General features: G+C 40.9%; 6 protein-coding genes across 23 annotated transcripts; 3 read left to right on the forward strand and 3 right to left on the reverse strand.

Moving 5' to 3' along the window:
- The first annotated feature begins 16,123 nt into the window (after positions 1 to 16,123).
- Positions 16,124 to 30,534, forward strand: tnfaip6 (tumor necrosis factor, alpha-induced protein 6). Of its 2 annotated transcripts, XM_060928782.1 has the most exons (6): positions 16,124 to 16,300; positions 17,845 to 17,982; positions 24,347 to 24,508; positions 29,436 to 29,664; positions 29,739 to 29,779; positions 30,005 to 30,534. In XM_060928782.1, exons 1-6 carry the CDS (start codon positions 16,192 to 16,194, stop codon positions 30,124 to 30,126), a joined length of 801 nt encoding a protein of 266 aa, XP_060784765.1. In that variant the 5' UTR covers positions 16,124 to 16,191; the 3' UTR covers positions 30,127 to 30,534. The 2 variants fall into 2 exon arrangements, with proteins under 2 accessions (XP_060784765.1, XP_060784766.1); XM_060928783.1 differs by lacking the exon at positions 17,845 to 17,982.
- A 3,186-nt stretch (positions 30,535 to 33,720) lies between these two features.
- Positions 33,721 to 66,639, forward strand: rif1 (replication timing regulatory factor 1). 3 transcript variants are annotated; one of them, XM_060929968.1, is made up of 36 exons: positions 33,721 to 33,931; positions 36,861 to 36,982; positions 37,109 to 37,187; positions 37,327 to 37,423; positions 37,521 to 37,651; positions 37,747 to 37,838; positions 39,945 to 40,134; positions 45,937 to 46,029; positions 46,133 to 46,271; positions 46,357 to 46,508; positions 46,613 to 46,730; positions 46,857 to 47,033; positions 47,234 to 47,344; positions 50,971 to 51,033; positions 51,149 to 51,252; positions 51,595 to 51,681; positions 51,815 to 51,888; positions 52,060 to 52,240; positions 52,323 to 52,430; positions 52,517 to 52,666; positions 53,967 to 54,066; positions 54,163 to 54,430; positions 54,545 to 54,590; positions 54,707 to 54,909; positions 55,058 to 55,151; positions 58,384 to 58,515; positions 58,602 to 58,744; positions 58,829 to 58,918; positions 59,053 to 59,113; positions 59,243 to 62,275; positions 62,407 to 62,526; positions 62,614 to 62,700; positions 62,859 to 62,974; positions 63,332 to 63,485; positions 63,573 to 63,693; positions 65,135 to 66,639. In XM_060929968.1, exons 2-36 carry the CDS (start codon positions 36,870 to 36,872, stop codon positions 65,356 to 65,358), a joined length of 7,251 nt encoding a protein of 2,416 aa, XP_060785951.1. In that variant the 5' UTR covers positions 33,721 to 33,931; positions 36,861 to 36,869; the 3' UTR covers positions 65,359 to 66,639. The 3 variants fall into 3 exon arrangements, with proteins under 3 accessions (XP_060785951.1, XP_060785949.1, XP_060785950.1); XM_060929966.1 differs by lacking the exon at positions 33,721 to 33,931 and adding an exon at positions 34,002 to 34,267; XM_060929967.1 differs by lacking the exon at positions 33,721 to 33,931 and adding an exon at positions 34,002 to 34,267 and having other exon boundaries at positions 50,974 to 51,033.
- neb (nebulin) lies at positions 66,389 to 137,998 on the reverse strand. 14 transcript variants are annotated; one of them, XM_060929952.1, is made up of 139 exons: positions 137,925 to 137,998; positions 137,129 to 137,241; positions 136,754 to 136,834; positions 134,664 to 134,732; positions 132,854 to 132,970; positions 132,566 to 132,673; positions 132,321 to 132,425; positions 132,119 to 132,223; positions 131,907 to 132,011; positions 127,882 to 127,986; positions 127,379 to 127,483; positions 127,144 to 127,251; positions 126,680 to 126,796; positions 125,764 to 125,865; positions 125,566 to 125,673; positions 125,363 to 125,467; positions 125,145 to 125,243; positions 122,664 to 122,768; positions 122,455 to 122,562; positions 122,227 to 122,340; positions 121,911 to 122,108; positions 121,594 to 121,701; positions 117,966 to 118,064; positions 117,680 to 117,784; positions 117,486 to 117,593; positions 117,078 to 117,389; positions 116,716 to 116,922; positions 116,514 to 116,618; positions 116,330 to 116,437; positions 115,929 to 116,240; positions 115,632 to 115,838; positions 115,423 to 115,527; positions 115,131 to 115,238; positions 114,728 to 115,039; positions 114,301 to 114,507; positions 114,102 to 114,206; positions 113,848 to 113,955; positions 113,436 to 113,747; positions 113,124 to 113,330; positions 112,922 to 113,026; positions 112,712 to 112,819; positions 112,302 to 112,613; positions 111,799 to 112,005; positions 111,539 to 111,643; positions 111,348 to 111,455; positions 110,935 to 111,246; positions 110,646 to 110,849; positions 110,459 to 110,563; positions 110,140 to 110,247; positions 109,745 to 110,056; positions 109,451 to 109,654; positions 109,251 to 109,355; positions 109,011 to 109,118; positions 108,547 to 108,858; positions 108,254 to 108,457; positions 108,041 to 108,145; positions 107,850 to 107,957; positions 107,436 to 107,747; positions 107,090 to 107,293; positions 106,876 to 106,980; positions 106,629 to 106,736; positions 106,201 to 106,512; positions 105,884 to 106,087; positions 105,494 to 105,598; positions 105,242 to 105,349; positions 104,806 to 105,117; positions 104,175 to 104,378; positions 103,955 to 104,059; positions 103,728 to 103,835; positions 103,333 to 103,644; positions 102,960 to 103,163; positions 102,683 to 102,787; positions 102,464 to 102,571; positions 102,069 to 102,380; positions 101,847 to 101,951; positions 101,566 to 101,664; positions 101,258 to 101,359; positions 101,059 to 101,166; positions 100,628 to 100,939; positions 100,409 to 100,513; positions 100,212 to 100,316; positions 99,567 to 99,671; positions 99,359 to 99,466; positions 99,140 to 99,250; positions 98,796 to 98,993; positions 98,594 to 98,698; positions 98,405 to 98,509; positions 98,191 to 98,295; positions 97,988 to 98,095; positions 97,785 to 97,898; positions 97,496 to 97,693; positions 97,261 to 97,365; positions 97,069 to 97,173; positions 96,842 to 96,949; positions 96,626 to 96,733; positions 96,419 to 96,526; positions 96,226 to 96,330; positions 95,955 to 96,059; positions 95,543 to 95,641; positions 95,322 to 95,426; positions 95,128 to 95,232; positions 94,883 to 94,987; positions 94,645 to 94,749; positions 94,460 to 94,564; positions 94,272 to 94,376; positions 94,072 to 94,176; positions 93,559 to 93,663; positions 90,582 to 90,686; positions 89,383 to 89,484; positions 89,145 to 89,252; positions 88,952 to 89,056; positions 88,742 to 88,846; positions 88,551 to 88,655; positions 88,358 to 88,462; positions 87,553 to 87,663; positions 87,357 to 87,467; positions 86,916 to 87,017; positions 84,615 to 84,719; positions 84,105 to 84,194; positions 82,374 to 82,487; positions 82,150 to 82,254; positions 81,333 to 81,437; positions 80,583 to 80,687; positions 79,835 to 79,945; positions 79,064 to 79,174; positions 78,465 to 78,578; positions 76,556 to 76,660; positions 76,255 to 76,359; positions 75,844 to 75,948; positions 75,230 to 75,322; positions 74,399 to 74,491; positions 72,282 to 72,374; positions 71,741 to 71,833; positions 71,228 to 71,335; positions 70,951 to 71,137; positions 69,824 to 69,916; positions 68,919 to 69,059; positions 67,371 to 67,474; positions 66,389 to 67,202 (listed from the first exon to the last, which is right to left on the reverse strand). In XM_060929952.1, exons 3-139 carry the CDS (start codon positions 136,814 to 136,816, stop codon positions 67,029 to 67,031), a joined length of 18,930 nt encoding a protein of 6,309 aa, XP_060785935.1. In that variant the 5' UTR covers positions 136,817 to 136,834; positions 137,129 to 137,241; positions 137,925 to 137,998; the 3' UTR covers positions 66,389 to 67,028. The 14 variants fall into 14 exon arrangements, with proteins under 14 accessions (XP_060785935.1, XP_060785936.1, XP_060785937.1 ...); XM_060929953.1 differs by lacking the exon at positions 90,582 to 90,686 and adding an exon at positions 91,089 to 91,190; XM_060929954.1 differs by lacking the exon at positions 134,664 to 134,732.
- A 7,696-nt stretch (positions 137,999 to 145,694) lies between these two features.
- Positions 145,695 to 178,652, reverse strand: arl5a (ADP-ribosylation factor-like 5A). Of its 2 annotated transcripts, none has more exons than XM_060929969.1 (6): positions 178,222 to 178,652; positions 157,793 to 157,853; positions 155,933 to 156,080; positions 155,050 to 155,133; positions 153,459 to 153,610; positions 145,695 to 146,236 (listed from the first exon to the last, which is right to left on the reverse strand). In XM_060929969.1, exons 1-6 carry the CDS (start codon positions 178,265 to 178,267, stop codon positions 146,188 to 146,190), a joined length of 540 nt encoding a protein of 179 aa, XP_060785952.1. In that variant the 5' UTR covers positions 178,268 to 178,652; the 3' UTR covers positions 145,695 to 146,187. The 2 variants fall into 2 exon arrangements, with proteins under 2 accessions (XP_060785952.1, XP_060785953.1); XM_060929970.1 differs by lacking the exon at positions 178,222 to 178,652 and adding an exon at positions 162,934 to 163,016.
- Positions 178,653 to 192,793: 14,141 nt separating this feature from the next.
- Positions 192,794 to 195,729, forward strand: tsn (translin). Its single transcript, XM_060928785.1, has 6 exons — positions 192,794 to 193,071; positions 193,346 to 193,439; positions 194,585 to 194,681; positions 194,796 to 194,911; positions 194,996 to 195,075; positions 195,154 to 195,729. Exons 1-6 carry the CDS (start codon positions 193,006 to 193,008, stop codon positions 195,382 to 195,384), a joined length of 684 nt encoding a protein of 227 aa, XP_060784768.1. The 5' UTR covers positions 192,794 to 193,005; the 3' UTR covers positions 195,385 to 195,729.
- A 5,354-nt stretch (positions 195,730 to 201,083) lies between these two features.
- On the reverse strand, positions 201,084 to 214,229 carry si:dkey-91i10.2 (uncharacterized protein LOC555224 homolog). The gene is made up of 6 exons (XM_060930567.1): positions 212,683 to 214,229; positions 207,238 to 207,415; positions 205,132 to 205,330; positions 203,935 to 204,512; positions 203,556 to 203,701; positions 201,084 to 201,882 (listed from the first exon to the last, which is right to left on the reverse strand). Exons 1-6 carry the CDS (start codon positions 214,227 to 214,229, stop codon positions 201,084 to 201,086), a joined length of 3,447 nt encoding a protein of 1,148 aa, XP_060786550.1.
- Positions 214,230 to 288,358: the final 74,129 nt, after the last annotated feature.

A 288,358-nucleotide genomic window follows, 5' to 3' on the forward strand; every position in this document is an offset into this window, starting at 1 on the left:
GCCGGCCACAGGGCTCGAACCCGGACCTTCTTGCTGTGAGGCGACAGCACTAACCACTACACCACCGTGCCGCCTTAAATGACTCATAAATTGCTAATAAAAAGGTAAACATTACCTCTGTAAGAATAATGTAGATCCAAACTTGCTTGAATATTCCAGATAGCTCAGATTTTTTTTCCTCAATACAACCCAATAATGTCCACATCAATCTTAGGAGCACTGGGCATGAGCATGAAGCAGCAATACACCAGAACTGAATGCCAGTCCATCACAGGGCATCATAGGGAAACCCCCCCACACACACATTTGGGCAACTGGCAATTTATCATAGCCAGTCCACCTACTGGCTTGTTTTTGGAGGAAACCAGGGAACCTGGATGAAACCCATGCAGATAGAGAGAGAATGTGCAGAAACTCCACATGAGCAGTAATCTGAGCTCAGGACTGAACTCCGATTACTAGGGACGCTGGACCTGTGTGGCAGCAACACGACCTGATGTTCCATCATGCTTCCATGAATGTCAAATATGTGAGAAATTATTTGAGTTGGCATGGTGGTGTAGTGGTTAGCACACAGTGCGTTTACATGCACATCCAAATCGAGCTACTGTCGGTAATCGAGCTAAGGGTCCCAGCAGGGGTGCCAGAGAAATCCAATCCTACATGCACACAAGTTAATTGAGCTATTGTGTGAGGTACATTGTGCACCCGAGCCACAGGTGGCGCTACACGCCCCATCGTGTTGGTACACTTCCGGTTGTCGTCATGAAGAAGAGCTATTCAAGAGTATAAACAAAGTTATCAGCAGTGTTGCCAGATACTGCTGACATTTTCCAGCCCAAAACATGTTCAAATCCACCAAAATGCACTTAAAACCGCCCAATCTGGCAACACTGGCAGTTCTGTGTTCACAAGTTCCGTGCCCAAGCTGTTAGGCTTGCTCTAACAGACTGTATGGCTACAAACTGTCCTGCGCAGACCACTGTTTTGTAAGACAACTTATTTTGCACAATTGTATATTTTTCTAAAGTCCATTTTTTGCTTACAAAAAAATTTTTTTTTTGCTTACAAAAAATATTTTTCTAAAGTCCATTTTTTGCTTACAATTTAACTTGTCTTAATAAACACACAAAAGTTCAATTGTTTTGTTTTTATTGACATTCTTCAGATGTTGGACATCTATATATATACACACACACAAATACAGTGACTTGTTTATGTACACAATTCACAGCTATGCAACAGTTGTACAGATGTATTTGGTGATACAGTAAGTGAGCTAAATTTTAACAGTGCAAACAATGCCACAAAAAGAAAAGATTCATGCCGTTGTCATGCCGACCGAGGCTGTTGTGTTTCCCGCTTGTGGTCTCGTCACTTGTCACTTCCGGAAGGGGCAGTGCTGAAGTAAGTAGCTCGAATACGTAGCTCGATAGGGTACACATGCACTAAGTAGCTCAGCAGAAATTGCATAATCTAGGTCGTGTAGCTCGATTCCAAGAAATCAAGTTCGGTTCAATTTCAGCCGAATTAAGGTGTATACATGGCATTTTGAACTTCGATTTCAGTCGAGCAATGGCAGAAATTCGATTCTCTCTATGTGCATGTAAATGCACTGACTGTCACCTCACAGCAAGAAGGTCCTGGGTTCGAGGCCAGCAAGAGCCTTTTTGTGTAGAGTTTACATGTTCTCCCCTTGTCTGCATGGGTTTCCTCCGGGTGCTCCGGTTTCCCCCACAGTCCAAAGACATGCAGGTTAGGTTAATTGGTGGCTCTAAATTGCCTGTAGGTGTGAATGATTGTTTGTCTCTGTCACTACGTTTACATGCACATAGAGAGAATCGAATTTCTGCCATTGCTCGACTGAAATCAAAGTTCAAAATGCCATGTATACACCTTAATTCGGCTGAAATTGAACCGAACTTGATTTCTCGGAATCGAGCTACACAACCTAGACTATGCGATTTCTGCCAAGCTACTTAGTGCATGTAAACCCTATTGAGCTACGTATTCGAGTTACTTACTTCAGCACTGCCCCTTCCGGGAGTGACGAGACCACAAGCGGGAAACACAACAGCCTAGATCGGCATGAATCTTTTCTTTTTGTGGCATTGTTTGCACTGTTAAAATTTAGCTCACTTACTGTATCACCAAATACATCTGTACAGCTGTTGCATAGCTGTGAATTGTGTACATAAACAAGTCACTGTATTTGTGTGTGTGTGTGTGTGTGTGTGTGTATAGATGTCCAACATCTGAAGAATGTCAATAAAAACAAAACAATTGAACTTTTTGTGTGTTTATTAAGACATAAGTTAAATTGTAAGCAAAAAATGGACTTTAGAAAAATATTTTTTGTAAGCAAAAAAAAAAAATTTTTTTGTAAGCAAAAAATGGACTTTAGAAAAATATACAATTGTGCAAAATAAGTTGTCTTACAAAACAGTGGTCTGCGCAGGACAGTTTGTAGCCATACAGTCTGTTAGAGCAAGCCTAACAGCTTGAACACGGAACTTGTGAACACAGAACTGCCAGTGTTGCCAGATTGGGAGGTTTTAAGTGCATTTTGGCGGATTTGAACATGTTTTGGGCTGGAAAACGTCAGCAGTGTCTGGCAACACTGCTGATAACTTTGTTTATACTCTTGAATAGCTCTTCTTCATGACGACAACCGGAAGTGTACCAACACGATGGGGCGTGTAGCGCCACCTGTGGCTCGGGTGCGCAATGTACCTCACACAATAGCTCGATTAACTTGTGTGCATGTAGGATTGGATTTCTCTGGCACCCCTGCTGGGACCCTTAGCTCGATTATCGACAGTAGCTCTATTTGGATGTGCATGTAAACGCACTGTGTGTCAGCCCTGTAATAACCTGGCGACTTGTCCAGGGCGTACCCCGCCACATCCATAGTCAGCTGGGATAGGCTCCAGCTTGCCTGCAACCCTGGAGAACAGGATAAGCGGCAACAGATAATGGATGGATGGATATTTGAGTTGGACATAGTTACCAAGACTTGTATGAGGTGAGTTAAAAATATCAAAGGAAGTGAAAGTATGTAGAAGTGCAGGACTGCAATTTTAAAATACAAGTAAGTAGTATACTTGTCATGAGTGTCAAAATATACAGTGCCTTGAAAAAGTATTCATACCCCTTGCCCTTTTTCACATTTTTCCACCTTACAACCACGAACTTAAAAGTTTTTATTGAGATTTTATGTGACAGACCAACACAGAGTAGCACATAATTGAGAAGTGAAACGAAAATGATAAATGGTCTTCAAAATTTTAAACAAATAAAAATGTGGTGTGCATTAGTGTTCAGCCCCCTGTCCTCTGATACCTCTAAATACAATCCAGTGCAATCAATTGCCTTCAGAAGTCATCTAATTAGTTAATAGAGTCCTACTGTGTGTAATTTACTCTCAGCATAAATACACTTGTTCTGTGAAGGCCTCAGTGGTTTGTTAGAGAACACTGAAGAACAAACAGCATCATGAAGACCAAAGAACTCACCAGACAGGTCAGGGATAAAGTTCTGGAGAAGTTTAAAGCAGGGTTAGGTTATAAAAAAATATCCCAAGCTCTGAACATCTCAAAAAGCACTGTTCAATCCATCATTCAAAAATGGAAAAAGTATGGCACAACTGCAAACCTACCAGGACATGGCCATCCACCTAAACTGACAGAGCGAGTAAGGAGAGCACTGGTCAGAGAAGCAGCCAAGAGGCCCATGATCACTCTGGAGGAGCTGCAGAGATCCACAGCTCAGGTGGGAGAATCTGTGCACAGGACAACTATAAGTCGTACACTCCACAAATCTGGCCTTTTTGGAAGAGTGGCAAGAAGAAAGCCATTGTTGAAAGACAGGCATAAGAAGTCACGTTTGCAGTTTGCCAGAAGCCATGTAGGGGACACAGCAAACATGTGGAAGAAGGTGCTTTGGTCAGATGAGACCAAAGTTGAACTTTTTGGCCTAAATGCAAAGCGCTATGTGTGGCGGAAAACTAACACTGCTCATCACCCTGCACACACCATCCCCACTGTGAAACATGGTGGTGGCAGCATCATGCTATGGGGATGCTTTTCCTCAGCAGGGACAGGGAAGCTGGTCAGAGTTGATGGGAAGATGGATGGAGCTAAATACAGGACAATCCTGGAAGAAAACCTGTTGGAGGCTGCAAATACTTGAGACTGGGAAGGAGATTCATCTTCCAGCAAGACAGTGACCCTAAACATACAGCCAGAGCTACAATGGAATAGTTTAGATCAAAGAATATTCACGTGTTAGAATGGCCCAGTCAAAGTCCAGACCTAAATCCCATTGAGCATCTGTGGCAAGACTTGAAAATTGCTGTTCACAGACGCTCTCCATCCAATCTGGCTGAGCTTGAGCTATTTTGCAAAGAAGAATGTGCAAAGCTGGTAGAGACATACCACAAAAGACTTGCAGCTGTAATTGCAGCAAAAGGTGGCTCTACAAAGTATTGACGCAGGGGGGCTGAATACTAATGCACATCACATTTTTCAGATTTTTATTTGTTTAAAATTTTGAAGACCATTTATCATTTTCGTTTCACTTCACAATTATGTGCTACTCTGTGTTGGTCTGTCACATAAAATCTCAATAAAAGACTTTTAAGTTTGTGGTTGTAAGGTGGAAAAATGTGAAAAAGTTCAAGGGGTATGAATACTTTTGCAAGGCACTGTATTAGAACAGTAAACAGACCTTTGGATCATAATATATCTGAACTATTTAACTGAGGACCACAAAGGACCTGGTTCACAACAGAAGGTTGTGGGTGAACATTTCTTTTTATGTGTGTGTGTGTGTGTGTGTGTGGGGGGGGGGGGGGGGGGGGTCCTTTGTGTACACACACACACACACACACACACACACACACACACACAGAGAGAGATACACTTCCAGCTTTAACACAACAGGATGTTAAGTTATTGCATGCCAGCCATAAGATAACATTACGAAAACAGTAATGAACAAAGGAGTTCTTATGACTCTGCACCCAAGCAAGCTTAAACAGGCACATAACGGCTGAGTGTGTCCCTGCTCTCTGAGACCAAAAAAAAAAGTTTAATATAGTATATTAAAAATGAAAAGAGTTTGAAGGATCTTAGCAAGGATCACACTGATATTTCATCATTTTTGATGAATAGAAATACTACAAAGAGATCAAAAGAAGTAACTTTCTGTACTTTCCAAGAACATGTGAATAATTACCATGTAATAATTTAGAAAGAAATCTTATTCATTGTGTCTTCTACAAACTCCAACAGAGACGATATTCCGTGCCAACACATATGAGCAATGTTTTACTGTAAAACAACCCCTAAACCCAGATGGGTCATATCATGAATCATAAAGTTGTGTCTAATATAAATGTATTTACTTAGGACAGCGTCGTGGAAACAAACAGTATGTATGTATGAATGAAGAAAGAAAGAAAGAAGACGTGCCTCAGACGAAAAAGATCATCTGTTGTTCTAGCTTGTGGTTTAAAGCCTGCTTGAAGTATGGCACCGAAATCCCAAAGCATCCTGTCATTTTATAATTTATGTATAAAATTACCCACACTCCTGCTCTTTTCTTTCTTCATGTGTTGGTCTCCTTTTTTAGCTGGAACTCCCTCTACGTTTCTGGGAAGAGGTTTCACAAAATGTTGGAACAGGCAGAAACATATCATCAAGTCAGTGATTATCATCACCCCATTTGCGTACATGAATGATGAAATATCATGACTCCTGGACCATGGAGAAGTATAAAGGGCAATTCTTCAGCAGAGAGGCCAAATTATGAAATTATTAAGATGGCCTTAACTTGTCAGCACAGTGATTTTGCTAAAGTATGGAATCCAAGGCAAAACATACCGAAAACCATATTTTAAATCATCACCCCAATGTCGTTTCAGAGAAATCTTGGTTTAAATTCTAAGAAATGAAAGTTGATTTTTTTTTTCTGATGTAATTCCGTTACTGACTTCTTTCCTCATAAAAGATTTTGCGTTCAGAGTTAAACATGGCCAATTGTTTTTATGCTTTTGTAGGGTCAAAAGATACCCCATACAGTGTGAAATTTTAATTTAATACCATTATCTTGAGTAGTGCAACTAAAAAAGCTACCACATTTTGCTGTGAATGTAAAGCCTCACTCACATCCCGCCATACGTGCTGCTCCGGGAGGTCTACGGTAAAAAATTCGGCAAAACCGTGCTTGAGACTTGCGCGACACTTGCATGTGTTCAGCGCCATAGAAGGTCGCAGACTGGCCGTGGAAACTTTTGGTCCTGCACATGCAAATTCTACAGGTCTTGCGACAAATCAAGAACGCATACACTACATACAGGACCTGTACTCCTTTTGTACGCCTGAACCAAGTCAGCAGCACAGCTAGTAGGGGCTTTTTGTGATTACAGTAAGACGCATGAGTGACGCACGGTCGTTGTACGAGTGACGTGCTTCAGAAATACCACACAAGTATTCCACACTTGCTATTTGTGCGGCCCGCAAGACAGAAGTACATCTCACTTTCTACCCCATGTGTGGTGTGCATGCAGCGCACACGACCCGCATGCGACATGAGGGGCAAGACTCTGGGTATATATATTGGGGAGGAACCAAGGAACTGATCATGTAGCATTGTAGAAGGGAAGAAGACCACCTCATTTGCTGTTTTTATTTGAGTATATGTTTAATTTACCATGCAAACGTCAGATAATAAAACATGAGTATAAGGGAATAACGCATTTTATTACATTGTAAAAAATCCCAGCTAAATAGCCCAACGGTTTGAGCACTGGAACACACTTTGACTCCGAGCTGCTGTCCTGCTCCTACTCCTGCTGAGTGGTGGGACGGGGTGTCGGGATGTCCTCATCACTGAGCATGGCACAATGGCCTGACAGTGATGATGGGATTGCAATGTCCACACTTCTGGGCATCATTAGCTGAAACATACATGAAAATCAGCATCTCATCTCATCTCATTATCTCTAGCCGCTTTATCCTGTTCTACAGGGTCGCAGGCAAGCTGGAGCCTATCTCAGCTGACTACGGGCGAAAGGCGGGGTACACCCTGGACAAGTCGCCAGGTCATCACAGGGCTGACACATAGACACAGACAACCATTCACACCCACATTCACACCTACGGTCAATTTAGAGTCACCAGTTAACCTAACCTGCATGTCTTTGGACTGTGGGGGAAACCGGAGCACCCGGAGGAAACCCACGCGGACACGGGGAGAACATGCAAACTCCACACAGAAAGGCCCTCGCCGGCCACGGGGCTCGAACCCAGGACCTTCTTGCTGTGAGGCGACAGCGCTAACCACTACACCACCGTGCCGCCTGAAAATCAGCATATATAATATTAATTACATAAGCCTATAGATACTGAAATGAATGTTTAAAGCATATGTATTTACCTGTGAAAATACCTCCGACGGGGTGCTGTGCCTTCTGCCAGCTTGAAGGCATACTTCTCCCTGTCCGTGCAGGGCTCGCCGGTGCTGCTACCATCATCATCGAATTCTTCCTCCTCCTCCTCCTCTGCTCTTTCATGCTGGGTTACTTCACTTTTGCTCGCTTCTTCTTGGGTCCCATTTTCTAAACTTTAAACTGAAAATTTTTAATATTTTCCCACAAAATATCCAATGTTCTTCAGTTGAAAGACAGATGCAGAATGCTGCAGACACGCTGGTTTTTACCCACTCCTGGCTTGCGTCACACACAAGTTATGAGTGATTGTAACATGCTAATCACGTGCATCACACATGCTTCACAAGTGCGGCCTATTGAGGTATTTCACCTGACATCACAGGGTCACGTGACGCCCCGGTGTCCGCCATTTTGAACGTCAAGCTACATACTAACGCTGCAGACAGAGAGGGAGAACCAGCTTGAAAAAAAACGTGTTACAGACACCTAGAATAGATTAATTTGTCAGTAAGCACTCTATAAATAACCATGGTGTTTGCTTGTTGTGCTGTGGGCTGCCACAACAGACAGGGACAGCGTGCAGGACGCTCCTTTTACCGGTTTCTAGTGATGGGAATTTCGGCTCTTTTTCGGGAGCCGGCTCTTTTGGCTCTTCTTACTATAAGGAGCCGGCTCTTTCGGCTCCTGAGATTTTATTTTTGATTTAATTGCTGCAATTAACTAGTTAATTAATTACATTATTATTTATATTTTATCAATAGGATGTTTTCCATTTTATTTTTTAGTTTTTGTAGCCATTGTAAAGCTTTGTAAAGTATAGCAGTGTAACAATGTTCTAGCTATAGAAATAAAACTTACCAATTAATAAATTATTTTCTCACAAACATAATGCAAAACTGTGTTATATTACCAATATAAAATACACAGCTGATTTTCCCCTCCTCAGGTGCCTCACAGACTCCTCTCCCCTGCGCTCCACAGCTTTAAGCATTACACCAATTTTCGTATTTTCGCAGCTGTGAATGACATCAACCCCCCCAACCAAAAAAAGTAGGCGTACACCATGCTACTTTTTTTCCTTTGAATGGTAATAGACAACACAAAGACGCAATCGGACAGCAACTTTTTTTGTGAAAGTCTCTCTCTCTGAGGCACCTAAGGACAAAAAACTAATTCGGCTCCCCAACTCGGCTCCCACCGAAGAGCCGGCTCCCGTCGTTCACTTCAAAGAGCCGGCTCTTTGAACCGGATCGTTCGCGACCGACACATCACTACCGGTTTCCTACTGACCCAGACAAGAGGGCCAAATGGATTGCAGCTGTGAAGAGACAGGATTGGGAGCCAACAGAGTACTCCAGACTTTGCAGTGATCATTTCATTTCAGGTTAGTTTATCAGTTAACGCAATTTTGATAAAATATATAGCAAAAAGTAAATGGGTCAGTGTTTGTTAACCCATCTGAGCAGTGAAACAAGGCAGTGTTAATTTGTCTAGGGTTGCATGTAGCAGACATCAGACATAAAACGCAATAACAGAGGCTAGAAAGAAACGGGACACAGAAATAAATAAACAGGGCTCCATACCAAGGCTGGGTACAGTGTTTGTGATTAAAAGACAGATCCGATTTAACACGAATCACAGCTTACTTTCTTGTTAAAATGTGCAAAGGTCTCCACCATCTCATACCGCCTTGCACTGAAGGACTTAAGCGTGCCGTCCAAAATGGCTGCGTCACATGACTTGGTCACGTGAGTGAAATACCTCAATACTCCTAGCGCAGGAAACTGGTAAAATGCAAGTCTCACACACTCCACACTCACTGAACATGCACTGATCACGTGCGTCAGACGTACGCTTTCCACGGGCTAACGGTGCAAATTTTTGCATGCCTTGAGGAAGTCAGGTGTGCAACCTGTACTTGACAAGTACTTTGCTTGTATTCCATCCCCAAACTTTCCCCCGGGTTCACCGCGACCCTGTGGCACGGCTGCGAGCTACCAAACCCTGTGACCCGTGCGTGTCCAAAACACTTACAGCGGGTTGTGAGTGAGGCTTTAATCCGTTACCGAAGAACTACCCTATAAGACATGAAATGCCATAACAGTTTCAGTCTGAGGACCAGTGAAGTGCAGTGCAGTATATGCAGTTGTGGCCAGAAATTTACATACAGTGACATGAATGTCATGGCAATATTTGGGCTTTCAGTAATTTCTTTGAACTGTTCTTTTTCTGTGGCAGAACGTACAGCATACATCTTTTTTTTTTTAAGATATTTTTTTGGGCTTTTTGCACCTTTATTGGATAGGACAGTATAGAGACAGGAAATGAGCGGGAGAGAGAGAGACGGGAAGGGATCGGGAAATGACCTCGGGCCGGAATCGAACCCGGGTCGCCCGCATTCATGGTATGGCGCCTTAACCACCTGAGCCACGACGCCCCCAGCATACATCTTTAATAAAAAAAAAAACACACTAGAATTTCATGCACAAGTTTTAAGTTTCTTTGGGTCTTCTGAAATCAACACATGATCAAAATTATACATACAGGGTCAAAAATATACATACAGCACACCTAATATTTGGGTAAAATGTCTCTTCGCAAGATTCACCTTGACCAAACATTTTTGTTTATCATGAACAAGCTTCTGCCAGCATTCTGGTTGGATATGTCACGACTCTTCATGGTAGACTTGGTAGAGTTCAATTAAATTTGGTTTTGTTTTGTTTTTCTTGGCATGGACTTGGCTTATGAGCACGGTCCATATATTTTCAATAGGGTTGAAGTCAGGACTTGTTTTAAGCTTAATGTTAGCCTGCTTTATCCTCCACAACCAGCTCTGATGCGTGTTTGAGTTCATTGTCCTCTTGTAACTCCCAAGTCCCAGGTTGTTTTCAAGTTTCTGATGGTTTATGCTGAAGAATTCTGAGGTAGTCCTCCTTCTTCATTATTCCATCCACTTTGTGCAATGAACCAGTTCCACTGGCAGCAAAACAGCCCCAGAGCATGATGATCCTACCACCACCAACAGCTGGTACAGTGTCCCTCTGTACATGGTGGTCATTTGGCCAAACAACTCAATCTTTGTCTCATCTGACCATACAGCTATCCTCCAGAAGGCTTTTTCTTTGCCCATGTGGTCAGCTTCAAACTTTAATTAAGCTTGAAGGTGTCAATTTTGGAGCAGGGGGTTATTTCTTGGATAGCAGCCTCTTAGTCCATGGTAATCTGAACTGTAGATAGTGATCCATCAGCTTCCAGATCATGGCAGGGCTGTGCCATGGTGGTTCCCAGGTTGTTCCAGACTATCCAAACCAATTTCCTTTCAGCTGAGGGTGGCAGTTTGGGTTTTCTTGAAGCAAAGTGGCTTGGCAAAATGACTACACCTCACAATAACTTGGATACAATTGTTTGAACTGATCTTGGAATTTGCAGTTGTTTAGAAATGGCTCCAAGAGATATTCCTGAGTTGTGTATATCTGTGATCCTCTTTCTCAGATCTGCACTGAGCTCCTTCAACTCTCCCATTGTATTGTGTGTTGGTCAATCCAACGAGTGCTGTAAACAAACCCTTTTTATGAAGGCACAGAGAAGCTACCAGCTGTAGTCAATCACTAACAGGAAGTTAAGAAACCTCGGCCTTGGCAAGATAAGATACATTTTGGAAGTTTCAGCATCTCTGAATTAATAATCTAAGTGAGCATATGTATATTTTTGACCCTGTGTTGATTTCAGAAAACCCAAAGAAAATTAAAACTTGTGCACCGAATTCTAGTGTTTTTTTATTAAAGATGTATGCTGTACAATCAATCTGCCACAGAAAAAGAGCAGTTCAAAGAAATTACCGAAAGCCCAAATATTACCATGACATTCATATCCAAGATGGCATTCATGTCACTGTATGTAAACTTCTGACCACAACTGTATCTATATGGGAAAAAGCCACAAAGCAGGCAGCATAGAATGGTCTAGTATATCATTGTGCCATATAGCATTAAGCCATGACATAAGGAAGAACCACTTGAGATTATTTTATCTTTTAGCATTGAGGCAAATTAAATCTTTTATCCGTCTACCTATACCCGACATTTCATACTCCCTGTCAGACAGGCAAATGTGATTTAAACACTGAGGGCCAATTATGACCAGTTGGAGGCCTGAAGCAAGATTTGAATGATGGCATGCTGCAATACAATGACAATTTTGCCAAAGTATTCTCCTTCTGGGGTTGAGATGGTGGAAGAATAAACGTTTGTGGCATCTCTGCAGGATAAACAAAATTAGTTTTGCATGATATTTAAAAATGTATTCAAAGAAAGTGTTCTACCTAAATACACTACACGTACAATAAATTCATCTTGCACATCAGTGTGTATCTTTTGAATATGCATTTGATTAACTACAGGTAGGGCAACACAGTGGTGTAGTGGTTAGCACTGTCGCCTCACAGCAAGAAGGTCCTGGGTTTGAGCCCAGCGGCTGGCGAGGGCCTTTCTGTGTGGAGTTTGCATGTTCTCCCTGTGTCTGCGTGGGTTTCCTCCGGGTGCTCCGGTTTCCCCCACAGTCCAAAGACATGCAGGTTAGGTTAACTGGTGACTCTAAATTGACCGTAGGTGTGAATGTGAGTGTGAATGGTTGTCTGTGTCTATGTGTCAGCCCTGCGATGACCTGGCGACTTGTCCAGGGTGTACCCCGCCTCTCGCCCATAGTTAGCTGGGATAGGCTCCAGCTTGCCTGCGACCCTGTAGGACAGGATAAGCGGCTAGAGATAATGGATGGATGGTTAACTACAGGTAAGTATGAAGTTTATTGGATTTCCCCAGTGATTCTAAAATGAAACATCCATCCATTATCTGTAACTGCTTATCCTGTACAGGGTCGCAGGCAAGCTGGAACCTATTCCAGCTGACTATGGGCGAGAGGCGAGGTACACCCTGGACAAGTCGCCAGATCATCGCAGGGCTGACATATAGAGACAAGCAACCATTTACACCTACGGTCAATTTAGAGTCACCAATTAGCCTAACCTGCATGTCTTTGAGGGAAACCGGAGCACCCGGAGGAAACCCACGCGGACACGGGGAGAACATGCAAACTCCACACAGAAAGGCCCCCATCAGCCACTGGGCTTGAAACCAGAACCTTCTTGTTGTAAGGCAACAGTGCTAACCACTACACCACCATGCCACCCTAAAATGAAACAGTCCCAAATGGTCAAATCAAAAGAAAAATAGCTTTTCCTTCTTCAGTTTGTGCATAAGCTAGTACTGTATGTCAAATATTGTACTTAGTTGTATTAGCTACTCAACTCAAAAGCATTTACTTAATACTTAAGTATTAAATATTTAAATTACACTATTTACTATGTTAAATGCTTTAACATTCATTGGCCAAAGCTGAGGTAGGCAAAGAAAATAATTTCACTGTGCATTAATGTATATGTGGCAAATAAAGACTTCTTTTTCAATGTCTATATTCTTTGCCAGTATTTCTCCTCTTTAATTATAAATTTGGTGGTGCAAGCCTGAAGCATGTGTGAACAAGAGTAAGGCCTTTAGTGAAACAAAACTCTCTTGTGAAAACTCTAAGAAATCACCCTTATCCAAATCCCAAATCTGAAAAAGCTGGGACAGTATGTTGAAATTGAAATTAAAACTTAAATAAAGGTTTGTAAATAACCTTTGACCTGGACTACATTCAAGACAACACAGCAGCACATTATTTGTTTTAACTCATGAATTTTTTTTTCCTTTTATTTGGGTTGTTTTTCCAAAATAAACACTTATTTCAATTTTGATTTTGGCAACACATAAAGAAAACTGGGCGGCACGGTGGTGTAGTGGTTAGCGCTGTCGCCTCACAGCAAGAAGGTCCTGGGTTCGAGCCCCGTGGCCGGCGAGGGCCTTTCTGTGCGGAGTTTGCATGTTCTCCCCGTGTCCGCGTGGGTTTCCTCCAGGTGCTCTGGTTTCCCCCACAGTCCAAAGACATGCAGGTTAGGTTAACTGGTGACTCTAAATTGACCGTAGGTGTGAATGTGAGTGTGAATGGTTGTCTGTGTCTATGTGTCAGCCCTGTGATGACCTGGCGACTTGTCCAGGGTGTACCCCGCCTCTCGCCCGTAGTCAGCTGGGATAGGCTTCAGCTTGCCTGCGACCCTGTAGAAGGATAAAGCGGCTAGAGATAATGAGATGAGATAAAGAAAACTGGGATGGTAAAGCATTTACCACTTTATAATGTTGCCATTCCTTCTCACAGCACTGAAAAGAGTTTAGGGACTGAAGACACCAATTGATGAAACATTCCAGGTGTTATTTTGTCCCATTCTTCCTTCAAACAGGTTTTAAGGTGTGCAACAGTATGGGGTCATTGTCATCATATTTTTCACCTCAAAATTCACCACACATTCTCTACTGGGGACAGATGGGAGGCACCCTCTTCTTCCACAGACATGCCTTTGTAATGTGTGCAGAACGTGGTTTTGTATTGCCTTGGAAATTATCCCTGGGAAAGATGTCGTCTTGAAGGCAACATGTGTTGCTCCAAAATCAATGTACTTTTCTGCATGAATGCTGACATCACAGAAGTGTCAGTTACCTTTGCCAAGGGCATTGACACAACCCCATACCAGGACAAACCCTGGTTTTCAGACTATTTGCTGGTAACAGCACGAACAGTACTTTTTGTCTTCGGTCTGGAGCACACAGCATCCCTTTCTTCCAAAAAAGACCTGAAATACTGATTCATCTGACCACAATACACATTTCCACTGTGTAATGGTCCCAGATGCCTTTGAGCCCAGAGAAGTCAACGGCACTTCTGGACACAGTTAACATAAAGGATTTCTTTTTGCACAGTAAAGTTTTAACTGGTGTTTGTGCATGTAACTCTGTATTGTAGTGCTTGTAAAAGGTTTGCAAAAGTAATCCCAAGCCCATGTCTTTACATCAGCTATAGACGAATGATGGTTCTTGATGCAGTACCGTCTGAGGCATCGGAGATCAGAGATTTTCAGCTTAGGCTTGCGCCCTTGCCCTTTATGCACTGAAATTCCTCCAGATCCCTTGAATTGTTTAGTGATATTATGAACCATAGAGCATGAAATATCCGAATCCCTTCCTATCTTTCTTTGAGGAACATTGCTTTTCAACAGCTCAATAAATTTCTCACGCATTTGTTGACAAACTCGATCCTCGGCTCCTCAAAGACTAGGTCTTTCCAAATTATGATTATAATTGCCGGTTGACATCACCTGATTCAAATCACATCATTATTTAATCGCATTACCTCATTCCTAGCCCTAAATTTCCCTCATCCCAACTTTTTTTGGAATGTGTTGCAGGCCTGAAATGCAGGAATGGATATATATAAACAAATGAAATTGTTTATATATATCCCATCACCCGACAAAACTGTCTTCATGTTAAAACTGTTAATGTTATAGTCATGCTGTCTGTTGTTGCCCATATGAGGACGGGTTCCCTTTTGAGTCTGGTTCCTCTCGAGGTTTCTTCCTCATGTCGTCTGAGGGAGTTTTGCCACCGTCGCCACAGGCTTGCTCATTGGGGATAGATTAGGGACAAAATTAGCTCATGTTTTAAGTTGTTCAAATTCTGTAAAGCTTTGCGACAATGTTTATTGTTAAAAGCGCTATACAAATAAACTTGACTTGACTTGAAATGAAATGAAGTTGACCAGACAAAACATGAAATATCTTGGCTTCATACTTTCTGCAATGAAATACAAGTCAAAGTAAATTTAGAAATCGCTGCCTTCTTTTTTTTTTTTTTAAAGATATTTTTTTGGGCTTTTTGCACCTTTATTGGATAGGACAGTGTAGAGACAGGAAATGAGCGGGAGAGAGACGGGAAGGGATCGGGAAATGACCTCGGGCCGGAATCGAACCCGGGTCGCCCGCATTCATGGTATGGCGCCTTAACCACCTGAGCCACGATGCCCCCGCTGCCTTCTTTTTTTATTTGCATGTTCCATAACGGGCGGCACGGTGGTGTAGTGGTTAGCGCTGTCGCCTCACAGCAAGAAGGTCTGGGTTCGAGCCCCGTGGCCGGCGAGGGCCTTTCTGTGTGGAGTTTGCATGTTCTCCCCGTGTCCGTGTGGGTTTCCTCCGGGTGCTCCGGTTTCCTCCACAGTCCAAAGACATGCAGGTTAGGTTAACTGGTGACTCTAAATTGACCGTAGGCGTGAATGTGAATGTGAATGGTTGTCTGTGTCTATGTGTCAGCCCTGTGATGACCTGGCGACTTGTCCAGGGTGTACCCCGCCTTTCGCCCGTAGTCAGCTGGGATAGGCTCCAGCTTGCCTGCGACCCTGTAGAAGGATAAAGCGGCTAGAGATAATGAGATGAGATGAGAAATATCCCCAGCTGTGAGTTTTATAAGTTCCAACATTCAGGTGCTTTCTCTCGCCGTTCACGTGACCAGATGGTTGAATGACGTGAGCGTAGAACTTTTACCGACCAATCAGATTGCAGGCGGTTTAATAACTGGTTTTGCGTGAAATCCAACAAATATACACTTAAATTATTTCGTCATTTTTGAATAAACGGTTCCATCTTGAAGCCCTGTGTGGTGTTTGTGTGTCGCCATTGTTTTCTCTCCCACAGCGCAGACTCCGCCCCCTGGGGGAGTCTGGTCTCTGGCGCTTGCACTAATCCAGCTGTTATTAGAGAGACGTGCAGATGTCGTGTTCGTTTTCGTCAATGTACCGTTCGTGCTGCTCTCAGGATGCTGTACACACACACTGTAGCCGCTCTGCTAGTCTTATCCTGCGTCCTGAAGGAGACTGAGACCTGGGGATACAAGAATGGAATTCTACACAACTCCATCTGGCTTGGTACAGTTTGTTTTTATAATTAAACGTTTGGATTTGCCATAACAGTGATTACAGATGTGTAGTTGTAACAGTAACCTCAGTATGGGGTGGGGGGAAGGTGAGATGGGGGGCATTTTTAAAATTATTTTTTAATTATTATTTTATTTTATTTATTTTTTTTCTCTGTGTCAGTGGGGTCCAAGTGTCCCTACAAGGATAGGAATATCACACAGGGAACATCTGGCTAGTCCCAATGAAGAAAACAGTTTTATTTTCTTATAAAGGTTCAGCTTTTATTTATTTTCTTTTTTTTTTGTTACTGATGTGAAGATTTAGTTATATGTATAGCACTAATTAGCTGCATTAACAATAATCAGTGTAAGTCACCTCAGTAAGACAAGGATAGTAAGATAAGTGTGTGTGGGGGGGGATTGGTGTTTGTGTTGGCCACTGTTTTTCACTATGAGACAGGCATTTATGACTGTCTCAGTGCTGAGAGTCCATCTTTCCTCTAAGGGAGTCTTATAAACCAGAGGAAGTGACTCCACTGTCTTACACAGTGCTACGTTCAAACCACATTGTGGTAATTACCTCAGAATAATCGAGTCATTCATTATTAGCGGCGCAGGATATGAAAACAAACTTTAATGAATTGTCAATATCCGATTTCTGAAATCTGTTTGAACATCATTTTCCATTTAACCCCATGGCTTCTAAAGCTTGTGTGGTTTTACTCTTAACAATGTGCTGGCTAAACCTCATGACAAAAGGTTCTAAACTTAGCTCGAGGAGTATAATTCTAGAGGACCTTAAATACGCTGGTACATTTGAAGATACATTTTAAACTGCGTGTAGCCTATGGAACGAAACTATAACTGTAAAGTGGCGTTACAATAAAAAGAGCCACTGTCTGATGTTCTTAATATCGTGGCAATTTCTTGCACAACACATCTGGAAACATGTACAAGCTGTTTCCAGCTATACATCATTACATTTTCTTGAAATTGGATCTTTTGGGTAGTGAGGTGTTATTACCCTGTGCACTTTTCTGTTTAGAGGCATTTGGATGAAAGCAGCTTGTGAAGCTTTTGAGTCATGTGAAATAGGCTGCAGCTTTTATAGGGACGTGCTGTCAGGATCAAACTCTAAGCTTGTCTGAGAGGCATGGAAAGATTCACAGATGCCAACTTGAACCCATCAAACATTTGCCTGAAGTGGGTTTTTTTTGGATAATATTTATTCAGGAAGCTCATGTCACATAGTGTGATTTTCAATGAGGTCCTGTAAAATTGAGCGTTTAAGTGTTTTAGCTAATGTGCTTAAAAGTAGCTTATTCTTTAAACTTTCAAACTGTGTTCCCTATTGCCAGAGTTTCACTTTCCTTACAAATGAAAACTCTTGAGACTTCTATTTTCTGTTTTAGGTGATGTCCTGTCAGCCAGATTGTTTAAGGAACAGCTAACACTGTTGAACACTGAGCAGATCCACATCCACTTATGGGCCAGCCCACTGATGCTGATAATGGCAGTAACTAATGTGTTTTTTTTTTCTTTTTTTCTTGATAGAACAGGCAGCTGGAGTTTACCACCGGGAATCTCGCAAAGGGAGATACCAGCTGACATATAAGGAGGCCAAAGCTGTGTGCAAGTTTGAAGGGGGTTCATTAGCCACTTATGATCAGCTTGAAGCTGCCAGGCAAATAGGTCTCTATTGCCAGATTGTTTGTCTGTTTTTTTAATTTGATGTTGTGATTTGAGCCAGGACACCACATAGGACTTGTATATAAAAAGAAAAAAAAACCAGAAAAAAAAACAGAGATAGCTTTAACATGTATTCTGCAGCGATCCAAAATAAAAACTAGCTCATAATTATTTTCCATTTATCAAAAAGACTTTTTTCTTGTAATCTCTTAATTGTACTACTACACAGTAAAAATCATAGTGTCAATTTTACTCTTTAAGAGTTGAATTTAACTCTCTGTCAGATAACATTTGGTCCCACTCAAAATCAGTGTAAAATTTACTCTATAGCCAGTGTAAGATTTTTAGAGTTAATTTTACTCTATTTTGTGTCAAAATTAACAATGAGTTGTGTAAAAATATTTAACACTATAGATAGTGTAAGATTTTCAGAGTTAATCTGACTCTATATTGTATTTTCGCGGGGAATCATCACCCTGCAGAGTAGATTTTGTCGTTGTGTGCAAGTGGGAATTAACTCTCACTTTTGACACTACCATTTAGACGATTTTACTCTGCATAGTGTTATAACTACTCTATCCAGAGGAAAATAGGTTTACACTGCAATATTGACACTCCATTTTTTACTGTGTACACATTGTCTTGTGTTGTTACTACACAAACCGCCTCCATAAGTGGCTATACCCATGCAGACCATCATGCCTGCATGGTTATAGCACTTATATTTTAACACTGGCAAGCAGGTCCTTAAATGTCTTTGGCAGTTTTAACATATGGGAGAAGTAAACTCCATTGTAGGATAGTTCTTGGATATAATGAGAAGAGGCAACAGTCCTTGTTTATCTAAATATTATTGTAGTTTAGCTTATGATGGTGACGTGGTTGTGGTTTGCTCCCAGAGTTTACAAGCAAATAACGTGTACTGGATGGCGTTATGGAATGAGCTTCCTTGTACTACACTGTGAGGCTAGCTGCAGTATGACGTTTTTGGAGTGTGTCCCATTTCAGATCCTGGATGATTGCTGTTACATTTGTGGTCTTGCTGTAGTTCTTAGAAATAAACTGTGACGCTTTTTTTTTTGGACTTTTTCCAGATTATTAATGTGAACTTTCTGATGAAGGTCCCAGATTGCATGACAGTACTCCAGTCATGGTGTCAGAAGAGTCTTGTACACAATGTCCTTTGTAGATTTGAAACAGTTCCAAAAATTTCTTCTAAGAAGGCCAAGGATGTTGTTTGACTTTGCAATAGTTTGATTTATGTACTTTACCCAGCTGAGATCATTTAATAACTCAACCCTCAAGTATGGATGATGTTTCATCTCCTGGAGCGGAGTATCTCTTAACTTATCCTGGTGCTGTATGGATTTTTTCTGGTGTCATTCACATAACTGAGCATTTGGATGGGTTAAACTTCATCTTCCAGGAAGATTCCCATTTACACAGTGAATCAAGATAATTTTGAAGGATGCTACAATCTTGCGGAGAAGCTATAGTCTGGTAGAGTATGAACTTATCAGCAAACAAACAGTCTGACATTTCACTGAAACACATTCTGGTAGATCATTAATATAGATAAAAAAAAAAAAAAAAGCAATGGACCCAAAACTGTACCTTGCGGCACACCGGAGGCCACAGGGGAGCTTGATTAAATCTGCCCATCTATGACAACCTTCTGATACCTTCCTGTGAGAAAACCTTCAATCCAACATTTTATTATGCCTCTGATGTCAAGATGGTCAAATTTAGCATTTTGTAGTGTGTGAAATTGAGTAAATTAGTAATTTAATTTAATTCTGTGCTGTGTTACTAGAATAAAACCTGTAATAATGACTAACCAGATCATGTCCTCATTTCAGCTAAATTTGATTCTGAGCACTCTGTCTTTTCAAACTGCTACCATTATTTTTTTACTTGCTTAGAGGGGTGCAGGTCCTCTCTTTGCTGCTCTCTGTCACAGTGCAGGCACTTACGGATGTATGCGCAGAAGAGGAGTGTAGCGCAGACAGTGAACAAGCCAAAACGTGAGATGTGAATCAGGGTCAAAGAGCAAGCAATGGTCGGGCGAACGGCAAACAGGCAAACGAGGATAGGCAAGAGAGTAAATGAGAGAGGAGAAGCTAAAGTCAGGAAAATGTGCATTAGTCAGAAATAAACAAGGCCTGGTATGTACTGGGAAAGGCAGAACGATACTTCGCAGTGAAGTGGTGTGAGAATGGGGTTTAAATAGGCAGAGGGACTAATAGGGTGATGAGTGATAGCTGTGGTTAATAGTCGGGAGACAAAGGGCACTGTGAGTTCTGGGAAGTGTAGTTCATAGAGTCCATCTTTGTAGTTTGGTCAAAATTGGCAGGTTTACTGACAGAAGCCCCCCAGGAGCTACCACCGGGAGTTACAGATTTTCTAGGGTGACCCCTACCTCTGGGTGCAGGTTTGTCAGGATGTGTGGCATGGAATTCTTGCTTGAGAAGTGGATCAAAGACGTCCTTGGCGGGAACGCCAGCTCTGTTCTTCGGGTCCATAACCCTCCCAATCTACCAGGTACTCAATCTGCCCTCTTCGTCGTCGAGAGTTGATGATCTTGTTGACCTGGTTGATGGGTTCGTCCTCCAGGTTGAAGGCTGGGTGTTCCTGGCTGGGTGTGTTTTCAGCGAGAGGGCCTGGGATAGCAGGTTTCAAACAGGATACGTGAAGTGTGGGTGATAGTCTGCTGTGAGGGGGGAGCTCTAGCCGATACGACACTTCGTTGATGCGTTCTGTGACTTTGAATGTTGTTTTGAAAGTTTTGTGATAGGGCATCAGCATTAGTATTCTTGGAGTCATGACGAAACAAGATGGTAAAATTGAACCTGGTGAAGAAAAGGGACCACCTGGCTTGGCGAGGATTTAGCCGCTTGGCCTTTCTGAGATATTCAAGGTTTTTGTGGTCGGTGAGAATAACAAACAGATGCATGGCTCCCTCCAGCCAGTGTCGCCTCTCCTCAAGGGCCAGTTTTATGGCAAGTAGTTCCCGGTTTCCCACATCGTAATTTCTTTCTGCTGAGGAGAGTTTCTTGGAAAAGAATGCTACTGGATGGAGTTTCTGTTTTTCTCCGAAACGTTGTGATAGCACAGCTCCAACTCCCGTGTCAGATGCGTCAACTTCTAAAATGGAGGGTTTGGTTGGACCTGGATATGGCAAGATGGGAGCTGAGGTGAAGGCTTGCTTGAGGCGACCGAAAGCTTCTTCCGCCATGGGGTTCCAGTGAAGATGCTTGAGCCCCTTCTTAAGTAGTGGGACAGTGATGGAGCTGAAACCCAGAATAAAATGGCGGTAGAAGTTGGCGAAACCTAGGAAATGTTGGAGTTCCTTAACTGATGTGGGAGTGGGTCAAGACATAACTGCAGAGACCTTGGACGCATCCATGCTAACACCTTCGGAGCTGATGATGTAGCCCAGGAACGATATACGGTACTGATGGAACTCACACTTCTCTGCTTTGACGTAGAGGTGGTTATGGAGTAGACATTTGAGGACCATCCTAACATGTTCGATGTGACTCTCTTCATCCAGGGAATATATTAAGATGTCGTCGATGTAGGGGATGGCATATCTGCCTAGCATGTCCCGTAATACATCATTAATGAGACACTGGAACACGCTAGGTGCCAAAGAGAGGTCATACGGCATTACCCGGTACTCAAAATGGCCGGAGGTCATACTAAACGTTGTCTTCCACTCGTCACCTTTCTTTATGCGAATGAGGTTGTACGCGCTGCATAAGTCAAGCTTGGAGAAGATCTTAGCCAACTTGAGTTGTTCTAAGGCTGCTGGAACCAGAGGAAGTGGATAAGGGTATTTGACTGACACTTGATTCAACACTCTGTAGTCGATGCAAGGACAAAGACCACCACCACGTTTCTCCACAAACAAGAAGCCTGCTGAAGCAGGAGATTTCAATGGACGGATGTATCCTTGTTTGAGGGCCTCTCGGATGTATTCCTCCATAGCAGATTGCTCCTTCTGAGAGAGAGGGTAGATGTGCCCTTTAGGCGGTGATGTGCCTGGTAGAAGGTTGATAGCGCAGTCGTAAGGCCTATGAGGTGGTAACCCGCAAGCTTTACCCTTACTAAAAACCTCCTTGAGGTCCAGATAACACTCGGGAACATTGTCCATGGAGTCAGGCTGGGGGCTCTCCACAGAAGTGGAAGCAAGCGTGATCTTGGGACAAGAGATACAGGCTTGAAAACATGTGGGTGACCACTGCAGAATCTCCTTGTTCTGTCAAGAAATCAAGGGGTCGTGGAGTTGCAGCCAAGGATAACCCAGAATGATGTCATGTCTGTCAGTGGTGGTGACAAAGTGAAATGAGCTCCGAATGAAGAATGCCTACTTGGACATGGATGGGAGTGGTGCGTTGAGAGACTCAACCATCCCGGATGGGTCCTCCATCGATTCTGCTGATGTTGAGCAGACTTTGAAGTGGGGTTGTGGACAAGTTGAACTTCTGGACAACCGCGCTGCTGATAAAGTTCCCCTCTGCTCCTGAGTGCATGAGAGCAGAGAGGACGTGGGTAGAAGAAGTCAACTTCAACAAACACAGCAACTTGGAATGACTTGGAAATAAACCTGCAAGTGGGACTTACATGGCATGGAGGACATTCTGCAAAAGATGAATGAGGAGGATGAACAGGGCAGCGGTTGAGCTGATGTTCCGAACTCCCACAGTAGAAACATACTCCCTCCCTTCTCCTCCTAATGCGCTCAGAACACATTAACTGGGTGCGGGAGATTTCCATAGCGGAGTTCTCTTCTGGGGTATGAGCAGGCTTACCAGTCTCTTGTAGAGAGGGACGGTGAGGCAGAAGATTGCCCAAATGGATCGCAAGGTCAATGAGAGAATCCAGCATCAACTGTTCATCCTGGCAGGCGTGCTCACTCAGTATTTCCGAGTGTAGCCCCTTGCGAAAGACCGCTTTAAGCGCAGGCTCATTCCATCCACTAGTGGCTGCTAGTGTTTTGAATTCCAGTGCATACTCCGTCACGCTTCTGGAACCTTGTGACATTGTGAGTAAACTTTCACCTACTTCAATGCCTTCGGGTTCATGGTCGAAAACCCTCTTAAATTGGGCAAGAAACTATTCATAGGCTTTCATGGGTCTGCGACATCACAGTTGCTAGTTGTGACATCCCGGTGTTGAGGTCAGCTAGCATCTGCTGATGCTCTCCTAGCAAGCGTCCCTGAGCATTGAGAGCTGTCTGCTTCGCCTCTTCTGCTACATCCATGATGGCGAAGTATCCTGTCACGGTGCAGGCACTTACAGACATATGTGTAGAAGAGGAGAGTAGAGCAAACGGTGAACAAGCCAAAACGTGAGACGTGAATCAGGGTCAAAGAACTAGCAATGGTCGGGCAAACAGGACAAACGAGGACAGGCAAGAGAGTAAACGAGAGAGGCGAAGCTAAAGTCGAGAAACCGTGCGTCAGTCAGAAATAAACAAGGCTCGTTATGTACTGGGATAGGCAGAACGATACTTTACAGTGAAGTGGTCTGAGAATGGGGTTTAAATAGGCAGAGGGACTAATGGGGTGATGAGTGACAGCTGTGGTTAATAGTCAGGAGACAAGAGCACTGTGAGTTCTGGGAAGTATAGTTCATAGAGTCCATGTTTGTAGTTTGGTTGAAATCGGCAGGTTTACTGACACTCTAATTGTGCCAAAATGTTGCTCCTCACACAACAATGATTGTACAGCAGATTTCCTCAGGTGACTATTTCCCATGGGGACCAAAATGATTTTTAGGTACCTGTTTAGTGTTTTTTGAGGAACTGGTCCTTCACCAGAAGAATATGGTTAAACAAATGATTTGATTGGAAATTAGAAGAGACATGAGATGATTTGCTAGAACATTATCAGTGTCGTGTGTGAATAAGAATGTTTTATGACAGAAATAATCTTGCCATGCATAAAGTTCAGCTGAAGTGTGAAGCATTTTGTTATTCATGCCCTATATTCTAGAGTTTTCAGGAAAACACATGGCAGCTATGGATCCACTTAGTAAATAAAAATGAGCTTAAAGGTGCAGTTTGAATAGTGTTTCTATCCCCATAAAAATTCAGTTTTACAGACATCATAGAATGGCTGAGACTCACAATATTTGAATGCTATGATTTTAACTAGTTTCTTCATTTCAACTATATTATAAACATTTTCCTGGCCTGGAAATGAGCTCTGTTAGCTCTAGCCTCAGCTGGAAGAGCTCTGTAGAGAGCTGTCTCATTTATTTAAAAGGCACTTTTAAAGACATATGTAGTTTCTGTTATTGTTATTATTATTATTATTATTGTGATATGTAGCTGAATAAAATATTTCTCTGTTTTCTAAAGGCTTTCATGTGTGTGCGGCTGGATGGTTTGGTAAAGGCCGTGTGGGGTATCCCATTGTGAAACCTGGAGCTAACTGCGGATATGGAAAGATCGGAATTATCGATTATGGTTATCGGATAAACAAAAGTGAGAAGTGGGATGTCTACTGCTACAACCCTAATTGTAAGTAATACTAAAATAATTAATAGACAAGTGGTGATGAAATAATTCTGGGAAAGATGCTAGTTACTCATTTTAAGGTAAATTGCTAGAAAGTGGTGTCCTAAATAGTGAATGGTGTAACCACTGTCAAGAATCACTTTTTAAGAGTGGCAAGCTTTCTACATTAAATATTTAGTTTATATCCAGAACAACAGTTATTGGTCTCTGTGGAGCAAACAATCAAGTTGCGTGTCAGCCAACAATGAGAGCATGTGGGTATGTCATCTGCACTGAGACTCATATATCAGAGACTGAGACCCAAGGAAAATATAATAACTTTTTAATTACACCATGACTGAGCAGTTGTGTGATGTTCATTGCTAAAGATGATTCACCTACTGTAACTCAAGTTCAACTCAGATGTAACAAACCAAACTGGCTTCCATACATTTACAAGTTTACTCTTACAGAACATTTCCATAGTCATGTGTACTGATGTCATTTGAATAACACTATCATTAACATACTGAGGCAAAGATGTCAACATTTTGGTAGGGCAAGCATTCTGATGGCTGTCAATTAGCAGAAAGTCACATAAATATTAACTTCTTCAGAGCAAGTGCATTTTGAAAGGAATGTTTCGTAACAGTTGTGACCTTGAACAAATCAGACATCCATCCATTATCTGTAGCCACTTATCCTGTGCAGGGTCGCGGGCAAGCTGGAGCCTATCCCAGCTGACTATGGGCAAGAGGCGGGGTACACTCTGGACAAGTCGCCAGGTTATCACAGGGCTGACACATAGAGACAAACAATAATTCACACTCAGATTCACACCTACGGTCAATTTAGAGCCACCAATTAGCCTAACCTGCATGTTTTTGGACTGTGGGGGAAACCGGAGCACCCGGAGGAAACCCACGCAGACACAACATGCAAACTCTGCACAGAAAAGCCCCCGTCAGCCACTGGGCTCAAACCCAGAACCTTCTTGCTATGAGGCGACAGTGCTAACCACTACACCACCGTGCCGCCTTCAACAAACCAGACATTCCTTATTTTACTTCATTTTTATTTACTTTATTTGCTCAAGGTAAACTCATAGAACAGCAACAGCAACATTTTGGGGAGTTAAATGATAAAATCATTCACTTCTTCAGTATGCTATCCCAAGCCTTCAAGATCTTTCTCCCAGCTCGCTCATCATCTGTCTGGACAAATTTTCTGGTGGTTTCTGTGCATGTTCTTCCTGTGTGTTTATGGGTTCCCTCCATCGTCCCCAATCATGTGACCCTTGATTACTCCTCAGTGTGTGTGTGTGTATGCATGGTACCGTATGATGGACTGACATCCCATGTAGGGTGTATTCTCACCTCACACCCGGTTCCCTGGATTCACCACAACCCTGACCAGGATAAAGTGGACATTAAAGATAAATAAACGAATAACCAGCAATATATTGTATTTTAGGTGTTTTGTTTTCCGGAATCCATACTATCTCCATTTCTCAGAAAACATCACAGATTACAAGTGAGTTTGCCGTTTTGTAGTGCTGTCCGAATGTATAGTGAGAATTATTACACCCTATATAGTGAACTCATAGTATCCCACAATGCATCATGAAAAGTAGTGTACAACCGATGGTCACTAACCAAACAATATATACCATTATGCATTGTGGTGGGGCGGCACGGTGGTGTAGTGGTTAGCGCTGTCGCCTCACAGCAAGAAGGTCTGGGTTCGAGCCCCGTGGCCGGTGAGGGCCTTTCTGTGCGGAGTTTGCATGTTCTCCCCGTGTCCGCATGGGTTTCCTCCGTGGGTTTCCCCCACAGTCCAAAGACATGCAGGTTAGGTTAACTGGTAACTCTAAATTGACCGTAGGTGTGAGTGTGAATGGTTGTCTGTGTCTATGTGTCAGCCCTGTGATGATCTGGTGACTTGTCCAGGGTGTACCCCGCCTTTCGCCCGTTGTCAGCTGGGATAGGCTCCAGCTTGCCTGCGACCCTGTAGAAGGATAAAGCGGCTAGAGATAATGAGATGAGATGAAAGATGCAGCAGACACAAAGTACTTTACATTTATTAATGTAGGAAATACGCTCAGTATGAAATGTACACTTGTGTTCAAAATAATAGCAGTCCAACACGACTAACCAGATCAATCACTGTTTTTGGTGGAAATTATATTACTACATGGCAAATAATTTACCAGTAGGTGTAGTAGAGTCATAGAAAACCAACAGACCCAACATTCATGATATGCATGCTCCTGAGTCTGTGTAATCGAATAATTAAGTGAAAGGGACCTGCTCAAAATAATAGCGGTGTGGAGTTTAATTAGTGAGGTCATTCATTCTGTGAAAAAACAGATGTCAGTCAGGTGGCCCTAATTTAAGGATGAAGCCAGCACATGTTGTACATCCATTTCTCTCTGAAAACCTGAGAAACATGGGTCGTTCCAGACATTGTTCAGAAGAACAGCGTGCTTTGATTAAAACGTTGATTGGAGAGGTAAAACGTATACTGTAAAGAAGTGCAGAAAATGATTTACGATTTGCGTACAATACACGATTTGCGTGCACACAGCAACACCAATACACGGATACGCTCGGCTCCGCAGGCATCCTGCGCTCCAAATCACTCCGCCCTGAACAGCGAGTGCCCTCTGGAGGGTGCGCACTCCGGCCTTGCGCAGCTCACAGAGCGCGCGAGTGAAGTGCACAAGTTGTGATTCGGGACTGAGCCGCTGTGTGTGTGATCCCAGCGCATATCACTTACCACTTGCAAGTGGAAGGATGGCAAGCCTAAAGACAATCATAACTACACAATGGGCAGTATTTGCATCAGTATTTGCAGTATTTTCATACTTTTATACTCTTTAATGAAAGGTGATACAAGGCGGAAGTCCGTGCCGTTTTTCAGCAGTCGCGTCACATGACCAACGCCAGCGAATCAGGAAGGTGGATGTCACAGTGACGTTGTCCAGTGACGACGCCAGCTAGAGCTCAGCACAGCGTATCCGCGTATCTCAATGTTTACACAGCACCAGATCAGACACGATCTGGATTGAATACGTGGACCCTGGTGGATTCCCGTTTCCCGGCGTTTCCAGGTGGTTTAATGTAAACGGACAGTGCATCCGCGAAGAAAACGAGACAGATACGGTCTAATGTAAACTTGGCCTTAGAAGATGCCTGTGTGAAGCTAATCTATTGGCAAGAAGCTCCCGCAAAGTTCCACTGTTAAAAAAAAGATGTGCTGAAGAGGATACAATTTGCCAAAGAACACATCGACTGGCCTAAAGAGAAATGGAAAAACATTTTGTGGACTGATGAAAGTAAAATTGTTCTTTTTGGGTCCAAGAGCCGCAGACAGTTTTTCAGACGACCCCCAAACACTGAATTCAAGCCACAGTACACTCTGAAGACAGTGAAGCATGGTGGTGCAAGCATCATGATATGGGGATGCTTCTCTTACTATGGTGTTGGGCCCATTTATCGCATACCAGGGATCATGGATCAGTTTGCATATATCTAAATACTTGAGGAGGTCATGTTGCCTTATGCTGAAGAGGAAATGCCCTTGAAATGGGTGTTTCAACAAGAAAACGACCCCAAACATACCAGTAAGCAAGCAGCATCAGGGTTCAAGACCAACAAAATGAAAGTTATGGAGTGGCCAGCCCAATCCCCGGACCTTAATCCGATAGAAAACTTGTGGGGTGACATCAAAAATGCTGTTTCTGAAGCAAAACCAAGAAATGCAGAGGAATTGTGGAATGTTGTCAAATCATCCTGGGCTAGAATACCTATTCACAGGTGCCAGAAGTTCTCAGAAACCGTGGTTATACAACTAAATATTAGTTTAGTGATTCACAGGAATACTAAATCCTTAAGATTTTTTCAGTTTATACAGTAAATATTTGGAGTTTGTAATGAAAAATGCAGACACTGCTATTTTTTTGAACAGCCCAATGTTCATTTTTCCCACGCGGACAACATGCAAACTCTACACAGAAAGGCCCTCGCCGGCCACGGGGCTCGAACCCGGACCTTCTTGCTGTGAGGCGACAGCGCTCACTACACCACCGTGCCGCCCGTCTATAGTCCTCTATATAGTAATTCCCTATATAGTGAGTAGGGAGTAGTGAATGAATGAGTGATTTCGGACACAGGGACAAACTCACATTCACAACATCTGATCACTCACATCTGTTCTCAATCACAGCAATAGACAATTTACCGACTGGGCAGTTGTCCACACGCTCACTTTGAAGTAAATGCTGCTCTATGTCAGTTTTACCAGTCGTTGCCAAGCTGTTCTTCCCCGTTTTATATCCTGTTTTTCCTATTATACTGTTTTTTTTTTTTTTTCAATTTTGCCTCTGATATAATGTTTGTGGATCGCCTGACCTTTTTTTTTTTTTTTTCCTGTTTTGACCATGATTCCTGCATCTTCTTTTGGACCTGTTGACTAGTGCTACTTTTAATAAAAGCTTTAACTTGCATTCATCTACAGCCTGTCTCTTGATACAGTATTTACAAAATGCAGTTGATCTTGAAACTGAGTCTTCATAACTGAAATATATCATTTTGAGACAATGTGGTGTGTATTTTAGTCTGAGGAAATAAATCTTGGCTTAAAGATCTTTGTCTTCCATTCATATCTCTGATATACTATATATCAGGTATATATAGTATATATACCGTATATAATGATATACGGTGCATGCTTGTACAGTATGTGGGTGTTTGAGGGAATGGTTCTTGTTGTTGACCCGGTTTTACAGCAGTTTGTTCAAGGTCACAGCAGACAATGACGCAAATGACTGACAGCATGTAAAGTCAATATGTCTAGTAAGAGCTTGATTATGGAGATTTGCATTTGCAAACCTTCATGTTAAAGTTCAATGGTGACGATCCTTAAAAATGACTTAATGAATTTTTCACAGCAAAAGAGTGTGGAGGTGTGCATACGGACCAGGAGAAGATTTTTCAGTCACCAGGCTTTCCAGATGAGTATCCTGATGACCAAATCTGCTACTGGCATATTCGTGTGCGCTACGGCCAGAGGATTCGCCTGCAGTTTCTTGAATTTGATGTTGAGGATGAAGTAGGCTGCATCAGTGATTATCTGGAGATCTATGACAGTTATGATGATGTCTTAGGTTTTGCTGGAAGGTATGATGGCAGTTATTTATATGTTTGTCTTGTGCACAAAATTCTACAAAGCTTGACCTGTGTGTTCTTTGTAGGTACTGTGGGGATGAACTACCTGAAGACTTTCTTAGCACAGGTACCTATTTTACCACATTATCACGTTTATTGTATTCCACCTTCCTCAGAATTATTGTCCTCATTTATGTTTAAAAATATATGTAAACCTTAACCTTAAACTATTTGTAGTATTTTATTTGAAAAGCTTGAATATTTCCCTGGCAAAATCTTTACTTCAGGTGATGATGTCTGACTTGCTGCTACATGTCAGTGTGTCAGGAATATTTTCTTGCCTTCTCTCCAGGTAACGTTATGACGATAAAGTTCCTTACCGATTCATCTGTGTCTGCTGGAGGTTTCAGGCTACAGTACACTGCTATTGATTCTTCTCCGCCCTCTGACAATGATACAAGCACTTACACTTGACCACTTCTTAAACAGAAGTTCGTTTTTATCATTGAATTGTTTAGGTTCCATGTTTACACAGTTGTAATCCATCATTTAAGCGAATGTTAAACTCATTTTGTACTTCATTTTACTTTTGTCTGTTATATCTTTATGCATTTTGTAAAAAGTAAAATAACAGGTGATCTGAATAAAATTATTGCAAGCATGTAACAAAGAATTAGCCGTTGGCCGAAAAAACACTTTTCTGCACCATTACTCTTGTTTCTAAACTGATTCAGAAATCCTGACACTGGACAAGCTCTTATGATGTGTTTAAAAATACCTTTTATATGTTTCTAAACTGGATTAACCTTATGCATTTGATACGTTTTGTGTTAAAGAGCTTTGTACTGAACTGGACTGCATTAAATTGAAATCTATGTTTAACAGCATTTTGTGAACATGTTTCTGGAAATGCAAGAGTTGGGGTAATTTTCTGTATGTACATTTAAAACAATGAAGTCCATCCATCCATCCATCCATCCATCCAATTAATTAAGCGCATATACAACTTAAATAGAAAGAAAGTGCATAAAAACACAGAACATGCACTCATCTCATCTCATTATCTCTAGCCACTTTATCCTGTTCTACAGGGTCGCAGGCAAGCTGGAGCCTATCCCAGCTGACTACGGGCGAAAGGCGGGGTACACCCTGGACAAGTCGCCAGGTCATCACAGGGCCGACACATAGACACAGACAACCATTCACACTCACATTCACACCTATGGTCAATTTAGAGTCACCAGTTAACCTAACCTGCATGTCTTTGGACTGTGGGGGAAACCGGAGCACCCGGAGGAAACCCACGCGGACACGGGGAGAACATGCAAACTCCGCACAGAAAGGCCCTCGCCGGCCACGGGGCTCGAACCCAGACCTTCTTGCTGTGAGGCGACAGCGCTAACCACTACACCACCGTGCCGCCCCAGAACATACATGACTGTGCAAAAGTCTTAGGTACATGCAAAGAAATGCTGTACATCAAAGATGCCTTCAAAAATAATTAAATATTTTGACGTTTCAAAAAATACCATGAAGAGCAGTAAACAGTAATAAATGAAAGAAAGTCGACATTTGGCGTGATGACTCTTTGCTGAAAAAATTTGTCTGACGTACAGTGTGTGCAGTTTTATAAGGAAATGAACTGTAAGTTTTACTGAGTATCTTGTAGAAGCAGCCTCAGGTCTCCTGGAGACTTTGTCACACCTGCTTCTTATTTTTGCAGCAAAACACAACAGCCTTCATTCTATTGGGTTTTTTTTTTTTTTGGTCTGAAAAGTGGTCTTGGCAGCACGGTGGTGTAGTGGTTAGCGCTATCGCCTCACAGCAAGAAGGTCCGGGTTCGAGCCCCGTGGCCGGCGAGGACCCCTCTGTGCGGAGTTTGCATGTTCTCCCCGTGTCCGCGTGGGTTTCCTCCGGGTGCTCCGGTTTCCCCCACAGTTCAAAGACATGCAGGTTAGGTTAACTGGTGACTCTAAATTGACTGTGAGTGTGAATGGTTGTCTATGTGTCAGCCCTGTGATGACCTGGTGACTTGTCCAGGGTGTACCTCGCCCGTAGTCAGCTGGGATAGGCTCCAGCTTGCCTGCGGCCCTGTAGAACAGGATAAAGCGGCTAGAGATAATGAAATGAAAAGTGGTCTTATACATAATATGCTAATTTCTTCAATACAAACATTTTGCTGTCACATTTAGTTTTGTGCCAGAAAACTAATGTTTGGAAATCTAGAATGTTTTTGTACTCTTCTCGTATGTCAGCTGTAGTTGACTGTTTACTGCTGATTTGTTAGTGAACTCAGGAGAGCTATCCAGGGTGGATGTCGAGGACATAGAGCAGTTCCCATCCAACCATTCACACCCATGGGCAATTTAAACTGGACTTGTTTGAAGATTCCAGTTGATTCTGATTCTATTTCTACTGATTTCATGATCCATGAAAGGATAAATACCTGATACTCCCTATTAGTCAGACAGAACTGAGGAAGCCTTTCGGATGAGAGGTGAAACGTTTTCAAGAATCTTCAAACAAGTCCAGTTGCTCTCTTTTACCACCCACAGTTTACTATGACCTGGATGACTGAGAATCTTCACAGACATGTTTCTACGCACTTTCGGATGAGATCCCTTCGACTGGTGCGGGAGTATGAGAGGACTTCCAGAAAACTGGCAGACATTTTAGCCAGAGAGGATCGTTCTTTTTTGTCAACCTCGAACGGCCATCACTGAACAGAGTGGGGGTGTAAGACATCATTTATCAGCCACCTACTATGTAGCCATCAGAATTCTGATTCTGATTCTGATTCTATTATGATCCATGAGAGGATAAATACGTACCTGATACTCCCTATTAGTCAGACAGAACTCAGGAAGCCTTTCGGATGAGAGGTGAAACGTTTTCAAGAATCTTCAAACAAATCCAGTTGCTCTCTTCTACCACCCACAGTTTACTATGACCTGGATGACTGAGAATCTTCACAGACATTTTTCTGTGTGGAGTTTGCATGTTCTCCCCGTGTCCGCGTGGGTTTCCTCCGAGTGCTAGCGCTGTCGCCTCACAGCAAGAAGGTCCGGGTTCGAGCCCCATGGCCAGCGAGGGCCTTTCTGTGCAGAGTTTGCATGTTCTCCCCGTGTCCGCGTGGGTTTCCTCCGGGTGCTCCGGTTTCCCCCACAGTCCAAAGACATGCAGGTTAGGTTAACTGGTGACTCTAAATTGACCGTAGGTGTGAATGTGAGTGTGAATGGTTGTCTGTGTCTATGTGCCAGCCCTGTGATGACCTGGCGACTTGTCCAGGGTGTACCCCGCCTTTCACCTGTAGTCAGCTGGGATAGGCTCCAGCTTGCCTGCGACCCTGTAGAACAGGATAAAGCGGCTAGAGATGATGAGATGAGATGTTTTAGTCTAGTGGCATGGTGATTTAGTGGTTAGCGCCGTCGCCTCACAGCAAGAAGGTCCGGGTTCGAGTCCTGTGACCGGCGAGGGCCTTTCTGTGTGGAGTTTGCATGTTGTGTCCGTGTGGGTTTCCCCCACAGTCCAAAGACATGCAGGTTAGGTTAACTGGTGGCTCTAAATTGACCGTAGGTGTGAATGTGAGTGTGAATGGTTGTCTGTGTCTATGTGTCAGCCCTGTGATGACCTGGTGACTTGTCCAGGGTGTACCCCGCCTTTCACCCATAGTCAGCTGGGATAGGCTCCAGCTTGCCTGCGACCCTGTAGAACAGGATAAAGCGGCTAGAGATGATGAGATGAGATGTTTTAGTCTAGCGGCACGGTGGCGTAGTGGTTAGCGCCATCGCCTCACAGCAAGAAGGTCCGGGTTCGAGTCCTGTGACCGGCGAGGGCCTTTCTGTGTGGAGTTTGCATGTTGTGTCCGTGTGAGTTTCCCCCACAGTCCAAAGACATGCAGGTTAGGTTAACTGGTGACTCTAAATTGACCGTAGGTGTGAATGGTTCTGTGTCTAAGATGTTCTGAAATTCTGTCAGAATTTATTCTGTGAACTCCAGAACACCAATGAACGGCTGGGTTTGCTCGTCTCTAATGAATAATGTATAAGTGGGCGGGGATTCCGGCGGGTGAAAGGTGAAGCTGTTCAGCGCGCCTTGTTTGGCGCCAGCGTTTTCGCGGGACTGCTGAAGAAATAGCAAGACGGCGGCTTCCCAGTTTTTGACAGTCATTAATAGACATATATTTTATATAAATAAGCCTCGTTTGTTTTGTTAGTATAAGCTTTCCGTCCATGTTAACGCCGCTTCTTGTTGGTTGTGTTCCTTTAATATCAGTGAGGTGAGAGAACACTACTTTTCCCCCCTTGCTTCCTAGTTAGCTGCAGTGTGTTCTGGGCAGGGGGTTGGGTAAGTTAGCTAGCCATCATGCTCAGGGTAGGAAAGCTCAAGATCAAATCTAACGTCGAAATAATAATCATATAGATATAAAAACAGTCTTGTGGGCTTGCACTCGAGATAAATGTGATGTATCTAGCAGCAGGCTACCGTTTGGGGCTCATTCCGTGAGTGCAGATGTTATTAGCTGGGTGATATTAGCTGCCTCCACATTGTTTACACGGCGTGCTAAACTCGGATGAGGTCGCGAGATGTGTCGCAGATGTGAAACCAAACAATGGTGCGTTTGTAAATATGGAGACTATGTATAATTAGCTAAAATGTCTGTGGTTATGCAATCCATTTCTAGTCAGTTTCTAGCCAGCCACTTAGCAGGGAGGAGGCAGAGGAGCTAGCTAGTTACCATCTCGGGTTGTGCTCATCATTACTCCATGCCCAGCAGTTTGCTTACACATGCAGCCTGGGATATTTGGCATTATTGCCACCTGTTAGCTGCCATGCAGCAGGCATTTAAAGAGGCTTAAAGTGTAGCTATATATGTGTAGTCAGAGAACACAATCAGTGATTTGGATCTCCCAGACACCACACTCTAAAAAATAAAGGTGGTTCTTCAAATCTCTGGATGGTTCCATGGAGAGTCAAAACTCTGTGATGAACCGTTACATTATGCGAAAGGGTCTTCACATTGGAAATGGTTCTGCAGATCCTGGCATTCTCTTCTCTTACCATTTGCTGGTCAATGCACATAGGTTATGTTTACACAAATCTGTCTTCACTGCTCAAACAAATGGTTCTTTAAAGAACTGTTGCATGAACGGTTCTTTGAAGCCCTGAAAAAGGTTCTTCTATGGCATCGCCCTGAAGAACCGGTACTGGCCCCGTTATTTTTTTAGAGTGCATATTGGTGATATTTCTAGATCTTAATTCTAAACTGAAGCACATGGATCATCATAGCTTAGAGTTCATCATTACTCTACTCTTATGCTTTCTGAAAATCTAAAATGGTCTGAGCATGTTGCACACATTACATCTGGTGCTAAACAAACCCTCGGTGTCGTCAGAAGGAATTTTAGAAATGTCTGTGCAACCTGTAAATCTAAACTTTATTGTAGTTTAATAAGACCGGAGATGGAATATGTAAATTCTGCCTGGTATCCCTATCTTCAAAAAGACATCCGTCGTCTTGATATGATTCAACGTAGGGTGGCACGGTCGCCTCACAGCTAGAAGGTTCTGGGTTCGAGTCCAGAGGCCGGCGAGGGCCTTTCTGTGTGGGGTTTGCATGTTCTCCCCGTGTCTGCGTGGGTTTCCCCCCACAGTCTAAAGACATGCAGGTTAGGTTAATATGGGATGGCATTGGGTTGAGGTGCCCTTGAGGTGCTCCCCGGGCACTGTTAGCATGGCTGCCCACTGCTCTGGGTATGTGTGCGCGCGCGCTCATTGCTCACGTGTGTGTTCACTGCTTCAGATGGGTTAAATGCAGAGAGGAAATTTCACAAGTGTGTGATTGAATAAAGTTGTGCTTTCTTCTTTTCTAGATTGTTTTCATAATTATTCAAGGGAACCGGGGTAGTAACTGATATGCTCAACAAATTGGAGTGGCCATCCCTTGAAGGTAGAAGAGTTCTCTCTTGATTGGTTATGTTTCATTGGATTGTATATCGGACTATTGATATCGAGAGAGACTTGTATTTTACTCCTCTACCTCATATTTCAAGGGGTAGAAACTCTGACTTTTTTTTTTTCTTTTCAAATTGTAATCAGCATACAAATAGTTTCTTTCCTTGGACGATTAATCAGTGGAATAGGCTTCCAGGAGATATTGTTAATATAGAGGATAACACAATTTTTTTTTTAAAAAAGATATTTTTAGGGCTTTTTTCACCTTTATTGGATAGGACAGTGTAGAGACAGGAAATGAGCAGGAGAGGGAGGGAGAGAGACGGGGAGGGATCGGGAAATGACCTCGGGTCGGAATCGAACCCGGGTCCCCGGATTTATGGTGGGGCGCCTTATCCACCTGAGCCACGACGCCCCTGGATAACACAAAATTTAAGGCCACTTTACGTGATTACCTCATTAAAAATGGAAGGTGGTTTTAGGAAATTTTAAATGAGATATATATTACTTATAGCCTTGAACTTTAATTTTATTATTATTTTATTAATTTATCTGAAGTTTTATTACTTGTATTTGTTTTATTTATATTGATGTGATGCTTTTAAATACGCTTTATCAATTAATAAAGTAGAAGTAGAAATAATAGTTTCCCAGATAAGACCTAGGCACCAAAGCTAGGTCTGTAGCGTTGAGGTATTTCATAACTGCAAAATCCAAGTTGGCACGGTGATGTAGTGGTTAGTACTGTTGCTTCACAGCCAGAAGGTTCTGGGTTCGAAACCGGCGAGGGCCTTTCTGTGTGGATTTTGCATGTTCTCCCCGTGTCTGCGTGGGTTTCCTCCAGGTGCTCCGGTTTCCCCCACAGTTCAAAGACATGCAGTTAGGTTAACATGGGGCGGCCTTGGGCTGAAGTACTCTTGAGCAAGGTACTTAACCTCTGACTGCTCCCCGGGCGCTGTAGTGTGGCTGCCCACTGCTCTGGGTGTGTGTATGCGTGTGTTCACTGCTTCAGATGGGTTAAATGCAGAGGATGAGTCTCACTGTGCTTGAAGTGTGCATAAAGGTTTCTTCTTAAGTCAGGTGTTTTATGTAGCGTACTTTTAAACAGTTTTGTTTTTCTTGGCCTTACCCAGTTCAGCACGTGGATAGTTTGTTTTGATTGATGGAGAAAGAAAACCACAAGCCTACAGTAAAAGTGAGTGGGTCCAGGATTGATGTTTGTGTTCCTGTTGTGATTGATTGTGCTCCTGCAGTACGTGAGGATGATGGCCACGGTCCCCATGTCTAGCTCCAGCCTCCTTCCTCTCCTCGGGACTCTGGAGGACAATGCAGCCGGTGTGTCCGAGCAGACTGATGCCTACCTTACCATAGCCAAGTGAGTGATGGAGTTTGCAATCGATCAGCTTGATTATTGAAAGGGTTATACTAACTACCATGAAGCTGGAACATATTCCGAGATGTTCATAAAAGATTACTGAGCTAACCTGTTTGCTATTTTCAGTCGGCTCAGTGGAGAAGATGGACGTCAGTTCTTTCCTTTAATCGTTAAACATTTTTCACGCCTGGGAAAAGCTTTTCAGGTAAGAACTGGCTTTAAAAAAAAATTAGTTTGCATTCATTTGTATGTTTTTATAATCTTTGTTTCTGTTATTGGTATTATTAAATGTAAGGTCTGCATTTCTTTATTCATACTTGATGGAATGTATTTTGTGCTGTCAGACTCACATATCCAGCCAGAACGAGGAGCTGAGCCAGGCTGCACTTCAAGCGCTAGGTTTCTGCGTATTTAACACAAACATTGTATCTGGCATTCCAGGTAAGCTTACAGAGCAAAGCGAATAGAATAGATACGAATGCAAGTCTCTTATATTTCTGTTTCTTATGGGTTTTGGTATGCTTTGATTCTTTTTCAGCAAATTTTGCAGAGGAGATCTTGTTGGCCCTTTGTGCCCTGGTGTTAAAGTCCACAGACAAGAACACCTGCACACGAGCATTATGGGTCATTTCAAAGCAGAACTTTCCTGCAGAAGTTGTTGCCAAGAAGGTCTGTAATCAGGAAGTATTCTACAGGTTGTAGGTGTGTGTTTGTTTTTTTGCTTTCATTTTAAGCCATATTTGCATCTTTGTTTTGTCTTTTAGACTCCAGAAATACTGAAGACTCTAGAGGCTCTGCAGAAAAAGAACATCCAGTCAGTCCTGACTGACCACGAGTCGTTAAATGTTGTTATAAAGTAAATACTCATTCTTTTTTTTTTTCTTTTTAAATTTGTACCTCTAAAAATAATTTTGCAACACTTATGCCGGGCGGCACGGTGGTGTAGTGGTTAGCGCTGTCGCCTCACAGCAAGAAGGTCCTGGGTTCGAGCCCCGGGGCCGGCGAGGGCCCTTCTGTGTGGAGTTTGCATGTTCTCCCCGTGTCCGCGTGGGTTTCCTCCGGGTGCTCCGGTTTCCCCCACAGTCCAAAGACATGCAGGTTAGGTTAACTGGTGACTCTAAATTGACCGTAGGTGTGAGTGTGAATGGTTGTCTGTGTCTATGTGTCAGCCCTGTGATGACCTGGCGACTTGTCCAGGGTGTACCCCGCCTTTCGCCCGTAGTCAGCTGGGATAGGCTCCAGCTTGCCTGCGACCCTGTAGAAGGATAAAGCGGCTAGAGATAATGAGATGAGATGAGACATTTATGCCGCTTTTCCACTACCAACGCGGCTGAGCCGTGCCGTGTTGACAGGGTTTTTTCTAGAAAAATTTAGTATGAGGGCGCTCACCATGGCGAGGGAGTGAAGCGGGGGGGGAGATGGTGCCGGTTGTCCCCCCCCCCCCCCCCCCCCCCAAGCCGTGCAAAGCCTTTGAAAAATGCTCCAATGGGACATTCTGAGGCTATCTGAGAGGGAAATTGTAACAAATTGTCTGTCAACATTGAAAAAGAAAGAAGTAATCTTCTGCCCCGGACAGTCTTTGGCTTTCTTCCGCTTCGTGCCGCGGGATGACATCTTTAAATGCCCAAGTGTCAACAAAAACAACTCGCGAACTACTTCTGTCAAAAGCTCCCACGCCGGTTGGTGAAAGGTCATTTAGTCTCGAGAAATCTGGCTCTACAAGTCAGCTGACCTTGTATGTAACCCATGTCAAATCTCGCGAGAGCAGCCGTGACAAGTAAACAACTAAACAACATGGCGCCTCAGTCTGGAAAACGCCAATTCGGATTGTTTTTGCACCGTCTGGCGGTGTATCTACTATGATTGGAATATTTTTGGAGCAATTATAACGTATTTGATGATCAGACATATTGTCACGTAGTGTTGCTGGGATGTTTTCACGGAGTTGGTAAGGGGGCGCACGCCGAGAGTAAGAGGGCGCAGCGCCCCTGTTCCCCTGTTTAGACGAAAGCCTGCGTGCTGAGTCGAGCTGAGTGGGGCTGTTGGAGTTGCATTTCGACTACAACCGCGCTGAACCGTGCTGGCTGGAAGTGGGTGGACACATTGGGTGGAGTTAGCGAAAGTGGGTGGACGTCACGTGATGTCGTTAGGCAGCGCAAACAGTGACATCAGTGACCTTTTAAGCAGTAGTCTCACGCCCCGGATAGTAAACAATAAACATGGAGTCGTTAGTGTTGCTGGTCTTGGTGCTGTGGCTTGTTGTCACCGACAACGCCAACAGATACTGGCAAGAGCGTATAGATGAGGCGAGGCGCATAAGGCTTCAGAAATTCTCGTAATTATTCTTCCGGGTTTACGGTGTTTACAGATCCCAGCGTGCTCGCGGGGCGTGTGTGGGCATGTGAGGACACTCCTCCTCACCAATCAGTGCACAGGGGAGTGTCTCCTCATGCCCCTAGCCCCACTCGGCTCGGTTTGGCTCGCTTCAGCCCCACTCCAAAACCGTGCGAGTTTTGGGTGCTGAGTAGGGCTGAAGCGAGCTGAGTCGTGCTGTTCTGAGGTAGTCGAAACGCGAGCCGTGTCGGGCTGAAGTGAGCTGAAAAAGGGTAGTGGAAAAGGGCCATTGGGGCACTTTTCGGTGTGAAAACCTGTTGCTTGACACCTGAACTCTCATTGTTTGGACATCATATTTCCTTAGACTTTTTATACAAGTTTCTGCTAACCAAACATTTAAATGATTTACTTTTACTCCTGACTAGTAGTACTGAAGTGCTTAGATGTACCATAAATGGTTAAAGATTGCATCGATTTTCATTTCTCTGCCTCCTGATTAAACTTTTCTGAACCGAGTTCGGTAGAGATGACCCAAGTATGGAGGTATAAATACTTCATAAGTGAGCCAGTTACCAGTGGGAGACACAGAAATCAACTGTTTTTAACAGTTTGAATGTTTTAATTACAGGCTGCTTGAGCAGGCTCCTGTTCTGATGGGTGAAGGAGCAGTCTTGTGGATTAAGATAGTTATACCTCTGGTGGTTCACCCAGCCTCGAAGGTGCGCTTGCGTGCGGCTGCAGCGTTGGAGATGGGAATGCCTCATCTTCTGGAGAAACAACAGGAGGTGGCTGCCATTGTAGAGCCCATGATGTCTTCTGTAAGTCTTTCCCTCGTTTTCCATCTTGTACAAACACTGCAAGAGTGAGAGAGAAGCTCTTTTTATGATTTGTGCTGAAGCTGTTTGCCCTTGGGTAGGAGGTCACTCTGGCTTGTTATGATTATTTGGGTGATTGTGACTTTGTTGTATTCTTCACATATAATAATCTGTGATAAAGCAGCTCTGTTGTGGAGGTAATTTTTCTTTAATTTATTTATAAAACAAACTGAATGGCTTTTCAAATATTGTATTTCGGTAATATAAACATTAGTGCTGGGATATGTTTTGGAAAAAGTAATTGGCACTGGTTGTCTAGGGTGAGTGTCCATTAGGGTTGATCTGGTACAGTACCTGGTATTTTAGAACGGTAACGGTACTAGTTCAGTACCAATTCAGTAAATAAATATTCAGACAAACTGATGAAATTAATAAACCTCAACAGTTGTATGGTTTAAACATTCAGATTCTGTAAAGCCGCTTTGGGACAATGTCTATTGTTAAAGCGCTATACAAACTTGACTTGACTTAAACACTGCATTGAAGGAGTGACTTCCTGCTTCTGTCTGTGTGGGGGACAGGTGTAGAAAGGAGCAGTTATTCACCCCTTTCACAAATCCCACAATCCACTGCGCAGTTGGGAACTGCTGGTGGCCAGCTCCAGGCTGCTGATAACGATACAAAAACCAATATTGGGCTATATAATCAGTTTTGATGTTCAAATATCGCATGTTCAAACATGACAGGTTTACATGGTCTTTTAGATTTTTTTTTTCCAAGATTAATACTGCTCGAAATGATTGCACGTTTACAATTTGTCATCAATGTAAATGTACACGGTTAATGTTGTTGGCCAGAGTAATGGCCCTTTTCCACTACCCTTTTTCAGCTCACTTCAGCCCGACACGGCTCGCGTTTCGACTACCAAAAACCAGCACGACTCAGCTTGCTTCAGCCCTGCTTAGCCCCTAAAACTCGCACCGTTTTGGAGTGGGGCTGAAGCGAGCCAAAGCGAGCCGAGTGAGGCTGGGGGCGTGAGCAGACACTCCCCTGTGCACTGATTGGTGAGGAGGAGTGTCCTCACATGCCCCGCGAGCGCGCTGGGATCTGTAAACACCGCAAACCCGGAAGGAGAAGAATTACGAGAATTTCTGAAGCCTTATGCGCCTCGCCTCATCTATACACTCTTGCCAGTATCTGTCCGCGTTGTCGGTGACAACAAGCCACAGCACCAAGACCAGCAACACTAACGACTCCATGTCCTCCATGTTTATTGTTTACTATCCGGGTCGTGAGACTACCGCTTAAAAGCTCACTGATGTCACTGTTTGCGCTGCTTAACGACATCACCTGACGTCCACCCACTTTCACTAACTCCACCCAATGTGTCCACCCACTTTCAGCCAGCACGGTTCAGCGCGGTTGTAGTCGAAATGCAACTCCAACAGCCCCGCTCAGCCCGACTCAGCACGGCACGGCTCAGCCCGACTCAGCCGCGTTTGTAGTGGAAAAGCGGCATTATAGTGCTGAGTAGTTGGAACATGTATTTCGTGTAAACGGTGTAGAGTGAAAGTGTATGGGCGATAATATAAGGATAACCGATTAAAAGCTTCTGTAATTTTTTTGTCATCACAGTGGAACCAATAACTAGACATATAAAAGCAATCTAATAACATCACATTTCAGCTTGCATCCAATATTTGAACATCGAAACTGATGACATTTACATTTATATCAAATTGTAAATGTGCAGTCATTTTGAGCAGCATTAATCTTGAAAAACCTGTAATAATATTTGAACATAAACTGATTATATAGCCCAGTATTGGTTTTTGTACCGTTGTCAGCAGCTTGGGGTTGGCCACCGGAAGTTCCCAACTGCGCAGTGGATTGTGGGATTTGTTAAAGGGGCTAATAAGTAGGCTAATTTTACAACCATCTGTCTAAGGTTATTTCTATAGCCTCATTATTCTTTCTTTCATGATTTTAAGGAGTAGACTGCTAAGTAGTTTAAGGCTACAACCACACTAATGCATTTTAGTTTTAAAACAAAAACAGTCTCCGTCCAGATGAGCGTTTTAGGTCTGTATCAGAAATAATCTGTACTAACGCGCCTGAAAACGCATATCGTATGATCGTTCACGTACAGTGCTCAGCGTAAATGAGTACACCCCCTTTGAGAAGTAACATTTTTAAACAATATCTCAATGAGCACAAGCAATTTCTAAAATGATGAAAAGACAAAGTTTAATATAACATCTGTTTAACTTATGTGAAAGTAAGGTTAATAATATAACTTTTTTTCAGTTTTACTCAAATTAGGCTGGTGCAAAAATGAGTACACCCCACAACAAAAACTACTACATCTAGTACTTTGTATGGCCTCCATGATTTTTAATGACAGCACCAAGTCTTCTAGGCATGGAATGAACAAGTTGGCGACATTTTGCAACAATCTTTTTACATTCTTCAACAATGACCTCTTTTAGTGACTGGATGCTGGATGGAGAGTGATGCTCAACTTGTCTCTTCAGAATTCCCCAAAGAAAATAATTTCTTTACACCACAAAGGTGAAGGCTACAAGAAGATCAGCAAAGCTTTACTTATCAGTCAGAATACTGTAGCAAAAGTGGTACAAAAATTTAAGAAAGCTGGAACTGCAACCATCTCACAGAGACGTCCAGGTCATCCACGGAAGTTAACACCTCGACAGGAGCGTCTTCTGATGAGAAGGGTTGAAGAAAATCAGCATGCAAGTTCACTGCAGTTATCAAAAGAAGTAGAAAGCCAAACTGGGGTGACTGTTTCCCGTGACACAATACGGCGTACACCGCAGAGGAATGGCATGCATGGATGCCGTCCACGAAAGAAGCCTCTCCTAAAGCCCAGGCACAAAAAAGCTCGCCTAGAGTTTGCCAGGGCCTATGCTGACAAAGATGAAGACTACTGGGACTCTATACTCTGGAGAGATGAGACCAAGATAAATGTTTTTGGAATTGATGGCTTCAAAACTGTATGGTGTCGCAAAGGTGAGGAATATAAAGAAAAATGCCTGGTGCCTACAGTGAAACATGGTGGTGGCAGTGTCCTTATGTGAGGCTGCATGAGTGCTGCTGGTGTCGGGGAGCTGCATTTCATTGATGGCATCATGAATTCACAGATATATTGCTCTATACTGAAAGAGAAGATGCTACAATCACTCCATGCCCTTGGTCGTCATGCACTTTTCCAACATGACAATGATCCTAAACACACATCTAAGGCCACTGTTGGATTTCTGAAGAAGAACAGGGTGAAAGTGATTCAGTGGCCAAGTCTGTCTCCTGATCTGAACCCAATCGAACACCTATGGGGAATTCTGAAGAGACAAGTTGAGCATCACTCTCCATCCAGCATGTACTCATTTTTGCACCACCCTAATTTGAGTAAAACTGAAAAATGTGTAATCTAAGTTTATATTATTAACCTTACTTTCACATTATAAGTTAAACGGATGTTGTATTAAACTTTGTCTTGTCAACATTTTGGAAATTGTTTGTGTTCATTGAGATTGTTTAAAATGTTACTTTTCAAAGGGGCTGTACTCATGTACGCTGAGCACTGGAGATGCGCATGCCGTTATAAACCGCTGATGCCGTTTGTTTTTTCCAGTTAAGGGTCACAGAATAGGAGCGCGATGAATCAGGGAAGGATACACTGTCTGAGACCCAATCAGGAAGCGAACGTGGGTGTCCGCGTCATTTGTTTCCAAACGTCTCCATTTATGCCTGTCTACGCTACAAACTACTCCAGTTTTCAAACTAAAACGGGGCCAACAGCGGTTCTAAAAGTCTCCGTTTTAGGGTCTTGAAAACTCTAGTTTCATGGGCCCCAGGTGTAAATGTAGCAAAAGTGATGCGTTTTAAAGCTAAAACGTATTAATGTGGACATAGGCTAAAGAGACAAACAGCCTTAGTGCCATCATCAGTGGCTGGCTGCCAGTTGGCACTGTGTAACGTTAGGCGGCTAAACTTTACAAGCAGGTGAATCTGTTGGCTAGATTCAGGACAGGAAATATTGTGAATAAGCCAAACATGGACAAAATTCAGTACCCATCATTTAGGCAATCTTTTTTTCACTTTTTGTGATCATGTGCACCTTCTATTCCTGGAATTCTTTATACAAACTGTGATGTACGTGTCTCTCATGTTTCATCAGGCTAGATTTATTGTCTCCTCTTACCACAGGTGACTTGAGACACCTTTTGCCCAAAGCTGTAGAAGGGGACTCCACCTTCTACACTATCACTTGCCCTAAAAGCAAAATATCGTCAAATCTCACTCCGAGAGCCTTGGTTTCTCGACACGTTTCAGCAATCTGTCACTAGTTCATTCAGCAGCTGTCAAATCCATAACGTCTTCCCAAACTTGGCTAGATAACTCAAGGTGGTGTGGCAGGTCACTGGTCAGAGGGAGAGCTCTTCACTGTTAGTGTTATACTTGCGTCATGCCCAGAAGCTGCTGGTTTAGTCTTAAGGCCAATTTATGCTGACAACCCAGTCCTCGCAGATGGCGTCTGCGTAGCCCCCCCCCCTTCGCAGACGCTCTGCGTGCACCTACCAAAAATTGTGACCACCGCAGACAGCCTCGCAGACAAGAGGGCTCTGATTGGTCCACTCTACATCCGCTGTACACGCACTTCTGCTTCCCTACTTTCCCGGTTTGGTTTGTTTTCATGACCACCATTTTTAAAAACACGAGCGAAGATGGAGCAGCACGAAGAGCGGTTGATCGAGGAAGTGAGGAAGTACGTACATCTATACGACTCCAGTTCTAGTCATTATAAGTAACCGGAGGATAAACACTCCACTAACCACACCCACCAACTACTCCTAGCGATTTCGCGACTTCGCGCCCCCTTGCGTTGTGGCAGTGAATAACATCGCGCACGCCTATTACTCCCCGCTCAACGATAAATTACAACTGTCTGCGAAAAGCTATCTGCGAAAGCCTTGTCGCAAGAGCATGCAGAGGCCTTTAGTGTGGGTAAAAGAGTGAACTCTTAAAGGCGCATTTCAAAGTATAGTGAAAAAAGTGAAGTGCAGTAATGTTAACCGCTGAAATTTGTAAAACGATGATGCTGTACTGTTTCAAATATTGTCAAATTTACCGGTAACTGGAGCAACGAGCAAGCTGTGTATGTGTTTTTTCCCTCTCCTCTGAGCACCAGCGTGTGTGGTCCCCCCCCCCAATTCTCCAAGCTTTCCCAATGAGGGGAGTGCATTTGTGGCTGCCTAGAAAAAAGCTCTGCAAGCAGCATTTTCCCCCCACTCTCTTTTTCAGAGCACTTTGCCTTTTTTGTTCAGCTACTAGTTGATTCTAGTTGAAAATCTCTGAAATTTTTCAGAAAGATGCTGGTGTCATCACCGTCGTTCTTTTTCTGCTACCCAATCATGGGTGGTACTCCTCACCCTGATGAGAGAAAAAGAAGCTTGATGGCGATATGAGTGGTGAAATGTTGTCAATATTGTTGTCATAGAAACAAAACCCACAGGCAGTGTTTTTTTTATTTTATTTTTTTTTAAATAAATTGTTGTTGATTAAGCACTGGGATGAAGCCAGCACTTTTCTGCCAGAGAAAATGCTGTATGGACACGCACCCTTGTACATCTCTTTCACAATGTTCTTCCAATAACTGGCACTTCTCTCTCTTTCTTTCTCTCTTTCTCTCTTTCTTTCTCTCTTTCTTTCTCTCCTTTCTTTCTTTCTTTCTTTCTTTCTTTCTTTCTTTCTTTCTTTCTTTCTTTCTTTCTTTCTTTCTTTAAGAAACTTATACCTGAGATGCAGAAACTCTTCTCCACCAAGAATGAGAGCAATGTGCTGAAGCTCTGGCCTTTATTTGTAAAGCTTCTGGGCAAGGTAAAGCATGCACATGATCCTGCTACTCAGGATCTTTCTTTTGTAAGTACTGATATGTTTGGTGGAGGTAAATTTGACATGTGTTGCCTCCGTTTCTATTTAGTTGCTCCATAAAGGAGGTGCCTTCATAAACTCACTGCTCTATTTAGAAGAGCTGGGCTTCCGCAGCTCCTCTCCCAGTATTAAGAAAATTGCCTTTATAGCGTGGAAGAGTCTTATTGACAACTTTGCTCTTAATCCAGGTGAGCAGTTGACTAGACTACTACAAACATTGATCTTTGTCATTTAGTATGGATTGGATCAGACTGGATTAAATGTCTTTTCCAGATATTCTCTGTAGCAGCAAGCGACTAAAACTGCTCATGCAGCCCCTCAGCTCCATCCTTGTGAGGACTGAAGCCTTGCTGCTAACCAAATTAGAGGTCTGGTGGTATCTGGTGGTCAAACTGGGGCCTAATCTGTCTGCTAACTTTGAACAGGTAAACCAGGATATAATGTAACTTTCAGTGTAATACAAGCAGCACAAATTTTTACACTATTGAGTGTTGGAAGGTTCTAAAACACAACTCTTTTCTGTATAAAGATTGGTGTACCACTGCTGCTTAGCACACTTCCTCCAGACGCCTCATTGGTTCCTCCAGCCACTCCTGCGAGAAGCACAAGCCAGAGTAATGGTGTTGGACTAGTGACTCCTAAACCAGGTATAGGAAATGGGTGTGGGGTGTCGTGTGTGGGGGTGTGTCCCCCCCCGGACAGTACGTATGTTGTTGTTTTCCCTTAAAACCTATGCGTTCTCTCTCTCTAATTGATTCATGCATCCATGTTAGGTGTTCCCTCATGTAGCAGTCCAGGTGCTAGCTCTCGTCTGAGTCTTAACAGCAGCGTGAGCATCCCGCAGTCCTACACCTCCATCCAGCTGCTGGGGCTAGAGATGCTGCTGCACTACTTTCTAGGCTCACAGGCCAGTGCTGCTGCAGCCAAGAACAGTCTGCAGCTCAGTCTTGGTAAAATAGTATTTCATACTTTTGTTTGATTTCACATTTTCCATGATTGCTTTTGACTGGTTAACTGCAAAACTATAGATTATGATTGTAATTCCAGGCCCTTTCCTCTCTATATACTACTTTTTTTGAAAGTTTAAGAGACTGCAGCACGCTGGCTGTACGTGAGCTGTAATATAATTGCATACTCTTGCTTTTTTCAGAGCCTTTGACGCACAGTCTTCTCAGCAGCCACTCTTTCTTCAGCAAGCACTCCTCCACACTCATTACAGCTGTGAGAGATGGCTTCATCTCTGTGGGCAAAGATGCTCCAGGTAATCAATTGCCTTAATTCGTGCTGCAATGTCTAGTTTTTGAGACCGTGTACACTTGCATCCAGACTTGATTCAGTGAATTATGGTGTGTGAATTTTCGATAAATAAACTGTACTTTACTTCTAACCAGGGCTTTGAACCGGTTCAAGGAACGAAAACGAAAACCGGGAACTTTTTCTATTTCACATGGAACAGAAACGAAACCAGAAACTTTATTATTTTTTATGTTCCGGAACAGAAACGCTTATTAAAAATAATGGTAACCGGTTAATACCGGTTTTTATTTCGTTCCTCAAAGTTTCTGTAGCCTACAAATAGTCATTCTTCTCCTGCGCAAGTTTCTATGACCCGCTGGGGTTCACTTCCTGTGTGACGTTCGCTGATTGAATGGAGAGAGCGGGAAGGTGGACTACTAGTGAGTAAATGCATTACTGAGTGTCTGAGCAAAGAAGAGCCTGAATGTTGCAACCTCCCTATTGGCTGTTTGTAAAAATGTATCAATTGTTGCCCTTTCCACGGGAATCATCGCGGGCTCGAGAGACGAGACCTGACGAGTTAGTTCGTTGGTAGCAGAACAAAATGTCTGGACACAAATCGGGTTTTCAGAAAAGGAAAGAAAATAAACGGAGGGTTGAAAATACAAAAAAGGAGGCAGAAAATGCAAAACGAGTTTTAAGGTAGGACAAATGGTTACTTTTCTGAGGCAGCCCGCCGTGGCTGCAGGCTTTCAGTTGTCATTGAATGGTTACTTTTCTGAGGCAGCCCGCCGTGGCTGCCTGCAGGCTTATTTATTATAGCCCATTTAGTTAAAATAGTTGATATAAAATGTTTATAGTTATAGTTATGTGATGGTTGTCCTGATTTAGACTGTTTTTTTGGGGGGGGGGGTTGCGCGATGTTGCACCCGGGTCCAGATTAGGGCAGAACCGGCCCTGGCTACATTTCAGCTGTAGTTTGTTATGTATGTATGTACTTGCATAGATGTGTACTTCCAATATGGCGCCTAACAAAATCTCGCGGCGCGGTGACGTCATGCGGTAGCCCTCTATAGGGCCTGACTAGCCTTTGGTAACACACTAAACGAATTATCTTTCATTTTTGGCACTTTTTCTGTTTGTGTAGATGGGAAGACATACTGAGAATCCAAATCGCCAACATTTGAAATAATAATTGTTTTGAATTATTTCTTGTCTTATTTAATGAAGGTTGTAATAGAATTAGCCTACATTTGGCTTAAGCTGGATGAGACAGAGACATAATTTTATAGCCATTTGTTAAACAGCTGAGAGGGAACGTAATTAACCGTTCCGGGAACTAAATTTTTTTGTTCTAACCGGTTCGGGAACGTCTATTTAATGGTGGAACCCAAAACTGGAAACGTTAAAATTCCGTTTCTGTTCGGAACGAACCAATAGGAAAAAAATTCCGGTTCAAAGCCCTGCTTCTAACCATTCCTGCCATTGTTATAGGTAACGCTGACCTATAAGGTTTCCTTAAAATGTTCAGTATATCGGTGACTTTAGAGTACCCCTTAATGTTGGGACCATTTACAGTGGTGCTTGAAAGTTTGTGAACCCTTTAGAATTTTCTATATTCCTGCATAAATATGACCTAAAACATCAGATTTTCACACAAATCCTAAAAGTAGATAAAGAGAACCCAGTTAAACAAATGAGACCAAGATATTATACTTGGTCATTTATTTATTGAGGAAAATGATCCAATAATTACATATGTGAGTGGCAAAAGTATGTGAACCTTTGCTTTCAGTATCTGGTGTGACCCCCTTGTGCAGCAATAACTGCGACTAAATGTTTCCAGTAACTGTTGATCAGTCCTGCACACCGGCTTGGAGGAATTTTAGCCCATTCCTCTGTACAGAACAGCTTCAACTCTGGGATGTTGGGTGGTTTCCTCACATGAACTGCTCACTTTGGGTCCTTCCACAACATTTCAACTGGATTAAAGTCAGGACTTTGACTTGGCCATTCCAAAACTTGAACAATTTTTTTTTTCTTTAACCATTCTTTGGTAGAACGACTTGTGTGCTTACGGTCGTTGTCTTGCTGCATGACCCACCTTCTCTTGAGATTCAGTTCATAGACAGATGTCCTGACAGTTTCCTTTAGAATTCGCTGGTAGAATTCAGAATTCATTGTTCCATCAATGATGGCAAGCCGTCCTGGCCCAGATGCAGCAAAACAGGCCCAAACCATGATACTACCACCACCATCTTTCACAGATGGGATAAGGTTCTTATTCTGGAATGCAGCGTTTTTCTTTCTCCAAACTTAACGCTTCTCATTTAAACCAAAAAGTTCTATTTTGGTCTCATCCATCCACAAAACATTTTTCCAATAGCCTTCTGGCTCGTCCACGTGATCTTTAGCAAACTGCAGATGAGCAGCAATGTTCTTTTTGGAGAGCAGTGGCTTTCTCCTTGCAACCCTGCCATGCACACCATTGTTGTTCAGTGTTCTCCTGATGGTGGACTCATGAACATTAGCCAATGTGAGAGAGGTCTTCAGTTGCTTAGCAGTTACCCTGGGGTCCTTTGTGACCTCGCCAACTATTACATGCCTTGCTCTTGGAGTGATCTTTGTTAGTCGACCACTCCTGAGGAGGGTAACAATGGTCTTGGATTTCCTCCATTTGTACACAATCTGTCTGACTGTGACTCTTTAGAGATGGTTTTGTAACCTTTTCCAGCCTGATGAGCATCAATAATGTTTTTTCTGAGGTCCTCAGAAATCGCCTTTGTTCGTGCCATGATGCACTTCCACAAACATGTGTTGTGAAGATCAGACTTTGATAGATCCCTGTTCTTTAAATAAAACAGGGTGCCCACTCACACCTGATTGTCATCCCATTGATTGAAAACACCTGACTCTAATTTCACCTTCAAATTAGCTGCTAATCCTCGAGGTTCACATACTTTTGCCACTCACAGATATGTAATATTGGATCATTTTCCTCAATAAATAAATGACCAAGTGTTGTAATTTTTTTGTCTCATTTGTTTAACTGGGTTCTCTTTACTTTTAGGACTTGTGTGCAAATCTGATGATGTTTTAGGTCATATTTATGCAGAAATATAGAAAATTCTAAAGGGTTCGCAAACTTTCAAGCACCACTGTATACATTTGCTTCTGATTGTTTAGGATCTAGTGTATGCAGCTGCACGTTGCTGTGCCATTTTAAAATTATCGAAATGAATTGAAAGCAAAACTGGTCCTAATAATGGGCCCACCTGAATAATATGAATTTGGATAATTTGGCATTTACTCTTAGGAGACAATAGTCTTATTGTGCAGTTGCCAACCCCTGAAGAGCCTCTGTTGTAATTTTCAGTGGATGGGTACTTCATTTTAACAAGCATTTGTACATTTACCAAGTCACTGTGTGGAATTTCTTCCAGATGTATATCAGGCTCCTGTGGCTGATTTGTCATTGTACAATATTTATCATTTACGGAAGATGCTTGGCTTATGGGGCGTCCCTAGAAACGCCTTTTGGCTCAGAGCTTGCTTGAACCGTTTCCATATACATACCCTGACTAGCACATTGTTTTTGCAGTTTTATACTCTTAAAATGAAACTAACAAAATGGGCATATTTTTCTTTTAGAAGCGTTGCTGAGTTTGATATGGACCAGCCTTGTTGGCCATGTCAATACTACAATAGAAGCTAGTGAGTGCTGCAGTGGTTTATAAATCTGAATGAATGAATAAATAAATACTCATACATGACTAAAGTGTTCTGCTGTTTAATGTTGCATGTGTTCCTTTTTTTTTTTTTTAAACAGCTGGCAATAAGAAGGAGAGACAAGGTTCTGAAGTACTTACTCTCCTGCTGCAGGCCCTGCAGTCTATTGTGTCTTCTGAAGCCTTGCCAGCTCCACGGGCTCTGGTAAAGCATCTCACATTTTCAAGAGCAGCAAATGGCTGCTCTTGAAAATGAGCTTCATTCAACTCTAGCAGCGGATGCTATTTACAAAGTACTCATTCAAGAGTTTGTTGACGTTTCTAAATTTTGGAATGCCAACACCCCAAGGCTTTTGAATCCTCATGGAACCCTAAGACTTGAAAACCTCAGACTTATATTGATTCATTGCTAGTGTTTGATGGAAGTGATTTTTAATTCCATACAAAAGTCTTTTGTGCTCATCTCATCCTGGATATTATCCAACACTGCTTTCTATGCTGTGCATTTATTAATTTATTTATTTAATTTTGGTCTGACTTTTTAAAGGCTTTGTTGGAAGCTACTGTGAAAGCTTTACCTCAGAAGGTGCTTGGGTCTGCAGCATATCAAGTGGCCAACATGGATGTCTTGAATGTGAGTTTGGGGTTGATGTTTGCAGCTGACCATTTTATAAGAACTTGTATTTTGGAACAGTCCTAAAATGTTCGACTTGGCGAGCCTTTCTATGCACGTTATATGTGTGAAAATGTTATCCGTTTGTACACAGGGTACCCCAGCTCTTTTCTTGATTCTCCTGTTCTACAAGAGCAGTATGCTGTCATCATTTGTGACTGATGAAAGGTGAGTTTTGTAGAGGGTTGTGTATTGTTGTTATTACCACTGAAACAAGTCTTTTTGGTATAAGGAGAAGCCTAGGTTTGCTTAACGGATCCATGATGAAAACCTTTCAGAGTTGCTTAATAGAAATGCATTTACTGCATTGGCTTGCCTTTCTTTCTTGCTCTTTGGTAGGTTTTTTGTGTGCTTGGAAACCCTCGTCAGTTGTGGTCTCTGCGGGCCAACATCCCCCCTGGCCTTTGGAGAGTCGGTTTTGGGAACGGTCAGTGGCAGTGTGGAGGCTGTGGAAAACAAAGAGCATTTGTGGAGAATGTGGAGTGTAGTTGTGAACCCTTTAACTGATACCATTACACAGGTTTGTTCTGTGTCGATAGTAGGTTACTCCTTTTTGTTTATTTTAATTTTGAGCATTTAACAGATCACCACCTTTTTAACAGACAAATGAGGTGAATCAAGGAGATGCCCTGGAGCATAATTTCAGTGCAATTCATAGTGCCTTGATGTTTCCCATTACGCATCTTTTGTCTGGCTCCAGTCTTCCCCAGGTCAGTAACCATCTGCATTTCTCACGCATTTTAGGCTTTATAGTTGGTTGCTCACACAGACCGCTTTACTGTGATTTCTGCAACAGATGACTCAGAAGACCATGCTGAGCACTTGGTCTCGACTATACAAGGCTTTTGCTCTCTGCTCAGCTCTCGTGGCCACAGCAGAAGAGAATGTGTGCTGTGAAGAGTTGTGTGCCAGGATATCTGCTGCACTGGATGGTGAAGCCCTGAAGGTATACAGGAAACGTGGAACATCCCTTAGCAAAAAGTAGTATACTTAAAGTTCATTTTATTAAGTATGCTTCAGTATGAGTATAAGTATAGCAAGTATACTACAGACCATGTACTTTTAGTGTACTAGAAAGTATACAAATTTAATACTTTTTCGGACTAAATTGGAACATTTCAAGTTTATAAAAGTATACTTTAAAGTATACAACAAGTACACTCATCTATATACTATCAATGTACTTGGTATATCCCTCTTGCATGCTTAAAGTATACCGCAAGTACACTTATCGATATACTTCTTTTTTTGGGCTTTTTTCACCTTTATTGGATAGGACAGTGTAGAGACAGGAAATGAGCAGGAGAGGGATCAGGAAATTACCTTGGGTTGGAATCGAACCCAGGTCCCCAGATTTATGGTATGGCGCTTTAGTTGACTGAGCCACAACACCCCTTAGTTACATACTTCAAGTCCCTATTTTTAGTTTATTATTGTATACTTTAAGTATACTGTTATAAACGTTGGTTATTTCACTAGTTTACTTGTTATACTTTAAGTTTGCTTGGCATATTACTTGTAGCTTACTATTTATATACTGGAAATATACTCCTTAATGTATTCTTAAAGTTTACTCATACTGTATGTACACAAGAGTGTGATGCATTCACAAAATCACAAGACAGAATGTTGAAAACAAGTTTGATATATTTTCAAACATTTCAAAAATAAAGACCTATGAAATCAAGTCCTTCCTTACTGGAGAAATTGATCAATAAAGTCAAGTCAAAAGTTTTTCTGTTTTTGTGTATGATTTTAAGGTACATAAAGATAATGCAATTGAGCACACATACTATATACTGTAAAGTTTTAAACTCCAGCATTATATTAATATATAAATTAAATGTTAAGCATGAGTCAATGACTTGACCTTATTATGCACTTGGAGCAAGATATACTAAGTATTAGTACTTTGTGGCAGAAAAACGTGAAAAGTATACTAAAGTATACGTTTTAGTATTAAAGTATAAGTCTTAGTATTAATGTACTTAGTCTTTGACTTTTATTTATACTTTTCAGTATAAGCCAAGTATACTTCACTATACTATTCTTAAGTATATAAAATATAGTTTATAAAAAGTCAACTTCAAGTATACTTCTGCAGTTTTAGTAAAAAAATAAGTATACTCATAGTACACTTGAATAAACTTCTTTTTGCTAAGGGATGACCAGGGTTTGTTTTTTTTTTGCTCCCCCCCCAATTATATTTGTGTCAAATTAATGGCGTGCTCTTTTCCTCTGTCTAGAGTTTGTCCACTCTTGACGCAGTGGTAAATATCTTGCTGTCCATTATTGAAAATGTGGACTTCTCTCCATTTACACCTCAGTTTCAGCAGAAGATGAAATGTAAGACATCATGTCTGTTGCTTTAGATGGAACTAAATGGGACTTTTTTTTTTTTTTAATGGTTTTACAATTAACAATGAATCTTTCTCTCCTTAGCCCCTCACACACCACTTGGTTGGGTTCGAAAGAGGAACAAAGCTCTGGGAAATCTTTCACACTTTCATGTGCTCTTGGTGTGGTCTTTAGAAGTTTTCCTAACTTTGGCCTCTTCAGAAGAGAACAGTGCAGTTTTAAGTGGCATTTGTGCAATGCTTTCCTCCATTATATCTCTTCTCTTCACAAACATTGCACTACCCACCGTTATCCAAGAGTCATTGGCTTCCCTCACCAAACCTCTTGCACTTCTTTATGGTCAAGTAGGCAGGTGAGTTTTCAGTAATTTCGAGTACCTACATGGTGGTAATTTGAATTTCTTCATACAAAACCTGAATACCTCAACATGTACTAAATGCATTTTTCTTTCTTTTAATTCCTATAGTTCAGAAGGTGAACAGTCAAAGACGCACTCTGTGCTAGGATCTAAGGTAAATGTATTGTTGAAGTACAGGCGATACTCCTCACCTATAGATATTACCTCATTCTTTAGTTACAACCCTGATATCCTATTTAAACCTAATTTTTTTTTCTACCTTCAATTTAGTTGGAAAAGCTGGTAGGAGATGTGCTCGGCACCCTGCAAACGCGTTCTGCACTGCAGTACGATGATGAGCTGCTGGAGATTTTGTCTCCTTTGCTCTGTGTACTTTTCCAACACAAGAACAAACAAGTCCGCTCTGTCGTCACTCAGTTCTGGAACGCCACTTTTGGAAATGCTGTTGTGCTGACGTATCCTGAGAGTCTCAGGTGCGTGTTGTATATTTAGATGTCTAATGCAAGACTTTGTATGTATATTTGGGTCTAATAAGGATTTTTAAGGTATTTCTTATTTTATTATACAAAAAGTGCCTTGGCCCCAAAAAGCCATGACTGATGAAACAAAATGTTCTTCTAGGCCTGTTTTAAGCCAAGCTAAGCAGAAGTCTCCCTTAATTTTACCTGGTTTTCAAGGAGTTGAAACCTCTGAGGATTTCAGCGGACAGTCTTCAGTAAGTTCTTTCTAGCATCAGATAGAATCACAGTAGTAAAAACCTGACTAACCAGTTGTGATTAGAACTGGGTTCAAGAGATCGGGGACAGGCGGACTGTTTTTTACTTGTGCTTATTTCTCACTTTGCTTTCAGAGGTTTTATTAAATAGCATTTTCACTCTGAGACACTCGGTGACCTTGTATACACATGCACACAGCTCTATGCTGGATTGACATCTGTCTCTATTGGTCTGTCAGCATTTACCCCTTCTGCCTTTCACTGCAAAACAGAGCACACTCAGCAATTAAATCCGCTGCAGGTGCGACCACTCTGCCGCTTGCTTATTCTCCTGGCTTCTCTCCTTTCACAGACTGGTGCTCGATCCCACCTCCACATTAGATTAGATTAGATAAAACTTTATTGATCCCTTTGGGTGGGTTCCCTCAGGGAAATTAAGATTCCAGCATCATCATTACAGATAAACAGAGAAAAGAAATGGAGAACTTCTAGATAAATTAAGTATTTACATATACAAATATAAAAGAATAAGATATGGGGAAGAGAGGAAGGAGGGAGAAGTGGGGTTAGGGTGTGTGTGTGTGTGTGTGTGTGTGTGTGTGTGTGTGTGTGTGTGTCGGGGGGGGGGGAGCAGGAAAGATATTGCACTTCACACATCACTGTAATAATAAATAAGCCAGGCTTGTAGGACTCGAGTCTGACTCGTGCCCTAATTTTAAAGGAACAGTCCACCATACTTCCATAATGAAATATGCTCTTATCTGAATTGAGACGAGCTGATCCGTACCTCTCCGAGCTTTGCGCGACCTCCCAGTCAGTCAGACGCGCTGTCACTCCTGTTAGCAATGTAGCTAGGCTCAGCATGGCCAATGGTATTTTTTGGGGCTGTAGTTAGATGCGACCAAACTCTTCCGCGTTTTTCCTGTTTACATAGGTTTATATGACCAGTGATATGAAACAAGTTCAGTTACACAAATTGAAACGTAGCGATTTTCTATGCTATGGAAAGTCCGCACTATAATGACAGGCGTACTAACACCTTCTGCGCGCTTCGGCAGCGCATTGATACGGAGCTCAGATATCAATGCGCTGTCGAAGCGCGCAGAAGGTGTTAGTACGCCTGTCATTATAGTGCGGACTTTCCATAGCATAGAAAATCGCTACGTTTCAATTTGTGTAACTGAACTTGTTTCATATCACTGGTCATATAAACCTATGTAAACAGGAAAAACGCGGAAGAGTTTGGTCGCATCTAACTACAGCCCCAAAAAATACCATTGGCCATACTGAGCCTAGCTACATTGCTAACAGGAGTGACAGCGCGTCTGACTGACTGGGAGGTCGCGCAAAGCTCGGAGAGGTACGGAGCAGCTCGTCTCAATTCAGATAAGAGCATATTTCATTATGGAAGTACGGTGGACTGTTCCTTTAAGGACTTGTGACTTGACTTGGACTTGAGCACTTGGACTCAGACTCGTGCGTTAGCTGCATTCAGACTTGTAAATTGGAGACGAGGACTCTGATTTTTTCCTTATTTTTTTGTAACATGCCGTAATTTGCATAAGATGTTTATATCTACTTTAATTACCTCCGCCAAGGAGGTTATGTTTTCGGTAATGTTGGTTTGTCTGTTAGCAACATTATGGAAAAAGTAATGAATGGATTGCTCTGAAACTTTTTCCAGAGGTGTGACTGGGCACAAGTAACAATCCATTAAATTTTGGCGGTGATCCGGATCACCTTTTGGATCCCGGAATTTTTTAAAGGATTAATTTTTTCCCCATTGAAATGAATGGGCGTGCGACGCAAAACACAGATTTTTCCTTCTGTAGGCCAAACCATAAGGTGTAAAGCCATGAAACTTGGTACAGTGATGGAGAACTGAACCCTGATTGATTTCATCAAGTTTCATGTTGGTACGTCTCACGCTGTAGCGCCACCAACTGATCACAGTCTTACATGCGTTCATGCACGTAACTTTTGATCTGAATGTCCGATTTTCATAAGTCTGGTGCCGTTGGAATCCTTGGAGCTAGACAATTCCAACGCACCCTCTGACGTAATTCCCCGCCTTATTAGATTTTCCGCCATTTTGAATTTTGTCCAAAGTGAAGGTAGCGTGACCCTGGCCGCATGGTTTGTCCGATCATCACGAAACTTGGCACACATGATCTCCAGTCCATGCCTAATGAATGATATTCGTTTCGCTCTCCTACGTCGAAGCGTTCATCCGTGGCAGCCGATCAAAATTGATGGCGAAGCCACCAAACAGGAAGTGAGCTTATATCACGGAAACGCTTTGACGTATCAAGACCATATTTGGTGGCATGACTTTGGACACCATCCAAACTACCCTCATCAAATTTGGTGTCATTTGGCCACTAGGGGGCGCCATAATGAGCAAAAACGTGTTTTGGGTCATATCTCTTTACGGATTTAGAATTATATCTACATTTTCATGTTAGTGATGCTCTGGGATGTCCCTGTAAAGAACCTTGCCAGCCTGTCATCTCCGTATGAGAATCTGCCTTGTGTCTTGGCCAAACTTTTGCGTGTTGACGCAAAACTTGTGTGGGCGTGCGGTCGCCTCTCTCTTCGGGTCACCATGGCGGTGCACCTGAGCAAGCACACGTTCGCATTTTCTCTGGAAATGCATTCTAGTTATTACTATTACCTCCGCCAAGGAGGTTATGTTTTCAGTAGCGTTTGTTGGTTTGTCTGTTAGCAACATTATGGAAAAAGTAATGAACGGATTGCTCTGAAATTTTTTCCAGAGGTGTGACTGGGCACAAGTAACAATCCATTAAATTTTGGCAGTGATCCGGATCACCTTCTGGATCCCGGATTTTTTTAAAAGGATTCTTGGCGGAGGTCTGCGCTTTCCGAGTGCTTTTCTAGTTTTGTACTAATTTCGTGCAAGAGTGTCCCGCCTTGGTGTGTGCATCAGATAGACACTGGGGGGTCGAAACTGGACTTGGACTCGAGGTTTAGTGACTCAACTACAACACTGATGTAAGATCATAATACTTAGTAAACTAAGTACACTTCTTATACTCAATGTGGTGCGCTGAATGACAGTGTACCATGCAAGATACTCATTGAATTTCATCACCTGGAAGGGTTTACGCAGGAGGCCACACATTTTAAACAATTTTTTTTTTTTTGGCATTTGTTGAATCTGAAATGGTGCACCAAATGTATTGATCTACATGGTCGATTTTGTTTTGAGCAGAGTGAGTGTTCTCAACTTGACACCAAAATCAGTGGGATGATGGTGACATCAGTGGGAAAGAGAGACTCCTTACTAACCCGGGCAGCGGAGCTAAAGGAAAGAAGCTCTGAAACACCCTCCAAGCCTGTATCTGTAAATGACCTGAAATATTACCCTTTAAATTTGGATCTTATTAGTTTTATCATGTATTTTGGCTAATGGTGGTGTAACGCTTGCAGGTAAAGCTGGATTTTGGGTCTCCAAAGCCACCACGAAAAGAAGTTCTTGAGGAGGAGGCATCAGTAGATTTTGTCTTCATTCCACCTGAAACAAAGGAGAGAGTGTTGACTGAACATCAGAAGGAGGTTAAAAGAACTAAAAGGTACTAAAGCAAATGTGGCAGGTTTTGTACTGCAGCAAAATGTCTTAGACGTTTACTTTATGTAATGCTTTATTTCTTTTCTAGGGTTGATATACCTGCTATGTATAATAATTTGGATGCGTCTTTGGATACCACAGTCTTTACACAGTACACTCAGAGCCAGGAGGAATCCTTGTATGTACTGGTGTTTGTGTGTTGGGTTCTCGTGGTGTGGGGATTTTATTTATTTTTGGCACATTAGTTTCATTATCTTAGCATCTCTATGCCTTTCAGTACTGAGATATTTACCAGCATGTGTTTCCATTTAGGGACAAATTGTCAACACAGGAACAAGCTGAGACCAAAGAAATTAATGTCGCTGAACCAAAGGTAAGACTGTGTATATCTGACTGGACTGAAAAATCATTTGTGTATATTATTGTAATTGGAGCAAGATAAGTTACTATATCACATTTACTAAAATTGTGTGTGGTTTTTTTTTTTTAAATAAATCCATAGGATTTAAAGGATGAGGCATCATCTGTAAGCAATGATCAGAAGGTGCAAGATAGCATCAGTCCAGACATAGTTGCACAAGACAAAGCAACAAATGAAGCTGACCAAACTACTGAGGTTCCACCTTCTGCGGATGTCTCCGCTTCAGATGCTGGTCAACTTCAGGATTTTGCAAGCCCTAAAGGGACCCAAAGCCCAAACACATCCGGTTCGTCTGATGTTATCTCTGGTACTCCACCAAAGTCTAGCAGCCGACGTCAGTCCTTCATCACCCTTGAGAAATATGGAGAGGGTAGGCCAGCTCGTTCCCCAAGTGTTAAAAAATTTACCGGCCCGCTCTCTAGGATTTCTAGTAGTCAGGAGCCTCCAAAGTCACAAACTGATTCAAAATTGCTTCCACTCACCTCTTACTCGGAGACAGAAATTGGTAAAGATGTCCCTCAGGAATCTGCTACTGATATTATCCAGGATTCTACTAATCAGACTGTTGGACAAAATCTGGAAATGAAGACAGAGTTAAAATCAGTAGCCGAATGCCCAAGTGAAGGCACAGATGATGTGATCCCAGACACCCAGGGCCAAGAGCTGAATGAGGAAGTTGATACGAGTAACAAGTCTTTGGACAAATCCAGTGTGGAGATGAAAACTGAAATTGCCTCCCCTGTTGAAGGGTCTGAGGTTTCTGTTGCTTCTCAGGCTTCAAGTCCGGTTGAACCGAGGAGGTCCGGTCGACGCAGAAGTAGACCTGTCCTGCCAGGGGAAGAGTCAGATCAGGAATCAAAAAGTAAGCAGCCAAAAAAGGCTCCTGTTAATGCATCTTCACCTTCAAATGATGCACAAAAGTCTACACCTGCCAAGAAAACAGACATTTTGCCTACAAGAACCAGAAGAAGTAAAGTCCATGAAGAGAAGCTGAATGAAAGTGGCAAACTGCAGAACAGTGAACATAAAGATGAACAGAAGGATTCAGAAGTACCATCTCTGGCTCCCACTACGAGTTCATTGCATGGCAGAAGTAGAAGTAGGAGTAAGGAGGCTAACGAGACAGAGCCTTCAGTTGAAAAACATTCTCCTTCAAGTCAAATGGATGATAAGGACTCTCCTCTTAATCAGTCAGATAGTCAGTCACACAGCAGGCCTGTCCGATGGACCAGAGCAACCAATGCAAATGTAGATGCTTCAGATAAAAGGCCAAGAGTTGAGAACTCTCAGGGAGATTCTCCAGCTGGCATATCCAAACAGGTGGACAGTTCTGCACCTGATGCTGATAGCCAGTCGCCTGGCAGACCAAGAAGAGCAAGGAGGTCTGAAGCAGCTGACGCACAAAACAAAGATAAAACTGGGCTTGGAAATGAACAAGTGAGTGACCTGAGTCATGCACAGACACCAACACCTGTAAAAGGCAAATTAGGTAGGCGGAAGAGGGCTGAAGAAGAGACAAGTAACATCAGTAAAGGCACTACTCCCTCAGATTCGGTGAATTCTGAATGCTCACAGGGTAATGAGATTGAGTCACAGGACAGTTCTCAAGGGCGTGGCAAATATAGAACTCGTCGGTCATCTCAAGCCTTGCTGGCATCTGTTGAGAACTTGGAACCTGATGGGCCTGATATCCGAGATGGACAAAGATCTAAAAGGGCTAGAGGGCATAAATCATCTGAAATGATGCCAAGCACAGTGATTAATGAAAATGCTCCTGGAGTTATGTTGGGTAAGGAAGATGTGGATATCCCTTCCATTCCAATGGACACGTGTAAGAATGAGTCGGAGGCCTGTTTAGGTGTCGGCACACTGAATGAGGTTCAAGACGCTCACAAAGCTGATGACAAAGATGAGGCCCCTGTAGCTGAAGACCAAGCAAGTGAACATTGCATTTCTGATGTAAAATCAACTGATGGTGAGCAACAAAGTGACAAAGACTCGAACATGCAAACAGATTCTGATAAGGAGTCGTCTGTTAACGCTGTTCTGGAAGAGAGTGCTGTTGAGAAAGAAACCCTTCCTTCACAGAACAGCCTACAGCAACCTGCAAAAGTTGAGTTAAAGGCTCCAAAATTGCATTCGTGTCCACATAGAAGTCGTCGTGGGCGCAGGCGCTCTACTAATTGTAACTGTCTCCAAGTTGGCAGCACACCTTCAAAAGAACAGTGCAGTAATTCTCAAGATGTACAGGATCTAAAGGAAAACGAGGTTCTGCTTGAATCCAGTAGCCTGCCACCTGAACCCGACTTGAACAGTATTGCATCCGTCTTACCGGAAAAAGAAAGTGTGGCACTTCAAGATGATGGTCATGATGTTACTAATGTACAGTGTTCTCCATCTTTGCCTAGCTTGACAGAAGCAGAGGTGTCCACTGAAAGCTTAGTGGAAAAGCAAAATGAAAGTCTTTCCCAGTTCTCTGATGCAAATGAAGGTACAACCCAGGCAGAGGAACGCCACAAAAACAATGTAGATGACACTGAGGATAAGCATGAGGAAAAGGAACAAATTTCTTCAGAAAGCACATTTAGCCAGGAGCAACCGCAGGAAGGTCCAGGTGAACCAGGTGCCTCTCCAAGCCATAGCCAACCTGTGGAGGATAAGCCAGTATACCAGGAACAGTCTGAATCGCCTGTCAGTCAGGAGGAAATGGCTCACACTGGTGAAAAAATTGAGATGCCAGAAAAGCAGGAACTTGTGCCTGAACTAGATGGTGCGGTTACGGCGCTTCCAGAGGGTACTGAATTAGACAAGACCTCTCATGAAGAAGGAGATGATGGCGAAATAACACAGATCGACAAAGATCTTCAATCTGAGACGGCTCTACCTTGTGAAGCATCTGTACCTCCACAAACGGCTTCAGAGGAAGCATGCTTGGACTCCCCACCCAAAGAGAAGTCTTCAGATTCTCTTTGTAGAAATACAGAAGCGAGGCAGAGTCCCAGTAATAGTGTAACACGTGGTGTATGGTCACCATCGGCTTCTCCATCTACAAGCATTCTGAAGAAAGGACAGAAGAGGCAATTTGAAGAAGATTCTCCGTCACCTATCATTAAGGTAGTATTTTAAGGAAGAACCGTTGAATCAAGCTTTTGAGCTGCTATGTAGTATGTCTGGAAGGATTGTTTAATGTTTCCAACAGGAAGCGTATTACAGCTGTGGCGTTTTACTTATTTATTTTTAAATAGTCTCGCAGAGTGTCCTTCGCAAACCCGATATACCAACAGGAATTGGCTGATGATATTGACCGCCGTAGTCCAGTAATCCGGACCAGCTCTCCGAAATCAAAAGCTGTTGGGCAGCCTAAGGTATTATGACCTGATATTTCTGTATTCTTAAGATATAAAAGCAAATTACAAATGAGCTAACTTAAGTAGAATACAATTGTATTACAGTATATTACAACACCTACAAAAGGTCTGTTGACCCTCAGCCCTCGCAATCTTCGCAGTCCGGGTTACAAGAGTTCAAAGAAATGCCTGGTATTTGTTTTATTCCTAGAACATTTTTTTTCCACATTTTGATAGTCTGGGCAGGTTTGATAATCTTAAACCTGTTCTCTTGAGTCCAGCTTAATGAGTATTGGATAGATATAGTTAATGTACAAATTACACGCATTTAATGTGTAACCTGGCAACAGATCTCAGAAATGAGTCAGGAGCCTCAGCCCATTCCAAAGGATTGTGTTTATCCTGCTCTTGTCTGCTGTTCTACTCCTGTGGAGGCTGTTCTTCCCCAGATTTCTTCCTCAATGTGGTAAGTTCTAATGGTCCGCACTGGTCTACACTGATTGCACCTGCGCTCATTTACCAGATCACTGTGGATGACCCTGGCCTCTCTAACTTGCTCCACAGTACATTCTCATGTGCATTCTGTAATGCCTCAGATACCACACACACACACAGACTTAGAGTTTAAAGGTGGCCTGATGAGGTTGGCCCCAGTGCACAAGCTGTGTTGTTGATACTTGAACAAATAGCTTAGTTTCTGTAAAAGAACACATACAACTAGATTTCTGGTTGTTTTTTTTCTTTCTCTTGACTGAATAAAAAATGACCTGTAGTTCATAATTTTTGTATTCTCTTGTCACAGTACATTTCTCTTTGTACGTAGGCCTCGAGGCTTTGGTCAGCTTGTGCGTGCTAGAAATATAAAAACAGTTGGAGATCTGAGTGCTCTATCCCCAAATGAAATCAAGTTGCTCCCTATTCGCTCACCTAAAGTGTCGAATCTCAAAAAAGCATTGAAAACGTATCATGAGCAGCAGGTACAGTAAAATCGGACAGTTATGTAATTGTGAATATTGTGCTTAACTGATATTGCATTTACTGATGTTTTTGATTTCTTCTTTAAGCGCAAAGTGCGGCCAGATGATCTGAAAAGTTTTGATGAAATGGAAAAAATGACCTCTGAGCCTGAGGAGACTACTGCAGCTCCAAATCAAGAGCAGGACCAAACACCTGGAGATGGACAAGGTACAGCTGACAGATAAGCACGATGGAGTTCCTGCATCATATAGGAAAAAAAATACAGAGAACTTCTACCATGCCATTTCCAGAGATGCCTACTAGTACGGATTGGCCGTATTTTGTACGGAAAAGTTACGTAAATACGATGTTACAGCAAACAGTGTTATTCTGTACGGAATTATTATAAAGTCTTAAATTCCAGTGAGTTGTTTTTAAATGTCCAAGTGACTTTTTCAATCCATGCGCAATTCACGGCTAGGCTATTTATTTTTACGACAACCGCACATGCTGTGTGTGACATGCGCGGATTCCGCACATTTGTTCGCGCTATTTTCGATACGGTAGAATGACCGTGCATTACACCCAGTCAAAAGGGCAATGGATACGCGCACTGCAAACTGTGTAGAACTGACATTAACATCACTCATGGTGGTCGCGATGACTGCACGCGGCATGTCAACTACAAAAAAAAAACATATGGAGTATGCTGAAATGGCGAGTCAGGCGGAAAGTAAATCTGGGGGTATCCAGCAGTTTTTTACGAAATCTGTGGATGAAAAGACATGGAACGTGACACGTGCTGAAGCGGTGATGGTTGACCTGTGCTTGGAGTTGAACTTTCCAATTAGTGCCATGAAATGTGAGTTAAACTTATTCAGTTTCTTTTTACATGTCTGATTTTTATTCACTGAAATATCAAACACTGGCTGTACTTCTTTAATTCAAAGTCTTTTCAGTGTTGCAAGTGCAAATGTACATGTAGTATGATCAAAAACAGAATTTTATGATTAGTGTTGTTGGGATTGTGGCAAAAAATTGATCATTCCACTGTTTTAAATACAATTATAAATGTCATTTTATTCAGAGTGTCTTCTGAAGCATTATGCTGAAGTATTTATATATTGGGACATTAAGATAACAATGTCGGACTCTCTTTGGCATGAAATAAGAATTTTTTTTTTTTTTTAAATTTTATTAGAATCCGTTAACAGGTGGAACATTTTGCCAGGCAATATAATATAATACTTTTGAGGAGTTACATTCAATACCAATGATTGGTAGTCAACCGTAATGTCTGCAAACAGGGAACACTATTGTATTTAGAAAAATGTGATATATTGCATGCTCTAGAAATTTGTTGAGTGGAAATTCAATTGAGATGGCTGCTCGCGTTTTGTTTATTCAATTCACACAAAACAGTTCTTTTTAATAATTTAAATGTTAAACATATTGGTATATACACCTCTTTATAATGGAAATGCGCATAAATTAATGTTACTGAAAGTCATTCCAAAATACTGAAAAATGTTTTCAAGAATACTGAAATTCAAAATTTGGGGTAGGCATCTCTGCATTTCAGCAAATAGATACCAGACATTGATGTGGGCTGCCTTTTTTTTGTTTTGTTTTTATTATTATTTATTTATTTATTTATTTTAAACTGCAGAAGTCATCTCATCAACTGTAGAGCAGAAACAAGAAGAGCCAGTGCCTGTGGAGCTACTATCAGATGTTGCTGCTCTGGGATCACGTCTAACCCATGAGGAGCTCAGTCGCTGTTCGCCAAGAGAACTGGGTCTGCTGCATGAAGAACTTGGTGGCATGATGAGAAGTATTGTGAATCATCTTCAGTCACGTTTAGTCAGCAATCTTGAGGACAGTTTGTCATGATGGCAACCAGCCTTCTACATGGATCATGCCTCATTGACTGACTGGTTTTTAACATGATTATGAGCAGTGGACTACTTTTGTTTTTAGTGATCGTTTTAGCTGTGGGTTATCTTATTATCCAGACTGATTGGACTGGTCTGCAAATACCTGCTTGGACAGTAATAGCTTGTACCATATTCATATCCTATGAGAGCATTATATGGATAGATGGGCCTTGCTTAGCCTTTTATTGGCGCTGCTTAAAGAAAATCGTGTAGACCAGAATGCAGTTGGCACTTTTAGTATAACTTTTGTTTTGTTTAAATAAAGGAATGAAGATGAGTGGTGTTTTTACCTGGGAATTTACCATATGATCGATGCCTTGGTGCATTGTTTCTTAGAGCAGAGTTATGGAACGTTGATTATTTGTAGGTCACATGACTATCCTTGATGCATCCTCCATTTCGAACCCATGTTTTTTTTGGTTCACATCAGTCTGTATTGTTCTTTTTTTTAATTTTTTTTTATATATATATAAAAAAGACTGCCAGTGAATAATGTAGAATTCCAGTTTACAAATAAATTGTGTTCATGCAGCCTGTGATTTGAGGACATGATCTTTAGTCTGTAGAAATTTGTAAAATCTACAATGTGAAAAGAGCATTAAATCACTGTGGTAGTGTGACCAACTCTTGTTTTCAGTCACTGGCAGCCTTATTTAGGATCATTAGCATTTTTATTTAGAGTTGTATATTCATAGCAAACCAAAATTCATGCACTTCATCTTATTTCACTGATATCTTCTGTTATCAGTACTTTTTTTTAATTATTGTTAACTATTCATTTAATCATTTCATACATGGTCTTACTACAAGGACAGTTCAGGAAGTGGTGTCTTTGTTTTTAAAGGGATATTTAAAAGTCGAAATGCATGTGGCTGCATGCAGTGTTGTGGAATAAAACCATCTAAAAACCTGAATATATTTAAATAATTTATGCATCAAAGAAATTAATTTACATAAGGCTACATATTCAGGACAAGACACAGATATACTGCAGAAGCGTGGTGTGCTTTATTCACTACTGAGCCAAAATATGACTCTAACCCTAGACTTAGGGAACTGGAAGAAACAAAACACACATGCAACTTGTGACCAGTCTTCAGCAAAGGAGGGAAGAGGCTTGTTTCTTGGAACTCTTCAGGATACAGTTTTGTATGTGGGGAACTCATGTTCTGTCCTTACAAGTTTGTATACGTTTTCTTTTCCTTAATTACAGTTTGATGTCTTTCTTTGTATCTCACTTTTAATTCAGTGTCAGATTTTCTTTACAGCAAAACCCATCTCTTCTTGTGCAAAAGATTCAGTGCTGGAAAAGGCAGATAAATCTTCCTTGATATCAATGGAATCTGTTATTTGTCAGTAATATACAAATAATGGGCTTGAATTTGTTTTCAAATGTTCTGCTGGGTTTGGTACATAAAATATAAATACAACTGTCTAATGTCTGTCAGTTTCTCATGTCACATCCACTGAAAGTTTGCAGACATGGGCATGAATCAAATTGCACATAATGTGAATGCAGACAAACAGGATCAATGCTATTTTAAACCTAACCTACCATCAACTACACAAACTAGCTAAATGCCTGAGATGCTTAGCCCTGTGGATGTGTCCTACTCTCACTAGTCTTTAGATCGCCTCCACGTAGTTGGCTGGCAGCATGCCGGTTTTTCCAGTACGCTGCACAGTACCGTACATCCAGCCCTCATCGATGGCTTGCACGTTCACTATGACATCTCCATCTTTGAAGGACACCTCATCATTATCAGCAGCAATGTAGTCATACATGGCACGAACGGTTTTCTGGTGAGAAAGAAAATGAGTGTTTACAATCATGTTTTTTCTTATTTGTAGGAAACTCAAATTACTCCATAGTGGAAACTTTTTAAAAATCATATTCTTTGAAAATAGACAAAGGTTTTGTAAAATTAGTTGAGTGATTTGCTTGTATTGGCGGAATCTCCTACTAACCCCAGTGGTGGAAGGGTGTGAGGGCACAGAGGACACTGTGGTCTGCTGGGTGACCACAGACGATGATCTCTGCTGAAGTTCAACTGTCTTGGCCTGCTGGTAGCCTGTAAGACAGAGAATGAAGTATTTGAAGAAGAAGTGCTGTCTTAAAATACTACCCCAATTCCAAAAATGTTGGGATGCTGTGTAAAACATAAGAACAGAATGTGATGGTTTGCAAATCACGGAAACCCTTTCATTTTATTGAAAATAGTACAAAGACAACATATGTTGACACTGGCAATTTTTTAATATATATACTCATTTTGAATTTGATGCCAGCAACACATTTCAAAAAAGTTGGGACAGGGGACTGTTTACAACTGTGTTGCCATCACCTCTATTTTTAACAATGTTTTGGAACTGAGGAGGCCAGTTGCTGTAGTTTTGAAAGTAAAATGTCCCATTCTTGCCTTATATAAGATTTCAGTTGCTCAATTGTTTGGGGTCTCCTTTGTCATATTTTGTACTTCATAATGCACCAAATGCTTTCAGTGGGAGACAGGTCTGGACTGCAGGCAGGCCAGTTCAGCACCTGGACTCCTTTACTACAGAGCCATGCAGTTGTAATGTGTGCATCATCTTGCTGAAATAAGCAAGGCCTTCCCTGAAAAAGATGATGTCTGGATGGCAGCATGTTGCTCTAAAACCTCAGCATTAATAGTACCTTCCCAGATATTTCAATTCATCAGACCTCAGGACAGTTTTCCACTTCACCTCAGTCAATCATAAAAGAGCTCAGACCCAGATAAGGTGGCGGTGTTTCTGGATATCGTTTATATCTGGTTTTAACTTGCATTTGTGGATGCAGTAATGAACTGTTTTCACAGATGATGGCTTTCTGAAGTGTTCCTGATTTCCACTCCAGACATGTGCCTGCTTTTAATGTAGTGTCGCCTGAGGGCCTGAAGATCACAAGCATCCAATGTCAGTTTTCAGCCTTGTATCTTGCATACAGAGATTTCTCCAGATTTTCTGAATCTTTTAATGATCTTTATGTATCGTAGATGATGTGAGCCCCAAATTCTTTGCAATTTTATGTTGAGGAATGTTAAATTGTACTGTTTGCCCACACAGTTTTTCACAGAGGGGTGAACTCCTCCCCATCTTTACTTCTGAGAGACTCAGCCTCTCTGGAATGCTCTTTTTATACCCAATCATGTTACTGACCTGCTGCCAATTAGCCTAATTATTATTTTTTTAAACATTACACAACTTTTGAAATGTATTGCTGGCATGACATTCAAAATGAGCATATATTTAAAAAAAATCTGTTTCAACATTTGATATATTGTCTTTGTACTATTTCTTATGAAATATAGGGTTTCCAGATATACTATATAAGGTTTGCAAATCATCATAATCTGTTTTTATTTACAGTTTGTACAGCTTCCCAACTTTTTTGGAACTGGGGTTGTACTAAATAAATGCTTCAGTGTCAATAACAGTAATAATACAGTTCCTTAAAGAACATTTCTTGTTGTGCTATTTAGTGTCAAGTGCATGTACTGATGGAAGAAGAAGGGAATCCATTGCTGTAGAGGGACATGTGCTGGTCCACGTTCTCAGACAGCTCAGATTTCTCATCACCTAAGCCGCTCATGGCACTTGTCGAGCGAGAGTGCTCCTTACTACGGCGCTGAGCTTGAACTGAAAAGGTGCAGAAAGTTGTGGAAAATTTTCATATTGTTCTAACGTGTCAGATTCTTACCCAATTAAAATTGGAAGTAGCTTGATAAGCATGTACCTGAGTGAAAGCTAGTGTCCACACTAAAATGTACTTAAGTGTTTTTAAAAGCATAAAACTAGAAGTGATTTTTTTTTTAGTTTTTGCAAATTTCTAATTTTGTGCAATGTATAAAAAGTGACAATTTTAGGTTTGAGTTAAGGACGAGGTTAATGTTTATACAATTCACTTATGATACAGCAGTTGAAATTAAACCATATTTTTCAACTGAAATTTTCCAGTAAAAAAAAAGTTTTTCTTTTGTCATAATACCTTTTAATATACAGAGCAAATGAGACTGATGTGTAAATTTTCCTTGTGCAAAGAGGACTGGTTGTGGTATTCATATAAATTGGTATGGATTTGATTTAATGTTTTATAGTTTAATAAAGTTATTTACTATGAAGCACATAGAAAAGAGATTGATTTGGTAGCTGGGCATAAGAATAGCAAGTTTAAATCATGATTTTGAGATTTAAAATGACTGAAAGGTCTAAATACAAAGGCAAGGAATAAAACCTAAGAATGTCTTTTTTTTAATATACATAATTGAGTAATTTACTCATGTAAAGCGCAAATCTCATAAACTTGTACTTAATTACTTTAACAGAGCACAATTACTTCTGTATTTCTACCTCTGTTAGTGCGCATAATGAATCCAAATTAAGGCCAGGGCAATGTAACCTACCTGACATCATGTGGAGACTTCTGGACTGGATATTATCTTCAGCAGGATCATAGTCAAACACAGAGCCTGGGTTTGTACGCCATACACGCAGGTCTAGAAATTATACAATGGTTAATTACTGTTGAATTCTACCCAAGTAAAAAAAAAATCAAAATCAAGTTTATTTGTATAGCGCTTTTAACAATAAACATTGTCGCAAAGCAGCTTTACAGAATTTGAACAACTTAAAACATGAACTAATTTTATCCCTAATCTATCCCCAATGAGCAAGATAGATGTCTATCTTGACATCTCTAGTAGGGTTGATTACTGCAATGGCCTTTTCACAGGCCTGCCAAAAAAAACCGTCAAACGACTTCAGCTGGTTCAAAATGCAGCGGCGAGGGTTCTCACACGAACAAAAAGAACAGAGCACATTACTCCAATTCTAAGGTCCCTTCACTGGCTTCCAGTAAGCTACAGAATTGACTTTAAAGCATTGCTGCTGGTGTACAAATCTCTAAATGGTACAGGGCCCAATTACCTCTCTGATATGTTGCAGCGGCCTAACCCAATCAGATCTACCAGATCGCAGCAGCAAAATTTACTGGTAAAACCTGTTGTTAAAACAAAGTGTGGTGAAGCAGCTTTTAGCTACTATGCAGTACAGCTATGGAACCAACTCTCAGAGGACATTAAAAATGCTCCTGCTGTAGGCAGCTTCAAATCTAGACTAAAGACCAAGCTGTTCTCAGATGCTTTCTGCTAAATTATTAATATTGCCATCTCTACATGTTTTAAACTCTTTACTTTTACAGTCTCTGCATGTTTTAAATTTTACTTAACTTTTATTCTATTTTATTCTGCTGTTTTTTTTAAATTGAACTTTTATCTCATTTTATTTTATTTCTACTATTGTTTAATTCTTATTAATTTTCTTCCCCATTTATTTTATGTAATTTTATTTTCTATTGTTTACTATTTTGCTTTTACTTCTGTAAAGCACATTGAACTGCCACTGTGTATGAAATGTGCTATATAAATAAACTTGCCTTGCCTAAGTCTAGTGGTATAAAAGTATAAACAACTGTACAGAGGTTGTTTAGTAATGTTGCTCTAAGTATGTTATTGTGTTTTAATGAGCTGACCAGTGATGGTTTCCTGGTCATGCTCTATAGCACGTCTCCTCTCCATTTCCACCACACGCCTCTGAATGCCGCGGTAGCTGATGTCACTGAAGTCCTGAGTGTTTCTCTTTACACGCTCAGTCACAAGGTCAGTGGTGGTGGGAATGAAGCTGCCCTTACTCTTCTCAAAGTCCTGGTGGTATTGCACCTGTGAGGTAGACATATCCTTAGTGTTATTCCAAATTTTCTACATACCACAATTCGCTGTGTGTGAAAAGGACCTTGAACTGAAATTTACCCCAGAGATGATACGCTGAGTCTGCCTCACACGTCTCATCTCAGGAGTGTCCAGTACGTAGGCTGCTTTGCCCTGCACCTGCTTACGGAAGCTGTCAGAGTACAGCACCTGAGTGACAGAAAGAAAGGTAAATGCAATATAAGTTGTTTACGTTGCATTATCTCAGGTCAGATCATTTCAGGAAGGACTATGAATATAGCCGCCATAGAACATTTAAACATCTGTGTTATTGCAACAGTAGATGAATGAATTAGCACAAGTAGGTTCGCAAAGATGGAGGGTGTTTTTGTTCCATTCCACAGAAGGGCTACAGGACAGGGGAAACGCATGAAATCAAGAGGAAGTTAGCAATGGTCGCACACATCCATCACATCTATCTTTTAATGCATTCAGCATTCAATAGGTGGAAAGATAAAGTTAATATTATTAGCCACCTAAGCAAGAAGGAAGGAGTTAGATACAATAGGTTATATTGGACATGAATTGTAGGGCACACGTTCCCTGGCTCAGTACCGAGCTAATTTGTTCTTGGTTCCGTTTGACCCGCTCCATCTCTGGCGTGAATGTGATAGGAGTTCCTTTGCCAAAAGTATCTCTATACAAAACCTGGAGTGGAGAAGAACAGTGGCCATAGAGAGACCAGTGAGAAGCAGATACCACACATTCTACTCAGTCTAAACATTCCTTTAGCAGAAGAAGGAGACATTTGTGAGCAATCACCACTCACAGCATCACATTCGGAGGTTAAATGGCACATATGAAGAGAATCCTGTACTGAGGGGTTAAGAGAAGCAAGTATGAGCCAGATGATTGCAGTTTGTGAATTTAACATAAAACAAAAGCAGAAGAGGTTACTGTTGTGTTGGATTACATGGTCTCAAGTTTGAAAGCTTGGAATAAACTGGAGGGAGCATGGATTATTTGAAGCTGCTGGTTGGAGGGTTCAGTGATTATATTAGCAGGTGATGACGGACAATATGGATAGAATGGAGGTGATGTAAGAGTTCATGCAGATGAAGGCACTCCCAAATAAACTTGATGTAGTTTCCACTACCGAACTGATGTGCTTCTGAGTCTCTCGGACTCGCTTCACCTCGGGGAGGTCCGATATAGCTGTTCCTTGCCCCACCATGTCTTTGTATTTTATCTACCAATGGATGTGGTTCCATGCAGGCAGGATACATAGCAAGATACAAATGAAGCAAGTCAGAAAAAGAATAGTCAAAGATAAAACACAAAGACGACAGCAAACATTTCCAGTCATCACCCCGAACATGAACAGCTTTACAACACATTTAGTATACATTTTTTCCAGGCAATGTGGATGGAAAAATCAATAATGTAAGCATGAACTTTAGAAATATTAGCACTGGACCTGGTGATATATTTATGAATGGGTGTTATAATACATGTTATCATGTGCTAATCATTGTTTTTTTTTCGGGAACTACAGTTAACCAGGGGAGTCATAAAGGGTTGTCTAATGATATATGGATGACAGAATGATCCGTAATTGGGAAAGGGTCACACCGCAGTGTACCATGCTAATATTTTCCTGATTGCGTTTAACTCTCTCCATGTCAGGAGTTTCTGATACCGCAGTTCCACTTCCTAAATCTTCCTTGTAACGAATCTTTAAATAAGTATAAGAAAAAAGGGTTAGACACATGATCCAACCATCATTCCTACAAACATCATATATTTTGCATGTACGTGATAAGCAAACTTCTTGTTAGAATGGATATTTAAAAAAAGAAAGATTTTGAAAGAAAAAAAATCATACTGACAAAGGTGAAGGTAATTATGCAGGAAGAGTTAATTAATTATGAGGTACTCATTAACAGTATGTGATAAAATAGAATGGTGGAGGATTATTTAAGAGTTATTCCACAAAATCGAGTCGTACATGAGCGGATAGCCGACAAGGCGCGTAGCACCAAGTAGGCTATAAGCCATGTATGATGAGATTGACTGGAAAAACTATTTTATTCTATCCACATTCACTGGATTTTGAGAAACTGAGCATTTTTATTTTTAGCAAATTTGATAAATAAAAACTTTATACAAAATGTCCGACAAAATCATTTCTGCTTAACAAACCGGCAAAATGACAGCTGAAATTTGTGAAAAATGCTGCAATAATAATTCTTGAAAAATAAAAAAAGATACGTTCTTACCATCAGATATTTTCATTTCATATTTTGTTGCTTTTTTTGTGTATTTTTTGGGGGTTTTGTTTTCGAGTAACGTTTTTATTTCGTCCTTGGTTGGTTCAGCAACACACTCCGTCATTTTGTTTTTCTCTACTCACGGTATATAAGCTGATAGCCTCGTAGTAGAGTAGCCAATCTGAGGACGCGATTGCTCATAGCCAGTGAATGTGGATAGAATAAAAAGTATTACACCACAGCACTGTTAAATTCTCAAATATGTTTGGTCAGAAGGTGTTCATTATTATTATTATTATTATTACTACTACTACTATAACAGCAGCTCTGACAGCAGTTACGGCTGTAATTCAAATCACACATTATTATAATGTGTTTGTTCTAATAAATTATGTAGTATAATCATTGATATGGTAAGATTTCTGTAATGAGATATTCACTTAACGTTAATGGAAGGAGTCTTGACTATCAGCGGTTTGTAACGGTCACTAAAAACTTTAAAACGGAGGATTCTGCAATTATCATTTTCTCAGTAACAAAGTACATTTTCTCTATTAACTTAAAAAGAGTGAAAAAATAGAGGCTGGTGTAGAAACAACTGTCAGTAATAACGCACATGACAAGAGGAACTAGCTTGTCCCATGGATGCTCAACAACTTAAAAATGACACTTTATACGGTTAAAAAGCACAACACCTCCAATTAATAAATGAAAACATTAGTAAATTGCTGTGGTATAGGTGGAATAAAACACTTCAGGATGTGCTGCTATAGAAAAAAAATCAACTTCAGGCTGATAATAGCATCACACCTCCCTGCTGTTGGTTATTTTCCAATAACAGCATATCTCCTGGTGTTTTATTCCTTACAATAATGTGGCACATCATTATAAACCAATGAATTAGGAAAGTCACATCAGGAGTAGGAAGAAAACAAAGAATGATCAAACAGGTTAAAACAATTAGGAGGGAGGGAAAGTCCTTATAGAGCCAAAGAAAATCTACCGAGCTTATGTTCTTCTGAGTCTCCTGCACACGTTTCACTTCAGGAAGGTCTGGTATAGATATGCCTTGACCTACTGAGTCCTTGTATTTGATCTATTCCATATTTTTCATTTAATTTGTAACACAGAAAATAAAGAGAAACGACAAAACACAGGAAGCATTAAATGAGTATTGGGCAAAACTATACAAAACATGGTGATACTTTATATAGAGTTACAGAAAACCTACATTAGCCCTTTCTGATGACGAGTACTACCTGACATGAACCTAGATAAACATTTAGAAAGGCTTATTTCAACATCTTAATGTCAACAACCTGAAATAACACTCAGTTTTGACATGACACCTGAAGAAAGTGTCAGAAAAATTATTGTTGTTAGAAAACAGTGAAAATGAACCTTTATCAAGGGTTATGTAGGCTTATGTCATGTAAAGATGGGCTTATGTAAGTGTCATGTAGCTTTACAAACATCATCTTTAAGCAAAGAGGGAAAACTATATTAAAAGAAAAACACACACCAGCCATTATGAAAATGTCTGGGACTCAGTTACGGAGCATATTAATACTGAAATACACAACCAAAACTTTTAGTTGATTAAAAAATATACAGTCAAAAACTTTTAGTTGATTAACGTATTGAGAGGCGTTTTTTTTTCTTTCTTTTTCGAATGACATTAAAATGAAGTGTTTATTAAAATGAACTTAAAATGGAGAAAGTGGTGATTAAAATGAATTGGAAGGTAGCATCCTTGTTGTGTCTTAGCAATGATGAGTAGCATGGGAATGTGGGGAGTGGGAAAAGATTGAAGTAGGGTCACACCACAGTGTACCGTGCTAATAGCCTGCTGATTGCGTTTAACTCTCTCCATCTCAGGTGTTTCTGCTATAGCAGTTCCTCCTCCCACATCCACCTTATAATGAATCTTTAAAAATGCAGAGGCAAAAAAAAAAAAAAAATTACAACTGATTTGTTAGGCAACTCTTATTTTTCTTTGTGTTTTCTGAGGAGGCCCCTTGAAATAATAAAGGAAAACATCATTTGACACACATGAACATTTCACATATATTTACATATCATGGCTTGGAAAACATGCACATCTGCAAAACAGCTGGCAGCAGTGTAAAAAACCAAAAAAAAAAACCCAAAAAGCATTACGGTTTTAGTTCCTAAAATAGTTAGGGTAGTCATTTCAAACAAATCAATTAAACTTCAAAATTAAGTTAGTGCCCAAACTGGTAGTCTATAGTTAATAGCTAAATTTAGGCCTTGATGAAAGCGGAATTGGGCTGCATGTCAGAGATCGTTAACTGATGATTGTAGCAAGACTAAAAGAAAAGAATTGGGCAAAAAAGCAAGAATTCAAAAAAGAGAAAATGATTAAAGTAGACTGTTAGAAAAAAAAAGCGCATATAAAGAGTAAAAATATACTTAATGAGTAGGTACCGAGCTGAAATTCTTTGTATTTTCTTTAACACGAAGCATTTCAGGGGTGTCTTGTACTGCTGTTACTTTGCCCTTAATGTTTTTAAGGTCAATCTGGTATTGAAGCTACAGAGAAAAGAGCACAAGGGCAATCAAGGTACTGCACACAGAGAAAAGCGCAGTGTGACAAATATGTTTCAGTTATGTTCAAATGAACACAACGACTGCAATCAATCATTCATAAGTTATTGAAAGAAGAGATGGAATCAACTGATACGGTTTAACTGTTCCAGATAGCTCACAGATGTAGCCATCTGTGAAACCTCAAACACAAATGACAAGAATCAAGGACAACACTACTAAGATAAGGTCCAACCTACTGGGAACAAAGGAAGGAACAAAAACAGAGACAAGTGGAAAAAAAAATCTTACATTGCTGAAGTTCTTCTGGTTCTCCCGCACTCTCTGCATCTCAGGAGTGTCCAGAACCGCGTTGTAGTGAGACATGGTCTTCTCTGCCTCCTCCTTGTACTTTTTCTGTTTGGAAAAAAATTAATAATGGTTGATGTGCCTTACATACCACAACTATGGTTGACACAAGATACTTCCAAAAACAATATTCTCATTAAAAATACAAATAAATTCCTGTCAAATAAACAGGTTCACTTGTTACTTATTACTTATGGTTCCTAGCAAAATATCACATGATCAGGGTGTGGCTATAAGCCATTACCTGGCTCACAATGTTCCTGATCTGCTGAGCGTGGATGATGTCAGGGGTGTCAAGCACGGTGGTGTAGCTGGCCCTGTCCTGCTCAGCACTGTACTTGTACTTAGCCTGTAAAACATGGGTTGAGCTTAGAGACACCTCTGACTTGGCAGCAACATGAAAAGTGTCTTGTTTAGGAGAATATTACGAACATTTCAGTAATGTTATTTGAAAAATGCATACAATAACGCTTCATATAACATTCATGAGCATTGAATAAACAATTATAAAAAAATACTAGGATTTAGCACAAATCTAAAGTCCTTTCGTACAAGTTCTAAGAACATCCAGCCATCCATTATCTGTAGCCACTTATCCTGTGCGGGGTCGCAGGCAAGCTGGAGCCTATCCCAGCTGACTATGGGCGAGAGGTGGGGTACACCCTGGGCAAGTTGCCAGATCATTGCAGGGCTGACACATTGAGACAAACAACCATTCACACTCACATTCACACCTACGGTCAATTTAGAGCCACCAATTAGCCTAATCTGCATGTCTTTGGACTGTGGGGGAAACCGGAGCACCCGGAGGAAACCCACGCAGACACGGGGAGAACATGCAAACTCCACACAGAAAGGCCCCTGTTGGCCACTGGGCTCAAACCCAGAACCTTCTTGTTGTGAGGCAACAGTGCTAACCACTACGCCACCGTGCTGCCCGTTCTAAGAACATCCATCCATTATCTGTAGCCGCCTATCTTGTTCTACAGGGTCGCGGGCAAGCTGGAGCCTATCCCAGCTGACTATGGGTGAGAGGAGGGGTACACCCTGGACAAGTCGCCAGGCTATCTCAGGGCTGACGCAGAGACAAACAACCATTCACACTCACATTCACACCTACGGTCAATTTAGACCAAACTGCATGTTTTTGGACTGTGGGGGAAACCGGAGCACCCGGAGATGGAGAGAACATGCAAACTCCACACAGAAAGGCCTCTGTCAGCCGCTGGATTCGAACCCAGGATCTTCTTGCTGTGAGGTAACAGTGCTAACCACTACACCACTGTGCTGCCCATTCTAAGAACATTTAATTTTTATTACAAATACCTATTGATTAAAGATATTTGACAGATTTTTTATATTTTTTTTTAATTTTTTTTAATAGAAGTTGCTGAGATTCCAACCAATGTTTGTTTATGAGAAAATGACCTGGTGGTTTTCTGCAAATTTCTTCAACGTTATCACGTAATTATTAAAATGGTTAACAGATGTATCGTAGGAGGGTGTAGCAACACCGATCTTGATGGGATTAGTACTCATCATTTCCCAAAAGACCGGACAATGAGAGAGAAATGGGAGCGCTTGGTCTACACAGGCTGTGCACTGAAACCGTGCAAGCTCTCGCAGCCTGCTGGCGCTTCTGCAGGTGACGTCACGAATCTGGCTCCAGACTCCCTTGGGATTTTTCCAGACACGTTTTGTTATTTTATTTTTTTCTGCTGTAGACAGATGGCCTTGTGCAAAATTACCCTTCTGGATGAGTGTGTAAAGGGACATACTTTCATATTAAAAAAATGAAATTGGTCCAGAATATGCCCTTTAATGAATGTACTGTACAACACAAGGATAAACAATTACTGTACAGTCTACATCAAAAGTTTTAGAAACCAGTTCATTAATCTTAAATAAAAATACTTTATATAAGTTTTGCATTATGAATATATTATGAAAGCCTGATGCAAGTTCAACTGAAATAAAGTAAAACCAATCGTTTATCTTGATAAATTATCCAAATAACTAAATTATCTAAATAACTTTTATCTCAATACATTATCTTAATAATTCACCCCCCAAAAATTCATCATTTGTCACGTGATGGGTAAAGGATCACGCGAACATCTTTCAACAGGATGATAGATGATCCATTCACTAACCTGGCTGAGGATTTCTGTAGCATTTCTTGCTCTCATAAAGTCTGGAGTATCGTTAGCCAAAGCCAACATTCCTTTGCCCTTTATCTCTTGCTCCAATGCCTTCTTATACTCTTTCTGTGGAGGTTTAAAGATCATTAAAGATCCAATCACATAGCTTTAAAATACAGAGTACTCTATATGCAAAGCTAGCAAATTGCAGCTAGGAAATATCCACATATCTGCGTAAAAGCTTCAAGATTAATATTAGAGGTTAAACAGGTTCATTAAGAAGACCCTTATTTTTAACAGCATCAGGGTATGGGTAAAGTCCTGTTAGAAAAAAAGGCAGTATTAAAAATAGGGAAATTCTGGGAGAAGAAAAAAAAAGATTTAGTGAGAAGCATAGTGGGATCAGCAAAGTTTTATTACCAAACCTGGTTAGATGATTGGATGGAGTGATCCATTAGGGAAGTGGACATTTTAGTGGTTAGCAAGAATCAGGACTCAGCACAATCAGTGCAGCCCTGTTAGTTAGTGTGGTAAAGAGGCAAAGGAGTCATGACTTCATGAAGGAGATTAAGCGCGAGATGGGGGATGGCTTCAGCCTGAGCTATTCCTACCTCATTGAGGATCTGAGTAGCATTCTTTGCTCTTAGCAATTCAGGAGTTTCCTCCAGCACTGTAAGCCCTTTACCCTTCACCCCTTCCTCTAGATCCCTCCTATACTCTTTCTACAGGGTGGAGAAGAATAGAGAGACTGCACAGAGAGCACACGGCAAGGCACACACTTGCAGTACCGGATACAGCACTGCTCACACACGGAGCTCAATATCACCATGCCTCTGTTCTACATGTGTGTATTTCTGTAGGTTATATTACACAATCACCTGGTTTCATAAGCAGGACTGTAATATGTGTGTTGCTGTTTTAGTGATGAATTCTGTTTGTTGTTTCAGAATTAGTCTGCATTCTCTTTTCTTGTAAATCACTGTGTTTTAAAGGCTGAACAAAGGCCTTAGTAAATACACATTTTTTTCAGGTGTTTACACCTAACACACCTAACACAATCACCAAAGTTAAAACTATACAGAAACATTAATAAAAACACACACTCAGGGTAATGAATGTGGATTTGGAAGGAGATAGAAGAGTATCAACAGAAGTAAAGACAAAATTGACAAACAACTCACAAAAAAAAACTTGGAACATTTAAATGACAAAGTTGGATGGGGTATTATTGGGAGTATTATGACTGGATGGTAAAACCATGCAAACTAACCACAACCTACTCAGCTGTAACCAGGAACAGTGTATTAAGCTTGGTGGGTCTTAGTATGATTACTGGGAATGGTGGAAAAAAAAAATACAATACAGACTGGTCCATTTGTTACCTCACTAGCAATTTTGGTGGCATGTCTGACATGTAACATTGCCGGAGTGACCTCCAAGCCTGACAGGTTCGTGCCTTTCATGTATTCCTCAAAGTCCTTCTTATAGTCTTTCTATCCACCGCAAAGATAAGAGAGTGAAAGACACATGAAACATCAGTAACACTGGCTTAATGTAACCTCTGTTGGTCTGAATGGGTCCTCAGAGAACTGCTGTTTTCTTATCCCGTAATGTAAAATCAGCGTAAAGCTGAGCAGGGAATGGCTGAGATTAAGTAGCAGCATTCAAATAATTCAACATACATAAGACGTAAACATATGACAGACAACAAAAGATACTTTACCGTCTCTGTACTGAGTGTAAATTGTCACTTGCTGGTTTTACCTTTATTTTGTACTACACTGGGTGTTTTTGTTGCTTTTGCTTTTCTTTTTGCACTATATTGCCTTTACTTTGTATTACTTCTTCTGCCTATTTATTTATTTGTAATTGGCATTCATGGTGGACAGCAAACTAAGAATTTCATTGTGCAAGTGGACATGTCCTTACTGCGCATATGACAATAAACACTTTGAACTTGAACTTTGAACTTGAACTTTAAGACTTAACCTGTTTTTCTTTATATTACTCAACACATCCGGAAAGGTTTGATTTAAAAAATATGAAATGGAGAATTTACATGCAAGTTAAATAAACTAAGTTAAATTAAACACCAATATAAAATCCTGTGGTGACTAATCACTGATTTACCTGGCTCTGCATATGCTGTGCTTCTTTGGCGCTCACATAAGTCGGAGTCTCAAAGTCCAGCATGGCCTTGCCTCTCTCCTTCTCATATTTCTCCTTGTACTTCACCTGAATTTAGAAAGAATCCCAAAGGTCAAACCCACGTGGAATGGTTAATCCACAAGAAAATATGTTGTTTGGAAAGTATGCCTAAACATTATTTGCTAAACCGCATTTAACTGCTCGTTAATTTTGAACTTCATAAACATTTAAAAGTGGCAAGAGTGTTAGTAGATATAAAAGTATCTCGCCTGACATACAGTATACAGTACAGTCTAATTTTAAGCAAAAGACCTGATGTATTTTAAATTTTAATATTATAAGATAAACATTCAAATGCTCAGTAAAATAAACTCAGTAAAAAGTAGAATAATTACATCTAGGGTCTTTCCAATCCATAAACAACTTTAGTTTTTATTGAAATGGTGTGAGAACATGTTTTACTACTTCCATAAAAAAAAGTTGCTTACCAAAACAATAACTGTAAAAAGGTTTATTGCAAAAATTACCCCAGTCAATATCAAATTAGCCCAGTCAATGAAACAATATCAAAATTAGCTGCCTGTGGGAAAATTAGAAGCAAAAGACTTACTGTATTTCAAACCTATGGTGATTTATACACATCACACAGATGATTTATAGACACACACGCACGCACACAGTTTTCAGGTGATGTCGATTTGTGGCCAGAACTTACACCATGTTGTGACTTACATTACTCTGCAGCTCTGAGGCCTCTCTGAGATGAAGCTGCTCAGGAGTGTCAGGAATCAAATGGTAGTGACCTCTACTCTCCTCAAATTTCTTCTTGTACTGGTACTAAGAGGGAACCCCCAAGCAAAGCAACTCAGTATAACAATGCTAACTAATTCAACTAGTTATAAACCACTTCTCACCCATTTGACTAGACCAAACTAAACTGAATGGAAATAGAATAGAATAAAATAAAATAAAATAAAAAATAAAATAAAATAAAATAAAATGCGGAACAAAAACCCTTCTGGAAAAACAACAAGGATGAAAATCTAACAAAATACAAAATGAAAAAAAAGCAAACAAACAAAAAACAAGAAGTAAAATGAGTAAAAAGAGAAAAAAAAACTTTCCAAAGTATTATTACAGAATAGATAGATAGATAGATAGATAGATAGATAGATAGATAGATAGATAGATAGATAGATAGATAGATAGATAGATAGATAGATAGAATCAACGGAGGGAGAAGGTTATCCAGGAGGTTCAATTTTTTTGTTATTTAGAATTCAGGATGACTTTAGTTTGGTTCTGTGATCACATGTGGGTGGAGGTAGCACAAATGTGAAAGGTTAAAGCTAGCTGCTAGTTAGAGAAGAGTTTTGGAGTCAGAGATGAGGCAGGTGAGGGTCACTACCAGATGATGTCCTTCACAAACATGTAAGAGTGTCAGGTGAGCTACATCCTTGAGGATAATAGATGTTTGTGATGATGTTGTTAAAATGAGGGAGTTAATGGAAGATGAAAAGGGAAATAATGGGGTTTGTGAAAATCTTACACTACTGGCCAGTTTGCTGGTACTCAAGCCATGCTGCATGGCCAGAGACTCAGACATGTCAGTCACAGGCTTATGAATCTTCTTCAGGTCACCCTTATATTTCACCTGCAAGAGAGACATAACAGAAATTTCTTTGTAGCATTCATCTATATGCATGACTTTAAAGTTGCAAAAATTTTCTCCTTGGATAATAGATAGGCATAAATATAATCCAAAGTACACACCTCACTTGCAAGTGTATTGGCGTCCTTCAAAGTCTGATAAATCTTACTGTTCTTCAGGTCATACTTTGGTCTCTTTCCTTTCATCTCCTTGTCGAACTTCTCTTTGTATTTCACCTTTTTGGGCAAAAGTACAATTAGCAGATAATAAAGGAAATAATGCAAGTAGAGTGAGCTGTCATTCTAACAACAAAATAAGAGATATGTTCCCTCATTAGTTACATGCATTTGTTGATACCGGAAACCAAATCGTTCTGCTACAACAGTCAGGCAGTCAAAAAGCTGCGGATGCCGCTGGAGACTGATTTAGAGAAACATATGCCTTCCAGTAATAACATGACATTCTATATCAGATGAATAACTCCTAATACACCATCCAGATATCAAGCACAGCACCCAGGTCTGGACAGAAAGACATTAACATTGGGTCTTCACAACACATATATAAGCATTGCATACTTTTTACTAACAATGCTAAAAGATTTATGTACAGCTTATTTTAGATAACACCAAAGGTTTTTCTAGTATGTGTCTCTATAAAAGAGAAAAGAAAGGAAAAAAACCTCAGTCATCATTCTTAGTCAACTATTTGGGAATGAAGTATATTGTCAATTAAGATGAAGTTTTTCAGTAGTCTTTACTAATAGTACATTCAATAACACTAATAACACACATAGTATAGTATAGTATAGTATAGTATAGTATAGTATAGTATAGTATAGTATAGTATAGTATAGTATAGTAACATAGTACTGATAACAACTAATAAACTGCCACTAACAGCAATCTCTTTCATTGAATGGCCAAGAAACACTAACACAATCAAAATTTCCTAGTTATAAAATAAACCAATTATAAATCAGCCAGCATTTCCTTAAAAAAAAAAAAAGATGTATAAATGTGTTACAAGGGCCCAATGTTGGTATCTTTCAAATATTGGCAGTGTTACCTCTCAAATATATATATATATATATATATATATATATATATATATATATATATATATATATATATATATATATATACACACACACACACAAAGTAATTTTTCTTTTGATCTGGAGATTCTTCCAAATTTTGGAGAAAAAATTCAATATATATATATATATATATATATATATATATATATATATATATATATATATATATATATATTTGAAATTTTTTCTCCAAAATTTGGAAGAATCTCCAGATCAGAAGAAAAATTACTTTGTGAGAACAAACAAATCAAATGAAAACAGAATCTCATGAGGATTGTGTCACTCCAATAAACCCATTGTAAGTTTATTGTTTTGTGAATATGTCTTCTTGCAGTAACAGTGGATTAACAATGCCATCTAGTGCTCTCAGCATCTCAGCAAGGCCAAGTGGATCTGCACAGTCCTCATTTTGTAAGGGATGCCAGAACATAGCAATTCTGATCATGATGTAATAATTCATTTTACACTGCACTGGAAAATAACAACACAATGAACTATGCTTGGCATAGCTTAGCAACAAGGCAAAAGCTTGCATGACCAACAGAAAAGTGGGACAAGAGTAATTCTGAGTGAGTGGGAAATAGAAACAGGAATAAGCAAATTTGCAGAAATGAGTGTTGTTGGTAAGGAGTATTTTAGAGTTCACGTCCTTAAAAATAACTGTGAGTGCCATCAAAGATTCAGTCAAAGAAAAAGGACAGAGAGAGATGTAACGCAAAGGCCATTTGCCCTGTGGTTCAGGGTCCATTCTTACATCACTAGTCAGAGCACTCATTTTCTTAATATGCCGGATCTGGGGAGTATCATAAGAGGCAGTTCCATGGAGGGAAGGCTTGGCCTCCACCTACAAAGCGCAGTGAGATGGCAGGGTGACAGCAATGAGAATGACACAGGACAAAAATGGACAGTAAATAGATGGGATATACACAAACTGAATTACATGAGGATGAATACATGAATATGTGACTGGTATGAATAAGGTGACAGAGTTAATTTTACACGCTAAATGTATCTAAATGTACACAGATCCATGGTCACAGGACAGTCAATGGTCACATAGACAGTATTAGACATTGCTATTAATGCTGGCTGGTAAGAGAAGCGCTGATGGAGCATTTAACACTACCACTACAGTTATTACAAGAGCAATACAATTTATTTTGCATAACTTAGAACATGGCGGTTGTTATGGTACAGCACATAAAAGAAGCAGAAATTGAATTATGATAAAAGAACGGCTAAAAGTAGGAGCAAGAAAAATTACCAGGCTGGTAAGCTTGGACACTTCAGTGGCCAAGTTGATATCAGGACGGTTGACCAGTGATCCTCCACGGCTGGCCTCCTCACGAGCTTTGTCACGGTAACCCACCTATAAGCAGAGCAAAATAGTTGATGTGGTTAGGAGTAACTGGCATGGCTCCCAAGCAACTCAACAGAAAAAGGATAAGCCTATGTTTGGGAGATTGCAAAATTGAATCCTGATGATGCCAGAGCAAAACTGACCATGCTCTCTGGGTAGGAGAGATGGCATACTTTCTCTCCCCTGTCAATCACAGCAACATTAGCCAATCATGGGCACCTGTGACCTCATGTGTGCGTAAGAGGTCAAATAGCCTTTTCCTCCATGTGTTATACTGCTTTCTGACATAACATAAGCAGCAGTTTAAAAAGACGCAGTTAGCTGACTTCACATATCTCAGAGGAAGAAAGTGCTCGCCTTCACCATACCTAGTTGTACGATAGGGGAGAGCTGGATGGGTGGTAGGAATTGGAAAGATGGCAAACATTGGGAATGAAAAAGAGCAGCTGGCACAATCGTAATTACAGTGGGGCAAAAAAGTATTTAGTCAGCCACCAACTGTGCAAGTTCTCCCCCTTAAAAAGATGAGAGAGGCCTGTAATTTTCATCATAGGTACACTTCAACTATGAGAGACAGAATGGGGGGAAAGAATCCAGGAAATCACATTGTAGGATTTTTAATGAATTAATTGGTAAATTCCTCTGTAAAATAAGTATTTGGTCACCTACAAACAATCAAGATTTCTGGCTCTCACAGACCTGTAACTTCTTCTTTAAGAGGCTCCTCTGTCCTCCACTCGTTACCTGTATTAATGGCACCTGTTTGAACTCGTTATCAGTATAAAAGACACCTGTCCACAACCTCAAACAGTCACACTCCAAACTCCACTATGGCCAAGACCAAAGAACTGTCAAAGGACACCAGAAAGAAAATTGTAGACCTGCACCAGGCTGGGAAAACTGAATCTGCAATAGGTAAGTAGCTTGGTGTGAAGAAATCAACTGTGGGAGCAATTATTAGAAAATGGAAGACATACAAGACCACTGATAATCTCCCTCGATCTGGGGCTCCACGCAAGATCTCACCCCGTGGGGTCAAAATGATCACAAGAACGGTGAGCAAAAATCCCAGAACCACACGGGGGGACCTAGTGAATGACCTGCAGATAGCTGGGACCAAAGTAACAAAGGCTACCATCAGTAACACACTACACCGCCAGGGACTCAAATCCTGCAGTGCCAGACGTGTCCCCCTGCTTAAGCCAGTACATATCCAGGCCCATCGGAAGTTTGCTAGAGAGCATTTGGATGATCCAGAAGAGGATTGGGAGAATGTCAGATGAAACCAAAATAGAACTTTTTGGTAAAAACTCAACTTGTTGTGTTTGGAGGAGAAAGAATGCTGAGTTGCATCCAAAGAACACCATACCTACTGTGAAGCATGGGGGTGGAAACATCATGCTTTGGGGCTGTTTTTCTGCAAAGGGACCAGGACGACTGATCCGTGTAAAGGAAAGAATGAATGGGGCCATGTATCGTGAGATTTTGAGTGAAAACCTTCCATCAGCAAGGGCATTGAAGATGAAACGTGGCTGGGTCTTTCAGCATGACAATGATCCCAAGCACACCACCCGGGCAACGAAGGAGTGGCTTCGTAAGAAGCATTTCAAGGTCCTGGAGTGGCCTAGCCAGTCTCCAGAGCTCAACCCCATAGAAAATCTTTGGAGGGAGTTGAAAGTCCGTGTTACCCAGTGACAGCCCCAAAACATCACTGCTCTAGAGGAGATCCGCATGGAGGAATGGGCCAAAATACCAGCAACAGTGTGTGAAAACCTTGTGAAGACTTACAGAAAACATTTGACCTCTGTCACTGCCAACAAAGGGTATATAACAAAGTATTGAGATGAACTTTTGTTATTGACCAAATACTTATTTTCCACCATAATTTGCAAATAAATTCATTAAAAATCAGACAATGTGATTTTCTGGATTTTTTTTCTCATTTTGTCTCTCATAGTTGAAGTGTACCTATGATGGAAATTACAGGCCTCTCTCATCTTTTTAAGTGGGAAAACTTGCACAATTGGTGACTGACTAAATACTTTTTTGCCCCACTGTATGTCCTGTTATATAACTTATTAGGGAAAGTGACTAACTGGCTGTGTCACCTTGAAAAACATTTCATCACTTATCCGATGAAGACTTTTGTATTAGTGATGAGGCATCTTACAGATTATAGCACAAGCCAATCCAAGTAGAAATTACCTCACTGATGAGCTTGGCAGCCTGGGTAGCCTTCAGGATGTCTGGACGATCAGCAACAGGTGTATAATGCAGCTTGGCCTTAGCTTCTTGTTTATAGTTGATCTAACAAAGATGAGAGCACAGAGGTAAACCTACTGCATATTAGTCTTCTCAAAACAACCAGACACTAAAATATTACATGCTCAGAAAAATGGTTCCTCAAGCGTTCTTTGGATGATGAATTGCCTACCCTTGGAACCTTTTCTGAACCCCCCCCCCCCCCCCCCCCCCCCCCCCCCCCCCCCCCAACTGTGACTTGGTTTGTCAAAACTTAATTGGTTCAGCAAGACACCAAAAACTGAAGAAACCATTATGGTGCCAGATTAAACTCTGCATGTTCTTCTGCTCACTGGGTTGTAAGGAAAGGCTCATTGTTTAGATTTTCAAGCCAAACTGACTCACATTGCTCTGGTTCTTAGCCACATCTATGGCATGCTGCACATCTGGAGGTACAGTCATATTGTTGTACTCAGACTTTCCTTTCGCCTTCTCAAACTTCTCCTTGTACAGGTTCTGTGGAAAGATTACATGAACTATAATGTCCTCACAATCCAGATTAGTTCCTAGAAATATGAACATACTGAAAATGAGCACTTACAGAACTTGTTATTTTGGTCACCACTTTACTGTGGGCTGTGTCACGGGTCTCAGGCAGGGTGGTGAAAGAGCCGGACTGGCGCGCCTTCTTGCTCTCCAGCTTGTATTTGCTCTGCAAAGGAATGTTTAAATGAGGTGATAGTGCTCTTTCTCCTATGTGTAAATCAATAACAACAATTAGGCATGTAAGAATATATTGTGTGACGATAAATTGCCATGTGAATTTATGACGATTCAAATCGATGAAAAAAAAACTGCGATTATTATCAGGCTTCCTTATCAAATCGATTGATAATTAGATCGTAATTGCATTGTTTAGACAATGTAAAATAGTGGCAATACACGTGACTTCACCGTAGGTAGAAGTAACAGCTCTAATGCTGCAAAAAAACGCACAAAAAACGATGGGGAAAAACGATGGGAAAGAGCTGTTGTGCGTTTGACTGTATGAATAGGTTTAACAAGAAATTGGAGCTATCTTTGTACAGACTGCTGAAAGCTAAAAAAAAAGAGAAGAAAAATGGAGGGTAGTATAAATGTTAATAAAAGTTTATAAAGAAAAGACTTCTTTGCTATTAACAGTTTCATTTTTAATAAAAGGAATATTTTAGTTAATAGACTATTATATTTTACTCCAACCTTTTTGATAATTACATATTCATCATTTAATTTTTTTTTCAAAAATATCATGGTAAATATTATATATATATATATATATATATATATATATATATATATATATATATATATATATATATATATATATATATATGCTGTATGCATCTACGGTAAGCTCCTTTTGCTACCTCAGAAACCAGACCAGACACTGATTTAGCATGGATGATCTGAGGGGTATCATGAACAACGTGATAGTGTCCTTTGGCCTCTTGATACTTTTGCTTGTATTTAATCTGGTGAAGAAACACAAATAATTTATATAGTACATAAAAGCAAATCAGTTACAATTACAAATTACCAAATGAATGATCTGGCACTCACATCACTGTAAAGTTCAGTGTTATGCTTGGCTAGAACTGTGTACTTATCGTCAGTAACAGGCATCACACAGCCTTTCAGCATCTCCTTGTCGTACTTGTAATCAACCTGTAAAGGTGAATATGTTATTCATTCTCTGTGTTTGACATGGAATCAAGGATAAAACAGAGCATTGAAAAGCAATGAACACTTACATCACTCTGCTGGTAGACGATTTTGGCAGCATGGACAAAGTCGGGTCTGTCCACAGTCCAAATCCACTTATTCTTGGTGGCCTCATACTTCTTTTTGTAGTCAAGCTACAGCAGAAAAACACACACATGGTTTAAACACATTCCTTAAGAAATGAGAGATGAGCCCAGATATTTGCTGAGAATGTGCTGAGATATTTGCTGAGAATTTACATTGGTGATGTTCTTGTAGGCCTCTTTGGCAGCCCGGATGTCGAAAGCATCAGGAGCTATGTTGATGTGAGCTTTGTTTTTCTCATACAATTCCTTATATTTCAGCTGTGAAGGAAACAGCAGTGTTAAGATCCTACAAATTGAAATTGATTATTTGCATTGATAGATTTTTCACCAGAACTGCAAAACTTACATTGCTGGTGATTTCTTTGACTTTCTTCATGTGCAGATTCAGAGGAGTATCGTGCCCAAGTGTGTAGCCTTTAGCCTTATTCTTATTATACTCCATCTTGTAGATGATCTGGAAATGAAAATTGTCCCAATATCATTCATTTTGAGAAAGTAGCAAATCCTAACAGGCTTTACATAACAGAATACAGAAACATTGACGTCACAGAGTCGAGAAGGCAAAGACAGTGGTGAGGCCTTACATCGCTGATCTGCTTTCTACGCTTGTGGACCTGGTGCTCAGGGGTCTCCAGTACTGATGTGTATTTTGACTTGAGACGCTCATATTGTGACCTGTACTTCCACTGAGAAAGGAAGAAATTCACACAAGTCAGAGTCTGGATACGGCCATACCAATAAACAATATGTTCAATATTAATTGTATTAATATAATGAGTTGTTTAGTACAATGGACTGATGGGGTTGCAGTGCATACTAGAGGAAGTAAGAAGTGTTATGTATTTGTGCAAGAATGTTTTACTATGCCCAAAACCAGAGCTGACACCTTGTAAACTGACACAAGCTGTGGTTTGGGAAATAAAACAGTGTTTACTTGTATTAGAACACAGCAGAAAGCATGCGACTGTTTTCCATTATTAAAGGATATATGACCTTCATCTCTGTACAAAATAAACATGCATAAAAATGCAAACAGTGAGGTCATGCATTTTTTTTATACCAGTTTCCAGTTGAAAAAAAGACTTGTATTTATTCTGCTATTATGAAGTTAATTAGACTTCAGATACTGTATATCACGGGGTGGCACGGTGGTGTAGTGGTTAGCGCTGTCGCCTCACAGCAAGAAGGTCCGGGTTCGAGCCCCGTGGCCGGCGAGGGCCTTTCTGTGCGGAGTTTGCATGTTCTCCCCGTGTCCGCGTGGGTTTCCTCCGGGTGCTCCGGTTTCCCCCACAGTCCAAAGACATGCAGGTTAGGTTAACTGGTGACTCTAAATTGACCGTAGGTGTGAATGTGAGTGTGAATGGTTGTCTGTGTCTATGTGTCAGCCCTGTGATGACCTGGCGACTTGTCCAGGGTGTACCCCGCCTTTCGCCCGTAGTCAGCTGGGATAGGCTCCAGCTTGCCTGCGACCCTGTAGAACAGGATAAAGCGGCTAGAGATAATGAGATGAGATGAGAATTTAATGCAATGCACAGGCCAGAACAGAATGATGCTAATCATACCTATAACAGCATGTATATGAATCACCTCACATTTTCCACATTGCTTAATGCACTATATCAGGGTTCAGTGGGTGTGTTATTTAAAGCTGTGGTTGATGAAGAAGCATAGCCAAAAAGTGATGATGATGGATGATTTCATCAAAAATTATGTTAGGATGGATGGAGAATGGACATATTAGGTTTCCAGGGGCCTGCAGCAATGCTTGCAGGCAGATGATTACCTTACTCCACATGCTAGTGTTGTACATGGCTTTCAAAAGGTCAGGACGAAGCAGCTCATTGCAGCCACTTTTGAGCAGCTCTTTGGCCCTGATTTTATACCTGACCTGTTCACAGAAGAGACATACACATATACACACACGCACATACACACAGGTCATGCTACAGGGTAAGAGGAGAATGCACAAGGGGATCTTGCAGTCCAGAAAGTGGTTTGCTCTTGTATTAACCTGCCAGGTCCAGATAGGTGTCAACAATATGATTAATCATAGACTGAAGGAATTTCTAAGCCAGTAGTATTATTACTGGTACTATTCATCATAGTATTGGAAAACTATTCTGCAAATTTACTATCTGGAGTGTACAGGTTGACACTGTGCACACTCAAAGAACCCACTGAGGGAAATCTGTGTGGCACAGTGACACAAACCGATGCATTATCTCGCAGATCTGAGACGGCGTCATGCTCAGGACCTGTGGCCATATAATCTAGAGCTGGAGGGCTTTACCTGGCTCATTTTGTTGACCTCTTTAGCCAAGAGGTTTCTAGGGTCATCTAGAACTATGCTGTACTTATCCTTAATCTTCTCATAGGCTGCGCGGTAGGCTCTCTGCTCAGAACATTAGAGGAAGACTTTAATTTAAGAAGACCCCTGGCTCCAATTTAACATTCAACCAGGAGACAGATGCCTTACATTCATCCATGGGAAAGAAGAATTTACAATGACATTTAAATATGATAGTACGTACATTGCTTCAGAGTAAAAGGCATCATCAATATACAGTGGCATGCAAAAGTTTGGGCACCCTTGCTGAAAATGTCTGTTACTGTGAGTAGTTAAGTGAGCGGAAGATGAACTGATCACCAAAAGGCATAAAGGTAAAGACGACACATTTCTTTAATATTTTCCGCAAGATTACATTTTATTTCCATCATTTATAGGCATGGGGCGGCACGGTGGTGTAGTGGTTAGCGCTGTCGACTCACAGCAAGAAGGTCCGGGTTCGAGCCCCGTGGCTGGCGAGGGCCTTTCTGTGCGGAGTTTGCATGTTCTCCCCGTGTCTGCGTGGGTTTCCTCCGGGTGCTCCGGTTTCCCCCACAGTCCAAAGACATGCAGGTTAGGTTAACTGGTGACTCTAAATTGACCGTAGGTGTGAATGTGAGTGTGAATGGTTGTCTGTGTCTATGTGTCAGCCCTGTGATGACCTGGCGACTTGTCCAGGGTGTACCCCGCCTTTCGCCCGTAGTCAGCTGGGATAGGCTCCAGCTTGCCTGCGACCCTGTAGAAGGATAAAGCGGCTAGAAATAATGAGATGAGATTTATAGGCATAAAATACCAAAAAATGAATAGGACCTGAAGCAAAAGTTTGGGCACCTGACATGGTCAGTACTTAGTAGCACCCCCTTTGGCAAGTATCACAGCTTGTAAACACTTTTTGTAGCCAGCTAATAATCTTTCAGTTCTTACCTGGGGGATTTTCGTGCATTCATCCTTGCAAAAGGCTTCCAGTTCTGCAAGTTTCTTGGGCTGTCTTGCATGCACTGCTCTTTTGAGATCTATCCACAGATTTTCAATGATGTTTAGGTCAGGGGACTGTGAGAGCCAGGGCAAAACCTTCAGCTTGTGCCTCTTGAGGTATTCCATTGCAGATTTTGAGGTGTGTTTTGGATCATCGTCTTGTTGTAGGACCCATCCTCTTTTTAACTTCAACTTTTTTACAGATGGTGTGATGTTTGCTTCCAGAATTTGCTGGTATTTATTCGAATCCATGCTTCCCTCGACCAATGAAATGTGCCCTGTGCCACTGGCTGCAACACAACCCCAAAGCATGATCGATCCACACCCATGCTTCAGAGTTGGAGAGGTGTTCTTTTCCTGGAATTTGGCACCCTTTTTTCTCCAAGCATACCTTTGCACATTGTGGCCAAAAAGTTCTATTTTGATTTCATCAGTCCACAAGACTTGTTTCCAAAATGCATCAGGCTTGCTTAGATGTTGATTTGCAAACTTCAGACACTGAATTTTGTGGCTAGGATGCAGGAAAGGTTTTCTTCTGATGACTCTCTCATGAAGGTCATATTTGTTCAGGTGTCGCTGTATAGTAGAACAGTGCACCACCACTCCAGGGTCTGCTAAATCTTTCTGAAGGTCTTTTGCAGTCAAACAGGTTTTTTTTTATTTGCCTTTCTAGCAATCCAACGAGCAGTTCTTTCAGAAAGTTTTCTTCATCTTCCAGACCTCACCTTGATCTCCACTGTTTCTGTTAACTGCCATTTCTTAATAACATTACAATCTGAGGAAACAGTTACCTGAAAACACTTTGCTACGTTCTTGTAGCCTTCTCCTGCTTTGTGAGCATCAATTATTTTATTATTCAGAATGTGAGGGAGTTGCTTAGAGGAGCCCATGGCTGTTGATTTTAGGGACAAGTTTGAAGAGTCAGAGAATTTATACAGCTTTGAAATCTGCATCATCTGACCTTTCCTAACAAAGAATTTGAACAAGCCACAGCTCAATAAGCTAATTAAGGTCTGGAACCTTGGTAAAAGTTACCTGAGAACTCAAATGTATTGGGGTGCCCAAACTTTCGCATGGTGTTCCTTTTCTTTTTTCACTCTCCAATTGTACAAAACAAAAATAATACGCAAATCTTGCATAAAACGCTGAAAAGAAATGTCTCGTCTTTACCTTTATGCCTTTTGGTGATCAGTTCATCTTCTACTCACTTAACTATTCACAGTAACAGACATTTTCAGCAAGGGTGCCCAAACTTTTGCACGCCACTGTATTTGTACTGAAATTTACCTTTACACCTGTTTCCACTTTCGATGCAGAGAAAGAAACCATGTTAAGTTTTTATATACAATACAATATACAATAATCATGTCATTTTGAAATTCTAATAATCATTTGCTTTTTGCTATGATTTATTTTAAAATTTTAATTAAAAAAAGACAATACAATTATTTTGACTTACATCATCGGACAGGGCAGTTGCATGTTTAGCAGTTTCAAAGAATGGTGTGTCACATGTGTACTTGAAGTTGCCTTTGTTCTTCTCATAGGACGCCTTGTACAGTCTCTGTTAACAAAATAAAAGGATGTGATACACATTAATATTTAGTAGTACTGCGTAAGCTTGTATATTTCATACATCCTGTAATACAATATATTTTCTTGACTTGGAAACACTTTTTTCTTATTTACACTACTCATACTGTTTTCCACTTCTACGTTATATTGTATTTTGTTTATTGTATTCTCACTGTAATTATTTTATTTCATTCCATTTTAATGGTATTTGTTTAAAGTAGGATGATAGTTGTGTACTCTGTGTGTGCGCGCGTGTGTGTACATTTTGTACATATTATAATGTTACATGTAAGCAATTTACCTGAGTTTCTTCATAAGCATTTCAAGGTCCATATGTCTTGACAAACTGACAGTTGATAAATAAACTTGACTTGAATCCAAGACTGAAATGTTTTACCTCACTGTACAGTGCTTTGTTATGCTCAGCCTGCTTCAACAGAGGTGTGTCCCACACGTAGCAGCCAATGCCTTTGACCCAGTCCAGATCCTCTTTGTATTTGACCTGCCATATAGGAAAGTGAGAAGGGAGCATGTTCAAAGGTTCTTTCAAAGGAATTACCCTCATGCTATTATGTATGAAATATAAATTGCACTCACATCACTGACGCAGTCTCGCACAATCTTGCTGTGGAAGAACTCAGGACGATCCGGGATGGATTTCCATGTGCCCAGTGAGCTAATGTATTTCTCCCTGTATTTAACCTGTGGTACAGAGAGAAAGACACTGAAAGATCCCCAAACCAAATTTCTATCACATTTAAAATGGAGAAATATTTATTACTGACCTCGCTGATGTCATCTCTGACCCGCTTAGCACAAACAATGTCCCGAGCATCCTTAGTGGCGTGGTAGTGTCCTTTAGCTAACTCATATGTCTCTTTGTAGCGCAGCTATAGGGAGAAGCAGGCATCAGATCTATAGAGGCCATGAACAGACTAGGAAATTTTAATAGAAAGTGATGTATACTTACATCACTGGAATTAAGGTAAGCCTTTTTGGCACGGATTAGGATTGGTGTGTCATGGATGGCAGTGTACTTGTGCTTCATCTTCTCGTACTGCTCTTTGTACTTGGTCTAGAGGCAAAGAAGGTGCATGTAAATATATATATATATATATATATATATATATATATATATATATATATATATATATATATGCAAGTATGGTGGTTAAAATATTTGATCACTCATCAAGAATCTGCCCTACCTCACTGTACACCACTTTCATAGATCTGGCATGATTCAGGATAGGGGTATGAAGCTCTGGAGTGTAGAAGGCTCTTTCTTTGGAAGCCAAATCAGTATACAGCCACTATAAAATGAAAAGTCATATCATACAAAACTCTTCTTCAATGATGAAATTACTCACGAGAGCAAACAAACTGAAAGCTCATGATAGCCCCATAAATGCACCCAACGATTTTTCATAGAATATTGTAAAAAGTGCTTTACTTTATTGACAAGAGTCTGGGCCCACTTGGCCCTCTTGAATTCAATAGCATCACCAGTAGTGCTGCACTGAGTCTTCTGCAGATTTCCAGCAGCTTTGTACACCAACTAAAGACAACAAGAGAAACATTGCTTTGAACATTAGTCTATTTAAAGATATATTAACTAGATCTGAAGTGCTATGAACTTAAACGCACATCGCTTATGTGAGTCTTCAGTTCGGACACACGCTTGTACTCTGGTGTTTCTAGGACCACAGAGAAGTTAGCAAAGTTCTTCTTGGCCTCAACGTCATAAGAAGTCTAGAGGGTGAAAGTGAAGTGTTAGAGTTAAAAACACATCATTTCAGGATGAAGCATTTTCAATGTGCATGCATGGTAGATGACAAAGGTGATTATATTTCTACACTGATAGTTACCCTGAATTTGTTGATTGCACGGATGCGGACCATCTCAGGAGAATCAAACACAAAGCAACCAATGCCTCTCAGCCACTGCAGATCCTCTTTATATTTCAGCTATAAGGAATACAAGCAAGCACAGTAAACACAAAAATACAGTATGTTACTTATACACTACAGTAGATCATTTGAGGCCTGAAAGGACAAAAAAACAAAAAAACAAAACAAGTAGATGGTATCAGTACTAATTATTATCAATTTAATACTTTTGCTGCAGAATAATGCCCTGATATTAGGACATCACTTTTTTCCAAATCACCTCCTGTTTGATGACAATCATTAATTTCCTTAAATATCAGATACCATTAAATAAAATGCAAAATATAAATCCAAATGAACACAATATTATGAAGGTCTGAACAGCACATACATCACTGTTGATCTCATTGACGTGTGCGTAGTGTATCAGCTCTGGTGTGATTGGCATTGGTAGTAGAGTCCCTCTGCTGTTGTAGTACTTTTCTTTATAGCAAATCTGTTGAGAAACAGCATGAGAATGTGAACTTGGAAACTTTCATTTGAGATATTCAGGTATTACTTGTGCGTTCTTTAAAAGGCTGCTCTTTTCAAGTTTATAATAGAATTAATGGAATGAACTGCCCAAACTTGCTGAATGAACACATCAACCATGCTTTACTCACATCACTGATGGCCTCCTGGGTGGCCTTAACCTGTCTGATCTCAGGGGTGTCATACACAGAGTGAACCTTGTCCTTTTCCTTTTCATACCGGGCACGGTATAGTCGCTGAAAGAATAAAACGTCGATAAAATATAATACGGTGTTTCTTCTATTCATATAGTATCTTACTGTAGATGCCAAAAGTTTGTCTTACTTCATTGATGACCTGGTTAGCCTTTCTTATGGCGACAAAATTGACACCATTGGGGTCCATTTTGTAGCTCCTGGCTTTATTGAGTTCATAAGTTTCCTTGTACTTCACCTATAGGATGTAAACAGAGGGCATGTTTGTGAGGTATATTTTCAATATCAGCTGAAAATACCTTAACCTCGGAGTGTGCTGTGCTAGTGTGCTTCTTACATTGCTAGTAGTGATGTTGTTGAGCTTGGCTTGCAGGACAAGTGGCATGTCATAAGGAAGAGAGTAGCCAGTGGGCATAGAACGCTTGTTTGCCTCTTTGTAGATGTGCTAGATAGAAAAACACAAACAAAAATTATTTTGCACAACATATATACAAGCATCCATGATTACGAACTACTGGTGAAGTGATATAGTTAGCTAGAAAAGAAAACTTACGTCACTCTGGATGTAGTTGGCCAAACGAGCCCTTTCAGTCTCCACAGTCTTAGCAGGAGCAGTGTTTGTACCTTTCACATTGGTGACATAGTCATAATGATAGTTGAGCTGAGAATGAAAAGGACAGGAGTTAAGGGTCTCTAACTCAAACATTAAAATACTGAGTCAAGCTCAAGGTATATGGTTAAAATGAAGAAATATTCTGGAAACATTTTTAAAAACCTTACATCACTCAGATTCTGGGCACTCTGCTTGCATGTCTCATATACTGGGGTCTCTGTTACCACAGAGAAGTTCTTCAAATGCTCAATTCCTTTAGCTCTGTATAGGTTCTAAAACAGGCAAGAAAAAAGTTCAGATAGAAGTGTAGAGAGGTATGTGAGCCATGATACAGAGAGTAATGGAGAGTGCATACTTACCTCACTCTGTAGCTTCATGGCCTGCTTGCACCGCAGAATTTCAGGAGTATCCCATGCATAACATCCAATACCCTTCAGCCAGTTCATATCATCTTTGTAAAAGATCTGGCAATAAACAAGAAGAACGCAATCAATGTCAAGAAAAAGTAGAACGGCTTTCAATCAGATGTTATTTCATATAGAGATTTGAAATTGTTTACTTGTTCCATCGAATAAGGTTTGCACATTTACTCACATCACTCAGCTGCTCATTGACTTTGCGGGCATGTACATAGACCTGCATGTCAGGCAGGCAGATCCATTGGTGCAGGTATTTACGATAGTCTATGTCACTGATCATTTTCTGGGTGTTGCGGGCAGCCACTACATCTAGCATATCAGGAGGCACGTGAATTTTGGCTTTTGTTTTTTCCCAGTTCTCCCTGTACAAGCGCTGTGGAAGAACATAAGAATTAGAAAAGGATCATAATTGCTGTGATATCATAACTCACAGGAACATACATGTAGCTGAAAATACCACATACATCCAAGTTAAGTTTTCCAGCTTTGATACATCTGACAGTGGCTGGGTCGTCCTCCAGACACTTAGGCAGGCTGTACAGGGACTTAAACTTCTCGTAATCTTCTTTGTATTTCACCTGTAAGAAATAACAGTATATTCAATAGATGTCCAGAGCAATTTTTTGTCATTTTGAATGTTGGTGAAGATGTGTGGAAATGTACTCACTTTGCTCAGGAGGACCTTCTGCTGTTTGGCATGGACCATAGCATTGGAGTCATGAGGAATGCTATAGCTGTTGGCCTTGATTGTATCCCAGATGGCGGAATAGGCTTTCTGTGAGAGAAAAGACAAAGTTTACAGACACTCGGTCCAACAGCATAAATTGAAACAAAAGCATTTTAGCATCATACTGTTTTCTTCAGACTTACAGTGCTGTAAAGCTGCTTCAAGTTGTGGCATCGTACATAATCAAACGTGTCTAAAACAGGAGTGTATTTGTGCTTGTCCTTGTGGTAGGCCTCTCTGTAGTTCAGCTGTAAGTGAAGTACAAATGACACAGCATATTAACATTCAAATGTCCAACAAAACAGAACTCTTAAAGTTAATTAAAGAAAATGAATAAATAATTTAGTGAGGTCGTACCTCACTAGCCCATGTGTGGCCCAGTATAGCAGTCACGTACACAGGAGTGTCTGTCACAATAGAGTAGTTATTGAACTCTTTCTTGGCCTCTTCTTTGTACTTTATCTGTTTAAAACAAATGTAAAATGTCAGAATGAGCAAATATGAATGTTTACAAAAAATGTTCCAGCTAATCTAAGTGTTACTCACATCACTCTGAAGCCCATACGACTTCTGGGCACGCACAATTTCTGGTGTGTCCCAGACATAGCAGCCAATTCCCTTCATCCAGTTCAAGTCATCTTTATAGAAAATCTGCAGGAAAAAAAGATTAAATAATCCCATTTTACTGCTGAAACAGAAACAGTGTAATCCATATCTAATTTGATTCTAAGATTCATAGATAACCTACATCACTCAGGATCTCATTGGCCTTGCGGGCACGGATAGCATCATTCTGATCTGGATGGCATGTCCATTGGTGCAGGTAGGTGCGGTACAGCACATCACTTAGGATGTCTTGGCATTTCTTGGCTACCACATGGCTGATCATGTCATGTGGAATATGGAGATTAGTCTTGGTTTTATGGTAATCCTGATGATAGAATCTCTGTAGAAAAGCAAAACAAGATCATGCTATAACACATAGAAAAAAAGCATGATGTCTTTAGCACTGCTCAAGCATTAAAAGATTACATTCGATCTAAAAACCTGTGTGATGTAAGAACATGCACTATTGATGCTAGACAAACTTACCATATTCTTCATCTTTTCCATTTTCCCAAAGTGGACCACCTCAGGGAAGTCAACCAGAGTGTTGGCCATGTAATGACCCTTGTCTTTCTCATGGGCATCATGGTACTTAACCTACATAGTTCAAATGCACAAGCAGTAAATTAAATAATGCATACATGTGACTATTGTTGCTACATTAAACATAATTATGCATACGCAAAAAAGTGAAGGGACACTTACATCACTGACAACGTCTTTGGTTTTCTTAGCTGATACAAGTGGCAGGTACTCATGGTCCAGCTGATATCCAGTGGCTTTAGCTTCATCCCAGCCAAGTTTGTACAGTTTCTGTATTAAACAACAATAATCATAGGTATGTTTTCACACCAGGAATTTTCAAGGACATAACGAGCTTTAGTTATCAGTGTGAGCGGCAGGACTTAATTACCTCACTGACGATCTTTGCAACCTCCCTGGAGTGTGCCAGTTGTGGTGTATCTTCAGCTCCAATGTAGTGGCCCTTCTCCAGGTTGAAAGATTCTTTGTATTTCAGCTACATAACAATGGCATATAGATTTTAAAATGGAAAAACTGTACACACATACATCATGTAAAATATGAGTAGGATTTATAAGAGACTATCATTTGTACATGGTAATTTCCCTACTTGGAAAATTGATCTTAAACTCTGACTGCTTTATCTGTCTGATATATGACAAATTAAAATCTCAAAAATGGCAGATCTATATAGGAAATAAACATCTAGAATAACAATATACAGGAGCAGTAAAATATTTCCTTATGAAGTTATATGGGCAACAGGTCAGTTTAAGTAACAATAAAATAGAGAAAGCAATTCCTTTGATAATAATAAAATTAAACAATTAATTTACATTTTAATGGATGGTTTTAACATTTTGATGGATGGTTCACTCAGTTAAGTAAATCTTCAAGTCTACATTCATTTTCAACTGATCTGAGAACTGACGTTGATCTCACAAAGCACCATAATAATTTAACAACACCCCCCCCCCCACACACACACACCTTTCTTTATAATTGTAGATTATCTCTAAATAAAAGAAACACTTACATCACTGAGATTGATGGCATTGACCTTGGCCAAGAGCACTTCAGGTCGATCCACAACATTTGTGAACTTGGCAAAGTTATCCTTGGCATCTTTTGTGTAAAGTCTCTGTTTGGAGAGAACAAAAGCAGACATTGCTTAATACGTGTATCTCCCTATATACAGGACTTGTGCCAGTTTCAGAAAAGTTAATGACTTACATCATTAAGGATCTTCTGGGCTTTTTTGACTTTGACATGATCAACAGAGTCAGCTGCCACCCATCCACAGCCACGGATCCATTCCAGATCTACCTTGTAGACATTCTGAAAAACGTGTAGTCATACACATATTTAAAAATATTTCACCAAGTTATCCCCAGTAGTCAAAACTACATGTTTACAGAAAAAAATAAGTTTTTGCTAGAGTCTAACACTTACATCGCTGGCAAGATCATAGGCTTTGCGGGCCTGAATGACATCATTCTGATCAGGCAAGCAGGTCCAGTTGTGCAGGTACGTTCTGTAGTTATCATCATTAACCTGGATCTGACACTTCTTGGCTAATTCAAAGGCCAACATGTCTACAGGAAGGTTATATTTGGTCTTGGACTCGTTGAAATGCTTCTTGTACAGGGCATCACTAGCAATTTTAGCAGAATTAATGGCCAGCATGATCAGTGGGTCATCCTCGACACAGCGAGCTCCGATATGGTGACCAACTTGCTTACGATATCCCTCCTTGTATTTGTACTGCACAAAAAGAAGGTAGAAGGTTTTGCAGAAGTTAAACAGTGTAACCTAATATTTATTGAGATATATAGAGAAAAAAAACTTTCTGATTTTAAGTCATGGAGGTCTTCTTTACTTACGTTACTCTGTACTTTGGTGGTACTCATGCATTGCTTAATGGGAACAGAATCTCCAGGCATAAAATATGATTTGGCTTTTATGTTCTCCCAGTCCTTTGTGTAGAGATGCTGTAAGTGACAAAGTGTATGTCTTAGCTCAAGTAGATATGCTAAAATAACCCATTTGCACTTAAAAGATCTACAAGGAACTCTCTCTTACTGGATGTACATTCTTGGCCACCTCCCTGGCTGTGGCCAGAAGTGGGGTGTCCAAAATTGTGTATTTGGTCTTATCATTGTGCCAGGCCTCACGATAGCTTGCCTGGAAAATGAATACACAGATAAAGTAAATCCTTATACACAACTATAAAATACCAAATGTCACAAAAGACATGCAACTATATAATTGTTATAGCAATATCTTTGCACTAAACAAATATTCTTCCATGCCAAACTACAGAATTTGTTTTTTAGCATTACAATATGACCCAGGCTAGTATCTTAGAATTTTAAAAATGGCACTCTCACCTCATTGAGTATGTCTGCTGCCTTCTTGGCATGAATGAAGTCAACTCTGTCATAGGGAATAGTGTAATTCTGCTCATCCAGCTTCACACGGTAACCTCTCTAAAAATAAGAATATAAAAAAAACCCACACACAAATCTGTTATTTTCTTGTTAATAATAAATAAGCTGAACATAAAAGCACATTAAAGCAGATTTACTATTTCTAAATAGTACAGTACTATTACTCTAAATAATACTATGTCTCACCTTACAAAGTAAAAGAATAGTTTTTAGGGACTTACCTCAGCCAGGATATTTTGGGCATGCTTGACCTTGTTGACATCAATAGATTCATGGGGGCTCCAGCCACAGCCTTTCAACCACTCCAGATCGGCCTTATATACCGCCTAGGAAGAGGTTTCAAACCAAGTTAGCTGTGTGATAACAACCTGTCACTAACTACATATTCAAGTACTAGTGGCCTATAAATAACATTTAGCGCTCCTCAGATGGTATACACTTACATCACTGCGAAGATCATAGACCTTCCTGGCCTGTACGACATCATTGGAGTCTGGGAGGCAGGTCCAATTGTGCAGGTAAGTTCTGTAGTTAAAATCATTGACCTGGATCTGGCATTTCTTGGCATGCTCAAGAGACAACATGTCTACTGGGAGGTGGAACTTGGTCTTGGATTTGTTAAAGTCTTTCTTGTACAGGGCATCGCTAGCAATCTTAGCAGAGTTTATTGCCAGCATGATCAGTGGGTCATCCTGCACACAGCGAGCTCCAATATGGTGGCCAACTTGCTTACGATAACCAGTCTTGTACTTGTACTGCCCAAGGTTTAAAAAAGTAAAGTTAGTTTGCTATACTTTTGAGCAATAAAAATGCAATTACATATTTCTGTTTTACTTACATCACTAGCAATATCTCTAGAAGCTTTGGCCTTCAGTACAGCAACAGCATCCTCTTTGATCTGGTATGCTTTTGCCTTCTGTGAATCCCAGTCCTTGGTGTACAAGCTCTGTTAACAGAATAAGGAGTCAGTGAAGGTCAAACACTCAGTGAAAGCCATATAACAAGACAATGTATGGGAAGAATAGAAAAGAATGTTGAAATTTCATAGTTAACTTACATTGCTAACTGCAATGGCATTGGCCTTGGATAGAATAATCGCTGGTGTGTCTGGCTGGATGTGGATTGTGGTTTTGTCTTTGTCCCATGCCTCTCTATATTTCCTCTGTGAATGGAGAGAAAAAAATATATCACCAAAATTCGGCACTGATTTGAGCAACAGTTGTTCAATGTTTACTTTTTCATGTAGTGTAACTTTTTGATATAGTACAGTGGAATATTACTGTAATAAATGTAATGGATGTAATATATACTATATACAAATAAGACCAGCTTACATCACTGAGGATATCAGCATTTTGTTTGGCCAGAAGAATGGAAGGCAAGTCCACTGGACTGGTGAATGGAAGTGTGCTTGGATGTTGTTTGTATAGTTTATCATTGAGGATCTTCTGGGCTTTCTGTACTTTAATAACATCAAGAGAACCTTGTGGCATCCATCCACATCCACGGAGCCACTCTAGGTCAGCCTTATATACAGCCTGGGAAGACGTTTAAAACTGGGTCAGCTGTGAACTTTTAGAGTGCCAAAGGTGTATCAAATAACTGTATATATATATATATATATATATATATATATATATATATATATATATATATATATATATATATATACACACACACACACACACACAATATATATACACTCACATCACTGCGAAGATCATAGACCTTCCTGGCCTGTACAACGTCATTGGAGTCTGGCAGGCAAGTCCAGTTATGCAGGTAAGTTCTGTAGTTAAAATCATTGACTTGGATCTGGCATTTCTTAGCATGCTCAAGAGACAACATGTCTACTGGAAGATGGAATTTAGTCTTGGACTTGTTAAAGTCTTTCTTGTACAGGACATCACTGGCAATATTAACAGATTTTATGGCCAGCATGATCAGTGGGTCATCCTCGATGCAGCGAGCTCCAATGTGATGCCCTTGCTGCTGTCTGTAGCCAGCTTTGTACTTGTACTGTATTTGGAATATTGCAACAGTAATGAACATCCAGCTTTTGCATATAAATTATGTGCGTCTACTTAACTATGGTCACTTACATCACTGATGATGTCCCTAGAGGTCTTGGCAGCTTTCACTGCAACAGCATCTTTGGGCAGGGTATAGCCTTTCAGTAGACTGTCAACATAATCTTGACGATAGTATTTCTAGAAAAAGATAAAATGCATTACTGCTAAGCTAACATTAATCAATCAAAAAGGTTTATAACAAATGATATAGATATTTCCATTAAAAGTCATATCCTCTTCAAAGAAACTGCACTCACAGTGCTGTTGTTGAGTTTGTTCTGTCTGCTAAGAATGATCTCTGGAGTGTCTGGCATGATGTGTATGTTGAGCTTGTCTTGATTCCAGGCTTCAACATAAGCTCTCTTCAAAGAAAAAATTAATAAAGAGATGTAATTCATGATATATTTACACAATAATAAGTAATTATAAGATCATATTGCCTTTTTTTCCACAAACAAAATTAGGAAAAACACATACGTGATCCATGACCTTAGCATTGGCTTGGGCAAGAGCTATTGGCATAGAGTCTGTTGTGCAGGTAAACTTGAAGTTGCTTGGATGTTGACGGTATTTCCTCTCACTCAGGATATTGCCAGCTTTTTTGACCTTTTCTACATCAAGAGAACCTATAGGAATCCAGCCTACGCCTTTAATCCATTCCATGTCAGCTTTGTAAACAGCCTGAATTTACATGCAAGAAAACATAGAAGACATGGGAAAATACTAACAATATTGTTTTGGCTTCAAGGAAGAACAGACGTGCAAAAAGCAGTCTTGAGTCATAATAACAACAACAGCAGCAGCAACAACAACAATAATAATATCTGTCCATCCATCATCTGTAGCCGCTTATCCTGTTCTACAGGGTCGCAGGCAAGCTGGAGCCTATCCCAGCTGACTATGGGCGAGAGGCGGGGTACACCCTGGACAAGTCGCCAGGTCATCGCAGGGCTGACACAGACACAGACAACCATTCACACTCACATTCACACCTACGGTCAATTTAGAGTCACCAGTTAACCTAACCTGCATGTCTTTGGACTGTGGGGGAATAATAATAATAATAATAATAATAATAATAATAATAATAATAATAATAAAACCTCACATCACTGCGAAGATCATAGACCTTCCTCGCCTGTACGACATCATTGGAGTCTGGGAGGCAGGTCCAGTTGTGTAGGTAAGTTCTGTAGTTAAAATCATTGACCTGGATCTGGCATTTCTTGGCAAGTTCAAGAGACAACATGTCCACTGGGAGGTGGAACTTGGTCTTGGACTTGTTAAAGTCTTTCTTGTACAGGGCATCGCTAGCAATCTGAGCAGATCTTATGGCCAGCATCATCAGTGGGTCATCCTGAACACAGCGAGCTCCAATATGGTGGCCAACTTGATTACGATACCCAGCTTTATATTTGTACTAAACAAAAATGGAAGAATTAAGATACACATTTACCTTTTCATGTGCTCATATTTATCACTTTGAAATGTACATTTAATAGAAATTTAACAAGTGTCAGCATAAATAGAACTGGTAAACTCACATCACTAATTATGTTCCTGGATGCTTTGGCAGCTTTGATGGCGACTGCATCAGATTTAAGGTTATAGCCTTTCCTGAAGCTTTCCTCAACTCCTTGCCTGTAAAGTTTCTGGGTTTTTTTTTTTCAGAAAATAAATGGGTGAATATTAAACTTGAACACACTGCAATTTATGAATTCTAAAAAAAAACCTATGCAGAATAAGAGAATATATTACATAAAAATTCAAAACAATTATTAACAACCAATACCTACCCTGCTGTTGATAATAGCATTGGCCTTTGAAAGCAAAATTTCTGGGGTATCTGGGTTAATATGGATCTTGACCTTATCAGCTTCCCAGGCTGAAATGTATTGATGCTGATATAAAATGAGAGGAAAAAGTCATCATTACTAGTGGCAGTAACCTTATGAGGACCAGCTAAGAAAAACCCACTGAAAATGAAACATGCTAAATAAAAATGCCATTCAGTCAATAAATGCTTTTAATCATTTCATCCTCTATTCTAAATTTAAATAAACACAAAAGTAATCTCTCTTCTGGCAATTTGTATCAGATTGCTACCTTGAAGATTAACCTGATGCTAATGTTACCTTTTAATGTGTTTTCAATTAAATAGGCAAACATCAAGCCATTTTATTCACCTGGTTCATTATGTCAGCGTTTGTTTTTGCCAAAACCATGGGTATGGATTGCATGTCTTGTGTGTAATTTAGTGTATCTGGTTTTTGCCTATAGAGACGATCACTGAGAATCTCTGCTGCTTTTTTTGCTTTCAGGACATCCAATGAACCAATAGGGATCCATCCAATGCCCTTCAGGTCCTCAAGGTCTGCTTTGTACACAGCCTGAAGAAAGAGACAGTCAGCTGTAATGCTACAATCAACCTAATGAAAAAAAAACTTTTTAACAAGAAACATTCAGACTTATTTAAGGGTAACTTTTTTCATAACATTCTTACATCACTGCGAAGATCATAGACCTTCCTGGCCTGTACGACATCATTGGAGTCTGGGAGGCAGGTCCAGTTGTGCAAATAATTTCTGTAGTTAAAATCATTGACCTGGATCTGGCATTTCTTGGCAAGCTCAAGAGACAACATGTCCACTGGGAGGTGGAACTTGGTCTTGGACTTGTTAAAGTCTTTCTTGTACAGGGCATCGCTAGCAATCTGAGCAGATCTTATGGCCAGCATCATCAGTGGGTCATCCTGAACACAGCGAGCTCCAATATGGTGGCCAACTTGTTTGCGATATCCAGTTTTGTATTTGTACTGCCATAAACAAACCCAGGAACAGAAGAGAGAATTTACATTTTGAAAGTATAATTTTACACAATATCAAACATTTACACTTCTTCACGAAAACACTGTAAACAAAAGGTGCATACATCACTGATTATGTCTCTTGATGCTTTGGCAGCTTTGATAGCAATAGCATCACTACGCAGGTCATAACCCTCCTTCTTGGCTTCTTCATTGGCAAGTTTATACCTTTTCTGTTAGTGGAAAAACTGAACTTATTATTATTGCAAAATTAACTGCATTTGAGCTTCAAATAATGTAGGTAAACAAAGAATGGCAAATGCAAGTTACTTGCCCTCAATATCAAGGATATTACAAGGGAAAATGTCTTACCTCACTGTAATTGATATTGTTTTGTTTTGCCAGCAAAATGTCCATGGCATCAGGCATAATATGAATATTGGTCTTCTCCTTGTCCCAGGCCTCGGTGTAAAGCTTCTGTAGTAGACAATTAAAATAACAATGTTAAGATTTGTCAAGTTACTGAAAGATTTAAATGTATGATCTGAGGGAAAATATCCAGTATTAGTTTAAATTTTTACTGCACCTTATTGCCAATAGTAGCATTGGCTTTGGCCAAGACCAGTGGCATGTCTTCAGTTGTGCTTGTGTGTCTGAAGTTGCTTGGATGCTGACGATACTTTCTTTCATTTAAAGCCTCTCCAGCTTTCTTCACTTTTTCAACATCAATTGAACCAATTGGGATCCAACCAATGCCTTGTAGCCATTTTAGGTCAGCCTTATACACAACCTAAGCATCAAGAATTAAAAATAATAATAATAATTAGTGAAATTAAACAACGCCAAATGGGTCTAATACTACATGATGGTATTGCTCAAAGTTTTAAATTGTTGATCCAAAACCTATGTGACGTCCAAAAAAATACACTTACATCACTCTGGAGGTCATAGGCCTGTCTGGCCTGTACAACATCATTGGAGTCTGGTAGGCAGGTCCAGTTGTGTAGGTAAGTTCTGTAATTAGCATCATTGACCTGGATCTGGTTTTTCTTGGCCAGTTCAAATGCCAGCATGTCCACTGGAAGGTGGAATTTGGTCTTGGACATGTTGAAGTCTTTCTTGTACAGGAAATCACTAGCAATCTTAGCAGAGTTCAAAGCCAACATGAGCAGTGGGTCATCCTGGATGCTCAGGGCTCCAATGTGGTGGCCAACTTGCTTACGATACCCAGTTTTATACTTGTACTACAGGGGAAAGATAATTGAGACATTAATTTTTACATCAATTACATTATTTACATCAATGTTTAATGTGCAATTAAGTGTTTATTATAACAGACAACTCACATCACTGATGATATCTCTGGAAGCCTTAGCAGCTTTGATTGAAATAGCATCACTGCGCATGTCATAGCCCTTCTTTTTAGCCTCTTCATTAGCAAGTTTGTATTGTTTCTAGATAAGCAAGTAGAAAATTAGAAGGTAGTGAGGGGGTACCTATAGGAGTAGTAATCCTTGTGTCTCTCTCTGAATCTTACCAGGCTGTAGTTAAGTTTATTCTGTTTTGCAAGGAGCACCTCCATTGTATCTGGCATGACGTGAACCTTGGTCTTATCACTCTCCCATGCTGCAATGTAATTTCTCTATGGTGTGAAAATGCAAACATTTATATACATCAAAATGTAAATAAAAACAGGGGTACGCAGTTTAAAGATGAACAAAGTCTGCAGGACTGCTTCTTGAAAGACCACCTTGTTCATGATGTCATTATTGGCTTTGGCCAAGACCATTGGCACGTCTTCAGTTGTGCTTGTGTGTCTGAAGTTGCTTGGATGCTGACGATACTTCCTTTCACTTAAAGCCTCTCCAGCTTTCTTGACTTTCTCAACATCAAGTGAACCAATTGGGATCCAGCCAATGCCTTGTAGCCATTTCAGATCTGACTTATACACAGCCTGTAAAGTGGAAGCAATAGGAAATCCATTTAGCGAAGTTCACGTTTAGAAGAAACATAGGAACAAATGAATTCAGATGAAAAACTTACATCACTCTGGAGATCATAGACCTTCCTGGCCTGTACAACATCATTGGAGTCTGGTAGGCAGGTCCAGTTGTGTAGGTAAGTTCTGTAGTTAGCATCATTGACCTGGATCTGGTTTTTCTTGGCCAGTTCAAATGCCAGCATGTCCACTGGAAGGTGGAATTTGGTCTTGGACATGTTGAAGTCTTTCTTGTACAGGGCATCACTAGCAATCTTAGCAGAGTTCAAAGCCAACATGAGCAGTGGGTCATCCTGGACGCTCAGGGCTCCAATGTGGTGGCCAACTTGCTTACGATATCCAGTTTTGTACTTGTACTGCCATACAAAAGTTTGAATGAAAGCAGAATGAAATAGAACATTCAAGCTATAATTTTACAAAAACTTTTCACAAAACAAATAAATTTTCTTGGAATACAAATGCACACACATGTATGCTTTTCAATTTCCTGTGATAAGGAAACACTTACATCACTGATGATATCTCTGGAGGCCTTTGCTGCTTTGATAGAAATGGCATCATTCCGCAAATCATAACCCTTCTTCTTAGCCTCTTCATTGGCAAGTTTGTACAGTTTCTGAGAGGTGATATGTGAGAAACATTATTATTTATATTAAAAATTTTAGGAATTACAAAAACATATCAAATCAACTACTCATGATGGAAAGTTCTTAGCATTTACATGTTATATAATCTTTACAAGACTAACCTCACTGTAGTTGAGCTTGTTCTGTTTTGCATGGAGCACTTCTATTGCATCTGGCATGACATGGATATTTGTCTTATCATTCTCCCAGGCTTCGATATATGACCTCTAGCAGAATCCATTTAATAGAAAACAGTTAAACACAAATTATTATATTTACAAAATAATTTCACTTACATGCTTGAAGTCAGTGTAACCTGCACCTTGTTCATGATATTATTATTGGCTTTAGCCAAGACCATTGGGATGTCTTCAGTTGTGCTTGTGTATCTGAAGTTGCTTGGGTGTTGACGATACAGTCGTTCACTCAAAGCCTCTCCAGCTTTCCTGACTTTCTCAACATCAAGTGAACCAATGGGGATCCATCCCAGGCCTTGTAGCCATTTCAGATCTGCCTTATACACAGCCTGTAGATTGAAGGTAATAGAAACTTAACTGGTTGAAAATCAGATGTGTAAAGAAATCGAAAAGCGACTTTACCAAATGAAATAACTTACATCACTCTGGAGGTCGTAGACCTTCCTGGCCTGTACAACATCATTGGAGTCTGGTAGGCAGGTCCAGTTATGTAGGTAAGTTCTGTAGTTAGCATCGTTGACCTGGATCTGGTTTTTCTTGGCGAGTTCAAATGCCAGCATGTCCACTGGAAGGTGGAATTTGGTCTTGGACATGTTGAAGTCTTTCTTGTACAAAGCATCACTAGCAATCTTAGCAGAGTTCAGAGCAAGCATGAGCAGTGGGTCATCCTGGATGCTCCGGGCTCCAACGTGGTGGCCAACTTGCTTACGATATCCAGTTTTGTACTTGTACTATAAACATTGCAAGCCAGTTCAGTATAATGAAAAACATCTTAAAAATGATAAGCAATGTTTTTGTAGCTCTTAAAACTTACATCACTAGCAATATCCCGGGAGGTTCTCGCAGCAATAATAGAAATGGCATCGTTACGCATGTCATAACCTTTTTTCTTGGCCAGTTCATGGGCTAGTTTGTATTGTTTCTGGAGAAAAACACAATCAAATTACTACATTTATTTACATACAGAAACATTAATTTTGTAAAGCACTTGCTGTTGTTTCTATCGTAAACAAATCATTGTCTTGTGTTCTGTGGAATCAATTTATAAAATATAGCAACTACAAATTTTATTAAATTTTAATAAAATGTTATGTTAAGAGCAACAGCTTCAAGCATACAGTAAAGATACTAACCTCACTATAATTTACTTTGTTCTGTTTTGCAAGGACCACATCCATTGCATCTGGCATGATGTGGATCTTGGTCTTATCATTCTCCCAGGCTTGGACATAAGTTTTCTGAAGGCAAATAACAGATGTTATAACACTTGCATTTATCTGCACAATAAGTAATTAAATAAGCAAGTAAAACAAATATTACTTTGTTCATGATGTCATTATTGGCTTTGGCCAAAACCAGTGGCATGTCTTCAATTGTGGTTGTGTGTCTGAAGTTGCTTGGGGGTTGACGATACTTTTTTTCACTCAAAGCCTCTCCAGCTTTCCTGACTTTCTCGACATCAAGTGAACCAATGGGGATCCATCCCAGGCCTTGTAGCCATTTCAGATCTGACTTATACACAGCCTGTGAAATGAAAGCAATAGGAAATCTACTTTAAAAAGTTCCAACATAGAATGTACACATTAACAAACCTGGATGAAACACTTACATCACTCTGGAGATCATAGACCTTCCTGGCCTGTACAACATCATTGGAGTCTGGTAGGCAGGTCCAGTTGTGTAGGTAAGTTCTGTAGTTAGCATCATTGACCTGGATCTGGTTTTTCTTGGCCAGTTCAAATGCCAGCATGTCCACTGGAAGGTGGAATTTGGTCTTGGACATGTTGAAGTCTTTCTTGTACAGGGCATCACTAGCAATCTTAGCAGAGTTCAGAGCAAGCATGAGCAGTGGGTCATCCTGGATGCTCCGGGCTCCTATGTGGTGGCCAACTTGCTTACGATATCCAGTTTTGTATTTGTACTGTTCAAAAATAAAAAGAGATTCATTTTTTTCTATACACTGCAATCAATCCAGGTACACATGGATAATATTTATTGTGTCCTAATTAAAGAGAAACATACATCACTAGCGATAATTGTGGACGTCTTGGCTGCCTGAATTGAAATAGCATCATTGCGCATGTCATAGCCTTTCTTCTTTGCCAGTTCATTGGCAAGCTTGTACAGTTTCTAAAGAATAGAAGATAAGAAGTCAGTAATCGGTTTGCATCACAACTAGGTTATGTGAAGGCTATGCATTTGGGATTACAAACCTCACTGTAATTGGCTTTATTCTGACGTGCAAGAGTGACATCCATAGCATCTGGCATAATATGGATTGATGTTTTGTCATTCTCCCAGGCCTCAATATAGCTTTTCTGTGAAAGACATGTTTAAAGTATTTAATACAATGAGCATATAAGCTCTGTATTATACTTGCATTATTAATAATTAAGTTATTGATCAATCCCATTTATCTGACGACATAACCTAAAAACCTAAAAACAATAATATTGAAAGTGACCTAAATCACCTTGTTCATGATCTGATTGTTGGCTGCAGCCAGAGTCAGGTCCATGGAGGACATATCTTTGGTGAATTTGTAGTTGCTGGGGTGTGTACGATAGAGTTTCTCACTACCTATCCGACTAGCGGTTTTGGCTTTCTCCACATCCAATGAGCCAATGGGAACCCATCCTATTCCTTTTATGTAGTTGTTGTATTCACTCTTATACACATTCTGTGAAATGACAAAGCAGTGAACATATTTCATAAGTTTAAAATCAATTAGTTTAAACTAAAGATTAATGTGACGTTATTAGCCACCATTTAGCTACTAAAACACACAATATAATGCTAATGTATTATTTATAATGTTACTGTGTAAATTATAGATTTAAAACTTTCATAGATTAATCTCATTTGTATAAAATCAGTGGTGTGCAAAATCTTATAGAATGCAAGTTTAATAATAAGGACTGCATTTTTTTTAAAATACATGAAATCAGACAGACTAACATGTCAATCTGCACTCACATCACTAGCAATCGTCTGCATGTTGCGAGCCAGCTCCAGGCTCATGGCATCAGGCAGGACTGTGTAACGAGGAAAGTGCTGTTTGTAACCAGCATAGGTTTGCACAGCAGATGCCTGCTTAGCCTGTGCAACACTCCACATGTCCACAGGAGAGTGGAACTTCAGCTTAGCCTTGTGATAGTCCTTCTTGTAGTTCTTATCACTCTGGATTTTAGCCACTTCCATGTAGTGCACCAACAGGGGGTCGTCCTGAAGACTGCGGAAGCCAACATGGTGGCCTCTGGCCTTCTGATAATCCAGTTTATACTTGTACTATTAAAAGTAAAATAACAAATTAGATCAGGCAAAGACAGGCACCGGCTATGAAAAGGTAATCAGATAATGATTCAGTCCTTCAAGTAGGTGCTCACATCACTGGCAATGCGTGTTGAAGCTTTGGCTGCAACCAAAGGTATAGCATCCACTCGGAGGTCATAACCCTTCTTCTTTGCAGCTTCCATTCCAGCTTTGTAGGCTTTCTGAAATGAAATGTCATGGACATAAAGATTAGAATGGTCAACAAATTAAGTTTCTAGGACCAAGACTGAGAACGAGTGCTGTAACATTCAATTTATATGTACCTGACTCATAGTTATTGCATTGGCCTTTGCCAGAAGAATCTCTGGGCTGTCAGGCATGATGTGGATCTTAATCTTGTCCTTTTCCCAACCAGCTGTATATGCTTGCTGCAATTAAAAACATACAATATAGCCAATTACCAACCAGAGAAACCACTACATTAATAAAAGTGTAAAAAGATATTTTGTTAAGGAGATAAGCCACCTTGTTCATGATTTGGTTGTTGGCAGCAGCTAATGCCAGGTCCATGGAATCCATATTCTTTTGGAAGGTGTATTTAGATGGGTGAGTTCGGTAATTCTTTTCACTTAGTATCTTTCCTCCGACTTTTGCGGTCTCCACTCCTAATGAACCAATAGGCACCCATCCAAGACCTTTTATGTATGAGTTGTAATCACTCTTGTATTCAACCTGGAAATATTAGCAGAAATATTGTTTGTAACATGAACAACCATTGCTAAGCTAACACATATTCATATTTCTGCGCTGACAATAGAAAAAAAACATTTGACTTACCTCACTGGAAGTGGAATTCATGGAGCGAGCTAACTCCAGGTGCATGGCATCAGGAAGCAATGTGTAGTGATGGAAACACTGCTTGTAGCCTGTGAATGTTTGAACTTTAGAAGCCTGTTTAGCTTGGGCAACACTCCACATATCCACAGGGGAATGGTACTTCAGCTTAGCCTTGTGATAGTCCTTCTTGTAGTTTTTGTCACTCTGCAGTTTAGCCACTTCCATGTAGTGCACTAGCAGTGGGTCATCTTGAAGACTACGGAAGCCAACATGGTGTCCTCTGGCCTTCTCGTATGCTAGTTTGTACTTGTACTGTAACAGAAAGACAGCTCTATTAATAACAAGGACATACGAATGAACAAATGTAAAACATTATTATATTTTAAACCAGAAGCAGAGAGGATAAACATACGTTGCTGGCTATGTCCCTGCTAGACTTGGCAGCTATGATTGAAATAGCATCTGCTTTGAGGTTATGACCCTTCTTATTCATTTCTTCAAGGCCAGCTTTGTAGAGTTTCTAAAAAACAAAAGTACAAAGAAAAGGATGAGAAAAATGCACGTAACACAATCAGCTTGCTCCACTCAAAATAAAATAAATAGTAAAATAATCGATAGCTAAAATGCAGGTGTTACAAGGAAACAGCTACTATTTTTTAACCTTACCTGGCTCAAATTGATGGCATTCGCCTTGGCAGTGACAAATTCAGGGGTGTCAGGCATTACATGGATTTTGAGTTTATCTTTCTCCCATGCGGCAGTATATGCTTGCTGCATTAAAACATATGGGAAAAATTGGTTACTAGACATGAAAAAAGAACCAAATCTTACAATTAGACATTGAAGCCACAAAATGCAAACTTGCCTTGTTCATAATCTGGTTGTTGGCAGCCGCTAAAGCCAGGTCCATGGAATCCATGTGCTTGTGGAAGGTATATTTGGAGGGATGAGTACGGTACTTCTTTTCACTCTGTATTTGTCCACCAACCTTTGCAGTCTCAACTGCTAAGGAGCCAATAGGAACCCAACCCAGACCTTTTATATAGCTGTTGTAATCACCCTTATACTCAACCTGTAAAGGAAAGAATGATGAGAACTGCACACTAAAAACAAGATTCATACATGATAATAAGGTAGTCGTAATAAGAGAATTTGATTTATTTGATGTTTTGCCATCATAGTTGCTTTGGTTTCACTATGACAGTTGCTGAGTCAGGCATACTTTTAGTTTATACACATTGTTAAAATTCCAGTGTTATATAAGCTTTGTAAAGGAAGTCAATTTAACTCACGTCACTGGAACTGGTGTTCATGGAGCGAGCCAGCTCCAGTTGCATGGCATCAGGTAGGAGTGTGTAGTGATGAATAGGCTGTTTGTAGCCTGTGTATGTCTGAATTGCAGATGCATGTTTAGCCTGTACAACACTTAGCATATCCACAGGGGTATGGTACTTCAGCTTAGCCTTGTGATAGTCCTTCTTGTAGTGCTTGTCACTCTGCATTTTAGCCACTTGCATGTAGTGCACCAGTAGTGGGTCATCCTGAAGATTACGGAAGCCAACGTGGTGACCCCGTGACTTTTCATAGTCTTTCTTGTACTGGAACTGTGAACAGAATTACCTCATGAATTAATGGGCAAGTGATGGACAAGCTCTTTAATATAATCTAAAGAAAAGGACATGTGCATTTACTCACATTGCTAGCAATATGTCTTCCTTGTTTAGCAGCAACTATAGGTATAGCATCAGTCTTCATGTCATATCCTTTGGCAATGTCTACAAGCCACTGAGCTTTATAGCGTGACTGTAAAAAAGAACAATGTCGTGTCAATGTGCACAAGCAGTATTACAATTACATTTTTTTTTCCACATCTAGTCTTGCTTAATATAACTGGTTTTCAAAAGCAAATAAGATGTACTTGCAAAATGCATGCAAAACTTCAGTTACAAGTGTCTGGGGTAGGACCATCTTTCAACATATGATTTACCTCACTAATAGTCTGTGCATTAAACTTGGCCTGAGCAAACTGTGGGCTGTCTGCTGGAAGGTGGTAGGTGTGCATGTACTTCTCTCCAGAAGCCTTATATGCATACTATAACATCAAAGAACATAAATAATACAAAACAAATGATGAGAAAACTGTGTCTTTTATATAATCATTATATTATCGTAGTGCATAAGTAGTACAGTACATACAGGATGCATCTGCTTGGTGTTACTCATGGCTAAAACCATGTTTATTTGGTCTGTCAGGCTGGTGAACTTCAAAGTGCTTGGGTGAACTCTATACTTCTTTTCATCCAGAGCAGCTTTGGCTGTTTTAGCTTTCTCCACATCAAGAGAACCAATGGGAACCCATCCTGCTCCCTTGTAGATGTTGTTGTACTCGGACTTGTAGACATTCTGTCACGATAAGAAGAAAACCAATTAAACAAGCTCTTAGATATATTTATGTTAGTAAATTAGGAGAAATGATGCATAAGGTAGGCTTACATTGCTCTGAATTTCCATCATGTTGCGAGCAAGGTCAACATGCATGGCATCAGGTAGAAGTGTATAATGATGAATGGGCTGTTTGTAGCCTGTGTATGTCTGAACTGCAGATGAATGTTTAGCTTGGGCAACACTCCACATATCCACAGGGGAATGGTACTTCAGCTTGGCCTTGTGATAGTCTTTCTTGTAGTTCTTATCACTTTGCATCTTAGCCACTTGCATGTAGTGCACCAGTAGTGGATCATCTTGCAGACTACGTAAGCCAACATGGTGGCCTTTAGCCTTCTGGTATGCAAGCTTATACTTGTACTGTAAAAAGAACGGCATGTAAGTGTTAACGTTACAATTCTATACCATATTTTAAACATACTTATGAAATGAAAAGTGCAGTTACTAACATCACTGGCAATATCTCTAGAGGACTTGGCAGCAACAACTGGAATAGCGTCTTGCTTCATTTGATGTCCTTTCAGAATATCTTGCTTGTGTGCATATGTGTAGTATGTCTGCAAAAATAAAAACAGTTAACTATTTAACATATTTAATTAATATTTTTGGACGGATGATGGTGTGTCTTCTCACGTTGCTGATATTGACAGCATTGTATTTAGCTTGCAGAAACTCAGGTGAGTCAGGAGGGAGATGGTATGTGTGCTTGAACTTCTCTCCACTGGATTTGTACAGCCTCTGCAAAACAAGGAAGCCATATGATATAAATTTTAATTTTTGTTTCCAGTGTACCTCAACTTTCTCTAGTCATAGTGTTATATTCATTGTTACACACATCACTTAGCTGCTGTGCATTTAGCTTTGCTTGCTCCATAACAGGACTGTCACTGACGCTGGTGAACTTGATGGTGTCTGGATGCTGCCTGTAATTCTTTTCATTGAGAGCATTGCCTGCAGCCTTAGCTTTCTCTACGTCCAGTGAGCCGATTGGTATCCAGCCAATACCTTTCACAGAGGCTTCATAGTCTGCTTTATAGTTGTTCTAATAAAGAGTAATTTGACAGAAATTGTGAGTTACTGTGAGCATACTTGTCCTGCACCCTTACTTGTTTTTATTTCGACACATTTAGCCTAATGTCAACCTTAAAATACTTTTTATACAGTTCAACTGCTTTCTTGTAGTGAGAATTGTCTTACATCACTAGAGAGGTTGTTCATGTTGCGAGCAAGCTCCAGGTTTATGGCATCAGGTAGAAGTGTATAATGATGAATGGGCTGTTTGTAGCCTGTGTATGTCTGAACTGCAGATGAATGTTTAGCTTGGGCAACACTCCACATATCCACAGGGGAATGGTACTTCAGCTTGGCCTTGTGATAGTCTTTCTTGTAGTTCTTATCACTTTGCATCTTAGCCACTTTCATGTAGTGCACCAGCAGGGGGTCATCTTGAAGATTACGGCAACCGACATGGTGGCCCCTGTTCTTGATGTAGGCTTTCTTGTACTGGACCTAAAGGCATAACAAATCGAAATGTTATGGATCACTTCCCTATCCTATGCTGTGAATGTTGCATGTTATTTGGTAATGGAAAAGAAGGGCACATACATCACTGACTGCATGCCTTGCTGCCTTCGCTGCACGAACAGGGATAGCATCAGCCTTCAAGTCATAACCTTTGGAAATAAGATCCTCGAAGCTAAGCTTGTAATATTTCTGAAAACAGAGAACAATGTGGAAATCTTTATTTAAAAAAACCCTGTAATAACCCCATGGATTCCCCATTAGAAATATTTACATACATCGCTGATATTGTACGCGTTACACTTGGCCTGGATGAACTCTGGAACATCAGGAGGCAGCGAGTATTGCTGATGGATTTCTTCAAGCCCTTTCTTGTAATGAAGCTACAAAGTAGAATACAAGTTAGATGCAGTGTATAAAACAGTCTGCTCAGTTTACAATAATGTAAATAAAACATTACTGAACATATAGTAAAGTAATGTCTTGTTATACTCTGAAGGTGTACAGTTTGGAGCACGAGGCCTGAAAGAAGCTCTGGGTCATATTCTGACACCATGTACTTACATCACTCCTGAGTTGCTGATTGAGCTTAGATTGCAGCATGATGGGGTGGTCATCAATAGAAGTAAATGGCACAGTATCTGGGTGCTGTCTGTACTTTTTCTGGGTTGAGACAATAACAGAATAACAAGTGACTAAGGCAGACAATGTGATAGATTAAGCAAAACGGTACATAATATTTTTCCAGTGAACAAATCATGTCTTGTCCAGTACAAGGTAAAATACTGATTTAATAACAATGTTTTTAAGCATACAGTATGTATGAAATTGTCAAAACAACACAGTGTACAGTGGGGCAAAAAAGTATTTAGTCAATCACCAATTGTGCAAGTTCTCCCACTTAAAAAGATGAGAGAGGCCTATAGTTTTCATCATAGGTATACCTCAACTATGAGAGACAAAATGAGAAAAAAAATCCAGAAAATCACATTGTCTGATTTTTAAAGAATTTATTTGCAAATTATGGTGGAAAATAAGTATTTGGTCAATAACAAAAGTTCATCTCAATACTTTGTTATATACCCTTTGTTGGCAATGACAGAGGTCAAACATTTTCTGTAAGTCTTCACAAGGTTTTCACACACTGTTGCTGGTATTTTGGCCCATTCCTCCATGCAGATCTCCTCTAGAGCAGTGATGTTTTGGGGCTGTCGCTGGGCAACACGGACTTTCAACTCTCTCCAAAGATTTTCTAGGCCACTCCAAGACCTTGAAATGCTTCTTACGAAGCCACTCCTTCGTTGCCTGGGCGATGTGTTTGGGATCATTGTCATGCTGAAAGGCCCAGCCACGTTTCATCTTCAATGCCCTTGCTGATGGAAGGAGGTTTTCACTCAAACTCTCACGATACATGGCCCCATTCATTCTTTCCTTTACATGGATCAGTCTTCCTGATCCCTTTGCAGAAAAACAGCCCCAAAGCATGATGTTTCCACCCCCATGCTTCACAGTAGGTATGGTGTTCTTTGGATGCAACTCAGCATTCTTTCTCCTCCAAACACGACAAGTTGAGTTTTTACCAAAAAGTTCTATTTTGGTTTCATCTGACCATATGACATTCTCCCAATCCTCTTCTGGATCATCCAAATGCTCTCTAGCAAACTTCAGACGGGCCTGGACATGTACTGGCTTAAGCAGGGGGACACGTCTGGCACTGCAGGATTTGAGTCCCTGGCGGCGTAGTGTGTTACTGATGGTAGCCTTTGTTACTTTGGTCCCAGCTCTCTGCAGGTCATTCACTAGGTCCCCCCGTGTGGTTCTGGGATTTTTGCTCACCGTTCTTGTGATCATTTTGACCCCACGGGGTGAGATCTTGCGTGGAGCCCCAGATCGAGGGAGATTATCAGTGGTCTTGTATGTCTTCCATTTTCTAATAATTGCTCCCACAGTTGATTTCTTCACACCAAGCTGCTTACCTATTGCAGATTCAGTCTTCCCAGCCTGGTGCAGGTCTACAATTTTGTTTCTGGTGTCCTTTGACAGCTCTTTGGTCTTGGCCATAGTGGAGTTTGGAGTGTGACTGTTTGAGGTTGTGGACAGGTGTCTTTTATACTGATAACGAGTTCAAACAGGTGCCATTAATACAGGTAATGAGTGGAGGACAGAGGAGCCTCTTAAAGAAGAAGTTACAGGTCTGTGAGAGCCAGAAATCTTGCTTGTTTGTAGGTGACCAAATACTTATTTTACCGAGGAATTTACCAATTAATTCATTAAAAATCCTACAACGTGATTTCCTGGATTCTTTCCCCCCATTCTGTCTCTCATAGTTGAAGTGTACCTATGATGAAAATTACAGGCCTCTCTCATCTTTTTAAGTGGGAGAACTTGCACAATTGGTGGCTGACTAAATACTTTTTTGCCCCACTGTATGTTTAGGGATGTAACGCAGTGGCGCTATGTGTATCCGTATCTGTTTAGTCCTCTAAATAGTCATACTTGTATTTGGATTTAAACCAGATAAAACCAAATTTTGGGCATAGCTTAAGTCAGGTTGTTTATTATTATTATTATTATTATTATTATTATTATTATTATTATTATTATTGTTGTTGTTAATAATAATAATAATAATAATAATAATAATAATAATAATAATAAATATGAACCCTGCCACCATGTCCCTGTAAACACTGGAAAAACTAGGGAAAAATTAACTTAGAGGTAGAAATGCCAGCACTGTCATTTTTGTCATGGAAACTTCATATCTAATCACCTGCAGGAAAGTAAATAATTTCCACGTGTGTGACTTTTTTTGTTAAATCCTGCGAGATGCACACCCTTCAGTCTGAAAACACCCATTAAGAGCCATTAATGTCTCTTTCTACATGTGACTGATTCAATATACAAGGTGTTTCAAAAAATTTGATATCATTTCACAATCTAATAACTTTGCCAGTTCTTGTTCAATTGACCTCAAATTTTAACAGCATGCGTGGAAACAGGTCAAAATTTTATGTTTAATGTTTTTTGTTTTTATCTTTTTAGGTATAGAAATGGCATTCACTGGTAAAGAAAAGGCGTTTTGTGTGTTAGAGTACGCTCGAACACAGTCGAACAAGACTGCAGCGTGCATTTATGAGAGAATTCTCTAAAAATGCACCAACTGCAATGCAGATTTGGACACGGCACAAAAAGTTCAAAGAGGAAGGCTGTCTGTGTGTGTCTGTGTCTCAGGTGGTGTGCATATTGAAAATTTGTGGAATCGTTCATGGAATCCACATACCTTTGAATTTCTCATTCAAATTTTGAGGAATAAATCTTATATTGCTCAACATTAAACCTGTTCAGTTTCATTTGCCTAGACTATGTAGTTTCTGGGATATTTACATCTCAAATAATATCAATTTTCTTGAGACACCCTGTACTCTCTAGCCATTTTAAAGTGCATATTCTGGACCAATTTCGTTTTTTTTTTTAATATGAAAATATGTCCCTTTACACACTCATCCAGAAGGGTAATTTTGCACAAGGCCATCTGTTTACAGCAGAAAAAAATAAAATAAAAAAACACGTCTGGAAAAATCCCAAGGGAGTCTGGAGCCAGATTCGTGACATCACCTGCGGAAGCGCCAGCAGGCTGCGAGAGCTTGCACGGTTTCAGCGCACAGCCTGTGTAGACCAAGCGCTCCCATTTCTCTCTCATTGTCCGGCCTTTTGGAAAACGATGAGTACTAATCCCATCAAGATTGGTGTTGCTACACCCTCCTACGATACATCTGTTAACCATTTTAATAATTATGCAATAACGTTGAAGAAATTTGCAGAAAACCATCAGGTTGTTTTCTCATAAACAAACCAGCGCTGACGTAGGATTCAGAGGGAGGCGTCCTGCACGCGACGTCATGAAAATCAATGTTTGCCGGGAAATCCAAATGGCAAGTTTTTTCAGAGGCGGACCAATTCACCTCAAACGGCTTGATTTCAACTGAATTTTTCTGGTATTGCGAAAGGTAAAAAAAATTGCACAAAATGCAAAATGTGACAGATATTTGACCAAAGTTTAATATAAAATAAGAGAATTCCATTGATCTTGCTCCTGAATTTACCCGTGATATGCACTTTAAGACTTGTGAGATTGCATCTTAACTTGGGATTCTAACCTGTGAAATAATCAATGATTAGACAATTATACCTCACTCAGGATCTCTCCTGCTTTCTTTGCCTTCTCGACATCTAGTGATCCGTAAGGTATCCAAGGAGTTCCTTTAGTGTAGTTGTTGTAGTCTGATTTGTATTCATTCTGTAATGGGAGGGGGGAATAAATCAGCAAAATCATAAATAAAGACAGCCAATAACAAAAAAACTAAAGTTTACTTTACACAAACTAAACTCTAATGCAGGGTTAATTTCTTAAAGCACTGCATGTGTCCACCATTAGACTTCAACAGCTTTCCTACATGTGTCTCTCAATGTAACATTACTGTGCCAAGCTACATTGTGAATGCTTACATCACTCTGGAGAATATTGGCTTTCTTTGCCAGGTCCAATGCTATGCTGTCATATGGCAGAAAGTAGCGATTGATGATATTTCTGTAGCCTTTCATGCTGGCAATACCCTGAGACTTCTTTGCTAGTGTAACAAGCATCATGTCCAGTGGGGTATGGTACTTTGTCTTCAGCTTCTCATAATCCTTTTTATATTCACGCTGTTGAAAAGACATTTTACTTGTATGAATAATCGTATCAAAATATTCAACTATAATTTAAAAAAAAATCACATTTCAGAATGTCCTTCAAGTTGTTATGGAAATATGTAATAATTACCTCACTTTGGATCTTAGCAACATGAACCGAGTGCATGATCTTTGGATCATCATTAATGCTAAGGGCACCAACCATCTGTCCTTTGTTCTTTTCATAATCCTTCTTGTATTTCACCTAACAAAAGAGCCAATACAGTATTGTGATTTCAGAAGCGATAAAAATTACTACTGTAGTGTTTGATTAAATGCTGAATTTGTGTCTATGAACAACAGAGCTTTGTTTACTTACATCACTGACAATGTTGGTATGGGCACGGGCTGCGAGGATGGGGATAGCATCACCCTTCACCTCATATTTTTTTGCTTTTGTCTTGTCCCATTCAAATTTGTAGCAAGTCTAAAACCACAGAATTTTTCATATTAAAATATAAAAGGTTACTCATTAACATTCATATCTAAATTGAATAATAATGTGGTGTTATAAAGGATAACACTTACATCACTAAGGTTATACGCATTAACTCGAGACTGAATGAAGAAGGGGTAATCAGGAGGCAGGTAACATTTAAACTTCTCTTGTTCATACTGCGCCTTGTAGTTCAGCTGAAAAGCAAACGGAACGAAGGTCAACAACTGCACATACTGAAGATACAGTTTGGTGCCATGTTATATTAAGGGTTTGCCCATTTTCATTATACCGCAGTGCTATTGAATTTTCAATTTTGAATGGTCAGAAGGTGTTTATTTTTTTTTTTTAATTAAACAGCACGGCTCTGACAGTAGTTCTGGCTGCACAACAAATAACAGGTTTATATTACTGTGCTCTTTCTAATACATTATTGTTTCTATAATAACTTGAACACAGACTTACATGGCATATGTGACAAATAAATGGATTAAAATGTGTAGTTTTCTGTGTAGAGATATTAATTTTGCATTTTTGGAAGGAGTCTCCAGTTTTATCACTTTGTAGGAATCAGAGACAAAGCTGTAAATTTATGTTTACTGACACGAGAAAGATTTCTGGATGGACTCCAGATGGCTTTTGTGGTTTTTCTGTAACATGAAAAGCTGTGTTTGTTTTGTCTTATTAAATAAAAAATACAACATGCCATTCTTTGTAAATTAAAAAAAAAAGAATAAAAAAATAAATAATAATTAAAAAAAAACTTGCTCCAAAGTGGGTGGTAAAAGAGAGCAACTGGACTTGCTTGAAGTCCACTTGCTTGCTCTTCAAGCAAGTCCAGTTGCTCTCTTTTACCACCCACAGTTGACTATGACCTGGATGACTGAGAATCTTCACAGACTTGCTCCAAAGTGCTGTGGTATAAGAGGAACAGTCCATACTGGGACACGCTGTTATTTAAAAGTAATCAACTTCAGGTTACTTTAACTCCGATTCATATTTGACTGAAACACATCACCCCATTATTGATTATTTCCTATAATAGCATAGCCTGTTGTTTTATTTCTTATTTGCAAAATGATTATCACAAATGGTTCATCACTGAAAAATATCAAAATCAATGATATATTTCAGCTCAACATTGTAAAACATTCTAAAGTACTAAATTACAATTATTCCTATATTTAATGTATTTAAAATGAAAAAAAAGCTTTATTCTTTACTACAGATTGTTTGATTAACATCATACATTCCATCCATCCATTATCCGTAACTGCTTATCCTGTGCAGGGTCACAGGCAAGCTGGAGCCTATCCCAGCTGACTATGGACAAGATGCGGGGTACACCCTGGACAAGTCGCCAGGTCATCGCAGGGCTGACACATAGAGACAAACAACCATTCACACTCACATTCACACCTACGGTCAATTTAGAGTCACCAATTAGCCTAACCTATGGACCGTGGAGGAAACCCACACAGACATGGGGAGGACATGCAAACTCCACACAGAAAGGCCCCTGTCAGCCGCTGGGCTCGAACCCAGGGCCTTCTTGCTGTGAGACGACAGTGCTAACCACTACACCACCATGCCGCCAACATCATACATGTATTTTTTTTAAACATATGACATTTTTCATTCATGCCTAATTTCACTTCTAAATTCTTTGAAATATAAATAAACACATCACTAATTTAAATAAATGAGATTTACAGTAAATTGGTTTCAGATGATGAAAATTCACATTAATATTATTAAAATGAGGGGTGGCACGGCGGTGTAGTGGTTAGCGCTGTCGCCTCACAGCAAGAAGGTCCGGGTTCGAGCCCCGTGGCCGGCGAGGGCCTTTCTGTGTGGAGTTTGCATGTTCTCCCCGTGTCCGCATGGGTTTCCTCCGGGTGCTCCGGTTTCCCCTACAGTCCAAAGACATGCAGGTTAGGTTAACTGGTGACTCTAAATTGACCGTAGGTGTGAATGTGAGTGTGAATGGTTGTCTGTGTCTATGTGTCAGCCCTGTGATGACCTGGCGACTTGTCCAGGGTGTACCCCGCCTTTCGCCCGTAGTCAGCTGGGATAGGCTCCAGCTTGCCTGCGACCCTGTAGAACAGGATAAAGCGGCTACAGATAATGAGATGAGATGAGAAAAAAAAGTTATGGTAACCTTATCTGTGTCCTGCAAAATAGAGAAGTCATGGAAAGTCCAGTAGATGGCACTGCTGTTTCTTAAAATGCCCAATAAAGAAAGCCTCTTTCATTTGACCCCTGTGGTCAGGAAAGTTGTTTTGAGATTTGGGTATGCAAAGTCCTAAAATATCTCAGGACATTCACTTTATCTACAGAACAGCAGCTGGGCTCCGAAGATAAATAAGTGTGGCCTAAGTATTTGGGGATGGCATTTAGCTCACATGGAAATGCCATTGATGTCACTCAGTTTGTGGGCTTTGTTGGAATTTTATTGGACTCTGTGCTAGTGTTTTTTTTTTTAAATTATATATTATTGTCTGTACAAAAAAAAATTGCATTTAATTCTTGTTAAAACTGAGCTAGGAATTACAAGAGATAGAGAGACGTACATCACTCAGCTGTTTGGCATTGATGGCTGCTTGTACTTGGACAGGTGAGTCTGTTACTTGTGTAAACTTTACTCTGTCTGGGTGTTGCCGATATACTTTCTATGAAAAAGAAATGAAAACACAAACACAATTACACAATATAGTGCAAACAGGATTGAATGTACAAGTTTATGAATGTTTTCCATTTGGTCAACATTTCTCACAGCTGGCAAACTCACATCTTTACACTGTTCCACTTTTTTAATAGCGTCATATTCAGGTGTGATAGTTTGAGGGAAGAAACATCTTGTCTTCATATCATCGTAATCTGCTTTATAATTTCTCTAAAAGCAAACAAAGGGACAATATTGAATAAAATGTAAGTGGGTAAAACTGCTCAAGGAAATCCTATATGTCAATCATTGTTCAGTAAGTTACTTACGTCACTCTTTAACTCTTCCACTCTCTGGCAGTGAAGCATGTTTACATCTTCATAACTCCCAATATAGTGGCCCTTTATCTCTTTGTCATACTTGTCTTTATAGTGCATCTAAGGAAGAAAACAAAAACATGATTTTTCTATCATTAAGCCCATACTGCATGCTTTTTAACAACAATGAATAAAGTAAATAAGACTCACATCACTAAACTCTTTGAGCATATTGTCCATCTTGAACTTGGGGGTGTCGCAGTAATTAATACTGGTTCCTCTTGTTTTTTCATAGTTTGCTTTATACACTTTCTAAAAAAAAAGGAAAGAGAGAGAGAAATGCCTAATACACACCATGGAAGGATTTGAAAGCAGCCTGATTGTGTAAAGTTTTACATCTGTGAATCACTTTAAACATTACTGAAATCAAGCAATGGTTTCTAGCCTTTGACCTCAGTGCCTTGTTTCAGCATATTTACATTAAATATTATCCATCAGTACTTTCCAACATTACAACCAACACTTCACATTGAGGGGCGGCACGGTGGTGTAGTGGTTAGCGCTGTCGCCTCACAGCAAGAAGGTCCGGGTTCGAGCCCCATGGCCGGCGAGGGCCTTTCTGTATGGAGTTTGCATGTTCTCCCCGTGTCTGCGTGGGTTTCCTCCGGGTGCTCCGGTTTCCCCCACAGTCCAAAGACATGCAGGTTAGGTTAACTGGTGACTCTAAATTGACCGTAGGTGTGAATGTGAGTGTGAATGGTTGTCTGTGTCTATGTGTCAGCCCTGTGATGACCTGGCGACTTGTCCAGGGTGTACCTCGCCTTTCGCCCGTAGTCAGCTGGGATAGGCTCCAGCTTGCCTGCGACCCTGTAGAACAGGATAAAGCGGCTACAGATAATGAGATGAGATGAGACTTCACATTGACATTTTATTCAGTGATCAGCAACAAAAAGAGTCTCGATTAAACATTAGCTCCACCTGGTGGACAAAAGTTCTGATGTGTGACTAAGCTCAGTTTGACTAATACAATAGATACAAAACTCTAAAATGCATATTATATTCATTTCTCTAATGTGATCGCATACATTCATTACAAAAGTAAAGAAATCCAACAAGTAAACCATACATCACTCAAGATGGTGCCAGCGTATCTCAGTTGTCTGAGGAGGGGGTTTTCTGTAGCTGGGAGAATGTTGTAATCAGATTCTGATTTTGTCTTTTCGTAGTTTTTCTTGTATTTGACCTAAGAAGGAAGGGGAAATGTTCATAAATCAATACACAATCCATTCTGGTTGTGAATTCCTTTATATGTCTGTGTCTACATTCTGTCTCAGTCATTATTACAACTTATGAATAGCTTCTGTGTCAGTGGTTAAATTTAGGCCCAGACGAAAAAGCACACGCACTGACGCATATCAACTAACAGTATAATTTAAACCTGTGCATGTAATCCAGCTGGTTCTGTAACATTGTCACTGTCACTTTTACTTTTCTGTATTTATTTAAAAGTACTGTACCGCTGACTATCTCACTTTTACTTTTATGTTTATTTCCATGCGTGCACAAGAAGAGACAAACATTGAAGCTCACCGAGCTTGCAGCGTGACCGGCGTTTTTGTTTGAAGCATATGTTGGTGTTTCAGTTTGCATAAAATAAATTTGGTCTTTACTGTCTTCATAATCAGCAGTATATTTTTTCTGAGTGGGAAAGAAATGTATGATAGAGAACATTTAGCAGTATGAGTAACTTCATAATACATCTTTGTAGAGCTTTTTTTTTTTAATGAAGATAGAAAATGAGGTAGATTAATATACTATTACTTACCTCACTTAAGTTATTCATGACCATCTTGCCAACTGCAACGTCAAAGTAAGGGGTTTCACACCACTGGCCTTTGACATTCTTGTTATAGTCCTCATGATATACAAGCTATAAAAGATAAATCATTTAGTTAATCATAATTGAACAACGATTATTTAAAAACAAGTCTGCACTTTTATTTAGGGGTTTGTGGAAAGACGAGCGCTTTGAATCTGGAATAATGCTTTTAGTAATATCATGGTCATACAGTTAGTCCTGTCTGAGGACTAACTCTGATGCACACTCTCATTCTTGTGTCGTAGCTCTGTTTAGTCTCTCCCTCTCTGAAGCTTTGTGATACAGCTCATTATAGATATGATATGGCTAAATATAGATACCAATCCTTAACACATCCAGTCAGACAATGTTTTAAAAGCTTTAAAAGCTCTTCTCCATTTCAATGACCAGCATTTAAAGGAACAATATGCTTTTTGAAATGACTGCCCTGCTTTGTGATTTCTACTTACATTACTTCGATTGGCAAAGTTTTTCTTGGCCAGTTCCACTTCTGGGGGATCAGCCAAGGATGTGTACTTTGCTTTGCGCTCATCATGACCTTTCTTGTAGTTAACCTATGACAAAGGAGCATGAACGTTATTAACATATAGATTGGGGGAAACTGTGCAATCATAGTTCAATTCTCAGTGTCCCAAAAAAGATAAAGAAGGCTTTTACAAATGTGGACATCATTTAATCTGTTTTATTCTATCCACATTCACTGGGTATGAGCAATCACGTGCTCTGATTGGCTACTCTACTAATAGGCTATCAGCTCATACACCGTGAGTAGAGAAAAACAAAATGGCAGCACATGTTGCTGAACCCATAGATTTACATAGAAGACTAGATTCCTCACCGCGTATTCCAGAACGTCCGCACAGGGCGGCCATCTTACCACAGACAAGGGGTATGAAGACTTACGCAAGCACAGCACAGCCCAGCACTCACATTACGATTTACAGGAAATCAAAGTACTGACTTTGATGACAAGATGATGTGTGTGTTTTAATTGTAGATGTTTATATCAGTATGCTTAGTTTTATTTTAACTGCACATTGGAGCCTAGTCAAATGAAATTTCAATCTTCTGTGCTAACATATATTGACTTTGACAGGATAATCAGCTTTGAATGTTCTTTTTGTAAATGTAAAGATATCTTTTTATCCTTGGAAGTATAACCACATGTGATTAATTAAATGCTTTTTTTGTCACAAACTACCGTGAGTCGCTGTCACTGTTTTATACTATCACTTACTCGGGCAGTGCATTTGTTATTATGCTATGATGTGAGTTTACATTTGTTATTATGCTATGATGTGAGTGCATTAGGTTTTTGAGGTGGATGAAGTATTTCTGAAGTTTCAGAAGTGAGTAAGCTGTTTATTTAACTTTAGCTTCCCCTACGGCCCTATCACATGTAAAAATATTCATCTCATCTCATTATCTCTAGCCGCTTTATCCTTCTACAGGGTCGCAGGCAAGCTGGAGCCCATCCCAGCTGACCACGGGCGAAAGGCGGGGTACACCCTGGACAAGTCGCCAGGTCATCACAGGGCTGACACATAGACACAGACAACCATTCACACTCACATTCACACCTACGGTCAATTTAGAGTCACCAGTTAACCTAACCTGCATGTCTTTGGACTGTGGGGGAAACCGGAGCACCCGGAGGAAACCCACGCGGACACGGGGAGAACATGCAAACTCCACACAGAAAGGCCCTCGCCGGCCCCGGGGCTCGAACCCAGGACCTTCTTGCTGTGAGGCGACAGCGCTAACCACTACACCGCCGTGCCGCCCTATGTAAAAATATTTTCACTAAAAATTGGAAATAATATGGTTATTTGTCCTAAGGCCGCAGTTATCCATAAGTATGCAGTGTTAGGCTTCTCACAGCAGAGGAATTTCAGCATGCATCCTGTCTTACAGTCTGTAGTATACTGAAATATTTTCGCCAAGCTATGCGTATTTTTTTAAAACATAAAATGATTATTCGTCATTAATATCATAAATACATACTTCCGTTTGTTTTTTTTATATAACAAACCAAACCGTTTGAATATCGATTGAAATTTGAGGAAGTTACGGTCATCTGAAAAGTACATATCGCTACCAACACAATGTAATGGGTAAGCCAGCTGTCTGAGGTAAGATGGCCGCCATGTGCGGACGTTCGACTTCGTTGACGGGCAACGGGGATGAGGCATCTAGTCTTCTATGTAAATCTATGGCTGAACCAACCGAGGACAAAATAAAAACTACTCGAAAACAAAACCCCCCAAAATACAAAAAAAAGCAACAAAATTTGGAATAAAAGTATTTGATAGTAAGAATGTATCTTTTAATTTTTCAACAATTATCATTATAGCATTTTTCACAAATTGCTACTCTCATTTCTCTGGTTTGTTTACATTCTAAGCAGAAATAATTTTGTCGGATGTTTTGTATAAAGCTTTTATTTATCAAATTTGCAAAAAAATAAAATAACGCTCTGTTTCTCAAAATCTGGTGAACGTGGATAGAATAAAACAGTTATTCCACTCAATCTCGTCATACATGAGCTGATAGCCGATGAGGTGCGTAGTGACTCGATTTCGTGGAATAACTGTTAAATAGCACATTAGGGATATAGTACATTAGGGAATTAGGTACATTGTTGTTGTATTATATAAGGGAAAGAAATAACTCATTTGAGTAAAAGGTTTTCATATCCTTAGAACAAAAAAAAAACATTATTTCTATCAATAAGACATCTAGTTAGGTTTCAGAAAACAAAAAAGGTCAAGTAATGTCTAAAAGGAGAACAATAATGTATTTTCTGCATGTGATGGAAGTATTCTCTAATTAAGCAATATCACACAAGCAAGAGTGCAGTTACATTGAATATCGACTGTGATTCAACCAGCGCTAACCCCAGCCATGCTGATATGTATAGGTAATCGTATGGGGCCGAGTAAAATTAAGGATTAATTTCACGAGTGATTTTGAAGTTTTGAAAATTTCAAAACTTTGAAATCACAAGTGAAATTGATACTTAATTTTACGAGGACCCATACGGTTACTTATTTATAATATATAGGGCCAAATTCATACTTCGGAAGCCATTCAAGTTCACAACATTTGTCATTCACGTTTTCTGAACCAATCAGGGCGCAAGACTATCTTGCACGTTTGAATCAGTTTCTAAAGCGTCTTTCATCATGACACAAAAAGACTGCGATAGCACCTTGTCTAACTCACAGCATTCATATGCCACTAGAGAGTCGTTTATTTGTCTTTCTGCAGCCCATTTCTTAAAAACGGAAAGCCAAAAATGTGTACTTTTTTTGGTATTTTCATTTTCGCTTGCAGCTTTTAATTAGTTTGTCATTTCTTCGTCAAATATAGCGAAACGCGGCATTGCTGAGTCAGCAGAGTCAGCCATTTTGTTGACAAAATTTGCTAATTTTTGTAATCATAACCAAGCAACGAACTAGCCAGTAGCATTTCAGAAATACGGCCCCGTGTTAAGGAAAAAAGCCCTCCTTGATTGACCAATCAGAATTGAGTAATTTGGCCCTATGTATTATAATCAGTATAACAGCACAATGGATATTGTGCAAGTGTTATATTGCTTTTACACAATAGTATACAATCGTATAACACAATAGTTTATATAACTTATAAACAAGATATTAATAAACGTAACTGACATTTTGGACACGATATAGCTAAATATCTGCTGTCTGGCTATCTTGCTGCTTGTTGGACCCATATGGATTTGTACATTCCTTTTAAAGGTGCAGCCACTGAAATTGGCTTCACTTCTTCTTTTTCATCTTCATCTGACGAGCTTTCATGTTTTAAGTCAAAAGTTATATTCATGAAAAATACATCATTCGACATGTCTGCACATGATGTCTCTAACTCTATGGTTTCAGTTAACTGTTGGTAGAATTGTGAAACAGTGATAGATCCCAGTGCAGTTCCACTAAATATAGGCACTCTTGGTGTGCTGCATGTCCAATCAGATTTGTGAACTGGAAATAACTGTTGTATAGTACGCTCACCGGTCACTTTATTAGGAACAACTGTACACCTGCATATTCATGCAGTTATCTAATCAGCCATTCATGTGGCAGCAGTGCAATGCATAAAATCATTCAGATACAGGCCAAGGGTTTCTATTAATGCTCACATGAAACAGAATTGGGGGAAAATGTCATCTCAGTGACTGCTTTAACCATGGCATGGTTGTTGGTGCCGGATGGGACAGTTTGAGTATTTCAGAAACTGCTGATCTGAAACATTCTTTCTGATATTATGTCATACACTGCCTTCTTGAAATCACGTCTAGATATTGAGACACGGGGTAAAATTGTGTAGATGAATTGTAAAGTAGTTGTGCATTTTCTTGTACAGTGAAGGATGCTAACTTTTGCCTTCAACTGTAACAGCCTTCTTGGTGACAGTAATGTGTAAGAGTAAGAGTGTGTAAGAGTAAACCTACATCACTGAGAACTTCCTGGGCCTTGGCCACTCGGCGGAGCTCTGGACTGTCACTGTATGGGTAGTACATGGTCTTCTCCTCATTCCAAGCTTCTGTGTATAGTTTCTAATAGAGATTGAAAGGCATAATCAGTTATGCAAGAATGCAAGTCATAATAATTAAAGGACATAGGTATTTATATGCAAGACTTTCTAGGATGGCCAAATTCCTACTTTGCTCAAATTTGCGGCATTTTTCACTGCCAAAACCAACTCTGGCGCATCAGGAGGCAGTAAGTATCTGTCCTTGGTCTCATCCCATTTCTGTCTGTACAAAACCTGAGAAGCCACATAAAAAAAAAATTGAGGCACATCTGACAGATGATCCATTAGTAAGACTGACTATGTTTCGATGTGCTATGTTAGATGTGCCTACTTTGCTGACAAGATCAGAGACGTTCTTCACGTGTGCAATTTCACGAGCCTCACCATCGTACATGCTGGTGGTCTTAGCCTTCAGGCCTTCCATACGATATTTCACCTGGAATGAAAAGATTTTTTTTAAAAGCTTTTATAATAACAGAGGGTCACATTGCATCATTTGTAACAATGAAGCCCAAAGGAGTAATCTGATGATCAATGATCTAAAGGCTGAAAATAATACTAAAGTGTAATCCTCACCTCACTGAGCTGTTCCTGAGCCTTCTTGATGCGAATCATCTCAGGTGTATCAGCTGTAAGGTAATAGGGTTGACCCTTGGTCTTCTCATATGCCTCCCTGTACTTGTTCTGCAAAGATCCATGAACTTACATATAATAATAATAATAATAATAATAATACCAAGCACATTACATAGACTCGTGTACTTTTTATAAAGAACACTCCATGCACAATGTTCATATTACAATATTATTACAATCTTAACTGAATAAACTGCAGATTGCTCTTTGTTTGTTGTATTGTCTTACATGGCTGTACTGGTCAAGCATCTTCTGACTGTGTGCCAAGTATGGGGTCATGAATTTTGAAGTGTCCACCTTAGTCCTCTTCCTGACCTTACGTACAGGAAGTTCCCCAGGCCCAACCTAGAGAAGCAAGAAGGAAGTAAATCAGGAAATAGATTAATGCCCAGATACGAGCATCCTCTGTGACTCAAGATATGTGAGACACCAGAGGCACATTAGCAGCAAAAGACAACATAATATTAGCTTTGATATTAATGCAATATTTATCTTATATGAATAATGAATATAAGAACAACCTTATATGAAATATGAATGCTAATGGTGTGTTTATGTATTTACTATGATATTAACTTTACTCTCCAAAACAAGTGAATCATGGAAAGTGTAAGGCTTTAATTCAGGGCACCATCTAGGTCAACTTACCTGATGGAATACAAATCACTAATACTAGTACAAAGTTAGAAAGTACAAATTACTAATAGCAAATTAGTCACACTTTTCCATAACTTCCTTGCAGCAGCATGTCATGGTAAACATATAACTTGATATGTACACACACACATACATACATACATACATACATACATACATACATACATACATACATACATACATACATACATTAGGGTGCATCAGTTGCCCCCTAAAAATGAAAAGTTCCTCCGATCATGATGCATTTTTGTTTTTATGTTCCTTTTGGTAAGAAAACACACTGGGTGAAATATTTTGACAAAATTCAAAAGTTTAATGGTGGCACCAGGAGCTCAAAGTTATGGAAAAAGCTGCTATTTTATGACTTTTATGACAAAATTTCGATCATTTTTCATGAAACATTATGGCACCTTATAGAGTATACCAAATATCTTAGATACACATTTTTAGTACATATTCTAAATATATTATCAAGCACAGTTTGAGTTTTAGCTGTTCACTGAATCATCGTTCAACTACTTTTAAACAATACAAATGTATTATGAATCACATTAATGCTTCTCAATCCCTTGCAAAGGTTCTTAACATGATCTCTGGGTCACAAGAAATCAATAAATGGAGTCCAACATTGTGATTCAAACCTTACGCAAAAACATAAAATAAGCGTTTTTTGGCAAAAAATGAACCTCATGGTGCCACCATTAGACTTTTGAATATGGTCAAAAAAATTTTACAGGATGTCTTTATTGGTGAAAAGGAACATCCAAACAAAAATGCATCAGATTTTATGAAAATGAGGGCAACTGACGCACCCTAATGTACATATATACACACATATGTGGCTAAGAGGTTATTTGCCAAATCATAAAGGGCTGGAAGCATAATGCTAGATCAAGCAACTCAGTAAAAATGCATGAGCTCAGCCTCTATGTGAGCTCACATGCAGAACCTGATTTGAAAATAAAGACGTGCAAGAACAGAAATGGCATGCAAGAAGTCTATGTAGGCTGCGGATATTCATGTCCTTTAATACAACTCTAACTTTATTGCTTTTTTGAAAGGCCTACAGGACTGAATATGAGGGCTATTTCATCAGCATTTGGACTACAGATCATATTTCAAAGTAAAAACAATAAATAAATTTAAAAAAAATCACACATTTCTGAAAGTAGACATGTTGACCAACTCTTCTCACTGTACTGTGGATTGTTAAACAAGGAGGTTTGTTTAATAATCCACTGCCTCCTCATGATTTTTTTAAATGATTGCTTTGTAATTTAGAAGTGAACAGTGGAATAACCCTCATAACATGCGAGATCAGGCAATATGACAAAAGCTGCGCATCTCTTTCACCAGCGGACCCTGGATTGAGGCTATTTACCTCTCTGACCTGATGTGACTGATGTGAGCTGGCTGAGGAAGTGTGGACAGTCGTATACTCTTCAAAATACTACAAATATAGGACAAACTCTGGGCTTTTAAAATGTTGTTCACAGAAATCAGAGACAAGTTAAAACATGTAGGTGACTGTGATTTTTGTAGTGAAATTGCTAATTATTTCTTTGAGCCATTTCAGCTAAAAGTCAATTAGCAAAATAAGCTATATTCGTATGAAAGCTCATTTGTTATTGAATAATAATAATGATACTTATTTTGTCATCATTTCTTCTGGGAGGATAACTGGGTTATTTTGCCTGACAGCAGCCTGTAATAGACTGACTGACTGACTGACTGACTGACTGACTGACTAAGCCTCCTGTCCTTAAACACTTAAGCACCTAGATGAGCTCATATCTATTATTGTTTTCAGCAAAAGTTAATGTCATGGCGACAAACAGAAACAGTGGCTCAGGAAAAGATGACAATAAATCAACACATATCCTCATGATTCGGTCATTCATTCCAGAATAATACCCTGCATTATAATATAGTTTTCACTATTCGGTTTGTATACTGTACCATGTATACAATAATATGGTCTCTTTAATCCTGCTACCAAAACTACCTCAAACACTTATAGTCGTAGTATATACAGTACATCACAAAACGTTACATATTCTCAGGGTGACACTAAATAATGCTTTCATCTAATTGCATACTATCAATATTAAAAAGCTACACATCAGAGCTGGAAAAAGCATACCGGGTACAGATCCAAGTTCATACCTATGAGATTGCATAGATACATAAATATGCTTTGATACAGTTATCTCCCTTCACCTCAACTCCCTGCCCTTCACTGTATTGCAGATTTCTCTCTTTTGACCACTTGTAAGTGTCTTCTCCCATTAAAACGCCCGGCAAATCATTCTCTCAGTGGGACATTAATGGCTAGAAGTCTGGATGAGTGTGATTTACAGTGCCTCTCTTCTCATTTGCCTTCCTGTGAGTCTACTGCAGATGTACACGTCTATATTTGTATCTACTGTAAGAATAACCCATGTCCAAGCTGAATATTACTTTTCCACTAATGGTGAAAATGTTTATTAGATATAAAGATGTATAATCAGCTATTAATCTACAAGATTAATACAAGATACAGTTGATAACTTTTTTAGTAACGTTACCTTTACTTTATAGCTAACTGAGATTAGACGACTAAAGATACTGAAAGTTGTGACATGAGAATTGAAAAAAGAAAAAGAGATTCAAAACAGTTACAAGGTTTACAATTAGCACAAGTATGCATGTCATTGAGTAAGAGCCCCTGGAAGCGTCAAGAAATAATCATAATCATAATCATATTTAAAATATTTGTTATTATTCAAATATTCAAATGTAAGTGATTCATTTGAATTGTGAGATGCTTAATAAGAATAACAGGTCGGTAACCTGTGGCAGTGGACAGGTCTCAAATTGCAAATGAACATATCTAGTGATATTTCGAAAACTTTTCAAGTTGTGTATTACCCATGTGCAGCAAACTGCAGCGCTAAATGAGGCTTGCAGGGGAGCTTGTCACATCGAACAGAACGTAATCCCACTGTTAGTATAAAGGTTCCACAGCAAGTGTGAGAATATCATATCTAACAATGGTTACTTCCATTCCGGCATGTTTCAAGACGATAAGATGCTTATCACATATCGTCAACAATAACGATCAATAAATAAATAAATATATAAATAAATAAATAAGACAGAAACAAAACCTTATCATGTTGCATATAGATTGTGTTATACATAACCAGCATTGTGATATTGCAGGTACTTCAGCAATCACTGACGACTATAGTTGGGATTAATTTTGGGGGAAGGAGGTGGGGGGGGGGGATGTAGGTCTTATACTGGACTCTGGGTGATACTGGGAGGAGGTGATCTGAAATGAGAGCCAGCTCTAGTCATGAATATTGGGGTAAGCGCACACTGAAGTGCTGACTGTAGTGCTATCTCAGTTCTCTATTCATAGGACCTGCCAATAGAGCTGCACTCTAGACTACTTCAAGAGATCATCAAGGTGAACTTATACCTTACCTCTTCCACCACTTCTTCCCCAGACTCTTCCTCATACTCTTCATATTCTTCAGTGTCCATCATGAGACACTCTTATTGGATCTACATGAGCAAATAAACAAGTGTTACACTTCCTTTATTCTACTTTATATGTATATAGGAATGAGATCTACAGAAATAAACCCTACTGAAGCTCAAACAAAAATCCCACAACAAACTCAGTAAAGCATTGTTGAAATACCTGGACAAAATATATTTTCTCGCCTTACTATCAGTTCAAGGGCACACCGTGCACCCATACTAAAAATAGGCCTCAAACCATCTATCAAGCCCAAGAGCAAAGATAATGTTATGGAGACATGCTAGAATATTTTCCTCTTACAGATTCATACATACCTGACCAAATACAATTCCAGTAGTCTATCCAGTGACTGTACAATCAGAAAGGGGCTCACTTTCCATCTACTAGGATCCCAAACTGATATTCCACTTAACGTATTCCTGCAAACCTAAACACAGACAGAGATGTGAATTCACCTTTCACTGAACTACGCAAAATGTTGTCTGTTTAAAGGACTTTGCAGGCCTCGGTTGGTCAAACAGTTTGACATCCAAGACCCCCAAAAGAGCCGCAGCTCCTGGATGAAGCTTCACGACAGCTGCTCCTCGACGCTCCAGCTATGCGTCATGAAAATTAATGCCAAGACCTGATTGGCTGGCTTTGTTTAGCTAGCAGAACTGCAATACCTTCTGAGGCTGCAGGTTAAATATAGGACTGCATACTAACTAGCCTTTTTTAGCACCAAACTCACATAATTTCATATGAAAATGATCATTTCATTCAATATAAGATCATGGAGAAGAGAAAATGAGAATTGAATCGAGTTTCCGTTCAGAGTAGTGAAGGGCCTCAAACAGTGATCCAAAGTGTAGATGCATAGATTCCAGCGAAAGAGAAAGAGAGACGTTCCAGCATCCCAATATTGGCAAGTTTAAGGGTTCTTGTAATGTTGCCCATTCACAGGAGGTTGAACAGTGCTTCATAAGAGACTGTGTCAAGAACCGACCCTCAAGCTCCTCTTCCATCCGATGGCAAAAGGGTAGAAAATCCACAGGAGGCCATGCAGAGCTATGTGAGAGCTGGAGAGGGAAATCTGAATTGTCGTTTGCTTTGTTGAATTTCTTTGCTTACCAGTGAATTTAAAGTTATAGTGATTCCCAAGCTGCCAGAGCCTCCCCAACTCTTCCCTCCTGAGAAACGCTGGGCGACAGCTCACAGCCGCAGTCGCACTCCAGTTATCATGTGCTCCAAGCAGCCAATCAGAGAGCAGCATTCTCAGGTTTCAACAGCTAAATATATAGTAGTGATGCCTTTAGGAAAAGAGCACCTGTTCAGCAAACCCAGTGAGATATAACTATGCAAAAGGAGCAGTGGAATTAAGGAAAAGTAGATGTTTAGACTGTGTTATTGTCACTTGTGGCAGAGGTGCTGCAGGGTTACATGGAGATTCAGTTCTAGAAGACGGCTGGTTAACGGCCTAAAGTAACCGTCAGGGTACATCAATTCACATTATTTTCATCACTTACTAAATTATCTCACTGCAAGGCAAAAATAATTGCAAACAATTTGCTATGGAAAGGTTTGAAGCAACTCTGATCTTTAATAATTGTTTTAATGAATATTTGGTAATGTTTTAGAACAACATTGAACAGTAAGACTGGCATAACGTATTATAAATATACGATTATAAATGACATGCTAATTTTCTCTGTGAACTCTAGCTAACATATACTCTTTACCATGCTATGATATCCTTAAATAGCATTCCTAACACTTGACATCTTATATGAGATGCTAAAAATCATGTTCCTAATGTAACTTCGTCAACAAATATACTTTGACAAATGTCATGATAAGTCCTTCTGACATTGTCTTATACCTGGTTAATAATAGGTCATGAACACATCATGACGGAACCACTGAACTTTACGTAAAAATCTGGAGAGCTCATAGCCCATTCCCAGCTGTAGAGACGAGTGAAGCCATCTGGCTGCCGTCTTACCACTTGCATTGTGTGTATTCGGCTTATGTGTTAAATTGTCGTATCTGATCAAATTTGCCCCAAGAAAAGTATCTCCTGACTTTTTTCCCCTTTTCATTCCCTCCTCTTACTTTCTCAACTTTACCCACATACCTTACATATCTTTATAGAAGTCCCCTTCGTTGTTATTGTTTTTTTTCCCTTTTCCAGTTCATCCATCCATCCATTATCTGTAGCCGCTTATCCTGTTCTACAGGATCGCAGGCAAGCTGGAGCCTATCCCAGTTGACTATGGGCAAGAGGCGGAGTACACCCTGGACAAGTCCCCAGGTTATCGCAGGGCTGACACAGAGACAAACAACCATTCACACTCACATTCGCACCTACAGTCAATTAAGAGCCACTGATTAACCTAACCTGCATGTCTTTGGATTGTGGAGGAAACCGTGGGCGGCACGGTGGTGTAGTGGTTAGCACGGTCGCCTCACAGCAAGAAGGTTCCGGGTTCGCAGCCGGCGAGGGCCTTTCTGTGTGGAGTTTGCATGTTCTCCCCGTGTCTGTGTGGGCTTCCTCTGGGTGCTCCGGTTTCCCCCACAATCCAAAGACAGGCAGTTAGGTTGACGTGGGGCAGCCTTGGGCTGAGGTGTCCTTGAGCAAGGTACCTGACCCCTGACTGCTACCTGGGCACTTTGGTGTGGCTGCCCACTGCTTTGAGTGTGTGCGTGTTCACTGCTTCAGATGGGTTAAATGCAGAGGATGAATTTCATTGTGCTTGAAATGTGCATGTGACCAATAAAGGTTTCTTCTTCTTAAACCAAAGCAGACATGGGGAGAACATGCAAACTCCACACAGAAAGGCCCTCGCCAGCCTCGAACCCAGGACCTTCTTGCTGTGAGGCAACAGTGCTAACCATTATACTACCATGCCGCCCTTTTCCAGTTCAGTCTCGATAATTTGTTTTGAACGGCTCTTTTACTACTATAATTATTTTTATAGAGATTATTTCAGTTTTCCTTTGTACAAGAAATCATATATCAGACGCTGGCTGGGAAATAAGCCGTTGACCAGGAAATATGAGCAACCCTGATATAAAAGTACTTATCAATATACTTGCAATCAATTTAAACTAAAATCATGTAGTTAAAACAGACACTCATGCCCATTTCGTCAATTTGTGCAAGTGGGTGTGACAAGTGTAGATGTCAATTGTGCTTAGCCTTAGGCAAATAAAAATAACTATTGACCAAACTAGAACAATGACATCCATCCATCCATCCATTATCTCTAGCCGCTTTATCCTGTTCTACAGGGTCGCAGGCGAGCTGGAGCCTATCCCAGCTGACTACGGGCGAAAGGCGGGGTACACCCTGGACAAGTCGCCAGGTCATCACAGGGCTGACACATAGACACAGACAACCATTCACACTCACATTCACACCTACGGTCAATTTAGAGTCACCAGTTAACCTAACCTGCATGTCTTTGGACTGTGGGGGAAACCGGAGCACCCGGAGGAAACCCATGCGGAGAACAATACTGTCTCTCATTTTATTTGCATCCCTCACTGCCATTTCTGCCTAAGGCTATGGTCCTTCTTCCATTTAAGATGTTTATTTCTTCCATTTCCAGTTGAGAGTACACGGTGTGCATTTTGGCTGTCACTTCTCACCAGAGCCTTTTATTCCCCCCCACCACCTTGTTTTTCTTTTTGTGTTTGTATAGTTTGATGTTTCCTCTTTGTTTGAATGTTTTGTCTGCCGGTTGTGGTGTAGCTCCAGAACCAGTTTTGGGCATCAGTTTCCTTCAGGCCTTGGTTCGCTGTGGGTGATGCCCGTGTTCCTTGCTATGGACTGCAGTGAGCTCGTTGCTCTTTTAACATCAGGTTTGTCCGGTGCTCTGTGTGGCATTGCTTCTGCACTTGGTGCGGCGTTCTGAGCGGTGTTGCCCAGTGACATTGCAGTGGCTGTGCAGGCAGTTTGGGACATACCAGCACCCTGTGTGGCAGTGCTTCTGTGCTTGCTTTGTGGATCCATGGCAAGGTGTCCTGAGTGGTGTTGCCCAGTGATGTCACGGCAGCTATGCAGGCGGTGTGGGTCATACTTTTGGTGTGACTGTAGGTAGCTACACAGGTGGATTTTTTTTTTTGGTAATTGTGAAGCGATCTTGGGTGTGAGAAAGGCGCTATATAAGTTGAATGAATATTATTTTTGGCTTCTGAGACCAATTTACTCAGTTCATTTTTCTTTTTGAATCTGATCCGTTGAGCTTGAGCTCTCACATTCAATATCAAACATGTCTAGACTTTGGCTTTGATCTAGTCTGGGACACTTCCATCGAAAATCTGACAGTGTTCATCCCGGATACCAAAGTCAGATTTACAACAAAAACAGACAAGACGATGAGACAGGTTTTCTGTTTTTTTTTTTTTTCATTTGCTCTTGCAAACCATCATAAAATGCTATCGGGGGCCCACGCAAATGGCACTCTGTACACACGTGTAAAAATGATCATACGCTATCAATACTCACAGGTGAAACGTCCATCCACAACTTTTGACTTGATGGTTTGTACAGTTCACTGCTGCACATGTAGACATTTTTCTTACCAACTACATAACTTGTCCAGTTTTGTGCAGCTTCCAGTAGTCTAAATGACCACTCCACAGTGCAATGTGAGTAGTAAGATGGCAGCCAGATGGCTTCACTCTGACGAGCCTATGGGCTCTCCAGATTTTTACATAGAGTTCAGTGGACAGAACCCATTACCTACATACACAAGAAATTATGTATGCCTTAGATCATAGCAGTTCTAACACCTAACAATATCCATCCATCCATTATCTGTAGCCGCTTATCCTGTACAGGGTTACAGGCAAGCTGGAGCCTATCCCAGCTGACTATGGGCAAGAGGCAGGGTACACCCTGGACAAGTCGCCAGGTCATCGCAGGGCTGATGCACAGAAACAACCAACCATTCACACTCACACCTACGGTCAATTTTAAAGCCACCAATTAGCCTAACTGCACGGCTTTGGACTGGAGGGGAAACCAGAGCACCTGGAGGAAACCCATGCAGACACAGGGAGAACATGCAAACTCCACACAGAAAGGCCCCCGTCAGCCGCTGGGCTCGAACCCAGAACCTTCTTGCTGTGAGATGGCAGTGCTAACCACTACACCACTGTGCTGCCCCACTTAACAATATAATTTCACCAAATGAGTCTTATTATTTCAAAAAATAGTTTTATTACCATAATTATTATTGTAACCATGACACAATTCAACAAGAAATAGAAAACAGCAAAGAAAACACAAGGACAAATTTAATTTGTTCACTTGCAAACCCTCTTGTAAGCAACGTAGCAGTTTCTGTAACAATTTTAAAATACAAAAAAAAAAAATGCAGCATGTCAAGTGTTATGGCAGCTGTCATGAAATGTCATAAAAAAAACATATGCTAACTAGAGTACACTTCATAAAAAACATTGGACGTTATCTGTTAGTATTAAACATGACAGCTAACAATTACCATTAGTGGTAACAGGACACGCTCATTTGTAACAGGATATATAACGTGTTCTGGCAGTTTGAGTACAATACAGTGTTCAAGTAAGGCGTTCCTGAATACTGTCTCTGCCAAACACAGCACAGATGCCTGGTTATTTTGCCTTCTTTTAGTTGACATTTGTTAGCCAAGGATGCACAAGTGATCTCATATTACAGAATCATCAAGCGTACAGAATCCAGCATCCAAATAAAAACTAACATTATAACCTAGCTTGTCACAGAGGTCATCTCTAATGAATTATTTTAGCTCTTAATATTCTGCTGGTGAACAGGTTACTACTTCGCCGCAGCTCTTCTTGATGCCTCTCTGACGCTCCTACTTGAGAATCTGTGGATCCTCCTGTGCAGATGAGCATTACAGAGGGTGAATGACAGCAACAGCCATGTTTCATTCCTTCCCCAGGATGTTCCATCAGTCCTCAAACTCTCGTCCTTCCTACAGCATCAGCCATCAGAAGGGAAGGGGACCAGATCACCGTGACATCAGCCAGCAGGAAGCTCAGGTTGCACTAAGCTTCTAATAAAACCACATCTTTAATGAATCTCTACTCAATTATATTTTTAGTCAAAAAGCTATAATAAAAAAAAAAATGTATTGACTTATGTTTATTCATTCGACAATGGCTACTCCAAAGCAAATGACAGCAATCAATCAACAGCAGGATGACACGATGAGTGAATCACAGGCTGCAAGGGGAAAGACATCAAATCACTTGGTCATTAGTAAACAATGAGTCATAGGGATTAAGCTGAAATATGACAAATAATTTGGCACTCACATTCAATAAAGCATCGGTGCCTGTCACAGTGGAAAAGAATCGTTTGCCAAAACACTGAGGTAAGTGGGCTAAATAGAAACAGAAAGGCATGTTTGCTAACACCCTTAAAGAAGGGCAAGCTGTTTACGTCATGGTTATGCACAGGTAATAGATTTTTCATTTAAAAAAAAAAAAAAAAACTGAATAGTCGCGGGTCTGTGGTAACTGCGCACATGCTACATATCGGATTTTTTTATTTATTTTTTTTTAAAAGTACTGGAAAGTTCTTTTCAGCACTAGTTTTGTTACTTTGAAGACCCTGGTATATTTATACAGAATTCCTCCCAACATCATCTAATTACCCAAGTTACAGTGCCTTACCAGAAGTATTCAACCCCCTGAAATTTTCAACATTTTGTAGCACTAATACATCCTGAAATTGACAATTAGGATTATTGATTAATTGGAAATGTCTTCAATCTACACAAGTAGATAATCTTTTGCAAAAAGTGGTGTCGTAGTTAGCACTGTCACCTCACAGCAAGAAAGTTCTGGGTTCAAGCCCAGTGGTCAACAAGGGCCTTTCTGTGTGCAGTTTGCATGTTCTCCCCGTGTCTACGTGGGTTCCCCCCACAGCTCAAAGACATCTGGTTAAGGTTAACATGGGGTGGCCTGGGGCGTCGTGGCTCAGGTGGATAAGGCGCCATACCATAAATCCGGGGACCCGGGTTCGATTCCGGCCCGAGGTCATTTCCCGATCCCTCCCCGTCTCTCTCTCCCACTCATTTCCTGTCTCTACACTGTCCTATCCAATAAAGCTGAAAAAAAGCCCCCCCCCCAAAAAAAAAAAAAAAAAAAAAAACACATGGGGTGGCCTGAGGCGCCCTTGAACGAGGCACATAATCCCTAACTGCTCCCCAGGCACCGTTAGCATGGCCGCCCACGGTTCCGTGTATGTTCGCTACTTCAGATGGGTTAAATGCAGAGATGAATTTCACAAGTGTACATGTGATGAAGTTCTTCTTCACAACTCCCTAAATTAGTTGTAGTGCACCCAGTTATCATCAAGTGTCATATGATTAGTGAATATGGTCTAACTGTATGGAATCAAAGTGATGGTAATTTGGATATAAATACACCTGTTCATGGAAAGTCCCAGAATTTATTAAAAGAACATACCTAAACAAATAGCACCATGAACCCACAGAGCAAGTCTTGGACAAAGCCCTGGAAAAGTATAAATCAGGGTTGGTTGTTTTAAAAATCATCCCAAAATCTGAACATCTAGGAGCGTTCTATTAAATCCCTTCCTTTAAAAAATAAAAAAAAGGGGTGGTGCACAACTACAACTCTACCTAAAGAAGGCCATCCACTAAAAATCTGTGACCAGGAAAGAAAAAGGTATTAGTCAGAGAAGGTACCAACAAACCAAAGGTTTTTCTGAAGTAGCCAGAGAGATGGAGCGCAGATGGGAGAGCATCTTCACAGGACAGCCATAGCCTGGACACACCACAAAGCTTGGTTTGGCTTCATGGAAGAGTGGTTAGAAGCATTCCAAAAAAGACTCTGCAAATGTGGGGAGGAAAAAAAAAAAAATCTGGTCTGAGGAGTCCAAAACTGAACATTTTGATCTTGATGCAAAGCACTAGAGCTTTGGGAAAATTCCAATGCTGCTCCTCACCCAGAGAACACCATCCCCACAATGAAGCATGGTGGTGGCAACACGTGGCAATTCCTTTCATCAGCAGGGACTAGTAAACTGGTCAAAGTTGAGAGCAAGATGAACGAAGTAAAATACTGAACAATCCGAGAAGAAAACATGTTCCAGGCTGCAAGACAATTAAGGCTGGGGTGGATGGTTTTTCTTCCAAGAGAAAAACAACCCGAAGCATATTGTTCAAGCTACAATAGTCTCATTCAAAACATCTTAGAACAAGAATGTAGAAAAACAGCCTAAAGAAAACTGCTGCTCTCCAACAGCCTCCATCTAATCTCACAGAACCAGAGCAATTTTGCCAATAAGAGTTTGGGGGGGGGGGGGGGACAGAATCCAGATGTGCAAACCTGATCAAGCCATACAGCCATATCCAAGAAGACTTCAGCTGTAATGGCAGCCAAAAATGGTTCTATCAAATATTGACCCAGTGGGCAAATTCTTATGCAACCAACACATTTCAGCTTTCAATCACAGACAAAAGATATTTTACATCTTCAAATTTTCGACTTTACATCATTAGCAAAAGTCCATTTTAGTTCCTACAAAATGTAGAAAGGTTCAGTGGAGGTGTTAATACTTCTGTGAGGCACTGCAAGCAAAACCAGTAGACCAGTTGAAAAAGGAAGAGGCTATTCCTCAATTAAAATAAAGCCCATGTTACTTTAGACTATTAGAAATTATGAGACAGAACTGATTGTTAGAAACTGCACACTTGGCACAAGTTACTTTTAAAATGAACAGATCAGAGCATTATTCCCATTAGCCTTTGTTTTCTGCCCTGACAGGGAAGAAAATTACAAAAAAATAAAAAATAATTGATGCCTTACATCAGTAAATGTGTCCGAGCACCACAGGCAATTGACAAAAAAGCTGCAGCCTTCATGGGTAAAAACACTTTATTAACTTTTTTATTTTTTAAACATAAAGTGAAGTCGTCCCTTGCATGTTTTTTTTTGGTCTCCATTTTAATGCTCTTGATTCCAAGTTGTTCAGACACAGGCTCAAGGTCAAGGTAAATACTGGACTGAACACACTGGGCAATACTGTGCCAGACAGCCAGACAATACTGCAAAGTCAGTCCATGCAGAGCCTCACTCAGTTACACATGCGCTCAGTCCACATGGTCCTCTGCATGTTTCCTGTTCGACTCTTTAGAGAGCAACTGGGCAGAAAAACAGTGAGTTTATGTGGTTTTGCACATCCTGAACCGTTTGAATAGTTAGTTGAAGACTTTTGTTCAGTTCTCCATGAGCCATAATAAATTAATCACACGAGTCCAGGGGACATCTCCAGGCCACCTTCACAGTGAGCGACAACTGGCCTCCATGCGTGGAGGAAAAAAAAGACTGTACCGCTGGCTCCGGTCAGAAGTCATCTCACTCGCAGTCGTGACATCATCCACTCCAGTCCCTGACACAGTCTGCACACAGAATAGGTTTCATCTCAATCATTATACTGCAGGGAATGGGTCATCATACTTACTGATTAAAGCTAGACGGCCTTTCGATTTCATAAAATCGGTGATATTTAGCTCCCTCTGAAATGTGGTCATTGTGATACATGTTTATTTCTGTAATATCTCACAAAATATCAGGCCATTCTGTGGCTGGGAAGTTATTTAATTTGAGGGGATTCCTGAGCAAATAATGTGCATGAAATCGCTCCAGGGTTCTTACACTTTTTCACCAGTTTTTTTCCACGACTTTTCCAAAACCTTTTACTGAATTTCCATGACCATCGCTGGTTCATCACTGCTCATTGCATTTATAGCACAGCCCCCAACACTAGTTTACATAGCAGCCCCCCTCATGCACAATCACATCATACACATGCCTATTTCACGTCACCATTCACAACACTGTTTCCCCCTTCCTTCACACACACAGACAACTACAGTACTGTACCTCATGCCCCTTCACATCACATATGCAAGTACACACCCACCGTCCACGTTTCCCCAAATATCCAGTCCATCTGTCCCAAACCCATAGCCCATGCTCTCAGCAACCCACCCCCTGCCCAGGCCCAAGCCCATAACTTTGTAATTTGTGCATTACAAGCATTTTGGTACTTTGGCACCATGACCCCCCCCGACACATGCACACAGGCAGACTACTGAAATTTACAGGTGCTTTCACAATAGGCCTATATTGTAATTTAACCATTGCCTAAATGATATCGTAAATGCGGAAATGAAGAGTTACAATTTGAAGACAACATTGAATGTCTATTTATTTCTGTGTTCAATCAGTTTAATCAACAACATTTACATCCAAATCCAGCAAGGTCCTCAGGGCCCTACACTGAATATTAAGCATCGCCTAAATGGCATCATAAAAAAAAATGAAAAGAGGGTGAAAATCTGAAAAAGTGGAATGTCTATTTCCATCCCTTTCCTATAAATTTAAGCAAAATAAAAATCAATTGTGACATCCAAATTCAGAGAATACACAAGATTAAGAAATGGCTAGGCTAATATGGCTTCTCCTATTACAAATTAAGTCTTTTTATCCTTTAAAACGCAAAAATCTCAAGAGTTATAAAACTGAGGATATTATCCAATCCAATATCTTATTTACCATCTGTACATGCAAAAAAAAAAACCCCAAACAAACGAGAGCTCCAGGGCTCCAGCTAGAGGTCTGCGCGGGTCGGATTTTTCAGTCCCGCCTGCATTGTGCAGGCCCACTCCCGCCCGCAAAGAATTATGATTTTCAGTCCCGCTCCCGCCCGCAAATCCCGCATGATGCAGACGTTCGCGTTATTTCTCAGGAAAGTTCTTGTCTTGACACAGCGTGATGGTGCCCCGCCCCCTACTTTGAGTGGATTTGAGCATAAATATCTACAGCTCACGTTTGTTATTGTTTACCTTGTTTCTGAATTCAGCATGTAGTATCTCTAATAATAATAAATTAGTGCTGTCAAACGATTAAAATATTTAATCGCAAATCACACATTTTTATCATATGAGAAACCATTGTAATTCTCTGATCAGCATAAAAAAAGTGAATGGGCTTGCTTTGTACCAATGTTTTTTTTTATTGCAAAGCAGAGCTAGTAAAAGAAGTGAATTGATTTCCTGCTTGCGTTAGTCTACAACTTTAATCAGAGAGACATGTTACACAGTGACGGTAGGCTTGACTCAATGCTATCCCAGAAATCCTTCCTGTAATATGCAAATTTGGCCACCTCTGATTGGACAGCCAAATTTGCATATTACAGGAAGGATTTCTGGGATAGCATTGAGTCAAGTCTACCGTCACTGTGTAACCTGTCTCTCTGATGAAAGTTGTAGACTAACGCAACAAGTAAATCAATTCACTCATGGTTCTCTTGCTAGCTGGGTGTGAACTGCGAGTCATTAGAGTGATCAAAGAATTTCCCCTTAGGGTGATCAATGGCAAGTTTAATATGCCATTTCTCACTCAATCTGGCAATCTGACTTTCTCTGCAAATTTAGGCATCTTAAAATGTTTTTATTAATGCCAAATAAAATATCCAGCACAAATTATATATGATGGACATAAATTAATAATTTATAAATTTTATTTCAAGCACGTTTTTAGTTAGCGGGACTGCAGCTTATCACCGCTCCCACCCGCGCCACATATGTGCACTCCCGCTCGCAATGAGCTTTCAAAATTTGTCCCACGCCGCACTGCTTTGCGGCGGGTCCCGCGGGACTCCTGCGGGAGTGCAGGGCTCTAGCTCCAGCATCGTAATTCGCCCCGAGGCGAGCCGCAGTGCTCCGCTTAGGTTTCGTTTCTATCCCGGGCTCCAGCCTGACTTTGGACGCCCGTAGCTCGGGCAGGGGAGGTCCCAGCCGCCCCACACTTGGCAGCCAGAGACCTCTGCCCTCCCCCCAAAGAACCAGCACGGGCAGGGCGCGCTAGCCCCGCGCCTCGGGACGTAATTCGCTGCGGCGCTCCGCTTAGGTTTCGTTTCTATCCCGGGCTCCAGCCCAACTTTGGATGCTCGTAGCTCGAGCAGGGGAGGTCCCAGCATCCCCAAACTTGACGCACCACGCCTAGCACGCTACAACTACTAGCACGTCACACGTTACGAGGAGGGTGTGGCCAGGGTTGCCAGATGTGACTGATGATTTCCAGCCCAAAAAATGCTCAAAAACTGCCTGGAGGCACTAAAACCTGCCTAATTTGAAAACCGCCCAATCTGGCAACACTGGGTGTGGCAGTCAACAGGCATAGCCAGTAGGCTACGCAGACTGCGCTAGACAACAGTTCCAAGACAACTCGTGGCGATTTACATTTTATTACGGCACATCAATTTTATAAAGATAATCGATGAAACACTAGATAGATTTCCATGACTTTTCCAAAACTTCTGAACAAAATACTTTTTTCCATAACTTTTCCAGGGCATGGAAATTTAATTTTAAAATTCCAAAACTTTTCCAGGTTTTTCATGACCGTACGAACCCTGTTGCTCGCTTTACACAATCAAGCAGACAGAGGAAGTCCATGTGCACATGCGCAGGTTTACTTTTGACCATGCACTGACAGTTACTTTATTCTGTCGCTAAACGAACAGCTGGATCACACCGAGGTGCTCGCTGACCGCCCATATTTATTTGGTCCCATGCTTTTTTTTTTTTTCCATCGCAACATAACGTTCCCCCCCCCCCCCCTCGCTTTATGTTACTGTAGTCGGTCTTTCACATTTCATTCACACACTCACGTCCTCCATTTTTCCCTCCCGTTTCAAATTTGTATCCCACAATGCACTGCATTTAATGGGGAAAGCCCACCACGTGGTGCATAATGTATCTTGAATTGGGGTCCTGTTGAAGCAGGAAAAAAAAAAAAAAAGAGAATTTAGGGTCATCTGGCCCTAAATTCATTAATTGTTCTATTAAAATAAAACGAGTGCTCTGAGAGCACAATATCCCCCGCTGGCAACTATGCCATAACTCTGGTAAAATGCGACTGAATTGAGCGAAATTGCAATATGCACATTACCAACAAAGAATCCTGCTAAGTTTCGTGAAATTCCTACAAAAATTGAGAGAGGAGTTCCCTTCCTAGGGCAGACAGCAGGACATCGCCACAACATAATCCCCCTTCGGGCCTTTCGGCCAGTGGGGGATTAAAAAAAAAAAAAAAAACTAAAAAATTTGAAGTCTGTGATTCGAATTCAGTAGCTTTCGGTCCATTAAACAACTGGGTGTCAGGGAAAATTCGTTTTATGACCTAAACTTGAAAAATCTGAAAGGCAGTCTACCTTTAACTGTTTAATATCAACAAACTCAAAAGGCTTCAGGTCAGTTTATTTGGTAATGAACCATTCCAACATATTAGACTTCCTCTAATCCTAGATTCAAAGCATTAAAGAGTTTAAATGTTAAATCTCCATTCTGACTGTGCAATTCTATGTATATAAAACCTGCTTGGTGACCATAATGCATCATATGGCAAGAAATTACTTAAATTTTTTTTTGTAATTAAGTCTAAATTACTAAATCATGAGATTAAACCCAAATGTAGGATGCAGTACATAAAGCATTTCAAGAATGTTTGCAAATTATGATAGTAAAGAAATTTACATGTTGCAGGAAAATGCGACACCAAGTACACGTGTAAAAATGCACAAATCAGGCAGGGAATACAGATCAAAATCATACCAACATGCCTGCTGACACACATTTGTAACAAACGCGTTTCCGTCATTATAGACCCTTTTTCAGCGTCACATGATCAAACAGTTGCGCACGCACCCTGGCAACAGAAGCAGTAAGCGTCCCAATTGATTCTGGGACAGACTAGCCTACTTATCAATCATTTAAACGTGGATATATACTGTTTTCAGCATCAACATGTCTGGTTGTTGCGTATACGGTTGTACGAATCGCTATTCCACCGGCGGACTAAAGTTTTATAGGATTCCTAAAGGATCACACCCATTTCAGAGCAACAGACGGCGGCTGTGGCTGCAGGCGATTAAACGTGTGGACTGGAATGAGGACATAAAAAAAATGCTCGTGTCTGTAGCGCCCACTTTATATCAGGTAAGGTTATCTATCTACTGATTTTACTAAAAGCCTTGTTTACATTAGTGATTACCTGCATGGTGTAGAATAATAATCAAAAGCAGCTTAAGTTGTTGGATAAACTGACGTTAGCTTTGGCCAGGCAATGGGACATTGCATTGCAACCAACAAAGTTGCAAGCTTAAGTTTGTTAACTTAGTTAGCAGCTATGGTTTTCGGAAACGTACCTCTGAACAGTTAGCTGCTATCCAAGACTCTACAACAGCAAATAGCTGCTAATAGGCTAGTGCTACTTACCCCGCCATACAGGTGCAATTCCCAGTCAGGACATAGTTTTCTTGATGGTTGATGATGACCTACGCTTGGTACATAGTGGTCTTGTGCCCTTGTCTCTGACTTGGTAGAACGTCTGACTTTAAAACACAAAATTCTGCGTCTATTTGATGGCACTGGACTTCCTGAACATGACCACAGACGACATACTCGTAAGCATCTAGTGATTTGTAGGCTCGTAATTTGTCCATGGTGTACACACTTGGTTTTTCAATTAAGTATGTATATATATATCCGGACACTTTCTAACATCGTCAACCCACTCACTGATAGAACACGGATCCGGGAGTCTAACACCATTTGCCAAAGTTAACTTAAGGTAACTTTCACGGTCTTTCGTTGATAATCCCCTTGCATAGCTTGACAGGCTGTTTAACTCTGCCATACTTCCGTTGCCACGCTGCGTGCGCAACCGTTCTAAGCCGATCTTTGTGTACAAACAGAAAAAGGGTCTACTGTATTTATTCTTAAATATAAAAATAATGGGAAAATACTGTACAGACAACATAGTAATTTCTCTGATCAAACACATCTAATCACCCTAATTAACAGAACTGTTGAATCATGTGAGTGAACAGAGTAAAATCATCATCCATAGTCGTCAACACTGGCCCTTTTTCTCTTTTTTTAAACCACATTTAACCTTTATTTAACCATATAAATCACTAAGAACATTCCCTTATTTACAGTGGTGGCTTGGCAAAAGACCAAAAAAGGGGGTTGCCCACAGCTAGGAGATAGGGTTGGGCGGTATTACGGTAAGAAGGTATCCCGAGGTATCCAAAAGTACCAACGGTATCGGTCTCATTACCGTCATTTAAAAAAAATATATAATATCTAAATAAATATGGAGTACATGAGGTCATAATATAAAATAATAAATTGAAGATCATCCCGAATAACTGTGTGATCGTATTTTCACTAATTCTATCAATTTCCTAAAGAAGTTCTCATCGCGTGCAGGGTTGTTTATGTCGTTACCATGGCAACCCTGCGTGACATTTGGAGTCTGACAGAAAGCTTCGCAAGAGACTGAGACCGGGGGTGTCATGGCTCAGATGGCTAAGGCACCGTACCATAAATCCGGGGACCTGGGTTCGATTCCGACCCGAGGTTATTTCCCGATCCCGTCTCTCTCTCTCTCTCTCTCTCCCCCGCTCATTTCCTGTCTCTCTATACTGTCCTATCTAAAAAAAAAAAAACCAAAAAAAAAAACTGAGACCACGGTTGAAAGATGGCAAGTCAAGATAACGAGTTAGTAGCAAAAAAAAAATAATAAAATACAACATCGGCAGTGTGGCAGTATTTTGGTTTCAAACCAAACGAAAAATCTAATATGTCCCCTAAGGCACACCATAGCCTGGGGTACTCCACTTCCACGAGATCTCTCCAATGAGTTGTGTTTTGAGTAGGTTACATGAGTAACAACAAGGTAAAATAATATAACATATGACATTTGGGATGTGGGTAATAAACGTTTGAAATGTCATCTACTGAAGAAACAGAAGAAAACATCGTAGCGTAAACTGTTTGGTTTCTGGTGGGAATTAGCAATGCGCTTGCTATCTTTGTTGGGTGTGTTAAACCGTATGGATTTAAGTGGAATAATTGTAAGGAGTTATGTGATGAAGACAACGTTTTAAGCAAGGTAAGGCCATTTGATTATTAATTTCCCCGCCATGGCATGACGTGGGCCCATATGATTTTGCCTTGTGCAGCTATCACGCATTTGAATTAGGTTCGCCTCATTTGCGCTGAAGAATATGGTTTATCGCGCAGTCTAAACGGACTTGGGTGTTGGTTGATTCTTTTTCTTTTTTTTATTTCCCATGCTTGAAAGGGTATGATCCTGCTCATCGTGTACTTTTTTTTTGATGGAGTAGGTGAAATAGTGCTGCAAATGGCGTTTCAACGCAGACGTGTAAACGACAGTTGAATGCTATTTTCAAGATGAAGGAAGAGTTGCGTGATGCTTTGAAATATCTCTTAATCCATTCATCAATGCACAAAATTCGCTTTGCTGCTTAATCCATACCACAATGCACACAATTCGCTATGCTGCTTTTAAATAGTACATTTGAGGCATAGGCACACGTTACACAGTAGGCTGAAACAAAATATTTTTTTCCTCGGTAATACCGTATACCCCGGGAAAACACAGACAGTTTAAAGGTATCAAAATTTGGATACCGCCCAACCCTACTAGGAGAGAGATTCAACGTTCCTCAAACTTGGCACAAACTTCAAAAGTAGACAGCTGCAAAAACTGGCTGTTAATGTGAAAAAACAAGTCTACTCTTACCCCTCCCCTGTGAGAGCACAGCAGGCCTGGATGTGCCACTGGTGGTCCTTAACAGAAGTAAGCTGTAGGCTCTGTGAGATTTCAGCCACCGTCATACAACCTTTCACATCCTGCTTGTTGGCAAACACCAGCAGACCAGCCTTTCTTAGGTCCTGGGAAATAAATTGAAAGCAAAAAAGTAGTTTTAAAAAGAATTTCCTTAACACGCTTTTGAAACTCATCACAAGTGATCACAATTTAGCACTCACATTCAAGCATCTTTACACAAATCTGAATGAAAGCAAATATATGTGGTGGCCTGGGAAACGTCTTTATGTGACAGACTTTCCTAAAGCTAGCCGCACACTACGCCGATCCACGCGGTACCGAACCGACCCATTTCAGAGCCGACTCCCGACAGGGCACGCACATATCCCCGACTAACTCACGACTGTTGACGAGTGCAGTCGCGATTGAAGCGACACCAAACGAGATTATGCGAACTAAGCATCATAAACATTCCGCTAAATATCACGTGACAACTTAAAAGCTTTGTGATTGGCTATTGGATATAGTTACTGTTAAATCCAACACTGGAAGATGCTACAGGCTGAATTACAAATGACACAACATGGAATATGTAGCGCACTATCTAGGCTGCATGAGCTATTATTTCCAACCTTAAATAGTGCACTTATATAGGGGAGTTAAAGCGATTTGGAATTCAGCCACACAACTTGAGCAGAGTGGCTTTCCAGCCCACTGTGTCTATGGATAAAGCTTCAGTCTATGGAATTACAGTATATACCTGCATTAGGTGCTACCAACACGTATTTCTCGCGCTAGAAATTGTGTTTAATGATGTCACGTGTTGTATGCGAAAGATATGATTGGCTATTGCTAGCGACTCTCGCCGATCAGTCTGGCTCCAGATTAGTTTTTCGAATCGGCTGTGAGATGAGTCGGTACCATCGAAAACTAGTCTTTACGCCTGACTCGCGACTTCAGTTGGCTCGGTACGCTGAAAATCGGCGTAGTGTGCGGCTAGCTTAAAAGTAAAATATGTTCCACTTTTGCATGAATCTCAACTAGAAGAGTCAAGTTGTAACATTTTACACTAATATCTTGTGCCCAAAAGCAAAAGACGACAGACATTTAAATTCTTAAAGATTCCACTCTGACTATAGTGAAAGACACTCTGTCTACCTCTACATGTGTAACCTAGGCTACTTATGGAAATACAACATTACTGCCAAATTTTTAATTCTTTAAAAAGTTTAGAATGGGAAAGGAATGATCAGTTTGATTATCACCATCATCCACTGTCTCATTACCTGAAGTAAAAGTCACATTTAAAACACAAGCCTCATTGTCATTTCTTCACTTGCCTGATCTCTGGTCATACCAACACTGGTGAAGGAATAATTGCTGATTAATTCAGTCAGTTCTGTTGGCTAAATTTCAATGTCTTATTGGGTCATTTACACATTTTAAAACTTATCTTCTGTTCTGATAAAGCTGCGACACGCGTCACAGCTGGGTCATGTGAAACATCAGCAAAAGCAGATGTGGTGTTGGTGTGCAGTAATTATTATGCCAATGTAGGACTCACCTCATGAGCTAGCATTCTGTAGAGCTCTTCTCTCGTCACAGAGATCCTTTCTCTGTCTGTGCTGTCCACCACAACGATCACAAACTGTAGAGCCAAGGGAATAGAACATTATTATACATACAGGCCACTTTTACTTGGGAATAAAAACATGTATTCTATTCCCTTCTAGTGGGTTTATTGATAGCATTGCCATCATATTGCTTATCCTATGTTTATGCCACTCTATCCAATGGAGAAGGAGCGTGCAATATCGTTACAATATTGCACGCTGTCAAGACAACACAATGTCACACGTTGGAGACATAAAACTTCTGCATTCGCGAGCAATAGTGACAATTTGTAAACAAATATGACTGCCAGGTTTGCTTCATTAAAGCCAGAAGATTTTGAGAGAATTTTGGCTGCCAGGGCGCTCCATTGTGCATAGCTGTCGATGTTGATTTTAAAAGTAACCAAGTAAATCACACAGGGAAAAACATCATCATATGGCTTGACTGCACTAGCATTGGCCTGCGCCAACACTACACTTGCTGGAAGGTGACTGGACTGCTGTGCTAACAGCACCAAGTCGCAGGTCAGCTAGCATAGGCCTTCAAGAATGCCGACATGAGTGTATAATAATAATAATAATAATAATAATAATAATAATAAATAAATAGCTTTTTTTAAAATGGTCCATCAGAGGTATTCCATTCAGCTAGCATGATATTGAACTCGTCTTCAACTCGTTCAGGATCACACTAGCTGAATGGAATATCCCCGATATACCACTCAAAGCCAGCCAATATTGTTTAATTATTTTTGTCTATACAGTACAATTGAGAGGAGTAAAACACTAGCACTCTGAATTTGCACAAAATGACAAGAAACCTGAACATCATACCTCTGTATTAGTGTAGTATGTATTCCATGAAGAACGCAGAGATTCCTGGCCTCCTATATCCCACATGAGGAAATGGGTGTTGTTCACCACAATCTCCTCTACATTGCTGCCTATTGTGGGTGAGGTGTGAACTACTTCATTCATAGAACTGAGGGCCAAACACACACCAGAAAAAATTATTAAAGCACTATTTATTTAGATCAATAAATACTGTTGGAAGTCATAACACAGTTTGGTTTAAATAAGGGAAAGGGGGGGGGGACCACACACCACGGCCATATGCCACAATAAAAGTGCTCAGTATCCATTACACAGGTCAGCTAACACTTCCATATTGGCATTCACTTCCTGTGAACTTTGGTATGAATGCCAGAAATGATCAAAATTGTTCACTGGTATTACATAAGGAGCACCAAGTTACATTCACAAAATTGTTCAGGAGAGAACATCTCTGGTACTAGAATATGCACAAAGGTTTCACATAAAACAAACCTTTAGCCACTCAGGCTTTCTTGTGACTGTGAAACTGCAACTGCTGGATTAAAAAGTATTAGTTACAGGGACATATTGCCTTATATTATATGGACACAAGTGTTTTACTGGGAAATATGCCACTCGTATTTTATACAAGCTACATCCGGGACATGGAGAACCAAAACCATGACAAATCTCTGTGTGTCACTCGTGAGGAAATCGATTAATTGTTTTGATAAATTTGGGTCCTTTTTGTTTGTGAATGCGTCTATATAATAAAAAAAAGGAGGAAAAAAACCATTAGTTTCATGGTTATCTGATATACCATGAAAAAAAAGCCAACCAATATTATTATTATACAGATATATTCCTTTTGGGTGTTGAACATGCGTTTCTTTTTCAAAATTCCCTCAAAATCTTCTGTATTTAACAAAGCAAACATGGCGGCCATGTTTGTTTACAAATTGCCACAATCGCTCGCTAGCGCAGAAGTTTTACATTTCCAGCATGTCTCTTTTCCGGTTTTTCTCTTGTAAATGTGTGAAAATCTAATGACATTTTGGTAGCCTTTCGGGTGCTCGATGCATCTCTCTTTCCTGACAAACAAAGAAATGCTTCTGCGCATGCACAGCAGAAAACTCTCTCACTGGATATTTGCATCAGCTCTGACGTGTGACATCATGCGCTCGACAACATGCAATATCGTAAACCATATTCAACGCTCATTCTCCATTGGGTAGAGTTGCGTAATACACATAGGATAAGCGATATGCTAACAATATTGCACACTATCGAACCAAATGAACGAAACCTGCTAGAAGAGAATAAAATACATGTTTTTATTCCATGGAAAAAGTTCACTCTGATGATGTCACTCCCAGTGTTTTCCCACTGACTAGATATGCGTTGTCAAAATTGCGAACCAATTCAAAATTTATTTTTTTAATTAACTGTGTGTGTGTGTGTGTGTGTGTGTGTGTGTGTGTGTGTCTCCATATAATATAAAGAACATTACATGGTGGTGCAGAGATATGAAGTTTACCTTTTCGTGTTGAAAAGTACATCACTCGTTTGCTTTGCTCACTCATGATATACCCATTCACCACTTGAAGATAAAATTCATATCTACGTACAACTGTGAAATATCCTCTAGTTATAACCACAGGAATTAACAGGCTCTAGGATTCCAGAGAAGGGGAAAACATGAACAATAAGTTTAATAATAAATACATTTCACTTCAGTGGAATTTTTTTTAATCATACTTACTATACATTAAATTTTTATTCTTGAGCTTAAATTACTTGAAATAAGAAAAAAAGTTTATTAACTGTTAGAATAATATAATTTAGCAATAATCTGAAAGCAAAATAAACGTTTGTACTCACAACTGATAAAGGATTGTTGTCTTTCCTGCATTGTCCAGTCCAACAATGATGACTTTATGCTCTAAATGACAAAACAAAATATGGTTACAATCAGTTAATTTTCACCACAATAATAAGACTAAAACATAGACACTATCACATAACTGATACCACAAAAAAAAGCCTAAGGTGGAGAAATATGCTCACATCAGTGTTCATTCGTAACAATTTACTGTACGACTGATGTTAAGAAACAAATTAAAAAAAAAAAATCATACACTCAAGCACATTGCTTAACAAACCATGTGTTCACTGATATTACATTAAGTGCAGATAAATTATGAGTTTTGTTTCCAAGGGTGGACAAATCAAATATTTAATAACTAAGCAGCCAACAAACAAGTACAGGCCAATTTGTATTTACTGTCAACTACGCATGCGCAAGATAGCCATCATGTGCGTCCTGTGGTTATTTGATCTTGACCGAACAGCCTGGACATGAAAACTGCATGTCCTGAGTGTCTGGGCAAGTTGTTTCAAATATCACACACACAAATGACAGCAAATGTAATGGTCATTTAGAACATGCGTAAATAAATAAAATTTCACACATTTTAGTTTAAAAAAAAAAAAAAAAGTTTTGCTTGCAGACTATCATATCTGTTTTATACAGTTAATTAGAAAATAATATTAAATGATTAAGTGAAGAGATACAAGGTTAAGGGTAGTCTGATTCTCAATATCTGATTAGTCACTGAGCCTGTGCTATGAAAGTGAGGTTCTCAATTTGGGTTCTCGTCTTACTTTTTTGAAAAGCAGTTGAACTGAACAATGCTTATGGAATTTACTGCACATATCTGAAGACAGAATCCACAACTTGAGGCATTACAAATTCAGCAGATGCTAAGGCTAAGATACTGTTTCTCAAAGAGTGGTCCGCGGACCACCAGTGGTGTACGAGTGACCCCTGGTGGTCCGCGAGTTGATGTCGTAAAATATCACGTTTTATCAGTGTTTCTCAAATCGCCTATGTGACTCCAGAAGCAAAAGTTCTGAGTAGCACAGATGAGTTGTTTTCTATATTGAATAAAGTCCTATGTAAATTTAAATAGTAGCCTATTATTTGAAATATGTCTGACATTAAGCAAGCCAACAGTTTTGTGACACTACCTATAGCTACGTCAGTTTAGGTTACACCATCAAGGTCACCTCTGAACGTGGAGCGAATGTGACGAAACTATGAGTAACCGAGTTAGACTTGGCATCAAACTGTCAAAAATATGATGGATCGGTGGCTGAAGATTGGGTCAGTCAAAAGAAAAGCACAAGAAACATCTGACACAAACAAGGACAAAAAGCAAAAAAAAAAAAAAAAAAAAAAGACATCATGATTCATTGTTTGAGAAAAAGCAGAGCAACCGGATCAATGTGGCCCCCAACATAAGATTAAAACTGTCCAGTTTGGAGCCAGACGTTCCTTCACTGATGTATCAGAATAAGCAGCACCATTCTTCTCATTAAGAGGACGACAACGAGTGTGTTGGGTATACTATTTGTAAAACTGTCATTTCATTAGTGTGCAATTTGTAATATACTGTTGAAGTAGGCTTATTGTTTTTTGTTCGGGCTATTTAAAGTGCATATTCTGGACCAATTTCGTGTTTTTGGGTTTTTTTTTTATATGAAAAGTATGTCCCTTTACACACTCATCCAGAAGGGTAATTTTGCACAAGGCCATCTGTCTACAGCAGAAAAAAATAAAACACGTCTGGAAAAATCCCAAGGGAGTCTGGAGCAGATTCGTGACGTCACCTGCAGAAGCGCCAGCAGGCTGCGCGAGCTTTGCGCAGTCTCAGTGCACAGCCTGTGTAGACCAAGCGCTCCCATTTCTCTCTCATTGTCCGGTCTTTTGGGAAACGATGAGTACTAATCCCATCATGATTGGTGTTGCTACACCCTCCTACGATACATCTGTTAAACATTTTAATAATTACATGATAACGTTGAAGAAATTTGCAGAAAACCACCAGGTCGTTTTCTCATAAACAAACCAGTGCTGACGTAGGATTCAGAGGGAGGCGTCCCGCACGCGACGTCACGAAAAATCAATGTTTCCCGGGAAATCCAAATGCCAAATTTTTTCAGAGGTGGACCAATTCACCTCAAATGACTTGATTTCAACTGAATTTTCCTGGTATTGCGCAAGGTAAAAAAAATTGCACAAAATGCGACAAAATATTTGACCAAAGTTTTAATATAAAATAGGAGAATTACATTGATCTTGCTCCTGAATTTACCCATGATATGCATTTTATGGGGTTAGGTCAGGGGTGGGCAATTATTTTTTCCATGGGGCCACACAAAATTGTGGCGGGCCGGACCAAAAGGCTGAACTAAATTCTGCATTAGAGGGAGGCGTCTCATGCGGGACGCCTCCCTCTGAATCCTATGTCAGCACTGGTTTGTTTATGAGAAAACGACCTGGTGGTTTTCTGCAAATTTCTGCAAATATTAATTGTATTTCTTTATATAAAGCAGTGTTTTTACAAGCTGCTAAGACTGGTAAGAGTCTGGAAAAAACGAGGTTGCCTTACAAAAAAAAGTCATTTATTCAATCAAATTTCCCAAAACAATGGTTAGCAAAATATGAACGTTTGTACCATTTTTTTTCAGTCACATTCACCCCAAAACACAAAGACATCACAATATTGTCTTTCTACTCCAAATATCAAGCAAGATACATCATATTATAACGACGGCCACATTTGTAGTCTAATCACCTCATTTGGTGTTTTTCGGATCTGCTCTCCGCAAACTAAACACACAGCTTTATCTCTGATTTCAGTAAATAAATATTTAGCAGTCCATGTTTTGTTGAAAGCCCTGCATTCGGCATCTACCTTTCTTCTTTTTGGGGGTTAAAGTCTTCTTGTGACCTGCTCGCAACAACGTCGATTCGGTGTAGGTATCAGATCTACAGATCGGCTCGGGCTCCAGTGCCTGCTGGTGACGTCACACTGTGATTGGCTGGACCGTTTGAAGGATGACGTACAAGTTTGTGGTTGGTCTGGACAAATTACGGAAGTAGTTATCGCGGGATTAGGTTTCGTGGGATTTCATGTCGCGCGCATTGCATTTTTGTTGAACACAACTTCAAAATAAAAGCAATGCACATTCAGTCCATGCATGAGGTAAAATTAGAAAATACGTTTATTTTGTAATTTCTAATTAACCTTACACGGGCCGGTCAGAATGAACCAAAGGGCCGGATGCGGCCCGCGGGCCGTAAAATGCCCATGTCTGGGTTAGGTGGGCCACAAATTTTTTTTTTAATGGACAAAATGGTCCTTGGTCTGAAAAAAAAAAAGTTTGAGAAACACTGGGCTAAGACATCACTCCCTTTCTCAAGCATACATTCACACTTTCAATTTGTCACACAGCTGTGAATATGGAACAAACCAAACCACTTTCCTTGGTTAAACAGTCAAAATGTCAAGCTGCTCTGCTAACAAACCTAAGCCATGTGCACAGAACAATCCTGAAACAACCATCAGGCAGAGCAGCAAAATGCTCATGACACTCAAATCATGACAAATTATTACAAAACTGGGCCTTGTAAATGTACTGGATCGAGCAGTGTGTGTTTTGGATTTCCCACAATTTGAATGAGGAAAGGTGACGTATCATTACAATGGAAAAATAACACAGTACCACACCCATTATAATATTTTAAACACGCAAGTACATTACATGTCCCTTTGAATACATGCTTTGCTCCTACGGTAGCTGCAGATGACATACAGTAAGTCAAAAGTTTGTACACCCCTACTCATTCATAGATTTTTCTGCATTTTGACTTTTCTACATCGGAAAACAATACTGAAGACATCAAAACTATGAAAACCATATGGAGCATGTGGAATTGTGAGATAAAAAGATTAAAATGTGTTTCATAGTTTAGATTCTTCAAAGTAGCCACTGTTTACCTTGATGACGCTTTACACACTATTGGCATCATCTTAACCAGCTTCATGAAGTAGTCACCTGGAATGCTTTTCAATTAACAGATGTGCCTCGTCAAAAGGTAATTAGTGCAATTTCTTGTCTTCATAATGTTTGAGATCATCAAACAGTAAATAATAAATAAAAAAACCCCACAGTAAACAGCCCTATTCCACAACTGTAGTAATCCATATTATGTCAAGAACTGCTCAACTAAGTAAAGAGAAACGACATTCATCATTACTTTAAGACATGACATGTATTAATTTATAAGAATAAAGAAAACCATCGAATTGCTGTAGAGGGCATGTCCAAAGTTTTAACTGGTACTGTATTAAATAAAGAGACAGTAATTATAGACTAAGAAAGACAGCAGAAAGAGCAGCTAAAAATACCTTAGTTATGCTTACAAAGGAATGTTCATAACACATTGTACCTGAGGGAGTAAAACAGGCACAACTGCTATATGCTCTGGCATCAATGCAGAATTGCAAGGAAAAACTTTTCAGGAGTGTTTTTAGCCCGGTTTCATCAAAAGCCATTTTTAAATGGTAAAGGTTCCAAAGTGTACATAAAAGCAAACAGAGAACAGGTGACTAGTGTCATCATTCAAAGCAAATTAATGTGCTTTTAAGATAGCAGCTGAGGACATGGTTGAAGAGGATGCTTCTCAGTGAGGCAGCTTAAGAAATACACTATATGGCCAAAAGTATGTGGACACATAACCATCACACTCGTATGTGGTTCTTTCCCAAACTGTTACCACAATTTTGGAAGAACATAATTGTTGCGAATGTAATGCTACAGCATACAAAGACAATTTCACTGAAGAGGCACAAAGCTGTTCCAGCATGACAATGCTCCTGTGCACAAAGCAAGCGCTATAAAGACATGGTTTGTCAAGATTGGAGTGAAAGAACTCGAGTGTCCTACACAGGGTTCTGACCTCAAACCCACTGAACCCCCTCTCAAGGTTTCTTCCTCGTGTCATCGGAGGGAGTTTTTCCTTGCCAACGTCACCGCAGGCTTGCTCATCAGGGATAAATAAAATTTATTAGGGATCAAATTAGTTCATATGTTTAAAGTCTTTATTTTTCTGTAAAGCTGCTTTGCAACAATGTCCGTTTTTAAAAACAACGCTATACAAAAACTGACTTGACCTTTGGGATGAATCTGAATGATGACTGCACCCCAGGCCTCCTCATCTGAAATCAGGGTCTTATCTCACAACTGCTCTTGTGGATGAATGGGCAAATCCCCACAGCCATGCTCCAAAATCTAGTGGAAAGCCTTTCCAGAAGGGTGGAGGTTATAAGAAGAGCAAAGGGAGGGGGGGGGGGGGGGGGGGGGGGGATATTCAACAAAACGCATATGGATCTGGTGGTTGGGTGCCCAGAAGCCTTTAGGCATATTGTGCATCATAATACTCGTATATTGTAGCTACTATTTGTTCTCTTTATGTCCAAGAAAGGAAAATAAAGTTAAAGAAAGGTAAGTGTAAAGTAGGGGTCTATAAACAAGCTACCAGGGTGGACCAAATTACTGAACAATCAAAACTAACTTTATTTATTTAGCAATTTTAAAACAAATTTTCACATGCAAATCATCACTTACGTTCATGCAAAAAATCCCTAAGAGTATAATATCCAAAGTACACAGTTGTTTTTCACCAAATATGGAAAAGAACAGCAGTGTAATAGATAAATCTGATTGATGTTTCACATTTAGAAGTATCACTACTTTATTCTGCTGAGGGTTACAATGACTTGATGTTATTTTCACTCATAACATCACAAAAACTTTTTGTTCGTTCACAGTGAACATGCGTCCTATGAGGCCATGTTTATGTTTTGAGAGGTCTACACACAGTGCTAAAATGTGTTTCATTTATTTAGCAAACCTGTTTCCATTACTTTTACACACACACACACACCTCACCTTTACTGATAAAGCCCAAATTTAAAAAATTGGTCTTTCACTTAGGTTTTTTAATTTTCAAACTTCACATTAGAAAGCTAGATGGAAAACCAGATTATGAATTTTTCATTTGACAGACTGATCAAAAGTTAAAAATCTTTATTCCTAATGCAATGTTAATGCTCATCATTCCTTTCATTTAGAGGTTTGGGTTTGATAGCAATAAAACCTCAGGAGACATGAAGACTACTGCTTCGAAAAGAATTTTAAAACACTCGAGTTATCATACGTATCTTGGGTCTAAAGGTTAGACCTCTCTACAGGGATGCGCTCTCTTTCATGGCAAATAAACATGGATCCCCCACATGGCACATCAGCTCCCTGTCTGCTGTTTTTGTCACTTCTGACAGGACGTCCAATAAGGAGCCAATGGCAAAACACCACGGCCTCAAAAATTCAAACAAATTAGGGTTTTCTTAGACAAAATGTAGCGTGGAATCAAAGACATAAATAAGGACCTATTCTTGTATTTACCATGAAGATAAGCAACCAAGTTTTCACTAAAAAGGCATCTCAACAGGACTGTAATGGTGATGATACACGGGGCAACTTTTTGGGCAATGTTGCCGAGCAAAGTTGCTGGCAACGGGCAACTAGGTGAGACACAGGGCAACTTTTCAGGGCAACAACAGTTAGCAACGGCAGTTTACAGTTAGCTAAAAAAAAAAATCGATGTCTTAATTTTTGCTGTGACCATTTAATCAAGCTGTCTGTTGTTTTTTAGAGCTTTGGTGAGGTAAATTCCTCCATATAGAATATTAAAATAACTTACCGGCGTAAAAACAGATGAGGAGTCTCTCCATCTCTTCACTCCACTGACACTGAGCGGCCACCATATTTGTTTGAAATTTCTGATCCGAACCTCACCGGAGGTCACATGACTCGATACTCGCGTTCTGATTGGCTTATCTCAAAAAGTTGCCAGAGATTATCAAAACCATTCAGAAAGAAGCAATGTTGCCCAATCTCAATAGAAAAGAGTCAAAACGCAATTGCCCAGCAACATTGCTCGGCAACATTGCCCAAAAAGTTGCCCCGTGTATCATCACCATAAGAGTGTTGTGCCTATGGGTAACTGCAATTCAGGAAGCATACAGCGGCGTCTAATGCGTACTTTCAAGTAAATTCCGCAAAGAGAACCCTTACATTTCCCATTATTGTCTGTTTAAAATAAAGTCTCATAAAAGCCTGTGTGGAGGAGAAAAAAAAAACTGGAGGAAATGAGAAAATTCCACTTCCCTTTTACAAGCAAAAGCACAGAGAAACTGTCTAGACAGACAGCATTGTTAAACCATCCCCAAGACTATTTTAATACAAATAATTGCTTGTCTTACAGCATTTTACCGATTATTACTCAGCTCAACTCTATTCAACTTCATTAGTGCTATTATATACAAGTTGTTAGCCAAGCATGTGTGCATCTTGAAAAATCTTCTCTCGTTTTATACTCAAAAGATAATTAACTTCTTAACGGAGTATTGTTTTGACTAAACATGAAACCTAGTTGTTCTGTGAATATTTCTGTTTAATAAAACCATGCTCAAAAGGGGTCATATTCCAATTCTGACTACTTTAAACTAAAGCACTGACAGTTTAAATTTTGTGAGTAATGCATAATGTTCAAAAACAAATGATAATTGGAGGCTGTGTCCTATATAATGGAAAGGCTCGTACAGTCACTCAACTTTATAGAAGAGTTTAAGAAAGTTTGAATGGTCAGAGATGTGCGTCTTCCTGTTGCGCTGTAAACAAAAAAAGCATTACTGTGCAAAAGTCTTAGGCACAAATTTTGTTAGAGTTTTATTTTATGACTTCCACATTATCAAGTTAGCACGAAACATTTTAGGTCTCTGCGGAAACAAGGGTGTGGCTGAGCTTCAGCTGTGAACGGCAAGGAGTCAGGTTGAATCAGCAGATAACATGATTCGTTACACCCGTGTCTAATTACTGCCCGTTTATGAATGCGTGTCTGTGTGCTTTTCAGATAGCCAGTAACGAAAGGAGGTCAAGAGAGATGTGTTCCCCAAGACATGCTATGCACGCATGCACGTGTGAAGTTACTGAAAAGTGAAGAAATAATAGAACTCTCCTTGAACAGTCATGCCTGTCTCCAAGTTCCTCATTGCTGCAAGCAAAGAAAGTTATTACACTCTCCAAACATTAATTTTGTTTTGGGAAAACTAAATGTTTGGATGTCACTAGAGAACGCAACATATATAGAGGATATTACACAGTGGCACGAAGATATGAAGTTGATTAAGTAGCGAATGGATAAATCATGAGTAAACGAAGCATATGAGTGATATATTTTTCAACATGAGAAGATAAACTTCATATCTTCACATCACCGTGTAATGTTCTTAATATTATATGGACATCCAAAAAAAAAAAAGCCAGTTAATCAAAAGAATTTTAACTTTGAACCAGTTCACCATTTTGACAATGCACATCTAGTCAGCAGGAAAACACTAAGAATGAAGTCATTGAAGTGAAATATCGGGAATTATTATACATACAGAACACTTTCAATGGAATAAAACCTTTTTTTTTTCCAACTGTCCGGTTTCCATCAAATCCTGCACTCTAATTGGCTGGCGAGCAGCTCCGTATCCTACAATACAGACCCCAGTTACAGACCCCGGTTATGGACCTCTGGCAACTCGCTCGTTCACAACAAACATAGTAGCATTTTTGTCAACATTTATCTTTTTTTTTCATAAGATTTATTTATAAAGATTATCAAAAATCTTATAAATTTTTTGCCAGCATGTCAAGTCAACTTTGTCAAATATGCTATACATGCTCGACGTACAGCACAGATGAAATCAGTCCTCTCTGACCCACGGTGCAAACAGGCAATGCAATAAATAAAATAATTGAAATAAACAATATAAAAACAGTATAAAACACACTAGACAAGAACTAGACATGGACTAAACACACACACACGTGCGCAAATAAACCAAGGGTCAGCAAACTACGGCCTGCGGGCCGACTCCGGCCCACCACCCCCCTTTGACCGGCCCCCCACCACTTGAACCGGCCCTATGAGGCAATCCCCAAAAGTGGTCATGGCCTATTTTTTTTAATTGCTTTTTGGCAAAAACAACAACAACGTCTGCATCTTGCATTCTGTTGATTTTATCAATTAAAATTGATATTTAGTTATAAAATGAACTATTCATATTTTCCGAATTTTCGTCATATGCTCGCGATCAAGCAGTGACAGGCAGCGCACGCGTAGAGAACTGTCAGTGTTCAGGACAGCAAAATGGCTAGCGGTCAGCGAAAAGCTGACAGAGAGTGCAGAGTTTTTAAACAGTGGACCACCGATTATTTTTTTCGTTCAGTGTAAGGACCGTGCAGTTTGTCTTGTATGTAAAGAAAGTGTGTCGGTTTTCAAAGAATATAATCTGCGTCGTCACTACCAGGGCTCGAAATTAACTTTTTTTCTTTGTGTCCCCCAGTGGTCCCGAATTCTGTGTTGTATTGTCCCGAATGGAAGCAATAGTGTCCCCATTTTTTTCCTCTCTGAAATAACCAGTGGTTAATATTATCATATGAAGTTACTATTATATTTGTAACTATGCAATTTTGAACCCTTTATATCATTTTTACAATAAGTCACAAGACACAAGCGACACATGTCCTATACATCATCTACTTCAAAATTACAGTTATTGCATTTTCAGTTGATTAAACTTTGGCGATCTCACTGTATGAATAGATACCCGTTTATTTAAAGGGGCCAACTAGCTCATTCAGAAAATGTTTCAACTCCCTACATCTGCAGTACACTTTAGCTGAAAATAAGACCCCTTTTATGTTCATTTCATCTATTTATACCTTGAATATCTGTTGGCACTTAAGGCCAACTTATAATTTTCACCATTACCGTTATCCATTTTTATGAACTTTCCGTTATCCATTGCCGTTATCCATTTTTATGAACTTTCCGTTATCCATTTTATGAACTTTCGCTGCCGAAACGTGGGTGCAAATGTTAGAAACATCAACGTAGTGCCAGGTCCGAGCCTAGTTGTGCTGCTGACTGACTAAACTTTCTGAACTAGAAAGACACCAAGAAAACTCACTTATTCTGTTGAACGGTATCTTCCGTCAATATCATCCACATCATTCCTGTTGTATTTTATAACGTGTCTAACAGTGTTCATTCAGTTCATTCAGTTGCTAGCGTTGCCTGCAGACCAGGCGATGACACTTTGGATCCTGAAGGTCCCGGAGACGTTGTCTGGGCTTTCAGTTTCTTCCCCGCGGTCGGTCCGCTTCAACCACTTAAGCATTTTTGTTCTGGCAAGAGTCGGCGCAGCGTGTGCTGTAGCAATTCCATTCCAAGTCCATATAATGCGGACTCCGGCCGAAGATTCTAGAACAGAATGCGCTGCTCTGTAGCCTACGGATGCAGGTGCATCGAAAGTGTAGCTACTATGTATTTTTCGCTGTTAACGTTTTAAAATTAAAATTGACAAATTAGGTGAATGTCTACGTATGTGTTACGGCTTTGTAAATAATATTAATGTAGAACTTTTTTTCTAGATCTATTTTTTTCCATTGTCCCGGGCAGTGGCGGCTCCTGAATTTTTTTTCGGGTGGGCAATTTTCCCCCGTTATGTCTACACGGACCGTAAATGTCCACAGGACTGAAGTAAATTGACCTAGGTAGCAAATCAATTGGCCGAACTTGTTTTTGCCTGGTAAATTCAGATATCAATATAGACAATATCTCTTCTCTCCACTAGGTGGCAACACTGAACAAGTTAAAGGTGGCAAACTAAGGTAGCCTAGTAAACTAGACCCACCCGCCTAGCGGCCAAAAATATTTTTGCCTACGAGTGGCAAATATTCACATTTAGTCTGGCTTGCCAGGCTAAAACTAAGGAAGATTCATTGTCAAGCCTTCAAAGCAAAACATTTGGCATCACAATCAATTAATATTACATTACTCATTTATTTTCTCATATTATTCCAGTATTCTATAATAAGTAGACACATTAATTATAAACATATTCTAATTTCTTCAATTCTAAAGAATGCAATTAAAGTGGCAGGATATAAATCCAAAACAAGTGTTTAAGTTTTGAAAAAGATGAAAAGCATAACCATCAAACAAACATGTGCAGCTTAATTATGTGTTTTTTTTATATGGAATTGCACCATTTTAACATCAAATAATTCTAAATAAATTCTGCAGTTTTTTTCCCAAGAATTCCTACAGAAAGCCATGCCTTAAAAGGAAATTTAAAGTATTACAGGCATGTCAATGAACACAAAAGGCTTTAGTTATTTAGCTATACACACAAGGTTACACAAGGTTTTGTAGTCAGTGCAACTTGGCTTAACAAGTTGGAAAAAAAGGTAAGGTGCTGCTGGCTCCAATGAACACATACTGTACAATATATAAAAACTGAAAATATGCTTAATTTACACCAAGTCAGAGAGAACTTGAGGCTACTGAAATATTCCAAGCATGGCAATGTTAAACTGCCATTGGTAAAACAAAAACATGGCAATGTTAAACTGCCATTGGTAAAACACACACAACTTTTGCCTAGTAAATTCAAATATCAGATATCACTGTACCGTCTGCTGTGCTACTTCCAGGGTGGAAGAGAACGCAAGGGTAGCAAAAAAGAGCATTGACTACATCACAGCCAGCTAGCCAAGTTTTCCGGTGGTACCAGTTCTTGTTAAAACCTCTTGAGTAGGTCTTCTCCCCCTTCGTAGACACTTGCTTGATGTTTAAATTCGGTCTAGGAGGTCCTAGCTGTTTGATTACCGTTTTCTCCTCATTGGTACGACGACTAAAGGGATCTTCTTTCAGAGACGCTATCGTATTGTTGCACTCAACACTCGCCGCCATCTTCATAGAATGTTCACACATTTCCCGCGCAAGTTGCGTTTTCCAGCCCAAAATTATGTTCAAAACCCACCAAAATGCACTTAAAACCAATCTGGCAACACTTGCGCGGCGCAACAGGCGTAGGACGTAAGCACGCTGCTTGTGCGCGCACATAAAACCTAATAGAAAATGCATTGGGAGCATGATTTTCGAAAAAAACGTACGTACCATTAGTGTCAATGGGAGATTTGGGGGCAAATCTGAACCTGACAGAAATCGCCCCAAAAGGGCGTGGCTACACCAGGCGCGACCTTAGCCTGATTGGACAATGACATTACTGTTGGTAGTAGGAGTAGATATAAAAAAAAAAAAAAAAATAAAAAAACACTCCCTCCCCGTTTGGGAGTGCGTCGCCCAAATCGCCCCTATTAACGAGCCGCCAGTGGTCCCGGGATTGTCCCAGATATGATAATTGTGTGTCCCGATGGCATTTTTTATGGTCCCCGGGACGTCGGGACACCGTTAGTTTCGAGCGCTGGTCACTACGAAACCCGCCACAAAGAGTATGCTAGTTTGCGAGGGCAAACAAGAGAAGACAGGATTCGGAGGATGAAATGCGGACTGGCTGCACAACAGAATGTATTCCTTCGCCAAACCCAGATCAACCAGGCTGCTGTACGAGCTAGCTATAAGGTAGCTCACCTACTAGCTACCCATGGAAAGCCGCTTACTGATGGGGACTTTGTTAAAGTATGGATGCTTGCTGTGGCCGAGGAGGTGTGTCCCGACAAGGATGCGCTCAACGCGGCGAGTCTCTCCGCACCTACTATGACCAGGCGAACCGAAGATTTGGGGGACAACGTGTATGACCAGCTGAATGAGAAAGCGTCAGAATTCGAGTTTTTTTGCGTTGGCCACGGATGAGAGCAATGACGTGCAGGACACAGCACAACTGCTGTGATCTATTGCTCATATTATAATTTCACTGTTTTTTTTTTTAATGTATTTATTTTATAGGCCTATTTATTTGACCTTAAGTGCTGCACAATCATCATCATCATCATCATCATCAACAGGCCTACCTACAATTTATAATTTTCCAGTCACCTTTGCCAGTGTCAATCACCTCAACTAGGCAGATGTTTCTTACCTTGACAGCTTTGATATTTATTTTCTAATAAAAATAAATGGAATATCTGTGGTATTTCAAATTAAAACAAAGTGTGAAGACTCGATTACTACTTTTGCAAACCACTAGTAAAGATAAACAAATACAGTTAGGCCCATAAATATTTAGACAGACATTTTTCTAATTTTGGTTCTGTACATTACCACAATGAATTTTGAACAAAACAATTCAGATGCAGTTGAAGTTCAGACTTTCAGCTTTAATTCAGTGGGTTGAACAAAATGATTGCATAAAAATGTGAGGAACTAAAGCATATTTTTAAACACAATCCCTTCATTTCAGGGGCTCAAAAGTAATTGGACAAATTAAATAATTGTAAATAAAATGTTCATTTCTAATACTTGGTTGAAAACCCTTTGTTGACAATGACTGCCTGAAGTCTTGAACTCATGGACATCACCAGACGCTGGGTTTCCTCCTTTTTAATGCTCTGCCAAGCCTTTACTGCAGCGGTTTTCAGTTGCTGTTTGTGGGGCTTTCTGTCTGAAGTTTAGTTTTTAACAAGTGAAATGCATGCTCAATTGGGTTGAGATCAGGTGACCGACTTGGCCATTCAAGAATATTCCACTTCTTTGCTTTAATAAACTCCTGGGTTGCTTTGGCTTTATGTTTTGGGTCACTGCCCATCTGTATTATGAAACGCCGACCAATCAGTTTGGCTGGATTTGAGCACACAGTAGGTCTCTGAATACCTCAGAATTCATCCGGCTGCTTCTGTCCTGTGTCACGTCATCAATAAACACTAGTGACCCAGTGCCACTGGCAGCCATGCATGCCCAAGCCATCACACTGCCTCCGCCGTGTTTTACAGATGATGTGGTATGCTTTGGATCATGAGCTGTACCACGCCTTCGCCATACTTTTTTCTTTCCATCATTCTGGTAGAGGTTGATCTTGGTTTCATCTGTCCAAAGAATGTTCTTCCAGAACTGTGCTGGCTTTTTTAGATGTTTTTTAGCAAAGTCCAATCTAGCCTTTTTATTCTTGAGGCTTATGAGTGGCTTGCACTGTGCAGTGAACCCTCTGTATTTACTTTCATGCAGTCTTCTCTTTATGGTAGATTTGGATATTGATACGCCTACCTCCTGGAGAGTGTTGTTCACTTGGTTGGCTGTTGTGAAGGGGTTTCTCTTCACCATGGAAATTATTCTGCGATCATCCACCACTGTTGTCTTTTGTGGGCGTCCAGGTCTTTTTGCATTGATGAGTTCATTAGTGCTTTCTTTCTTTCTCAGGATGTACCAAACTGTAGATGTTGCCACTCCTAATATTGCAGCAATTTCTCAGATGGGTTTTTTCTGTTTTCGCAGCTTAAGGATGGCTTGTTTCACCTGCATGGAGAGCTCCTTTGACCGCATGTTTTCTTCACAGCAAAATCTTCCAAATGCAAGCACCACACCTCAAATCAATTCCAGACCTTTTATCTGCTTAATTGAGAATGACATAACGAAGGAATTGCCCACACCAGCCCATGTAATAGCCTTTGAGTCAATTGTCCAATTACTTTTGGTCCCTTTAAAAACAGGGTGGCACATGTTAAGGAGCTGAAACTCCTAAACCCTTCATCCAATTTTAATGTGGATACCCTCAAATGAAAGCTGAAAGTCTGGACTTTATGTCCATTATACAACTATAACTTGAATATGTTTCAGTAAACAGGTAAAAAAAAAAAAAAATAATAATAATATGTGTCGGTGTCCAAATATATATGGACCTAACTGTATGTGCCAGGAATCAAGTGTTGATATAGTAGGGGGGATATAGTAGTGGGGATGGCTGCACCAGGCTAGTAATCTCTACTACACAATGAGGCCTGCTGGTGGTCATATTTGTCTGGGTCATACAATTCTATGTTATATAGCTGACCTGACCCCGGCCCCCCATCACAGTCAGGAACGACAATGTGGCCTCCAGAGAAAAAAAAGTTTGGTGACCCCTGAAATAAAAACAGTCAAGGGCACTTGAGGTATAGCAGTATAAACAAACTAATAGCTGTTAAGGTGAGGTAGTGCAGAATAGTGCAAATGAGCGAGGTAAAGTGAAATGTGCAGTCCCTGAGTTCAGTGTGTTAATGAATGTTGAGAGTATGTGTGTGTTGGGGGGGGAGGGGGGAGGGAACTGTGAGGGTGACATGTCAGATGCTGAATGGGGGGCGGGGGGGTGCGGGCAGAATCTGTGGCAGGGGGCAGAGAGGGGAGGAGGGACAGAACAGGGAGGGAGTTGAGCCTCCTGACCGCCTAGTGAAAGAAACTGTTCTTGAGCCTGCTGGTTTTGGCCCGGAGACTCCGCAGTCTCCTCCCCGACGGCAGCAGACTGAAGAGGCTGTGAGATGGGTGGGTGGGGTCACCTGCAATCCTGATGGCTTTGCTGGTGAGGCGGGAGTTATAAATATCCATTAGAGAATGGAAAGAGACATCAATGATCCTCTCAGCTGCTCTCACGATGCGCTGCAGAGTCTTGCAGCAGGACACGGTGCAGGCGCCATATCACGGTGATGCAGCTGGTCAGGATGTTCTCAATAGTGCCTCTGTAGAATGTGTGCATGATGGGGGCCGGGACTCTTGCTCTCCTCAGTTTGCGGAGGAAGTAGACGCTGTTGGGCTTTTTTGGCCAGTGATGCGGTGTTGTTGTTCCAGGACAGGTCTTCAGAGATGTGCACACCCAGAAACTTGGTGCTGCTCACCCTCTCCACTGCAGCACCGTCGATAGATAGTGCAGCATGCTGGGTGTGCGCTCTCCTGAAGTCCACAACAATCTCCTTCATCTTCTCCACGTTCAGGTGGAGATTGTTGTCCTTGCACCACAAGGCCAAGCGGCTCACCTCACTCCTGTAGATTGTCTCATCGCCATTGTTGACAAGACCCACCACAGTCATGTCATCTGCAAACTTTATGAAGAGATTAGAGTTGGATGTTGGTGTGCAGTCGTGGGTCAGCAAAGTGAAGATGAGGGGGCTTAGCACACATCCTTGGGGGGCCCCCCCGTGTTCAATGTGATGGTGCTGGAGGAGTTGCTGCCGACCCGTACAGCCTGTGATCTCCCCGTCAGGAAGTCCAGCAACCAGTTGCACAGGGAGGTGTTGAGTCCTAGCTGGTCCAGTTTATGAATGAGCTGCTGAGGAATGATTGTGTTGAATGCTGAGCTAAAGTCTATGAACAGCATTCTGACATACGAGTCTTTTGTCTCCAGGTGGGTGAGAGCTGAGTGGAGGGCAGTGGAGATGGCGTAATCAGTCGAACGGTTGGACTGATATGCAAACTGGAAAGGGTCCAGGGCAGGGGGGAGGGCAGACTTAATATGCCGCATGACTAGCCGCTCGAAGCACTTCATGAGGATGGGACTGAGTGCGACAGGGCGGTAGTCACTGAAGCAGGAGAGAGACTGCTTCTTCGGAACTGGGATGATGGTGGTGGCTTTGAGGCACGTGGGGACAACAGCCTGGCTCAACGAGATGTTGATGTCTGTAAAGACATCTGTGAGCTCCTCAGCACAGTCTCTCAGGACATGACCAGGAATGTTATCAGGACCCGGGGCTTTTCATGCATTTGTCGTCCTGAGAGCTTTCCTCACGCTGTCTGGGGACAGCGTCAACACCTGGTCGCCGGGAGGTGGTGGGGTCTTCTGTGCCGTGGTGCTGTTGTCTGCCTCAAAGAGAGTGAAGAAGTCGTTCAACTGATTCAGCAGAGACATGGAGTTGTCACAGGTCTGTGGCAAGGGCTTGTAGTCTGTGATGGTCCGAATCCCCCGCCACAGGTTCCTGGAGTCTCTGCTGTCATTGAAATAGTCAGCAATGTACCTGGAATACTGTCTCTTGGCCACCCTGATGCCTCATGACAGGTTGGCCCTAGCTGTCCTCAGGCCCAACTCGTCCCCAGCTCTGAAGGTGGCATTCCGAGCCCACAGGAGCCTGTGGACTTCCCCTGTCAGCCATGGCTTCTGACTGGCCCAAATGGAGATGGTTCTGGTGACTGTAACGTTGTCCATGCACTTCCTCATGCAGGCAGTGACGGTCTCCGTGTACTCCTGGAGATCTGTGACGTAGGTGGCCACCTGTCTTAACATGCTCCAGTCAGTGATTGGGGGGGGGGGGGGGGGGGGGGGGGGAGTCCTGGAGTGCCTCTGAGGACCCCTCTGGCCACACACTAATCTGCTTTGTAGCATGTCTCAGGAGAACAGCGTTAATTTTACAGCATGGACAGTGATAACAGTGTTCACAGCAAAAGCGAGTTTTACTACCCTGAGGAAGAAGAAAAACATTTCAGGAGAAAGCTAAAAACCCGTAACTGTTGCCAACACTGAGCAAAAACATGGCTGAATCCTGAATGACTCAATTTTGTATAAATGGGGGACTACATAGGCAGCAAAATGGTTTTTTTTCCTGCCATGGAAGTGCACTTGTATACCGAGGAGGAAGCAATTGGCATTACAGCCGCGAATGAGGATTCAAAATGGCGGCTCGGCTTTCCCTTTTGGGCACTCTCGTTTTCTGTTAAAATTTGGTAAAGAAAAAAAAAAATTATATATATATATATATATATATATATATATATATATATATATATATTTACCAGCTTAAGATCGGTCCGTATGGTGAAATACTGTGACCTCGGCCTTGGGCCTCAGTCAGTACTTTCAAGACTTCAGTCACGGTATTTCACGGTATGGACCTCCAAGCTGGTAAATAACATATGTATTCTATTCCTTTCTAGTGGGTTTCATTCATTTGGTTTGTTGGCATGCCTTATTGTTAGCATATCGCTTATCCTACGTGTATTACATCACTCTACCCAATGGAGAATGAGCACTGAATATGGTTTACGATACTGCATGGTTGTCAAGACATTATGTCAGGTCAGAGCTGATGCAAATATTCAATGGGACAGTTTTCTGCTGCGCATGTGCAGAAGCATTTCTTTGTTCACCGGGAAAGAGAAAGACGTGTTAAACACCTGACAGGCTACCAAAACTTCATTAGATATTCTTCATGCATATTTACAAGAGAAAAAAAAACAAAAACACATACCAATGGACATCAAAAAATCTTTTTTTTTTTTTTGGGGGGGGGGGGGGGGGGGGGTGCATGCACGCGTATAATAATAAATAGGTAATACCTGGCTTTTTTTTCATGGTATCTCATTATCTCTAGCCGCTTCATCCTGTTCTACAGGGTTGCAGGCAAACTGGAGCCTATCCCAGCTGACTATGGGCACTCACATTCACACCTACAGTCAATTTAGAGCCACCAATTAGCCTAACCTGCATGTCTTTGGACTGTGGGGCAAACCGGAGCACCCGCAGACATGGGGAGAACATGCAAACTCCACACAGAAAGGCCCTAGCCGACTGCTGGGCTCGAACCCAGAACCTTCTTGCTGTGAGGCGACAGTGCTAACCACTACACCACCGTGCCTCCCTATCTTCAAGCCAACATGTGATTTTCTTTTTATTATATAGAAACATTCACAAAAGTACACAGATTTATCAAACCAACTGCTCAATAGCCTCATGAGTGAGGATACTGAAAAATAAGTCACGGTTGTACTTCTCAATGTACGGGATGTAGTTCATATTAAAAAAAAAAAAAAAAAAAAGTATGAGTGGTGCATTTCCCATTAAAAACACTGGTGTCTATGTAATATATGTAAGAAACTACTTCTCAGGCAAAAAAACAAACAAACAACGAAAGCTACTGGGTTTTGCTGCAAAATTAAGAAGTGTGACAAAGTGTCCAGAAGAACAGTGTCTGGTTCTGCAAGATGCTAAGTAAAATGTACAGCTCATTTCCTTATAAAACTGCACCCACTGTATCTGAGACTTATTTTTAAGTAAAAGGTCCATCCATCCATTATCTGTAGCCGCTTATCCTGTTCTACAGGGTCACGGGCAAGCTGGAGTCTATCCCAGCTGACTATGGGCGAAAGGCGGGGTACACCCTGGACAAGTCGCCAGGTCATCGCAGGGCTGACACAGAGACAAACAGCGATTTACACTCACATTCACACCTACGGTCAATTTAGAGCCACCAGTTAACCTAACCTGCATGTCTTTGGACTGTGGGGGAAACCGGAGCACCCGGAGGAAACCCACACAGACATGGGGAGAGCATGCAAACTCCACACAGAAAGGCCCTCGCCGGCTGCTGGGCTCGAACCCAGGACCTTCTTGCTGTGAGGCGACAGTGCTAACCACTACACCACCGTGCCGCCCTAAACAAAAGGTCATCACACCAAATAAATATTGACAGACTGTTTAGTGCTCTTTATAGTGTTTTTTTAAATAGAGAAACATTTAATTTGATCATTTTTGAACGCATCTTTGCTCTACAGCATTTCTATCCATACGCCTAAGACTTGCTCAGTACTAGATTTTCTAGACAAGCTGACTTTCAAGTGAAACCTGAGTAAGCGGTGCTGCAAGTTAAGCAATGCCAGGGTTTAAGCCAGTACTAGGTCATGTCATCTATAATGAATAAGAAGCCATGGACACTGCAGGCTATCACACAGAGGTCCTTCTCACTCAGCGCTGGTTCAGATCTTGTGTCTCATTACATGGACGCCGAGAGTCTGTCACTGCACCACATATTTTACATGATATTAGTCTGTATATAAGAAATCAAGATAGCAGTAATGAGTGACGGTGTATGTTCATCTGGAGAGCTTGTTTACTTTCAAAGCAGGTAACTGTATGACAGTGTAACACTCATTAATTAAACAGCTTCATCATTAAGGTTTCAAGTCTTTCAAAGCGGCGCAACAATTCAACTTGAGACAGATTTGACCAAGAAAAGAAAAAAAAAGACGGATAACCCTTACACACTGCGTTATTCAACACAATTCGGTTTTGTAAGAATGAGTATTGATGCTTATACTGGACCATTCATTATAAGATGTCGGGGTTACACAGACCTACGCTAACAATAACGAGCAGCTAACGTTAGCTTGGACTGGAGTTAAAGACAGAGACAGCATTAGGTTACTCAGTAATGAGAAAAACAAAGAGGTTAACGCTTTAAATCTTTTCATATTTCACACAAGCAGGTCCTCTACCGTGCTAACTGGTAGAGGCCAAGTGAAATTCTAGCCTGGTCCGCTGTTAGCTTCGACCTGCTAGCATATGACACGTCCAGACAGCGTCGAAAAACACATTAGCAAAGTGTCAAACAGGTAGCTAGCACTAGTAAAACGTAACCAGTTACAGACCAACGAATCCGTTTGAAATGCTATCGCTGACAGACATTTGTAAGACACTACCAAGCCTCGACTTAAAAAAAAAGTGTTATATCATATCATAACAGTCTCACAAATCTTATCTGAAGTTTACAAAAATATCAGCTAGCTGGCAATGGATGTTTAGCAAACTTAGCTAGCTAGCTAAGTTTGCTAAACATCCATTGTCTTTCTTAAATGTCGAGAAATGACTCACCTTGGTGGTTAAAAAGCCTCCATAACTTTGTAAAAATGATTCCCATGTCTACTAGATGACTTTTCTTCGCACCAACACGAATAGCTTGAAATCTAATATGTAGCCAGTCGAGTCGAAAGCACAAACAAGCTAGCTGTCGGTTACCATCAGACTTAGTTAAATGCAGGGGATATTTTCAAGGCGAAACCGAAATGCAAAGCAAGCATAGCGATTGACAACGCCACTGCATAATTTGCAGTGTCATAGCCAATTTCAGGGAGGTAATCGTTAGAAAAGTGTGATTCAGGTCACGCAGCTTGGTGGAAACGAGGTGCTGCGGCTGCTGCCTTCCACCACAACAGCCGAATGAGGAGAGGAGCAGAGCAGCGCCGGTAATAACGCCGCAGGAGCTCCGGAGCTGCCCTGCCTTCGTATTCAAAACTGTTTCCTGCAGGCTAAACCTTTTCACTCAGTGACACGCAGTAAAACTTATATCACGACTTCTCCGTTGTTTGTCTCTCATCTCGTCTCATTATCTGTAGCCGCTTATCCTGTTCTACAGGGTCGCAGGCGAGCTGGAGCCTATCCCAGCTGACTACGGGCGAAAGGCGGGGTACACCCTGGACAAGTCGCCAGGTCATCACAGGGCTGACACATAGACACAGACAACCATTCACACTCACATTCACACCTACGGTCAATTTAGAGTCACCAGTTAACCTAACCTGCATGTCTTTGGACTGTGGGGGAAACCGGAGCACCCGGAGGAAACCCGCGCGGACACGGGGAGAACATGCAAACTCCACACAGAAAGGCCCTCGCCGGCCCCGGGGCTCGAACCCAGGACCTTCTTGCTGTGAGGCGACAGCGCTAACCACTACACCACCATGCCGCCCTCCGTTGTTTGTTTTAACGAATATATATATATATATATTTCAAGGGCGGCACGGTGGTGTAGTGGTTAGCGCTGTTGCCTCACAGCAAGAAGATCCTGGGTTCGAGCCCCGGGGCCGGCGAGGGCCTTTCTGTGTGGAGTTTGCATGTTCTCCCCGTGTCCGCGCGGGTTTCCTCCGGGTGCTCCGGTTTCCCCCACAGTCCAAAGACATGCAGGTTAGGTTAACTGGTGACTCTAAATTGAGCGTAGGTGTGAATGTGAGTGTGAATGGTTGTCTGTGTCTGTGTGTCGGCCCTGTGATGACCTGGCGACTTGTCCAGGGTGCACCCCGCCTTTCGCCCGTAGTCAGCTGGGATAGGCTCCAGCTTGCCTGCGACCCTGTAGAAGGATAAAGTGGCTTGAGATGATGAGATATATATTTCATACACATCAGCTCAACGTGATTTACTGGCATAACAAACCCAAGCTACATTTGATGCAGAGCATGTTTATATTATAGAGGATACTGTACTACTTCTAATAAGAATACGAACACGACAGCAAGTAGTTCTCTACTTCTAGGTTCGAACCTGCTGGGGAGTTTGCATGTTTTCTTCATGTCTACTTTGGTTTCCTCCGGGTTTTCCAGTTTTCTCCCACCATCCAAAGACATGCAGATCAGGTCAACTGGCTCCTCTAAATTGCCCATACAGGCCTAGACATTAAGCATTGGGCCAGTGGAATTGAAAAGTTACTGGCCCAAATGGAAAATGTGGTGGTAATGCGCGTGGTACCCGAATCACAGCTGCCGCAGGCAGCCGCTGCAAGCACCACAGGTGCTTGCACAAAGAAGGGGGTCCGGGGGCCCTCCCCCAGAAAATTTTGATTTTTCAATTCATATTCGTGCATTCTGGTGCATTTTAAGGTGAAATTAATGAAAATAAGATTCATATTTTGCTAACATTATTATATCTTTATTGTTTGTTCACATTGATATTTTATTGTTTGCATTTCTCATCTCATTATCTGCAGTTAGCTTGGACGTTAGTCGCAGGCAAGCTGGAGCCTATCCCAGCTGACTACGGGCGAAAGGCAGGGTACACCCTGGACAAGTCGCCAGGTCATCACAGGGCTGACACATAGACACAGACAACCATTCACACTCACATTCACACCTACGGTCAATTTAGAGTCACCAGTTAACCTAACCTGCATGTCTTTGGACTGTGGGGGAAAACGGAGCACCCGGAGGAAACCCATGCGGACACGGGGAGAACATGCAAACTCCGCACAGAAAGGCCCTTGCCGGCCACGGGGCTCAAACACGGACCTTCTTGCTGTGAGGCGACAGCGCTAACCACTACACCACCGTGCCGCCTGTTTGCATTTCTTGTTCTATCAATTTCTTAGTTACATTTAAAAATTCCTTTGTTCTTATTCTCAGAAGGGGGCGCTGCACAGTGGCGACCTGCAGCACAGTTTGTCGGCGTGTTTGATGTTCAATGTTGTTTGTTTTGTCCTACGTGACTTATTTTGAAAATAACGTAGATAAGTTCGACCACAGTCATTGCAGGCCATCATGAGCCGTATATGGACATTAGTTTTATTATTATTTTTGTTAGCAGTTACCGCGGTGGTGTTCTCAGCATGCAAACCAGCTGGTGAATCTGGGGCACATATACGCTACAAAAAGGATTTTCTTTTGCAACTCCGTGATCGTACACATGACTGGATATCAGATACAAATATACCTGCAGAGATTATAAAGCACAACACCAGTAGCAGATTTGGACAGAAGAGGAAACGGGGGAAGCGAGGAGGAACGCGTCTAAAACTCAGAAGGAGGAATGCAAAAGTGCCACTTCCAACAATCATCTTGGCAAACGTCCGTTCGCTCAAGAGGAAAGCGGACGAGTTGCGAGCAAACACTCGCTACTTGTACGAATATCGGGAGGCCTGCATACTAGCCTTCACCGAAACTTGGCTGAATAATGGCGTGTCGGACTCGGAGGTTTGTCCAGAGGGCTTTTCAATCATACGATTAGACCGCTGCAGTGAGACCACGGGCAAGGAGCAAGGAGGAGGGGTGTGTTTTATGATTAATGACCGATGGTGCAGGACAACGGTGATAAGGAAAAAGATATGCACCCCGGATATTGAACTTCTGTCGCTGTCTCTCCGACCGTCGTATTTACCTCGTGAGTTCCCACAATTATTTTTGACTATTGTGTACATACATCCAAGAGCAAATACAGATAAAGCAGCCGATGTCATTTACAATATCAATCAGGAGTTTGATGAGATTTCTCCTGATGCACCCAAGTTTGTAATGGGGGACTTTAATAACTGTACCCTTAAACGTGCACTCCCCACCTATTCCCAGTATGTCACATGTTCAACAAGGAACAATAAGGTTATAGACTTGTGCTATGGATCCATTCCGAAGGCATATTCATCCTGTGTAAAAGCACCCCTGGGTAGCTCAGACCACAATACTATTCTGCTGACACCCACTTATAAGCAGGTTCTAAAACGAGTCAAACCTACTGTGAAGCAGACTCAGGTTTGGCAGGAGGATAGTGTGGAGACTCTGAAAGGGTGCTTTGAGTCTACAACATGGAGCACCTTTGAAAACTCCTCTGCCGACCTGCATGAGATGACAGAGGTCATTTCAGGCTACATAGATTTCTGTGTGGAGACGGTGATTCCCAAAAAGACCAGTAGGGTGTACCCAAACAATAAACCCTGGGTGACTAAAGAGTTGAAGGGGGTATTAAATGAGAAAAAGAGGATATATGCTTTGGGAAGTAAACATGACATGAAGGAGGTACAAAAAAAAGTTAACAAGGAGATTTACAAAGCTAAATGCCAGTACAGAGACAAGGTACAAGAGACATTAATGGCTGGAGATTCAAGGGCTGCATGGACTGGTATTAAGTTGATGGCAAATGCCCCATACAAGACAAGCAAAAGCTCAGAACAACAAACAGATGATAGAGCACGCTATCTGTTGGCCAATGACTTGAATGAATTCTTCACCCGTCATGAGCATACGGCCAGTGGCAGTAATTCCATTTTGCTACAGGATGGGTTACAGGACAATGGGGCAGTGGGAATATTCACCATTAAGGAGGATACAGTGCGGCGGGTGTTTGGGAAGATCAACATCCGAAAGAGTCCTGGGCCTGATAATATAGGAGGTAAGGTGCTGAGATACTGCTCAGCCCAATTGAGTGGGGTCTTTTGCTATCTTTTCCAACACTCATTGGATACTCAGGTGGTACCACATATTTGGAAAAAATCATACGTGGCCCCCCTTCCCAAAGTCCCTCATCCATCTTCCCCCAAGGACTACAGACCCATTTCCCTCACCTCACTTGTAGTCAAATCATTTGAGAGGATTGTCAAAACCCACATCATCAACTCTTGCCAGCAAGCCCTTGACCCACTACAATTTGCATATAGGCGTGACAGAGGAACAGATGACGCCATTGTCACACTTTTGGATTATTTGTATATGCACTTGGAAGGTTCTAAGACACATGCTCGTGTCCTTTTTGCTGACTTTTCATCAGCTTTTAATACCATACACCCACACATTTTAGCTGAAAGACTAAAAAAAGACTTCCGCTTTGATTTTAAATTGATTAAGTGGACTATGGACTTTCTGCAGGGCAGAGCACAGCAGGTGAAGGTAGGCAACGTCTTGTCAGATGTTCGACTTACCTCTATTGGAACTCCACAAGGTAGTGTTCTTTCACCCTTGCTGTTTATTTTGTATACCGACAGTTGTCGTAGTAGTCACCCTGGTTGCCACATAATTAAATATGCAGATGATACAGCCTTGGTAAGCTTACTGAACCATAATGAAGCCACGCATGGTCCAGCACTGGAGGAATTTGTCAACTGGTCTGAAATGTCTAACTTGCATCTCAATATATCCAAGACGAAAGAGCTGATCTTTGAATTCAGACAAAAAGTCTTACCAGCGCCCCCCTCAGTTATTGGAGGAGAGGAGATTGAAGTGGTAATGGACTATAAATATCTTGGTCTAATTATAGACCACAAATTATCATGGGACAGTTGGGCAGATGCAATTTATAAAAAGGGTCAACAGCGTTTGTATTTCCTAAGGAAACTTAACTTTTTTAATGTTGACAATACAATTATGACGTTATTTTACAAGTCTTTTATTGAAAGTATTCTTTGCTATGGTATTGTATGCTGGTATGGTCACTCCAAAGTGACGCACAAAAGTAAACTGGGTAAAATCGTTAAAACAAGTGGGAAAATAATGGGGTGTCAGCAAAAAGAGCTTAGTAACCTTTACCTGGATAGATTAGCCAAGAAGGCAGGCAAAGTCTGCACTGACATTACCCACCCCCTCTCAGTTAAATTCCAAACACTTCCCTCAGGTCGCAGATACAGATACCCTAATATCAGAACAAATAGAGCAAAGAACTCCTTCATCCCCATGGCAATTAATCAATTGAACAAGATATGGGAGATACATACTTAAGACCACACTTATACTTGTGTTAATGTACAAATGATTTCTTTTAACATTTCTAGTATTGATTGATGCCTCTGACCAGTGGTCTGTATTTATTTATTTATTTATACGTTTTGCTATTTATTGTGTTGTGATGGGTTTTTTTTTTTTTTTTTTTTTTTTTTTTTTATTGTATGTGTTTTTTGTCACTCTGCTGTGCTGTAAGACAAATTGCCTTTTTTAAGGACATTAAAGCTTTCAAGTCAAGTTCTCTGTTCGTTTAACACATGCTGTTGATTAGTTTTACATTAACAATTGTTTGTATAAGTTTTAGAATAAGTTAAGTTTTGCCTCACCATGCAACTAACTTGTTTATAGAATAAGCTTTGCCTGTAACCCACCCTGTGTGATGTACAGTAGACATATTTTCCTTTTTTGTCATGGTTTCAACTTTGGCTCATATATTCTCAACATTGTAGATATTGAATTCTCACCACTGTAGATATTCTAATAGAAATAGAGGTACAAAGAACTTTTTATATACACCTTTATATAATAGCCACAAGACACACACAGGCCAGTCCCAAGTCTGGATGAAAGGTGAGGGTGGCATACTAACCCTTATCATGCTGGATTTAAATGGGCATTTTTATTGCCCATGAAGAAGTTTTATTTCTTAATTAATAAAATATCATGAGAATCACTGACAAACCATACATTTCCTGAAAGGGTGGACTTTGGGGAATAATCTAGTGAGATTTTTGCAAAGCCTTACCTGCTGGGGGTGATTTATAACCCTAATTACCTGTTAATTAGCTAATTAACAGGTATGCTCAGGTGAGCCAAAAAGGGGTGAAATGTTGTGTTTTTTTAATAAGACAAGATATAAACACCAAATTTTCAGGATATGCCCTTGGGGGAACTAGTAGTACATTTTTGCAAATTCAGCTCATTTGCATAAACCGTTGCCATGGCAACAGCAGATAACCTAGCAACTGGGAATATACTGGGTTTAGCATGGTCTGGTTGTACCAGAGAGGGTCAGAATAGTTATTATTTTTGTTGTAATGAACTAATGTAGACCTACTTTGGCTATTTTGATAGATTTGGATATTTGAATAATATAATATATGGGATCAGCTCTAATTTACCACATTATTTTATCTGTTCTTCTATTTCAGTCATAGCAACCAACATTTATACTTCATTCTTTAATCACTAAAAGTTGATACACGTGTAGTCATATTTCTTGGCAGTGTATCCTGAAATGTTGACATTAATATACAAAGTCTGAACGATTTTACACCATCTGAAGCTAAAGCGCGTGTTGGAATGCTGTTTTACGATTTGGCGAGTTGTGAACCGAGCGTGACGTCGTGTGCTCTGATTGGCTGCCGAGTTCAAAATGAAGCCGTTCGTTAACACCCGATAGTTAATTTATACACGATCGTATTTAAACTGTTTACCTGGCCTTTGGCCAGGTTGGGGAGCGTGGAGTTTGAACATATTTCTATTTGAATTTCACCGTTCTGATGGTCTCCTTGCCGCAACCGTCTTCGTCTACAAGATGCTATTTTCCTGCCAAAATGATGCTTCCGAACAGCGCTGAACATCTCCGAAGATGCACGAAGATGACACACTCCTGCCGCAGAGCGGAGCGTGACGAAAACAAAGATGGCAGACCTCGTATCAAAAAGGTGCATTTTACGAACAATTTCTTCACAATTCTGGGTAAAATATGAGTAATAAAATTTGTTAATTTGTACCGAAAATGTACTGGCCCGCCTGGGCCACTGTTTGGCCAAATTTAGTGGCCCGAACTGGCCCGAAAAACATAAAAACACCGCCAGGCCATCGGGCAAGTGCTGATGTTGAGCCCTGCCATATGTGTGAATGATCATCAAAAGTCAACAAACACAACTGCGAATGGTCTGTGTTTCCATTGAGAGATGTTATACGATTAAAGTTGGGTTTTCTCCTCTTACGAGCTCATTCTTTTGGCTGCTCCCGATTAGGGGTCACCACAGCAGATCTTTTGTTTCCGTTGCTCCCTGTCTTCCGCATCCTTCTCTACCACACCTGCCACTTTCACGTCCTCTCTCACCACATCCATGTATCTCCTCTTTGGCCTTCCTTGTTTTCATGTGCCTGGCAGCTCCATCCTTAACATTCTTTTTCTGGCTGCTCCCACTAAGGGGTTGCCACAGCAGATCTTTCGTCTCCATTGCTCCCTGTCTTCCGCATCCTTCTCTACCACACCTGCCACTTTCACGTCCTCTCTCACCACATCCATGTATCCCCTCTTTGGCCTTCCTTGTTTTCGTGTGCCTGGCAGCTTCATCCTCAACATTCTTCTTCTTCTTCTTCTTTTGGCTGCTCCCGCTTAGGGGTCACCACAGCGGATCTTTCGTCTCCATTGCTCCCTGTCTTCCGCATCCTTCTCTACCACACCTGCCACTTTCAGGTCCTCTCTCACCACATCCATGTATCTCCTCTTTGGCCTTCCTTGTTTTCGTGTGCATGGCAGCTCCATCCTTAACATTCTTCTTCTTCTTCTTCTTCTTTTGGCTGCTCCCGCTTAGGGGTCGCCACAGGAGATCTTTCGTCTCCATTGCTCCCTGTCTTTGGCATCCTTCTCTACCACACCTTCCACTTTCATGTCCTCTCTCACCACATCCATGTATCTCCTCTTTGGCCTTCCTCATTTTCGTGTGCCTGGCAGCTCCATCCTCAACATTCTCCTTCCAAAATGCTCTGCATCTTTCTCTCAGGATCTTTTCAATCTGTATGTTAGATTTGGCACAGTTTTATGCCGGATGCCCTTCCTGACGCAACTCTCTCCAATTTATCCGGGCTTGGGACCGGCACCAAGAGTATGCTTATGCACCCCCAGTGGCTGGATTGGTTTTCTCCCCTTATGATAATCATTCCAATTAAACATGGTGATGGATCTCCAAGACCTGATAAGTGTTGGCATGTCAATTTGGTTTTGTTCATCTTCATGTGATTTTGAATGTGGAAAAAAAATGTTATTCCCATTTCAATGTTGCGAAACATTGCTTTGTCAAATCGCTTGAAAAAACAACTCACAAACTTTTTTGCAATATTTGAGAGTTTTTTAAATTCACGTTTCCATTCCTGCTCCTCGGACCTGCCTGAGCCATCCTGATGCCCTACGTCTGGCTGGAGTCTCATCACATCGCTCCTGTGGAGCATGGCCCCATATGGACAGTTGAGAGTCACACTTGGAAGATGCTCTGGACACTTATAGTAATGCTTTTATGGCTGAGGACTACAGTTGACTTGCTAACTTTAGGACTGCAGTTGTCATGAACAGTTTTGCACTCAAGTTTCCATCAATGAAGAGTTATAACATCAACGAAACTGACTTCATGTTAAAACTGTTAATGTTATAGTCATGTTGTCTGTTGTTGCCCAAATGAGGATGGGTTCCCTTTTGGGTTTGGTTCCTCTTGAGTTTTCTTCCTCATGTCATCTGAGGGAGTTTTTCCTTGCCACCGTCCCCACAGGCTTGCTCACTGGGGACAGATTAGGGATAAAATTAGCTCATGTTTTAAGTCATTCAAATTCTGTAAAGCTGCTTTGCGGTAGTGTTTATTGTTAATAGTGCTATACAAATAAACTTGACTTGACTACTTGTTTGTTCAATTTCAGATTGCATATTAAGCAGTTTAATGGAAACCCACCTACAGTTTCTCCCATGATAGATGGTTGACCTGTCCAAGGTGAACCCCAATTCTCACCCAGTGTCAGCTAGGATTGGTTCCAGCTCACATATAATAGAATAGACAAGTGGTACAGGAGGTGAATAATGAATGATGTGAATGAGAAGAATATTCATTCATCTTCAGTAACTGTTGGGCAGAGCTGCAGAGATTCCAGTAACACTGGAGAGAATTCACCCTAGATGGGAGACCACACACGTGTTTTTGGACAGTGGGAGGAAACACACAAATACAGAGAGAACACACAATACTTCACTGACACAAACGAGTTCAGGATCAAATTGAGGCTCTAGGAGCTCTGAGGCAGCATAGAAGAAGATGATGTAGAATAAGAATAAGAGTTTTTGAAGTTCTACCTACTACAGCCATAGTAGTAGAATTAGTAGTGTTTGTAGTAGCTGCATTGGTAGTAGTAGTGGTTGTGTTAATAGTAGTAAAAGTAGTAGTATTATATGGCCCTTTTCCACTACCCTTTTTCAGCTCACTTCAGCTCGCTTCAGCTCACTTCAGCCCGACACGGCTCGCGTTTCGACTATCTAAGAACAGCACGACTCAGCTCGCTTCAGCCCTGCTCAGCCCCCAAAACTCACACGGTTTTGGAGTAGGGCTGAAGCGAGCCAAACCGAGCTGAGTGAGGCTAGGGGCGTGAGGAGACACTCCCCTGTGCACTGATTGGTGAGGAGGAGTGTCCTCACATGCCCACACACGCCCCGCGAGCACGCTGGGATCTGTAAACACCGCAAACCCGGAAGAAGGAGAATTAAAAATTATGAGAATTTCTGAAGCCTTATGCACCTCGCCTCATCTATACGCTCTTGCCAGTATCTGTTGGCGTAGTCGGTGACAACAAGCCACAGCACCAAGACCAGCAACACTAACGACTCCATATCCTCCATGTTTATTGTTTACTCTCCGGGTTGTGAGACTACCGCTTAAAAGGTCACTGATGTCACTGTTTGCGCCGCCTAACGACATCACGTGACGTCCACCCACTTTCGCTAACTCCACCCAATGTGTCCACCCACTTCCAGCCAGCACGGTTCAGCGCGGTTGTAGTCGAAATGCAACTCCAACAGCCCCACTCAGCTCGACTCAGCCCAACTCAGCACAGCACGGCTCAGCCCGACTCAGCCGCGTTGGTAGTGGAAAAGCGGCATTAGTGAGTTTTTTAGGGCCTTCTAAGTTCTTTTAATTTCTGGTTGAAATAAATGAATGATTGTGATGCCTAAATAATGATTGTTGGAGGAGTGGTTACTAATATAAATTCATAAATCATGTTTGTTTGTTTAATATATATCTGGCTGGGCATCATGGTAATGCAACAGGCAGTGCTGCTGCTTCAGAGCTCCTGGTTTGAGCCTGTATGGTGTTTCTGTGCATTTTCTCCCAGTGTCAGCATGCGTTTCCTCTGGGGTCATCAGTTTCTTCCCACAGTACTGCTCCAGCAGTGTTATCTTACAAATTGTCATATACAGAGTCATCATATTGCAGAGCTTAAGGTCTATGATTTGTTTTATTTTATTATTATTTTTTTTTAATGAAAGGGTCAAGAAGCTTTGCTAACTTGGGACAAATAAACTAATATGGTTATGAATATGCTGTAAACCCATAATTGTCATTTTGTACATTATATAGAGTTAGTTACTGGTAACTAAAAATCTGGTTCATATTCATTTTGGAAAGTTATCTAAGGCGAGTGAAGACTAGATGGTGTTGGTGGTGCAGTTATCATTATTATCTGTTAAAAGGAAAGTTGAAAATGTATTTACTTAAATTACTAATAATGTAAAACATAATTATGTGACTAAAGCATGCATTCCTAAGCTGCTTAGCCAAGGTTATGCTCCAGGAGGACCTCACTGAGCTCTGATTTGAAACATGGGATGTTTGTTGATGAATTTTGACTGTTCACTAATCTCTCTAATGTATGTAAAATACATACTATTTAATTTGTATAATTAATTATATACAGCAAGGGCGTCAGAAGCATTTTTAATGGGGGGGGGGGGGGGGGGACACACTGGCGGGGGTCTGGGGGTCCTCCCCCAGAAAATTTTTAATTAATTAGATGCCATTTCCTGCATTCTGGTGTATTTTTAACAGGTTTTTAAACACCTAATTTTACCTACAAAAGTCACTTAATTCAATGACTATTTTAGAGACTCAACAATAAGTCCTCATTCAACTAGTCCATATATTCATCAGCCTGTTTTTAAACCCACTGCTCTGCCTAAGATAATGAGATGAATGTGACACAATTTATCACCAACAATGACTTTATGGGCGCATTTTACTTTTTATTTTGTGTTTCCTTTTTTATTTAGTTTTAGATGGAACACAACATTGCCACTGTGCCAAGCAATAGTGACACTCAACTGTATGTTATTCATAATTTCATACAATTAACAGGCATGACATGGCATCATGCAAACTTCATAACACACAATCACAGTGTCAAGCAACGGTGACATAAAAAACTTCACACAATGAACAGGTGCAATTTTGTTCACCACCAACAGTGACTTTAGTGGGTGCATTTTACTTTTTTCCAATTTAGTGATACTCATAACAAAAATGACATGGCATCATGCAGCCTTCATAACACAAAATTACACTGGGTCAAGCAACGACACATAAAAGAGAACTTCACACAATGAACAAGTGCAGTTTTGTCAACCTACATGCAATGGTGGTACTACAGTAACATTTACAGATTAGTATAACAAATAGATTTATAGATAACTCCTTCTTACATTGGTGCCACCACAATTTCTACCACTTCATAATGTTTATCCCCCTTTCCTTCACAATCCACCTGGAATAACATTCATCTCTCTCCATTGCTTTCCTTTCTACTGTTCCTTCCCCATACACTGATGTTACCCATGTTACTTTCCAGAAAACTACACGCGGTGAGTTGTTGTAGGGAACGCCCGGAAAACCCGGAGTGGATTTTCAGTGGTATGTGTATTCTCTTATCAATCAAGTGGAATGGATTCTTTCACGAAGCAATAGAAATGTTGCTGGGCATGGGCGGATCTACCGGGGTGGCATAGGGTGGCAAATGCCACCCTAAAAGAAAGCCTTGCCACCCCTGCTGCCACCCCAGTTGGAAGCGACGAATTCAAAGAAAAATTACGGCCAATCTGACATTTACGTGTGTGAATTTCCAATGTCCGGCTGCGGCAAATGCAGCACGAGATAACGCCAGAGATTGGTTGCTTTGGAAAATTGAGAGGCGCGAAGCGAGGGAGCCAGGAGTCGCGAGGAAAGGAGACACGGGAGGAAAGAGGTAAAAGCTGATTAACTATCTATCAAGAAATGAAATTATAATGAATGAACAGTGCTAGCATAGTTGCGATGCTGATTTTGGCTCATAAAGTCTTATTTGCGATCGACTATGACAGAAAAGAGACTATCAAGTTTGGCTGTACTCAGCATTGAATCAAAGCACACAAAAGCATTAGATCTTGATAAATTTGTGAAGCGTTTTGCTGAGCAACATGGAAATCGCCGCATTCAGCTGTTGTAGGCATGACAAGATCATGTTATGCTCACTGGTGAGCCTTTACAAAGCGTGAGAAAAAAAACTATAAAATGTGACACTGGTGTAAATGGTTTAAATCATGCTGAACTTGAAGCAGTGTTGTTATTGTTGTTGTTTTTTAGTGTCTGTTCTTTTGCATATACAGTATAAAACTGTCCAGAAACGGTATAGACCTCATCTGAGAACGTGTGTTCTTCGTGAACAATAAAAGCATGAGATTAAGTTTGTCTGTATGAGTTTGTAAATGGCAGCCCGTGCCCTTTTGTAGTGTGTACATACTATTTGTCATCAAACTGTGATAACTGTGATTAAATTCAGTATCTGTGATTAAATTCAGCAAAAAGTAGACTGGGGTAATACGCCCCCATGGGGTAATACGCCCCCGGCCTGTTTTACCCAAAATAACCACCAGATGGCGCAAAGTTACATTTCTATTGTTGCTATGGACTGGCTTGTCAACGGGGATATACAAATATCCACTGTGGATCGCATATCAGCAACGCAGCGGAGAGAAATCAAATTTCATGGTAAGTGATATAATTTTCAGATATCAGTAAAACTATTTAGATAGCTGCTATTTCATCAGATATCACAGCTGTGTATGTGGTATGAGTAGACAAGTCAGTACGTAAAAAAAAATACATTAGGTATAAAAAGTTGAATCACATTTTGAAAGTAAGACCCTTTTTTGTAAAAGTGTAGTCTGTGGGGTAAAACGCCCCCTTAATGGCGGGGTAAATGGCCCCCAGGTGGCATCGTTTCCTTTTATCATAATTACTGTATTTCATACATTTGTGAATAACAGATACATAGTTTTTAATAACATCTCGCTTACCTGGTTGAGTAAAGCAAGTAATTTGAACTTAATATTAAAAATAATTGAAATAAAAAAAATTAAATTAAAATGCGAAATATAATAAAATAATGCATCTATTCATTAATTCAGGGATATTTTCTTGTTTCTTTCACATTATAGGCTTAAGTAAACACTTTTGCTATCCAAACAGCTTTTTTTGAGTGAGGGGGCCTATTACCCCACTGGGGGGGGTAAAAGGCCCCCTTGGCACAATCTTATCTCATTATCTCTAGCCGCTTTATCCTTCTACAGGGTCGCAGGCAAGCTGGAGCCTATCCCAGCTGACTACGGGCGAAAGGCGGGGTACACCCTGGACAAGTCGCCAGGTCATCACAGGGCTGACACATAGACACAGACAACCATTCACACTCACATTCACACCTATGGTCAATTTAGAGTCACCAGTTAACCTAACCTGCATGTCTTTGGACTGTGGGGGAAACCGGAGCACCCGGAGGAAACCCACGCGGACACGGGGAGAACATGCAAACTCCACACAGAAAGGCCCTCGCCGGCCCCGGGGCTCGAACCCAGGACCTTCTTGCTGTGAGGCGACAGCGCTAACCACTACACCACCGTGCCGCCTGGCACAATGTTTGTTTTTGTTAAAAAGAAATTAAGTATTAACTTTAGGCAAACTTTAGGTGGCATTATTGTTCTTGTCACTGTTGTCAAAAACTATGATTAAAACTAAACACATGGTTCATTTCAACTTGGAGAAAAACTGAATTTTCCTTAAGGGGGGCTTTTTCCCCCACTCTACGTCTGTAATACGTTGCCACCCCTCAAAAATTCCTGCCCCCCTCTTGCCATCCCATAAATATTTTTCTAGATCCGCCCCTGGAGCTGGGTGAACTAATATTTTATGTTAAATGTTGGGGGGGGGGGGGGGCAAACGAAGAACTATGAAATGTGAAGGGGGCACGTCCCCTTCACATTCAATGGTGGCGACACCCATGATATACACAAATTACTGTATAAAGTTTCAGAAGCATTTCAAAAAATCCGCAGAATGAGCTCACGTGGTAAAGGAGAGCCCGCATTGCAGTGACGTCATCACTACGCGACTATCAGGGGATGGGCTTTTCAAGAAGAGCACGTTGATGACTTAGAATGGTTCTTCGCTTGGACTACAGGAGAGAAAGGAAGGCCGGAGCGTAATATTACAGCTTGTGGTGATTTTATTTCTTTAGTTTCTTGTTCTGTCTCACGCTATACTTCACACTTGTTCCAGCGAGTTATATTCGCCCCGTTGTTGAAGTCGTGCTGAAGAACTTCTACGAGGTAGCCATGTCAGTTCCAGAGATGTTTAGCTACATCCAGGGTTTTTTAACTGCAGATCAAGATATTCGCGAGGTAAGGTGGAATAGTTCATGCTCATTAACAGGTGAATATGTCTAAAACATGTGATCGTCTAAATGTTAAATAAGTAAAGCAGTTTTAGCTGAAAGCCACGTATACAATTTCGTGGAATCGTGGTTCGAAAACATGTTTACACAGTTGTGGGACTGGATCAGGTTTAACAACATGGTCATTAGTTACCTACCTGCAAAGCAGCAAAAGGTTTAACCTTTTCCCAGTCAGAGCATTGTTCCTGTTAGAAAATATATGCCTCCTTTTTTTCTTGTAGGACATAAGAAAAGTTGTCCAAATGCTTGAGCAGACTGCCAGAGAGACACTCACCATCCTTCAAAGTGTCCACCAACCAAGTGGCTTCAAAGACAGTAAGTGGACAATCATTAGAACTATTTTCTCATGATTAACAGTGTTCATTCAATAAGAATTTTTGCAACTATAATACTAGGTCCAGAAATAACATCTGTAAAACCACTGCTAATAGGAGATGGGGACATTGGTCCACCATTAACTTTGCTGCCGATGGCTGGAACTCCTTAGATCTCTCTTAGAGAACCGCCTACTTTAACAGCTTTCAAGAGTGGCCTAGCTAGAGCTTCAATTTAACGTATAAACGAGTATTTATCTCATCTCATTATCTCTAGCTGCTTTATCCTATTCTACAGGGTCGCAGGCAAGCTGGAGCCTATCCCAGCTGACTACGGGCGAAAGGCGGGGTACACCCTGGACAAGTCGCCAGGTCATCACAGGGCTGACACATAGACACAGACAACCATTCACACTCACATTCCGAGTATCTATTGCTACTGTATTATTCATGTCGACAGGGTCCTTTTGAGTTGATCTTTTATGATGAGCTGGAAGGGATTCTGGTGATTGATGGTGGTGTAGTATGATTGCAGTGATCTTATTTTACTTTTGGAAAAGTAATGTAGAATTTAGCTATTTTAGTTATAATTACATTTGTAATGTATTTATATTGGGGCGGCACGGTGGTGTAGTGGTTAGCACTGTCGCCTCACAGCAAGAAGGTCCTGGGTTTGAGCCCCGGGGCCGGCGAGGGCCCTTCTGTGTGGAGTTTGCATGTTCTCCCCGTGTCCACGTGGGTTTCCTCCAGGTGCTCCGGTTTCCCCCACAGTCCAAAGACATGCAGGTTAGGTTAACTGGTGACTCTAAAGTGACCGTAGGTGTGAATGTGAGTGTGAATGGTTGTCTGTGTCAGCCCTGTGATGACCTGGCGACTTGTCCAGGGTGTACCCCGCCTTTCGCCCGTAGTCAGCTGGGATAGGCTCCAGCTTGCCTGCGACCTTGTAGAAGGATAAAGCGGCTAGAGATAATGAGATGAGATGTATTTATATTGTTTACATGTTTATATTGGAGGACCCCTCTGTACATCATCCCCCAGTGATGTTGGCTTCATCAATAAAGAAATAATAAAAAAATATAATAATATTATTTCAACAGTTGACCATAATACTGTAGGAGTATATAATAGTCTGTGCTTTCCCACCAGTTCCCAACAAGTGTCTGAAGGCCAGGGAGCTGTTTTGTACCGTTCAAACCCAAATTGGTGAGCTGAAAACAAAGTTCCCTGTGGAGCAGTATTACAGGTCAGTGTAGAAACTCCTATGGCATATATAGTGTAATGTGAAGAAGTTTTACCTGAATTGGTATTCATTTTTATGAACCACCTAGCAAAGCAATATTGAATTAACTTTGCCCAGGTTTCATGAGCACTGGAGGTTTGTTCTGCAGCGCCTGACGTTTCTTGCTGCTTTTGTGGTTTATTTGGAGAGCGAGTCCTTGGTGACACGAGAGGAGGTGGCAAAAATACTTGGAAGTATGTATTATGATTTTCCTTTAAGTTTTTTATATGGCTTCTTGTTGAATGTCTTGATAAAGCAACAACTTCTGGTGTGTACAGTTGAAGTGGACAGAGAAAAAGGATTCCATTTAGACCTTGAAGATTATCTAGCGGGGATTCTTATTTTGGCCAGTGAACTGGTAAGACATTTAACTGTCAGGTCTTTTGAAGGATTTTTGTAACGTGTCACAAGCTAAAATCTATTTTTAACTCCACAGTCAAGGTTGGCAGTCAATAGTGTAACAGCTGGAGACTATGGACGGCCTCTTCGTATCTCAAATTTCATCAACGAACTTGATTCTGGTTTTCGCCTGCTGAATCTGAAAAATGACCCACTTCGTAAACGCTATGATGGTCTCAAGTATGACGTGAAGAAGATAGAGGAGGTAGTGTATGACCTATCTATCCGTGGCCTTGCAAAGGAGCAGGAAGCCGGGGGAGATAAGTAGAGACGAGAGGAACAGAAGAGGCCTTGGGGCAAATACCCTGGCTGGGATTCTCCATGAGTGCAAGAATGGAGATTTAACCTGCCAGTGGGCAGGCACATGGAGGAAAAGAAAATCGGATGGAGGTGTTGAAGCCCCAGTAGCCTTTGACAGTGGTGTGGATTTTATAGCCAACTGTCTGCCCTAGTGGAAAGCTGTTTAGGCCTGATAAAAATGTGAGAAGCTGTGAAATGGAGGAAGTTTACTCATGTACAGTTCATCTGTATGCTTGGGTGGATGTCATTTTGCTATTCTTTATTGTTCTGTGCTGGTTATCATCACCCCCCCCCCCTCCCTTTTTTTTTTTTTTTTTATTAAAACATTGTATAAACATTGGATGTGGTTGACACTGGGATGAGGTGATTTTTAAAATATTTAATTTTTAATTTTTTGCTCAAGATCACTGAGGTCTGTAATATTATTGATTGTACAATAAGTGAAAGTGAGTTATGGTAAAAAAATGTGACCTACAGTGTTTTTTTTTTTTTTTTTTTTTTTTTTTAAATATAAATAACTTGTACTGAGGTGGGAGTAAGACGAAGCTGTACCTGTCTATGGAAGTGATTAGAATGATTCAGCTAAACTACACAAAGCTGCTACTTTTGAGAAAAATATTTGAATATTTCTACATCTGGGTTTTTTCTTTCCCTCTCCCTCCCCTCTTCAGTACAGACATATTCACAAGAATAGAGGTGCACATTTATCAGTGTTCTTTTCAAGCCCTAATACTTTTGATATGAAGAATTTTTATTCAGAACATTTCTGCTTAAAAATAGTTTTGCACGTTTTGCTTGTATGGTGACTGAAAAGATGATACATGGAAAGGCAAAGTATGTTCTTTCCTGAAGGTGACAGTATTGCTCGATTCCCCCTCTCTACAATCTTGTCAGTATGCTTCTGCTCTCATGGATGCTCTCAGATACATTTTTCAAAACTTATTTATAAGTAACGTTAGATTATGGCATGTTCTGTATGGTCTGAAGACAGCAGTTTTGTAAAACTACACTTCTCATAGTCCTCAGATTCAAAAATTCAGTTTTTTTTTTTGTGAAAGCAGTTATTGTTTGGTTACTTGATATGTAATGTTGAGCCATGCATGTGATTGGCCTGTTTTATAAATGTATGCCTAAGTCCTATTTGACACAATACATTGAAGTACCTATTTTGACTTCAACACTAGTCCAAAGGTGTCAGCAGTAATAATATGCACTTTTCCTCATGGAATGATGTCTGTATATTACTACTGAATTAATTTGACTTACGAGTCTCTTTCACTCACTGTGTTAAAATTGTGAATTAAAATGCATCACAAATAAACTCCTTTTTAGTAAACATGTACCTAATGAAAAAAATTCACTCATTCTTGTTCATTTATATTTAATATAATTCACCACTTTTTACACATGGAAAATATTAAATTAGGTTTTATAAATAAAGAAAAGAACAGCAGGTTTGGTCTCAGTTAAAAAAAAAAATGTTAAACCCCTCTTCGACTGAGTAATATACTGTAGAAGCTGCAGTGTTTATGATGCCATTGATGATTCATTTTTGTAATGAAAAAAAGTTCTACCTCTGTAGGCATATATTAATAATTCATGTCTACCAGTGTAAATGCTAACTTAAATAATCTGAATTATGGCAGCATTTTCTGGACTTTTATTCAAGTGCTAATTAAAAAAAATGGTAGTTTAAACTGTGTTTGCAATTGCGGTTCCCTCATGAGTCTACATAAGAGATAATTATAATTCAATTGCAAAACGGGGATTCATATTTGTTCCTCTGCACAGCAGTTAATGCAATTAATACCAAAATTAAACTGCAAAATCTATTAGAATTTTATTTTTAATATCTGTTCGATGTTTGCACTGTATTGAAAAAGCAATAACAATCTGGACATTTGGAATTGCACTTTCCTGTCTTTTGATATGCCTGGGACAAAATAAAACACCTTTACAAGCCTGTATGTATTTACATATTCATTGAACTAGACCTGTCAGTCATGTGCTCTAGGTGGGATTTTGAATGGACATTTCATGTTTCAGAGGAAGTGATGTCTGACTAAAAGGCATGCACAGCCGGTCTTCCCAGCTCAGTCTGTTTGTTTTATACCGAGAAAATAAGGGCCTTTTTCCATGCTGCAGCAAGTCCACTTGTAATTCTGGCTGGAGTTAAAACTCTAGTTGATGGGCATTTATAGCACTCTTTAGCAAGTGAAATAGGTGAGCTGGATTTTTCTAAGCAAACTGTCAGTGCATTTTCTCATATATAAGCTTTATATGTTTAAAATGTAGAAGAAGCAGCTTTTATTTGTCACATGTACACTCAAACATCGCATATTTCCTGTGAACTGAAGGATGAAATGCATCAATAAAAATGTTAGGAATATTGTAACTACAGAAAATTTCAGAAAACGTACACTATATATACACACACACACACCATCTGCTTTATTAGGAACACCTGTACCTCTGCTCATTTATGCAGCACAATGCATACAATCATGCAGATACAGGTCAAGGGCTTAATGTTCACATCAAACATCAGAACTAGGAAAAATTGTGATCTCTGTGACAAAAGTGGCATGGTTGTTGGTGCCAGACGAGCTGGTTTGAGTATTTCAGAAACTGCTGATCTGCTGGGATTTTTATATACAACAGATTGAGTGAGCGACAGTTCTGTAGGTGGAAACACCTTGTTGATAAGAAAGGTCAAAGAAAATGGCCAGGGGTGGGTTTCCCAAAAACCTCTTAACGCTAAGAACATCTTAACTAGGAGAGAGAGTTCATTGTGATGCTCGCTCTACCATTTAACAATGATCTTTGTGCTACGATGCTTTTGGGAAACCCACCCCAGATTAGTTCAAGCTGCCAGGAAGGATATAGTAATTCATATAATCACTCTTTACAACCATGGCAAGCAGAAAAGCATCTCAGCATGAATAAAATATCGAACCTTGAGGTGGATGGGCTACAACAGCAGAAGACCTGATCAGGTTCCACTCCTGTCAACCAAGATCAGGAATCTGAGGCGCTCATGGGTACAGCCTCACAGAAACCGGACAGTTGAAGATTAGAAAAAGAAAATCACTTGGTCTTTTTCCAGTCTTCAGCTGTTCAGTTTGGGTGAGCTTGTACCCATGAGAGCTTCAGATTCATGATCTTGGCTGACAGGAGTGGAACCAGATGTGGTCTTCTGCTGTTGTAGCCCATCCGCCTCAAGGTTTGATATTTTGTTCATGCTGAGATGCTGTTCTGCTCGCCATTGTTGTAAAGATAAATTATTTGAGTTACTATAGACTTCCTGTCAGCTCAGACCAGTCTGGTCACGCTTCTCTGGTCTGTCTCAACAACATCCTCAGCTCATAGGATGTTTTTTACACCACTTTGTCTAAACTCTAGAGACTGTTGTGTGAAAATCCCAGGAGCTCAGCAGTTTCTGAAATACTCAAACTAGGCCTTCTGGTACTAACAATCATGTAACAGTTAAAGTCACAGAGATCATTTTTTTTTTCTTTCATTCTGATGTTTGATGTGAACATTAACTGAAGCTCTATACCTGTATCTGCTTGATTTTATGCATGGAGCTGCTGCCACATGATTGGGTGATGCAAGTTTGATGCAAGTCAGCATTGCTGAGAATGGTTTTTGTGAAAACTTCAAACTGCCAAGAGGAAAACAATGAAATCCATTCGGGCTGAAAGAAGAAATCAGTCGTAAAATGTCATTCATGGCCAGCATTAAAATAACCTGCGCAATTGTTACCTCCATATATATATTTTTTAATATTGCAGGAAAGTCTGCAAGCACCTCTACAAGTTTATACTTCCTCTGAAACACATCTTTTTTGAAAAAAGTCCCTCTGAATATCCCGTTGATAGCATTGGGATGAGAAAGTGCCATCGCAAATGTAAGAATCACTATTACTTTTTTAATATGGCAGAATCTGTTTAGAAAAAGCTTAGATGCTGAAACTTAAATTACACTGCTGTGCACAAAAATGCAAATACATGTTTGACAATGGTGTAGTGGTTAGCACTGTCGCCTCACAGCAAGAAGGTCCGGGTTCGAGCCCAGTGGCCGACGGGGGCCTTTCTGTGTGGAGTTTGCATGTTCTCCCAGTGTCCACGTGGGTTTCCTCCGGGTGCTCCGGTTTCCCCCACAGTCCAAAGACATGCAGGTTAGGCTAATTGGTGGCTCTAAATTGACCGTAGGTGTGAATGTGTGTGTGAATGGTTGTTTGTCTCTATGTGTCAGCCCTGCGATGACCTGGCGACTTGTCCAGGGTGTACCCCGCCTCTCGCCTATAGTCAGCTGGGATAGGCTCCAGCTTGCCCACGACCCTGCACAGGATAAGCGGCTACGGATCATGGATGGATGGATGTTTGACAATTTAATTTGACTTATATTATGCATGCTCATAAGTGAAATGCATAAGAAAATACATGTTTAAAACACAAATTATATTTATCATTAGAACATAATTTGGAAAATGCCACACTAGATGATTTGGTTGATGGATATTGCTCGTCAACCATCAACTTTCTTGTAAAGCTTTGAAAATAAGGAGTAAAGCTTTTAATAAAAACAAATATTCCCACATGACAGACTAAAGTGCATTCAACAGAAAATAAGACTTTTTATCAGCTTGACAGAGATGATTGGAGAAGTTTGGAGAATGATAAATTTTCTCATAAGATTTCATTGGAGTGGGAGAGACTGGCTCTGAGGTGTCAGGAGGCAATCAAATGAAAGGCACACGGGTTTTTTTCTTCTTCTTATCAATTATCAAATGACCAACTGAACAATATTTCTTGATGGAAGATCTCTTTCTGACACTCCAATATTTAAAGTTACTGCTACTATATCATGACCAGATGCAGTTTTACCATGACCTTTAGTGTGGCAACAGCAATTAATGAAATCTACATAACTGGTTAATGAAAAGACTTGCTACTATATATGTAAATAAAACAAATGTTATGTTTATCTTACTGCAGTGTGTCAGTAAGGTTCATGGTGAATTAAAGCCAGCATTACTGTAGCTACAATATGCTTGTTCATTATTGCTGCTTGGTTCCCCAGCACAGTGCTAATAATGCAGGTATTTGGGTATTTTAAGATTCAGATGTCGTGAGAAGCTCATTAAAATGTAACTACAGTGACACATACACAAACTGCCTTGGACACTTCACTGGTAGTGGGAATGGAACATTTTGTCATTTTTCACATTACTGAAAAGAGAGGAAGAGGGCTGTGACATATATTAAAGGAAAAAAAAACACATGGAATCTGGCTCAGTCTTCACACATTACACTAATAGTCACTTTTGTGCGTCTTTGTTGAAAAGGATTTCTAACGATACTGTAATTTTCTCTCTCAATATAATTTTTAAACAAATATTTTCACTCATGCTGTTACAAATAATAACTGAAAACATTTATGTCAATAGCAAATTGCACAATCTGTAGCCAATGATGTTCTTAACCATGTTCTCATTTTGGTCCACCAAAAACTGATTTCCCTTCTTTTTGTGAAGGTCAGTGTTTACCTATAGAAAGTGCACTTTTCTGGCCAAATCATCAACCATTTGTTTTCCATATCGTAATACTGTCAATTAAATATTATTTAAATGTTTCCACCAGATTTGAGTTGCGTAAATAAGTCTCAAGAGCGGTTCTGGGACGTGTTGATCATTATATTAGGGAGTGCGTTGCGTCTTTTTCTCCAGAGCCCCAGATCACATGCATACCTCTTAATCAGCCGAAACCACTGCTGTGTACGTGATTTGTCAGAGGCACGTAAAACAAAGGCTTCGCGTCGGATGTCCAGCACCTCAAACGTGTCATCACAGTCCGGGTCGGTTGAAACCACACAGTTAGCCAGATGGATGGGTTCACGCAGTACAGCAAACTTGCCACTACTTTTATCTTTAATCAGTACCAGCACACCGTCCTGCACTGTCTCGAAGGCCTCCGTTTGGTCTCCGCGTACTCCCCCGTCTGATGTGCGCACCATTAGAAGGCTTTGAACATTCTGGAACTTGAGGGACTTGCTGCCTTTTTTTACCCACTGGCCATCAGCAGGCTGTGAGATCTGCAGCGGACCCTCCATAATAAAGCGTGTGCTCTCACGAGCCCAGCCTACAAGCTTCATGGATGTCTCTCTCATCTCAATGTTGATCACTTCACGGTTCTTGCGGCTCTCGCGCCGGAATGAGCGCAGGGACCACGTGGCTGTGCCCTCCTGCTTGCTTTTCATGTTGATGTGCTCCAGGTGAGACTCCACACGACTTTTGGCCTCCTTCAGACGCTCGTAATCAGGATGGTATTCGTTCGTGGCCTTGATGATGCGGCTCAAGAGCAGCGGATACTTGGTCACACGTTGCAGTGGAGCCATGAGGAAGGAGCGCAGATTCATGCGCCGCAGGGCCGTATTGTCATTCTGGGATACGTCAAGGAAAATCCTAGTGGACAGCCATAATAAAAAAAAAAAAACTCAAAAAAACAATAATGTATAAATTCATATTGATTTCCAATATATCACAATGCCTGCACAAGCTTAGCATCCATGAGACAGTCTGGTCATGTGACCAGTATTCTAAAGTAAGATATGAATTTACATATTACAGGTATGCAGTGATTGTATCAGTATAATGGTTGTGACATTCAAAATTATGCAGATGCTCTAAAGGCTTTTGCATAAAAATAATGTATATTGTATGTACTTTGAAATATAAATGGTATGCTTTTAAAAGTCTTTGTATATGCATTACGAAGGAGGCTCTAGCATGATGTCAATGAAATATCTGAAACGCTACTTCATGGACTTTTAGCTCATGTTTTTTGGTAAACTGTTGTAGAAAATAACTAAAATAGGAATTAAAATAACAAAGTTAAATATTCACTTCAGTGGGAAACTAAAAGGATTTTTGCGATAGTAAAATCAGCACCTGCAAAGAATCTCATCTCATTATCTCTAGCTGCTTTATCGTTCTACAGGGTCGCAGGCAAGCTGGAGCCTATCCCAGCTGACTATGGGCGAAAGGCGGGGTACACCCTGGACAAGTCGCCAGGTCATCACAGGGCTGACACATAGACACAGACAACCATTCACACTCACATTCACACCTACGGTCAATTTAGAGTCACCAGTTAACCTAACCTGCATGTCTTTGGACTGTGGGGGAAACCGGAGCACCCGGAGGAAACCCACGCGGACATGGGGAGAACATGCAAACTCCACACAGAAAGGCCCTCGCCGGCCACAGGGCTCGAACCCGGACCTTCTTGCTGTGAGGCGACAGCGCTAACCACTACACCACTGTGCCGCCCCCCTGCAAAGAATCACCCCAGTAAATGTCCAGTAGGGAAACAAAACCAGTGTCTTGTCCGGTGGCTTTTTTTACTTGAAACAAATGGGATGTTTAAGTTGTATTTATTGTCTATTTATTATTTGTCTGGTGTTTGTTTGGATACTGCTGACTGTAGAACCAATTGCCCATGTTGGATTATAAAGATATGCCAAAACACAATCAAAAACAAAATAACAATTATAACAGTCTAACATTAAAGAGTAAAATGACTTTGGGAATGGGGTGGCATGGTGGTGTAGTGGTTAGCGCTGTCGCCTCACAGCAAGAAGGTCCGGGTTCGAGCCCTGTGGCCGGCGAGGGCCTTTCTGTGTGGAGTTTGCATGTTCTCCCCATGTCCGCGTGGGTTTCCTCCGGGTGCTCCGGTTTCCCCCACAGTCCAAAGACATGCAGGTTAGGTTAACTGGTGACTCTAAATTGACCGTAGGTGTGAATGTGAATGGTTGTCTGTGTCTATGTGTCAGCCCTGTGATGACCTGGCGACTTGTCCAGGGTGTACCCCGCCTTTCGCCCGTAGTCAGCTGGGATAGGCTCCAGCTTGCCTGCGACCCTGTAGAAGGATAAAGCGGCTAGAGATAATGAGATGAGATGAGATAATGAGATGAGATGAGACTTTGGGAATGCCCACAGATTAGCATGTTTGTTTAAAATTTTCTCACAGTAAATGTACGCTCTGTTCTTTAAAGACGCTGCCTAGGCCTGTGTGCAGTTGGAATAGATTAGAAAAAAATTATGAAAATGGTCTAAGCAGCTTTTTTTTTTAATACCTAAGCAACTCTTTTTCCTTCTCCAGTGTGTTAAGCATGTTGACAGATGTTGATTGCTGCAAGCAGTAGGTTTGAAAGGCTGGTAGCATGCTGACAAACTCCAAGAAGATTTCTCCAATGCATACAGTGAGCAGATCTTCATCTCCCTACATATTTAAAACAAAACACACTCAATTTATCATATGGTTCCAGGCCACCCTTGGCCTGCATTATGGTGGTGAGGCACTGATGTTTGTAGAGCAAGTTTGATACATAAAAAGTACTACAACAATAAAATGTTATTCTTTAAAGAAAACTTCCGATATGCAGTTTATTACGGGTGTTTGTGCTGGAACATCTGTTCAACGTTGTAATGGTGCAGTAGTTGCTGTGTCCTTACCTGATCGAGTGCCTGGTCAATGTTGTCCTGCAGATGCTCGGTGAACCTGTCGTTCACATCAATAAGCTCCTGCACATTGCTGAAGACCACGGTCAACTGTTCGGCTGTGAGCAGTCCTGCACTCTGCATGGGGAAGTAGAACTCTTCCTTGATGATGCGCAGATCCTCGCCGTAGCTCGACTCTGTGTTGAGGAACTCCAGAATGGCCTCCTTGCGCTCGGTCCGTAACTTTGAGCATCGCTCACACATGCCCTCTTCTCGAGTGGTGTCTCGGTGGCCACAGTCTGGGCATGGCCGCTGAGCCTCCCATGTTTTAAATGATTCTGAGGGTCTCTTCCATCCTGGTGCAAGTCCAGATCCGATACCGCTGTCCACTCGCTCCACTTCAGCCCCAGCACTGCGGTGAGTTTGGCGTGGCTCTTCCTCATCCTCACGCTCATCGCTCAGCCCCACCACACCACTGTCTGCACTCACACTGCTCACTGTGCTCCAGCGGTGCTGACATGCACGATTCACACCCAGGCGTCCATTGCGACCTTCTCCTCTAGGCTCAGAGTGACCCCTAACTGTGCGCATACCTGACGCAGAAAACACACAGGGGATGTTATGCTTTGCTTGACTATATGATTTGTGGAGTATGTACCGCAGTTTCAGTATATACAGGACAAAGGAAACTGCTTGGACTTTTAGGAGAAGGCACAAACAAAAGTAAAGCACCCCCAGACTGGATGTGGGTTACGGAATGGAAGGTGGTTTATCCAAAGTCTGTAGAGGCAGAACCACTATGGCGTTAAAATGAAAGGCAAAAGTTGCTAAAGGCAAGTCTTTGCCACAAAGGAGTGGTTACACTCCTAAAAAAATGACTAGAGTGATAGCCTTAGGTTGTAGGAAAGGCTCAGTGATGTTAAAACTAAATCTGTGATACAATTCAGCAGTTACATTAAAAGAAATAAATAAAATAAAAACTAGATTCATGCAGATGAGCAGCAGTTGTCACCTCATCATCATGCTGTCACCTCATTAAGGAAAACATGAGTTCTTCTATGCACGTGAAAAGAAAACATGCATTTATATCTCATGATTGGTTCTGATATGAAATACTGTATATGAGCAATTGCAGTCCACTTAAAGAGCTTGGTACTAATTTAATAAGGAGCTAAAGTGAGTAACTGGAAGAGGATCTGCTACGGGTCTCACCACTATCTCGGTCTCTGCGTTGACTGTGGAGACGTGCAGCTGCAGCAATTTTCATCTCCAGCTGCTTGCGTCTAGCAGCATCAGTGGGCATGGGGTCGCTGTAGTGAGGGCGCAGGCGACACTCCCGCTGCGCCCTCACTGATCCAGCTGGCTCATAGGTTGCGTCCGAGCTCGAGCGCCTGCATCCTGACCCAAAGAGCTTCTGGTTGTATAAAGAGCCATCAGTCAGCTAGCCACTCATCACACTGTGCAGTGAATTAGTTAGTATTGATTAGTTAAAGACAGCCACAGGTGAAGTGCTTGAAGTATAAATCAGAGAAAGTCCTTTTGAACCACAAGCTGGGTCCCATTACTGAGGCTAATAATGTGCTAATATAAACTCTGTAAATAGAAAACTTTAACACTCCTTTTAAAGTAGTGTCTACAAAGGTAAAATTTACCCTCCCATGTTCCCCCCCCCCAATTTTATTTTACAATCTAGCTACAAAAATAGAATTGCTTCATGTAAGTGTAAATAAAATAGCTTGAAAAGATGTTTTAACCCGCAAGGCTGCAAGGATCATTCTTAGAAATTAGAGAATACAGAAGAGGTTAGAGGCAGTTGGTGTGTATATTAGTATTGTTCATTATTTACATATTAACGTACACTATTTGGCCATTGCTATTAGTTGTGATAAAGACAGAACACGTTTTACCCAACACACTTTGTCTTCTCATCTCATCTCATTATCTCTAGCCGCTTTATCCTGTTCTACAGGGTCGCAGGCAAGCTGGAGCCTATCCCAGCTGACTACGGGTGAAAGGCGGGGTACACCCTGGACAAGTCGCCAGGTCATCACAGGGCTGACACATAGACACAGACAACCATTCACACTCACATTCACACCTACGGTCAATTTAGAGTCACCAGTTAACCTAACCTGCATGTCTTTGGACTGTGGGGGAAACCGGAGCACCCAGAGGAAACCCACGCGGACACGGGGAGAACATGCAAACTCCGCACAGAAAGGCCCTCGTCAGCCACGGGGCTCGAACCCGGACCTTCTTGCTGTGAGGCGACAGCGCTAACCACTACACCACCGTGCCACCTACACTTTGTCTTGCTGCTATGAATTACATTACTTTGTGTTTTTTACTTTGTCCTAAGGATATTCAAACATTTAGACTCAACTATAACTATGACACTTTACATGATACAATCCAAAATGTTGCAATTTCACAGTACTAAAAACATCTCAACACCTCAGAAAAAACCAGGAGCAACTGTCAGGAGGCTGAAAGGTCCCAAAATTGACAAAACATGTAGTCTGTGTGTAGACGTAGTATTAAATTATTGACAACTTCTTAGAAACAGGACATAGTAATTCACTAATGTTGACCTCCAGAAGACCTGGCTCAACACTTGACACAGTATACCACCAACACATCCAGTAGAGCAGTTACTGAATAAGCTAGGCTGACAGAGATACCTTTCAACTGCTATCAGTGCCTGAGTAACAAGACACCTTAGGCGCAGGTATCGCCAAGAATAAATAATGATGTCGCTGCTATTGTAATTAATAACAAAACAGCAATCCACATGAGCCTTGGTGCGGGTAACAGAGCTGAGCTATGCATGATGCAAGGTGAACACAGCGAATCTCAATTCCATCAGCCTAATACAAGATACATGAACGAATACAACCAAAGGACCCGATCAATATTACCCTCAACCTTCCAGCCAGCAGTCACCGGAGACCGAATGCATGTGGCGCAATGAAGAACCAGCTGGCATTTTAAACAGAAAGAGGAAACACAGACACGCATCCACACAGACGGAGTTATGCATCCACACACTCGCAGTCTTGCATGCAAATGGAAGGAAACCGGTTACCAGCTTGCAACCTTCCTCTAATCCTGTAAGAGAGTCATTCTGAGCTGCACGTTTGTGTGCACCGCTACATGTCTGCAGTTGTCTGTGCTGTGCAGCTGCATGTGTAGCTTCATCTAGTCCCTGTGCATGTGTGACACAGCACTCTGCAGTCTGTGGCTACAGCCGGAGAAAGAAAGGGTCTTGATGAAGAGAAATAAAGAGGTGTGTGTGTGTGGGAAGGGGAATTGCCTTACGCATTCTCTTGGCTCTTCTCGTCCAGTAGCTTCACTGCAAGCCTCCTGTCTGCAGGCCGGCGTTGTCATGGCAACGCAGGTAGATTGACACCCAGGCTGGGGAGTGGTGATGTCAGTACCATCGTGCTGGTCATGTGACAGCCTGACGGGGGCTTTGGCGCTGATCTCTGCACTGCAGCTGAGGGAGGAGGACAAGGAGTAAAAAGAAGGGAGGGGGTGATGGAAGATGAAAGAGGGAGGGAGGGAGGGAGGGAGGGAGGGAGGGAGGGAGAGGGACCTATTAAGTGAATTTATGATTCCAGTCTCCTCCTCTCTTTCTCCTCTACAAGGCATGTGGCTGAGCATCCCCCATTTTCTCCAGGGATAGTGGGCACTGTGCTTCCGAGGGGCTGAAGAGCAATTAGATGCTTCGGTTCACATTAGCACCTGAACTCACAAGATATGCAGCTCTTTGATTCCTCAAACTCCTTGTGTGTGTGTGTGTGTGTGTGTGTGTGTGTGTGTGTGTGTGTGTGTGTGTGTGTGTGTGTGTGTGTGTGTGTGTGTGTGTTTAACTGTGCTCTGTGTATGTGTAGATAGTATATGTGATATAAATGCCATTTCATCAATAGCTCTTTTTTTTAGTTTGATATTTACTGCACCCTCTCTTACCATTGACATTTGTGTTATCTCATCACATTGATTTCTGTAGTAAGAGATATGACCCTTGATAAATAGATTTCCCTTTCTTCTCATCTGGCACATCATGATCTGCATTGCTAATGCAGAACACGTCACAAAGATCTGTGCACATAGATATGATCCTGCAATACTGCTGAGAGCACAACCATAAGCAGGACTGAATCATAATTCACAGTGCACACACACATTCTACATGCACTATATGCATGAATATGAAAACATGAACAAAGGAAAAAATGGCATGTATAAAAGGATATGCGCCGACTACATAAGGAAATTTTAGCCGACATGTATTTGTGTCGTTGTTCTGGTGGGAGTGCGTTAAATATATATCTGATGTAAAACACAAAGCCAGCCCCAGCACTGAAAAGAGCCTCATTTACTCTTTGTCTTGACAAAGAATCACTTGAATCACTTTCTTTCATAATTAAGGAAGGAAAGATGACAGGCTATACTGCTTAAATACAATTCTCTCTCTCTTTTTTTTAAAGCCCAGGCTTAAATGCATAATGCTTCAGCAGCAAATGAAATAAGAAATTATTGACTTTTTTTTTTTAGATGCAATTTCTAGGTGCAAAACACCGTATGGACTTGATGTATAATTCTCTCTCTCTCTCTCTCTCTCTCTCTCTCTCTCTCATTTAGCAGGAGGTAAATTCTCCACAAGGGAAGCTGTAACTCAAGTAGCCTTCATTTACAGGATTATCACAAGGGCGGGCGGGGGGACACTGGTACAAACCTATATCAGCAGGATCTGGTAAATAGATGCATGCCTGAAAAACCCATGCTCATTGCATTGGAAATGCAGCTAGTTTTGTTCAGTAACAAAAAAACAAAAACAAAAACCAACCCTTAATTACCCAATGAATTTGATTGCTAGCCACCCATACGAAAAAGAACAGTAAAGAACTTATAAGAGTTTACCACTGTCTTAGTAGTAAATCCTTATAAGGATAAATCCTTATAAGGATTTATAAATAAATATATATGCCATGTATGATTTACTCCTGAAAGTGGCCCATTTTGCATTTTCCTCATACAAATTTTTTATGAAAATCTAGTATGTATGAACATTGTGCATGGTTTTTACAGATAATGTGTATGATGAATTACACCGTCTTTGTATGCTTCATGTAATGTTTGTAGTTTTAAATTATATTTTACAGTTTAAAATGTACATGCCTTTTATATGTAAATCCACATATGTTTGTGTTGGATTTACATATAAAAGGCATGTACATTTTAAACTGTAAAATATAATTTAAAACTACAAACATTACATGAAGCATACAAAGACGGTGTAATTCATCATACACTTTATCTGTAAAAACCATGCACAATGTTCACTTCATGCATACTAGATTTTCATAAAAAATTTGTATGAGGAAAATGCAAAATGGGCCACTTTCAGGAGTAAATCATACATGGCATATATATTTATTTATAAATCCTTATAAGGATTTATCCTTATATTTATAAGGATTTACTACTAAGACAGTGGTAAATTCTTATAATTTCTTTACTGTTCTTTTTCGTATGGGCAGTAACTTCTACTTGTAACTTCTACTTGTAAAGAAGCACTCACAGTGTGCTGTGTAGTCAGCTCATGTAAATTCATGGTACAGGTACAGTAGGGGGAGTTCCTCATATCGACACACTAAATTTCTGCACATTTTCTGGCTATAGCTGTATCCAACTGCCACCAGGAAACAGCAGGACAGCCTGACTGGAATACAGTATTTTTGTTCATAAAACTGTAACTTGACCAAAGAGAGTCACCAAAGGTCCATAACTGGGGTCCGTATCGTAGGATTCTGGACCGCTCGCGAGCCAATCAGAGCGCACGATTTGATGGAAACTGGACTGCGAAAAACACTTTCCTTCCTTAATTATGAAAGAAAGTGATTCAAGTGATTCTTTGTCGAGACAAAGAGTAAATGAGGCTCTTTTCAGTGCTGGGGCTGGCTTTGTGGTTTACATCAGATATATATTTAACACACTCCCACCAGAACAACGACACAAATACATGATAGTTACCGATTATTTTTACCCATATGTTCATGTTTATTGAGCACATACTGCATCCTGCTCCCCATTCAACTTAGAAGCAGGATTGAGGAGAAGCTCAGTCACACAAAACTCACTCAACTCTTCATCAGGAGCTGAAAACGTTATTGATAAATTAGCAGTTTTGCATCAATCAGCAATTTTTACTCTTGCATGAGAGTCATGATTTCATGCTGTACTAATGATAGTTATTCCACAAAATAGAGTCGTATATGACCTGATAGCTGACAAGTTGTGTAGCGCCGAGTCGGTTGTAAGCCATGTACGATGAGATTGAGTGGAATAATTGTTTTATTCTATCAACATTCACTGGATTTTGAGAAACAGATAATTTTTATTTTTTGCAAATTCGATAAAATAAACACATTTTTTTTCGCAGTCCCGTTTCCATCAAATCGTGCGCTCTGATTGGCTCGTGAGCGGTCCAGAATCCTATGATACGGACCCCAGTTACGGACCTTTGGTGACTCGCTTGTTCACAACAACAACAAACATAGTAGCAATTTTTTGTCAACATTTATTTTCGCATTTTTCAGTATAATAGCATTAATTTTACAGCATGGATAGTGATAACGACAGCGTTCACAGCGAAAGCGAGTTTTACTACCCTGATGAAGACAAAATAAAAGAAAACATTTCAGGAAAAAGCCAAAAACCTGTAACTGTTGCTAATGCCGAGCAAAAACATGGCTGAATCCTGAATGACTCAATTTTGTATGAATAGTGGACTACATAGGTGGCAAAATGTAGTTTTTTTTCCTGCCATGGAAGTGCACTTGTATGGCATCATACATTTGCATTACAGCCGTGAATAAGGATTCAAAATGGCGGCTTGGCTTTGTTTTCCCTTTCAGGTGCTCTCATTTTCTGTCAGAATTTGGTAAAGAAAAAACCAAATATATTATTTGCCAGCTTAAGGTCGGTCCGTATCGTGAAATACCGTGACCTCGGCCTTGAAAATACTGACCTCGGCCCAGAGGCCTCGGTTAGTATTTTCAAGACCCTGATCACGGTATTTCACGATACGGACCTCCCAGCTGGTAAATTTTATATAACAGAATAATTTCTGCTTAGAACATAAACAAACCAGCGAAATGACAGCAATTTGTGAAAAGTGCTATAATAATGATTATTGAAAAATAAAAAAAGATACGTTCTTACCATCAAATACTTTTATTTTATATTTTGTTGCTTTTTTTGTATTTTGGGGGGTTTTCTTCTTCTTCTTTAGGTTTTGTTTGGCGGTTGGCAAAACAACTTAAAGGTGCATTACCACCACCGACTGGGCTGGAGTGTGGAACAGGAGACATTCTTTTAGCTATTTCTGTTTCTTTTAAATACTTTATTACAATTTTTGGGGTTTTGTTTGCGAGTAGTTTTTATTTCGTCCTCGGTTGGTTCAGCAACACGCTCTACCATTTTGTTTTTCTCTACTCACGGTATATGAGCTGATAGCCTAGTAGTAGCCAATCAGAGAACGCAATTGCTCATATCCAGTGAATGTGGATAGAATAATTAGAATTTCACCTAGTCTATATCAGGGTTTAAGGACTATAATTTCAGTTTGTACTCATATAAAAGGCTGTGCCACCTCTGTAGAGTAGTATTTACTTGACTTCCATATATAGAGATTAAACATCTTTGTAAAACAATATAATCAGAAGGAATATATAATTATTTCAGACAGATCTTTGATTGAAGTAAATTAGATCAATCATTTGGCAAGGAAGTGTATGGAATATTGCTTGTTTAATTCATTTTAATAAAGCTGAAACACTATGATTAACAACACAAATTCATCACACACAGTAACAGTCAAAACCTTGGACACACCTTCTAATGCAGTGTTTTTTCTTTGTTCTTTTTAATTAAAAGACACTTCATATCTTAAAATAATGATGGCTGTCATTTCTCTTTAATTAGTTTTGCGGTTCTTGCCATACTGTTTGATCTCAAACACATTAAGAAGGCAAGAAATTGCACTAATTAACTTTTGACGAGGCACAGCTGTTAATTGAAAAGCATTCCAGGTGACTACCTCATGAAGCTGGTTAAGATAATGCCAATTGTGCGCAAAGTGTACTTTGAAGAATCTAAAATATGAAACATTTTTTAAAATCACATAATTCCATATATGTTATTTCATGGCGGCATGGTGGTGTAGTGGTTAGCGCTGTCGCCTCACAGCAAGAAGGTCCGAGTTCGAGCCTCGTGGCTGGCGAGGGCCTTTCTGTGCGGAGTTTGCATGTTCTCCCCGTGTCCGCGTGGGTTTCCTCCAGGTGCTCCGGTTTCCCCCACAGTCCAAAGACATGCAGGTTAGGTTAACTGGTGACTCTAAATTGAGCGTAGGTGTGAATGTGAGTGTGAATGGTTGTCTGTGCCTATGTGTCGGCCCTGTGATGACCTGGCGACTTGTCCAGGGTGTACCCCGCCTTTCGCCCGTAGTCAGCTGGGATAGGCTCCAGCTTGCCTGCAACCCTGTAGAACAGGATAAAGCGGCTAGAGATAATGAGATGAGATGTTATTTCATAGTTTTGATATCTTCATGTTCTAACAATGTAGAAAATGAGTAGGCTTGTCCAAACTTTTGACTGGGACTGTAAAATCCCTCCCCTTCCTCCCAAATGTACAAACCCATGACCCCTATCAAAGTATATTTGATATTTGTAGGAAATACTGAATTAATTTCACTCTTACCTCTTCTTTATGAGGTCTAGGGCTGATCCGAGGAGGTCTGCCTTCATTTTGTAGATCTTGGCTCCATAAACAGAGAGATCCTTCCCATCCAGGAGTATGGCTGGACAGCAGGTTGATGCCCCCTCAGCAATCTCCCTATTGGGAGGGAAAGGGACCACAGCTGGATCCACACTTCCAGAGTCTCCTGCTTTCTCAGTGTGCTTTTCTCCTGCAGTGTTACTCTGAGGTTGCAGAGGAGAGCGAGGTGCAGGTCCTGTGCAAATTGGGGTATCTGAAGCTTCTTCAGTGGACCTGCTGTTACTCAACTCTTCTCCACTGGAACCACATGGATGAGCTACATCAGTAGTGGTGCAGTTTTGCCAGATTTCTGTGACAGTTTTACTCTCAGTGTGTAATCTGTCTTTAACTTTCTCTTCACAGTTTCCCTCTCTGCATTGGTCGTCTTGTCTGGCTACTCCACTGGGTGGAGCTGTTGAAGAACCCAGGCCTTCAGCACCCTCTTTTTGCCTCATCCTCTTGAACTCTTCAAATGTTGGGATGTGCAAACGACTCATGGGAGGTCTTTTCCTCTCAGGAGCAGGTTGGGCAATACTGCTGACATTCTCAGAGGTGTGTGACTTGCTGAAGTTGGTTTCTTGGCTGGAGCTGAGTACCAGGTTAGGAGTGCTCCTCTGCCTGTGAAGCTGTAGCCGCCGCAGCACCTCCTGCTTGATTTCCTCTGGGCTAGTAATATGTCGAGCATACAGCTCTTTCTTGCTATTCACTTGTCCTGGAGAAGAGAGATGACCAAAATGTGACGCCATTTCATGATCGCTAAAAGAATGAATGGTGTTACTTAGCAAAGGCTGAGGGCGAAGGGGCTTGTTAGGCTCGGCCACACGAGTGCTCTGAAGGCGAAGTTTGTCTCTCAGGCCTTTCCGGGCATTTCCATTCATAGCCCAGTCCTCCACAGCAGGAAAAAGCCACTGAGGAAACAGAGGCAAGTCCTTCCTCATTAGTCCCTGACGAGGACAGAAAGCCATGTTCTCAGGGGAGTGCATCATAGTGTAGACCTGTGATCCCTGAGAAGTCCCATCATACCACTGACTGCTGGAGGTACAGTGAAGAACAAACTCACTCTCCATGCTTCTGTAAGTGTACATGCCAGGGTCTGCATTCCAGTGCAGATTTTCCAGGCTGCGGTATAGTCGATTATTGCCCGAGTTGACACAGCTCTGTGAGAGTTGTCTCGCCTGGTAGCTGGGCTGAGACTCTGGTTGTTTGATTGGATGTACATTGCTGGTGGAACAGTACCTAAGCCCCATGTTGCTGAGGAGGTTGTTGTTGGGTCCTGCTGGATAGTGGTTCACTGGTGCATCTAGGGTGATGTATGAGGGGTTTCTGTGTCGATGGAAACCAGACACTGGGGGTCCAAGGAGAGAGAGAGGATCTGGCAACTCACTGAAGCAAGGCTCCAGGTCCATGCTGCAGCCAGCAGGGGAGGCTGCTGGGGAATATTCACATGGCAAAGGTTCTACGTCTGGCATGACCACAGCAAAAGCTGCCATCCATTACAGGGAGGTGCTGGGATCACAGCCCTTCATAGATCAAAACACAAAAGCAGAATACCAGCATACTGACAACACATTGAGGACATTGTGCTCGCATACTGACATACATGACTGACCTAAAGATCTATTAGCCACTTCTATTACACCTCAATCAGTGACTTAATGACTTACCCAAAGAAAATCTTAAAAGCCAATAATTTTTTTATGTAGACAGTATTAGCTTTCTTTGTGATATATTCTTTACATTTTAATTATGACAACTTATGCTAAAGCCTGATGCCATATATGAATCAAAGATGTACAATGTTAAAGAACAGCTGGGATGGATGCAGTCATCCTTTTACCTGGTTCACTGCAGTATAATCACATTTTTTACTTGCTTGCTCTGCTTTGCAAGATAAAAAAAGAGGTGTGTTTAACACTTTCTCACAATATACTGGCATTCCATTTCACCAGTGGAATGGAAATCAACTTTTCAATCAATATAAACAAGTTTTATATTTCATTGCCGCAAATCTGGTATAAGATTATTCAGGACACTGTTGCGTTTCTGTGTGTAGATTATCATGACTCTGTGTTTAACTGCTGGTGAGCAGAGCAAATGGGAAAGCGGAGGGGTGTGAGCCCCTGGCTGGGCAATCAGTTCATACCTCTCCACAATAATATTGGCACAGAGATAAAATGGAAAGCAAAACTAAAACCTTTTTGATAGTAAAACACCATATACAACTGCCACAATAAAATTATAACTTTTACACTTAGGAGGCTTGGTAAAAACAAATACATATTAAAAAAAAAAATTATTGAAGCAAAGTCTTAAAGCAGTGAGTTTCTAATCTTATATGAGCCATTAACCACTGTGTGACATGACAAATAAATTCGGTGATGAAAACATGCACCTGAAAAACAGGCAGAAATTACTTTTTTTCCTTTTTGGCCGGGGGGGGGGGGGGGGGGGGGGGGGGCGGGGGCGGGAGTAATTTTTTTTTTTTTTTTGGTCAGAGGCAAAAACAGAGTAATTTCCCATTTCTTAATTAAGTAATTTCAAGTCTTACTGTCCCATTACTTAAACACTGTACACCAGTGACTACTCACTTAAATAAAAGAACAAACATGGACCAAAATAGATCATGGTTTAAAAATGTTTAATTTTACTGAACAATCTACTGTACAATATAACTCCTGTTTCTACCCATCAGCTATGTTTTACCGTTGTCTTATTGGGACATGATTTTTGTTGGTAAGGCTACGTTCACACTGCAGGCTGAAGTGACTCAAATCCGATCTTTTCGCCCATATGTGACCTGTATCCGATCGTTTATTGACAATATGAACGACACAGATCCGATTTTTTCAAATCCGACCCAGGCCGTTTGTGTTCCTAATTCCGATTCCTATCCGCTCTTTTCATATGCGACTTCAGTCTGAACCGCCAGGTCGCATTCATCCGACTTACACGTCATCAACAAGCCACAAACGTCACTATTCTGCGCTGAAGTAGGCGGCGGGTCTCTCAAAAAAAGTTACAACAACATGGCGCATAATCACGGGCGCAGATAGAGGGGGGGGGGACTCGTCCCACCCAGATTTAAATTCACCTCGTTCGGTCCCCCCCACTTATAGGGAGGAAAAAACGTCTATGCTGTCTTTCTTTGCATAAGGCAAACCTCACGGAAAAATCAAAAGACTAATTACCATTCGGTTTATTGAGGTGCACAGCAGTGTATACATAGTTGCAACAACTCACATAAAACAAAACAAAGACTGATATTCGGTTGGTTGAGCTGCGCAGACTGCACAGGTTGCGAGCTCGAGCTTGGTTGCTATGGTTACTAACAACAAGTTTGACAAGCATATCGGGGTTGGGGTTGGTTTGCTGGCAGCTTTGTCCCCCCCCAGTTTTTTGTCCCCCCCAGTTCAAAAAACGTATCTGCGCCCCTGCGCATGACATCAATGCGAGGGACGCTTCGGGCTGTGAAGGTTCTGAATCTTCTCAATGGAAGGACGCAGAGGTTAGGGAGCTGATTTCCATTTGGGGGGATGCAGCTATTCAAGCTAGATTGGATGGGTCATACCGCAACCGGGCGGTTTTACTTCCGTAAACACTGGCCATGCTCACTGCGTGTGACGTCGTCGTATCCTGCAGTGCGCATGCGGAACACTTTTAGGTCGCTTTTCGTTCATACTGAGGATCACATACAAGTCGCATATATTTGTTAATGTGAACGACCTCACAAAAAAATCGGATTTCACAAAAAATCGGAATTGAGCATTAAGCCTTGCAGTATGAACGTAGCAAGTGCTTTTTAAAAGCTTTTTGGGGCTTGTGATGTCACAAATACTTGGCCATGTTATGTCAGCCGTTCTGGCAGGCTGGAAACAAGGTGATACATCAGTTCAGTTACTGAGTGCTCCATAACAAATTGATAGTGTATATTTTGTACACGGATAGACAATTTATTACTTTAAAAGATTACATGCTGCTTTTGTTGATAATGACATTATTTTCTTTATACAAAAGCTTTTTTTGCACAATAGCCAGAGTGTAGATGTCAGCGCCTACACCATTAGGGGGCCTGAACAAACAGGCTACAAGGAATATTATTTTGTCTGTTCTGATTGAAAAATGCGGGAATTAAACGTTGACACTCATGAAGAGAGACACTTTTCATTCGCCTTTAGCAGTCATTTCTCTAATGGATGCAAATGCTTGGATTGGCTATAACAGCACTGTTACTAATTATTTCTGTAATTGGTACAAATTGTCTAGGTCCAGGCCAAGCTAGTATTCACTGAATATTTCAGACATTTCAAAGCATGAAACACAACAGTACGATGGAGCATACAGCAACCAGATGAAATTTACTGTAGCAGTAATCGACTCTGTAAGGCTTGTCAGAGAAGAACAATAATGTACAGCAGAAGAAAGCAATAACGACATGAAGGCATGTCTAACTGATGAAGGCAGGAAAGCCTGACATGTTCAGATGTTCAATTAAATTTTAGACTGAGTTTAATTAAACTGGAAGCACTTAAGGCCTTTTGGTTAAGCAATGCTCTTTTAGTTTATACAGAATGATAAGAAGTCGAGACTCAAATTAATAATTTTAATAGCGTTTATAGATTATATCTTTTAATAGGAAAACAAAATTCACATTAGTGAAAGTGTAGGTTAGTACAGCCTCAGTGCAATACATCATCTTTAACAGTGCCAATGTTGTCTCTGGCTGTGTTCAAAATCTGCTGATGTGTGAAAGAGCATGCTTGATTAGCATAAAGATATTGGTTCATGGACATGGAGAGCACAGCTCACTTCACACAAAACACACCCTGCTGTCTCTGCTTATGGCAGGCAGATGCTCATTTTCCATTTTTAACTAAATTGCTGTAGACACACAGTAGTACCTAGAAGAAGCCTCTCACTGTGGTATAATGGGCTTTTAGAAAAAAAGAAAAAAATGTCAGTGCCAAAGACATCATATTTATAGCAACCGCAAAAAAGGAGATATCAAATATAGCTTAACTGGGAGGAAAATTCTTTATCAATAGTGTACAACCAATTTTTAATTTGGGTTTGTTAAAATTCTGCATTTGTTGAATTATTCACCTTTAATGACAGCTTGACACATTTGAGGCATTAATATGGCATGCCTATTCTTTATAAATTCTGAATGATTTTGACTGGAATCTATTGTTCCCATTCAGGCTCACATCCCCTATATTGCCTCCGTTACAATCATCTCCCTTTACTGTTCACACTCTTCAGTTTGCTGAGAAAACATTATGTCTTTACAAGGTATTCTAGCTCAGCTAGTCCTTTAGAAATGTTCTTATTTGTTCCAAGTGCTGAGTTGGTTAGAATGACATCATCCTCACTTTGGTGAGTCAGCGTAGGGTTTTTTTTTTAAAGAAACTTGTATTTTTCCAAGCCTAGAGTACTGAATCTCTGAACTAGCAAACATATCAATGATTATTTTGTAATAGTTAGTTTTGCCAGAGTCCCTGCTTGCAATCAGCACACAATGTACACTGGTACACTTAGGTGACAACGGGCATACCTAACAATTTGTGTTTTTCTCTGTCTCTTTGTTGAGTTACATACGTCAATCCTGAGATACCAGTGATGCTGGCCTCTCCTGCTCTTCAGACCTGCCTAGTCCATCCTGATGCTCTACTTCTGGCTGAGGTTCTCATCGCTTTGCTCCTGTGGAGGATGGCCCCTTATGGATAGTTGAAAGATACACTTAGAATATGGCTCTGGACAATTACAGTTGTCTTATGATGACTTAAGATGACTTCAACAAAAGAGACTTCATGTTAAAACTATGATGAATTTCCTGGTTACATGCACTTTTTGACCATATAGGACACACTTATAGAAGTGAGTTATTTATAATCACACTTCTTATCTCCCCGCCACCCCCCTCCAAAAAAAAAAAAAAACCTGGGATAAAAAGAGAGATCAAGAGAGTAGACACAAATACAAGGAGCTGCAAGGGAAAGCTAAGAGAGCAATGGAAAAGGTGAAAGAAAAAGCATATGATGAACTACACTCATCTTTATTAGGAACTACACTCACTTTATTAAGAACACCCATACACCTGCTGTTTTATGCTGTTATCTAATTAGCCGATCCCTTGACAGCAGCACAATGCATAAAATCATGTAGATACAAATCAAGAGATTCAGTTAATGTTCACTTCAAACATCAGAATGGGAAAAATTGTGATCTCCGTGGCATGGGTGTTGGTGCCAGATGGACTGGTTTGAGTATTTCAGAAACTGCTGATCTCCTGGGGTTTTCAGACACAACAGTCTCTAGAGTTTATACAGAATGGTGTGAAGAAAAAAATCCATTGAGTGAGCGACAGTTCTGTGGGTGGAAACACTGCTGATCAGAGAGGACAGAGGAGAATGGACAGATTGGTTCGAGCTGCCAGGAAGGATATAGCAACTCATAGCAACTTTTTACAACCATGGTGAGCAGAAAAGCATCTCAGCATGCAACAGCAGAAGACTACATTGGGTTCCACTCCTGCCAGCCAAGAACAGGAATCTTAGAATCAAGAACAAGTTCCTATTAAAGTGGCTAGTGAGTGTATATGAAAGGTTAGACACTAAGGATGGAGAATAGGACCTGTACCGATTAGCAAGACAACAAGATCAAGCTGGGAAAGATGTGCAGCAGGATAGGCTGATAAAGGATGCAGATGGAAACGTGCTGACAAGTGAAGAGTGTGTGTTGAGAAGGTAGCTGGAGTACTTTGAGAAGCTGATGAATGAAGAAAATAAAAGAGACAGACAAGGTTGGCCAAGGTGGAGAGAGTGAATCAGGAAGTACAACCCCAATTCCAAAAAAGTTGGGACAAAGTACAAATTGTAAATAAAAATGGAATACAATAATTTACAAATATCAAAAACTGATATTGTATTCACAATAGAACATAGACAACATATCAAATGTTGAAAGTGAGACATTTTGAAATTTCATGACAAATATTGGCTCATTTGAAATTTCATGACAGCAACACATCTCAAAAAAGTTGGGACAGGGGCAATAAGAGGCTGGAAAAGTTAAAGGTACAAAAAAGGAACAGCTGGAGGACCAAATTGCAACTCATTAGGTCAATTGGCAATAGGTCATTAACATGACTGGGTATAAAAAGAGCATCTTGGAGTGGCAGCGGCTCTCAGAATTAAAGATGGGAAGAGGATCACCAATCCCCCTAATTCTGCGCCGACAAATAGTGGAGCAATATCAGAAAGGAGTTCGACAGTGTAAAATTCCAAAGAGTTTGAACATATAATTATCTACAGTGCATAATATCATCAAAAGATTCAGAGAATCTGGAAGAATCTGTGCGTAAGGGTCAAGGCCGGAAAACCATACTGGGTGCCCGTGATCTTTGGGCCCTTAGACGGCACTGCATCACATACAGGCATGCTTCTGTATTGGAAATCACAAAATGGGCTCAGGAATATTTCCAGAGAACATTATCTGTGAACACAATTCACCATGCCATCCGCTGTTGCCACCTAAAACTCTATAGTTCAAAGAAGAAGCCGTATCTAAACGTGATCCAGAAGCGCAGACGTCTTCTCTGGGCCAAGGCTCATTTAAAATGGACTGTGGCAAAGTGGAAAACTGTTCTGTGGTCAGACGAATCAAAATTTGAAGTTCTTTATGGAAATCAGGGACGCTGTGTCATTTGGACTAAAGAGGAGAAGGACGACCTGAGTTGTTATCAGCGCTCAGTTCAGAAGCCTGCATCTCTGATGGTATGGGGTTGCATTAGTGCGTGTGGCATGGGCAGCTTACACATCTGGAAAGACACCATCAATGCTGAAAGGTATATCCAGGTTCTAGAGCAACATATGCTCCCATCCAGATGACGTCTCTTTCAGGGAAGACCTTGCATTTTCCAACATGACAATGCCAAACCACATACTGCATCAATTACAGCATCATGGCTGCATAGAAGAAGGGTCTGGGTACTGAACTGGCCAGCCTGCAGTCCAGATCTTTCACCCATAGAAAACATTTGGCGCATCGTAAAACGGAAGATACAACAAAAAAGACCTAAGACAGTTGAGCAACTAGAATCCTACATTAGACAAGAATGGGTTAACATTCCTATCCCTAAACTTGAGCAACTTGTCTCCTGAGTCCCCAGATGTTTACAGACTGTTGTAAAGAGAAAAGGGGATGTCTCACAGTGGTAAACATGGCCTTGTCCCAACTTTTTTGAGATGTGTTGTTGTCATGAAATTTAAAATCATCTAATTTTTCTCTTTAAATGATACATTTTCTCAGTTTAAACATTTGATATGTCATCTATGTTCTATTCTGAATAAAATATGGAATTTTGAAACTTCCACATCATTGCATTCCGTTTTTATTATTTACAATTTGTACTTTGTCCCAACTTTTTTGGAATCGGGGTTGTACAGCAGATTCGCCAGGAGGAAGTAAGGAGAGCTATGAAGAGAATGAAAAGTAGTAAGGCAGTCAGCCCAAGTGATATACCAGTGAAGGCATGGAGATGCTTAGGAGAGATGGCAATTGACTTTTTGACGAGAATTTAACAAGATCTTGGAAAGTGAGAGGATGCCTGAGGAGTGGAGAAGTAGCATACTGGTACCAATATTCAAGAACAAGGGCAATGTTCAGTGCTGCAGTAACTATAGAGGAACTAACTATAGAAGTTGACCAGCCACCGCATGAAGTTATGGGAAAGAGTAAGGCTAAGAGGAGAGGTAGTGATATGTGAGCAACAATATGGTTCCATGCCAAGAAAGAGTACTACATATGCAATATTTGCTTTAAGAATGTTAATGGAAATATATGGAGAAGGCCAGAAGGAGCTGCATTGTGTGTTTGTGGATTTAGAGAAGACATATGACAGGGTGCCGAGGGAGGAGCTGTGGTACTGCATGAGGAAATCAGGAATGGCAGAGAAGTATGCAAGATTGGTGCAGGATATGTGAGGACAGTGTGACTGCAGTGAGATATGCAATGGGAATGATGGAGACATTTAAGGTGGATGTCGGATTCCACCAGCCCTTTCTTGTCTGTAATGGTAATGGCCAGGTTGACAGACGACATCAGGCAAGCGGCCCCATGGACAATGATATTTGCAGATGATATTGTGATCTGTAGTGAGAACAGGGAGCAAGTGGAAGAAAACTTAGAGACATGGAGGTATACACTAGAGAGAAGGGGAATGAAAGTCAGTAGGACCAAGACAGAGTACATGTGCATGAACAAGGGTAAGGACAATGGAATGGTACAGCTACAAGGAATAGAAGTGGTCAAAGCAGATGAGTTCAAATACCTGGGGTCAACTGTACAAAGTAATGGCGAGTGCGGAAGAGAAGTGAAGAAGAGAGTGCAAGCAGGTTGGAATGGATGGAGGAGAGTGTCGGGAGTGATTTGTGACAGAAGGTTGCCAGCAAGAGTGAAAGGGAAAGTGTACAAGACAGTAGTAAGCTATATTGGATGCTTTGGAAACAGTGGCATGGATAAAAAGACAGGAAACTGAACTGGAGGTAGCAGAGTTGAAGATGTTGAGATTTTCATTGGGAGTGACAAAGTTGGACAGGATTAGAAATGAGCATATGAGAGGGACAGCACATGTAGGACAGCTTGGAGACAAAGTGAGAGAGGTGAGATCGAGGTGGTCTGGACACATACAGAGGAGAGATCCAGGGTATATTGGGAAAAGAATGCTGGAGATGGAGTTGTCAGATAGAAGGAAAAGAGGAAGACCAAAGATGAGATTTATGGATGAGGTGAAGGAGGACATGAGGATGGTTGGTGCTACAGAAGAAGATACAGAGGACAGGAGGAGATGGAGGGACATTATCTGCTGTGGCAACCCCTAATGGGAACAGCCAAAAGAATATGATCTCTTATCACCCAAATGAGGATGGGTTCCCTTTTGAGTCTGGTTCTTCTCAAGGTTTCTTCCTCATGTCATCTCAGGGAGTTTTTTCCCCTGCCACTGTCCCATTGTTGCCTCAGGCTTGCTCATTATGGATAAGTTTATATGTTTAAAAACTTTATTTTTCTGTAAAGCTGCTTTGCGACAATATCTATTGTTAAAAGTGCTATACAAATAATTGACCAGTACAGTGTGTGTGTGTGTGTGTGTGTGTGTGTGTGTGTGTGTGTGTGTGTGTGTGTGTTAATCAAATATACCATGCACTGAGAGGCTCCAGTTGAAATTATGGATTTTCTGAGGTGACTGGTATAGTAGTAGAGGGGTGCAGCTCCAAAGAAAATAATATTATGCCAGTCACCAAAGAGAATCCATAATTACCGGTGCCTCTCAGTGCATGGTATATTTGATTTATATCCCTCATCAAAAAATTCCAAACTAAAAGTGTGAACTCCAAAGAATTAAAAAAAAAAAATCTTAAAAAAAATCACATTGTTAGGCATGATCATGATACGTAAATCTACACACACAGAAATGCTCATGGAGCCACAGCTGTGACTTGAATTGGCCATATAGCTTGAAATTGTGATGTCGGTTCATGGTATATCCAGGATATTCCATGACTGACTCGCACATATCCATTCTTTTTTATTTTTGATGTCACAAGAAACATTGCTTAATCAATGGTGGAACTATTTTATGTCACGAGAACCATCCTTGGCCAATCCCTGCATGGGATTTTTTTTGATGAGGGATATATATACACAACCCCAATTCCAAAAAAGTTGGGACAAAGTACAAATTGTAAATAAAAACGGAATGCAATGATGTGGAAGTTTCAAAATTCCATATTTTATTCAGAATAGAACATAGATGACATATCAAATGTTTAAACTGAGAAAATGTATCATTTAAAGAGAAAAATTAGGTGATTTTAAATTTCATGACAACAACACATCTCAAAAAAGTTGGGACAAGGCCATGGCCCTGTACTACGAACGGAGGTCAACCTACCCAGAAGTAACCCAGGGTTCCCCCGCTAAACCGGGGTTGACAAAACCTGGTTATCTTGTTTGGGGTTAAACGGTACTACGACGCCAGTTATGAAGTTGATTTGTTGAACCCGTGTTAACCTAATCAGGGTTAATGCACTTTCACGTTAAAGGGGAGGTTATCAGCGCAAATCACCACTGTTCACAATGGCACGGTCGCCGTACTTCACGGAGGAAGAATGCGCTGTCATAATGCAAAGCTACGAGGAGTTCAAAACAACATTAAGAGCAAAATCTAACACAGCGGCTGCCAATAAGGAGCGGCAAGCATGTTGGCAACGAATTGCCGATCGGGTAAATGCGTAAGTACATTCTCCCTTCTACATGTTCTAGAACAGAAGTATAGGATGAGAGAAAGCTTCATGATCAATCACAAGTCACAGAAAATGGTCCTTCGACGTGGCCCCAGTCATATATAGCTTGTTTAATGTCCGAAAAAGGGCGGCACGGTGGTGTAGTGGTTAGCGCTGTCGCCTCACAGCAAGAAGGTCCTGGGTTCGAGCCCCGGGGCCGGCGAGGGCCTTTCTGTGTGGAGTTTGCATGTTCTCCCCGTGTCCGCGTGGGTTTCCTCCGGGTGCTCCGGTTTCCCCCACAGTCCAAAGACATGCAGGTTAGGCTAATTGGTGACTCTAAATTGACCGTAGATGTGAGTGTGAATGGTTGTCTGTGTCTATGTGTCAGCCCTGTGATGACCTGGCGACTTGTCCAGGGTGTACCCCGCCTCTCGCCCGTAGTCAGCTGGGATAGGCTCCAGCTTGCCTGCGACCCTGTAGAAGGATAAAGCGGCTAGAGATAATGAGATGAGATGTCCGAAAAATCCTGAATAAAATTTGGTATGGTAAATTCATGGAGTAGCCTACTTAAGCTGATATGTGCACAGAGTCACATGAGTCAGTCATCCTAATTGTTCAGTCCCTTTGACTAAGTTGGTGTATGTCCTGTGAACATTTCAGAGGCAACAGCAGCGCCAAACGCACCTGGCAACAGGTGAAAATGAAATATAAAAACATCATTCATAATGGTGTGTGTGTGTGTGCGTGCGTGCAAGCAAGCATTTATTTGCCTTTTATTTATTCAAGTTTTATCTGTTTGCCTAATAGTTCAAATTGTTTTGTATATAGTTTATAATGTTGTTGTGTGATATAAATGATAATATTGTGGGAAAACTACTTTGCACGGACGTTCATTTAATTTATTCTATCGTCATTTTGTTTGTTCTATTTTTGTGTATTTTATTTATTTATCTGTTTGTCTAGTTGTATCTATTTTTCTAATAATAATATATTTTTTGCATTAATAGTTTGTTTTTTCCTATCAAAATAATCTTGTGTTCTTGTTATAACTTTATCTATTTATCTGACTGTTTAGTTGTATCTATTTTTGTTACAATTTCAATATTTTTAATATAGAAAGTTTGTTTTTTTCTATTAAAATGTTCTTGTGATAACTAGTTCTTGTGTTATGTTTATTGTAGTTGTATCTATTTTGTATCTCAGACTTAAATGTTTTTGTAAAACAAGTGTTTTTCTATAAAATATTCTTGCGTTCTTGATAACTATGCTCTTGAGTGGGTTCTTTTTTTTTTTTTTTACAGAAAAGCCGTTCTGCATGGACATTCATTGAAACCCTCATTGTTTTTTAATGGTTATTTATGAGCGTTTAGGGGTTACAATAATATAAGTCTAGGTTGCTTTATATAAAAGGTATGTCCAGAAATATTGATGTCACTGTCTAAGCAGAGGGATCTGGCTTCTTTAGACGCTGTCTTCTTAAAACTGAATAAATATTTAAAAAGAGCCAAATGAGCCAGTCTTTTGAACGGCTCTTTTCAAAGAACGGATCACAAAGATGCGGATCCCATCAAAGAGCCATAAATCCCATCTCTAATCTGCGCTCCGATATCGCACGGGTCATCCAGGTACGCTGGCATTGTCTCTAGAGGAAATGTCAGTGGAGAGGTGGTGTTTAAAAAGGGTGTGGTTAATCGGAAACCTCGGGTTAACCAAGAACATACCCTGAGACGAGCAGGTTTGAGATGCAGCGTAAATTGCCATGGCAACATACCTCGGTCTGAACATAGCCAACTTTCGTAGTATGGGTTAATCGGGAAGTTACGCTGCATGTGATCAAGTTACTCTCGAAGTTACCCTGGTAAGCCAGAAAACCCGCTTCGTAGTACAGGGCCCTGGCGATGTGGTTTTTGTGGCGGCGGCGGAACTCACACAATAATCTGATTAATGTGGGCAGCAGACTAATGAGACCGAAGTTGTCAAATTACTGGAAATTTCCAGAACAATCTTATAATCTTGTAATACAGGATGGTTTAAGTTATAAATCAGTTATAGAAACTGTTTTATTTAATCAGGCTAACAGATCAACATCCAGGTCCCTACCAAATCCACCATTAGCTTGATCAATTCTATAAAAGTCTATTTAAATTCTGAAAACTGTACAAATATTGTTGTTTTCCACCAAAGAGGCGGGATTAGCCAACGCAGAATAGTAAGGTTTGTCTCTTGTTGATGACGTGTAGGTCGCATGAATGCGACCTGTCCAGTCAGACTGTAGTAGCATGTGAAAATATCGGATATGCATCGGATTTAGGACCACATATCCAAGCATCCTGGGTCGCATGTGAAAAAATCAGATCTGTGTCGTTCAGATTGTCAATAACAAATCGGATACAGGTCACATATGGGCAAAAAAATCGGATATGGGTCGTTTCAGGGTGCAGTCTGAACGTAGTCTTAGGTCTTTTTTGTCATATCTTCTGTTTTATGATGCACCAAATGTTTTCTATGGGTGAAAGATCTGGACTGCAGGCTGGCCAGTTCAGTACCCAGACCCTTCTTCTACGCAGCCATGATGCTGTAATTGATGCAGTATGTGGTTTGGTATTGTCATGTTGGAAAATGCAAGGTCTTCCCTGAAAGAGACGTCGTCTGGATGGGAGCATATGTTGCTCTAGAACCTGGATATACCTTTCAGCATTGATAGTGTCTTTCCAGATGTGTAAGCTGCCCATGCCACACGCACTAATGCAACCCCATACCATCAGAGATGCAGGCTTCTGAACTGAGCGCTGATAACAACTTGGGTTGTCCTTCTCCTCTTTAGTCCGAATGACACGGCATCCCTGATTTCCATAAAGAACTTCAAATTTTGATTCGTCTGACCACAGAACAGTTTTCCACTTTGCCACAGTCCATTTTAAATGAGCCTTGGCCCAGAGAAGACGTCTGCGCTTCTGGATCATGTTTAGATACGGCTTCTTCTTTGAACTATAGAGTTTTAGGTGGCAACGGCGGATGGCGCGGTGAATTGTGTTCACAGATAATGTTCTCTGGAAATATTCCTGAGCCCATTTTGTGATTTCCAATACAGAAGCATGCCTGTATGTGATGCAGTGCCGTCTAAGGGCCCAAAGATCACGGGCACCCAGTATGGTTTTCCGGCCTTGACCCTTACGCACAGAGATTCTTCCAGATTCTCTGAATCTTTTGATGATATTATGCACTGTAGATAATGATATGTTCAAACTCTTTGCAATTTTACACTGTCGAACTACTTTCTGATATTGCTCCACTATTTATCGGCGCAGAATTAGGGGGATTGGTGATCCTCTTCCCATCTTTACTTCTGAGAGCCACTGCCACTCCAAGATGCTCTTTTTATACCCAGTCATGTTAATGACCTATTGCCAATTGACCTAATGAGTTGCAATTTGGTTCTCCAGCTGTTCCTTTTTTGTACCTTTAACTTTTCCAGCCTCTTATTGCCCCGTCCCAACTTTTTTGAGATGTGTTGCTGTCATGAAATTTCAAATGAGCCAATATTTGGCATGAAATTTCAAAATGTCTCACTTTCGACATTTGATATGTTGTCTATGTTCTATTGTGAATACAATATCAGTTTTTGAGATTTGTAAATTATTGCATTCCGTTTTTATTTACAATTTGTACTTTGTCCCAACTTTTCTGGAATCGGGGTTGTATATATATATATATATATATATATATATATATATATATATATATATATATATATCCAACTTACCCCATTATAAGCAAGTTTCTGTGTGCAGCTTGCTCCAGGCTCAGATCTGGATCCTCCTCTCTTAATGCTGTGTCCTCTGCTGGTTTGTTCTTTTAAAACATCTGAGCAGAAAATTCTGTGAAAAAAGAAGCCAAGCCCATCAATACAGTCCTCTACAAGATTATCCAACATTTGTATATTGCAACAGCATGTAAATGAACGCTATCACTGGAATTCAATGAATTTGAACAAAATGTACCTACAGTCTACCAAACATACCATTACAATTAATGAGATTTTGTGGCCCAAATTAGAAACAAACTCATAATGATCACTCAGATACAAATAACTAAGTTAAGGTTGAAATATTGCAAGCTGGTAGCAGTACAAAAATGAGTAAAACAAGACACCACACCTCCTCACTAGGGCACTAAAAATGTACATAGTAACAATAATTCAAAAGGCTGTCATTCAAAGCACCAGTATACATTCCATGACTTATCTCTATTTTTTGGCATTTGTACTTGAAAGATGTACATATTATGTAGAGATCAGTTTCTAAAAATGTGACATTGGCCTCCGAATACATGACAGGAATTTTTCTCATTCCTGTAAGACGGCAGTTGCTGACCTCAGTCATAGAACAGTGGACTTTTTCAACTTTTTTCAACATTATTTTCCATTTTTTTCATTCCAGACATATTAACTAGTAATATGTTATTGCCTGGGTGGCACGGTGGTGTAGTGGTTAGCGCTGTCGCCTCACAGCAAGAAGGTCTGGGTTCGAGCCCCGTGGCCGACGAGGGCCTTTCTGTGCGGAGTTTGCATGTTCTCCCCGTGTCCGCGTGGGTTTCCTCCGGGTGCTCCGGTTTCCCCCACAGTCCAAAGACACGCAGGGTAGGTTAACTGGTGACTTGAAATTGACCGTAGATGTGAGTGTGAATGGTTGTTTGTCTCTATGTGTCAGCCCTGTGATAACCTGGCGACTTGTCCAGGGTGTACCCCGCCTTTTGCCCGTAGTCAGCTGGGATAGGCTCCAGCTTGCCTGCGACCCTGTAGAACAGGATAAAGCAGCTAGGGATAATGAGATGAGATGTTATTGCCTTGTGATTTTTCAATGTCATCTTGCAATAAATGACCATGTCTCTTGGTGAGACACATTTAGGTGACAGGACTCTTAAGGACCTTCCCTGTTAGCTATTCTGGGCAACAATGGTGTGGTCTCTGACATGAACTGCTCCATAGCATCCTGGTCTACACGACACAAGATCAGACAACACGTTATCCTTATTTTATTAGCTTTCCACATGCCTGTACTGTACTGAACAACACTTGTTCAACGCTGAATGTAGTGAAGCTGTTGTGAGAGAGAGTGCAGCAGAGACAGGTAGCAAGACAGAAAATGTGAAAGACAGGTAATAAAAACACACATACTGAGCACTTCCCACATTAGGCAATAATGTTGTGATAATGATATGGCTTTTCACAATCCCATGTGGGATAATTATAAAAGCATTCTCTTCCCTTTTCGAGAAAAACACACAACAGTCAGTGATGGTTTCCAGAACACCTGTGAGACCATAGGAACATAACATAGGAACATAACATAAACAGGAACATAACATAGGAACATAACATAAACATAGGAACAACAAGGAATATTTATGAGTGATGCTTGGTCAATTCTTCTGAATAAGTGCAGCACATCTTCTCAGTACAAATTATATGCTGAAATATGGTTATGTATATGCATGTACATTCTACATTAGGAACACCTATACACCAGCATTTTCATGCAATTATCCCATCAGACAATCATGTGGCAGCAGCAGCACAATGCATAAAATCATGCAGAGATGATTCAAGAGATGAAGTTAATCTTCAAATTTAAAACTCTGAATGGAGAAAACTTGACCGTGGCAATCCGTTCGTTGACTTTAAAGGGAGAGCCATTGATTCTGGAGAAAGATTGTTGATATTTGAACTCAACAGCCAAACTAATATAAACCTCCCTTCAGTGCTCCTTCAGAAGCACCGCCCCCCGCCCAAATCTATGGCTGTGCATTGCCAAGGCAACGACAACAACACTACCATCTCCCCTCCTTTTATCCCTGTCCTGTGCAGGAGCATGAACTCCCCTGTTACTGATTGGCTGGAATAGTGCTGTGTAACTCAGTCCAAGCCACTTGGTTTGTTTCCCATTTACAAAGCCAGGACTGTGTACGAACATCACATTTTTTTCAGCGCATACACAGAACGCACAGATAGTGGACTGTGAGGAGATATTTGCTGAATTTTACAAACATTGTATTGGATTAGAATCGATGACTGCACTTTTAAGTAATTATTTCTCTCATTAAGTACATTCCACTTACAGTTGTGGTCAGAGGTTTATATACAGTGACATGAATGTCATCTTGGATATGAATGTCAAGGCAATATTTGGGCTTTCAGTAATTTCTTTGAACTCTTACTTTCCTGTGGCAGAATGATTGTACAGCATACATCTTTAATTAAAAAATACACTAGAATTTGGTGCACAAGTTTTAATTTTCTTTGGGCTTTCTGAAATCAACACGGGGTCAAAATTATACATACAGGGTCAAAAATGTACATATGCTCACTCCTTTGTCCCTCACGCCATCAGACTGTACAACTCCTCTCTGGGGGGAGGAGGGGTAACAGGAGGACAGAGGATGGGAAGGAGCAGTAGCCTAGCCTAACAATAAGCAATACCGGACAATGTGCAATATAATGTGCAACATCTCTCCTGCCGCCGCCCCCCCACCTTTTTTCCCCTTCTTCCCCCCTCCCCCTTCCTCTCTTCCCCATATCTTATTCTTTTTATATTTGTATATGTAAATACTTAATTTATTTTAATTTATCTAGAAGTTTTCTCTATTTCTTTTCTCTGTTTATCTGTAATGATGCTGCTGGAATCTTAATTTCCCTGAGGGAACCCGCCCAAAGGGATCAATAAAGCTTTATCTAATCTAATCTAATCTAATCTAATCTAATCTAATCTAATCTAATCTAATCTAATCTAATCTAATATAATATCACTTCGATTATTAATTCAGAGGTGCTGAAACTTCCAAAATGTCTTTTATCTTGCCAAGACTGAGGTCTCTTAACTTCCTGTTAGTGATCATGATTGACTACAGCTGGTAGCTTCTCTGTGCCTTCATAAAAAGGGTTTGTTTACAGCACTCATTGGATTGACCAACACACAGTAAAATGGGAAAGTCCAAGGAGCTCAGTGCAGATCTGAGAAAGAGGATCGCAGATATACACTACTCTGGAATGTCTCCTGGAGCCATTTCTAAACAACTGCAAATTCCAAGATCAGTTCAAACAATGTATCCAAGTTATTGTGAGGTGTAGTCACTTTGCCAAGCCACTCTACTTCAAGAAAACCCAAACTGTAACCCTCAGCTGAAAAGAAATTGGTTTGGATGGTCAGGAACAACCTGGGAACCACCATGGCACAGCCCTGCCATGAACTGCAAGCTGATGGATCACTGTCTACAGTTCAGATCACCATGGACTAAAAGGCTGCTATCCAAGAAATAACCCCCTGCTCCAAAATTGACACCTTCAAGCTTAACTAAAGTTTGAAGCTGACCACACGGACAAAGAAAAAGCCTTTTGGAGGATAGCTGTATGGTCAGATGAGACAAAGATTGAGCTGTTTGGCCATAATGACCACCGTGTACAGAGGAACACTGTACCAGCTGTTGGTGGTGGTAGGATCATCACGGTCTGGGGCTGTTTTGCTGCCAGTGGAACTGGTTCATTGCACAAAGTGGATGGAATAATGAAGAAGGAGGACTACCTCAGAATTCTTCAGCACAAACCATCAGAAACTTGAACACGACTTGGGACTTACAACAGGACAATGAACCCAAACACGCATTAGAGCTGGTTGTAGAGGATAAAGCAGGCTAACATTAAGCTTAAAACAAATCCTGACTTAAACCCTACTGAAAATATATGGACTGTGCTTATACTGTAAATCGAGTCCATGCCAAGAAAAAAAAAATTTAACTGAACTCTACCAATTCTACCATGAAGAGTCGTGAAATATCCAACCAGAATGCTGGCAGAAGCTTGTTCATGATAAACAAAAATGTTTGGTCAAGGTGAATCTTGTGAAGAGACATTTTACCCAAATATTAGGTGTGCTGTATGTATATTTTTGACCCTGTATGTATAATTTTGATTATGTGCTGATTTCAGAAAACCCAAAGAAAATTAAAACTTGTGCACCAAATTCTAGTGTTTTTTTTTTATTAAAGATGTATGCTGTACAATCAATCTGCCACAGAAAAAGAACAGTTCAAAGAAATTACTGAAAGCCCAAATATTGCCATGACATTCCTGTCACTGTATGTAAACTTCTGACCACAACTGTATGTAATTAAACCTGGTCACAATTCAGTATTTTAAAAAAGGTTTAAAATTTCCCATTTTCAAGGTCCAAAATAGTGTAACATGTCGAGTTCTCTCTTTGAAATCTGATGCCCTATAGCGCATTCACATCTATTCTGAATGGATATGAGATATTTAATTAGCTGAGGATAATGAAGTCTTGTTCATCACACCATCCCATCCATTTCTTTTTATTATTGTTCTCCAGTGCAAGTAATTTTGCTTCTTGGCTGCCTTCATTTCTTTTTAATTACGTCAAATCATTTTATGGTTTTACTGAATGCTGTTAGGTGTGTGTCCTTCCTGTGCTGAACAAGAACGTCTGGTATTCTGGTATAACAAGAAATGCTGTATGTGAGACAATGTAAAAAAGCTCTAAACAGATTCCAGAGTTTTTCATGCATATGAAAGGAATCAACTGTAAAACCTTCAGGCAATTTTGCTTTATCACATTGGCTTATCTGGGAGAGAAATACTTTGCTTTAGCAAGCAAAGTGCTGTATCTTGAGAGTTTTGTCCCATAAATTGACCACCTGAAAGTTGGCCAGCAAGATTTTTATTTGGTGCTACCAAAAGACATAGGCTTTTGGTGTACATGCCATATTTTGACCGTGCATATGATACGGAGAAGGCTACGTTTAGTGTGTTGAGGTGGTCCTTATTTTTGCAGTAGCCTACAGGTGGACATATCAGAAAGGCCCTTCTATACAGCCAGAATATCCTTTATCTTTATTAATCTGTATGGAAAGTACTGTTGTTTATGCCAAACCAGTAAAAATATTTTTGTCCTGCAGCCATTTGTCAGAGTATGCCACATACAAAAAACACCCACACACAGTTCCCAGTTAGTGTCACACAGGAGAATACCAACAATCCTGACCCTGCAGGAAAAGCTTACAGAAAGCCTCAATATACTGTATACAAACAGGAAATTCACAGGAGGAGCAAAATCTGTTCTTTTTGGCCCAAACCTGGGTTCATCAGCATTCATCTTGGCACATAATACACACTATAAAACCAGACTGCATTACAGTATGCAGGTGGTTTATGGCAAGTACAGAAAAGCAACTGCGACATCTATTTGGCAAAAGACAGCTTGCATTTTACAGTGCTCTCTGTACATAAGAGTTGGCTGTTCATGAATTCTTCAAACAGCTCATATAACCAGTAAATGGGTGATGGATTGGAGTATTTTTACAACTCGAATGTGTATGATGAATGTTTCATGTCACTTTCATTATGCTACTAAAATGCAGTCACACAGAGGTGAGAAAACATTAATTATCTCACAAGGGTTTCTTTATAAATATGCAAGCTGAGTACAGCATGTGCATTCAATCCTGTTAAAAGTTTATATACGGTAAAGTGTATTTTGCCATAATAACACAATAGAAGCACCAAGGTACTGCAGCAGGCAATGTAAGAGGAAAACATTTGTGAATATTGCAGTGGGTTATATTGGGCCTGTTTGTTGGTGGCAGTGTTTAATTAATGACTCTACGGCCACAATGTGGCAGTTATCACATGATTTCATCAAGAAAAGTAGAGTGGGATATAAATAGCCTAGTGTTTAGGCTCCAGCTTTAATGGTGAAGTGAAACTGGGCCTTGTGGCCATCTATTGACTGTAATGGGAATTATAGATCTGTCTGTTTTAGACACGATATTGAATGTGGGACTAAAAATAGCATGCAATCCAGCATATGGGCAATTTTTTTCGATAAAAATGTGACAGAACTCAACATACTCTGAGCCTTTTCTGAGATGTATGGTTTTAGTGAGCTGATTTCTGCACCGACATGCAAAAGAAAATGAACTGGCCAGATAATTGACTTTTAGACTAATGAGTCACTGGGCTGCTGCTATCTAGGAGGCTTTTCCTCGATACTCATACTGTGAAAGATAAGGAGGTTCGATGCAAACAAGACACACTCTCAGCGCTGACTAGTGTGGATGTACAGATGAGTGACAAATTAAAGACAAAACAACAAAACAAAACAACATAAAGTGGTATCTTATTATAGTGTTGGGACACAGCGAACAGCTTCTACAAGGCTTTCTACCTGTACTGGAGGGTAGAGCACAGCTCTTCCAAAAAATAATTCCGTTATTTCCATCATTATCAAACCATTCCATGAGCCCTCATGCCCTATGAATGGGAGTACTGATATTATATTACAGGCATTTAGCAGATGCTGTTATCCAGATCAACCTACAACATACCCAGAGCAGCCTGGGGAGCAGTAAGGGGTTAAGTGCCTTGCTCAAGGGCACTTCAGCCATTCCTGCTGGTCCAGGGAATCAAACCGGTGACCTTTTGGTCTCAAGGCTGCTTCTCATGGCCTAAAGGCTCCCATATCCTGTAATAGCTCCCTCAGATCAGGAAAGAAACCTTTCATCATAGGATAAAAATGATCAGTCAGAAGAATCTTCTATTGATTTGCAATACTGCTTCCCTCTAAGGGGACATGTACCAAAATGTCCCCACAGCCACCAGTTTTTCCTTTAATGTCTCACCTGTCTGCAGCCATGTCAAACAGAGACAGAAAGAGAAACATGGAAGGTGAAATACTGTGTATTATAGAAATGCACACAAGAATAAGAAAGACAATACAGGAAGGAGGAAAATGAATGATAGGTGAGAGAGCAGGGATTGATTAAGAGTGGAAGTGGGCTGAGAGGTACAAAGAGGAGCAAAAACATGAGCACAATAGATGGAGTAACGGAAAAAGGAGACGAGAATAGGTAATCTCAGAAGAGGCACTCTGTTGATAAACAAAGGGCTGGTAATAAGGCTGGATTACACTAAGGAGCAGATGGCTAGATGACTCATTCATCACTGGTAAATGAAACTGATACCTGCATGAGAGAGAGAGAGAGAGAGAGAGAGAGAGAGAGAGAGAACCAATGAGACTATACACTACCCTTTCCTTGATATAACATTCATAATTATAGCCTCATAAAGTATATATCCTGATCCAAATTCTGGTCAATTCACATCCTAGGAGCACTACTGAACTTGCCCGAGTTTCCCAAAAGCATCGCAGCACAAAGATCATCGTTAAATGGTTGAGCAAGCAGCACAATGAACGCTCTCTCGCCTAGTTAAGATTGTCTTAGCATTAAGAGGCTTTTGGGAAATCCACCCCTGTTCAATTCCATCTTTCAACATCCATCAGTAACAATCCTAACATCAAGAGAAGCTGTTATCCTACACACCAGTCAAAATATACATCAGACGTGTCAAAATTCTAACAACTTCAAGAACAAGGATACTTTCAAATCTCTGAATTTGAAATATGCAGTTTAGGCCTCTGTATTTGTACTTGAAATTCTTCAGCAGATAGCTGTTAATTCCATTTGCTCTAGTCCTTGCTTAAACAAGATTTTAGGATGCTTAAGATCATGCCCATAGCAGGCACATTTGAACTGTGCCATGTCAATGCTAATGCATGTCTGTAAAGAGAAAGCAACAAGAAAGCCCTGTCCTGCCCTATAGTGTATTTGTGCCACACACACACACACACACTCACAGACAGACAGACACACACAGAGTGACTAGAGATGGGATCAAAGCAGAGGGGCATCACATGAAGGTGTCCTCATCTTTCTGGGTTCCAGCTGATCAGTAATGGGCTTTCAGATGAAAGTGTGGAGGTGACAGCAGGAGATGAGAGAGGGAGAGAAAAGAATGAACAGAGGGAGGGACAGCAACTGATCAGTTGTCATCTCAGTGTATTTCAGACTACAGCTTCTTTTCACCAAAGGAAACAAAGCCTAGCTGGGCCTTAGACAGAATCATCTTTCAGAATTCTTTATTCCAGTGTTAAACGTTTGCATACACTGCCACTGTCCTAACACGACTTCATACAATACGAATATGTACATAATTGCTATTACAAGTGATAAGTAAATTATTACTATAATTTAGGTTTATTTAGGTTAATTAGTAGTTTTGTTTCTTGGAATAATATTAGTAAAAATTCAAAGAAGATTTCTTTGTTTGCCGTAAATGCTCACTATGATAATAATAGGGACAGTGGTGGCCCTGGGTTACTGGTCAGAAGGTTGGGGTTTCACGTGCCAGCACCTTTGAGTGAGGCCCTTAACCCTCTATGCTCTATCATGGCTGACCCTGTGCTCTGACCCCAACTTCCTCCCAAGATGGGATATGTGAAGGAAAATTCACTGTACTGTAATGTATAATACTGTGCAAAAGTCTTAGGCACATGTAAAGAAATGCTGTAGACCAAAAATGGCTTAATGAAATAATGAAATGTTTCAACATTAAAAAAAAATTACTATAAACAGCAGTAACCCATAATAAATGAAACAAAGTCAATATTTGCTGTGAGACAACCCTTTGCTTTATACAGTTAGGTCCATATATATTTGGACACTGACACAAATTTTCTTTTTTTACCTGTTTACTGAAACATATTCAAGTTATAGTTATATAATGGACATGGACATAAAGTCCAGACTTTCACCTTTAATTTGAGGGTATCCACATTAAAATTGGATGAAGGGTTTAGGAGTTTCAGCTCCTTAACATGTGCCACCCTCTTTTTAAAGGGACCAAAAGTAATTGGACAATTGACTCAAAGGCTATTACATGGGCTGGTGTGGGCAATTCCTTCGTTATGTCATTCTCAATTAAGCAGATAAAAGGCCTGGAGTTGATTTGAGGTGTGGTGCTTGCATTTGGAAGATTTTGCTGTGAAGAAAACATGCGGTCAAAGGAGCTCTCCATGCAAGTGAAACAAGCTATCCTTAAGCTGCGAAAACAGAAAAAACCCATCCAAGAAATTGCTACAATATTAGGAGTGGCAAAATCTACAGTTTGGTACATCCTGAGAAAGAAAGAAAGCACTGGTGAACTCATCAATGCAAAAAGACCTGGATGCTCACAGAAGACAACAGTGGTGGATGATCGCAGAATAATTTCCAAGTGAACAACACTCTCCAGGAAGTAGGCGTATCAATATCCAAATCTACCATAAAGAGAAGACTGCATGAAAGTAAATACAGAGGGTTCACTGCACGGTGCAAGCCACTCATAAGCCTCAAGAATAAAAAGGCTAGATTGGACTTTGCTAAAAAACATCTAAAAAAGCCAGCACAGTTCTGGAAGAACATTCTTTGGACAGATGAAACCAAGATCAACCTCTACCAGAATGATGGAAAGAAAAAAGTATGGCGAAGCCGTGGTACAGCTCATGATCCAAAGTATACCACATCATCTGTAAAACACGGCGGAGGCAGTGTGATGGCTTGGGCATGCATGGCTGCCAGTGGCACTGGGTCACTAGTGTTTATTGATGATGTGACACAGGACAGAAGCAGCCGGATGAATTCTGAGGTATTCAGAGACATACTGTGTGCTCAAATCCAGCCAAATGCAGCCAGACTGATTGGTCGGCGTTTCATAATACAGATGGGCAGTGACCCAAAACATAAAGCCAAAGCAACCCAGGAGTTTATTAAAGCAAAGAAGTGGAATATTCTTGAATGGCCAAGTCAGTCACCTGATCTCAACCCAATTGAGCATGCATTTCACTTGTTAAAGACTAAACTTCAGACAGAAAGGCCCACAAACAAACAGCAACTGAAAACCGCTGCAGTAAAGGCCTGGCAGAGCATTAAAAAGGAGGAAACACAGCGTCTGGTGATGTCCATGAGTTCAAGACTTCAGGCAGTCATTGCCAACAAAGGGTTTTCAACCAAGTATTAGAAATGAACATTTTATTTACAATTATTTAATTTGTCCAATTACTTTTAAGCCCCTGAAATGAAGGGATTGTATTTAAAAAATGCTTTAGTTCCTCACATTTTTATGCAATCATTTTGTTCAACCCACTGAATTAAAGCTGAAAGTCTGAACTTCAACTGCATCTGAATTGTTTTGTTCAAAATTCATTGTGGTAATGTACAGAACCAAAATTAGAAAAAATGTCTCTGTCCAAATATTTATGGACCTAACTGTATATTTAAAAAAAATAGTCTCAGGTAGAATGAGTGCTGTTTTATATGGAAATGAGCTGTAGGTTTTACTGAGCATCTTGCAGAACCAGCCACAGTTCTTCTGGACAATGACTGTCACACTCGCGTCTTCATTTTGCAGCAAAACCCAGTAGCCTTCATTATGTTTTCTTTTTTAATCTGAAAAGTGGTCCCTTATGTAATATGCTGCTCAGAGACAAACATTTTTTTTTCTGTAAAATTTAATTTTGTGCTGGAAAACGAATGTTAGGAAATCTAAAATGTTTTTGTACTGACTCGATAATGTAGAAGTCATAAAGTAGAAGTCTGTAACAAAGTTTGTATGAAAAAAAAATAGGGTGCCTAAGACTTTTGCACAGTACTCTATATGTGAGAAACACTTCTTTTTCTACTGAGATTATATTAAAATGATGTAATGCTTGAACCATCCATTCTGCGTTAACAGTAACAGGAAGTGATAATGCATCACATCCTTTACAATCATCCCCAGCCTCTTGAACTTTTGTCAATAACACATTATCTCAGTAAATTCTACAACCCCAATTCCAAAAAAGTTGGGACGCTGTGTAAACTGTAAATAAAAACAGAATGTGATAATTTGCAAATCATGGAAACCCTATATTTCATTGAAAATAGTACAAAGACAACACATCAGATACTGAAACTGAGAAAGTTTTTTTTTTTTAAATATATGCTCATTTTGAATTTGATGTCAGCAACACATTTCAAAAAAGTTGGGATAAGGGCATGTTTACCACTGTTGCATCACCTCTACTTTTAACAACACTCTGTAAATGTTTGGGAACTGAGGAGACCAATTGCTGTAGTTTTGAAAGAGAAATGCCCTGTTCTAGCCTGATATACAATTTCAGTTGCTCAACAGTTTGGGGTTTCTTTTGTCATATTTTGCGTTTCATAATGCACCAAATGTTTTAAACGGGAGACAGGTCTGGACTGCAGGCAGGCCAGTTTAGCACCCGGACTCTCTTACTACAGAGCCATGCAGTTTTAATATGTACAGAAAGCGGTTTGGCATTGTCTTGCTGAAAGAAGGAAGGCCTTCCCTGAAAAGCATTTTGTCTGGATGGCAGCCTATTGCTCTGAAACGTGTATATATATATCATTCAGCATTAATGATGCCTTCCCAGATGTACAAGCTACCCATGTCATGTGCATTATGCACCCTCATACCATCACAGATGCTGGCTTTTGAACTGTGCACTGATAACAAGCTGGATGGTTCCTCTCCTCTTTAACCTGGAAAATGTGGTGTCCATGATTTCTAAAAAGAATTTATAATTTTGATTTGTCAGACCTCAGGACAATTTTCCACTTTCCCTCAGTCCATCGTAAAAGAGCTTGGGCCCGGAAATGGTGGCGGTGTTTGTGGATATTGTTTATATCTGGTTTTAACTTGCATTTGTGGATGCAGTAATGAACTGTTTTCACAGACGATGGTTTTCTGAAGTGTTCCTGAGCCCATACAGTGATTTCCACTACAGACACATTTACAACCCCGATACCAAAAAAGTTGGGACAAAGTACAAATTGTAAATAAAAATGGAATGCAATAATTTACAAATCTCAAAAACTGATATTGTATTCACAATAGAACATAGACAACATATCAAATGTCAAAAGTGAGACATTTTGAAATTTCATGCCAAATATTGGCTCATTTGAAATTTCATGACAGCAACACATCTCAAAAAAGTTGGGACAGGGGCAATAAGAGGCTGGAAAAGTTAAAGGTACAAAAAAGGAACAGCTGGAGGACCAAATTGCAACTCATTAGGTCAATTGGCAATAGGTCATTAACATGACTGGGTATAAAAAAGAGCATCTTGGAGTGGCAGTGGCTCTCAGAAGTAAAGATGGGAAGAGGATCACCAATCCCACTAATTCTGCGCCGACAAATAGTGGAGCAATATCAGAAAGGAGTTCGACAGTGTAAAATTGCAAAGAGTTTGAACATATCATCTACAGTGCATAATATCATCAAAAGATTCAGAGAATCTGGAAGAATCTCTGTGCATAAGGGTCAAGGCTGGAAAACCATACTGGGTGCCTGTGATCTTCGGGCCCTTAGACAGCACTGCATCACATACAGGCATGCTTCTGTATTGGAAATCACAAAATGGGCTCAGGAATATTTCCAGAGAACATTATCTGTGAACACAATTCACCGTGCCATCCGCCGTTGCCAGCTAAAACTCTATAGTTCAAAGAAGAAGCCGTATCTAAACATGATCCAGAAGCGCAGACGTCTTCTCTGGGCCAAGGCTCATTTAAAATGGACTGTGGCAAAGTGGAAAACTGTTCTGTGGTCAGAAGAATCAAAATTTGAAGTTCTTTATGGAAGTCAGGGACGCCGTGTCATTCGGACTAAAGAGGAGAAGGACGACCCAAGTTGTTATCAGCGCTCAGTTCAGAAGCCTGCATCTCTGATGGTATAGGGTTGCATTAGTGCGTGTGGCATGGGCAGCTTACACATTTGGAAAGACACCATCAATGCTGAAAGGTATATCCAGGTTCTAGAGCAACATATGCTCCCATCCAGATGACGTCTCTTTCAGGGAAGACCTTGCATTTTCCAACATGACAATGCCAAACCACATACTGCATCAATTACAGCATCATGGCTGCGTAGAAGAAGGGTCCGGGTACTGAACTGGCCAGTCTGCAGTCCAGATCTTTCACCCATAGAAAACATTTGGTGCATTATAAAACGGAAGATATGACAAAAAAGACGTAAGACAGTTGAGCAACTAGAAGCCTACATTAGACAAGAATGGGTTAACGTTCCTATCCCTAAACTTGAGCAACTTGTCTCCTCAGTCCCCAGATGTTTACAGACTGTTGTAAAAAGAAAACGGGATGTCTCACAGTGGTAAACATGGCCTTGTCCCAACTTTTTTGAGATGTGTTGTTGTCATAAAATTTAAAATCACCTATTTTTTTTTCTTTAAATGATACATTTTCTCAGTTTAAATATTTGATATGTCATCTATGTTCTATTCTGAATAAAATATGGAATTTTGAAACTTCCACCTCATTGCATTCCGTTTTTATTTACAATTTGTACTTTGTCCTAACTTTTTTGGAATCGGGGTTGTAGATTAGGGATAAAATTAGCTCATGTTTTAAGTCGTTCAAATTCTGTAAAGCTGCTTTGTGACAATGTTTATTGTTAAAAGTGCTATACAAATAAACTTGACTTGACACATGTCTGCTTTTAATGCAGTGTCGCCTGAGGGCCTGAAGATCACAGGCATCTAACGTCAGTTTTCAGCCTTGTCTCTTGCATACAGAGATTTCTCCAGATTCTCTGAATCTTTTAATGATATTATGTACCGTAGATGATATGATGCCCAAATTCTTTGCAATTTTGCACTGAGGAATGTTATTCTTGAATTGTTGTATTGTTTGCCCACGCAGTCTTTCACAGAGCAGTGAACTGTCTTGGCCAGCCCTAAGGGTCCCATCTGCATCTGCCTGCACCCACTCTGATCTATAATTCCAACTGTCTCATTGCTGAGGAGTGTGCTCCCATCACCCAATCAAGCATCCAGCCAGAGCAGGTCATGATATTTTTTAACCATATTAACATGCCATTGTTGTGTATTATGCCTGATGTCAGGACTCTCGTCTTTGTGAGCCTACCACACAGACTTAATACTTGTGTTATTTTTAGACATTGACACCTGTTGCCTACACTTATTCAGGTGACATTGGGCATACCTAACAACCTGTGTTTTCTCTCCCTCTCCCCCCCCCCCCAAATCTGTCCCTCTGAGTTACATGTTGGTCCTGGGATTGAGATGCTGACCTCTTCTGCTCCTTGGACCTGCTTGATCCATCCTGGTGCCCTGTGTCTGGTTGGAGTCTCATTGCATCGCTCCTGTGGAGGACGGCCCCATGAGGACAGTTGAAAGTCACACCTGGAAGACGCTCTGGACTCTTACAGTAACGCTTTTATGGCTGAGGACTACAGTTGACTTGCTAACTTTAGGACTGCAGTTGTCATGAACAGTTTTGCACTCAAGTTTCCATCAATGAAGAGTTACATCAATGAAAATGTCTTTGTGTTAAAACTGTTAATATTATAGTCATGCTGTCTGTTGTTGCCCAAATGAGGATGGGTTCCCTTTTGAGTCTGGTTCCTCTCGAGGTTTCTTCCTCATGTCGTCTGAGGGAGTTTTTCCTTGCCACCGTCGCCACAGGCTTGCTCATTGGGGATAGATTAGGGATAAAATTAGCTCATGTTTTAAGTCATTCAAATTCTGTAAAGCTGCTTTGCGACAATGTTTATTGTTAAAAGCACTATACAAATAAACTTGACTTGACTTGAACCCCGCCCCATCTTTACTTCTGAGAGACTCCGCCTCTCTGGGATGCTCTTTTCATACCCAATCATGTTACTGACCTGCTGCCAATTAACCAAATCAGGTGGTTGGTTTTTTTTGGCATTATACAACTTCTCAGTCTTTTGTTGCCCTGCCCCAACTTTTCTGAAATGTGTTGCTGACATCAAATTCAAAATTAGCATATATCTATCTATATATATAAACAATAAAATTGATCAGTTTCAGCATTTGATATGTTGTCTTTATACTATTTTCAATGAAATATAGGGTTTCCATAAGGTGACCAGACATCCCGGTTTGACCGGGACAGTCCCGATTTTGAGTTGTGTGTCCCCAGTCCCGACAAAGGTCCGTCAGGACGCTGAAATGTCCCGGTTTACACCAAACACTAACAAAGTGTCCCGGTTACAGCGATCATATATAGCCAACGAGATGTCAATAAAGATTCTAGCAATTCAGCATCAATGTGCGTGTGTGCACAGTCAACCTTACAAACAATGTATCTATTTGTACAATGTTGCAATATAGAGGCTGCGTTATAAAGGTTTTTTTCGCTAGCAGCTGTCAACTACTACGCGACAATGCCGAATGGATGAGCGCTGGGCGGAGATGTTCGCGCACTTCAAGAGTAGGGAGATTCCTTACAGCAATGTCAGCCAGCTTTGCCGTGTGCCTGCCTGGCACCAATGCTCCAGTTGAGCGAATATTTTCACTCATGAGCAACACCTGGACTGACGAGAGGAATCGCATGACTGTGCCTACTCTCAAAGCCTTGCTCATTACCCAGGCTAATTTCGACGATACTTGCTCGCAGTTTCACAGCAGGCCCTCAGGCAATAAAGTGCTACTGGAGCAAATTCACTCATCATTTTTTTTCGTTTCCGTTTGAGAGTATGTTGTGCGCGTTCTGGCTGCCGCTTCTCACCAGAGCTTTTTTATTTTATTTCTTTTTCTATTTTTTTTTCTGTGTGTTTGTGTAGTTTGATGTTTGTTTGAGTGTTTTGTCCACTGGTTGTGGTGTAGCCCCGGACCCAGTTTTGGGCGTCGGTTCCCTCCTGGTCTTGGTTCGCCGTGGGTGATGCCTGTGCTCCCAGCTATGGACTGCAGTGAGCTCGTTGCTCATTTTACATTGTGGTTGTCCAGCGCTCTGCGCTTTAATGCTTGGTGTGATGTTCCGAGCGATGTTGCTGGGTGGTGTCGCGGTGGCTGTGCAGGCGGTTTGGACATACCAGCGCTCTGCGTGGCGGTGCTGCTCTGCTCGCTTTGTGGATCCATGGCGTGGTGTTCGAGCGATGTTGCTGGCGGCATCACAGTGGCGGTGCTGGAGATGTGGGACTCGTTTTCGTGCGCCTTTTGGAGGGACTGTGGCTGCTACACCACGGGAATTACATCCTGACCCCTACTTGGTGGACTTTTTACTTTTTATTTATTTATTTTTATTATATATTTTTTTCTTTTTCTATAATTGTAAAGCGTCCTTGGGTTTTTTGAAAGGCGCTATATAAATGTAACTTATAAATTTAACTTATTATTATCACGTAAATGTATGCAATAATATATTTACCGGGGTGGCACGGTGGTGTAGTGGTTAGCACGGTCGCCTCACAGCAAGAAGGTTCCGGGTTCGAACCCAGCGGCCGGCGAGGGCCTTTCTGTGTGGAGTTTGCATGTTCTCCCCGTGTCTGCGTGGGTTTCCTCTGGGTGCTCTGGTTTCCCCCAAAGACATGCAGTTAGGTTGATGTGGGGCGGCCTTGTGCTGAGTTGCCTTGAGCAAGGTACCGAACCCCTGACTGCTCCCCGGGTGCTCTGGTGTGGCTGCCCACTGCTCCGAGTGTGTGTTCACTGCTTCAGATGGGTTAAATGCAGAGGATGAATTTCAGTGTGCTTGAAGTGTGCATGTGATGAATAAAGGTTTCTTCTATAAAATGGCATCTTCTTTAGGGTGGCTGTGTTTCCGAAACATTTTTTGTTGTCTTTCATCTGTTTCATCTGTCTTTAATCTGTATCACAGATTGTCTTGACTTGTTTGATGCTGTTGTCAACTCAGGGTTCACGTTTTCAAAATAGTTAATAGCCTACACTGGTTAAGATTAAACCGAGGCATTTTGGGTAAAGGTTCGGAGGTGACAATGATTAGGCTCATGTGCTCATTCCTGTTACAATGCATAGCCTATTGTTTAAAAAAAAAATAAAGTTCATCGCATAAAATGTTGATGTTAATATGCAAGCAATGCATTTTCTTGGCGTTTTCACAAAGGTGAAATAAATCAGTTGAAATGTAGGCTATTGGCCTATTCCCTATCATCACATCTGTTGTCTGATTTTCTTACTTTAACTGAATTGTGATAGAAGTACATGTAGATAACAAGAAAATACTTGATTATTCTCTGAAATGCTGATAAAAGTAAGCTTCTACAAAATGATAAAAGCATCTGTCTTAGCCATGGTTTGAGCCGGCGCATGTTTACATCAAAACGCGTGTGCATGCACGAGTATCACGGTCACGCGCAAAGTGTCCCGGTTTTAGACTCGGGAAATCTGGTCACCCTAGGTTTCCATGACTTGAAATTTTTCACATTCTGTTTTTATTTACAATTTACACAGCTTCCCAACTTTTTTTTTTTTTAGAATTGGGGTTGTATTTAGCAAAGATAATACAGGGTGACTTTTGATGCAAAATGTGCTTGTGGTATTTTTATAAAATATCATAAGAAATACTAAGGAACAGACAATGCTTCAATTGAAAAAGGCAGGTACAATACAATACTCAAGTGAAAAGGGGTGTTCACCTTTTTTCACATTTGGTCCTTTCTAAGCACTTGTAAGACGATTTATAGACACCTCAGGAAGTGTCTATATCAATTGCTTTGTTAAAATCAATTAAAATAAAGCCACCCTCACTCTCAGCCTTTGCACACTTAAATCATATGAATGTATTCATCTGCTGTATCGGGGGGCACTTCCCCGACGTGTGTTCCTGCCTGTGTTGCTATGTGCCAAGTTGCTAAGTAACTGACATTCATATAAATATGTTTAGTGAAGAGTATGAATGGGAGGAAGCTTCTAATATGAGACCCCTTGAACATGGTGTCATTGTGCCATTTCACTGATTAGTGCTCTTAATGGAGCATTTCCACAGCCTACAACAAAGCACCTCCTGTTGTTATTACTGAGTGCCATAACCAGCTACTGAAACTAAAACAAAATCAGCTTTGAACTTGTTCCACTGATGCAATTTCCTTTCAATTTCCAAAAATATAAAGACCTGCTTAAGAGTCCACTTACTAAATGTGACATATCAGACTTTGAGAACCTTGCCAAGAACAGAGCTCAATGGAGGGCAGCTGTAAAGGATGGCGTGGCAAAGTTCGAGTAGAGGTGGATTGAGGAACTTAAGGAAAAGTGACGTTGCTGGAAGGAAAGGGTATCAGCACCTAGAAAATATCCTTGCGATAGGTGTCCCAAAATCTGTGAGTCAGCAATTGGATTGTTGAGCCATAAAAGGGCTCATGACCGCAAAGGAGACTGTTGATGCAGAACTTGGATCTGTCACGTGTGACAGCCAAACCAGCCCTCCAAAAATGGAGTGGTTTGTCCTGCTTCCAGCACTCTGAAACTACAAACTCTGAAAGATCGAATCATGGGAGGAATACATTAACCAACATGAAGAAAAGTAGGTCTTTGTGTGTTTGTTTGTTTTATGGCTTTAAAGTTGTTTTGTGGACGATTCAATTAGCATATTTAGAGTTGTAAATTAATCTGATTATTATTTATTTTGCAAATTAGTGGAGAAAAAAGCAAAAAAAAAAATTTAAAGCTGCCTGTATTGACACAAAAACTGTCTGAGGGTGACAAGGATTTCATCTCATCTCATTATCTCTAGCCGCTTTATCCTTCTACAGGGTCGCAGGCAAGCTGGAGCCTATCCCAGCTGACTATGGGCGAAAGGCAGGGTACACCCTGGACAAGTCGCCAGGTCATCACAGGGCTGACACATAGACACAGACAACCATTCACACTCACATTCACACCTACGGTCAATTTAGAGTCACCAGTTAACCTAACCTGCATGTCTTTGGACTGTGGGGGAAACCGGAGCACCCGGAGGAAACCCATGCGGACACGGGGAGAACATGCAAACTCCGCACAGAAAGGCCCTCGCCGGCCCCAGGGCTCGAACCCAGGACCTTCTTGCTGTGAGGCGACAGCGCTAACCACTACACCACCATGCCGCCGTGACAAGGATTTGCTGAATAAATATTTAAAACTGCCAAGGTGAACAGCCCCTTTAAAAGGCATTAAAAGTAAAAATGCTCAAAATGCAGCAGGAAGCCACTTCTAATCAATGCTGTGAATGAACAGCATCCAACAAATGATTTATGGAAATTCATTATGACTATCTGCCTCTATACCTGCAAAATACTTCTCAGCATAATACATTACTTATGGCTAATATTACAGCAAATGTCATCCTGGTACTGCAGTGTGCTTGTTTCATATTTCAGTATCCTGTACATTGATAAATGATCTATTTCCAGCCCTCGCACTCTCCTTCTGTGACTCACAGGATTAAATACTCAGCTCTTTCTGGGTCTTTTTTTTTTCCTGCAAATATTTGCCTAACACTCCCCCGACCACACTGGAGTGGAAGCAGTCCAGCCATCATCCACCGATCCAGGATTGGATTATCACCACACACTCACATGCAAACACACATAAATCAATGAGATGTTTCATTAAAGCAAATGGAGGCTTTCCATTGAGGCTGTATCCGGTGTAATGTGTGAATGGGCTGCAGCAGAGCTTTTTAGCTCATGAAAACTAGAGCACTAGTCTAAATGTGGTGAACAGACTGACCCCCTCACCTCCCCATCGTCACGACAGCAGACAAACAGGTCAGTGAAGCATGACTGAACAACTTCTCATCGCAGAGGCATCGTGTGACAATCCTGAATGAACATACTCATATCAGCTCCATCTTCTCTGCCTCACTTTCTGTTTCTTTTCCACTCCTAACTAGCTGTCTGTCCAGCTGTATAATTTTCCTCTGTTCGGAGTGTAATTTTTATTTTTATTTTTTACATTTTCTTCAGTGAAATGTATCATCCGAGTCCACTTAATAAAAGGCAAACAATTTTCAGGTCAAGTGATCATGTAACTCATTACATGAACATTACACATTAAACAAACACTACAATCAAGATTTTTAATAATAATAATTATTATTATTTATTATTATTCAATTATCTATCTTGGATATTCCTCAAGACTACCAACAATGAAATAAAAATGAGAATAAAGACCCAAATACCTGTTACTGAAGTTCATATAATTCATCAAGTATTATCCAGAATTACGATCTCACCCCATGTTCCTATCCAGCATGCAGAAAAGGCCAATAGGAGACTAAAAAGCTAAACTATGAAAGAAGAAGAAAGCCCCCTACACACACCGTTTGGGAGAGTGAGAGCGCAGTGAGGTGTGTTCCACTCTGATGTGAGATCAGCATGTGAATGTTCTCAGGTCCCTCTGCTATTGTTACAGCAGAGAGCTCTTCACTGAGCATGCTCCAATACAGCACGTTGGCATGGGAACAACTGAAACACAAGGCTGTCCAAAAGGACCTCTGAGCCATATCTACCCTCTCTATTTCCCCCACCTGCTATCCCAGGAGGGCATTCCTTGTTTTTGTCTCTGTAATTTTTTTTTTCTTTTTGGTGGAACAAATATTTGAAACTGTGAACATGAGAATCTGTCTACCACATGCTGCATATACAGATGTTCAATCTAAGGTGAAAAGGTGCTGCATTCTGTGCTAAAAGAACTGATTAGTTTTACGCTGGTTTGTGCTGGTGGAAGCTTGTCAATCTGCTTGTCTACAGTATACTGTTGACCAGTTATGCTAATCTTTTTTCCTTTCAGGAGAGTGGTCATTTTTGGCAATAATTCAATCTTTTTAATATTTAATGTCTTTTCATTTCACCCCATTTAATCTAACAGATTGATGATGAGCTCTGAAATTAATGAATAAATTATGTTAATCTGAAACATCCCATTGACTCCTTTATTGCATAATGGAGCAGACAAGCAAGTCTGAAAGGGAAATCTCTATGCAAAAAAGGGACTTTTTTTTTTTTTAATGTAATGCACCAAAAACAAACATGTTCACTATAGGAACTTACTGCAGGATGCTGCATCATTCCTCTGGATTCCTATGGGACAGCTTTCAAAGTGTATTGCCTGTGCAGTGTAACTGCAGCATGTTGAGCCATATGGGGCTGGATAATCCTCTCTGCTACAAAATATGTTACCAACAAACAAAAACCAAACAGTGTAAGCATGTGAACTAAACATCAAACTGAGCCTGTCAGTGTGCCATAATGTCAAGTTCAGTATGTCTGAACTGAAAGCTGGCTGAGGGATTTCCTCATAATTTGCATAAGTTGCCAGTGATCCACTATTGTAACAAATAAGTAGGGCATTCAACGCCTCCATTCCACCTCCCCAGGGAAACTATCCATGTTGTTAGGGCTGGGTGATATGATGATATAATACCGATATCATGATAAATAATGTCACAATACACTTTCCTGAAATATCGGAGGTAGTGTCATATCTTTTTTTAATTGCTGAATAAAAACCGCTGATTTGATGTAAAAATAATAAACTTTTAAAACTGTAAAATTGTAAAAAAAAATGTTTTATTTATTATTAGAATTTATTGCAATTATTTTAAAGCAGTTTTATAGTTTGAATGTATTTTTGTAGACATTGCAGACATTTATTTATTCATTTATTTAATTTATTTATTTCCAATGTCTGTACCAACTGTATATGGTTAAAATGACAAATTAAAAAAACCCTTAACCTTATTTATTCATTCATTTACGTATTTATGGCTTCCTTGTTTGTTTGTTTGTTTGTTTGTTTGTTTTATGCACCAGTACAACACTACTTTTTTGCTGGCACTTGGTTATACACATAAATCTTAGAAATGTCTATGAATATTGCAATATGATATTTTTGTCATGTCACTCCAGTCCTAGCTCAGATGAACATACTGCATGGTATACAGAGACTGTAATATGTTTTTGTACTTATCATACAGCCCTAATTGCAAAATAGTTTATATGCTTACACTTTACAGCTTTGTGCCTCTGGACATGGTTAAATGTCTCTAAAATGTATGTTTTATAGCTCCCACAGTTCTGTGCAGAGCATCCGGCTTAACACACTTGAGTATCCATTCACAAGCCCATAAACACATCAGACATTAGTGTAATTGCACAAAGGGGTCCTATCAATTTTCTACAGGATCAGATTTATGAAGGCTGTAGAAGTACAAAATATGAAGTATATTTTGATTTGACCATCCCTACTGAATTCAAATGAATCCAAGGTAAACTCTTACTTTCACACTATTTGGTAGTTAACCACCACATCTTATAACATATACAGACAAATCATCCATTGCTAGGTAAATCAAGACACAAGGTCATCAAGTAACGAAGATTCAGCACATCCTGCAGGTCACCGACTGAGTCTTTATACTGCATTCTATCGTATTAGGATCCTGAGTCGAGGTGATAAAACATGATTGATTGATAGCCTTGGAGCTGAGGCGGCCCATTACAGAGCTCGGACACATGTGGCCATGACTGAGAGGAAGCAACACAGCCATATAGGCACTGCCATCACAACAACAAAAGACCATTCCTAATTTATGAAGGCTCTACCACAATGTTAATAATTTATACACAGTTCCACACAGCCACGAGTCTAAAAGGACAAGAACATTTTTTCAGTGAAGGGCTGAACTGTTTTTTTTCACTACTGCTTTTTCTATTTAGAATGACATATGATCAGTATGCAACTGAGAAGATGCAAAAGGTGAGTATGATATTAACGTAACATTATTTCAAGCAATAACGTTCATCAAAATAACTTAAAATCTTATAACACCGGGATGAATTCTATTTGAAATAATAGTGAAAGCATACAAGCAGTAGCTAAGCAGAAATCTTCTCTATGCCATATAAACAAAATGGGATGGACTGTTGTGTTTATCAAAAACTGTCCATTTCTGCCATACTATAGCTCAGGTTATGCTAAACAACATCTTGCCCCCAAAAAACTTTCCCCAAAATGAACAATACATTGTTTGTCAATGTGTACATGGAATAGTTTGCCAAATACGGGTACAGAAGGGAGCAGAAGTCCCCAGAGTGAACAAATAAAAAGCACCACTATTTTGGCTGATACAAGCAGGGGCGGATCTAGAAAAATATTTATGGGGTGGCAAGAGGGGGGCAGGAATTTTTGAGGGGTGGCAACGTATTACAGACGTATATATACTGAATTTAATCACAGTTATCACAGTTTGATGACAAATAGTATGTACACACTACAAAAGGGCACGGGCTGCCATTTACAAACTCATACAGACAAACTTAATCTCATGCTTTTATTGTTCACGAAGAACACACATTCTCAGATGAGGTCTATACCATTTCTGGACAGTTTTATACTGTTCATGCAAAAGAACAGACACTAAAAAACAACAACAATAACGACACTGCTTCAAGTTCAGCATGATTTAAACCATTTACACCAGTGTCACATTTTATAGTTTTTTTTCTCACGCTTTGTAAAGGCTCACCAGTGAGCATAACATGATCTTGTCATGCCTACAACAGCTGAATGCGGCGATTTCCATGTTGCTCAGCAAAACGCTTCAGAAATTTATCAAGATCTAATGCTTTTGTGTGCTTTGATTCAATGCTGAGTACAGCCAAACTTAATAGTCTCTTTTCTGTCATAGTCGACCGCAAATAAGTCTTTATGAGCCTGAGAGATGAAAAACTTCGTTCACAGGATGCACTGCTCACAGGCAAGACAACCGCTATTTTACACAACCTGAATAACTAAAAAAAACCCAGCTTGGTATGGGTCCAAAAACTGAGTGAACTCCATGAGAGTGGTAGGCCTCCTGTTCCCCCTTTTTATCCTCTCAAAATCAGCATCGCAACTATGCTAGCACTGTTCATTCATTATAATTTCATTTCTTGATAGATAGTTAATCAGCTTTTACCTCTTTCCTCCTGTGTCTCCTTTCCTCGCAACTCCTGGCTCCCTCGCTTCGCGCCTCTCAATTTTCCAAAACAACCAATCTCTGGCGTTATCTCGTGCTGCATTCGCCGCAGTCGGACATTGGAAATTCGCGCACGTAAATGTCAAATTGGCCGTAATTTTTCTTTGAGTTCGTCGCTGCCAACTGGGGTGGCAAGGCTTTCTTTTAGGGTGGCATTTGCCACCCTATGCCACCCCGGTAGATCCACCCATGGATACAAGAGATTATAGGACCTGTCCGAACCACATTTCTCATTATAATAAACAGCCATAAATGATACACAATGCTACACAATTAGGGGATCTGTTAAAGGACAGCTGATTGCACTGTGGACAGAATGTAGGGGGGAAAAAAGGGGCACAGTTATAGGAAAGGCAAAAATAAACAAAATATTAAATCAAGGGTTCTGATAATAAATCGGATTATTCATTAATAATCACAATATCAGTGAGGTGTCTGGTTGCCTGCAGGTTATGAGTTTTGCTCTTTGTTCACGGTGTTGTTTTTATGGTGGATTAACTGCAGCTCTGAAAGCGATTCAACCAGCAATTTATATTCCACATGCAGTTTCAAATGTTTCAGTGCTGCGAAACAAAGAGAAATCTTTCCCCCATGCCTGCACAAGCTGAACATCTTTCCACTTGTCATATGGTGTTTGAACTTTGAAAGGTAAGTGGCAAATAGGGTTGAATGCAAGATTAATCACACTTTAATTGAAGCTGCTAGGGTTAAACTCCAAAGCAGGATTACTCTTTCTCCACATGAGAATGGTGGTTTGGTTGGTGTTATTTTGTCACTCCTCATCTGTAGTCTCCCTTACAGAAAAATCACATGATTCACATGTGAGATTTAAACATGTCTTTAGACACAACATGTAATGCATATGTTTTTATTTTCACGTTACATCTTCACCTGCGGGCGGCACGGTGGTGTAGTGGTTAGCGCTGTCGCCTCACAGCAAGAAGGTCCTGGGTTCGAGCCCCGGGGCTGGCGAGGGCCTTTCTGTGTGGAGTTTGCATGTTCTCCCCGTGTCCGCGTGGGTTTCCTCCGGGTGCTCCGGTTTCCCCCACAGTCCAAAGACATGCAGGTTAGGTTAACTGGTGACTCTAAATTGACCGTAGGTGTGAATGGTTGTCTGTGTCTATGTGTCAGCCCTGTGATGACCTGGCGACTTGTCCAGGGTGTACCCTGCCTTTCGCCCGTAGTCAGCTGGGATAGGCTCCAGCTTGCCTGCGACCCTGTAGAACGATAAAGCGGCTAGAGATAATGAGATGAGATCTTCACCTGCACTGCAAGTGGTTTAATTGTTCAGTTGTGACTTCACATATCTCAGCTGTCTTTCATGTATTATATACAAAATGTCACGTGTTTACTTCAGTTTACAGGGCAATTTCAGGGCATGACATGATAAAATACTCCTTTACATTTTTTTTTTAAACCACACATTATTTATATTATCATGTCAAAAATTCATGAGCACATCTGATTTTTACAGCAGTGCTACTACCTGTGGGGTACAACAGTAGGAGACAATTTACCTAAGTAAACATGCCCTAAACGAACTCACTACTCTCTAATCTAGTTGGCATGCGGGTCATTTAGTTCAGTCTTTAGTCTGTCTCATACACAAACATGTAAGAATCTTGCTTTTAATGCATTGCAACCTGCCCTGTATGGAGCGCACACTCCTCAGATGAGTTGTATTTACTAAAATACAGAGTTGTGGAGGCATATCGATCAAGTACAGCCTGTTAAATGTATGGGTGTTCCTCAAGCATTCATATGTCAGCAGAGAAGCTCTTATACTACAAATATTCTTTAAAAACTTCAAGAATAGTGTATAATTGACTTTATTCTATTCACATTCACTGGATATGAGCAATCGCACACTCTGATTGGCTACTCTACTACTAGGCTATCAGCTCATATACCGTGAGGAGAGAAAAACAAAATGGCGGAGCGTGTTGCTGAACCAACCGAGGACAAAATAAGAACTCTACTCAAAAACACCCCCCCCCCAAAAAAAAATTAAAAAATAGCAACAAAATATGGAATGAAAGAACATATCTTTTTTTATTTTTCAAGAATTATTATTATTATAGCATTTTTCACAAATTGCTACTGTCATTTTGCCGGTTTGTTTTAGTTCTAAGTAGAAATTATTTTATCTGAGGTTTTGCACAAAGTTTTTATTTATCAAATTTGCAAAAAATAAAAATGCTCCTTTTCTCAAAATCAGAATCACTTTATTAATCCCCCGAGGGAAATTCAAATTTGCATCCAAGCTCCTGAATCAAGGAAGAAGTAAACATGTCTAAAAATAGAAGATAAAATAGTCTTTAAAAAAGAATAAATAAAAATAAAATAAATTTAAATAAGTTCAATAACTTAAGTAAAAGCAAAATGAAGTGATTTTATATACAATGATTCCTATATACATATATTGCACCTAAGTTAAGGATACATGGTAAGAAGTGTACCACAGTTATACAGTGGCATTGTACAGCTCGACAGCAACAGGTAGGAATAATTTCCTGTGTCTCTCAGTTGTGCAGCATGGAAGAATCAGCTGTTTACTGAATGTGCTCCTGTGGCTGATCAGCTCCTCATGTAGAGGGTGGGAAGGACAGTCGAAGATTGTTGTTTTTATTTTGGATAGTGTTCTCTTCTCCAACACCACTGTCAGAGAGTCCAGTTCCATGCCTACAACATGGCCAGCCTTCCTGATGATCTTATTGAGTCTGTTAGTGTCCTTCACCTTCAAGCCGCTGCCCCAGCAGACGACAGCGTACAGGATGGCGCTGGCCACCACAGACTCATAGAACATCTGCAGCATCATTCGGCAGATGTTGAAGGACCTTAGCCGTCTCAGAAAATAGAGACGGCTCTGGCCCTTTTTGTATACAGTGTCCACGTTTTTGGACCAGTCCAGTTTATTGTCCAAGTACACCCCCAGGTACTTGTATTCCTCCACCACGTCCACACTGACCCCTTGGATGTTAACAGGGTTCACCGGAGCCCTGATTCTCTTCAGATCGACCACCAGTTCTTTCGTCTTCATCACGTTCAGCTGTAGGTGGTTCTTCCTGCTCCACGTGACAAAGTTGTCCACCACCATCCTGTACTCGTTCTCATCACCACCGGTAATACATCCAACCACTGCAGAGTCATCAGAAAATTTCTGGAGGTGGCAGGTCTCCGTGCAGTAGTTGAAATCAGTGGTGTAGAGAGTGAAAAGGAAAGGAGAAAGGACAGTCCCTTGCAGAGCCCTGGTATTGCTGATCACTCTATCTGACACACAGCCCTGCAAGTGCACGTACTGTGGTCTGCCAGTCAAATAATCTACAATCCAGGACACCAGTGGGGCATCCACCTGCATTGCTGTCAACTTCTCACCCAGCAGAGCTGGCCAGATGGTGTCAAAAGCACTGGAGAAATCAAAAAACATGATCCTCACAGTGCTGGCTGGCTTGTCCAGGTGTCTGTAGACTTTGTTGAGCAGGTAAATGATTGCGTCCTCTACTCCAAGATGAGTAGAGGACACAATCATCTACCTGCTGGACGCTGGTAGGCGAACTGAAGGGGGTCAAGAAGTGGTTGGACCATAGGCTGGATCTGCTCCAGGATGAGTCTCTCCAGGGTCTTCATAATGTGTGACGTCAATGCCACGGGCCTGTAGTCTTTGAGGTCACTGGGACGCAGCTTCTTCGGTACAGGGACAAGGCATGATGTCTTCCACAGCACAGGGACCCTCTGAAGACCCAGGCTCATGTTGAAGACATGCTGAAGTACTCCACTTAGCTGGAGGGCACAGGTCTTCAGGGCCCTGGGGCTAACACTATCTGGGCCTGCTGATTTTCGTGCATGGAGTCTCTTCAGCTGTCTTCTCATTTGCTCCTCGCTGATGATCAGTGTGGGGGTGATGGGTGGGGGAGGGATGAAGGTGTTTCTTGGGGGGGCTGCTCAGCCAGGGGGTCTGTTGAGGAGGTACGAGCAAAGTCATGACATGGGGATGAGGTTGGGCAAGAAGAGGCGGGGGAGGGGAGAGAATGTAAAGTGTGTGGTTGTAGCCATCTCACAGAAGAGTGGTGGTGGTGGGTTGGGGTCATGCGATCAAATCTGTTAAAGTAGATATTCAGCTCATTCGCCCTTTCCACATTGCCATCCACTCCTTCACTGTTGGTTGGTTTGTAACCAGTGATGGTCTTCATTCCACTCCACACCTCTCTCATGTTGTTCTGTTGGAGTTTCCACTCCAATTTCCTCCTGTACTTATCCTTGGCCTCCCTGATCGTTGCTCTCAGTTCACTCTGTACTCCTTGCACCTCCTCCTTGTTGCCGTCTCTGAAAGCCCTCTTCTTCTCATTTAAGAGGGCTTTGATGTCCTTCGTTACCCACGGCTTGTTGTTGGGGTAACAGCTGACAGTCCTAACTGGGACAATGGTGCCCACACAGAAGTTGATGTATCCTGTGATGCACTCTGTGAGCCCATCAATGTCGTCTCTGTGGGGCTCACACAGTGTCTGCCAGTCTGTCACCTCGAAGCATCCCTGCAGTGTCTCGTTGGCCTCGTCTGTCCATTTCCTCACTATCTTTGATGTGGTGGGCAGTCTCTTCACCAGAGGCATATAGCAGGGGGAGAGGTGAATCAGGTTGTGGTCTGACCTGCCCAGTGGGGGGAGGGGGGAAGAGCTGTAAGCCTCTTTAACATTAGCATACAGCAGGTCTATTGTTCTTCCCTCTCTGGTAGGACAGTTCACAAATTGGGTAAAAGTGGAAAGTGTTTAGTCCAAATTAACATGATTAAAGTCACCTGAGATAGCGATGAATGCACTTGGGTGTTGAGTCTGTAGCCAGGCTATTGCAGAGTGAATAGTGTCACAAGCAGTGTGCGGGTTTGCAGAGGGGGGAACATAAACAGCCACCATAACAACATTGGAAAACTCCCTGGGCAGATAATATGGATGAAGTCCGACAGCACACAGTTCAACATCCGGGCTGCAGATGCGCTCCTTCACGGTGATGTAAGCTAGGTTACACCACCGGTTGTTCACAAGAACGGCAAGCTCTCCCCCTTTGCGCTTACTGCTCCTGGCGCAGTCTCTGTCCTCACGCACCGTGTGGAAGCCATTGATTGTAGCATTGTTGTCAGGAACATCCCGGTGCAGCCATGTCTCCATGAAGCACATTAAACTGCACTCCCGATATTCCGTCTGACTCTGGGCCAGTGCCGTCAGCTCGTCCATTTTATTCCCGAGGGACCTCACGTTCCCCATGATGATAGAGGGGAGACACGGCTTATAAGATTTTTCAATAAGCTTCCGTTGTCTCAAAGCCACCCCCTTCCTCTGTAGCTTCTTATTTCCTCTGCATCCTCTGTGTGTTTTCCACCAAATTTCTGCAGGGATCTCTTCTGGTCTTGTCGCTAGAGCGGCCGGCTTCAGTTCAATCGGCTGATCCCTGGTGTAAACAATGCGGGCGAATCCAGTGAATGTGGATAGAATAAAACAGTTATTCCACTCAATCTCATCGTACATGGCTTATAGCCAACCATCAGCTCATGTACAACTCGATTTCGTGGAATACCTTAAATATAATGCATATTGTGCTTAGAACATGTGCCAAACATAAGATCTTATAGACATACATTTTATATATTAAACACATATTCAGCTAAAATTTACACAATACCACTTACAAGTCAATGTTCTTCATTATTATGGCAATTAGTTATATAAAAAATTGTTTGTTTGTTTGATTTAGTTTAGATTTGGCATTTCCTTATTGCTAAATTGTTCAAAGCACGAAGGCTACAGAATACTAGAAATTTGAAATGAGGTCATCGGTCACTAGTGACCTGAGGGATGCATTCAGGGATTAAAAAGTCTTAAAAAGTGCAGTTAAATAAGACTTGCTTTCCTGTGTTAATATTTTAAAGCAAAGAAAACCTCGAAGTACATTCATTCACATTCTCAAGTCATTAAATTTCACTTCTGTTAGTACTGCTGTTACACAATGTCTAGTTAAAATACTATATGGGTATTTATGTACATAAATATTACAGAATCTACATACATAAATATTTATTTTTCCTCACTTTCTCCTTAATTCGGTCACCTGCCAATTCCCATCCATCAGCCAGCTTTTCTCTATCATAAAGTAGCGACCTAAAGTCTAATACACTTTTCCTCCATGACAAGTGAATCCAGCCAATCACATCTTTTCAAACTGCTGCTTATTTTGTGATACAGGGCAGCATAACACACAGAGGAAAGTCTTCATTCTTGCACATACGAGATTCGAACTTGCAATCTCTATATGAGAGGGCTAATGTTTTAAGTACTTTTTACCTTAAGTGGATTTTTAAATGCACATTATGTTAATTAATTACATGTAATTACATGTTTTTAGCATATTGATTAAAGTAAAATTTACTTTATATACACAACACCAAACAATTACTAAATTTGAGTAATTAATTTATCGCAGATACATGTAATCATAATATACTACTAATATTATCATAACCATAACAATACTCTGCAGTAATCATTTACACTCTTCCTGCTTGCTCACATTGTTTTTCAGAAGGTAGACAGGCCAAGATATTATAAAAATATACATCTAAATATATAGTTACACAATGTTGAGCAATTGTACCGTAAATTAATCTGAAGACTTTTCACATCACAAAAACACAACCTGATCACAAAATTGCTCTGAGCAAACGTTCTCATTGCACACCAGTGTTAGCAAATGAAAATCTTTCCCCAGCAGTATGGAAAGTTTGATTAGTTCATTGATGAAAGAGCCAGATGCAAGTCAATATTTCTATAATGGTAAAAGCTCACATCACCACATGATGATGTCTCTCACTGGCTTTGTGTGGTTGTATTGGACAGAAGACAAGTCGCAATAACTTTTAAGTTGATAAATAATTGGATACATAATTAATTCGCTACACAATTATCCTTAACCATTAATAAGCGACACAACTTGATCGATAGTACTACGAAATTTCTCCCTATGATCCTATAATACCCTACTGCTTCACCTGAACACACAGTCCTCCATTCCTCCACAGCAAAACTGCAATTACACAACACTGTATATGTGCTTGAGGCCCCATCAGTGGTTTAAAGATAAGGCTTCTATTATGGAATATTTAAATAATATTGGCTGGCTTTTTGTGGTATATCAAATATATTCAATTCAGCTAGCATGATACTGAACGAGTCGAAGACGAGTAGCTGAATGGAATATATCTGATATACCACGAAAAAAAGCCAACCAATATTATTATTATTAGGGCCCGAGCCCTATGGGCGAAGGCCCTATTGTTCTTGTAAGAGTTCACTATTATTAGGGCCCGAGCCCTATAGGGCGAAGGCCCTATTGTTCTTGTAAGAGTTCACTATTATTAGGGCCCGAGCCCTATAGGGCGAAGGCCCTATTGTTCTTGTAAGAGTTCACTATTATTAGGGCCCGAGCCCTATAGGGCGAAGGCCCTATTGTTCTTGTAAGAGTTCACTATTATTATTCTTCTTTATTTTTCTCCGCTGTTGGGCCATTTTCGGGGCGCTTGCCATGGGCGAAAACGCGCGAAATTTGGCGCCACTTCCGAGAATTGCCACCGCTACTCAGAACCAAAAGCCCACACTTGGCCGGGGCTCAGGGCCTCTATAGCGCCCCCTAAGTCGCTGTGATTTTGGCATCCCGCATTAAGGTGCCTGGTTGCCATTTAGTTTGTAGTAGTGGCATGCCATTTGGTATGCATATGTATCTCACTAAGCCGGACAAAAATGTAATGCCAATGCATTAGCCACGCCCAACAGGAAGTGAGGTAATTTCACTTTTGTGTGAAATGCATGGCCACGAAGATGGCGCAACTCCTCCTAGACCGTTCATAGGAATGTCACCAAAATTGATAGACATCATCTACAGACATGGCTGACAAAAGTTACTAAATACGTTTCACGTAGGATAAACCGTTCAGAAGTTATACCTCAATCAATTTTCACTTCAAAATTTTACATGCTAAAAAATTCATAACAAATCTTCTAATTGCTCAACACTGCTCATACTTCACACGCTAATCACTCATTGGGCTTCTGACATGTTACCCAATTTCTGTGATATTTCGCCACTGGGGGCGCTATTTTTGGGCAAAAAATCCAATCTTTCCTCAAATTTGGTCAAACTTCACGGCCAGCCTCTTACTACCTCCCATGTCATGTATACCACATTTTGGGAATTTTCGTCCATGGGGGGCGCTGTTTTTGGCCGACGCAATTTCTCCAAAACGGGTTTTTGGTCAATAATTCCATAATGCTTTTCCTTCACACCACTACCTTGTGATAGTGCGTTGCTGTTGTGGACCCTTATTTTTCCATCTCATAATCACTCATGTACAGCATAGCGCCACCTACTGACATGGGAAAAACCAAAAAATTTATTCTTCAAAAATCTATATCTCATCTTCTGTTTACTCAATTGTCATCAAACTTCATACAAAAACTCTTCATAGCTCACCTGACATGTACGCCAAATTTTGTGCACTTTCGCCCCTGGGGGTGCTGGTTATGGCAGAAATGATATTGCAGCTTCTGATTTGTCAAACTTGACAAGCAAACTCTTTACAAGACCCTTTTTGGGGCGCTTGCCATGGTCGACATCGCACGAAATTTGGCTCCTTTTTCTTAGACTCCCACCGCTACTGAGAACCAGAAGCCCAGATCCAGGCGGGCCTCAGGGCCTCTTTAGCGCCCCCTAACTCATTGTGATTTTGGCCTCCCGCATTAAGGTGCCTGGTTGCCATGTAGTTTGTAGTAGTGGCATGCCATTTGGTACGCATATGTATCTCACTAAGCCGGACAAAAATGTAATGCCTATGCATTAGCCACGCCCTACAGGAAGTGAGGTAATTTCACTTTTGTGCGAAATGCATGGCCACGAAGACGGCGCAACTCCTCCTAGACCGTTCATAGGAATGTCACCAAAATTGATACACATCATCTACAGACACGGCTGACAAAAGTTCCTAAATACGTTTCACGTAGAATAAACCGTTCAGAAGTTATACATCAATCAATTTTCAATGCAAAATTTTACATGCTTAAAAATTCATAACATATCTTCAAATTGCTCAAAACTGCTCATACTTCACACGCAAATCACTCATTGGGCATCTGACATGTTACCCAATTTCTGTGATATTTCGCCACTGGGGGCGCTATTTTTGGGCAAAAAATCCAATCTTTCCTCAAATTTGGTCAAACTTCACGGCCACCCTCTTACTACCTCCCATGTCATGGACACCACATTTTGGGAATTTTCGTCCATGGGGGGCGCTGTTTTTGGCCAACGCAATTGCTCCGAAACAGGTTTTTGGTAAATAATTCCATAACGCTTCTCCTTCACACCACTACCTTGTGATAGTACGTTGCTGTTGTAGACACTTATTTTTCCAACTCATAATCGCTCATGTGCAGCATAGCACCACCTACTGACATGGGAGAAACCAAAAAAATTATTCTTCAAAAATCAATATCTCATCTTCTATTTTCTCAATCTTGATCAAACTTGATACGCACACTCTTAACAGGTCACCTGACATATGTGCCAAATTTTGTGAACTTTTGCCACTGGGGGCGCTGTTTTCAGGCAACAATTTATATCTCGGCTTCTGATTGGTCAAACTTGATCAAACTTTACAAAACAACTCTTCATAGGTCCCTTGACATGTATACCAAATTTGGTGAACTTTCACCACTGGGGGCGCTCATTGCGCTGTAGCAGTTGCAGGAGAGGTGTTTACAATCATGAGGCACCAGGAGTATGTTGTTTTGGTTGCCTTAAACACACATGACTTGTGGACCACTGGGGGCGCTCATTGCGCTGTAGCAGTTCCAGGAGAGGTGTTTACAATCATGAGGCACCAGGAGTATGTTGTTTTGGTTGCCTTAAACACACATGACTTGTGGGGAATGGGTAGGCAGTCGGGAGCAAGTGTTGTAGCGTTACATACAGACTAATAGATGTCTAACAGAAGACAATCCTATGTAGCTATAGCTTGGTGACTGATGAGGTAAATACATTAATTTGGTTGGGAAGCCATGGCATAAAATGTTCTGTCCATGACAACATCTCAGCGCACCGTGTACTCTGTGTCCAATTCTGTGCTTTGTCACCATTGTGGGAGTAATGTCTCTTGCCAAAGAAGCTGTGGAAGGTATTTCGCGGGGACGCATGCCCCCGCCCCCCTTGGCCGCTGGCGCGAGGGCCCGTCGAGGCCGCTTGCGGCTTTAATTATTCTTCTTCCGTCTTCTTCTTTATTTTTCTCCGCTGTTGGGCCATTTTCGGGGCACTTGCCATGGGCGAAAACGCACGAAATTTGGCACCAGTTCCGAGAATTGCCACCGCTACTCAGAACCAAAAGCCCAAACTTGGCCGGGGCTCAGGGCCTCTATAGCGCCCCCTAAGTCGTTGTGATTTTGGCCTCCCGCATTAAGGTGCCTGGGTGCCATGTAGTTTGTAGTAGTGGCATGCCATTTGGTACGCTTATGTATCTCACTAATCCGGACAAAAATGTAATGCCAATGCATTAGCCACGCCCAACAGGAAGTGAGGTAATTTCACTTTTGTGCGAAATGCATGGCCACGAAGACGGCGCAACTCCTCCTAGACCGTTCATAGGAATGTCACCAAAATTGATAGACATCATCTACAGACATGGCTGACAAAAGTTACTAAATACGTTTCACGTAGGATAAACCGTTCAGAAGTTATACGTCAATCAATTTTCTATGCAAAATTTTACATGCTTAAAAATTCATAACAAATCTTCTGATTGCTCAAAACTGCTCATACTTCACAGGCAAATCAATCATTGGGCTTCTGGCATGTTACCCAATTTCTGTGATTTTTCGCCACTGGGGGCGCTATTTTTGGGCAAAAAATCCAATCTTTCCTCAAATTTGGTCAAACTTCACGGCCACCCTCTTACTACCCCCCATGTCATGTGTACCACATTTTGGGAATTTTCGTCCATGGGGGGCGCTGTTTTTGGCCGACGCAATTGCTCCAAAACGGGTTTTTGGTCAATAATTCCATAATGCTTTTCCTTCACACCACTACCTTGTGATAGTACGTTGCTGTTGTAGACACTTATTTTTCCAACTCATAATCGCTCATGTACAGCATAGCGCCACCTACTGACATGGGAAAAACCAAAAAATTTATTCTTCAAAAATCTATATCTCATCTTCTATTTACTCAATTGTCATCAAACTTCATACGCAAACTCTTCATAGCTCACCTGACATATACGCCAAATTTTGTGCACTTTCGCCCCTGGGGGTGCTGGTTATGGCACAAATGATATTGCAGCTTCTGATTTGTCAAACTTGGCAAGCAAACTCTTTACAAGACCCTTGTTGGTGCGCTTCCCATGGTCGACAACGCACGAAATTTGGCTCCTTTTTCTTAGACTGCCACCGCTACTGAGAACCAGAAGCCCAGATCCAGGCGGGCCTCAAGGCCTCTATAGCGCCCCCTAAGTCGTTGTGATTTTGGCCTCCCGCATAAAGGTGCCTGGTTGCCATGTAGTTTGTAGTAGTGGCATGCCATTTGGTACGCATATGTATCTCACTAAGCCGGACAAAAATGTAATGCCAATGCATTAGCCACGCCCAACAGGAAGTGAGGTTATTTCACTTTTGTGCGAAATGCATGGCCACGAAGACGGCGCAACTCCTCCTAGGCCGTTCATAGGAATGTCACCAAAATTGATAGACATCATCTACAGACATGGCTGACAAAAGTTCCTAAATACGTTTCACGTAGGATAAGCCGTTCAGAAGTTATACGTCAATCAATTTTCAGTGCAAAATTTTACATGCTTAAAAATTCATAACAAATCTTCTAATTGCTCAAAACTGCTCATACTTCACACGCAAATCACTCATTGGGCTTCTGACATGCTACCCAATTTCTGTGATAGTTCGCCACTGGGGGCGCTATTTTTGGGCAAAAAATCCAATCTTTCCTCAAATCTGGTCAAACTTCACGGCTACCCTCTTACTACCTCCCATGTCATGTATACCACATTTTGGGAATTTTCGTCCATGGGGGGCTCTGTTTTTGGCCGACGCAATTGCTCCAAAACGGGTTTTTGGTAAATAATTCCATAATGCTTTTCCTTCACACCACTACCTTGTGATAGTACGTTGCTGTTGTAGACACTTATTTTTCCAACTCATAATCGCTCATGTACAGCATAGCGCCACCTACTGACATGGGAAAAACCAAAACATTTATTCTTCAAAAATCAATATCTCATCTTCTATTTACTCAATCTTGATCAAACTTGATACGCACACTCTTAACAGGTCACCTGACATATCTCCCAAATTTTGTGACCTTTTGCCACTGGGGGCGCTGTTTTCAGGCAACAACTTATATCTCGGCTTCTGATTGGTCAAACTTGATCAAACTTGACACAACAACTCTTCATAGGTCCCTTGACATGTGTTCCAAATTTGGTGAACTTTCACCACTGGGGGCGCTCATTGCGCTGTAGCAGTTGCAGGAGAGGTGTTTACAATCATGAGGCACCAGGAGTATGTTGTTTTGGTTGCCTTTAACACACATGACTTGTGGGGGACGGGTAGGCAGTCGGGAGCAAGTGTTGTAGCGTTACATACAGACTAATAGATGTCTAACAGAAGACAATCCTATGTAGCTATAGCTTGGTGACTGATGAGGTAAATACATTAATTTGGTTGGGAAGCCATGGCATAAAATGTTCTGTCCATGACAACATCTCAGCGCACCGTGTACTCTGTGTCCAATTCTGTGCTTTGTCACCATTGTGGGAGTAATGTCTCTTGCCAAAGAAGCTGTGGAAGGTATTTCGCGGGGACGCATGCCCCCGCCCCCCTTGGCCGCTGGCGCGAGGGCCCGTCGAGGCCGCTTGCGGCTTTAATTATTCTTCTTCCGTCTTCTTCTTCTTCTTCTTCTTCCGTCTTCTTCTTCTTCTTTATTTTTCTCCGCTGTTGGGCCATTTTCGGGGCACTTGCCAAGGGCGAAAACGCGCGAAATTTGGCGCCACTTCCGAGAATTGCCACCGCTACTCAGAACCAAAAGCCCACACTTGGCCGGGGCTCAGGGCCTCTATAGCGCCCCCTAAGTCGTTGTGATTTTGGCATCCCGCATTAAGGTGCCTGGTTGCCATATAGTTTGTAGTAGTGGCATGCCATTTGGTATGCATATGTATCTTACTAAGCCGGACAAAAATGTAATGCCAATGCATTAGCCACGCCCAACAGGAAGTGAGGTAATTTCACTTTTGTGCGAAATGCATGGCCACGAAGACGGCGCAACTCCTCCTAGATCGTTCATAGGAATGTCACCAAAATTGATACCCATCATCTACAGACATGGCTGACAAAAGTTACTAAATACGTTTCACGTAGGATAAACCGTTCAGAAGTTATACGTCAATCAATTTTCTATGCAAAATTTTACATGCTTAAAAATTCATAACAAATCTTCTAATTGCTCAACACTGCTCATACTTCACACGCTAATCACTCATTGGGCTTCTGACATATTACCCAATTTCTGTGATATTTCGCCACTGGGGGCGCTATTTTTGGGCAAAAAATCCAATCTTTCCTCAAATTTGGTCAAACTTCACGGCCACCCTCTTTCTACCTCCCATGTCATGTATACCACATTTTGGGAATTTTCGTCCATGGGGGGCGCTGTTTTTGGCCGACGCAATTTCTCCAAAACGGGTTTTTGGTAAATGGTTCCATAATGCTTTTCCTTCACACCACTACCTTGTGATAGTGCGTTGCTGTTGTGGACACTTATTTTTCCATCTCATAATCACTCATGTACAGCATAGCGCCACCTACTGACATGGGAAAAACCAAAAAATTTATTCTTCAAAAATCTATATCTCATCTTCTGTTTACTCAATTGTCATCAAACTTCATACGCGAACTCTTCATAGCTCACCTGACATGTACGCCAAATTTTGTGCACTTTCGCCCCTGGGGGTGCTGGTTATGGCAGAAATGATATTGCAGCTTCTGATTTGTCAAACTTGGCAAGCAAACTCTTTACAAGACCCTTTTTGGGGCGCTTGCCATGGTCGACGTCGCACGAAATTTGGCTCCTTTTTCTTAGACTCCCACCGCTACTGAGAACCAGAAGCCCAGATCCAGGCGGGCCTCAGGGCCTCTATAGCGCCCCCTAACTCATTGTGATTTTGGCCTCCCGCATTAAGGTGCCTGGTTGCCATGTAGTTTGTAGTAGTGGCATGCCATTTGGTACGCATATGTATCTCACTAAGCCGGACAAAAATGTAATGCCAATGCATTAGCCACGCCCAACAGGAAGTGAGGTAATTTCACTTTTGTGCGAAATGCATGGCGACGAAGACGGCGCAACTCCTCCTAGACTGTTCATAGGAATGTCACCAAAATTGATAGACATCATCTACAGACACGGCTGACAAAAGTTCCTAAATACGTTTCACGTAGAATAAACCGTTCAGAAGTTATACGTCAATCAATTTTCAGTGCAAAATTTTACATGCTTAAAAATTCATAACATATCTTCAAATTGCTCAAAACTGCTCATACTTCACACGCAAATCACTCATTGGGCATCTGACATGTTATCCAATTTCTGTGATATTTCGCCACTGGGGGCGCTATTTTTGGGCAAAAAATCCAATCTTTCCTCAAATTTGGTCAAACTTCACGGCCACCCTCTTACTACCTCCCATGTCATGTACACCACATTTTGGGAATTTTCGTCCATGGGGGGCGCTGTTTTTGGCCAACGCAATTGCTCCGAAACAGGTTTTTGGTAAATAATTCCATAATGCTTCTCCTTCACACCACTACCTTCTGATAGTACGTTGCTGTTGTAGACACTTATTTTTCCAACTCATAATCGCTCATGTGCAGCATAGCGCCACCTACTGACATGGGAGAAACCAAAAAATTTATTCTTCAAAAATCAATATCTCATCTTCTATTTTCTCAATCTTGATCAAACTTGATAGGCACACTCTTAACAGGTCACCTGACATATGTGCCAAATTTTGTGAACTTTTGCCACTGGGGGCGCTGTTTTCAGGCAACAATTTATATCTCGGCTTCTGCTTGGTCAAACTTGATCAAACTTTACAAAACAACTCTTCATAGGTCCCTTGACATGTATACCAAATTTGGTGAACTTTCTCCACTGGGGGCGCTCATTGCGCTGTAGCAGTTGCAGGAGAGGTGTTTACAATCATGAGGCACCAGGAGTATGTTGTTTTGGTTGCCTTAAACACACATGACTTGTGGACCACTGGGGGCGCTCATTGCGCTGTAGCAGTTGCAGGAGAGGTGTTTACAATCATGAGGCACCAGGAGTATGTTGTTTTGGTTGCCTTAAAAACACATGACTTGTGGGGAATGGGTAGGCAGTCGGGAGCAAGTGTTGTAGCGTTACATACAGACTAATAGATGTCTAACAGAAGACAATCCTATGTAGCTTTAGCTTGGTGACTGATGAGGTAAATACATTAATTTGGTTGGGAGGCCATGGCATAAAATGTTCTGTCCATGACAACATCTCAGCGCACCGTGTACTCTGTGTCCAATTCTGTGCTTTGTCACCATTGTGGGAGTAATGTCTCTTGCCAAAGAAGCTGTGGAAGGTATTTCGCGGGGACGCATGCCCCCGCCCCCCTTGGCCGCTGGCGCGAGGGCCCGTCGAGGCCGCTTGCGGCTTTAATTATTCTTCTTCCGTCTTCTTCTTTATTTTTCTCCGCTGTTGGGCCATTTTCGGGGCACTTGCCATGGGCGAAAACGCACGAAATTTGGCACCAGTTCCGAGAATTGCCACCGCTACTCAGAACCAAAAGCCCAAACTTGGCCGGGGCTCAGGGCCTCTATAGCGCCCCCTAAGTCGTTGTGATTTTGGCCTCCCGCATTAAGGTGCCTGGGTGCCATGTAGTTTGTAGTAGTGGCATGCCATTTGGTACGCTTATGTATCTCACTAATCCGGACAAAAATGTAATGCCAATGCATTAGCCACGCCCAACAGGAAGTGAGGTAATTTCACTTTTGTGCGAAATGCATGGCCACGAAGACGGCGCAACTCCTCCTAGACCGTTCATAGGAATGTCACCAAAATTGATAGACATCATCTACAGACATGGCTGACAAAAGTTACTAAATACGTTTCACGTAGGATAAACCGTTCAGAAGTTATACGTCAATCAATTTTCTATGCAAAATTTTACATGCTTAAAAATTCATAACAAATCTTCTGATTGCTCAAAACTGCTCATACTTCACAGGCAAATCAATCATTGGGCTTCTGGCATGTTACCCAATTTCTGTGATTTTTCGCCACTGGGGGCGCTATTTTTGGGCAAAAAATCCAATCTTTCCTCAAATTTGGTCAAACTTCACGGCCACCCTCTTACTACCCCCCATGTCATGTGTACCACATTTTGGGAATTTTCGTCCATGGGGGGCGCTGTTTTTGGCCGACGCAATTGCTCCAAAACGGGTTTTTGGTCAATAATTCCATAATGCTTTTCCTTCACACCACTACCTTGTGATAGTACGTTGCTGTTGTAGACACTTATTTTTCCAACTCATAATCGCTCATGTACAGCATAGCGCCACCTACTGACATGGGAAAAACCAAAAAATTTATTCTTCAAAAATCTATATCTCATCTTCTATTTACTCAATTGTCATCAAACTTCATACGCAAACTCTTCATAGCTCACCTGACATATACGCCAAATTTTGTGCACTTTCGCCCCTGGGGGTGCTGGTTATGGCACAAATGATATTGCAGCTTCTGATTTGTCAAACTTGGCAAGCAAACTCTTTACAAGACCCTTGTTGGGGCGCTTCCCATGGTCGACAACGCACGAAATTTGGCTCCTTTTTCTTAGACTGCCACCGCTACTGAGAACCAGAAGCCCAGATCCAGGCGGGCCTCAAGGCCTCTATAGCGCCCCCTAAGTCGTTGTGATTTTGGCCTCCCGCATAAAGGTGCCTGGTTGCCATGTAGTTTGTAGTAGTGGCATGCCATTTGGTACGCATATGTATCTCACTAAGCCGGACAAAAATGTAATGCCAATGCATTAGCCACGCCCAACAGGAAGTGAGGTTATTTCACTTTTGTGCGAAATGCATGGCCACGAAGACGGCGCAACTCCTCCTAGGCCGTTCATAGGAATGTCACCAAAATTGATAGACATCATCTACAGACATGGCTGACAAAAGTTCCTAAATACGTTTCACGTAGGATAAGCCGTTCAGAAGTTATACGTCAATCAATTTTCAGTGCAAAATTTTACATGCTTAAAAATTCATAACAAATCTTCTAATTGCTCAAAACTGCTCATACTTCACACGCAAATCACTCATTGGGCTTCTGACATGCTACCCAATTTCTGTGATAGTTCGCCACTGGGGGCGCTATTTTTGGGCAAAAAATCCAATCTTTCCTCAAATCTGGTCAAACTTCACGGCTACCCTCTTACTACCTCCCATGTCATGTATACCACATTTTGGGAATTTTCGTCCATGGGGGGCTCTGTTTTTGGCCGACGCAATTGCTCCAAAACGGGTTTTTGGTAAATAATTCCATAATGCTTTTCCTTCACACCACTACCTTGTGATAGTACGTTGCTGTTGTAGACACTTATTTTTCCAACTCATAATCGCTCATGTACAGCATAGCGCCACCTACTGACATGGGAAAAACCAAAACATTTATTCTTCAAAAATCAATATCTCATCTTCTATTTACTCAATCTTGATCAAACTTGATACGCACACTCTTAACAGGTCACCTGACATATCTCCCAAATTTTGTGACCTTTTGCCACTGGGGGCGCTGTTTTCAGGCAACAACTTATATCTCGGCTTCTGATTGGTCAAACTTGATCAAACTTGACACAACAACTCTTCATAGGTCCCTTGACATGTGTTCCAAATTTGGTGAACTTTCACCACTGGGGGCGCTCATTGCGCTGTAGCAGTTGCAGGAGAGGTGTTTACAATCATGAGGCACCAGGAGTATGTTGTTTTGGTTGCCTTTAACACACATGACTTGTGGGGGACGGGTAGGCAGTCGGGAGCAAGTGTTGTAGCGTTACATACAGACTAATAGATGTCTAACAGAAGACAATCCTATGTAGCTATAGCTTGGTGACTGATGAGGTAAATACATTAATTTGGTTGGGAAGCCATGGCATAAAATGTTCTGTCCATGACAACATCTCAGCGCACCGTGTACTCTGTGTCCAATTCTGTGCTTTGTCACCATTGTGGGAGTAATGTCTCTTGCCAAAGAAGCTGTGGAAGGTATTTCGCGGGGACGCATGCCCCCGCCCCCCTTGGCCGCTGGCGCGAGGGCCCGTCGAGGCCGCTTGCGGCTTTAATTATTCTTCTTCCGTCTTCTTCTTCTTCTTCTTCTTCCGTCTTCTTCTTCTTCTTTATTTTTCTCCGCTGTTGGGCCATTTTCGGGGCACTTGCCAAGGGCGAAAACGCGCGAAATTTGGCGCCACTTCCGAGAATTGCCACCGCTACTCAGAACCAAAAGCCCACACTTGGCCGGGGCTCAGGGCCTCTATAGCGCCCCCTAAGTCGTTGTGATTTTGGCATCCCGCATTAAGGTGCCTGGTTGCCATATAGTTTGTAGTAGTGGCATGCCATTTGGTATGCATATGTATCTTACTAAGCCGGACAAAAATGTAATGCCAATGCATTAGCCACGCCCAACAGGAAGTGAGGTAATTTCACTTTTGTGCGAAATGCATGGCCACGAAGACGGCGCAACTCCTCCTAGACCGTTCATAGGAATGTCACCAAAATTGATACCCATCATCTACAGACATGGCTGACAAAAGTTACTAAATACGTTTCACGTAGGATAAACCGTTCAGAAGTTATACGTCAATCAATTTTCACTTCAAAATTTTACATGCTTAAAAATTCATAACAAATCTTCTAATTGCTCAACACTGCTCATACTTCACACGCTAATCACTCATTGGGCTTCTGACATATTACCCAATTTCTGTGATATTTCGCCACTGGGGGCGCTATTTTTGGGCAAAAAATCCAATCTTTCCTCAAATTTGGTCAAACTTCACGGCCACCCTCTTTCTACCTCCCATGTCATGTATACCACATTTTGGGAATTTTCGTCCATGGGGGGCGCTGTTTTTGGCCGACGCAATTTCTCCAAAACGGGTTTTTGGTAAATGGTTCCATAATGCTTTTCCTTCACACCACTACCTTGTGATAGTGCGTTGCTGTTGTGGACACTTATTTTTCCATCTCATAATCACTCATGTACAGCATAGCGCCACCTACTGACATGGGAAAAACCAAAAAATTTATTCTTCAAAAATCTATATCTCATCTTCTGTTTACTCAATTGTCATCAAACTTCATACGCGAACTCTTCATAGCTCACCTGACATGTACGCCAAATTTTGTGCACTTTCGCCCCTGGGGGTGCTGGTTATGGCAGAAATGATATTGCAGCTTCTGATTTGTCAAACTTGGCAAGCAAACTCTTTACAAGACCCTTTTTGGGGCGCTTGCCATGGTCGACGTCGCACGAAATTTGGCTCCTTTTTCTTAGACTCCCACCGCTACTGAGAACCAGAAGCCCAGATCCAGGCGGGCCTCAGGGCCTCTATAGCGCCCCCTAACTCATTGTGATTTTGGCCTCCCGCATTAAGGTGCCTGGTTGCCATGTAGTTTGTAGTAGTGGCATGCCATTTGGTACGCATATGTATCTCACTAAGCCGGACAAAAATGTAATGCCAATGCATTAGCCACGCCCAACAGGAAGTGAGGTAATTTCACTTTTGTGCGAAATGCATGGCGACGAAGACGGCGCAACTCCTCCTAGACTGTTCATAGGAATGTCACCAAAATTGATAGACATCATCTACAGACACGGCTGACAAAAGTTCCTAAATACGTTTCACGTAGAATAAACCGTTCAGAAGTTATACGTCAATCAATTTTCAATGCAAAATTTTACATGCTTAAAAATTCATAACATATCTTCAAATTGCTCAAAACTGCTCATACTTCACACGCAAATCACTCATTGGGCATCTGACATGTTATCCAATTTCTGTGATATTTCGCCACTGGGGGCGCTATTTTTGGGCAAAAAATCCAATCTTTCCTCAAATTTGGTCAAACTTCACGGCCACCCTCTTACTACCTCCCATGTCATGTACACCACATTTTGGGAATTTTCGTCCATGGGGGGCGCTGTTTTTGGCCAACGCAATTGCTCCGAAACAGGTTTTTGGTAAATAATTCCATAATGCTTCTCCTTCACACCACTACCTTCTGATAGTACGTTGCTGTTGTAGACACTTATTTTTCCAACTCATAATCGCTCATGTGCAGCATAGCGCCTCCTACTGACATGGGAGAAACCAAAAAATTTATTCTTCAAAAATCAATATCTCATCTTCTATTTTCTCAATCTTGATCAAACTTGATAGGCACACTCTTAACAGGTCACCTGACATATGTGCCAAATTTTGTGAACTTTTGCCACTGGGGGCGCTGTTTTCAGGCAACAATTTATATCTCGGCTTCTGCTTGGTCAAACTTGATCAAACTTTACAAAACAACTCTTCATAGGTCCCTTGACATGTATACCAAATTTGGTGAACTTTCTCCACTGGGGGCGCTCATTGCGCTGTAGCAGTTGCAGGAGAGGTGTTTACAATCATGAGGCACCAGGAGTATGTTGTTTTGGTTGCCTTAAACACACATGACTTGTGGACCACTGGGGGCGCTCATTGCGCTGTAGCAGTTGCAGGAGAGGTGTTTACAATCATGAGGCACCAGGAGTATGTTGTTTTGGTTGCCTTAAAAACACATGACTTGTGGGGAATGGGTAGGCAGTCGGGAGCAAGTGTTGTAGCGTTACATACAGACTAATAGATGTCTAACAGAAGACAATCCTATGTAGCTTTAGCTTGGTGACTGATGAGGTAAATACATTAATTTGGTTGGGAGGCCATGGCATAAAATGTTCTGTCCATGACAACATCTCAGCGCACCGTGTACTCTGTGTCCAATTCTGTGCTTTGTCACCATTGTGGGAGTAATGTCTCTTGCCAAAGAAGCTGTGGAAGGTATTTCGCGGGGACGCATGCCCCCGCCCCCCTTGGCCGCTAGCGCGAGGGCCCGTCGAGGCCGCTTGCGGCTTTAATTATTATTATTATTATACATACACACGAATGTAATTCAATGTTCTGTCAATCCAATGTACAAAGTCAAAGTCCTAACAATAAAAATGGTACAAGTCCAAAAAGCCTGAACAACCCAACTTATATACACACTATATCCAGGTTGACAGTTCAAGTTCAAAGTTTCTTTTGGTAGTAGTTAATTGTTACATTGCAGTTGTTCAGAACAAAAGGACTTTGCTGAGTGAAGTCCTCTTGTAAAAGTCTCCCTCACTTTTCCTCACCTCCAAGTAGAACTTTGACACATATTTCCGCTATCGCTCTCTTTTCCAGTTTATCGATGTCTGTTGATATGTTTTTCTCTTGCAAATATGCATGAAGAATATCCAGTGAAGTTTTGGTAGCCTTTCATGTGTTCAGCACGTCTTTCTCTTTCAAAATATATATTCCGCTTTTAATCTTCCGCTTTTAACGACGCAAACCTCGCGGTCATGTTTGTGTACAAACTGTCACAGTCACTCACTAGTGAGGAAGTTTTATGTCAACATGTCTCTTTTCCAGCTTTTCCATATATTTTAATGCGGAAGATTAAATGTGTGAAGAATATCCAGTGAAGTTTTGGTAGCCTTTCGGATGTTCAGCGCATTTGTCTCTTTCAAAATATATCTTTTGCTTTTAATGAAGCAAACCTCGCGGCCATGTTTGTGTACAAATTGTCAGTCACTCACTAGCGCGGAAAATTTACATCTCCAGTGTGTCTCTTTTCTAGTTTTTCGATGTCCATTGGTATGTTTTTCTCCTGTAAATATGCGTGAAGAATACACTACCATTCAAAAGTTTGGGGTCACCCAGACAATTTTGTGTTTTCCATGAAAAGTCACACTTTTATTTACCACCATAAGTTGTAAAATGAATAGAAAATATAGTCAAGACATTTTTCTGGCCATTTTGAGCATTTAATCGACCCCACAAATGTGATGCTCCAGAAACTCAATCTGCTCAAAGGTCAGTTTTATAGCTTCTCTAAAGAGCTAAACTGTTTTCAGCTGTGCTATAGCCTGGCAAGCCAGACTAAATGTGAATATTTAGTCTGGTCTCGGTCGTAGACATTTCCGAAGGGTGTGGGTAGGAACAACCCGTTGTCTTTCAAACTGTCTCTGTGCGTATAGGCCAACGCTCTGACCAATCAGCGCAACAGTGACTGTGACGTAGTCAGAGCGACAGAAAGCAGTGGGGGAGCCAGCTGGTAGATCAGACTTTTGCCATAGCCGGTCGGCAAAACAGCGAAAACGTCCTTCTTGAAAAGGAATGAGCGGAGAGCCTCTTCCTGCTCATGTTTCAATGAAAACTCCAAGTCTAATTCTTCTAAAACTGATTCCAAAGCGGAGTCAAACGAGCGCTGTTCAATAGCTGTAGCCATCTTTCCTGTTGTGCTTTTTCCAGCGTCGTGCAGCCTTGCGCACTCCTGCAAAAGCCCGCCCAAAGAATCCAAACAAAAACCTTGCGTTGTGATTGGCGGGCATGATTTGATGCCCGGGGTGTGTTGTTGATATGGTCCGAGGCTAGACCCACTCATAGGCAAAAATATTTTTGGCCACTAGGCGGGTGGGTCTAGTTTACTAGGCTAGCTGTGCTAACATGATTGTACAAGGGTTTTCTAATCATCCATTAGCCTTCTGAGGCAATGAGCAAACACATTGTACCATTAGAACACTGGAGTGATAGTTGCTGGAAATGGGCCTCTATACACCTATGGAGATATTGCACCAAAAACCAGACATTTAGTAGAATTTAGCTAGAATAGTCATTTACCACATTAGCAATGTATAGAGTGTATTTCTGATTAGTTTAAAGTGATCTTCATTGAAAAGAACAGTGCTTTTCTTTCAAAAATAAGGAAATTTCAAAGTGACCCCAAACTTTTGAACGGTAGTGTATATAATGAAGTTTTGGTAGCCTTTCAGGTGTTCAGCACATCTTTAGTTTCAGTTTTCAGTTTATTTATTTAGTACTTAAACCTAGCACTGGACTGTCTCTCTTTCCCAGCCGACAGAGAAATGATTGTGCGCATGCAGAGCAGAAAAGTTTTGTCATTGGATCTTTGCATGAGCTCCGACGTGTGATGTCATTTTGTCTTGACAATGTGCAATATTATAACAATATTGTATGCTCATTCTCTATTGTACCTTTAGGGGTACAACAGCTTGTCACTGGAGCAGTACCCTCTAAGGTACACTTTACATACTGCTGGGAAACATATATGTATCTTTTTGGCCTTGAGGTCCAATAATTAGCCCTGGAGAATACATTATTGTAGACTGTACCTTGTGGGACAGAAATGGACTCCTACTCTACCCCTATTTCTGACCGTGTGCTCATTTTGTCAGCTTTGCTGCAGTATTCTATGGCAGTAATATTCTTTGACTTCCTTAAAGTCAACAGTAACTTAAAGGGTTTTTATATTATTTATTTATTTATTTTTTGACATACAGTAGGCAAGGGTTTTTAACTTCCTAATGTCTGCTTGGAGCTTCTGCTTCCTAACTTCTGCTGTTATAGGGTTCTACAGAGAATCTTTAAGGATACACACAGGGACAAACCAAAGAGCTCACAAGGGTTCTAATGTCAACATTTTTGTAAGCGTATATACAGAAATAAAATGCCAATAGGCTGGCTGAGGAGTACTACTTCATAAATGCTGGTTTCAAAAAACAGGTGCTCTTTGGATCCAAGGGCATGATGAGGAAGAGAGAGAAAGTTTAGAATTGTATTTTGCACCACATGAAGTATTTTAATTTCTTGGTGTTTAGTGTGGTTATTGCCCAAACTTGCACTTCTGGATGAAGTATTGCTTCTTCATTTGGTCAAAATTTGTAAAGGGGATATGAGTAGTTTAATCCAGGCCATTGAGTTAGTGTACTGTCACCAAGTAAAAATGTTCTCTTTTCAAATGCAGCAATTTAGGATGTTTTTTCCACATTGTAAATTAGTAGGAAGTAAAAGGATATACGGGCTTAGGAGAAAACATATCCTTAGTAAAAGATGGCTTTGGGATGGCTGACTGGAAGTAAATGTTAAGAACCTGCGTTTGATCTAAAACATGTAGCTGGTCATTATGGATGACACAAACCTGACTCACTGCACACTCTCCTTTTTTGTAGGTCCCCTTTTATTTGTTTTCCCAACAACGTTGTTGAATACACACTTATGCTACCTATAAATCAATAAAAAAAATGAACCTCACATGAGCTTTCACTCTGGAGCTTTCACTATATGCGTTCTCAAATCTACATTGTGGAAACTGTTTCACCTCTTCTACCTTACAGCTGAATAGACTCTGTTGTTTCTGATAAAAAAAAATAGCAGTCACAGACACATGGTGATAAATTACTTGTACCTTTAGCCCTCATGAAAAGAAAATCAAATAAAGGGGACATGTTAAGTGTCAGCTCCTGGGGGTTCAAAGCTGGATGAAATGATTTAATCTCTTTAGCTTGAGCCATTGTATCAATAATGTTATCACTGTAATGGGCAGTGAAAGCTGGTGGTAAATGTTTTGGGAGGTGCAGTGAATCTCACACACACACACACACACACACACACACACACATACATATATATAAAATCTTTTCGCATTTGAATCTCAACTGTGTTTTGTCTGAATAACAAACATGGTACACAGAAAAGTTTTGATCAAACCAAAAAACAAAACAAAACACTAACTTATGGTTTTGTCATCTGTCCTTTTGTGTAATTTGTACTTTGATTAGACAGTGTGTGCTCAGTCTATCAACCTTCAGTTTCTCCCCCAAACATATTTTTGCGGCAAAATAATGATAGAGTAAATAATTCATTTTGTTCACATTCATTACACCTGTAACTGAGTCCCTAACATGCCTACTGGTGATGCATCATGGATAGGTCATCAAAATGCCCCAAAATGGGCTAGAACATATTAGCCCATTGGTGCTCAAAACTAGGAGGTCGTGTCATGGTGTGTAATCATGCGAAATGACTGTTTCTGATTGGCTGCATGAACCTACAGCACTGGGCTCATTACAGTTAGCCCACACCCTTGCTTCATATCATTCTACATGTGTTTTTTTTTTTTTTTTTGTCCAGTGGTGTTGTTACACTCGGTTAAAAAAACAAAAAACCCAAATACTTTTCTCTAAAACATTTGTTTAAGATGACGTGGATGCCCAAAATGAAACCTTGCATTGATTTTTCTTTTACCTTTGAAAAACGAGAGAGCTTAGCTCTGCTATTCAATTGATCTGACCCGCCCCTGGTAATGGGGTAGAAAATTATACACTTCACAATTAGAAAGACATAACATGATAATGCCGTCTTAAACTTAATTGGCTCTGCTCTCTGTGCGCTTTCTTTCTCTTTACCCCCCGTTGATCAGAGTGATGCTAGCCAAATGTGGGCTTCCACATAGCTCATGTATAGTGGGTAGGAATTGCCAGTGAATATAATTCAGTATAATTGGGGAGGAAGATACATGAATAAATATTGTGAACACAGACAACCATTCACACTCACATTCACACCTACGGTCAATTTAGAGTCACCAGTTAACCTAACTTGCATGTCTTTGGACTGTGGGGGAAACCAGAGCACCCGGAGGAAACCCACGTGGACAACATGCAAACTCCACACAGAAAGGCCCTCGCCGGCCACAGGGCTCGAACCCGGACCTTCTTGCTGTGAGGCAACAGCGCTAACCACTACACCACCGTGCTGCCCCTACTTCAATTTATGGTAGCTTTAAATCATATTTTCAGTATGCACTTATGCAAATGAATCAGAAATACTTTTTTCCCCTAAAAGCCTTTTTATACGTCTATTTATTATGGGTGCCAATAATTCTGGAGCTGCCTGTAGCATGTTGCCTTTGTCCCTGAGGAAGCCCCCACTATCCCAAGTTGGCATTGCACTCATGAAGAGGGGAGTAGCAGCTAGTGGGTAGGAATTGCCAATGAATATAATTCAGTATAATTGGGGAGGAAGATACATGAATAAATATTGTGAACAGTTGAGCCCCATGTCATCACTTGGAACAGCATGGTAGAATAGAAGACTGCCATTCAATGAAGAGGGCAGAAAAGGACATTCTTAATCTACTTCAATTTATCTCATTCATTATCTCTAGCCGGGCGGCACGGTGGTGTAGTGGTTAGCGCTGTCGCCTCACAGCAAGAAGGTCCTGGGTTCGAGCCCCGGGGCCGGCGAGGGCCTTTCTGTGCGGAGTTTGCATGTTCTCCCCGTGTCCGCGTGGGTTTCCTCCGGGTGCTCCGGTTTCCCCCACAGTCCAAAGACATGCAGGTTAGGTTAACTGGTGACTCTAAATTGACCGTAGGTGTGAATGTGAGTGTGAATGGTTGTCTGTGTCTATGTGTCAGCCCTGTGATGACCTGGCGACTTGTCCAGGGTGTACCCCGCCTTTCGCCCGTAGTCAGCTGGGATAGGCTCCAGCTTGCCTGCGACCCTGTAGAAGGATAAAGCGGCTAGAGATAATGTGATGTGATGTGTGATTATCTCTAGCCGCTTTATCCTGTTCTACAGGGTCGCAGGCAAGCTGGAGCCTATCCCAGCTGACTACGGGCGAAAGGCGGGGTACACCCTGGACAAGTCACCAGGTCATCACAGGGCTGACACATAGACACAGATAACCATTCACACCTACGGTCAATTTAGAGTCACCAGTTAACCTAACTTGCATGTCTTTGGACTGTGGGGGAAACCGGAGCACCCGGAGGAAACCCACACGGACACGGGGAGAACATGCAAACTCCACACAGAAAGGCCCTCGCCGGCCACAGGGCTCGAACCTGGACCTTCTTGCTGTGAGGCGACAACGCTAACCACTACACCACCGTGCTGCCCCTACTTCAATTTATGGTAGCTTTAAATCATATTTTCAGTATGCACTTATGCAAATGAATCAGAAATACTTTTTTCCCCTAAAAGCCTTTTTATACGTCTATTTATTATGGGTGCCAATAATTCTGGAGCTGCCTGTAGCATGTTGCCTTTGTCCCCGAGGAAGCCCCCACTATCCCAAGTTGGCATTGTGCTCATGAACAGGGGAGTAGCAGCTAGTGGGTAGGAATTGCCAATGAATATAATTCAGTATAACTGGGGAGGAAGATACATGAATAAATATTGTGAACAGTTGAGCCCCATGTCATCACTTGGAACAGCATGGTAGAATAGAAGACTGCCATTCAATGAATACCTTTCTAGAACTGGAAGGTATATGGTCATATAATAATACTAATAAAAATGCTACCACCAAATAAAGCACATGGAGTGAAAACAGTAGATGGACCCAAGTTCTAGGGTCAATTTCTGCTCAGTTTCATGGTCATCCATGAAATATACAGGTTGATGTAATGTGCATAGCTCACATTACTGAACTATTGTGTACATATGGATGGAAGACATTTACATAATATTATGTGTTGGGGTTTTCATTTGGGCGTTTCCTAGCTATACCATAGTGCATGTTGAGCTACAGATACTTAGGGAGTTTCCAGCTGGTGCTTTAGTGTAAGAGAAGATACTGTTTACCTACTACACATTAACCAGTATTTGTTTCTCTGGACCTGGCTGTCATGTTGTCAGCACACTGATTAGAGCCAATGCAAATGAAATTCAGCCAAAGCTTTCTTTTGTATGCATAAAAAATAAAAGCAATAACATGGCGACTTCAGTAGTGCAGCCATTTTTCATCGTGGAATTTTGCCATCCAACCAGGCCACAAGAGAAGGTTGTGTGGTGCTTAAAATGAGTGAAGATAAAAAAAGATTCCTGGATGTGAGACCAGCAGGGAAGCAGCTACTATACCTCCCTGATATATTTTGTGTACATACCTAACCATGACTGTGAGGGAGAAAGGTAGGAATAGTGTGGTGGATTTTTTTTTCTTCTACAAAGTGTCTGTTGGAGCACCAGGCCCTGCAGGCAGAGCTGTATCAGTCAGCTCTCTCATTTCACAGAGACCACTGACCATGAAGTCCCAGCGGCTCCCTGGCATAATTAGCTCGTGTCCTTTATTTCAACAAGGGTAACTCTCATGGCTGAATGTTTTTGGCCTGGAAGTGCAAAATGGATGAAACCTATTACTGGGACCATAATTGGGTTTTAGTATTTAGAACTATTGAATCTTGCCATGCTAATTAGTCCACTTTGTGCACACAAAATTTATATGAGCTATTAGTTTTATTAGACATGACATGCCTGAAAGTCTTACAGTATTTTTCCTTGTATTTTTCCATGGGCTCTGTGCAAGGTTGCCAACTGTCATGTGTTTGACTCATGGTTCAGGATCTGTCTCACCAAATAAAACCACTTGCGTATAAAACAAATGATCTCAGCTTGTGTAAGAAAGTCATTAAAATCCCAAACTAAGAAAACTAATTGTATTAGTTGTTCACAGTTATACTACAGCGCTGTTGAATTCTTGATTCTGATTGGTCAGAAAATGTTGATTCATTTAGTGCAGGCTGTAATTCAAGTTACAGGTTTATATTAATGCTGTTGTCCTTTGTTATTTTTTTCACAGGTATTTGTATGGTGGACACTCCAGGAAATCTAAAGCTAATAAACAGATTTAGAACATGTTATTTAAAGCTAGACGGCCTTTCAATTTCATAAAATCGGTGAAATTTAGTTCCCTCTGAAATTTGGTCATTGTGATATATGTTTAAAAAAATTCTGTGGCTGGGAAGTTATTTAATTTGAGGGCATTCCCCAGCAAATAATATGCATGAAATTGCTCGCTTTGCGCAGTCAAGCAGACAGAGGAAATCCGTGTGTGCATGCGCAGGTTTACCGTATTATTATTATTTTGGGTTTTATGGCAGCTGGCATCCACAGTGCTGCATTACTGCCATCTGCAGGTTTACCTTGACCGTGCACTGACAATTCCATCATTCTGTCGCTAAACGAACAGCTGATCACACCGAGGTGCTCGCTGACTGCCGATATTTATTAGTTTGGTCCTGCGTTTCTTTTCCTTCGCAACATAACGTCTTTTCTTGTCGCTTTCCGTTACTGTAGTCGGTCTTTCACATTTCATTCGCACACTCACGTCCTCCAGTTTTCTCTCCTGTTTCAAATTTGTATCCCACAATGCCTTGCACAAACAGGGAAAGCCCACCATGTGATGCATGACATAGTATCTTGAATTGGGTCATGATGAAGCAGGCAGAAATGGCAGAGAATTTAGGGCCACGTGGGCCAATTGTTCTATTAAAAAACAAACAAACAAACAAACAAAACAAAACAAAAAACCTAATAAAACTGGAAGTCTGTGATTCGATTTCAGTAGCTTTTGGTCCACTGAACAAAAATAATTGGGTGTCAGAGAAAATTCTTTTTATGGCCCTTCAGACTGAAAAATCTGAAAGGCAGTCTACCTTTAACAAAACACCAAGAGTGAGAGACATAAAAGTGGGGCTCGTCACTGAACAACATAAGTGATTACAGGAATGATCTTGTCTTATGGACGTTCCACAACATTAAATTTAACTATAAACAGTACGACATCAGTAGGATGACATGTCAGTCATTCTCATCTCATCTCATTATCTCTAGCCGCTTTATCCTTCTACAGGGTCGCAGGCAAGCTGGAGCCTATCCCAGCTGACTACGGGCGAAAGGCGGGGTACACCCTGGACAAGTCGCCAGGTCATCACAGGGCTGACATATAGACACAGACAACCATTCACACTCACAGTCAATTTAGAGTCACCAGTTAACCTAACCTGCATGTCTTTGGACTGTGGGGAAAACTGGAGCACCCGGAGGAAACCCATGCGGACACGGGGAGAACATGCAAACTCTGCACAGAAAGGCCCTCGCCGGCCCCGGGGCTCGAACCCAGGACCTTCTTGCTGTGAGGCGACAGCGTTAACCACTACACCACCGTGCCGCCCTATGTCAGTCATTAATAAATTAAAAATAGCAATAGTTGCACATTGTTGTGGCAAGACTCATTGTCCCTGGGAAAAAAAGTCAACTTCTGCGTGGTAAAGGCACAGCACTCCAAATCACCCTGTCACTGATATTTTTCTGTAACAGCAAGCCCAGTTGTGTTTTATTCTTTAGATATCTGACAGCATACATCACATTCTGCTTGACAAGATAAAACATTATGGCCAATAGGAAATGAGGTGGATCAGTGTTATCATTAGATGAAAAAACTTTAAGTCAAATATTTAAATGAATTTATAGGTGATTGAAATGAAGATCTGACAGCAAATCATGGTGAGATCTACATTTAGTAACTACTAATAATCAGTTCAATATTTTGGAAGCAGTACAAATTATTTGCTTTTGTTTGTTTTCTGGAAGCATACATGGTGGTGAAAGTTCAGTCCCATTCTTTATTGCCAGGTCCCTGCCAATGTGTATGAAATGGTTGAGTAAGTAATTTAGGATCATTGAGAATTCAGGTCAGAACCTTTTGCAATTGCTAGGTAACGCTTAATGGAGCTGAGTTGCCAGACTGGATGTCCTCTGTGTTTAGGCAGTTTTGACAACTGATGTGAACAAACTGCACTTGGCTCTGCTGCATTTATCCCGTTCCAAGGCTGTAGTGTATGTGATTATATTACAGTTTTATGAAACTGCTGGGTACTTATTAAATGAGCTGTCTGAACGCACGTCTCTCTCTCTCAGCTGTCTCGCTCCCTGGCATAGATTCTGTGAAAGAGGAAATAGCCATGCAGAGCATTTTACCCTCCCTGCTGAGCATTTTATCAAATACAGTGGCTAGGGAGCATGACTGAATAACTGACTGTTCTCATTTATTCGCAGCAGGAGCTCTAAGCTTTTGTGCTTTATTTTATTTGACAAATTTAATAGATATGGATATTAAAGGTTCTTGATACTCATCACATATTTTGATCCACTGTCCTATTATTATATAGTGTATGTCCTTTCATGCACATTTGCTGATGGAAAAATTAGGTTTTCTATGATTTTGGAAACTGTGTGCAGTCTAGCGTTGACCGTTCCTTCATGGATTTAGACTGTTTCCATAAAAATGAGGCATTATGTATTCTGTAGAAAGGAAAAGGAAATATCCATGGTGCCAGTAATAAAAGTCATCCTTGCCCATTTTTTTGGTTCATCTATACATCCCATGGTGCCCTAATGCACTTTATATTCTACATTATTTTTGCTCTGAAAGGCCATGTTGAACCTCTCTTTTGTTATGTAAATGATGGTGCATCAAAAGCAGTTCTCTCTTCCTCTTATTTAACACAAAAATTATTTTATTCTGAATGTTTAAAATCGTGAAACACTGCCAATAAGGACAGGACTGTTCTGTTGAGTATGTGTAGAGAAAATGATTGTGTTTATCTTAAATGTGGTGAATCTGTTAGTAAAAAACTATTTTAAAGCATTGAAATATGAACATTGAGAGGCCTGCTAATGAATATGCAGTGGAGCTTGGGACTGTATATACAGGTTCAAGTGACAGAAAGCGTGATGTAACTGGGAGAGAGTTTTTATAGTTTGGAGCCTCAATCTTCCCCTTTTCCAGTGAATAAATTGAGGACAGGATATGTACTGGGATAGGATATTTCATCTCACTGTTTTTTATGTCATGTTTTATGGACATATTCCATATTATTATACAGTGGTGCTTGTAAGTTTTTGAACCCTTTAGAATTTTCTATATTTCTGCATAAATATGACCTAAAACATCATCAGATTTTCACACAAGTCCTAAAAGTAGATAAAGAGAACCCAGTTAAACAAATGAGACAAAAATATTATACTTGATCATTTATTTATTGAGGAAAATGATCCAATATTGCATATCTGTGAGTGGCAAAAGTATGTGAACCTCTAGGATTAGCAGTTAATTTGAAGGTGAAATTAGAGTCAGGTGTTTTCAATCAATGGGATGACAATCAGGTGTGAGTGGGCACCCTGTTTTATTTAAAGAACAGGGATCTATCAAAGTCTGATCTTCACAACACGTGTTTGTGGAAGTGTATCATAGCACGAACAAAGGAGATTTCTGAGGACCTCAAAAAAGCGTTGTTGATGCTCATCAGGCTGGAAAAGGTTACAAAACCATCTCTAAAGAGTTTGGACTCCACCAATCCACAGTCAGACAGATTGTGTACAAATGGAGGAAATTCAAGACCATTGTTACCCTCCCCAGGAGTGATCGACTAACAAAGATCACTCCAAGAGCAAGGCGTGTAATAGTTGGTGAGGTCACAAAGGACCCTGGAGTAACTTCTAAGCAACTGAAGGCCTCTCTCACATTGGCTGATGTTAATGTTCATGAGTCCACCATCAGGAGAACACTGAACAACAATGGGGTGCATGGCAGGGTTGCAAGGAGAAAGCCACTGCTCTCCAAAAAGAACATTGCTGCTCGTCTGCAGTTTGCTAAACATCACGTGGACAAGCCAGAAGACTAATGGAAAAATGTTTTGTGGATGGATGAGACCAAAATAAAACTTTTTGGTTTCAATGAGAAGCGTTATGTTTGGAGAAAGGAAAACACTGCATACCAGTGTTCCTTATCCCATCTCTGAAACATGGTGGTGTTAATATCATGGTTTGGGCCTGTTTTGCTGCATCTGGGCCAGGACGGCTTGCTATCATTGATGGAACAATAAATTCTGAATTATACCAGCGAATTCTAAAGGAAAATATCAGGACATCTGTCCATGAACTGAATCTCAAGAGAAGGTGGGTCATGCAGCAAGACAACGACCCTAAGCACACAAGTCGTTTTACCAAAGAATGGTTAAAGAAGAATAAAGTTAATGTTTTGGAATGGCCAAGTCAAAGTCCTGACCTTAATCCAATCAAAATGTGGAAGGACCTGAAGCGAGCAGTTCATGTGAGGAAACCCACCAACATCCCAGAGTTGAAGCTGTTCTGTATGGAGGAATGGGCTAAAATTCCTCCAAGCCGGTGTGCAGGACTGATCAACAGTTACCAGAAACATTTAGTTGCAGTTATTGCCGCACAAGGGAGTCACACCAGATACTGAAAGCAAAGGTTCACATACTTTTGCCACTCACAGATATGTAATATTGGATCATTTCCCTCAATAAATAAATGACCAAGTATAATATTTTTGTCTCATTTGTTTAACTGGGTTCTCTTTATCTACTTTTAGATAAAGTCGATTCTTGGACCATTACTTTTCAACCTTTATATGCTCCCACTTGGGCAAATTATCAATAAAAATTCAATTTTGTATCACTGCTATGCAGATGATACCCAAATTTATTTTGCTCTATCACCAAATGACTATGCCCCCTTTGAATGTCTCTACCAGTGCATCGATCAAATCAATAGCTGGATGTCACAAAATTTTCTTCAGTTGAACACAGATAAAACAGAAGTAATTCTATTTGGAAAAAAAGATGAAAGACTCAGAATTACCACTATTCTTGACACAAAAGGGATTAAAACTAAAGAAATGGTTAAAAATCTTGGTGTTTTCATTGACAGTGAGCTAAACTTTGACAGTCACATGAAAGCAATCACTAAAACGGCATTTTATCACCTAAGAAACATTTCCAAACTAAGAGGACTTATGTCAAAAAATGATCTGGAAAAACTAATACATGCCTTCATCTCTAGTAGGGTTGATTACTGCAATGGCCTTTTCACAGGCCTGCCAAAAAAGACCATCAAACGACTTCAGCTGGTTCAAAATGCAGCGGCTAGGGTTCTCACACGAACAAAAAGAACAGAGCACATTACTCCAGTTCTAAGGTCCCTTCACTGGCTTCCAGTAAGCTACAGAATTGACTTTAAAGCATTGCTGCTGGTGTACAAATCTCTAAATGGTACAGGGCCCAATTACCTCTCTGATATGTTGCAGCGCCCTAACCCAATCAGATCTACCAGATCGCAGCAGAAAAATTTACTATTAAAACCAGTTGTTAAAACAAAGTGTGGTGAAGCAGCTTTTAGCTACTATGCAGTACATCTATGGAACCAACTGCCAGAGGACATTAAAAATGCTCCTGCTGTTGGCAGCTTCAAATCTAGGTTAAAGACCAAGCTGTTTTCAGATGCTTTCTGTTAAATAATTAATATTTTTACATTTTTTATAATCTTTACTTTCTCTGCATGTTTTAAATTTACTTTAATTTTATTCTATTTTATTCCGCTGGTTTCATTTTCTTTTTCTCCTTTTTTCTTTTTGGCATTTTATTATTTTATTTCTACTGTTGTTTAATTCTTATCATTTTCTTTTAATTCTTTTAATTAATTGTTTTAGATTAAAAATAAAATTATTTTATGTAATTTTATTTCTCTATTGTTTACTGTTTTTGTTTCTGTAAAGCACATTGAATGGCCATTGTGTATGAAATGTGCTATATAAATAAACTTGCCTTGCCTTTTAGGACTTGTGTGAAAATCTGATGATGTTTTAGGTCATATTTATGTAGAAATATAGAAAATTCTAAAGGGTTCACAAACTTACAAGCACCACTGTACATACGGGCCAGTTTTTTAATGGAATAAAAACATGTATTCTATTCCCTTCTAGCGGGTTTATTAATGCCATGCACTATTGTCATATCGCTTATCTTCCATGTATTACACTAGCCAAATAAAATTATCTACATAGTAGTAATGGCACGATTAAAAATTGGCCAACATTTCTTAGATAATAATATATTCAGAACACAAGATAATAATGTCATTCTGAGCGAGAAAGCGAAATAAGGATAACAAGAGGGAAAAGAAAAATACTATCTCATCTCATTATCTGTAGCCGCTTTATCCTGTTCTACAGGGTCGCAGGCGAGCTGGAGCCTATCCCAGCTGACTACGGGCGAAAGGCGGGGTACACCCTGGACAAGTCGCCAGGTCATCACAGGGCTGACACATAGACACAGACAACCATTCACACTCACATTCACACCTACGCTCAATTTAGAGTCACCAGTTAACCTAACCTGCATGTCTTTGGACTGTGGGGGAAACCGGAGCACCCGGAGGAAACCCACGCGGACACGGGGAGAACATGCAAACTCCGCACAGAAAGGCCCTCACCGGCCACAGGGCTCGAACCCAGGACCTTCTTGCTGTGAGGCGACAGCGCTAACCACTACACCACCGTGCCACCAGAAAAATACTAAATAAATATAATTTACCTACCACTGGCTTAATGTTACACCGAAATTAGCCTATGCTTATAGCCAGCTATCAGCGTGGAAAAATGAGGCTGATTTACTCTAGATATACTAGTTGAGAACCCCCACCTCACTCACCTGGAAACCATCAAATAAGTGGAAAATATTAGCAAGTGGAATCTTACTTCTTCGCTTCACGGTTCTAAAGCTGGGTCTGTATTTCCACCTAGTGTCTCAGCAAGGAACTGCAGACTCCTATATCTCCAGGACTGAAGCTCTGGGCCTCCTGCAGGAAGCTGTTAAATCATTTTCATGCCTGTGAAATTAAAACCCAATGAACAGAAGAGGGAACGTTTTGTTGTCTAACAAGGGTGTAGCACAAATGTATGCAGTGGCTGATTTAGGTGTGGGCGACATTTACACATAGACATGTCTATTTATCTAGTAAAATTAGAGAAGAAACGCGCAAAATGTGAAGGTATGCAGCCATGTCATCTCTTTATGAGTACAGTATTATTCATGTAATGAAACATTAGTATAACACTGATTTTTGTTAGCTTATTTTACTATTATGCTATTAGGGTGGCAATACTCCATGTTCTGTCCAACTAACTTGCACAACATTGGATATAACAGTTTCATAACAAGTGTTGCCAGGCAAAACAAACCTCGCCCGGTAGCACTTATGATGAATATGAAGGAAGATATCGCGAAAAAAATAGGTACCCTATGGGTACATGTGGCTACTGCTTATAAATAAGATTGTTTTCTGATACCAAGTCCATACAGTAAATATAGCATATATATTTACTCGATGAGACAGTAGCCACAAAAATGAAGCGTAATCCAAAATGAACAATTTAAAAATCACAGAAGTAAAATATACCAAGTGTCTGTACTTTATATTATTCTACTCTTACCTCTTACAGTTTTCGAAACTGAAACCTCCGAACCAAGGCTGATATACACACGCTGTCGCCATAACCAAAACTCTTATTTCCCATAAATAGCCTGGTGCTAGAGCTCAGTGGAACGCACTTTCCCTCTGTAATAAGTATAAACATGTCTGAAAGCAGGGCGGCATGGTGGTGTAGTGGTTAGCGCTGTCGCCTCACAGCAAGAAGGTCCGGGTTTGAGCCCCGTGGCCGGCGAGGGCCTTTCTGTGTGGTGTTTGCATGTTGTACGCGTGGGTTTCCTCCGGGTGCTCCGGTTTTCCCCACAGTCCAAAGACATGCAGGTTAGGTTAACTG

Source organism: Neoarius graeffei, chromosome 9, assembly GCF_027579695.1.
Source record: "Neoarius graeffei isolate fNeoGra1 chromosome 9, fNeoGra1.pri, whole genome shotgun sequence".
Taxonomy (NCBI): domain Eukaryota; kingdom Metazoa; phylum Chordata; class Actinopteri; order Siluriformes; family Ariidae; genus Neoarius; species Neoarius graeffei.

Bases quoted from the DNA above. Each gene is read 5' to 3' on its own strand.
- arl5a (XM_060929969.1), bottom strand. From the start codon at position 178,267: ATGGGAATCATTTTTACAAAGTTATGGAGGCTTTTTAACCACCAAG. The intron at 156,081-157,792 runs GTGAGTACAAAC...TTTGGCCCTCAG, and splicing joins ACAACAATCCTTTATCAGTT to TTCTATGAATGAAGTAGTTC. The intron at 153,611-155,049 runs GTGAGTCCTACA...TTTATTTCCCAG, and splicing joins ACAGAATGCTAGCTCATGAG to GACCTAAGAAAGGCTGGTCT.
- si:dkey-91i10.2 (XM_060930567.1), bottom strand. From the start codon at position 214,229: ATGGCAGCTTTTGCTGTGGTCATGCCAGACGTAGAACCTTTGCCATGT. The intron at 207,416-212,682 runs GTAAGAGTGAAA...CTCCTCCCTCAG, and splicing joins CTAGACCTCATAAAGAAGAG to CTGCAGTGCAGAGATCAGCG. The intron at 205,331-207,237 runs GTAAGGCAATTC...TACAACCAGAAG, and splicing joins GAGAAGAGCCAAGAGAATGC to CTCTTTGGGTCAGGATGCAG.
- rif1 (XM_060929966.1), top strand. The intron at 51,253-51,594 runs GTAAAGCATCTC...GACTTTTTAAAG, and splicing joins TGCCAGCTCCACGGGCTCTG to GCTTTGTTGGAAGCTACTGT. The intron at 63,486-63,572 runs GTACAGTAAAAT...TTCTTCTTTAAG, and splicing joins AAACGTATCATGAGCAGCAG to CGCAAAGTGCGGCCAGATGA.
- tnfaip6 (XM_060928782.1), top strand. From the start codon at position 16,192: ATGCTGTACACACACACTGTAGCCGCTCTGCTAGTCTTATCCTGCGTC. The intron at 16,301-17,844 runs GTACAGTTTGTT...TTTTCTTGATAG, and splicing joins ACACAACTCCATCTGGCTTG to AACAGGCAGCTGGAGTTTAC. The intron at 24,509-29,435 runs GTAAGTAATACT...AATTTTTCACAG, and splicing joins CTACTGCTACAACCCTAATT to CAAAAGAGTGTGGAGGTGTG.
- neb (XM_060929952.1), bottom strand. From the start codon at position 136,816: ATGATGGACACTGAAGAATATGAAGAGTATGAGGAAGAGTCTGGGGAA. The intron at 112,820-112,921 runs GTACATATAAAT...ATTTCATTTCAG, and splicing joins ATGCAATAACTATGAGTCAG to AAAGCCTACAAAGCTGGAAT. The intron at 82,488-84,104 runs GTAAGAATGGAC...TTGCCCAAAAAG, and splicing joins TGAGTGCTCTGACTAGTGAT to GTGAAATACAAAGAGAAGTT.
- tsn (XM_060928785.1), top strand. From the start codon at position 193,006: ATGTCAGTTCCAGAGATGTTTAGCTACATCCAGGGTTTTTTAACTGCA. The intron at 194,912-194,995 runs GTATGTATTATG...TGGTGTGTACAG, and splicing joins GGTGGCAAAAATACTTGGAA to TTGAAGTGGACAGAGAAAAA. The intron at 195,076-195,153 runs GTAAGACATTTA...TTAACTCCACAG, and splicing joins TTATTTTGGCCAGTGAACTG to TCAAGGTTGGCAGTCAATAG.